At 35.9% G+C, this 288,358-nt stretch overlaps 9 protein-coding genes and 7 long non-coding RNA genes across 32 annotated transcripts in view; 6 read left to right on the forward strand and 10 right to left on the reverse strand.

The window, feature by feature from the left end:
* Positions 1-2,596, reverse strand: part of LOC126820917 (uncharacterized) — a 4,732-nt gene extending 2,136 nt beyond the window's left edge. The window contains exons 1-2 of the long non-coding RNA XR_007680197.2: positions 2,511-2,596; positions 1,514-1,675 (exon numbers count right to left, since the gene is read on the reverse strand). This is a non-coding gene — a long non-coding RNA (uncharacterized LOC126820917). The remainder of the gene's footprint in view (positions 1-1,513; positions 1,676-2,510) is intronic.
* A 2,751-nt stretch (positions 2,597-5,347) lies between these two features.
* LOC126821057 (uncharacterized) lies at positions 5,348-8,115 on the reverse strand. Its single transcript, XR_007680241.1, has 4 exons — positions 8,053-8,115; positions 6,981-7,211; positions 6,195-6,296; positions 5,348-5,536 (listed from the first exon to the last, which is right to left on the reverse strand). It is a non-coding gene; the product is annotated as an uncharacterized LOC126821057 (long non-coding RNA).
* A 2,757-nt stretch (positions 8,116-10,872) lies between these two features.
* LOC126821290 (uncharacterized) lies at positions 10,873-14,709 on the reverse strand. Its single transcript, XR_007680395.1, has 4 exons — positions 14,650-14,709; positions 13,406-13,759; positions 11,379-11,480; positions 10,873-10,954 (listed from the first exon to the last, which is right to left on the reverse strand). It is a non-coding gene; the product is annotated as an uncharacterized LOC126821290 (long non-coding RNA).
* Positions 14,710-24,922: 10,213 nt separating this feature from the next.
* LOC126821063 (uncharacterized) lies at positions 24,923-27,115 on the reverse strand. The gene is made up of 4 exons (XR_007680244.2): positions 27,001-27,115; positions 25,911-26,015; positions 25,653-25,754; positions 24,923-24,962 (listed from the first exon to the last, which is right to left on the reverse strand). It is a non-coding gene; the product is annotated as an uncharacterized LOC126821063 (long non-coding RNA).
* Positions 27,116-29,940: 2,825 nt separating this feature from the next.
* On the reverse strand, positions 29,941-32,239 carry LOC126821064 (uncharacterized). Its single transcript, XR_007680245.2, has 4 exons — positions 32,165-32,239; positions 31,621-31,752; positions 30,790-30,891; positions 29,941-30,027 (listed from the first exon to the last, which is right to left on the reverse strand). It is a non-coding gene; the product is annotated as an uncharacterized LOC126821064 (long non-coding RNA).
* Positions 32,240-36,060: 3,821 nt separating this feature from the next.
* LOC126820871 (amiloride-sensitive sodium channel subunit alpha) lies at positions 36,061-146,240 on the reverse strand. Of its 4 annotated transcripts, none has more exons than XM_050549010.2 (9): positions 145,852-146,240; positions 76,626-76,808; positions 50,494-51,097; positions 44,929-45,027; positions 43,696-43,876; positions 42,524-42,580; positions 41,486-41,621; positions 41,210-41,319; positions 36,061-39,596 (listed from the first exon to the last, which is right to left on the reverse strand). In XM_050549010.2, coding segments are annotated over exons 1-9 (1,539 nt in total). In that variant the 5' UTR covers positions 145,854-146,240; the 3' UTR covers positions 36,061-39,429. The 4 variants fall into 4 exon arrangements, with proteins under 4 accessions (XP_050404967.1, XP_050404966.1, XP_050404968.1 ...); XM_050549009.2 differs by lacking the exon at positions 145,852-146,240 and adding an exon at positions 114,972-115,122; XM_050549011.2 differs by lacking the exon at positions 145,852-146,240 and adding an exon at positions 93,803-93,908.
* On the forward strand, positions 117,647-124,796 carry LOC126820872 (uncharacterized). Of its 7 annotated transcripts, none has more exons than XR_008788168.1 (5): positions 119,284-119,468; positions 119,593-119,868; positions 122,984-123,073; positions 124,359-124,483; positions 124,744-124,796. It is a non-coding gene; the product is annotated as an uncharacterized LOC126820872 (long non-coding RNA). The 7 variants fall into 7 exon arrangements; XR_008788171.1 differs by having other exon boundaries at positions 123,018-123,073; XR_008788170.1 differs by lacking the exon at positions 122,984-123,073.
* A 20,701-nt stretch (positions 146,241-166,941) lies between the features above and the next one.
* On the forward strand, positions 166,942-174,112 carry LOC126820894 (adenosine deaminase AGSA). 2 transcript variants are annotated; one of them, XM_050549062.2, is made up of 9 exons: positions 166,942-167,260; positions 168,297-168,443; positions 168,840-168,906; positions 169,368-169,578; positions 170,656-170,783; positions 171,313-171,500; positions 172,121-172,278; positions 172,951-173,153; positions 173,569-174,112. In XM_050549062.2, the coding sequence occupies exons 1-9, from the start codon at positions 166,945-166,947 to the stop codon at positions 173,672-173,674; spliced, it is 1,524 nt and encodes a 507-aa protein (XP_050405019.1). In that variant the 5' UTR covers positions 166,942-166,944; the 3' UTR covers positions 173,675-174,112. The 2 variants fall into 2 exon arrangements, with proteins under 2 accessions (XP_050405019.1, XP_050405020.1); XM_050549063.2 differs by lacking the exon at positions 173,569-174,112 and having other exon boundaries at positions 172,941-173,116.
* Positions 174,113-194,572: 20,460 nt separating this feature from the next.
* LOC126821102 (origin recognition complex subunit 2) lies at positions 194,573-201,829 on the reverse strand. Its single transcript, XM_050549422.2, has 8 exons — positions 201,594-201,829; positions 201,128-201,250; positions 198,979-199,065; positions 198,446-198,556; positions 197,791-197,874; positions 197,119-197,249; positions 195,970-196,175; positions 194,573-195,078 (listed from the first exon to the last, which is right to left on the reverse strand). The coding sequence occupies exons 1-8, from the start codon at positions 201,685-201,687 to the stop codon at positions 194,874-194,876; spliced, it is 1,041 nt and encodes a 346-aa protein (XP_050405379.2). The 5' UTR covers positions 201,688-201,829; the 3' UTR covers positions 194,573-194,873.
* On the forward strand, positions 201,806-207,201 carry LOC126821103 (thiamin pyrophosphokinase 1). 4 transcript variants are annotated; one of them, XM_056101241.1, is made up of 8 exons: positions 201,806-202,278; positions 202,577-202,685; positions 203,148-203,225; positions 203,509-203,651; positions 204,232-204,321; positions 204,555-204,701; positions 205,954-206,065; positions 206,801-207,201. In XM_056101241.1, exons 2-8 carry the CDS (start codon positions 202,631-202,633, stop codon positions 206,923-206,925), a joined length of 750 nt encoding a protein of 249 aa, XP_055957216.1. In that variant the 5' UTR covers positions 201,806-202,278; positions 202,577-202,630; the 3' UTR covers positions 206,926-207,201. The 4 variants fall into 4 exon arrangements, with proteins under 4 accessions (XP_055957216.1, XP_050405380.1, XP_050405381.1 ...); XM_050549423.2 differs by having other exon boundaries at positions 201,806-201,973; XM_050549424.2 differs by having other exon boundaries at positions 201,807-201,939.
* Positions 207,202-207,775: 574 nt separating this feature from the next.
* On the reverse strand, positions 207,776-218,308 carry LOC126821101 (uncharacterized). Of its 3 annotated transcripts, XM_050549420.2 has the most exons (9): positions 218,212-218,308; positions 216,930-217,032; positions 215,546-216,481; positions 214,243-214,344; positions 213,141-213,266; positions 211,640-211,741; positions 209,327-209,539; positions 208,618-208,747; positions 207,776-207,928 (listed from the first exon to the last, which is right to left on the reverse strand). In XM_050549420.2, exons 2-9 carry the CDS (start codon positions 217,030-217,032, stop codon positions 207,781-207,783), a joined length of 1,860 nt encoding a protein of 619 aa, XP_050405377.1. In that variant the 5' UTR covers positions 218,212-218,308; the 3' UTR covers positions 207,776-207,780. The 3 variants fall into 3 exon arrangements, with proteins under 3 accessions (XP_050405377.1, XP_055957215.1, XP_050405378.1); XM_056101240.1 differs by lacking the exons at positions 207,776-207,928; positions 208,618-208,747; positions 209,327-209,539 and adding an exon at positions 212,386-212,441; XM_050549421.2 differs by lacking the exons at positions 207,776-207,928; positions 208,618-208,747; positions 209,327-209,539; positions 211,640-211,741 and having other exon boundaries at positions 212,424-213,266.
* A 1,979-nt stretch (positions 218,309-220,287) lies between these two features.
* On the forward strand, positions 220,288-222,666 carry LOC130013039 (uncharacterized). Its single transcript, XR_008788321.1, has 3 exons — positions 220,288-220,371; positions 220,918-221,154; positions 222,047-222,666. It is a non-coding gene; the product is annotated as an uncharacterized LOC130013039 (long non-coding RNA).
* Positions 222,667-222,822: 156 nt separating this feature from the next.
* LOC126821652 (uncharacterized) lies at positions 222,823-248,319 on the forward strand. Its single transcript, XM_050550114.2, has 22 exons — positions 222,823-222,977; positions 223,737-223,850; positions 224,068-224,210; positions 224,517-224,704; positions 225,039-225,128; positions 226,454-226,579; positions 227,308-227,443; positions 228,369-228,611; positions 229,669-229,920; positions 232,422-232,647; positions 233,373-233,529; positions 234,470-236,856; positions 237,480-237,687; positions 239,499-239,635; positions 240,061-240,185; positions 240,513-240,629; positions 241,806-241,964; positions 242,979-243,158; positions 244,585-244,805; positions 245,645-245,728; positions 246,137-246,301; positions 246,918-248,319. Exons 1-22 carry the CDS (start codon positions 222,917-222,919, stop codon positions 247,129-247,131), a joined length of 5,733 nt encoding a protein of 1,910 aa, XP_050406071.2. The 5' UTR covers positions 222,823-222,916; the 3' UTR covers positions 247,132-248,319.
* Positions 248,320-250,951: 2,632 nt separating this feature from the next.
* Positions 250,952-260,236, reverse strand: LOC126821584 (protein FAM98A). The gene is made up of 10 exons (XM_050550037.2): positions 260,132-260,236; positions 257,026-257,180; positions 256,168-256,224; positions 255,925-256,002; positions 254,626-254,831; positions 253,979-254,173; positions 253,748-253,847; positions 253,370-253,452; positions 252,646-252,733; positions 250,952-251,597 (listed from the first exon to the last, which is right to left on the reverse strand). The coding sequence occupies exons 1-10, from the start codon at positions 260,167-260,169 to the stop codon at positions 251,233-251,235; spliced, it is 1,365 nt and encodes a 454-aa protein (XP_050405994.1). The 5' UTR covers positions 260,170-260,236; the 3' UTR covers positions 250,952-251,232.
* Positions 260,237-260,462: 226 nt separating this feature from the next.
* LOC126820815 (26S proteasome non-ATPase regulatory subunit 8) lies at positions 260,463-265,788 on the forward strand. Its single transcript, XM_050548943.2, has 8 exons — positions 260,463-260,594; positions 261,131-261,203; positions 261,611-261,713; positions 261,961-262,054; positions 262,299-262,397; positions 263,007-263,080; positions 264,196-264,307; positions 265,496-265,788. The coding sequence occupies exons 1-8, from the start codon at positions 260,487-260,489 to the stop codon at positions 265,628-265,630; spliced, it is 798 nt and encodes a 265-aa protein (XP_050404900.1). The 5' UTR covers positions 260,463-260,486; the 3' UTR covers positions 265,631-265,788.
* Positions 265,770-280,844, reverse strand: LOC126820814 (transforming growth factor beta regulator 1). 2 transcript variants are annotated; one of them, XM_050548942.1, is made up of 10 exons: positions 280,732-280,844; positions 278,969-279,111; positions 278,085-278,214; positions 277,055-277,125; positions 275,960-276,186; positions 275,140-275,276; positions 272,651-272,797; positions 271,932-272,029; positions 269,436-269,662; positions 265,770-267,664 (listed from the first exon to the last, which is right to left on the reverse strand). In XM_050548942.1, the coding sequence occupies exons 2-10, from the start codon at positions 279,106-279,108 to the stop codon at positions 267,570-267,572; spliced, it is 1,272 nt and encodes a 423-aa protein (XP_050404899.1). In that variant the 5' UTR covers positions 279,109-279,111; positions 280,732-280,844; the 3' UTR covers positions 265,770-267,569. The 2 variants fall into 2 exon arrangements, with proteins under 2 accessions (XP_050404899.1, XP_050404898.1); XM_050548941.1 differs by having other exon boundaries at positions 280,628-280,827.
* Positions 280,845-288,358: the final 7,514 nt, after the last annotated feature.

A 288,358-nucleotide genomic window follows, 5' to 3' on the forward strand; every position in this document is an offset into this window, starting at 1 on the left:
TAAGGGTAAAATGATACCCGGGGTCAAACAGCAAAGTTACCACAGCATCACAACCAAGTCAGTAACGGGTAAATCCTCCTCTGTTTGCCAAACAAGCATTGATCCGACGTGGCATACTCCTAATGAGACGTCTAAGGTCATTTTGGTCCAGATTGTCCCATTCCTGTTGCAACGCAGCAGCAAGTTCTTGGACATTGGAAAGACGTTGTTGACGTTGACGTAACCTCTGTCCAAGCATGTCCCAGACATGCTCGATGGGGGAGAGGTCGGGACTCAGTGCTGGCCAAGGTAATGTGGTGATGTTCTGTTGTTGGAGGTAACCTGTAACGATCCTGGCCCTGTGACATCTTGCGTTGTCATCCTGGAAGATGAAACGGCGGCCATGACGTCGTGCGAACGGCACAACATGGACTGCCAAGATGTTGTCCCGGTAGTACTGGCCTGTAACACGCCCTGCAACAACATGTAAAGCCGTCCTTCCAGCAACAGTGATGCCTCCCCACACCATAACAGAACCACCCCCAAATCGATCATGTCTGATGACGTTAACGTCTTGGAAGCGCTCGTTTCGACGACGCCACACCCTCCTACGTCTGTCCAAAAAATCAATAGTGAACCTTGACTCATCTGAAAACATCACATTGCTCCAGCGTCGATTATCCCAGTGTTGACGATCCCTACACCAACGACGTCTTGCCTGAATGTGATGATCTCTCAAACAAGAGATCACGCGAGGACGTCGGGCGCGAAGGTGACCCCTATGCAGTCGATTCCGAATCGTCTGGCCACTCACTCTCACACCAGTGTCTGTTTGAAGACGAGCGCTGATCTAATTTGCTGTGATGACACGATTTCTCAAGGCCAAGGTACGGATAAATCGATCCTGGGCTTGAGTTGTCGCCCTTGGTCGACCCGAGCGTGGTCTGTCCTGTACAGATTGTGTATCACGGTATCTGGACCATAGCCTGCTTATGACAGACTGAGAAACATTCATCGTCCGCGCCACAACCGCCTGTGTTGTGCCGATCTGTAGCATGCCAAGGGCACGTAACCTTTCATTTTGGGTAAGCCGACGCATATCAAAATTTGTTTTCTGGTCACTACAACAATTAAACTGACGTTTCCACCCTGGAATTCAATGCCACAATGACTGTAACATTCAAAGTCAGAGTTGTGCAAATCTTGGGTTGGACCCCCATGATGATCCCAAGCATCACCTGCACTATGCGGTAGCTATTGGTGCGTTTGGGCGTCACATGTAACTGGAAATGTTTCTTCTGTTAGGTTCTATAGTGACTTTTTTCGTAGTCATTTGCATAGTTTAGTATTATGCCCCCAAAATCAAATATCCCCTACTTTTTTTGAATAGTATATTTTAAGGTCACACAACTGATTTAATACTTCCGGCAGTAGGAGAGGGCGAATTGCATACAATCTGTGTACTAAGCAAAACACTAAACATAGTGTATGTTTTGTTGGGTTTTTGTTTTAAATTAATATTATATATACTTACAAGCATTTCATCGTGAAAGAAGTGGAAATTCTCTCCATGTGGAGCTTTAGATACATGAGGAGATTTAGATGAATGAGGAACATCAGTCTGATGGGTAGCACGTGAATGTGGTGCATGGCTGTTGTGGTGTGCGTGTTGAGTAGTGGGGACGTCTGTTTGGGCCTGAAAAAAAAAATTGATTTGAAAACGGAACCTTGTTTTTGACCTGATAGTAATAAGTAGCAACACTAGAATTAAAATGGCTGCCCAAGCTGAATGAAACAACTCGACAAGGGGCGGGCGATGGGGTGGGTCCGGGTTCCATATTTTTTGAAAGATACAAGGTCTCTAGCGTCATTTTGACGTATATCTGGGGTAACTGGAAGTCACTTCGCTAAAACACAGGAACTGAGACTAAACACAACAACATAATATGACATACCAAATAATAATATATGTACTACTGATGTAATAATAATCAAATGTACACGATTTTTACAGGATATTTTAAGCAGGCAAATAAAATTTAAAAGCAAAAACCGTGACCATCACATAAACTATTAGTTTATTTTTTTCAATACCCCAAAACGTGTTGAACTGGTTTCAAACGGAACTCCTCAATACCCTTATCAAAATTAACAGTACGTGACAAGCATTTTCAATGCCAGACCGAACGGATAATTAGCTTCTCCCTGACATATTAGTGAGGAATCACGCATCATTTGTCGACAAAAGCCATCGATGTTCTACTTTACTATCTAGTTATTAATTTATACCCCCGGGCCCTGGACAAGTGTCCCAGCTGCCCCCCCCCCCCCCCGACCCTCTCACGGGCCCTTGATCAAATACACCGGAATTTATCCAGTAGATTATAAGCCAGACGCTAATAGAAAATAATGATAACTTTAGATAGCAATAACTTTTAATATTTTGGACCAATTTGGGCTGAAATTTACTTTCCATTACCAATAGTGTGTATATAACAACAGAATGCTAGAACGTATATATGTATACTTACAGCAACGAACGCAATAACGGCACAAGCTACTATTAATTTCAACATGGTTGGATACATTGACTAAAATGAAGTAGCGATAAATAATCGGTGGGTTCTTTTATATCGTCATCTTATCTTATATAATCGGGTCAAGGTAAGCCATATTTATATTTCACACAAACTGCTAACTGCTGGGCTATTTATATTAGTTTGTTTCATTAATAATCTGAATTTTTAGATTTGCACCCAAGAAACAATCATTATAGACTAAGTGTCATAATGACCACTCACAAAACAGCCATTTTGGTGGTATTTTATGTTTTTCTAAATGAATTGTAAGCCCGTTCATATTCCAAGACGTTAACCGATTAACAAATTTGGTTTAGTTTGAGTTATAGTTAATAATATCGATAGCGAGATTTGTGCAACGCGTGAATGCTTATATAACCCTAAAGATGTTGGTATGGTCGTTGTAAAGGTTTCAAGGGATCTTTTACCTAATACCGGGCAAAAAATCTTAAGAAGGGGAGAAGTGAAAACTATTGTAGAATTTTTACCTTTAAATAATAATAGCATTATATTGATAATTATGTCCTTATTGGTACCATATTCATAGACATGGTATTTATATCTCACGCACTCGAATTGAATGAGAGATAGGTTGACAAATAAAACAAGTTGTAATTGATAAACATAGCCGATTCTAGGTGAAACCAGAATATCTTGTTTATCACTAAGGATAGGGAAGTTACCATTCCATATTTGGCAAAGGTGACCAATCACATGATTAATTACATCATAATTTAGCCAATGGAATAATTAATAGCTGTGAATCTGAGCGTATATAACAAATAGAATGTGCGCTATCGGGTAGACACCATTTAGATTCTTAGAGAGCATAGACCGTTGAGGCTACCATCTGGATTCAGTAAACCCCATTGATTTGTAGAAGAGTGGGTTAGGGATAGGAGAGAAAGACATGCCTGTAACCTATGTAATCCAGGCTTTATATAAACTGTAGAAACGAACTGCAGCATTGTTGTACCCGATAGACAAACGTGTTAGCGGCGGAGATTTAAAAGAAAATACACAACGTGAAAAGGAATCCTACGAAGAGAATTACAAATATAACCAGAGACAATACTAGACGACCACAAGGCTGTTAATATATGTAGCAGAAAAGAGTATGCGTCACACGTCGGATGTGGGGTGGTTTCCCGTGTACTTTCGACATTTAACCAGCGACGCATAGCACTGCATAGTGTTACAATATACCGCTGAGTATGTCTGGAATTTTTCAAGATGTATCTAATATTTTCTGGATTAAAACCCATTGCATTTAAAGCACAAAAATTACATCGCGCGTAAAGAAACTATGCCCGCTTCTGATAAATAGTGATAAAACAAAGTAAAATAAGCTTACTTGGGGAATTGCTAAAGCAATAATGCCTCGTACAAGGTTTACAATACCAATACTCCGGAACATGGTCAACAGTTTATCTAATGTCATAACCTTTTTCATTATATAGCTGACTATATATATAAGCCACATCCTAGTATTGTTTTTTTATGTTTCCATCCGAAAGAAATGAAATGAAATGGGGTAACGGCCTACTGTTCTGCTCCGACTGGGATAATGAAGACGGACATACACCATGCACTGTGCTATAAGGGAAATTTTGCCTGAACAGCGGCCGCTATGGCCTACTCTTATATCGAATTCCATCTGCCAGGGAATATTTTATGTGCACGTCAATTTGTAGACGGTAATTCGGTTTTTTTTTTGTCCCATCCGTACGACTATACGCTGTGGATTGTCAGCACCCCCACCCCCGTCCTGCGACACTCATAGGGGAACCCACGCCGGAAAATCCAGATCAGCATTCTCGGCCAACTCCGGGATCGAACACGGGACCTCCAGTTTAGCGAACCAATGCCCCTCATCCGTTTGTGGTATCATAGCTTTAATTTGGAAATCCAGTTCTGAGGTGGGACAGAAAATCGAGGTCCACCGTATACACATTGCAGCACATGTACAAGAACCATTGCAGTGACGTATACAGCAGTTTTCATAAACGGTGTGTGTGGGGGGGGGGGGCAACATTTGTAGTCCCATCCCCAAGTCGTTTACGAGTTAGGTAGTCACTACTGCCTGAGTACTGGACATTGGTTACTAAAAGCGGAAGAGATTTCACGCAGATATGATGGGCATTATCTAATCCACTCAATATAATCCATCCGATGGTCTAAGGAGTTGATATTGGCATGTCATTTAAACAAGCTTATAAATAATAAGTTATATAACATTTGAAGCCGGAAAAACTAATGGTAATATGCAAGTCTAGTTCTCGCATAATGCAATAGCAACTTATACACGAGAGAGACTTAATATACCGGTAATTATCCAGTTTTGTCTTAGTACACAATGTGATAAAAACCCGAGGACATTCTAGTCTTAGAGCACCGCGACCCAACATTAGCTATGATGTTCATGTTATTCCAAATATAGTTCGAGCCAATTTGTGGTTCAGTCGGAAGAAGACTTTTTAACATTACAGGTATGTTATAAAATCGCACCTTTCAGTCCATTTTCATTATACTGACCGAGTTATGGGTATTTGAAGGATTGACAAGATAGTATCGATTGTTGAGTACCATTGCAACGATAATAAAATCTCGGGTATCCATTTTAACGTTAAATTAATAAATGGCACGGCTGTTCTAATCCATTGACTATCACGACCGTCGGATGACCTAGAGATTTGATTATGGGCTTGTCATGTGAACAAATGCCTTATAATTAAAGCGTTATAAACTAATTGAAGCAGCAGAAAAAAAAACACCAGCAGAAGGCAGACTTAGCTCTTACATAAAGCACCTTTTATTGCATAATAAATGCTTAAATCATTTCCAATAAAATTAATAATATTTTATTGACTAACAGCAAAGACATTATCGTGTCCACAATGATGAGCAATATCTGTATGCATATCTTGAGGTGTCAGTGGAGTTTGTGTTCCAGTAGAGATCTTACCAACCAAGGCAAGCTGAAAATAATAGGTAATATAATTAGATTGCATGCATATCTTGATGTGTCAGTGGGGTTTGTGTTCCAGTAGAGATCTGACCAATCAAGGCAAGCTGAAAATAATAGGTAATATAATTAGATTCCAAAGAACTTTCTGTACCTTTTACATCGCATTATCAGGTTAAGCTGGATTTTAACTTTTATAATCCCGCGCCGAACGAGGGGAGGGGGCGGGGCGGGGGGGGGGGGATATTGAAATGGGGTTACCCGTCCGTCAGGCCCGATTTCGTTTCCGGACCATGTCTCATTAACGGTTTAAGATATCTTTTGAAACTTTGTACACGCATTAACCCATTACAGTAGTTGTACCTTTTGCTATTTAGGAATTTCTGGGATTTATATTTTTCGTTTCCATGGAAACAAATTTGACTTTGGAATGCAACCCTCTTAATTAAACAGCTGTCAAGTCGATATTTTATTGTTTTCACTACAGATGACATTGGCGACTAACACCAATAGAATTAGTATAGTAAGATCTGCCTATTTCGTTTCTGATAATAATGTGACAGAAAATGCTATGATTTTCCATACATAACACTTCCTTAAAGGATGACAGGGGACGTTTTCTGTACCCAATTTAGGAATATTGGTAATAATATTAATGCTATGGAAAATACCTCGGTGGCTTGAATACCATCTGGAGTTAGGAGAGCTTGTTGTTGATCAGCAGTCAAAGTAAAGATGTAGCAAGCTGTCTTTGTCTTGATCGCCATTTTGTTCTAAAATATTAGTTTTAAGAATGTTTGACAAATGTAAACGCCAACATAATAATAAAACATAAATATTCTACAACCAAATTATTCAAGCATATATTATAGCAGAAATTGTTATTTATGTGCATTTCTCAGGTCTGAGTAGAACTGATTTAAGCAAAAACTGCATGTCTTAGACTCCCAATATCCAAGATAATAAAACATTCTAGAAATAACAATGTTCTTTCATATAAACAAAATATATCTAATAAAAGGAGTCACGGTGGCTTAGTAACCATGGGGTCCCAGGTTCAATCCCGGTGTTGGTTAAGAACGTTTTTTTTTTATTTCCCATGGAATAGGAGGACCTGGAAAGAAAGATGTCTCGTCGTTTGAATGGGACGAAGAACCTAGATCAATCTATGTACATGTACATAAAAAGAACACTTGACAGGGTAGGCAGACATGCAGCTGTCTGGGTATTACTTCCCGCACCCATATCTCAATCCTGATCAGCCCGATTGTTGCGGAAAGTAGAACGCTAAACTCCATTTCATTTAACAAAAACGAAAAGTTCGATAAAATCACGGTTGATTCGATTAGACACCCTCTTCTTCGTGCGCATGTTTGCCACACCTGTGATAGGTATCCGTTGTTCCTGAAAAGTTAGACTAGCCTTTGCCTTTTTTGAAAAAAAAATATACTACTCACATTGTCTTTATCGTTAAAGAAGTGGAAAGTTTCATCAACATGAGGTGGATGAGTTTCATGAGGGTGGGGAGTTGGGTGAGAATGAGGATCAGGATGAGGATGAGGAGTTGGGTGAGAATGAGGATCAGGATGAGGAGTTGGGTGAGAATGAGGATCGGGATGAGGATGCGGAGTTGGGTGAGAATGAGGATCGGGATGAGGATGAGGAGTTGGACCATCTGTTGATTGAGTCTAGAAAGAAACAGTTACTAATATTATATTATCATAATTCACACATGCTATCAACATCTTGAAATTGTTTATAACAGTTTTATTCTAATATTAAAATCTGTAAATCTTGTAAGTAAACCACAGTATAAAATAAACGCTGTTAATCCATTTAATTTTATATTTAGCTGTGTTTGAACCCTAACTTATCAATTGTTCATAAAATAAGAGTTTACCCAGGGCAGTCAGGATTGTACACTCTTATTATGGCAAACCGCAGATCATTTTCCACATGTGCCCGGATCAACTATCAATATTTCCTAAAACGTTTCTTATATTATAGAGGTGGCCATGACGGCCTGTAGGTCGCGGGTTCGATCCCGGTGTTGACTGAGAAAGTTCGTCGGGATTTTCCGGCGTGATTATACTTTGTTAGTAGTTAGTCTTTATTAGCCTAGTCGGAGCAGGACAGTACGATGGTTAACCCCATTTTAGTTCAATTCATGTATATCTTGGACAATTTTAAAGCCTTGTACATTCGCTTTTCCCCAGTTTGCTAATGCTGGGTTCCCACTGTCATGCGGTACGTTACGAGAGGATTGTCCCAATTGAGTCCACGATCTGGTACGTGCAGATACGTTCGGATACGGTTCGATATGATCAACACGATTGCTACGACTGACCTCAATATATGAGCAGACCACCATTACTCCACGATTAAAACCACGATTTCAATCGTAGCAATCGTGACAACCTACCATTAGTTTTTAAGAACGTATCCTAAATGTACTGTGTTAAGCAGGCCATGTTTACAAACTAATTAAACGTTCGAATTCATGTCTTAATCTACATAAAAAATACTTACAGCCACGAAGGCTATAGCGGCACAGACAATAGCTAATTTCAACATGTTGCTGGATTAGTTATTACAGAATGAATACGGAAAGATGTCTTGAGCAAATTATTTATATGGTTTTCTTATCTCCAAGGCCCAGTATTTACGTAAATTCAACGAATACATACTATAATTCACACATTTTATCTGGGGCTTATCAATACGTTAAATATAGAAACGTTAAATCATTTCATGGTCAGCTATTCCTCGATTTGTGATCGTAAAATCGAGTGGGGGGCGTTTATAAACAGCAGTATCAAACACTTACCACTATTTTACACATGTTATCTGAGGTTTAGTCATTTCAGGTCCTCTTTTCCACTGTTTGTGGTGATAGTAAAATGGAATGGGGAGGGGGTAGGGCGTATATAAGTATAAGTCTCAAATAGAGTTGACATCCTGGATGTTGGTTTTTTTTTATTATGACTTTTCTTTAATTTCCCAAGAGAACAGATAATACAATAGACAGATTATCGTTATCGCTTTCGTTATCGGCGTGCATATAAAAGAACCCTTGCAGTGATGTATGCAGTACTTACGTGGGTGTCGTGTACGAGGTAGATCGTCATTACGGAAAGAGTAAGACGCTTCGGCCAAAGTAATACACTGCTAGTGAGACAGAAGAGGCTTCCCAATACACGCGAAGACTCCAGGGGAAAAACTGGCGATGTCACGTTTTCTGACTTTTGATTAAATGGAAATTTCCAGTTTGAACACTCATTTCTTCAGTCCGGAAGAGTTTTTTTTTAAAATATTGCAAGTTTCTATGAAGAATCATGCATTTAGTGAGAACATTATATTAATTAAGCTGGTGCACACTCCCATAGCTTTGCTATGGTGTACGTTGGGCATTTGATTTGACTGACCATGGTTTGGACATCGCCAGTTTTTTACCTTTTATGCCTTTCAAAAAACCCTCTGTAGAGAGTGGCATGTCCAGTTGTTCCATACAATATTTATGGAGAAGAAAGAAGGGACCAAGGGGTAAAATCAGGGGAAGTAATCGAACATCACCAGTTTTTCCCCTGTGGTCTTCATGTCTGAAAGGGTAAATAATTCCAGGTTAAATGTGTGATGCACAATATTTTAGGGAAAGAATCCGTGTGACATAACACCGTGTCAGACAGTAGGGTCCGGATATTGGTCTGGTTGGTAAAAATACCTGATCGGCAGTCAATAGTTAAGACCTGTGCATACCAAACATTATTTCTTGACGATTTGCATCACCAACGAATAATCATCAGTTTGGAGTAATTGTCCTCGTCTAATTGTCCTCGTGAGCTGTGTGTATGCGCTACAATCTATCGACGAATGCCCCCGGTTTTTTTTAAACGGAGGTGGTCTGTACTTATCCTTTGATGAATTCAATGGTATTATTTCTTGACGATTTGCATAATCGACGAATAACCATTACTTTGGGGTAAATAAAGAGCCCAACTAATAATTGTCCTCGCGAGCTATGTGTCCGACAATCACTACCGACAAACTTTCAATGAATGCGCCTTTTTATACGCCCACATTTTCATGTGAAAGTATATTGCCATCGCCCCTGTCCGTCCCCAATTTGTTGTGGACCCTCTAGAGGTCCCAATTTTTATTCGGTTTAGACGAAACTTAAAAATATAGATTATGGCCCCTGATTGTACGAAAAATCACAATTTTCATCTGATTTTGATGTAACTTGTCGATATTCGCGCATATTGGATCTTAACTTCCTGAATTATAGCCCTTGATTGTACGAAAAATGTTTTTTTTAGCTTGCGGTCCCTCTAAAGGTCCTACTGTTCTGCTCCGAACTGGGCTAATGAAGACGGGCATACGCCATACAGTGTGCTATGTGAGTAAATTTGCCCGGACAGCGGCACTACGGCCCACTCTATGTCGAATTCCAACTGTCAAGGGATCTTGTACATGCACGCCAATGTGTACACGTCACCTCGGAACTTCGTCCCATCCGAACGACTAGACAGCTGTCCTTGTCAGGCCCTCTTTTACTGCATCACTGACAAGGAGGGAACCACGCCGAAAAATCTGGATGAACTTTCTCTGCCAATGCAGATGTAAATATGAAGCCGATGGGGATATTGTTGTACGAAACCTCGATAATGTCTCGTCGGCAACAAATAAGGGTAATGCTAATGTAGGCCGGTTGTGGAGGTTGAGGAATTTCCTGAGTTTACAATGGCCATTTTATAATAAATGAGTATTGTGGGGAATACTAACCCTAGCCATTTAAGGCGGGGGTGGATGGCCGAATAATTAGCGCGTGCGCGTTGTATCATTACATTAAGTCAGCTGGCGCGGTTTCCTCCCACTGCTAAAGGCCCATACGCGCAAGCGAATTATTGAAATAAAATTGAACCACATATGTTAGTCCCGAAATAACCTGGTTTGTGACGTTAAACCTCATCCAAGTTTAGTCTTCTTAAAAAGGGTTCTATAGGGTTAGGATTGCTCAAAATACTCATTTAAATAACGCTGCCATTGTGGAAATCCCCGAACCTCCCCAACCGTTCCTGGAACGTTATTAATGTTCGAGACTAGTGCGCCTTGCACACGGATTAGAATCCCGATATGAGTTGTATGACTAGACATACGCTACCCTAGAGAAGAGGGAACCTGACATCGGGACATTCTGGTCAAGAGTACAATATCGTTAACTTAGCCTGATTCAGTCACATTTGGCTGAAAGAAGACTTTAACACTGTCCTTGATTAATTGGATAATAAATATTTAAAACATAATAGAGAACATTTTATTGACTAATAGCAATAACATTATCATGACCACAGTGTTTAGAAACGTCATGGTGCAGATGCTTGTGTGTCAGTGGGGTTTGTGTTCCAGTAGAGATCATACCAATCAAGGCAATCTGAAAACAACAGGTAATATAATTAGATTTCAACTAAATTTCTGTAATTTTTACGTCACATCATGTCTAGCAGGATTTTTCTATTTAAATCAATAATCAAAAAACCATAGTCTCATATAATTATCGTACATGCCTAGATAGACCACAATCTTTTTCTCTTAAAGAGATTGACGTCTATGTGTTTAATTTTGATATACTGGCAATGGGAAGACGTCTAATTTAACAGTTGCCAAGTCGACATTTTTATTGATTTCGCTATAGATTGGCATCGAAACCAATAGGATGCCAATTTATTATCCTTCGGTTTTTTTTAAATAGTTTGATAGAAAAACAAAAATGTTCTTATTCTGTTGTAATTTACAATACATAGTATTTCCTTGGGAATTAAGAAATATTTATGATAATAGTATGCTATATAAAATACCTCGGTGGCTTGAATACCAGCTGGAGTTGCGAGAGCTTTTTGTTGATCAGCGGTCAGAGTGAAGATGTAGCAAGCTGTCTTAGTTCTGATCGCCATTTTGTTCTGAAATACAAGTTTTAAGTTGATCTAGCAAAATGTAAACTGCAAAATAGCAAAACATAACCACATTATTAAATCATACACAACAGAAAACTGTATGTATGTGAAACAACCTTCGTTTCGCATTTGTTTTTATTTTGGTAGATAATCATTTTTGTGTCCATTTATTGAATGATCTTATGCATCTAATAGATATATAAATAAATGTGTAAATAATGTGTATAATTCCAATGATGTTAAATATGCATAACATGTATATGTTTCACTTTTGTTATAATTATTAATATTCGTTTTGTCTGAAATTCTTCAGAAATCATTACAATTCTGTTATGTTTATTATTAGAGAACTTATACTTGGACATTTATCCAAGGATTATAGAAGAGTAAAAGACGGCGGTATAATGCTCACGATAACACCATAAGTCAGTGTGGATGAACAGAATCAACACAGGATATTTTGAGCCAAAAGAGGTCTAGAGAACAAAATGAACAACAAGGTAACAATTCTGTAATGAAGAGGTATTATAAAGAGAATAACAGACCTTTATGGAAATATATTTCCCCACTTTCTCTAACAGGCAAAAAGCTTTGGTCACAGTGGAATGTTCTTACCAGCTAGTAATGGTCTTGCAAAAAAGTTGTTATTTCTGATACAGTTAAACCAGAAATAATTAGAATGGCTCATGATGGCATTTTTTATTTTGATTTTTTAAGTAGATGAGGCATTTGTCATCTAAGCTTCAACTACAGGGATAGTTGCCCACTAAACTTATTTGTATTTCATAACCACACAAAAGTTCTTTCTGAGCTAGAAACAGATTCTCCACCCCCACACAGTTAGTATAGAGACGTCTGAAACAAGTATTCTTTCAGGTGATAACACGACTCGGAGTCCTGAAATTAGGAATCGAAGTAGTCGAATCAGCAAACAGAGGACATATCTTGGTGAATTTGTTCACATAATCCCTTTATCTTTCAAGAATCGTATTAATTGGGGCAATCTTCTGAGGCACATCAGAAGTCAACATGACAGAACCTCTGGTCCTTATGTCAGAACAGTTGAGCAGTCGTCAAATCCGAGATCAACTACCAGTAGAGAGGAGAAAGACATTGCAGATATAGATCTTGGTCCAGTTCCGGAAATTAAGATCCTTGAACCGCCAAGAGATTCTATGGTCAAGAGTATCATTGCCTTGTCGCTGCACGATCGTCAATGCGTCAGCACAGAACAGACATATCTCTTCTACCTTAAGTTATACCACACGATCACCTAAGTCGTCTAAGTCAACTGGAAGACAGACTGGTGGAAATGATACAACCGATAAAGGGGTGTCAAGTAACTCAAGTGGGTCAACTATTCTAATACGTTGGGACGACTACTTTTCGAGGTGTCGGTAATGAAACGGTTTTCATTTCGCATTTGTTTTTATAAGGGTAGATAATCAATCGCTGAATGTATTCTCGCTTATGCTTGGTTGTAACTTATCTAAGGTGTAGCGAGTTGTAACACCTTTCTCAATCAAACACGTGTACCTACATATAATTACCCTGCGGATACTTGAGGAGAATTACCTTTTGGATCATTCCTAACCTTGTCTCATGAAGGGGGCCTTTGCGTTTTGCTTACTTTACCTGAGGTTCGTGATTCTCCTAATATCAATCGCTGGTGGCTATTATACCTCAAACCCCGTCGTCGGATATTAATCGGCACAACATAATATGTACACTTCTTGGGTCTCGATCAGAACAGTGTTGAGCAAGATAATGAAACATTTAAGAAAGATCAGCGTTCTTGTATTCTGATAAACTACACCTAATAGGGGGCTAAATTGTCGCTGTATGGATAAAATTAGTATCAACTTCAACTGTTCCTGAGCGGGTAAAACGAAAAACTGATCACGTTTCATATATATTCTTACTATACTTACATTGGTTTTGTCATTGAAGAAGTGGAACGTCTCATCAACATGTGGTGCATGAGTAGGATGAGGATGCTTGGTGTGATCAACTGGTCCGTCAGTCATAGCCATTGTGGTTGGACTGTCTGTTTGAGCCATGGTGGTTGGACTGTCTGTTTGGGCCATGGTGGTTGGACTGTCTGTTTGAGCCATGGTGGTTGGACTGTCTGTTTGGGCCATAGTGGTTGGACTGTCTGTTTGGGCCATAGTGGTTGGACTGTCTGTGTTAGCCATGCTGATGAAAATGAATGAAGTGTCTGGTTTAGCCATGGTGGTTGGACTGTCAGTGTTAGCGATGGTGGTTGGACTGTCGGTTGTTTGGGCCTGGAAACAAAGAATTACTAATAGCATAATATCATAATTCATACATTGTATCAACATCTTGAAATTATTCTAATATAAAATGGGTTAATCTTGCAAGTAAACGGCACAGTTAAATCCTGTTTAATATCTTTTTAATGTTCCAACTCTAAATTCCGTGTTTTAACTTAATGTATCTTATTGTTTATATACTTTAAATACTGAATTATACAGGGCATTGTCAACACTTTGTTTCCAAGAAATTAGTTGCTAGCTCCCAAAGAACATAATTTCATACTGTCTATAATGACTTGCCGCGATATTTGAGAACTGAAGAACCATTCGAAGTTTATTTATATTACCAAGCATACCATAGAATCGTCAGTACCAGCTGAAGACCAATGTAAAATTTATTATATTACCAATGTGGCAATATAACAACATGGTTGTTTATCATCAACATTCCACAACCAAACACAGGGCCATCTGAACAGCATTATAGGCCCTCGGTTGAATCAGTGCGCTTGGGATCCCTACCTACGCAACCACTCACGGGAATGAAATTGCAAATATGTTTGATGCCATTAAACAGATATTTATTCTATTGGAAATTCCAGCAAAATCATTGTTTAAACATTAACACGCATGCTGTACAGTAAAGATTAATCAACACAAACGTTTGAACAACAGCAAGTCAGAACATACATAGATTAGCATGTGGCCACTATACTAGTGGGGTCCCGAGCAGTTGTCCGGCGTGCCCATGAGATAAGACGGCCGACAGAACCAGCTTTAGAACATGAGCATATCAAGGACACACCATGCAAAGATTGCAAACTGTTAACCGACCGAGTTTACAAATTAATTAACAGTTCGAATCCATGCCTTTTATTATGCCACTTAAAAATACTTACGGCCACGAAGGCAATCGCGGTACAGACAACAACAAATTTCAACATATTGCAGGATTAGCTATTACAAACAATACTGAAAACATCTCGGACAAAATATTTATATGTTTTTCTTATCATTAAGACCCACCTATTAAGTAAGTCTAACAAACACATACTATAATTTCACACATTTTATCTTCGGTAATCAATATCTTATTTCAGGTCAACTTTTCTACGATTTGTGGGGGACGTATATGTCGAGTGGACGCTAAACAACATTCCAGGCCCGGAGGAGGGGGGCTAGGGGGGGGGGGCTTTGGCCCCTAATAATTTGGCCGCAAGTACCCTTATCTCCAGGCTATTGCACGCAAGTACCTGTAACTATTCAGTTAGATACAGTGACGTAACAGGAAGAGACCTGATTTTAACATAGACGTGAGACTTCTAGAAGTAAAACGTAGACTTTCAAAAGAAAAAACTCATTCTGATTAAAATACAGATCCTATTTCGTTTCGTTTTTTATAGTTTAAAATTTCGTTCTTTTTGTCTGTACTACACTAGGATCTGGAAGAGTTGTTATAATATGCGTTCTGGATGGCGTGAGGTATTAGCCAATAAAACTACCTGTTACGGCGACTTATTGGCGTGCCATGCACGGAACTGTGGGTAAACGTCAACGCTGATTGATTAATCAATGTCTGACGTCATAGGGCCAAAATCCGCTCGTACGACCCCTTACGCGATCTTTCAGAAAAACTTGTCAGATCTTCATGCAGTGTAGGCCATCGAAAGTATAAAACGAGAGCATCGCTAACGCTGCAATATACTTCCACATTCCAGCTTTGATTGATATGGTACTTTTTAAAATGAAGAGAATGAAATATGAAATGGCTGTAATATGATCAGAGGCAAAGAAGGCTAGGCGTTGGGTTTGTTTTGCCAAATTTACAGACAAAATACTAACAAAAAAAGTGGGTGTGACACTGCTCCAGGAGGTCGGGGCAAGCATCAAAATAAATAGTTGCTGTCTTTACGGTATAAGCAAAAAATGTGCAAAGTTCCAAGATGATCCATTCAGAGTGCAGCCTGTAGACGATAAATACAAAAAATGGGCGTGGCTCTGCCCGTGGGGGTTGGATATGGAAACAATATAAATAGGTACCATCCTGTTATTGAAATGACAACATCAATAGTTGCCGTTCTTAGGGTATAAGGAATAGGTATTCCAAGGTCCAAGATAATCCATTCAGAATTGTGGCCTTTGGGCGCTAAAGGGAAAAATTAGTGTATAAGGAATTCATATAAAAAAATTTCAAGACGATCGATTAAGAATTGTGGCCTGTGGGCGACACACAGAAGGAAAATGGGGGTGGCTCTGCCCCTGGGGGTTGGGCATGCACCCCAAACGATAGGGATGTTTCTTGGGGTACAAAGAATAAGTATGCAAACTTTCGAGATGATACGTTAAGAAATGCGGCCTGTAGACGACAAACAAACAAATACCAGAAATGGGCGTGGCGCTGCCCCTGGGCATCGGACATGCACCTTAGGGTGTAAGGAATAAGTATACACATTTTGAAGGAAATCGAGTAAGAATTGCGTCCTGTAGGCGACCCACAGACACACACACACACACACACACGGGAGAAGGCATAATACGTCCACATTATGAATGCGGACGTATAAAAATGAAACGAAATATAGATCTGTATTTTAATCAGATTGGAAAAAAAACCTGCTATGCTCTATACAGATCCCTGGGTAAAGAGCCCCCATTGGCGAGGATTGCGATTAGTTAACTTTACTGAGCAGTCGAATATTTCATTCCATCTCTTTTCCGTCGTATCTATGACAGATTGGCTAATTAAAACACGACGGGATAGAGTTTTTCTAACATTCTATTGCAGGGGCTAAAGCTCTACAATGGAAGGTCTCATACGTACCAAAGTGAAACTCATCCAAGAACTTTGATCCTCGACACATAGTTTAATTTTTATCTCATGAATGGGGCAAAAATTGTCGCCTCTGGGAGGTCCACAAACTTCATTCATATTTCACATTGTCCGTAAAAGGCATTTAGCATAACTCTAGAACGGAAGGTCCGATGCGTACCAACTTGAACTCCCCCAACACTCGTTTTAAGTTTCATCGAAATCGGATAAAAATTGTTACAACCTTGGTATTACATACTTTCACACTATTTGCGTATAGGGGAGCGGCCATTTGACGGGAAGTTTCGGTCCGATTTTCAGGAAATTCTGACTCGACCATAATTTATAATTATGGCGCAACTGTAGTGATTCTAAAAATAAATTCACCGCCAACAAGATAATTCAGATGTTGGATTTTTTAATTGATAATATCTTTGTTGAATTTGGAGGGGAAATTAGCAAGTGGTAGGTATCCCCATGGGCACCAACTGTGCACTTTTGCTTGCTGATTTGTTTCTCTATTCCTACGAAGCCGATTATATACAGGCACTCGTAAAACAAATAAACGATTAGTCAGACATTTTAATTTCACTTATCGATTTATCGATGATGTTCTATCACTGAATAATCCAAAATGCACGTGATAAACAGTGTTAACGATGTAGTATGAATTCTACATAATCACTTAGTCCATTGGCCAATCACGCTATTTTACCGAGATTTCGCTTAATAGTTTGGATGCAGCTATGGCGGGTGTGGCGCCAGGCAGGGTAAGCTTACTCTTCCGGACACCTGTTACCACTGTCTGTCGTGTATTTTGTACACGGTGAACAGTCCATATGCTGATTACACTATTTTGTCTGATTACACTATTTTGCCTATACCGCTTTTTTAGGACTTCGAATTTTGTCTAATGGTTTGGATTGTTCGTACTTTGTTTTATTTTATTTGAATGATTTTGAAAATAAGATAAAATTGCTGCGCCTAGAGAGGATCCGCAAGTAAAAAATGTGATTTTTGGCACAACCACGGTTCACAATCCAGAAAGTTCCGGCCCGATAAGAGCAAATCGGAATTAAGTTGTGACCTCCCAGCCGTACCTTTGATAGAGCACGGTCGAGATAGTTCAAGAATGGCTGTAAAGGCTGATACGTGTGTAGGGGGTGGCCTAACGGTAAGCACGCACTAAAGACCCCTATTGAAATTATTGAAATAAAATTGAATCATGTGTTAGTCCCGAAATGACCTATTTTGTGTCGAGTGGACGTTAAACCCCCTCTCTCTCTCTCTCTCTCACTCTCGTCTTCTGCAATTCTATCTCTCACTAAACTGTAGGGTATTATAATAAATAACAATCAAGCAAGAAGGGGGGGGGGGTAGATCTTACATAATATAGATGTTATTGTATAGCTGACCTGTATCTATTCCGTTTAGGCCATTAATGCATTAATGTTATCGTTATCTTACGATATAACACATGGTAATATATACATTGTCAAATGGCAGGGCCAGTTATCAAATCGGTAATTAAAGATGGGTTCCCAGAAAAGTATTTATCTGGTGGTTATTTCCAATAAAAGTATGGCAATTTTGGTATACATGGAAGAAGAGATATCCAATCTTACTAGAAAAATACTGGATTCCCCGAAGAACACTCATGGAGTGTATACAGGACAAAAATGTAAGGTTTCCCCTTATCAACAGCCCGACGATTAAGAATTTCTGCACGCGTGATGTCAAAGGTCACACGTCAACATTGAGCGCTTGATGTACAAGTTGATAAACGCTATGAAGAGTTAGACGTACAACACTTTCTGAGATAAAAATGAAAGAAAAAAGACGCGGGTAGTGGATAATCCGAGAATTTAATTAGGATTCGATATTTGTAATAAATAGTAAGCGATTAAAGACAACATCGTCTTATGTATGCAATGAATTCTCCTCTGACTTCCATGACCTGGTTTGATCGAATTTTAATAGCAGGGCATTCCTTCGCAATTACAATGGTTGAGAAGGATTTGAAGCATAATTATGACAAATTAATTAGTTTGAATATGTTTTTAGTCCATATATACCATTAAATCACCCAGTTTGTACGCGGGAACCCATCTTTAAACATAACACATACATGTATAATGTATATTATGTAGGTGTCAGTATATCCCGATTATAATATAACATGAGGAGGGTCGGTCCATCTAATAAATGTTACTTTTATGATATTATAGAATATAGTCTGAGTTATTAATTTCGAAGCACCTTGTCACATCGGGGAGTTGATGTCAGGTTGTTTGTAGACATATGCCCCTTGGAAAAACGACAGTAGTTATCTAATATTGCAACTAATTGCCCAAGCGGGGAATCGAAATCACGGCACTTAACCATTCGCCCCCTCTCTCTTACGTACCTCATCCATAAGAAACTATTAACTAGTACAAAATATAGGAACATATAAGATACATAACAGGCAGGGTTGGGCATAGAATAAGTCTACGAGTATGGTAGGCTCGTGGGCCACTAAATACCTTAATGTTATCACATAGTTTGGGGCCCTTTCTAATCTTGAATTTGCGTCATTTTTTATGACTTGGTAAGATTGTCATACGCTAAATAGAGACATCAGAATGAAAGCACTCGGTTTCTAATATCAGTTAGTATACCATAGGCTCACCGTCTCTCCCTTGAATATAATATTTATAGCGGTGAAGGTATTATCAACAACCCTCTTATTTAACAAACTTGAATAAGATTCAGTATCCGTCATTACAATGAGAGATCAAACAGTTTATAATAATGAGACGAAATAATGGCTAATTATTAATGCGCTTGGGTACCTTAACAACTCTCAAATAAACTCTTTTTAAATTCAATTTCCAAATCCCGATGCTGGTTGCGAAAGGTTCCCACACCTTCAAGCCTCGGGCTACCAATGTGGGCAATAGGCCTGATCAATTTATTTTGTGTTTATTTATTACTAAACACGAATCCCAAAGCTTTTCAGAAGTGTACGAACGTCCGCATATTCTTAAATACCACCATAGGCTATAATGTGTACAACCTGTTATGTACTTAACACGTCTTGTTCCCAGCAAAGGCGGGGGGGGGGGCGAATGGTAAGCGTGTGCGCGCTGTATCATAAGGTGGTCTGTCACTGAGTCAACTTGCGTGGTTTTGATTCCCCGGTTGTACGTGACAAGGAGTAGGGTCGCCTGTCGAACCCCGTGGGCTTTCTCCGGGTCCTCCGGTTTCCTCCCAATGCTAAAGACCCCTACGCGCAAGCGAAGTATTGAAATAAAATTGAACCACACGTGTTAGTCCCGAAATGACATAGTTTGTCTGTCTGTCTCTCTATGGTTTTCAGTTGTCAGTACTGTACGTCAGAGGACTCATGGATATCACGGACAGCTCCTAGACATCCCCTGTCAATTACCAATAGAAAAAAAAGAGTAGACTGTTAAGCCCGTCGTACACGAGCAAAGAAAATTTGACAAATTTCTTTGACGGTCTTTTCAAATTTTCTTTGACCGTGTACGAAGCCAGCAATTTATTTGACGGCCTATCGTACACGAGCATAAGTTCTAGGGGCTTGCTGGCAGGGAGTTTAGGAGGACGGTGTCCTCCCAGGCCCCCATTAAACAATAAGTCCACCCGTATAAGCGGGCCCCCCTGAGAGCTTTGATTTTCACGCGGAATCCCCTCAAAAAATTGAGAGTGCGCACGCGAAAAATCATACATACACAACGATTAGTAAAATATATTATGCTGACGTGCAAATATCTGTCACCTTAAGGTGAAATGGTCTTTGATACATGTATTCATGCCTCGATATGTATAAGATGCAATTTATTATTTGGATAGAAATACATTGTATTAGCATTGTTTTAAGCAGGCCTGTCATGAGTGTCTTGTGTAGTACAGTAGTATGTCTTATAGTCAAAATAGCAGCATAAATTTGGAAAATATGATACCTAGATTTCTCCCAGAAGTGCTTGCATGCACGCCCCTGATAAGTTCCATATCTTTGACACATTTATTTGACGAAAAGCTATGCATGCCAGTTTTTGTCAAATCTCATATGGCAAATTTCCTCTAGTACACGAGCAAATTTCTTTGACAAATCTCCATTTGTCAAAGAAAATTTGCTCGTGTACGACTTGCTTTATATTCATTCGGTCCCTGGCAGCGTTCTGTATTTATTTCCATTTCATCTGTTGTATCTGTCCTATATACAAGTAAGGGAGAGTTGTTTTATCAATAGAACAGTACCATGTGACGATTACCATATGACATTAGCAGATAATAAATTCTTATAATAATTCCATATGACATTATTAGATAATAAATTTCTACAATAATTTCATTATCGTCAATGTTAAATTCTGACTATGTCTCAGCCAATATCGATTATAAAAACATGTCGTAGATTCTAGTCTAGTTATCCAGAAATTATTGTTTCAATTATCTTACAAAATCTTTAATAAAGGTGGTCACCGAGCATACTGAGATTTCACAGACATGTAACACGCTTGACAGAAAAACTAAATTCAAATCCATCAAACTACGATAGAACAAAAGGTTCGAAATTGAGCATGCAAAGAAAAAGAAGAATAGCGGGGATCAACAGAAATGGGTGTTGAAACTGTCATACTGTAAAATTGATAGTAGAAATTTTTGCGAATGGGAAAAATTAGCAAAGAGAGAAAGAGCTGATGAAAACTGGCACAATCTACATTTTGTTATTTTAGCACCTGTTAGTAGTGTTATGATCGTTTCTCAGTTTTTGTCGTTGTATTCTTTCTTGTCAAAACTTACCTGTGAACAAAATGAAATGAAAGAATAAACTTAAAGGGAGTCGCCCCTGTATAAAAAGCTAAGAAAACCGATTTCTTATATGCCCGTTCAGTACCATGCTAGATCTCTATCCAATGATCCAGTGTTATTATCCGTATTCAAAGGAAATCTTAAGTCTGAAATATTCATGTAAGTACCAAATATCAGTATCGTCATGTCGACTAAGGGAGTCAGTCGCCTACGATTTAATTCAGACAAGGTTGCCGAGCACCTTTGGGGTTGTAGTACTATAATCCGACGTCATATTTAGTGTACGAACTAAGACATAAACTATTATTTCTTGTGTATTAAAAAGTTATATTTATACAGGGGTAGAAAATAACGCTAACGACATATTTCTAAAATGTATCGTCCTACCAGCCTGACTAACGAAGAAGGGTGTATGTCACGTTGTTTTCCCGGACAGCGCCGTTCCGCTTACGTTTATTGGAATGCTGACCCCTGGGCGTGAACGCAAAACGTAGTAAGGACTGACAAATAGACAACTACTAGACGCAGTTCAAGTCACCCCGTCATGCACCACTGTCATGGTGAAATGGCACTGAAATAATATATCGACCTCGGGATCGCAGTCGTATTAGGAGGCAGACCACCATTAAAGTTCACCATCTCGGTACCCCAAATTGTAGTTTGTCTATTTATAGCAATTATCTCCCTCTCTCTCTTTTCTCCACTTTTGCGTGCCATTTTTGTTGATTTTTGGTCTAGAATGGACGAAGAGGGTTTGAATTAACATTTTCTGCCAGGTGTTGGTAAATATTCATGATTTTGAGGCGGAAGGATAAAAGGCGATATGTACGGCAACTGGTTACATGTTTTTAGTATGCTTCTTCAAGTTTGTGTTTCTCAAAATTTTGGTGGTCAACCTCATACAAATTTTAGTGCAAAGACATGACCATTTGTTCCTCTGTCTGTATTGAAAAGCATTCAGCCCAACAAAAATTTGGGGAACGGTTGGAGGTGGGCAAAGAGGCCAGAATTAACATTGAAGTCAATGGGGAAATTAATGGTGGTCTGCCTCCATTAGAAAAAATAGTTACTTCCCTTGGACCATAAACACGTCGAATGGGATTTTATGCAATACCAGTGGCTTTCACAGTCATCCTACCAAACATAATAAATTGGATTATAGACGTTAGAAATATGACAGGAATAAGATTATAACAATATTCAACAAAAATAGATACAATAATAAATATTATAAAGATGGACAAACGCAATTTGGCTTACTTGTGACAATGGTCCTTGGTTTCTCAATTGACACAGAAACGAAAACAGAATATCGGAAAATGACAACCGTGAATTGGACCCTTTTTTTTAGTTGTTTGTACAATCGGCCTTTGAAATATTATTAAATCTACAAATTAAGAAGCTAGTCTATATCACCTATCAGAAGTAGTAATTAATGGTGGCGTGTAAAGGGGGTTTAGCGCCCTACTGTTCTGTCTGATTTGGGCTAATGTAGACGGGCACACGCCATACAGTGAGCTATGAGGAAAATGTTGCCCTGAAAGGGCAGCTACGACCTACTCTTATATCGAATTTCAGCTGCCGAGGGATCTTTTACCTGCACGCCGATATGTACACTGGACTTCGATTTTTCGTCCCATTCAAAAGTCTATACACTGTTTCTTGCCTGGCACTGTGTCCTGCACCACTGACAAGGGGGAACCACGTCGGAAAATCCCGATGAACATTCTCGGCCTACGTAGGGATCGAAGACGGAACCTGCAGGCTAGCGAGCCAACGTCTTACATACTGAATTACCGTGACTCCCGTTGTTTAGCGTAAATACAAGTTTACTGCTTAACAACAAAGTCTTCAAATTTGTTTTTAAGTTCTTTCATAAATTCAGCTTTACAGCGTTGACATGGGCGGTAACTCTCAAATATTTTATGTGTGATTCTCACATTTAATAGGGTTCGTTGAATCCAAATTTCCCCTGTGAAGACAACGTGATTTTAGAAATTGTGAGACTGTCTATTAAATACTTCGAGGACGTAGCTAAAAACGTTGGGATATACTGATGTGCTTGTTTTTAGCTACGATTGGGTGCGAAATATTAAAAAAAGTAAAATTGAACCATGTTAGTCCCGATATGACCCACTTTGTGTCAAGTGGACATTAAATATCATCTCTCTCTCTCTCTCTCTCTCTCTCTCTCTCTCTCTCTCTCTCAACTGTATATGTATTTCCATCAGGGGTTGGTGGTTCAATTTTACCCATAATATCAATAGCCACACGTTCTAACCTGTTGGGTTGTTTGGGTAAGAGCTCAAGTCAGCTCTCTTTTTGGAATCTTTCGTCGAAACATGTCACATCCTCCGTAACTTCTTTTATCATACCTGGCCAATAGCAACTTTGTTTTAACCTGTCATTGAGTCACGTGGTGTGGTTTCGATTTCCCGCTTGTACGTGACAAGGAGTAGAGTCGCCTATCCAGCCGTTTTCTCCGGTTTCCCCCTACTGCTAGCAAAATATTAAAATAAAAGTGAACCTTGTTAGTCCCGAAATGACCTAGTTTGTGTCGAGTGGACATTAAATATCACCTCTCTCTTTCTCCCTCTCTCTCTATCTCTCTCTCTCTCTCTCTCTCTCTTTGTCTCTTGGGGTTGGGCGGCCGAATGGTTAGCACGTGCGGCCGAATAATAAGGTCTGTCATTGAGTCAACTAGTTTGGTTTCAAATCCCCGGTTGTCTGTGACCTCGTTGGTTTTCTCTTGGTCCTATGGCCCCACCCACCCCAATGCTAAAGACTCCTACGCACAAGCTAATTGTTGAAACCTCGTGGGTTTTCTCTTGGTCCTATGGTCCCACCCACCCCAATGCTAAAGGCTCCGGGGGGGGAGGGGGGCCAATGGTTAGCATTGAGTCAAATGGTCTGTCATTGAGTCAACTGGCGGGGTTTCGATTCCCCGGTTGTACGTGACAAGGAGTAGGGTCGCCTGTCCAACCTCGTGGGTTTTCTTCGGGTCTTCCGGTTTCCTCCCACTGCTAAAGACCCCTACGCACAAGCGAATTATTGAAATAAAAAAAATTAAACCATATGTTACTCCCGAAATGACCTAGTTTGTGTCGAGTGGACGTTAAATCCCATTTCTCTCTCTCTCGCTAAAGACTCCTACGCACAAGCTAATTGTTGTAATGAAATTAAACCATGTGTTAGTCCCGAAATGACCTAGTTTGAGTCGAGTGAACGTTAAACCCCCCTCACCCCTCTCTCTCTCTCTCTCTCTCTATCTCTCTCTCTCTCTCGCGCTCTCTCTCTCTCTCTCTCTCTTAAGAGGGTAAAAAGTAAATTGGATCCAAGTTCAGTCTTCTAAAAAGGGTTCTATCTGCTTAGTATTGCCGAAATAATACTCATTTATATAAAGCTCTCTCCCCCCCCCCCTCTCTCTCCCTTTCTCTCAAACGCATATTTTATTATAATTATATTTTATTACATTATACTACTGACTCGGTGTTTGCTACAATGTTTAGCGACAAAAGCAGGAAGGTCCGCAGTTTTTATATGTGTTTGTTTACCAGTGCTGATCATGGCAACCAAAGCCAGCTAAAAGATAAAGAATTGGATTTTAGTATCAAAGTAATATAAATACAGATGGCAAAAATCTAGTGTATAGACACCTCTTTTATATAATAAAAATATTATTCTGTTTGTGAGTAGGAATGCTGATATTAATGATGCATTATTTAAGAGCTAAATATGCCTATTGTAGGTCTTTATTTCGGCTTCATAAATTTTCATTTAGACATATGTTCACATGACAAGCATACAAGCCTAGACCTTCGGATGGTAGAGATTTAAACGGATTGAAACACGGTCGCTATGGAATGATTTAATTTTTTAAAAAGTGGTGAATCGAGGATGAGCCTCAATTAACAAGTACCGTTGCTACGATAATAAACAACTTATGGAACATCTTTGTCAAAACTTCAAACGTTGATAACTTCGCTCAGAATAAAGTATTTTGAATGAAATTTTCAATATATTCATTTTGCATTGTATATTTCGAAACTTTTAGCAAGAACAGTCAGCCCTTTATCTAAATCTTACATAATGCATCTTTAAGGTTTAAGCCGGACATTAAAAATAGAGATTGACATTTACAAAATGAGATAATTCTCGATAACTAAGCCAATCCATCGTTCAAATATAATTATAAAATGAGCTCATTTAAGATTGAATCACATTACTACAATCAAATTAACAACATAGATGTTATTTTCTGAACTTTCTTACCTCAGTAGCTCTAAGACCTGTTGGGGTCGTGATGGCGGTTTGTTGAGCAGCATCCAGATCGAATACATAACATTCGTTCTCGGTTTTGATGATCATTTTGTTCTGAAATATGATTCGAGCAAATTAGAATTATTTTTAAAAATGTATTAATTCGAATCGTGGCCGACCGGACAAATTATCACTTTCACGTTGGACGGTTAACCAGATCGTAATTAATATAATTGGTGTAGGCCTGTGTGTAACAAAATATATACTTACATCCGCAGCATCGTGAATAAAGTGGAAGTTATCGTGGATATTTGGAGCATGGCTAGAATGCGGGTGCTGTGTATGGGGATGCGGGGTATGGCTGGCATGTTGAGCCTGGAATTAAAAAGAAGAAAACTGGGTTTAATAAGTACATGTATACGCATCAGTATTTTAATAATAAAGAGTGGCGATAACACGGACAGTCCATAGATGTTTAGAAATAATGTGTCTAGTCGTTGGTCAAAGAAGAAAAAAACCATCAAATCATCTTAAAATAATAGAAAACAAATTCGTAAAATTATGGAAGTAACATGTCGAGGAAATGTCAAATCACACCAATTTCCTATAGCTGTAAGTGTTCCACATATCGAATACATTAGCATCATATTCTTCACAACCGTCTTGTGTACCTCCAGAAACAATATCACTAAAGACTCAGTACAATATTGTTTCTATTTATTAGAAATGTTTTTATTTAATGAAATGAAATGTGATTTAACGTCCTACTGTTCAGCTCCGACGGTGCTTATTAAGACGGGCATACGCTATACAGTCTGCTACGAAGGAAATTTTGCCCGGACAGCGGCGCTATGGTCTACTTTTATATCTAATTCCATCTGCCAACGGTTCCTTTACTGACCATCAGAATGACTACCCGTTGTCCCTTGCCCGGCGTAACCTTCAAGTTTTCATTCGACAAAATGTAATTGATTAGCGCGTGCGCTTTGTATTATAAAGGCTGCCATTGGGTCAACTGGCGTGGTTTTGACTCCTCGGTTGTACGAGACAAGGAGTAGGGTCGCCTGTCCAACCTCGTGGGTTTTCTACAGGTCCTCGGGTTTCCTCCAACTGCTAAAGACACTGTACGCGCAAGCGAATTATTGAAATAAAATTGAACCATATGTCAGTCCTGAAATGACCTAGTTTGTGTCGGGTGGACATTAAACCCCATCTCTCTCTCTCTGTCTCTCTCTCTGTCTCTCTTTCTCTCAATGTAATTTTATTTTCGAGTCCCTTAAAATTAATTAAGACACGCTTTTTAGTTTCAGGGCCCATGTTAGATTCAGTATCCTGATGTAAAGTAGTATTGTATACTTACAGCCACGTAGGATAGAACAGCACAGGCAATGATAACTTTGAACATTTTGCTGGGTGGATACGTTGCTTCTGTTCGTTTGAATAAACGTTGTGTACAGGGGTTTCAGTTATTAGACTTTCTCCTGTTTTATAGCGTCTGCTTATCTTCTTTCTTATCAGCAGTTTCTCACCTTATCAATGTAATTGTGGGCATTGTGGCATGTGAAGTTTGCTGTATGGCATTATAAAAATATAGATAATAAATTAGTCTGCAGAATATAGAAACAAATCAAGAGTAAAGTAGTATAGAAGGAACCCTTTTCTTAAATACAGTACTATTAAATCTTAGAAAAAAGAACTCAGAATAGATCGAATAATTAAAGGACAATATTGGTGTCAGTCATTATAAAATATGTGATAGAGCTCGTTAAATACATCCCAAATATAATTTTAACACAGAGATCATTGCTACGGGAGATGTCTAACAAGCACATGAAGAAACGGGAAGTGACATCAAACATGACAAACATGAGTTGTCCTTCTATATAACTGACTGAAGTTACCGCTCGTTACTTCAGTCTATTATATAGAAGGACAACTCGTGTTTGTCATGTTTGGCGTCACTTCCCGTTTCTTCACGTGCTTGTTACACATCTCCCGTAGCAATGATCTCTGTGTTAAAATTATATTTGGAATGTATTTAACCAGTTCAATCACATAATAATGACTGAGACCAATATTGTCCTTTAACAGACATCAAAATCTCAATGGGTAACTTTTTTTGAGAATACATGACTAAATGGGGTTTATCGTCCTACTGTTCTGCTCCGGCTGGGCTAATGAAGACGGACATAGGCCATACAGTGTGCTATGAGGAAAATTTTGCCCTGGTAGCGGCACTATGGCCTACTCGTATATCGAATGATAACTGCCAAGGGATCTTTTAGGTGCACGCCAATGTCTACACGGGACCTCGTTTTTTTTTTTAAAAAACGACTAGACAGCTGTTCTTATCAGGGCTTCCGTCCTGAACCACTGAGATCGAACACGCGACCTCCAGGCTAGTATAGTAATAATAAATAATTTGTGCAATTATAACTTCAAATAAAAAGTAAAACATGCTCATAGCGCATACAAAACTATATAGGAGTGAATTTTTTCTTACTGCAAAAAACACTCATTGTCGAAAACTTTCCATTGACAAACTGATATGTTAGACGGAATACTTGAAAGTATATTCGAGGGCTGACTGGTACCCAATGAAGCGTATGGAAAACTGGTGTTATGTGGTAACGATATGAAGATCTTGTGACCATTCTTGCTCTGAGATTTTGGATTTGGCAAAGGTGATTTAGTAGATTTTGAGGAAGACCGCTAAGAAGATTACTACAATAATCATGGTGGATGGAATCAATGATCGCGCGAGAGCTTCAGCCGAACCCTGTATAGGAATATAGTAGGTGAAACTAATGTTTTTCAGATGACAGTATAGCATTTTCTACAAATATCATCAACTTGTTGCGTACTAGGTTAGACCACTAGCCAATAATATGCCTAACTTTTTACCACGGATGTTAGCGGAAATTTCGTATCTCCATGTCAAAATTTAGGTTCGGGTTTTGAGACAGAAAAGGTTAATATCAGTTTTAGTTTCAAGCGATTAGGATCCATCCGGGTTTTAATTTGTCCGATACGTATAGACATTTTAATGACACCTCTGTTTGATCTGACCCAGGAATAAAATGATCTGGATATCGCCAGCATACGTCCATGCTGCTTTGTATACATTGTAAATATATCCGATCCTAAACCAGGACCTTGAGGAACGCCACCTGAGTTGATAGATAGGATCTAGCTACGCGATTGTAGCTAGAACGTTGAGATGTACTGATGTGCTTGTTTTTAGCTACGATTGGGTGCCTTTAGTTCCAAGAGGCAAACTCAGTTTCTTTATTAATGCATGTAACATCTTAAAAATAAAATAATTTTATACTATTATGACTAATTGAACTTACAGAGGCCAATGAAGTGGCACAACTATCGCCGAACTCCAAATATTTGCGTTTAAATTAATGAAACGTTGTTTTTATCTGACATTAAACGTCATACATCTCTTGTTTAAAAATGGCGTTCCTAGTAACGGCTTAACGCCTCGATTTTAAATACGATGATTTATACCTGGTTTAGGTAGGATTATATTGGATGTGGCAGAAGTATCATAAAAAAAAAACAATAATCAATCGTCGTTTTGATGAAAAATATTGTCAATTTTGCTTACAGAGTCCCGATGGTATTTGCGTTGGACTTTGCAACTATATAGCACCATTTCTTATCTCTATTTTCATCCCATATATACTTTCACTATAATCGTGAAATCTCAACCACTGACATTATGAAAATGTATGGAATGTGGTCTGACCTTTGGCAAGCTGAGACAGCATGGCCATTTCCCTTACGCTTAATCCGGTATCTTAAAACTAATACTCTCGCGGACATTAAAACGACAGAAATGGCCCCAGTTCAGCCCTCGCTTGCCGTCTTACACAAACGAAGTTTGTGCAAGTTCCAGCATAATTTATTTAGGTTCGTGTAAAACATGCAAAATACAGCATGTTGGGAAACACACTGCTTGTCATATGCGGTTGCGAAAACTCATTTGAAAAAATCAGCTATGAAGAAACACCATTTGGATGGAATCCAAATTTGCCCCTCTTTAAGGAGGAAATCTATCAATAGTTGGTTCCATTGGTCAAAAGTCCCTTAGTTACGCAGTGATCTACATTAACAATTCGGGATATCCGCCAAACAAATAAGCCTGCTAGCCCCCACCCCTTCTAGTATTCTATGTACAAAATACCATGATGTCCATATAACGGTGTCTAAAAAGAAAAGACTTTGATTTATCAAACCTATATTTTAATATAAATACATTTTATTACATTATACTAATGACTGGAAGTTTCCCGCAGTCCCTGGAGATTCGGTGAGTAATGTCAGCATCTTTCATTGGTGTCTGTTTACCAGTGCCAATCATGGCAACCAAAGCAAGCTAGAAATGGAAAATATTTATGATTTTAATATAAATAGTTATTTTAATATAAATAGTTATTTAAATATCAATAGAATAAATTAGATGTAAAACAAGTACATAGGTTAACAATCAAATAACAGCAGATCTGCCTCGGTACCAGAAAAGAAAACTTAGATGTTAAATTTGATAAGAGAGCTTCTGCCGTCAAAAAATCTAATCTCTATCGTATTTACTAACTTGTCCAGATACGTAATGAGATTCCAAGAATGCTGAAAATCAGCAGGGTTCATCCACTCCGTACTTAGTGCTTCACTCCAAATTTGAAAATCAATAGTGTTAATCCCCTCACAGACTTAATGCTTCTCGCCATATTTGAAAATTAAATTGCCTATAACGTACTCACAGGGTGGCGTAATTCCGGAACGGAATGTCGAAGAGTCTTGCATATAATAATAATAGTCTTTATTCAAAATCTTCATATACTACCTAATATTAACGCATTCGAACATGGCAATCAATCTTTTTAAACATTTAAATACAGCTATTTACATATAATTCATTATGAATAAAAACTTAATATAATTGATATCGATGGGGCTCGCCCTTCCTTGGTCCCAATGCTACTCACCAATATTGAAAGGCTTCCATTTTTTATTGCAGCATCTATCGACACATATTCTGTGATACCCTTTGAAGCGTCACAAGTGACGCCACTTGAGATCATTATTACGAGTTCACAATCAAATAATAAAAGAAATGTTATTTTATGAACTTTCATACCTCAGTAGCTCTTTGGCCTATTGGTGTGGTGATGGCCTTTTGTTGATCAGCGTTGAGGTCGAATACGTAGCATTCTGTCTGCGTTCTGATGATCATTTTGTTCTGAAATATAGTTCAAGCAAAAGATAATTATGCTAAACAAATTGGGCGGAAACGTAGCCGATCTGACAAAATTACTCCCTTCACACTAATAACTTGACCATAGCAATGAGACAGTTATCAAAGTTAGTCTCAAGTTCGTCGATGTAATATGGTGATGAGAAATTAAATTTTACCCAAGTGGATAGAATTATCAATTGTTGTAAAGACAAGTCTCAGTAATACCAGATTTGAAATAATTCGCTCTAGACCAGTGTGAAATTATTGGTTTGTGTTGTGCGTTTTAGATTTGATAACGAACTCTTTTATTCTGTCGACTGGCGTGGTTTCGAATCCCCGGTTGTACGTGGCAAGGAGTAGGGTCGCCTGTCCAACCTCGTGGGTTTTCCCCGGGGCCTCCGGTTTCCTACCACTGCTAAAGACCCCTACGCGCAAGCGAATTATGTAAATAAAATTAAACCATATGTTAGTCCCGAAATGACCTAGTATGTGTCGAGTGGACGTTAAACCCCATTTCTCTCTCTCTCTCTCTTTCTCTCTCTCTCTTTTATTCTGTCAGACAAAATCTTCACTTACATCCGCAGCATCATGGAAAAGGTGGAAGGTGGACATTTAGCCATAAATATGACTCCACTATCAAATTGTTACTTTCAAATTAGTAAAATGATGTCGAGAGATTTCTCATACGTGCGAATATATAAATTTTAGTCGTGAAAGAAAATATATACTTACATCCGCAGCATCGTGGAAAAAGTGGAAGTTATCGTGGATAATAGGAGCATGGGTAGAATGCGGGTGCTGGGTATGGGGGTGCTGGGTATGGGGATGCTGAGTATGGGGATGCTGGGTATGGCTTACTTGAGCCTGCAATTAAAAAAGTATCAATTATTAGAAACTAACTTTAGTGATAATATTCGATACAAACATCCGTATTTTAATAATAAAGATTGTGTAGTCCAGTTGTTCGGATGAAATGAAAAACTCAGATCACTTGCACTTCGGAGAAACAAAATCCCCAAACACCCCACCAAAAATCATTCAAGTACTATTTCGAAGTGTTTCTTAAATTAAATGCATGCGCGTGTATGTATACTTTTGCTGTGTACCTCCATGAATATCGCTCAATATAAAACTATACAAGGTTATTTATTTCAATTAGATGCGTTTTTATTTAATCTAAAACTGAACCACCAAGTTTTCACGTGTCCAATCTAATTTGATTTATCAATTAAGGAAGTTTTGAGTGTCCTGGTCTAAAGTAGCATTGTATACTTACAGCCACGTAGGATAGAACAGCGCACGCAATGATTAGTTTGAACATTTTCCTGGATTGATACGTTCTCTAGACGAGTTTCAGTTATAGCGACTTTCCCATTTTTCCTTTGCTTTTATGTCTTATGTCTCATTCTTATCTTTTTTCTTCAGTTAATCAGCAGTTCCTCATATCTTATCAATACAGTAGTGTCGTGTGAAGATTGTTATATGGCATTATTAGATATTAATTTAGTCTGCAGAACCTAGAATGTAGAATCAAGAGCGTAGTTGTGGTATAACAGAAACCCCCACACAATATGATAAATTTTAGAATAAAGAACTCAGAATGGGGCACATCTGACACATACCAAATTAACAATGGATTTTTATTATGATGAGCGGGATAGGGTTATAAATAAGTTTTAACAATATCCTTAAATGAAATGAAATGAAATGAAATGAAATGGAGTTTAACGTCCTACTGTTCTGCTCCTAACCTGGGCTAATGAAGACGGGCATACGCCATACAGTGTGCTATGAGGGAAATTTTGCCCGGACAGCGGCACTACGGCCTACTCTTATATCGAATTCCAACTGCCAAGGGATCTTTTACGTGCACGCCAATGTGTACACGGGGCCTCGGTTTTTCGTCCCATCCGAACGACTAGACAGCTTTCCTTGTCAGCCCCTCCGTCCTGCATCACTGACAAGGGAGAACCACGCCGGAAAATCTGGATGAACTTTCTCGGCCAATGCAGGGATCGAACACCCGACCTCCAGGCTAGCGAGCTAGCGTCTTACCCACTTAGCCACGTGATCCCCTATCCTTAAATGACATTTAGAAGTAAATGTATAATATTCATAATAACACAACTTTATGGTTTTACTACTTCTTGGTTTATTACATGTAACGTTTCAATACTCTTACAGGTATCTTTATCAAGCAATGATCAATAATGAATAACAACCTACATTTATAGTACATTCATGAGTAAGACAATAAAAAACATATTGATCATTGCTTGATAAAGATACCTGTAAGAGTATTGTAACGTTGCATGTAATAAACTAAGAAGTAGTAAATCCCTAAAGTTGTGTTATTATGAATAAGGTTTAACAAGTCTATTCATTTTATCTTTTTATTCCAGTATCAGGGCAGATAGATATGTTTGAAATATGGCGGTATATTAGATTCTATTCTTGTAATTCAAAACTTTTATTCATGTAATTTCTAAATTAAGACACTGTATAAATTAACTTCATTATTTGTTCAGTGTAAATTTGAATTCTGCTTCATCTTATTTCTATTATTAAGACGAAAATTGTCTACATCATTGTCGCTTTACATGTCAAGCATGAACGGCGAACAAATTTAGAATTTAGAATTTTAATACTTCTATTATACCTAGAAACCATCATTATGACGTTGCTTGGTGTCGCCATCGTGTGCTCAATTTGGCGTAACTGTAAAACAATCAAATAAAATTCTCCAAATCCTTGACTTGTCTTCAAGAAAAAAATTAAAAAATGTTGTTTAGCTTATATTTGAAATAGTATTTGCCAACCATTATCACGTTCGATGTTGTTTTCAATTCCAGCATCGATTCCCCGGTTGTACGTGACAAGGAGTAGGGTCGCCAGTCCAATCTCGTGGGTTTTCTCCGGGTCCTCTGGCTTCTCCAACTGCTAGACCCCAATGCGCAATGGAATTATTGACCTAGTTTGTGTCGAGAGGTCGGTTAACCTATCTAAGTAATGTGACAAACGCGGTTTTGCCTTTCCTCTTTCAGATTCCTTCTGCTTCCCACAAACAAATGCACTGAGGGGATATAGTACTGTTGTAATTTTATTACTGCCCGGGCCATCCCTAGAAATAAACTATTTTCTTCTCGCTTAAACATATGACTATGGTTATTGAAAAATTACCCATGCGTTTGAATTCGCCTTCGTTTAAATAAAGTCCCTTGTGAAATTAAACAGAGCAACGAATACAGGAATAAAACACCTCAGACAGTAAGTGAAGTCGCCTACACAATTTAAAATAATCTCCTCTCTATGAATATTGCTTCTAAATTTTCAATTATAGGTTAAAACGAATAAAAAGAAAGCTAAAATAAATTAAAGCGTTTCAGAGACTTTTTGCACAAATTTCGATGTTTTGACTAATCTCAGCAACTCATTAATTTATTTTAGCCACTGCAGATTTAGAATTTAATTTTGCAAATAAATATTGTACATTAATTATTATTGTATTTGACAAGACTTAATCCTACAGTAAATCCAGTTAGGACCTTCAGTTCGTCTTGCTGTCCCCTATCGATGAAAGCAGGAGGCTATTAGAATGGAACATAATAAATCTGCTTTTTATTTTCGGTAGAATGTTCAAACTAGGTGTAGATGTACATCGGGTGAATTTCCTGACTTTTCATAAACGGTTTACAGTTTTCAGAGGTAAAGAATTCCATAGCCAAAGTTTTCTTCAAATGTTATCTTTTTTCCTGACATAACTGAGGATGTCCCTTTCAATCGACCTCAAGGAAATATTTAAATCACACCTTGATAATTCCATATACGTAAAATGCGTAGCGCAATTACTCTGTACAAACTGTTCAGACATTATGTCTGTTTGGACCTAAGAGTTTAATAATGCACTTTTTGTGGCCGCAGGAATTGTCGACCTAATTTTGTCGTGCAGAAACAGTTCAAACAAAATTTATCTTCCGTAGTCTGAAATGAAATGAAATGAAATGGGGTTTAACGTCCTACTGTTATGCTCCTATATACTGGGATAATGAAGACGGGCATACGTCATACAGTGTGCTATGAGGGAACTTTTGCCCGGGCAGCGGCACTATCGCCTACTCTTATATCGAATTCCAACTGCCAAGGGATCTTTTACGTGCATTCCAATGTATACACGGGACCTAGGTTTTTCGTCTCATCTGAAGGACTAGACAGTTGTCCTTGTCAGGCCCTCCGTCCTGCATCGCTGACAAGGGGAACCACGCCGGAAAATCTGGATGAACTTTCTCGGCCAATGCAGGGATCGAACACCCGACCTCCAGGCTAGCGAGTCAGCGTCTTTCCCACTTAGCCACCGTGATCCCCTTTCCGTAGTCTAACTACCTGTAATCAAATGCGTATATAGTGAATAACACAGGTCCTGAATATCTGACTAACGTATACAGGGGAATGATTGTGAATATAGTAACTGATTCATGAAACGTGCATGTAAAATTAATTTATTATAAAAACCCACACATGCAGCATATCGCTTAATAGGGCTACCCACATACACCCAGTACAGGGATGGTAGGCTCGGTGCCCCGAAAGATGGAATTATTCTCACGTCGTTTGTTGGTTCGTTGTTAGCTTCAGACTCTTATTAGTATTGAATTTACGTAGTTTTTGATGAATTGGTAGGATTGACAGGCGCTACATGTGTGCTCAAGCTACCGGAAATACTCCAGAAAGCATTATTTGCAATCGTTTTTTTTTTCAGACCCTGTTGTCTAGTATTATAAGCTTGCGGTGAGATGTGTTAATTATTGCATGTGAGTGTGTCCCTTAAACGTGAAGGAGGCCGTTGTGATACAGCATTTGTCATTCTTTTAACATTAAAACTATTTTGGATATCTAATCGACACGACTGAACTTTGACTAAGGTTAAATCCGGGACTGTCTTCTCGAAGCTACAATTCTGAAGACCTGCGCACACCAAGCGATCTTTATCTAGGGCCGCCATCCTTACATTATGCAGCCGACAGATAATCCCAATGTTTTGTTAACTTGTCCAACTAACCACCGACATTTTAATTAATGAAAATCTTGTCCATGTTTTTTCGAATTATTTAAATTTTGGTTAGGTTATTAAAAAGACAACACATAACACCTTTCCTTTCAAAATACATTTTAATATCCCTCTATTTTTACGTTTGTACAGCAGTTCTCTGTACATATGTATAACAAAACATATCACCATTTTATCACCAACGTTAATTATTTATACAGATACCAAACTAAATGTCATCTTAAATGGCAGAAATATTATTTTGATTTTAACTATCTGCGGTAAGGCCATCTAACACTTTGTGATGTAGCATGCATTGGACACGGGTCGATTTTATATCGTCCGCTAATATATTTTGGTTTTTGACAATTTAATATTCAGACGCTTAAGTTGAACTGGTTTAAAAACCCCGGGGATCGTTAAACCAGTTTAACTTAAGCGTCTGAACGCAAATGTGGGGCAAATAAACCAGTTTAAAAACCCCAGCTCGCGACCTGTCTTCGAGAAGGCTTTTTATTTTAAACTGGTGCATCTTAGCCGTCTGAATGGGTTGGCTAAAAAAAACCGGCTCCAGCTTGCTTTGAGCATGCGCAGTACGCAGTAAGTTTACATTCCTGTCAGGCAGTGCCAATGTTATCGAAAGAGTGCGAGAACCGAATAAAGAATATGAAGCAACCCGTGCGTAGTTAACTCTAACCTCCGACCGAAGATGTCAGAATAGTTAAACTGGTTTGGCTTATAGTACGTGTGAACGCAACACGATGCTGTCTTAAAAACCCCAGCGATTATGAACTGGTTTAAAAATAAGCGTCTGAACGGGCAGTTCGCTCATCAGCCAGAGTATGCATACTGTTCTCTCTATATGGAGTTAGGTGTTTCTGTATTCTGCCGTCTTACAAATTTACTGTATTTAGTGTGATATAATAAAACCATCGTTTAGTTAACCATGAATCAGATGCAGCAATAAAAATGCCAATAATCCCTAGTCTTCGATGGATGACCTCACATAATATTCTATTTTAATACAATAATAATATTAATTTATCTCATATATAACAAATGTTAACAAATCTACAAACACAAAGCAACACATTGAGCTGTAAATGAAGGGGCTCGTAACAATATTTATCGACTATGTCTTTGTAAATTAGCTAAGATTACTGGGACAAGAATATCTACCAACCAGAATTTATAGTCGTTTTCGCGACATTGTAGATCGGTATTAGATCTATGTGTCATCCTGTATGTACATTTGGTCCAGAGTCAGCCTTGTCATAATCGGTCTTACTCGTAGCGTGATTGGTGTCGTGCGGGTGCAGTGCATGTTTATCAATTTATGAACACCGGGTACCACTTTCCATCGTGGGATTTGTGCTAATATCGCCCATTTTTCTTTAAATTCTGGCTTGGGTAGATTGTGGCTATTCGAAGTCTTGAAATGTTAATGAACACCCCTTTAAAAGCCAGCAACGTTACACACAAAACACTGTTAAATCCAGTTGGAAGTGAAATATTTTGGCCAAGAAATAAATATTTCAATAACTGATCAACACTGAGGTATGTAGGTATATCTAAAAAGACCTACGTGCATTCCAATATTTTAACACTAGTCCCTAGCATAATTTATATGTTAAGGAAACATTATTAGTAATAAAGAACATGTTTAAAAGATGTAATGTCCAGAATTAAAACGACTTTGTATAAAATCCTAGTATATGTATGTCTATATCGTTTGGGTTTTTTTTCTTATTTTTTGTTATTTTTCTTAAAAATGCATTATGTAGGAGCTAAATCTGTCTATTACAGGTGTAATTTGGCTTCAAATTTTAAACAAATTATTCACATGCCAAGCCTATAATCAATCATATGGTGTTGATGTAAATGGATTAAAATACGATTACCATTTAATGATTTAATTTAAAAATTGAGAAGCGAGGCTGAGTCTCGAGTAACAAGTAACGCTGTTACGAAAATAAATAATTTATGTGATAACGTGGCCAGAATAAATTCATTTGAATGAAATTTTCAATTAATTTTGAATTATCTTTTATGGAACAGTATAGCAAGAACGACGAGCTCTTTAAATAAATCTTACATAATGCATCTTTAATCTTAATGTAGTAATTTAAAATCTCACCCAGATCTAATACACTTCGGTTACCAATGCACCATTCTTTTACAGTTTTAGCTAAATCAGTTTATTATTCACGTCGTTGTTATGTGTATATACAATAAAATCCATCCTTTTAAATTTATAGTTGATTGCTGTACACGTACTGTATACATCAAGATGTTAATTTCGACATATTGCACTTTTCTGTAAGGTTGCAGCTGTGTAATTTAAGCACTTAAATTTAAAACTTGATTAAATGTTTCAAGCAAATGATAACATTTGTTTGATGCTCATGGAATACCATTTGGGTAAATATAATTTCCTTATTCAATTATTGGAAATGTCATATCGTATACTTTACCATTATTCCCACAACACATGATAATTTTCTAGGTAATTCATATCACAACATTCGGTAAGGCTCCTTTTTTGTTGTCGGTCAGTAGTCAAATTCCATATCACGGCTCACGAAAACCGAGCATTAAAAGGGGGCCGAACATTTTCAAATAAGTTTAAACTACATGGACAAGCTAGGTATTCAAAACAAATGACAGATATATATATATATATATATAATGATATAATATACAAAATTTTGGCATAGCTGATTTCACCAAAGTTGAGGTATGGCTTTTATTACAACAATAATCATCCGGTATCCTTAAAGTCTCTCAGCTGCATTAAAGTAATCTGCTGTTCTGAATTTATTCAATGCCCTCCCAGTTTTAAAATTAACAATAATTATAGCTTATTTGTTTAATTTAGACCTGTAGAGGATTTTTTTAATACCAATATAATTATTAAATAGTAATATAGACCAATTTTTGTTCAATCAGATGAAAATATTTTGGAATTCATATATTTCTTTTTTCTACAAAAATACTATCATTGCTATCTACAATCACATAAGCATAATATTATATATTTATATTTAACAATACATACAATCATTATCAAGGGTTACAAGTGAATACTTATCTAATGAGCTTGTCCATGATGCACATTAACGTACTTATAATGACACATAATAAATCAAGGGTTTCATTATTTAGGAGACGGCTTTATAACAATATTATGTCGGTTACACAACTAAAGAAAAGGTAATATTCAGCATATGAATTCAAGTATACAACTGTAGCCATGTTTCGACATTTCGTAAATCTTAAATTTCGACATCCGAGCTGCTAAATCGTTTCAAGAAAAGGTGAAAAGGTGAAATTTTATCTTATAGAAAATTTCAATTTTTCCGTTCGCGAAACTGCATCTGAACTAAGTCGATATCTACAAATTATTGTTCTCAAAGTTTTATCACATCCTGTCTTTGTATTATCTGCCGAGAAAATGAAATATCCGAATTCAAACAGTCTTTTTATTTGTATACGATTTATCTAGCATTTAAATTGGCCAATTGTCGCATTTCTGCCTCTTTTTCATATCTTTCTTGGTGAAGTAAGCGCCCTCTAGTAACAAGTAAAAATATAAGTTCGAACATTTCGGCGACTGTAATCAAACTAAAACCCATAAACAGACCGACTTGACCTCCAATAGATCCTGTTGAAGAAGAAAAAATACACAAGTTAAATAGGCAAAATACAACAGCTAGCGATGTCTATTACAGGTTTTTCTTTAGGCTTTAAATGTTATATATAACCTACTACTTAAGAGAGAGAGAGAGAGAGAGGGGGGGGGGGTGTTAACGTCCACTCGACACAAACCAGGCCATTTCGGGACTAACATATGGTTTTTAATTTTATTTCAATAATTCGCTTGCGCGTAGGGGTCTTTAGCAGTGGGAGGAAACCGGAGGACCCGGAGAAAACCCACGAGGTTGGACAGGCGACCCTACTCCTTGCCACGTACAACCGGGGATTCGAATGACAGACTTTATGGTACAGCGCGCGCACGCTAACCATTCAGCCATCCAACCCCCCTACTACTTAAGACATTTATCAACATGACAAGACCATAAAAAACCCTTGATGCCATCGGATGCGTCCGATTTTAAGTAGGTTAGAACGGTTCGGCCATTGAATGATTTAATTTAAAAATGGTGAAGCGAGCCTAAGCCTCGAACAGTCAGTACGGTGGTTACAATCACTGCACATATCTTGTCAATCCTTCAAAATCTAATATCTTCGCTCAGAATAAAGTAATTTGAATGAATTTTTTCAATATATTCATTTTTCATTATCTATTTTTGAACTATTATAACAAGAACGACCAGTTCTTTATCTAAATCTAACATAATGTCTCTTTAAATAAAATACACAAGTTACATAAAATTAAATAGAGCATTACTGGCAACAGATTTCATTGAATTAGATAAAAGGCAAGTATTAGCGTAAGCCTACTGTGGTACAAAGAATGGCGCCATCTTGGAATTGCGACGTTATATCAAAAAGTCACGCTAATTGATGTGTAACAGTCAAAGGAAAAGCGTGTAAACATTCGTGTTGATCGTACTTGAATTCGTTGGGCCTTAGGCTTTTTTCGAAGAACGTCGCCCTCAAGAATAAGAAGAACAACAAGCTGACTAGTCCGAAATTACAGAATAGAAGGTACCCCAATTAAATATTGGTTGAAGCATTATTACTAAGAATTAGGTTTAATAAAGCAGGCCGCCATTACAAAAAGCTTCTATGACATATACTAATTTCTTATCTGATAGAGAAAACCGATTTATATCGAACTGCCGTGTTTACATGGTAAAGGCTATCCTTCGTTTGTGAGCCAGCTCATCTAAACGTCGCGTCAACCTGTTTCAATTAAAAATTTTGATTTATAGAAGAGCATTTATAATGGAAGCAGGTTGGCCCTTCTAACCAGCTTCCTGGTCTGTAAACCGTCCTTTTCATATAAACAACGAAATAGGATAATCTTACATTTTTAGAGGAGAAAAGGTAAAATAGCTCTGTTTGATATAAATATTTCACTGAACACGTTTGGGTATCAGGGCTAGCCCGCATTTCAGGAATGTTAAAACATTCCTCGCAGGGCTTGCTCATTGGACCCTGTTCAAAAATCGCATAGTACAGTGACCATTTTCCAAGGTCCGGGTACCTTTGAAGAACAGGTTTGAACTGTTACTATTTTACGTCTTGCACTGAGATCATATCAACTGTATTGTTTTCTATTTTACCAATTATTGAGGATATAATTTTTACCTAGGAGTTTCTCTAAAGTATAAACCGGGACTTGTTCTATGACAGTTACAACTGGATCAGCAAAGAAAACATGGAGTGTTACTACATCAGCATCAATACTTGCATTATCCCTGTGGATATACAAAATGAGTAAGACGGACATCTATGAATTGTTTATCAACTGTTAAAATTCATGTTTGGTCTGTTCTTTACAATAAATAATCTATAGGTGAGATAATTATTTTAGGTTTGTCTAAATTTGAAATTTGAAATATTGTATAAGTATAAATAACGTACAATATTTTACTAAACGGTGCTGTCGGTCTGAATTTTGCGCATGTCACCGATGCTTTATGGGTACTTTCTCGGCATGGTAGAGGACAGACGCATTCAGCTTTTGCAGTTCCATTACTGTCTCCTTTGTAGTAAGTTGCTGCAATATAAAAATACCAATATGTATATCTATGTATATAATGTCGACAGTGGGGTACTGGGGCTGAAAATATCGGTTGCAAGGAGACAAAGGGGGCCCACCCACCAATACAATTCTATCATTTAATTTTTAGAATGAATAAAATAAACTTTCAAAAAACATGTAAGTGGAAACAAAAAGATGTAATTAGAATTTTCATGCTAATAATTTTTTTTCTAATATTTATATATTTTTTGACAATTTATATTTTAAATATATTGTCTAATGTCTAAGGGGGCCCACTTCCTCAGGGGCCCACTTGCCATTGGGCAAGCTCACAACCTGGTCAGTTCGCCACAGAATGCCGAAATGCGCTATCAGATTGACAATCGATATGCCATACGGTATTAACCACAAATTCCGTAATATAGATAGAGTAACTGGCATTGATGATGATGGTAATGTAAGTCATTCTAGATCAATGTTGATATTTATAAATTTCTATCGTTTATCTTGCAAAATTAACTTCGAGAAAATGTTTAAAATTTTAAAGTTTGTAGTCAATATGCAGAACATGTTTTATGAAAAAAAGATTATGTAAAACCTTTCAGGAATTTTAAGTGAACATAATACAGGTGTTGTAGGGATTTCCATTGTAAAATGGGAAATACTATTGTAGAAAATGTTATACTATTCGATCGTGAGTTACGCGGTTGCTCTGCTATGAAATACTTTAATAATTCCAATGTGAAGACCCATACAGTTCACATTCATGATGCTCAAGTGGTGGATTTTTTACATTGCAAAATTAGTCATTGCTTCCTCAACCACTTCTAACAACGTACCGAAGACACATCTATTAACGATTCTTCATTCGCAAATATATTGCGAAATTAGGTAGTCTCTATAAGGACTCTACCTACCTTCAGCATGTCTGTAACACCCCGAAAGATGCTCAATCGAACATAAACTTTCATTACCTGAAAACGAAAATATGGGAATACAATTGCAACTTGATTTTAAATAAAACAAACACAAAAAATACAATAAATTACCTGTGGCAACGCCGGTGGTGATGGTTTAAAAAGTTTTGATAACATTTGCTCAAGATCTATATCTTTTGTTATAAAAATGGGTCTAAATACCGATTTTCTGTCACTTGGAAGTATTGTGCTAATCTGGTTCAATATTTCAAGAAAAGATGAATTCACTTCACAAATGGCAGACAAAATAGGTATTTTTAAAATATGTTCAACCAATTTCACACTTTATGATATTGTGAAGAGTTTTGAACATGCTTAAATTTTGCCTCATAAGCTTTTGAAGTTGGTAACTCATTGCATACAGGCAGCTAGTGAAGAGTTAAAAAAGTAGTAAAGCTTTTAACCAGTCAACCCCACTCCCACCACCTCCGTTTCTTGTGTCTTATTTTGTAGGCTAGAAATACGACCACTCTTCCTGACTATCACAGACCTTTGTAATCGGATAATCTTTTTTTTTCTTTTTAATGTGTATACATGAATAACATTTACTTTACAAATTGCTTCTCGTCGTATCGACATGTTGTGTTAATACAATAGATTAACAAATAAAAAATATAATGTTACATGCAGGTCATATTATAATAAAGTACAGCATGTCATTCTGTAAAACCGACAACGATCATCAAATCATCAAAACAACACAATACACAATTTATTTTAGTTCGCATGGGCATTATCCATTACCGTGAATGAAATACGTATTTATTAAAAACATTTTATTACAATCGAATCTATAAATTAAATGACAACCTCATTGTATTCAGCAAATGTATTATTTAAAATTGTATAAAAATGTAGGTTTCGGATAACAAAATGCATTAGAATGATTTGTTATCTGGTGGAAATATCGTCATGGGCGTGTACACTAAGCGGAACTAGGCGAAACCATTTGATTTTACCGATGAAATTATGCTATTGGTATATTTTGTGCATTTGTCCGTTAAACTCTATCTCTATGTACAAGCACTTCCATCGAACCATAATTGTTTACTTCACAATTCATCGCTGTGGTCATATAAACGAAAGTTAAAATTATCAAAATAGATATATACCCGGATGAAGGAAATGCCGGCATCCGCAGAATTTGACAACATAATCCATGAAGCATTCCTTTTCACAGGCTTCTTTAGTGTAGAAGTCAAACCTCTTCAGTGGATTGGTAAATTTATCGCTATTTGTATCAATACACGTGCTGCCACCAAACGCCAAGAATGGCGGTTCCAGTCCAATTCTCTAAAATGATAAGAAATTCTCATTGTTACAATTGTTACTAACAGTAATGGAATGTCTCATATGGTGCATAATTATGTGTGTGGCCATTGCTAGACATAATCCCCACGCTCTCCCATTCTTTGTTATTACATGAGAATTTACAAAAGAAAAACGCCCCCAAACCAGATATATCCAATTCTAATGGGAAAGAGTATATCGGGCCTTTTTTTGTTGGGGGCGGCAGAATATGACAGTCTGTAAACTGTTCATTACATTAATCACTGAAAGCGTCACTGTCTCAAAAACTAGCGATGTAACACGAATAGGGTAAATATAAACTTTTGTTGAGATGGCCTATGTTACGAGTTACCCATTTGAATAATTTTGTACCAATGTACATGACGCTATATATTCTGCTGGTATATTATTCGTTTAGTTCGGAGGGAAAATGTTTTCAGATAGACAGTTTGTATTCGCATGGGAAACAGTAGTGCGTCTTTGCTTGCTGATTTATTTATGTAATCTGATGAGTTAGATTTTATCCAAAGTCCCATGCAAAAAACATAAATGCTGCTCTTTTTTAAGAGGGGATGGGGGTCATGGTCCACTGAAACCAGTGTATCTACCAACTAGTGTTAAGTCTGTATTCAAACATTCTGTGGTAGCCATCACGATTGTTGATCATTAGTATTGCCTTGCATATCTAGTTGGTGCAACCTGGTGTTTCCGTTTTATCAACCTTTATTTTAACACGAAGGTAGTTGTGAGTATCGTGCGCAAGGAAGGGTATGTATATTAATTCATACCAGCCAGGTACTACTTTCCATTATGGAATTTCGCCCATGTGGCATATCCACTGGTTAGGATCGAGTGTGCTCCTTTTTATTTTCTATCTTGATATAACTTTACATTCAAAAGTATTGTTCTGTGATCTGTGAAGTACTTATGTGAATTTCTTAAATGAGAACACGAAAGTGGTTAACGGGACCGTCACAAAGTGAACAAAATAAGTTCTGGAAGGAGACGTTAAACACCAACCAGTCAGGTGTGAAGTAGGCGGTTAAAACATTTACCACTGATTTTGAAACTTCTACTTCCGTTGAGCAGTTTGCACCAACAACGAAACCTCTGGACTGTGGTAATGGATCCTCGTCGTGATCGTGTAAAACAATCTGAAATGACAAAAAGTGTGAAGATTTTATTTAATATCTACTAAAATAACACAATCCACAATCGCCTTTTGTGGGAAAGGCCAATACCGTTGGATACATAGCATCATTCCCCAGAGATTTTCTTGCAGCGCGGTAAATCTAAAAGGTTACATAAAAGCAAACGCTTTTAATAGATGAAATAAAATTCCTTGGGTTCAGCATCTAGCTGTTAAACTTCCTTTTGATTTCCTAACAGTTCCATAAACCTGTCCACGCCGTCACAGTTATTACAGTATACGTATCAATAATAGATATAAATGACGCCAAGGCGAGTAGATTCCTCTTGTGGTAGTGATTTTAGAATGTATTCTGGCATTTCTTAATAAAGAGAGGGTCATTTGAAACCTAACGAGAACAGTTTCAAGAGTGTAATATATTTTTTAATGACGAACACAATCTAAATGATTGTGATATTGACCTCATTCTCCCACATTTATGAAGTCTGTATTTTAAATAGATTTCCAAAGAGAGCTGTGTAATTTATTACTTTTAAATTCATATTTGACTTCATGAGAGATAAATGTAATATGAATTAGAAGCCTGGAATCAGACTAGTCACAATAGACAATTTAATGATCAAATATATTTAAAAAAAACGGCGTCTATACACAGATTGTTTGCAAGGCGCCAAAAGCACAATCTTTTCCGGTATAATTAAAATTAAGCTATTTCATTCCTGGAAGACAGGAAGCCTATTTTTTAAACCTTCGCAAATTCAGACTAACTTAACGACCGCCGGAATTTTAAATCATTCCAATTGTCTATAATAACCCAAGTTACAGGCCACTTCTCCCCTCTGTCAATAGTTTTCGGTTGATCAAAATAAGCACTCTATAATATTATATTATCTTTTGGTAATCTAGGTAAAGGCAGTCTGTGTAAAAGCCATAATGCGTTATGCCAATTCCCAAAGGAAGGGGAAATAATCAAATAATCTGCGCACATTGATTCAGGACTGGCCCGAGTGTTAAGTAAAACGGTGACTGACATTTTATTTAAAACATACTGCCTGCAAATAATATTTCCACTAACATTTTATATTGCACAGTATAAAATGACCGATGGATGAAATATAAACAATTAATTTCCCGTCTATTCTCCAAAATATAGAATTTTCAATGTCCATGGTCGGAATTCACCTAACGTTTACAGATCAGGAGAGTCTGATGCATACTATTGTGTATCGACTTACACCTGATATTTATAATGTTTACCAAAGGAACCCCCCCCCCCCATGCTCCTGTCCGTTCTGAATTTCTGATGTTTGGTGATGTAACACACTAAACTTACGTTTTCTGTCTACAAATACTTCCGTTTGAGGACAGACACTAAGCTAGTTAAGCGACATTTTAAGTCCTAAATCGACGATTTTGGTCGAAAACACAAAGTATACTTCGAGAAGTTTAAGAAGTATTTATTACGCTTCCATCCTATAAAACTGAAACGCTTTATTTATCCTGTGTGTATAAAAGACGTGAAACCGAATAGAATCTTATTACAAAATAGGATACTAATTTTTGAATATGGCGGTCATTCAAGGCAGGGATCTATTCTCTAAGTAGATAGTTCTCTGTGTTCAGAATGGTAATAGAAGAGCTTTCTAAAATTGGTTGTTGTTTTTTGTTTGAGAAATTATTTAGAAGGCAAACATGGTGTTTCAGCTGAAAGAAAGTATTTTGTGCGTATAGCATTAGCCCTGAATGATTTATTACATTTATATTCGCCGTATTGCAAAATGTCCATACATTTAATTGTATGAAAACTGTAATATTTTATGTTTTATCACAAGTATTGCGAAATAAACACTGCAAATAAAGTTATAGGTTATTGGTGTGATTGTCTTAAAGGTCTATTAACCAAAAACAACAAGTCAAATGAAAACTGTTCTCTCTATATATCTGCATAGGCATGGTTCGCAAACAATGAGATTTTGACATTTAACGAATAAAATATTTGCAGAAATTTAAGGAATTCTCATTGATTGAAATATCACGATATATAACACATACATTTTTAAGTATGTCGTTTTGCAATATTATATCTGTATTGGATTATTTTTACAGATCTATGGTTCAAAATATTAAATTAATGGACATGGGGGTAGGTTACCCTATGGACTATCTTAACAACTTCGCAGTTTATCCGATTTCGTAGACAAACCAGTATCCGATTGGAACAAGTACGAGCATACTATGAACCAGAAAACCGACTGACGTCATCGCAGCCATTTTGGGATATTGATGTCGTATCGAAAATCAAGTTTTATGTCGATTGAATTTGAATTGATGGAGCCTTATAGTCTGTTTTCGAAGAGCTTAGCCGCCCCCCCCCCCCAAAAAAAAAATAATAAAATAAAATAAAACAAAAAGATGAGTAGCTCATGGTGAAAAGTTTTGGGAACATTCTTTACCCCTTTTTATTCGGGACAATCGGCTAAATCTTATATAACCAACTTCTAGTTTGCTCTGGTGAAACCGTTATATATTGTTATATACATTTATTCTCTCAGACATACTTTAACTGAGGATTCATTTGAATACAAAAGGGTGCGGTGCAACTGAACATGGGGAGGATCATAGGATCAGTATATACCACAAAACGTTTCTTTGAATAACTAATATAAATACATACACATAAATCGTAATGATGCATGCTATGGTTTGTAGTCGTACAATGTATTGTTAAAGCCCCTGTCACTCCAAACTAGTTTTCCCTACGTTTTGGAAAAGGCCATAGAAATCGTAAGTTCAAATCATATAAATCATATTAAGTTCAGATGGAATAAATTTGTCATTTTCAAGCAGTCCAAGCCCTCCCGTAGTACATTAAAACCCGTTCGTAACTAGTTCTTCCCGTTTCCCAATACGTCAGCAATTGTTTCTAACCAGGTCTAACTAGTTTGTAACCCGACCATTCATTGCGTTCGAACGAGCGCTCTTATTGCGTGTGCAATACCGTCCTGACTCGAGGGCTATAAAAACCCATCGCGCTTGGGATGGCCTAGTGGGCTAGAGTGTCAAGTCTTCACTCCGTCTAATTGCAGGAAGTGGGAAATTTTGAACAGACTCAAAGTTCTAGAGCACCTCCCATCCATGAAGTTTATAAGCAGATAGTAAACAGTTGCTACTACGTTCACCCCATTCGAACATAGTTGGGGCCAGTTTTGGCAACGTCCTTCAGAACGTAGTGAGAACTAGTTTGGTGTGATGGAGAGGGTTTAACCATGGCTCGCGATGACAAATTGGGTTCTTGTGTAATTGCATATACTAGCCTCAGAACCCGTAGAACCTATATCCATAATAATAACTTTATAATTATTCCATTGGCGGTTTGCTGGGGCGAAATTAATCAGAAGTGCTATCGGCCTTGAAATAATCATTTTTTTATAATCTTGGCCATGTGAAACAGCTACATGACGTCTGTAACAGCTACATAGCGTCTGGCGTCCTTATCACCTGTCGTATCATTGCTTTCACGTTGATTATTGTTTTGTATTGGTGACATGCCGAGGTCCAGAAACCAGCAGGAGTGGTAAAATATTTTAAACATAGATAAGATAATGAATTATATGAAACTAGATAGAATCAGCCAGAACGAAAACACGTCAACATTCGAATGTATTATCTTTTTTGTTTTAAAGAAAGTCAAACAAAATCGATACTAGCAAGTGGTCAAGACGCGTCTTCAAACTCCAATAAAACGACTACAACATGAGAATTTCAAGAAGCAACATTTCTTTGGTTAAAGATGCATTATGTAAAATTTAGATAACGAGCTGGTGCTTATTGAATTTCAGTTATTTTATTCTGAGCGAAGTTAAGAATGTTTGAAGTTTTGACAGTAAAAAATCTCTTTTGTCGGGTAGCCTTGCGCAGATAGTTTCACGAATATATTGCAGACGTTAATATCTCAGCCATCCGATAATTTAGAGTGTTGCTTTATATATTAATCTATATAACATTTAAAGTCAGTAACAACACCTGCCATAGGCAGATTTGGGTAAATGAAATGGCGATTAACGTCCTATATTTATGCCCCGGCCTAGCTAATGCAGACGGGCATACACCGTGTAATGTGCAATTTTACCCGGGCAGCGGCGCTATGGTTTACGCTTAGGTCGAATTGTAACCCTCAATGGATCTTTTTACATGCCTTGATGTGTACAAGAAACCTCGGGCTTTCGTTCAACCCGAACTACTATGCGTTGTCCCTTGCCAGAACCTCTGTCCTACACTACTGACAAGGGGGTGTAGGGGGAGGCACGCTGACATATCCACATCAAATTTCTGGCCAACACTGTGGTCGAACATGGGACTACAGGTTAACGAGACAACATATTACCTACCCATTGAGTCACCCTAGCTAGTTCCTGAAGATTTAGGTGGATAGAGAGCACAAATGACTTTACGCATGCTGGCCGTTGTATATACATATATCCATCATTGCAATTTACAGATGGTATCTCGAGGGAGAAAAGGGGATCATTTCGTAAAGATATTGAAGTTAGATTTATTATGCCAGGTTCATTATCTAACTTAATTACATATTACATGCTAAACACTAATTAACATGTTTTTTTACGCCTCGTGTCTGTCATGTTCAAACATGAATGGAAAAGATTTATGGTTGTAAAAAAATATTCTCCCTGGAGGAAATAATGACTGGCATTATAACATGCGTAAAATAAATTAGAAAACAGATTAGGGGTTGGGTGGTCTAATGGTTCGTTATGCAGACACGTGCAGGCGTGGTTTCGATTTCTCGCTTGTACGTGACAAGGCGTGTAGTTTCCTCCCACTGTTATAGACCCCTATGCGAAAGTGCATAATGAAATATCAGTCCCGAAATGACATAGTTTGTGTCGAGTGGAGGTTAAATCCCATGACATAAGACTTATGACTGTATTCGGTTGCTTAATTTTAGCTAACATTTTACTCTATGGAAATACTGAAAGTCAAATTCCAATTGACTAGAACTCTTTGTTTTGGGTTTTACATATTCAAAATGTCGCCCTTGCTCTCATTTCTCAGATCAGAACTAGGCCCTAATACTTACGTTTTGGGGACAAACAGCCACGCAGCCATTCCCAGTATCTCTTAGTGGTATCGTTCAATCCTCCTCCACTAACCTATGGGTCCATCGGAGTGGTGGGGGGGGGGGGGGTCAAAGTATCCGTCCTTGATGCTTGTGCTATTTTTATCGACCAATCGCATTTTATTGCAACTAAGATTATTGCGATGAACGTAAAAAATGTCACTAACACTGGTATGTAAACTGTGTTTGATTGGTTCGTAGAATCAAGTTACGTCCAAGGGTGGATGGACCCAGAAGTTAGTGGAGTAGTACAGAACGATACCGAAAATGTCATGCAGTTGTCCCTGGGTATCACGAAACCTCAGCTAATCGCTGCACATTTATGATACTTACTTTAAAACCTTCAAACTGGTACAACCGGTATGGAATATCAGTTCTTATTGTTGTTATAACAACGTTGAAACCTCGCAATGAATTACTCACGGGGTTTGGCTTCGCACTTCCATGATGATTTCTCACCAATTTTCTAGTATCTACAGTGAAACAAATACCCATTTCTGTCACACGTGTTGTTAACGCCGAATCACAGTTTTCCCAATAATAATCCCCCCACGCACATTTCAATCCCGTACCTTTGATCATGTCGTTCACTTGTTCAAAAAGAGTCTGAACAATATCGTCTGCAGTTTTATTAGTAGGCGGCGACTTATCTCCTTTGACTAGTGCTCGGAGAAATCTTTTCCCCACCAGGTGATAAATTCCAGATATTTCTGTTAAAAACGTCATGTATTTTTGTGTTCTATCATCCATTTTCGATACAAAGGCTGTATTGAATATGTTTAAATCGCAAACGGTTATAGCGGGAAAGTCGTCCTCCTCTAGGTAATTCACGTTCACACTGGTAACAGTAGGATAGCGATAATAATCCGATAATTGAACATATATAGTTGTTACTAGTAGGGCTCCCATCACCAACACAACTATCACCCAAAATATACTGAAAATATACAAAACAAAAATCAAATTTTAACCAAATAATCTTTCTGTCCGACATCGAAGAAAAAGACTATATGAACTCATTTTGAAACATTTTTATCTGACACATTTTCTTCAAAATCGGTCTTCAGAATTGTGGCAAGTTTTATTCAACGAATAATTCTTTGGGGTTTAGGGTACGAGTATGATTGTCTTCCTGTTGTGGACGAAGGTGAGTCAGATTACAATTTAATGTGAAAATCAAACGAAACGAAACGAAATTGTAATTGTAACCTGATTTTAATAAGACATTTTAAACTGTTTAAAGATACATTATGTAAGATTTGGATAAAGAGCTAGCCATTCTTGGTATGATAGTTCGAAAATAGATAATGTAAAATGATTAATTTGAAAATTTCATTCAAATTACTGTATTGCTAGCGAAGATATTAGCCTTTGAAGGTTTGACAAGACATGTGCAATAATTTCAACCACCGTACTGGTTGTTCGAAGCTAAGTCTCGCTCCTCCATTTTTAGCTTAAATCAAAATATGGCTGAACTGTTCTAATCTATTTAATATCAGAGAAATCCAATACCATCGAGAGTTGATTATGGCCTGAATGCGTTAATTAATGTCTAATTAATAATTTAGAAAACATTTCATGTCTAATTTATGTTTAATAGAATTCTAGTAAAGCAAACTATTGTTGGAATGTTATTATGCCAATATGGGTGATGCGGATTTGTTTATAATTGCAAATGGTGTATTTGAAAAATTGGAGATAATAGATATCACATTCTGTTTTTAAAAGTTTGGGTTCTCATTGGAATTTCTCGTGTAATATTGGAAATGAAAATAACAATTTAGAACATAATTGTTTTGCTGGTGGAATGTGATCCAGGGGAAACAAGGAATTTTGTCAGAGTGAGATATTATCACTAAATTTTAAAATGGCCATATCTCTTTGATATTGATTTAAAATATATAGATTTTATATGTTGAGAGAGAGAGAGAGAGAGAGAGAGAGAGAGAGAGAGTGAGGGGGGCAGGTGACCCTGTAAGTGTTTTTATTATTTTTTTTCGGGGGGGGGGGGGAATTCGTCAGTTTGTGCAGCCAAAACTGTACATGGTGCAAACATTAGGCCAACGCAGATGTGGTTGGCCTCCATGGATCTATTTATTAAACATAAATTGGGTTATTTTTGACGAACAGAAAGTGTTTTAGGGATTGGACAAAAAATAATCTCGGATTGCCCATATCTCGGTTATTTCTCAATGGATCATGGATCTTCTTCGGGTTTTCATTTTTGGATTCTTTGGACGAATCCCATATGGGCTGTGAGTGACGTTTTTTCGAAATAGAAGTTCTAGTTGTTGTTGCTATTTACATATGAAGGAGTGATAAATAAAATGTGTAAAGACATACAAAAGTTCTTGTAAATCGAAATGTCAGTTTAAATCACGGTGTTAAATCCGTTAAGTTATACAAACTGAACAAATCAATCACTGTCTAAATTCGATATCTCGAAGTAGTGAATCCTTTTACTGTTTTACTTATGTCAATACCAATCATATCTTACCCGATTTTATCTTATTTTTATGTCACTATTTAATTTGATCTTATTTCAGTTTGGTTAGAACTAATCTATCCTCAACTTTAAGTTGTCTATATTCTTTGGAAGCTGATTAATCAGTACCGAATAATATATTAATGCTTGCCGGTGTCGCGGATTGATACGGTACCCGGTTTGTCTCGTTTACTTATGGCGTACGTGAAACCGTGTTGTTTTATATCATTTATTTGTTTCTTTATTTTCTATGTATTTACATAGTTTTTCTTATTATTTACAACTATCATTGTCTCCTATGTCTGTCAATAACTGTGCTGTATATTATGTATGCCTACCAATAGGGCTACCATTCTACTTGAAAAAATATCAAGCCAAGGTCGCTAACCAAACCTGGCACCGATTCAAACCGCATTACCGGCATTAAATTCGAAATATATCAGATTAATTGCATTAATACTCCTCACATATAAAAACGGATTATTAATTGACACCTCCTCAAACGAAATATCAAACGCGCGTAACACTATTCGTTTCGTTTAATTCAAACTTAATCACACGCTTTGTGCGGAAACTAAATGTGACGTTTAGCATGTCAGATTAATACGTTCAATAAACAAAATATAATAACGTTACTTGGTGTTTCAACATGGTGGACTATTAAAAGTTTTTATTGTGAAGTAGAATTCACAACTCCCAGAACACGTCGCATATCGAATTACTTTCCACATTTGAAATGTCAATCTTGTATTGCGTTGTGAATCACAAAGTAAACAGATTCTTAAAGAAGCAGGCACTGACAAGGAACAGCGTCTAGTCGTCGGATGGGAGAATAATAATCGAGGTCCTGAGTACGCGTTGATGAACATAAAAGAAAAGAAGGGTTTGATAAAACAGTGTCATTGTTTCGTTTAGGCACCGTGAGGCAGTGAGAGAGAGGTGTGTGTGTTGGAGGGGGGGGGGGGGGGGGGGTAACGTCCACTCGACACAAACTAGGTCTTTTCGGAACCAACATATGGTTCAGTTCTATTTCAATAATTCACTTGCGCGAAGGGGGTCTTTAGTGGTGGGGGGGGGGGAACCGGAGGACCCAGAGAAAACCCACGAGGTTGGACGGGCGACCTTACTCCTTATCACGTACAGCCGGGGAATCGATAGTAAAAGAAAGGAAACCTTGACACCATTTCTCTTAAAACGCACTTCATGATTCTCTTTATTATCCTGGTGCAGAAAATCAGAATGTTAAACCCTTCTCATTTCATTTTAATAATACACAGTCGTTTATTCAACTGATTAGTGTTTAAAATGAAATGAAATGAAATGAAATGGAGTTTAACGTCCTACTGTTCTGCTCCTAACCTGGGCTAATGAAGACGGGCATACGCCATACAGTGTGCTATGAGGGAAATTTTGCCCGGACAGCGGCATTACGGCCTACTCTTATATCGAATTCCAACTGCCAAGGGATCTTTTACGTGCACGCCAAATACAATTTGTTTTCTAACTTATAAAGTATCGTTTTTGTTAGATTTCAACTTGAATTTGTGTTCAGCCGTTCACTTCAGATTTCAAAAGAGAATGGGACCAAAGAAGATACCGACTCACCCCTTAGTTTGAAGGATTAAAAGCGAAACCTCTTCAGAGGTTGTTGATTTTTAACTGAAAATAATTTGTAAGTAAACTCACTAGATATAATTTCCGATACACACGTATTTAACACACAATATTTATGTCACTATTAAAAAACTTTGCGGTGTTTACTGAAATGTATCATTACTCGCTGATGCCAGAATCACGATTATCACATTAGAAGAATACAGCAAGAATAAACGAGGGATGTACAGTTGCACCATCCTTTTTGAATGCACAATTACAGTAAGTGCTACAGTTCATCACGAAAGCAAGAACTATAATAAAATATTGCTAACAAATATTACAGACCAACAACCCACAAAAGAAAAAATAAATAAAACGCGAATACAGCAAAGTCAATCCAAAATACAAAAGTGAATGGCAACTTCCTTAATGATGTATACCAAAATGAATCTGAATGTGAATATGTAGTAGAATTATCTATAAAATATTGAGCATACCCGTGAATAATATATGACCTCTTTCAACATCTGCAGTTAATAGGCCAAACTGAATATTATAGAACAAGTAGGGTCTGGGACGAGCGTTTTGACTAGCAATCGCCTTATGCCTGGATAAACCTGTCTAGATCTCATACTCTTGAGCAATGACCAATTTAGTCTATTCTTTGGCATTCCTAGATACATTTCGGTATTTTTCGCCAATGCCATGCAAGATGAAGAAATAAAATTAAATTCGGTTTCACGATCTTCTCTGCAGCAACTGACGTTGCCAGACCCCGTCCTGCATCATGCTGGAAACTTTCTCGACCAACCCCGGGATCAAACCCATGACCCCCCCCCCCCCCTCGTCAATGAGCCAGTGTCTCACTCAATACACCTCCACGACTCTACTTCCCATTTATTGCCCAAAGTATGGAACTGGCAGAATACTTACTGTTTTCTGGGGGGTTTGGGGGTCACGGTGGCTAAGTGGATAAGACGCTGGTTTGCTAGCCTGGAGGTCGGGTGTTTGTTCCCTGCATTGGCCGAGAAAGTTCATCAAGATTTTCCGGCGTGGTTGCACCTTATCAGTGATGTAAGACGGAAGCCGGACAAGGACAGCTATATATTCGTTCGGATTGGACGAAAAACCGAGGTCCCGTGTACTCATTGGCGTGCACGTTAAAAATCCCTTGACAGTTGGAATTGGATATAAGAGTAGGCCGCAGTGCCGCTGTCCGGGCAACATTTCCCTCACAGCACACTGTATGGCGTATGCCCGTCTCATTATACCAGTTCGGAGCAGAACAGGACGTTAAATCCCATTTCATTTACTGATGCTGATACAATTGTGTCATGGAAACGTCAGGTCTTTTTTTTTTTTGGTACACTACTTTCAATGACGTTTTAGACGAACGGTACAATAATTCATTGAATATTTAACAATGAAAGTAAATCACTGAAGTGTAAAAATCTGAGGAAGTAGATTTATTGTGTAATACAATCATGTCGAGTATAAAGTTTAGTACAAAGGGTGGATTGGATTGATAAGATGCCTTGTGAGATATCCGTCTTTAAATGAGAGCTATTTATACGTGAAAACATGAGCCGATATGATCTGACAAGGATGTTCAATCTGTGTCAAACATTTCTTAAAACACGGCTCAATCTATTAGCTATATGACAGCAAGGATCGAGTTTCTACTCGATTGCCAAAGGTTTTAGAGATTGTCAAAGAAGCTTTAATCAAAATGACCACAGCTTCACACTCGATCTAACAAAATGACTGAAACTTCTATAGCATTTACCGAAATGTTACTTAATTTACTAAAACTAGAATATATTAATCATTTAATAAAGTAGATGTCTTTTTGACATAGTAACTTAGTTATAAGGTATAGAGTCCTCTATTTAAATCAACCATATTACAAACTGCAGAAGAACCGAACCACACATAAAAAAACAGATGTCAGGAAGACATATTACCGGACAGGACACACAGCACATAAACATCACTCAAAATTAAAACCAACTAATCCACGAAAAACGAGAATGTTTCCAAAAGTTGTATTATTCTAGTGTAACTCATGAACGGATGTGTTTGCTAAAAATCTCAATGTAAGCAAATCGGTTTACAACTATTCACTTTAAAGAAATGCGCCAAAAATAAGAATTAACTTAATTGATGACTGTGGGAACCGATGGACTGCCATATTTATTAATATCCACCAAACCCTCCATTTCCCTACCTTAGATGTTTCCCTCAAATTCGAAATACAGTTACTTCTAGAGCACGAATACAATATTGTTATTGCTTATTCCAGACAAAAATGTCATTGTTTAGAAGATAAAATCATTCACACAAAAATTTGTTTATTGTTTCAATAAATATTCTAGAAAAATAAACTGTTATTGTTTAGAAGATCAGCTATCCTAGGCAAAAAGGTTGTTACTGTTTAGATAAATATTCCATTTAAAAAAAAGTTGTTATGGTTTAAAAGATCAAACATTCCAGACAAAATAAAACGATTGCTTGTTTGATAAAAACTTTGTTATTGTTTAGAAGATCAAATATACCAGAAAAAAGAAAAAACAAATCTGAACAAAATCTTTCCTTTGTAGCCATAACCTAGCGAACATATACAAACGTGATTCAATAAAACACCAAATGTTTCGTGTCTGCGCGGATTTCTGAAAAGATGTTTGGATACTCAAAGCCATGTGAGACTTAAAGCTTGACAGATAAAATTAATCCGAAATTTTGGCTTCAATCCCAAATATTTCCATTCCTGGGATTTTAAACCACATAATAGCTCTTTAAATTCCTCAAATACGAATTGCTAAACGAATATAATTCAGATCTGAAGTTAATCACGTATAGTATGTAATCTAGTATTAAATATTTATACAGCATAACATACTTATATAAACCGATTATTAATTTCGTTAAATCGATATCAATCTAAAAAGATTAACTTAAATTTAGTTTAATCTGATCGTCTTACTCTCACCTGTCAAGTCCGGATATCCTTCATATGGGATTATTGCATTCGTCTATAAATGATTTGTAATTAATTTGAAAAATCTCAACACCATGACAAGAAATTACGAAAATCTTCTTAGATTTTCAATTTAAGGAATGTTATCAATTGACCGTACGTCAATCCCAGTCTCACAAATCGTGTATTGGACGACATATTTTCTATTATTTATCTTCCTTTAGACGATTCATGATTAGATATCTTGACTAGTTATTAATGGCCGTATTAAAGAATTTCGATAATTTTGGAGTGCTAAAATGTGTTAAAACTTCAGAAGGCATTTATAATTGTGTATGGGTTTAATAAATCAAATGAAATGGTCAGTTCTGCCCTTTAACATCCGAATTTGTAAATTTTCCTTTCTTAAATTTGTTCCACTGAGGATTTTGTACATCAATAAGATCTTTATACGGTTACGTTTTTGTTTCGAAAGATGAAGCCAGTGTTGGTTTCATTTTTGGCTTACTGTGTCGACAGTAGAACACAAAATCGCTAATGTCCACCACTAGCTGTAACTACAGATTGCCATTCCAATAAATCAACATAGAAAATACAATGGAATAGACATCTTTAACGAAATCAAAGCGATCTAGTCATTTCAATTGAATACTGGTGAACTGTTGTTTACATTAGTTCTAAATTGTAATCAGGGAGCCAACGGACATTATTGAAGTTTAAGGTTATGTTAAAACCGTCGGATACTGTGAAATTTTAAAGGAGTCAAGTCAATATCATCCACAGTTTTCGACATTGCAAACACGACTTATTGCACAATTTAAATCAACACTTATATTAGATCCCTCGGATATTGTTAAATTTGAAAGTTATATTAGATACATCGGATATTGTTATATTTTAAAGTATATTACATACCACGGAAATTGTTATATTTTAAAGTTATATTAGATATCTCGGATATTGTTATATTTTAAAGTTATATTAGAGCCCTAGTATAATGTTAAATCCCAACGTTATATTATTGTTATAAGATAAGTGATATATATTTTGCATCTATTCAGAAAGCCATTCCGTTATAATAAGAGTCGATCGAATTTGTGTTTTGGTATTGCGTTCCAGACAGTCTCTGATTATTACTTTCCTCCATACGATACTTCAGACATTGATTTAGTAAAGTCTTCGATGTAAGAACATATCTTTTTTTTATATATAAAATCGGTTCCTACTGACCGATAACCTATGGAACATGTAAACTATTAGAGAGATTACAGACTAAATTGAAGGGCTTGATATACAGTCCTTAAAAAAATCAACAAAAAATACCCATTAACTGGCTCAAAGGCCGGTCATTAAAATCTGGCCTTTCATGATTAAACTCATAAAATGTTAATAACACTCTATGATTTTTTTGGTATTTCTCGTGTGAAGTCTGTAATGAGCGACAGATCGAAATTAATGCCTTTGTAGTCGTTTAAGTGAATGATAAACTTAAAAGCGCAAATGTCATCGAAACTTTCTTGTAAGGACAATGTCCGTGTTAGATACATAGATATACTGATACTAAAACGGTTTTTTCATGGTGGAAAGTGCAAAAGAATTACCTCATCAACTAACAGCGCGCCAATCATAGCTTTTTCGTATCCACTATATTAGCTGTTACCGGTGATCACGATGGTTTCCGTTTATTTTCCGGCAGCTTTTTATTTGATATCCTACTATATATTTTTCCCGTTAATAAGATAAAACTGTCTTTAAGTATATAAATGTTTTTTTTTTTTTAATTTTTATAACATTTTAATTACAGAATAATTGTATGTAATCAACTCGGCAACTATTTATTGGTCCACGTTTAGAATCGCAGCTAAGTTCACATTTACTGAATTGCCTAACAGATTTGCAAATAAGAAGCAATTCCGACAAAAAGCTACATGTTAAATTATCAAATCGCTTGAAATATAAAACCAATTAATTCCGTGCTAGGAAAAATTCACCAAAAATTAATCTAATAAATAACAACATTTTATTTAACGGTTGATATGAATTTGAATACCAATAATTGAAAATAGGTGATGCAACCTGTACCGTCATTATTTTCCAGAATAGTTCAACCGATTTGATAAACTAATACTATTCATATTAATGCACCCTGTATTGAAAATAAAACCAAAAATAAACAAATAAATATATTTTTTAAAATTCGCTGTTATGGATATTTATTAACCATAATCATAACGTCAAATGGTAGTTATCGAAACATTTCTCATTGAAACTGTATTTAGGAACTGGCGAATCGCTAAATGTATTCGATGTCCTTATTATGACTTTAGAAATCGCCAAATTATACGAAATCTAAACTCCTGTCTCAAGAAAAACATTGGCGTGCACGTAAAAGATCCCTTGGCAGTTGGAATTCGATATAAGAGTAGGCCGTAGTGCCGCTGTCCGGGCAAAATTTCCCTCATAGCACACTGTATGGCGTATGCCCGTCTTCATTAGCCCAGGTTAGGAGCAGAACAGTAGGACGTTAAACTCCATTTCATTTCATTTCATTTAAGAAAAACATTTACTCTATAAGCATGCATACGCCGATTCTTTGAACGTCATTGTTACGTATAAGGGGAATAAAATGCAATGCAATGAGGGTAAACGTCTTACTTTTCTGCAGTTACGAATAGAAGGCTATAAATATTATAACTCAAACGTCTTTTAAAAACGACTACTACGAATATTCTAAATGAAAACGGATGTTACAAATAGTACAGTTACCTAATTTACCTAATATTCTAACTAATTAGAAACCAGATGGATGTATTGACCGTGAATTTAAAGGAGCAGTGCCGGCACTCAATATATGTCATTGGCGTATTCTGTGTGGAAGACCCTTTAGATATTTTTTATTAGACCTGCACAGTATTTTAACCTCATTGATGTTTTTTCAAAGATATAATTTACTGAAGAATGGCATTCTTTAAACGAGTTGTGTAATGATTGGTAACTTTAGACGATAATGAAAAGAAATGAAATGGGGTTTAACGCCTGCGCCGGCTGGCCTAATGAAGACGGGCATGGGTCATACAGTGCACTATGAGGGATATTTTTACCCGGACAGTGGCGCTACGGCGTACTATTATATCGAATTCCAACTGCCGAGGGATGGTTTAAGTGCTCTCCGAGCGACCCCGCGTCTTACCCACTTAGCCACCGTGGTTCCCTGAGACAATAATGACTATTTCTTCATCTTCACATTTAGGCGTTTGCTTAAATACTTAGAACACACTTTTATCAACGGATACTCTTCAGCTTTAAAGTTGCAATATCATGTTTTTACGTTATATTTCTAAAATTTATTACAATAAAGCCTTAAAATAGATGGTATCTATAAACAGTCCTACCTTGTTAAAGAATAATCCTATTAATCCTATAATTCACTATTGCCAGTTGAGAAATTGGCAAAAATATCATTTTCCTCTTCAAATTCAAACGTTTGAAGATTTGAGGTAATTGTGAGAAAATTGTGTTATTATTTCCGGTGTAAATGAGTTTTAAGTGTGAGAATGACACCTATGATCGTATAATAGTGAGTTGACAACCTATTGAGCAAAAGACATAGAAATAATTATGTTTTGACTTTCTTAGAAAATATGAAATTGTAACTTAAATTATGATATTTGAGAAGTTTAATATTAAGTTATAGATACAAGTAGGAAATAATCTGGATCAAAGCTGAATATTTCAATGACCCTTAGCAATGTAAACCAGAGAGTAAATCTGTTTCCAATTACGTACGCGTAAAGTAAGGAAATTAAATTAAATTTTATAGCGTGGCTGGTTTCGCCATGTAATTACGTTTTCGATTCATTCAATGTGTGGATTTGGTTTTGAAGCTTAAAGGACAATATTGGTGTCAGTCATTATCACATGTGATAGAACTGTGTTCAACACGTTACAAATATAGAGATCATTGCTACGATAGATGCGTAATGAAGTTTTTTTGTTTTTTTTAAAAAAGGGACGTAATCTAGAGATAACCTAGGGCAATGGATATCACCCCTTTGCTGCTTTTTGTATAACCATATTTTATAGGCCAATATGAAAAGGGTCGAACACATGTTTTAAAAACCTAGAGTTAATCTTGCAATACCTATCTGATTACAATATTGATCATTTAAAAAAAACTTATTAACTTGTGAGAAAAGTTGTGTTACCATTTCATTTGATAATTCAATATTCCCCATAATAAAATATCTATATTAATAACAGGATAATCTGATAAACTATTCATTAGATCCACACGCATCACGTCATACGCCATGCAGGAAATACGGTTTAGCATGTTCTTTAATTTACCACTGAAAATTTAAGATCATTTACACGTCAGTATGTCATAAATAATTTTTGTAACGAACTAAAATCATGACCCATGCTATGAATAATATTTTCAAGTCTATTACCTTTCTATTAATAATGTGGAAACTTAGTTATTTGGAAGATTAGATGCTAGTTGAATTCTTAATGAGGTTCTCTAATAATCTTTTGATAGAAAGACGATTCGTGTTATATACCACCTACCTCACCCCCCATCACCTTTTCGTTTGACATTTTAGTGGAATGTCTATAAACCATAAGAAAGTCTCTTCGGGTTAAAACCGTTTACTATAGTATCATTATATTGTCCATTTTTGTCAATTCTGTATAAACCTGCAATAGCCTTCGTTTTCATCTATTTTATCCGCCTTTACAGTTCTGGTAATACTACCAGGGACGTCCCTACTCCCACGCAACCGTTTGAACCGATCCAAACAATTAAGGCGGCCATTGTTCTTCGAATTGGCATTATGAAATTGGACTTAAAATCGATTCTCTGAAGAATCTAAAAGTTTATTATCATCCTTTAAATATCGCCATTACGAGTACTTCTGTCACTTAGAGATTGCCGAAGTGTGTTTGAACACTGTTAACACTATAACCCAATCTACTGACTTGCTAATGGCTAACGGCGAAGTGGCTACCCCAACACAATGCATCCATTATTGTTAGCTAATTAAACAGTTCCTGTTTTAAGAAATATCATTCTTTATTTTCAAACGAAAGTTTCAGGTTACACCAGGGTGACTAGATGACTTAATTAACCTCACGGGAACATTATGTTTACATTATAGCGTAACAATAAATTAAATAAATGAGTTGTGTCTAGTGATATAAAAGGTGTACAAATACCTCGTTTGCTGACTGAACAGTATCAACCAGAAAGTGGAGATCAAGCTATGGGGTGAAGCTAAATCTAGAGAAAGGGTGTGAATCGAGAATAAGGATTTAAGCTAAAGCTATAAGGTGTAGCTAAAGCTACAACAGGGAATTAAAGCTAATGCTACAACATGGAGCTAAATCTAAAGCTTCAAGGTGAAGCTAAAACTATGGCTACAAGGCGAAGCTTAAACTAAAGTTACAAGGTGAAGCTAGAACAAGGATATGAAGCTAAAGCTAAAACTTGAAGTCAAAGCTAAAGCTACTCGGGCTTGCTGGAACGTTCTAAGCCTATCTGTGAAAGAGCTGTGCAAAGTCAATGGTTTCCATTTATTTTTCTACATAGTCCCCTTTAAAGTGTACACACTTTTGCAAACGATGTTGCATGGTCTGGCTGCCGGTCAGGAAGAAATTTTCTTCGACTAACCACGTTTACATCATTACTAGGACACTGACGAACGGCTAGTTCCATTTCATTTTTGGAAACAGGTCGAAGTCATACAAGGCCAAATCGAGCCATAAAATTACGAGGACCTGCTTAAAAATAGCACAGATTGTCACGGGACGTCAAGAATCTGATACGTTTCTGATCCGCTTTGGCACCCATCTTGCAGTAACTTTTGTCTGTACCAAATCCTCGCATGAAAGATGCCCACAACACTTGCAATATGTCGAGTAGTCAATCGTCGGTTGCCTTCACCATGTCATGCACCCGGGTAATGTTCTGTTGAATGGTTGCTGTCGATGGGCTTACAGGACGTGGGTCATCATCAAGACTTTCTCTGCATTAGGCCTTTCAGTTGCAAGTATTCGATGACTGCCCTACGGTTAGTTTTTATTTTTCTATTTCTGCTGTTTTCAATGGGTAGGTTCACAAGATGGTCTGGTACGAAGACAATAATAACACTACAGTTGCAGTTCTCATGTTTATTATTCATTCAATGATTCTAATTGTTGGTGGCAAAAGCTTGTTTGATCTATCATTTTCAGGCATAGAACGTTCCAGTCAACCCTCGTACAATGTGGGGCTAAATCTAGACGCCAGTCGGAAGTGTTACTTTAACACAAAAATCATTACAAAGGTAGAATAGACTCTCGATCGACATTAGGTTCAATTAATAAATTAAATATCCCAAGCCTTACATTATCCATTGTGATAGACTGGTATTAATTTGATAAAGTAACCTCGGTGATTTAACTGACTTATGTTACATCCCAATGGGCAGATCTTTGGATGTCAAAGGTATAAGATTAGGAATATTGAGCAATACCTATTGAAACATAGACTATATATATTTGTGGCCTTTGGGAAATATCTTTGCATGGAATTGTGTTAGTAGGCAACTATCAAAATGTCCTAGAAGGCGGGCGTGGGTGGGGTGGAGTAGAGGAGCAGATGTGTCGGGGGGAAATATATCATCCATGAAACAGTCAAACAAAAAATCATTACACGGACAATAGGCACCATGTTCACAATTACTGATCGAACCGAAAAACTAAATGTAAATAAATAAAGCCTTTCCACAATAGTGGAATTCGTCTTAAAAGGGTACTTTATAATAAACTGGTATTCGAAGGGCAGGACAATAAAACAACCGCCGTGCCAGTGAACACCGCGGTTCAGCTCAGTTCTTCAGTATTGTTATCCTCTGCATACAGAAAAAAAGTCATTCTTTTTTATTGAAAAGGACAATTAACTGGTGGTTAACACAATAGATAACATTAATGAGGTTTTATGAATGGATAGATTGAACGAAAAAACCTACACGCTGGAGATTTAGTTCTCATGAGAATCCTTTTACAATGGTCTTTCATGGACATATTTAGCTTAAAGTATAAAAGGCCACTGTAAAACAGATTCTGACAGCCAAATATTAGGCTGAATATTTATATTGACAACCGGATAAAACATTGTTCTTGTTTCTCCTATAAGAGAAATGTCTGATTTTAATGATAAACCCAGTTAAAATGGGTACTTATACATTCCAACCGTCCGGGTATTGGCATTTCCATCGTATGTTTCATTCAATTGTTCCATCAGAATTAATGATACACTGGAAAACTTCAATCATTTCCGACTTCTGAAACCCAATACTAAACATTCACCGTATTTATTGGCGGGTGTCATGTGTGCTTGTTATTCTTATAACTTTGAGTCTTACTTAAAATCACCCAACCCTTAAAATGTATCAATGTTCCGAATGAGGCGTGTAGTATAACGTAGTAAACTGTGTTAATCCTGAGAATCGTTATTATTGTAGTAAAGACATAAAAATTAAAAAAGGAGGGACGCGCATCTCCTCCGCTGTATCCGCAACTGTATCAATGAACTTAAAGCTGAACTCCGATTACAAAACTACAGAAATAATTAAATAAAAAAAGGTAACACCCTAAACGACCGCCATACTTGTTTTAAATTTGAAGAACAAACATGGCGATCGCTTAGGGGTAACAAAAACACAGGCAGGTCACGCCCACATCCAGTGTATCCCGTGTCAAGCAAACTGTCCATATCCAGTTAGCCAGTCAACTACCAATTACTTCTGACTGATCGAAGTTCTTTCACTATCACTACTATCAGCTGACTAAAAATCCTATTGCTACACAATTAGTATGTCTGATCAGGTACATATTATTTTACTAATTAGATGAAATAAGCCAAGGTAATTGGTAGTTGACTGGCTAACCGGATGTGGACAGTTTGCTTGACACGGCAATTACTGGAAATGGGCGTGGCCTGCGTGTAGGGTGTTACCTTTTTTATTTAATTATTTCTGTAGTTTTGTAATCGGAGTTCAGCTCTAATGAATCACCCTGATAGATGTAGCGCCTGCAAGTCTAACTGATCTACTTTCAACTGAAATATAACAGATAGTACATTTCATAATTATTGACAGCTGGTGACCAAACACGTAAACATGTGGTCTAAAGTATCAATATTATATTATGAACGTAGATTGCCAGACAACTTAACATACGTCCAGGAGCAGAGTCGATGTTCAGTCTGGTTTCAAATGCTTGTCATTAGACGCGCACTTCCACTCCATGTATCCATCCAGACAAATCTAGAGCCTGTATGTCTAATCGAGCTTATGTAATTTCAATTGAAAACAAGCCAATATTGAGGCTGATGTCCATCGCCGATATCTCAAAATAAATAGATGACACATACTAATTAGTTAAGTTAACTGACAGCCATGGTTCATCACTCTCCATCAGTTAGAATCAAACTTATTTTGACCCAAACCATCGACCAATCAAATTGCTTAGCTCTGTTTAGCTGTAGCGTAAAATGTTGTTTATTGAACTCAGTTAAGACATTCTACCTAAATTAAAATCAGAGTTGTTATGTGTCAAGTCTTGGCCAATCAAATAGTTTATCGCTTCTTAGCCTAAGCAGAGAATTATCATCATCGAACTTAGTCAAGGTGTTGGTATAATGCTCATTATCGAACTTAGTCAAGGTGTTGATATAATGAAATTATACACCCAAATTTCATCACCTGAATAGAGAATGCTGAACAATAACTTAAGTGACATTGAAATAAACATCCGATCATGACTTACAATAGTATGATAAAAGTTTTAGGAAATATTCCCGATTTTATTGGATTGTTTCCCTTATTGTTACTGTTAGTTTGAGTGAAGCTGGTATCATTACCGTCAGATCCATTCGCTTGATTTGTTATATAGAGAATCTCCTACGAGTCTTTTTTTGATATAAAAAATATCAACACTCGTCGATAAAGTAATTAAAAAACTCGGCAAAAGACGAATAGGAGATTTTATTTATCACCCAATCTTTTCTTACATGCACAAATAGATAAATATAATTCTTTGCTATAGATTTCACTTTTACTGAAACTGATAACATAACGGCGTAGTGATACATCTTTTTTTGACAGCAGTTCAACCACTGCAAAGTCCTTTATATTGACCCAGTGTTTCCATCAAGATCAATTAAATAAAAACAGTTCATTTTAAATAAAAAAAAAGAAGTTACTTTTAATAAAAAATGAACTGTTCTTTGAAAATAAAAAAAAAGTAGTTCCCTTTTAACTGGCCAATCAAATTCATGTAAGTTGTTATAGCTTGTAGCAACTTTGTCCAATGGTGATTATTTGTGTATTGTACGTTGCACGAACCATTGAATAGACTGTAGAATTCGACAATTCCCCTAATTTGCATGATATAAATTGACAGGCATTGACAGGGGATTTCAAACTGCGATGTCATTTTACAGAACTTGTTTAACAAAGAAAGTGATAATTTCCGCAAAAATAGAAACGATACAGGTTTCTACTGGGATCAAATTGGTAAGAATTCCGTCGATTCATCTCCCATAGGCAAATTGCGTGTTCACTCTCATCCACAAAATCGTTTGCATAATTAAGAATGATCTGCCGTTACTGCTCATGTTAAAGGCACTGTCCACAAAGCAATTTACGTTTCTAATCAGAAGACTAAACCGAGGTGTAAAGAAACTTGGATATGTAATGCTTAATTGACTTGAAGCATTGAGAGAGAGAGGGGGGGGGTAACGTTCACATGTCACACGCTAGGTCATTTTGGTACTAACTATGGAACGATTCAGTTTAATAATTCGCTTGTGCGGAGGTTTTTTATCGCAGTGCAGTGACAGTAAACCTGAGGAAACGGAGAAACGCCAATAGATTGTGCAGGCGTCATCCTACTCCTTGTCACGTACTAACTGGTAATTGAAACCACGGCACCTGATTAAAATGGAGACCCGCCTCCTCCTCTGCCCGGTACCACTCTACAAACCATAACAATATGCATATAAGCTGGTTTAAATAGTTTATAGCCATGCGTTAAAGTAAAATATTGCACATAACTACAACTTTTTTTATAATCTATAACGTGATATGTAAAGCATTTTTTCTTGGGTTTTTTTTTGTTTTTTTTATTACACTTAACGTAATTTCCCGCTTGCCTCTCTCCTACGATGCTGAATATATAAAGTTCTTGCATCCACAAAACACAATGAATTCATCCCTCCTTTTTGAAACAAACTGCATTGGTCACCTATAATATGGTATGTTTTAGGAAGGGGCGGCTTGTTTAGTGGGCTATTTTCATTGTTGACTATAGTTATGATTGCCAGTGTTTATATTAATCAGTTAGTCAAACAGCGAATTCAATATAACCAAAACCTATCAATTTCTGCCTTATCAACAGCTCGCCAGAACTGTATGTCCACACTTTCCACTATGGCACTATGTGAATCGAACAAAATACGGCCTCGTATAGTAATGAACGCAATAGATCTAACCGTTCTGTAACAGTCGCAACAGTGCTTTATAAAGCATCAGGAAGTAATTAGCAACAACAGTAATAAAACAGACGGGCGTCTGAAAATAATGCCGTTTACATTTTGCCGCGACAGGCGTTCTCGGGAATGTTCCAGCCTGCGATAAAATTCAAGAAATTAGTACCTTTTACATTACAATACAAAAACCGTATATAGAACCGCTCCTCTTACGCAAAATGTGGAACTCCTCGCAGAAAACCTAACAGCCCCATTAATGACATCACGATACTATGTTAATGTCGTTTATTAATAGTATGTATTGCCCGCTGAGATATTGGTCAAGCTTACATCGACGCATATGCAAATGAAACGTTCTCAGAACAGTTGACACCATGAAAATGAAAATGGGCCATTGGTCCAGATTGAAACCGTTCTCAGAACGGAACGCTTACATTACACTACTCAAAATTTAACCCACCATTACTCCCGTAATGACTTGAACTGAGTAAACGGGGGGTCAGCAAGTTCAAATGATTGGAATGTTTCGTGTATCCTGGTCGTGAATTGATTGATGATTGAAAATCATTAGTTTTTTCCAATAAATATGGCACTGATATAATTTGAACATTAAGTAATCGATTAATGTTTTAGATAAGGTAATTCATGAGTGCAATTGGATTAACGAACTATTTATTCGTTGCTCGTTATATGTTGTGTTAGTAGCAGATGCAAGTGTAATCTATTAAGGATGATTAATGTTGAGTTTGTATACCTTGTAAAGGTATATAGATTGAAATCACACGTGCATTAAATATAATCTACTCTCGATAAGATCGAATGCTCTAGATTTTCAACAGATTTAAATAGGATTAGCAGTTAATGATTTAATTTAAATATGGATAATCGAGACTTTCTTATCGTAACAACGGTAGCAATGCCAACCGTGACCACGATGTTCTGTAATCGACGATAACTCCGCTCAGAATGAAGTAAATTCAGTTTCTTCGTATATTTAATTCTGAGTTGTTCGTCATAAGATTATAGCATTACGACGCCAATTCCCGAAGCGGTTTATCATTAGTGTGAAAGGGGCAGCAGCAGTTGTAGCTAGGGATTCACATCCCAATAATTACGACGCCAATTCCCGAAGAGGTTTATCATTAGTATGAAGAGGAGCAGCAGCAGTTGTAGCTAGGGATTCACATCAACTTCCATCGAAGGTGATATCGCAGACAAATGTAATTTGCCTATGAGGCATGCCATGATTGAAATAGAAATCAATGCTGCAATCCAGGTAAATAATGACACAGTCGTGTAACCTGAGATCTGGTAATTAGTGTAACCTTATCAGGACCCTGGAGTGGTGGCCCGTACACAGATGCCGCCTGAACCACATTACTCATCCAGTTGATCAAACCTAATTATAGTATGTAATAATCGTTATTCTAATCATTGTTCAATTTGATTTAGGTCAAAAACAAGTATACTGATCTGATCTGATGTATTATTTTTATTATCAAGCCCAATACAAATCCTCCCACAAATCGGATCAAAATATAAAATCGACCATGTTTTTGATTGTTTTGGACCTAAATCAAAAATGTCTTAGCCATTTTAAGAAAGAGTGGGATTGATATTAGTAGCAAGGTAAAATTCATAAGTGTTCGTTTTATGCATAAGTATAGTCATCTTGTGAAAATGTACTATATTGGAAGTTGCTATAAGAGAGAACCAGTGGGGTATCTGGTACTACTTGAAATGTGATAGTCAAAATTCAAGAACAAACTACAGGATATCCAAATGTACATAACACATTGCTTCAGAAATTATTTGAATTAGAACCAGTCTGTGATTAGTATCAGTCTGTAATTGGATTTGGGAGCCACGGTGGCTAGGTGGTTAAGACGCTGGCTCGCTAGTCTGGAGGTCGGGTGTTCGATCCCTGCAATGGCCGAGAAAGTTCATCCAGATTTTCCGACGTGGTTTCCCCTTGTCGGTGGTGCAGAACGGAGGGCCTGACAAGGACAGTTGTCTAGTCGTTCGGATGGGACGATAAACCGAAGTCCCGTGTACACATTAGCTTGCACGTAAAAGATCCCTTGGCAGTTAGAATGCGATATAAGAGTAGGCGATAGTGCCGCTGCCCGGGCAAAATTTCCCGCATAGCACACTGTATGGCGTATGCCCGTCTTCATTAGCCCAGTATAGGAGCAGAACAGTAGGACGTTAAACCCCATTTCATTTCATTTGTGATTGGATTTACTATTGAGTGTGTGGGCGGAGGGAGATATTTAAAAAAAATACGGAGGCTAATTGTCAGAAACAAAACAAAAATTAAATTCTTAAATAAGATAAGGTACAGTTTGAAAGTATTGTTTCTTGTCGTTTGGATAGGAAGAAAAACCGGGGTGCCATGTATGCCATTGACAGCACGTTAAAGCATCCCCCCTCTGCCAATTGGAAATCGAAATAGCACAATACGTGGTATTATTATCCGGATCGGGGCAGAAAGATGCTGCAACACGGGTGACGTGAAAAAAGAAAATAGTCTTCAACATTAAATGAGACGGGCATACATCATACAGTGTGCTATGAGTCCCTCCACCCTGTCCCACTGACAAGGGGGAACCACGCCGGTAGATCAGGATGAACACAGAGACCAAACATGGAATCTTCAGGTTAGCGAGCCAACGTATACGTTCCATTACATCCTAATTAGCCTTTAGCGTCAAATTGAAATGTAATTTAACGTCTTTCATCAGGCCCTGTTCTCTGATTTCACATTGCATGTCATCACTATGCAGTTTCGTGACAGAGAACAAACTGTGGAATGTCCCTTGACGAGACAATTCTCTGTAGTCATCAAGTTGCTACATTAACTATACCTTGTACTGTACTAACTGATTATGGCTGGATTACATAGTTTCCCTCCAATGAGAGGATATGATTCCCTTAAACCCATATCTGACCACCCGATCCACATTGCCCATCTAGGAAAGTTCTGAAAAACTGGGAGCCGCAGTGTCTCAGTTAGTAAGACGTTAGCTCGCTAACTTGGAGGTCTCATGTTCGATCTTGGCGTTTGCCGAAAAAATTCATCTGCATTTTTCGGCGTGGTTCCTTCGTGTCAGTGGTGCAGGACAGAGGACTTGCACGGCAGTGTGTACACGGGACCTCGGTCTTTCGTCCCACCCGAACGACTATACGTTATCCTTTAAAGGCCCAATACCACTCTTGTTGTAACTGAATAATATGTCCCAATCTTTATTCTGGTCAACAAATTGTACTATTTTACAATATTCCAATTAATTGGTGATATAAATTTCATCTTAACACACCTAATTTAAAAAATTGGAAAAATTCAACTAAATGATTTGAAAAGTCTGACGTAAAGCTTTTCAAATGTGACTTGGATTTAAAAATATTTTTGAACCTTCTGGACAAGTAAAATAGGATTTAATGGATAATTTAAACAACAGGTAAGACACTAACACATCTAGTACTTAGAATAAGGCTATTTTTTATTTTCTGGAGCTGTCAAGCCAGGAAGAGTGTTATTGTCCCTTTAACAGCAGTGCACATTTTCCCTCATAGCACACTGCATGGCGAATACGAATGGAACGTTAAAACACCATTTCATTTCTTAAAGAAGAGGTGTCGATGCAAAAATAGGGGTCAGATCATTTGATAGCGGTCTACTGGTTTCCCTCTCACTAATGGGGTTAAATTATTCGGTGTATTTTATGACGTTTTAGAATTATCACATCTTTAAAGAACGACTGCCTAAGTTTACCATGTAAATATTTAATAATACCAATTAATTTGATAATAAACATTAGATAAAATAAATTACTTACTGTCTACCTCGATAAAGTTGTGTATCCACAATTGATGGAACGCCATGCATTGACGAATTTTTGGCGTAATGAGTTAATAATTTTTTTACGGGTGTGGGTTTCTTCTCGGTATCATGAACTTCATCTTCCGACATTTTGTTTGCTTATTTCGTATGCCTTATAAACTGCTAAAATCACTAAAGTCAATATGAGCCAGCTGAACATTATGCATGATAAGATATAGCAAAACAACTGTCAACTGTAAGCCAATAGTTTTGGGTTTTATAATTATTAGGCCTGCAGCCAAAATTTCTAGCGTGAAGTTCCGCTACATGGTCCGCTAAACAAGCTATACATTTTTGGGAAGCTTGTAACACCAGGAATCCCATTTCGAGAGTTTCAAGAAAAATGTTTGCAATAACTCGATTTTGGGTCTGGGGAAAATCGACATAATTGTCAAGTAAATGCTATATTTATACTAATATTTCTGACTTAAAATAATATCTTCAGGAAAGAATATGGTAATGATTGAATTTTGATTTAAACAAAAATGCAGAAAACATAATGGACCACGGAACTTACGGAATTTTGGAAATCCATTAACGGTACAACCCCTAACCCAAAAATTATTTCTACTCTAAAATCTGTAAATCTTTTTTTCAGATAGGACTTGAGACTAAGTTCTAGCAATATATAAATTGAAACAAAGCATCTATATATGTGTAAAGTTTTCACTAAAATAGATGTGGCCGAAACTAAATAATACTGTAATGGGAGTGACAATATTGTAATGAAGGGAAGAGCAATCAAATGGTGTTTGTTTAATGCCTTACTATTTGCACCAACCAATATAAGGAAGATGAGTATACGCCATGTATTATAGTGGGGAGTGCAATCAAAACCACGCACCGTGACTTACTGACTTCATGATCTGACGAGCACGCCATGGACCCCTGGGGGCAAAGTAAGAACCATATTACTTACCATTGGCTACCCCAATATACACATCGAAAGGAATTCATAAAGAAGTAATAGAAATCCTACCATTTCCTTCGATTGCGGAGTCAGAACCAAAGACAAGAAAGGCAGTAGGTACGTTCCACTGTGCACCAGTGGGAGAGAGAGAAATGGAGTTTAACGTCCACTCGACACAAACTGTCATTTCGGGACTAACATATGGTTCTATTTTATTTCAATAATTCGCTTGCGCGTAGGGGTCTTTAGAAGTGGGGGGGAAACCGGAATACCCGGAGAAAACCCACGAAATTGGACAGGCGACCCTACTACTTGTCACGTACAACCGGGGATTCGAAACCACGCCAGTCGACACAATGACAGACCGTATGGTATAGCGCACATTCACTAACCATCCCCCCACCCAGAGGATGGGTGCTGGCGGTTACCTCTTTCCCTCACATTCCTGCCAAAACTGGACTTGTTCCTCAATCAGGACTTTTTAATTTGGCAAGTTTATTATTAAATATTTGTCTGGGATATCACCCATCGGTGGAAGCAGGTGTTAACTCCCAATAGCGAACGAACCATCGCCACATTTTAATTCAAGCTAATACCATGTGTATTGCTCATCCGGCTTGCATAATAGATAAGTGTTTGTCAAAATGCATAGGAAATGTATTACGCTTACAAATATTAACACATCAAAGGTAATTACTCTTTAAGTAATATACATGTAGCTCCTTCAGAAAACTGTAAACTAAGATGAAAGTGTGGTAAAAACAAAACTGTATTGCTTGTGGGCGGTGCACTAAGTAGAATTTGTTTTGACTGTACGGAGACGAATTAATCAGTAGATGAAATAACAGCACGAAATATAATTTGATCAATCATGAAAGCCACCTGTTGGGCATTTCTATGAGCATTATCAACGCTAAGAGAAATGAAATGAAATGGGGTTTAAAGGCCTACTGTCCTCCTTCGACTGGCATTTATAATGAAGATGGGATCAGAGCTTACTTAGAGTCTAAAGCTATTTCGGCGCGCTGCTCAATATCGTTGTGGACTACACCAGGACCCTGTTTCACAAAAACTTAAATCTCCTTGAAATCGTCTTAAACTAAATATTTCATCCTAACTTAAAGGAGCTAAGTCACTAATATTTGGGATCTAGAAATTGACAAAAATGGGTCGCAACACATCTAATAATGTAATATGAGTGTATATAAACTGATTTACATTCAATCTTTTCCGTTTTTACTCTAATTTCTATCCCGTCTTCATTAGCCCAGTTTAGGAGCAAAACAGTAGGACGTTAAACCCCATCAGTTATATTCGGCGAAATACGCCAGAAGTCGAGATCGAATGGCAATCTCTAGGGTCTTGTTATTCCAGTCTACACCGATAGTATTTATTGCGCATGCTCTCCAGATAAGAATATAAAGTTACCGTTTGACATGACTTGTGGAATATGCATAGCCTCGTTCTTCGAGTCTCTTGTTACAAATTACGCTGAAACGCATTATGGTACACGATACGTGTACCAATGGTGAAATGTTTATTTTGTCTTAAATATTGGATATCAGAAGCCCATCTTTTCCCTGTAAGATCACAACATCAATATTGAGTTAAATTGACAAATAAATCGTGTTTTCATTTCGAAGACTTTGGATGATATTGAGTTAGAGACTTAGCTACTTTAAGATAGACGAAGACGAGATTCACAAAACGATTTTAAGCATTTCAGTTAAAATCCACTAAAATAATATTTTAAGTTAAAATTTTATCTTAACTTAAAATAGTCACGACATTAACAAACATTGATTTATATAGGGCTACGTTGTTAGATTTATTGCAACATATTATTATTACTTCTTAATGAAGGCTTACGTTAATAAAACAACATAATTAAGAGAAATTTTAGGGCCAAAGCTAATGTATCATTTTAATTGAGTAAGTTAGATAGTCACTTTGGCATTTTCAAAGTATCATTGAAAGGGTCAATAAGGATGACATTTCAAATCTATTTATCTAGGCATCGGAACATTGGATAATTGGTGTATTAGTTTCAACAAAGTTGCTACATACTTTTAAAATTCCGACAAAAATTTACAGCCTAGGCAACCTTCGGTTATCGGGATTTCTTGACTATGGTCGAACTAACTGAATCCGAATTTCATTTAGTCCGAACCTTAGTCCGAAAATACTGAACCATGCTATTGTGGCATGGTTGGAGTAGTTCTAAGATGCCGGTGTCGATGAAACGAAAGTGTTGAATATGTAGAGAGAATCTATTTTTGTTAAGTATATGATTTTAAGAAAGCTTGAATGAAATTTAAATGGTTGCTACTTCTATGAGCAGATATTTTTATTATCCCGTTTGTTATGTCTTAATTTATGTAAGTCTAAAAATTACGCATTATTTCAATATTTGCGCTATGCAAAAAGTAAAGTCAAGTTACAAGGAATTTTGTCGTCTTTAAATTAATTTGAGTCGCGCAAATTTAACTTCATGAAAGTATTATTTGTTTATTAAACTATATAACACAGCCATTCATTATCCTTCATGGAGAGATGTATAGACCTTCCTTGGGGTTAAGGGTTTTTTTTTTTTCAGGGTTATGGTAAAATGACATCACCATGTCCCTGGGGACAGCCATCTTTGAATAGACGATGGTCCAGACCATTAGCGTTCGGTTTCTAGTTCCAACCACTAGTCGTGAAAAAATTATTACCGAAGGTCGCTCTGGATTAGCCGTTTGGGTCACAAATATCACATGTTTGTGACAATTCTCAATAGTTTCTGTTATCCATTACATTGCGTGAGTGTAGCTTTAAACGCACAACACATAGCATAACAATTTGAATTCAAATAAGTAATTCTATCATAAATAGTGAAGATTTGGTGACTAAAGCCTAGCTCACAACACGCCGTATGTGTTTTAACACGCACGGGTCGCAGGGTTTAGAGGATCACCGTGGCTAAGTGGGTAAGACGCTGGCTCGCTAACCTGGAGGTCGGGTGTTCGATCCCTGCATTGGCCGAGAAAGTTCACCCAGATTTTACGGCGTGGTTCTCCTTTGTCAGTGATGCAGGACGGAGGGCCTGACAAGGATAGCTGTCTAGTCATTCGGATAACACGAAAAACCGAGGTCCCATGTACACATTGGCATGCACGTAAAAGATCCTTTGACATTTGGAATTCGATATAAGAGTAGGCCGTAGTGCCGCGGTCCGGGGCAAAATTTCCCTCATAGCACACTGTGTGACGTATGCCCGTCTTCATTAGCCCAGTTCGGAGCAAAACAGTAGGACGTTAAACCCCATTTCATTTCATTGTCGCAGGGTTTGGTAGCTCGCAGACCAGCCGCAAGAAACCGTCCAAAAGTTTCTACGGTCAGTCTGCGATCTTCTACAATGCCGAACACACGCAAGTGACGCGTAAGTCTTACGCACGGGTTTACTAAAAATTCCCCCGTAGACTGCCCGTAGTAGCACGTAGGGCGGGGTTGTGAAATCTCGCCAGATATCGCATCGCATCGCCCTGCCCATAGCTTTCCTTACAATGATTAAAATTTGTTTGCTATAACGAAATACTATAAGCATTTAAGTATGGACATGGTCTCCATACATGGAAAATGACGTTTGAGCACTTGCGAAGTCGTGCGCAGGCTAATTCTGGTTAGGTGGCCATATTATTTTTTTTTTTTTTTTTTTTTTTTAAACGGACATAAATATCACGTGGCCGTTGAATTTGATCAAATTAATTGTACGGTAGGCATCATCTTTATTTAAATGATAATTGGTTTATTATATATTAAACTATGTACCGTTTACATTGTGGGCAGTTTATTTGGAAATTTAAGGGACTTGTAGAGCCTTTACGGTTTTGTAATCAAATGATTACAAAACTTGCTGAAAGAAAGTCCTTATAACCTCCACTACTGTGGCTGGAGGCAAGACGAAATACATCAGTTGCGAATTATTTCTAAACAACGTGGATTTTTTTCCGGGTTACAACACTAGTGTGCTAGCAAATTTGTGTATCACATGATTGGGTAGTTCTACCCCTGAATATCTTATTAAAATAAAGAACTTACTTCCTTCCTCGGTATAATTTAGATCCCACTATGGAGGGAACCCCGTGCATGGTCGAATGTTTGGCATAGTGAACGAGCAGGTCTCGCACTTCAATCGCAGTTTTACCCTTGGTTTCTGTGACTGTATCGTCGTCTTCCTCCACGTATTTCTTCATCTTTTCTTCTGGCCCTACTGACTGAGACCTAGAATTATACAGAGACGGGCATTTAAACACACGGTCATCTTTGATACCAAACTTCTACTAACGGAATAAAGCTGATTTTGACCTTAATTATAAAGTTTAATTAGTTTCTTTAATTGGTCCGCCTCTTAAATAAAAATGGTAAATTTTGTATGAATTAATCATAGAAACAATAACCGTTGGTGGTCCTGACCGAAATGGAACATGATATTTTTATTATTTTTTTTTAAAAAAAAAACGGGAGATAACACAAAGCTTCTTTACAAAATTAATTAAATCCGATGGTAGATCGGGAATTGCTGCTCTTACAGTTGACTACAGCAGGGACCAGAAAATAAGTTTAGCCTATAGATAAGAAATTGTGGGACAGACATTTGGACTGGCAGAATTGGCGGCATTTATGCATTCACATTCAAATGTAAGTAATAACATTACAAAACAATGGGTTAGATAGTGTACTCTTAGATAATGTCAGTTTTCAATAAAGTACAAATCATAATTGTGCTCATTCTTTATTATGAATAATCCAACATTTCTTGTGAATTTTGGGTCGTTCTTGGCTATTCCTAAAAGAAAATAACCATGCACATTTTTACATAAAAGTATACTAAAACTTACTAAATAAATAATTACGTTACATTACCATTTTCAAGAACAAGCGTTAAGAGTGAATGAATGTTGGATTGTTCTTGACTATTTCTTATAAGAGAAAATAACTATTCCCATTTTTACATAAAAGTGAATTAAAACCTACTAAATAAATAATTACGTTTGAATACCAATTTCCAAAACAATCATTAATATTTTTAATAGAAAATACAAAAATTGTATAAATATTTATAGAAAGGTCTGAATAAAATCGTAATCATTACTATACAGAACAGAGTCGTAAAGACGAGAAAGTCATTCTTTATAATAATATTTCGTTATGATCTTCGACAGGATCTGTGAAGAATATGTATCTCTGCTAATCAGGCTGATGCCCATTCGCAAAAGTAGTTCTTCATTGGGCTTCACTGTTCTGATAAAATTCCCTCGAAATGCCAATAAAAAGGTTACATTAAACGAAAGATACACGGTAAAATCTATAAGAAGCACCAGGGTGGTCGACAATCATGCCATCAATATTTTTTAATTTTTATTTTATTGTTATTCTTCTCTATATATTACAGTTTTACATCAATAAAAATTATAACGTAATTACTGATCTAAACAACAAAAAATAAAACATGCCCACGGAATTACAAGTAAATCAATTATTTTATTACAATTTGTGTTAAATAAACGGATAAAAATGTAACACGGTGTCATCTTAAGGGAAAAAATTGATTAGAAAATAAATGAAAATTTTCATAAAAACATATTTTGTTGCTAACAGCTAACACAATGACATATGGAAAAGATTACCATTAAAGGACAAAAGTTATGTGATAGAACTGGTTAATTTTAATAGAATTTTAACATACAGATTATTGCTACGGTAGATGCGTAAAAAATACTTGAAGAAACGAGAAGTGAGCGAACGAGCCATAACAGATACACGGTCGAATTTCAACTCACTGATAATTCCATTAAAGACGACAAGTTTTTATATGAGACTGTGAGTACCTAACAATTTATAAAAGAATTGACTGTCACTAGATAAGAGAAAACGAGACAAATAGAAAAGGCCCGTACATTCACTCGTTTTTATCCATTCTATACTTTATTTAAAAAAAACATGGTGTGTTAAGATCATATTTGGAACGTGTCTAACCAGTTCTACCACAATATGTGATAATGACTGACACCAATATTGTCCTTTAGTTTCCCCATTTACTTTAATGTTAATCCTCGTCCGTTTAACCGACTCTTTTCCAAATTGTCTTAGTGTTGAACGCTTTCTACCACAGTCTGAGCAACATGTGGCAACCTCTTGTTCAAAAGCATGTATAAAATTCACTATGGAAATCTTGAGATACACAATTTGGAAGTAGCATACAAGTAAACAACTAAACATTCAACGTAACTAACCACCTAACTCTCTTATCCTTCTGCATCAAAATCATGAATATTCACCAAAATCTTTCAGAAAATCTACGCAAAATGTAACTATCTCATAATTACAAGATAAATATCTTGTATCTTGTAATTACACCATAACTAATTACGAAATAATCGAAATATTTGTTCATTTGATTGACCCTAATGGTCTTCAGGTAATGGTAATTACGGGATAATTTATTTCAAGGTCGCCAAACACTAATTTAAAGAATAGGTAGGCCAACGCCGTACTTTATTTTATGTTCCTTAAAGCCATAGAACGCTATTTACATTTTTCGGAAAATTTCATTAATCCAAGCTAGAATGTACACAGATCCGATTGGAATTCGCCAGCAATTTTTTTACAGCCGATCAGGAACGGGCACACGTAGCGATCGTCTCGAGCACGTACGCCACTCTGCGATTAAATACGTCGATCATATGACTCATATAGAAGCCATTTTGGAGGTAATATAAAAATGGTGCGCTTGACAATATACGCTGGACACGGACAGACGAATCGATCGTCGGCGTAAAATATTCGACCGAAAATATCTAACATGCTAGGTACAGGCGATCAATCGGGCGAATGGTTCGCCGAGCAGAATCGTCGTCGCCGTGAACAGGCACCCAGGCGATTTTTTCGAGCGATTTTAAAAATCGACGCGATTGGGCAAAATTAATTCGCTCGTCGGTCAAGGCCAACGGAAGTTGGTCTCCAGTTACAAAGCTTCTGCTAATTTTAAGAAGAGTTCCCGTCAAGAGAATAACCAAAGCAATCTAATCGACCTATTAATCGTGTGACCTTTTTTTCTCTTCTCAGAAGTAAAATTGTAGTAGTTTCGTTGCAGTAATATACAATATATATTCTGAGTTTCGGTAAACTATAAACTATCGAATATAAAGTGAAAAACAGATTTTAAAACTAAACTGTCGGGGACTAAAGGTGAATAGTTTCTTTATATTTCCATATCTACATTATTTAACTACTATCTCTAGTGTATTTGTTTAACAATGCGTGATTTATATAGCCAGAATTTGTCAATTTATGTTGAATCAAATTGATTGGATAAATATATGTGAAGTAGTTTCTATTAAAATTAATGCTATGCTAGCACAACGTTTATTTCATAAAGACTTCATTCGTTTTAAACTAGAGAGTAGCCGTTCAGATTGAATTGTCTTTATGATAACCGCAGTGGTCAATATCATAGTATCCAAGTATCCAAAGTCGAGCTCGCATATTAAAGATACATTATGGGAGATTCGATAACGAGTTGGCAGTTCTCTCGCTATAATAGTTAAAAACCAGATAACGTAAAGGCAATTTGCTGAAAATTTCATTCAAATTGATCCACTATGAACCGAGAACTAAGCAAATGAAATTTCTGCCTGGCCTCGGTCATCATTACTAAAGTCAGTACGATAAACATAGTCTCGATTATCCATTTAATCGTTAAATCGAGAAGGAAAGTTATGCAATAAATCGGCTCACAATCTACTTACGATCGCAGCTTAGCGATGCCATCGAGAGTTGAATATGGTCTGGATAAGTTAATTAATGTCTAATTAATAATTTAGATAAGACCCGCAATAGGCAGATTTAGCTCTTGCATAATGTATGTTTAAACAACCGATTGTCTGTGACCTGTAGCCTATTTATTTATCTATCTTATATAAACAACAGAACAGAAAAGACAAGAGATAAATTATTAAACTGATGAATTACTAATAAATGACGGTGGCTGTAATTTCGTATTTGTTGAGATCGGAAATATTGGACTTCGTAGACAGATAGCTTACTATTCTCATTTAAAGCAATTACCCGATCTGACATAGTACGTTCGTTCAATTTCACAACTGATCATTTCATTTTGTAGAATGGTATAACTGGATTAAAGTTACTTATATGAAATGCTCCGATACAGAGTTACAATAACAAGTGGTAGTTTAACGTAGGCTACAGCGTGGTTGATTATCTCCGAACTCTTGGAGAATGGCATTTGGATTCCTTCTGCAGTTTAAATGACTTCCAGCGAGTTCATATTTGCAATCTTCACGGTAAATACGAAGATAGTTGAGATGGACTTCTTGTATTTATCGTCACATACACAACACGAAATAAATAGCTTATGAACAATTCTTATTCCAGGACGTATTGTAGCATTCCGCAGGGAATTAGAAATGTGTTATAAATACAAGCGTTGGAATTCCGGGGATGTTTATCGTACTGTTATCATTATAAATAAAGTGATATATATTACAAATTCACTATTCCCAGACGGGAATATCGTGCTTATGGAACACAGCGCAACGTCGAGCTACTTCGGATAATAGCTTTATCAGCATCGAAGACACAGTACCGAATCTGTTTTTATCATATTAAGGCATATTATCTCTTTCGTTAGTAGGTGATCTAGGTCTTTTAAGTGTAAAACAAGAGATTACGTAGCTATAAGAGAAAAATGTTCTAATTTCACCAGCTACCATTATTATAAATCTGATATTAATATAATCTTAATATCTAACATTTCTCTAAACTATTGGTGGTATTTAGTTTTTAAATAACTTCGTTAGTAGCATCGGAGATAGTAGTATTTTAATAACATCTTTGATTACGATAAAACGTTGATACGTAACCCATTTTTTTTTTTTTGGGGGGGGGGGCTAATTCTCAAAAGATCAAAAAAATTCCTCGCCGATAAAATTTGCTTTAATTTTATCTGTAAACTATGTACACAAATCGCCGTAACAGATGATACCGGATCTTGCCGAACAAAAATAACATTTGTTCGAAACATTAAATTGTATTTAAAGTCACCCCCGTGTGCTTTCATAAATCGGTCAATTATCGCACAGATTATAGCGTGAACTTTAAGACAAATAGCAAAACAGTTTTTTTATGTACCTCATGCTAGCAGTTACTATAACACTGAAATATTATTATCTAATTTCAGGCAAATAACAATACAACCGTTGCTTTCCATGCACCCGTTAGCAGTTTACATTAATAATAACAAAATATTACGTCCAGCATTCTGTTTATTTTCGGGTCCTACTAATCACGGACAAGGGCCGACAAGAAAGTCTTTTGGTCAATAGCGTCTACAGTATTTCACAAAGTGTCCGACAATGAAAGATATTTTATAAATACGCACATTCTACGCATCGTATCCGAACTTTCAATCTGGTTAAAACACAGATCCTATTTCGTTTCGTTTTTATAGTTCAAAATTTCGTTTTACTTGTCTTTACTACACTTGATGTAGGCCATCGAATGTCTCAAAAAAAGAAACGAAATATAGATCTGTTTTTAATCCGATTGCCAAAATTTAAATATCATAAAAATTGAAAGAAATATGGATAATTAAAATATTGACGAAAACGGTTTTGTTTTGTCCGTAGTCCACGCAGTATTGTTAAAAGTGATCGATAAGGAAAGACATGTTATACATATGCATCACATCAAATCCAAAATTTAAATGATTTAAAAAAAATGTAAAAATTATGGAGAATTGAAATTTTAACACATCCAGGGGTAGCGATTGTAAATTTGGCGACCCCTTTGACTTGTCCTATATAAGTAACATTTTCGTATTTAGCAGCTGTTTTGGGCGAAATAAATCTACATTATGCAAGCGCTAAATCTGCCTATTCCAGACAACAATCAACTCTCGATGCCATCGCTAGCCTGCGATATTTAGCGGATTGGAATTCATTTTTTGAAAAATAATTAAACGTAAAAATAGATAATGGAGACTATGTTTTTTATCGTACCGACTTTAGTAATGATGATCGAGGCTAGCCTAAAATTCAAAACTAGGTCATTTCGGGATTAACACCTGGTTCAATATTATTTCAGGAGAAAACACAGAAGGTTGGACAGGCAACCCTACTCCTTGTCACGTGCAACCGGAAAATCGAAATCCTGCCAGTTGACTCCATGACAGACCTTATGATTCGGCGCGTACGTGCTAACCATTCGGCCATCCAACCCCGCTCGGTGTAGAGCAATTTGACTGAAATTTGCAGCATATTCTATTTACGTTATCCATTTTTAACTATTACAGCGTGAATTACAGCCTCTATTTCAAATATTACATAATGCCCCTGTAATGGGTCGTCAAAAATGTTTTAAAAAAGATAGGTCAATAACAACGAGAGAGAGAGGGGGGGGGGTAACCTCCACTCGACACAAACTAGGTCACTTCGGGACTAAAATATGGTTCAATTTTATTTCAATAATTCGCTTGCGCGTAGGGATCTTTACCGGGGGGGGGGGGGGGCGGAGGACCCGGAGAAGACACACGAGGTTTCAGGATTAACACCTGGTTCAATATTATTTCAATAATTCGCTTGCGTGGTAGGGGTCTTTAGCAGCGAGAGGAAACCCACGAGGTTGGACAGGAAACCTTACTCTTTGTCACATATACAACCGGGAAATCGAAACCACGCCAGTTGACTCAATGACAGACCTTATGACACAACGCGCACCTGCTAAGGTAAGTTATGCAAGAAATCGGCTCACAATCTACTTACGATCGCAGGCTAGCGATGCCATCGAGAGTTGAATATGGTCTGGATAAGTTAATTAATGTCTAATTAATAATTTAAATAAGACCCGCAATAGGCAGATTTAGCTCTTGCATAATGTATGTTTAAACAACCGATTGTCTGTGATCTGTAGCCTATTTATTTATCTATCTTATATAAACAACAGAACAGACAAGACAAGAGATAAATTATTAAACTGATGAATTACTAATAAATGACGGTGGCTGTAATTTCGTATTTGTTGAGATCGGAAATATTGGACTTCGTAGACAGATAGCTTACTATTCTCATTTAAAGCAATTACCCGATCTGACATAGTACGTTCGTTCAATTTCACAACTGATCATTTCATTTTGTAGAATGGTATAACTGGATTAAAGTTACTTATATGAAATGCTCCGATACAGAGTTACAATAACAAGTGGTAGTTTAACGTAGGCTACAGCGTGGTTGATTATCTCCGAACTCTTGGAGGATGGCATTTGGATTCCTTCTGCAGTTTAAATGACTTCAAGCGAGTTCATATTTGCAATCTTCACGGTGAATACGAAGATAGTTGAGATGGACTTCTTGTATTTATCGCCACATACACAACACGAAATAAATAGCTTATGAACAATTCCTATTCCAGGACGTATTGTAGCATTCCGCAGGGAATTAGAAATGTGTTATAAATACAAGCGTTGGAATTCCGGGGATGTTTATCGTACTGTTATCATTATAAATAAAGTGATATATATTGCAAATTCACTATTCCTAGACGGGAATATCGTGCTTATGGAACACAGCGCAATGTCGAGCTACTTCGGATAATAGCTTTATCAGCATCGAATACACAGTACCGAATCTGTTTTTATCATATTAAGGCATATTATCTCTTTCGTTAGTAGGTGATCTAGGTCTTTTAAGTGTAAAACAAGAGATTACGTAGCTATAAGAGAAAAATGTTCTAATTTCACCAGCTACCATTATTATAAATCTGATATTAATATAATCTTAATATCTAACATTTCTCTAAACTTTTGGTGGTATTTAGTTTTTAAATAACTTCGTTAGTAGCATCGGAGATAGTAGTATTTTAATAACATCTTTGATTACGATAAAACGTTGATACGTAACCCATTTTTTTTTTTGGGGGGGGGGGGGCTAATTCTCAAAAGATCAAAAAAATTCCTCGCCGATAAAATTTGCTTTAATTTTATCTGTAAACTATGTACACAAATCGCCGTAACAGATGATACCGGATCTTGCCGAACAAAAATAACATTTGTTCGAAACATTAAATTGTATTTAAAGTCACCCCCGTGTGCTTTCATAAATCGGTCAATTATCGCACAGATTATAGCGTGAACTTTAAGACAAATAGCAAAACAGTTTTTTTATGTACCTCATGCTAGCAGTTACTATAACACTGAAATATTATTATCTAATTTCAGGCAAATAACAATACAACCGTTGCTTTCCATGCACCCGTTAGCAGTTTACATTAATAATAACAAAATATTACGTCCAGCATTCTGTTTATTTTCGGGTCCTACTAATCACGGACAAGGGCCGACAAGAAAGTCTTTCGGTCAATAGCGTCTACAGTATTTCACAAAGTGACCGACAAGGAAAGATATTTTATAAATACGCACATTCTACGCATCGTATCCGAACTTTCAATCTGGTTAAAACACAGATCCTATTTCGTTTCGTTTTTATAGTTCAAAATTTCGTTTTACTTGTCTTTACTACACTTGATGTAGGCCATCGAATGTCTCAAAAAAAGAAACGAAATATAGATCTGTTTTTAATCAGATTGCCAAAATTTAAATATCATAAAAATTGAAAGAAATATGGATAATTAAAATATTGACGAAAACGGTTTTGTTTTGTCCGTAGTCCACGCAGTATTGTTAAAAGTGATCGATAAGGAAAGACATGTTATACATATGCATCACATCAAATCCAAAATTTAAATGATTTAAAAAAAATGTAAAAATTATGGAGAATTGAAATTTTAACACATCCAGGGGTAGCGATTGTAAATTTGGCGACCCCTTTGACTTGTCCTATATAAGTAACATTTTCGTATTTAGCAGCTGTTTTGGGCGAAATAAATCTACATTATGCATGCGCTAAATCTGCCTATTCCAGACAACAATCAACTCTCGATGCCATCGCTAGCCTGCGATATTTAGCGGATTGGAATTCATTTTTTGAAAAATAATTAAACGTAAAAATAGATAATGGAGACTATGTTTTTTATCGTACCGACTTTAGTAATGATGATCGAGGCTAGCCTAAAATTCAAAACTAGGTCATTTCGGGATAAACACCTGGTTCAATATTATTTCAATAATTCGCTTGCGCGGTAGGGGTCTTTAGCAGCGGGAGGAAACCGGAGGACCAGGAGAAAACACAGAAGGTTGGACAGGCAACCCTACTCCTTGTCACATGCAACCGGAAAATCGAAATCCTGCCAGTTGACTCCATGACAGACCTTATGATTCGGCGCGTACGTGCTAACCATTCGGCCATCCAACCCCGCTCGGTGTAGAGCAATTTGACTGAAATTTGCAGCATATTCTATTTACGTTATCCATTTTTAACTATTACAGCGTGAATTACAGCCTCTATTTCAAATATTACATAATGCCCCTGTAATGGGTCGTCAAAAATGTTTTAAAAAAGATAGGTCAATAACAACGAGAGAGAGAGGGGAGGGGGGGGTAACCTCCACTCGACACAAACTAGGTCACTTCGGGACTAAAATATGGTTCAATTTTATTTCAATAATTCGCTTGCGCGTAGGGATCTTTACCGGGGGGGGGGGGGGGAGGACCCGGAGAAGACACACGAGGTTTCAGGATTAACACCTGGTTCAATATTATTTCAATAATTCGCTTGCGTGGTAGGGGTCTTTAGCAGCGAGAGGAAACCCACGAGGTTGGACAGGAAACCTTACTCTTTGTCACATACAACCGGGAAATCGAAACCACGCCAGTTGACTCAATGACAGACCTTATGACACAACGCGCACCTGCTAACCATTCGGCCATCCACCCCCCCCCCCCCCCAACACCCCGATAAAGTAAAAGGTTATTCACTTTATACCAATTCTGAACTACGCCGGCAATGGGGACTGATAATGAATGTATGTCATATAATTTGTTTGAAGTTAATTTCAAACTTCATACTTCAATTCCAACATTTATTCTACCCCCCCCCCCCCCGACAAAGTAAAATGTTTTTCACATTTATGTAACAATTAAAATACACCATTAAAATAACATTTTGCCTATAACGTTTTTTAGGACTTCGAATTCTGTCTTATGGTTTGGATTGTTCGTACTTGGTTTTATTTTATTTCTGCTGTGTACTGATAATGGGATTATTACTAATTCAAAAAATCATTTTGTGCGTGAAAATATGTTAATATTAAAGAACATTTCAATTGATAACAAATTGAAAATATACCATGCGTATTAAACGAATCAATTAATAATATATTATATTATTTAAAGTGTAAATCGATAAAGCGATGTTTATAGAATTAGTGATAGGTAGAAGACTTTTGGCAAGTTGACGTATCTGTATCGTACACGAGATACGTTGCGTCAATGTAGTTTTAGAGTTTTGGTAGATTTTCGCACCGCGTACATATGGGTAGCTGAGCTTAGCTTAGTTCTATTACAGCAATGATGGCAGTTATCTACCAAGAGCAACATTAGTACTAGTCAAATGCCTAGCCTACAAATTCGCTTGACAGTCGCTGAGCTAATTAAAATTCTAAAAAAAATATAGTGTCCAATCTTAATATCTTCGACTCCGACTCGACTGCAATTTTTGGTTTCACTAAAGTGTCATTTCAGAAAGTATACACCTCTTTTACAGATTTGCAAGGTCCCACCTTCCTAAATTTAGCACGTATATCAACCAGCATGCAGACAGACAAGAAAAATATGAAAAATTCCGCGAAAAGCTCATCAAAAGTAATGCATAAATTCCAGTCTTTAGCGTGGTTAAAATCACATCAAATATACACCTTCGTGTTCTAGGATACACATAGATTCATAAAAACCTACAGCACAACATTTCAACGTCTAAAAAGTAGCCCCGTCTTCATTAGCCAAGTCAGAGCAGAACGGTAGGACGTTAAATCCCAGTTCATTTCATGACATTTCTAAAAGTAGCAAACAAATACGGTAAAAAGACGACGATGTTATACGGACCTTTTCCTTATGAAAGCTTTTCGATACCTGCGGCCGTGTCCGTGTGTCGTATCACGTATGAGAAATACACACACATTGATGACGTCACACGCAAAATCGATTGGGGGATGTTTGAATTTTGTAACGTGTAAATTTGTAATAGTGTTATGCGTAGTTGAATATGTGCCCACATGTTGCTATAAATAATAACGAAATTGATTTATTAATTTGATAACTACAGTATTGTAGGCGTATGGTTTAGAAATTGGATCAAAAAACATTGTCTCGTATTCCAATCCTTATGGGTGCCAGCTCACTTGGAGGAATTTAGAATTTTTTCTCAAATATCTTTAATTTAAAAATACGTGAAATGGAATGAAAAGAAATTAAATCGACTTAATGTCCTTTGTTTCGTCACCGAATTGTGCTAACGAAGACGGACACATGCCATGCAGTGTGCTATGAGGCAAATTTTGTCTGGCCTACTCTTATTTGGAGTTCCAATTTTCAAGGGTTCTTTTATGTGTACATGAGACCTCGGTTTTTTCGTCGCACCTGAACGACAAGACACCGATCCTTGTGGTGAGATCTTTCATCTTGCACCACTGACAAAGGAGTAATCACGAATGAAGATACAAGGGATCGAACCACTGATCTCCTAGTTATTACGCCAGCGCCCTTACCCAATCGCCCTTACCCAATGAGACACCGTGGCCCCCTTAATTTTTCAAACTAATGTAAATATTAAACTCCAAATATTAAAAAAAACCAGATCACCTACTAGCGATAGAGATAAACGCCTATTAAAATATTATAAAAGCAGATCTGGCAATTGTTCATACTAATGTAAATATTAAACTTCAAACATAAAACAATTGTTGATTATGGTCTGATCAAGTCTCAATAATTGGCGGTAATTGTCCTGTTCACGATTTATAACTGTTGCTCTTGTTGCCAATATGTCTGACATAGGATGATATCAGCCGACAAAGAGATTGTTCAACACAAGTAATTATTGTTCAGCCATGCCATAGTGAATGAATTGCCGCCTGTCTGTTCTGTTTATAGTGTTATTTTGCCGGCGGTCATCGTTTAATATCAGATGCATATTTAGGAGGCCAATGTTGAGACATGTTTATCATACATAACTTTAGAGAATGCTTTCATCGATGTCTTTAAATATACCTTGTCAAACCAAGTGAAGACAGTGATATTGAAACGGGCACCGACCAACCGTGTCGGCTTTGTTTTCCAGGAATATCTCATAAACCGCTCAAGATATCTTTATGAAACTTTGTACACGAATCAATGTTTTATATTGAATAAGGTTTTAGTTACCGATTACACGACGGCACGCGATGTTGCTGACCAAGTATTCCTGTTATTAATCTATTATTTTATCAACCTATGAATAAAAACGACATCTACTAAGATATCTCCTAGGAAATATTGCTTAACGGAGCCAAACCCGTAACTCAATATTTTCCATACAATTAGAAATTAAAAACTATATATAAGACATAGTGAACATTTTAAAATCAGTACATGAGTCGTATATTCTATGGTTTCGGGTGCAATATGTAATGAACAAAGAAAAACATCTCCTGAAAGACAATGCAGAAGTAATCATAATGGCTGATTCACAAACGACAAAATAGTAATTTTTAAACAAAAAGTGCAAAATGGACTAATCAGGCGTAAACGACTGCGGTTAAATTTGGACTGTTCACGTATTTATTTAACCGAAATAATTGATTAGAAATTATTTTTTAAACTGAATACAAATCACTTTATATACATTCATAAGTGCTTTTAGACCCATTTCGTCTAATCTAACCCATTTCCAAACATTTGAGCCATACACCCTTTAATATTTTTTTAGTTGGTACACCATATTCCATTCTACGAAGTCACTTAAGTACACGATTCCACTCTTATATAATTTTATTCGCTCACGATTCTACTTTTATATAATTATTTCGTATAAACGAAATATTAGTTCTTTTAAAATAGTAATTCACACAAATGGAATACGGTGTACGAATTAAAAATAATATTTCGTTTCAACGAAATAATTATATAAGAGCGGAATCGTGCACGAAAAAATTATGTAAGAGTAGAATTGTGCACTTAGGGGTTCCGTGCGTTTGTTTCCTTGTATAGAATATTTTTTCTTCTCGTTTACAGCGGCGAGGGTATATGATTCAATATTATCTCTTATAAGATTACCCATTTGTATCTATTATTGAGTATATGTTGCCAATGTTAAACAATGGAAATGCATATTCGTTGTAACATTGTGTATCGGGGGGGGGGGGGGCTTCAAGCCATGAGTAAAACAGAGGTTCAATCGTAAGAAATTGAGACGTCTTCAAGCAATGAGTATAACAAGGGTTCAATAGTAAGGAATCGAGAGGTCTACATGCAGTCAGTATAACGGGGTTTCAATCGTAAGGGATCGAGAGGTCTTCAAACAATGACTATACAAGGGGTTCAATCGTAAGGAATCGAGAGGTCTTCAAGCAACGAGTATATATATATAACAATCGTAAGTGTATAATGCGCAGCACAATATATTTATTGTTCCTCATAAACGACAGCTGTTCTGTTAAGTTGTGTTGGTCAATGGAAAAGCATGAATGCATTAATTACAGTTCTCCATAGACTTTAAATAAGCATTCTAAGAAAGGTCTTAATATGATTATATCCAGTTCTAGTATTTACTAGTAAATTTATTTTCCGTCTGTTCTAGCACCAAATCTAAGTTTAAGTCGAAACTTATTCTCGAAAATATATATTAACATATTAGCGTAAAGCAGCATAAGCGTTTTGGCGTAATCGGCGGATAAACAAATAAGTTCCCAATTGATGTGATTTACTGGTAAATCATGCATGGTTAAAATGGTTTCATCATTTTTTAACCATTAATCCACAAATATCCTAATTATCCAAGGGAGTTTACTGACCTGTGTCCAGTAAGGTATTTGTCATGAGCGTTTGAAAACCATTAAACCATATTTACGCCACGTTATTCTGCGTATTTTCTGATTTGACACTCCCACTGTGACAATATATAAATCATGTTAAATCAGGGTATCAACCACTGATTCTGTCATTGATATCTTTGTTCGTGCACTCTCTCTCTCTCTCTATACACACCGTGACCGGTCACGCCATAGCGCACCTATTCATGAAAGTCGGTTATTTTGGAAGTATAGCGTAACACAAAATGTTCAATTACCACCCAACATTTCTTTAGAACCGTTTTCCGTAAAAGAGATGGTTTCGTCTGATGTTTTTATTGTATAGCTTAATAATGTGCAATCAGAAGCCATCAATCCAATTTATTGCTGTGCAACCGTCTGATGCATTGTATACAGAAACTGAACGAAAGAATTAAACTGAATTGAATTCGAGTCGTGTAGTCCCCTCTTATCAAGTAATAAATTAAAGCAAATAAATTTGATTTTCTTTCCCTCCTTACAACTTCTACAATAAATCAAATCAGTCGTTAAATGCGTAATTCTCAATTGCGCTTTTCAGAGAGTCATACTGATAAACTGAATTAATATAGGGTTTTCCCTTTCGTCGATATATCAATTTTGGTATCACAAAGAAGTTCAAAGTTTCTAAACAAAGCAAACAAGCATTGGCGGCATCTCTATGGGTAGTCAAGTCAAAGTTAAGGATTTAGGTGAAACTCTGAAATACGCCCACACCTAGTAAATATCTAGTAGTCCTGCTATAAACAGCTTATAGATAAATATCTACTAGTCCAATGGAAAATATCTACTGTAAATACCTACTAGTAAATAACTACTAGTCCAGCTTTAAAGACTTACTAGTAAATATCTAGTCGTTCAGGAGTAAATACCTACTACCAGTAAATAACTAATAAACCAGCTTTAAATACCTACCCTATAGCTACAAGTCCAACTGTAAATACCTACTAGCAAATATCTACTAGTTCAGCTATAAATACTAGTGAATATCTACTAGTTCAGCTATGAATACTAGTAAATATCTACTAGCCCAGCTGTCAATACCTACTAGTGAATATCTACTACTCCAGCTGTAAATACCTACCAGTAAATATCTACTAGTCCAGCTGTAAATATCTACTAGTCCAGCTGTAAATATCTACTAGTCCAGTAGTAAAGACCTACTAGTAGTAACTATCAACTAGCCCAGCTTTAAAGACTTACTAGTAAATATCTACTAGTCCATCCAGACATAAACATATCGCCATGCTCCTTATTGATTACCAAGCTACATGTATGTGATGCCCCTTCATTTCGCTATGGCCCATATTGATTATCAAGCCAACGACGCCGCTTAGACCAGATAAACCTTTTGCCATGGCCCCTATTGATTATCAAAACTAAGGACGCTATGCTAGTTGAACAAGATACCCTTTTGACTATGGCATGAGTTTAGTAATAATTCTTTCGATATAGTTATATTAATTAAATAGTAAGGCAATCACGCTGGTTCAAAAAATTAACAAGTCAGCATGGGCCATATTAAGTTGTAAGTTAACAGCGCCATAATTGGCCTATATCAATTTGCAACCCACAGCACGAAGTAATGAAAACGGAATTTTCTTGCTTTTTTATTTCCAACCTTAAAGTTTTTTTCATATTCATTTACATTCCTTTCATTGCATAATATTAGTTTTATTACTTTATGAGTTTCAGATAATTGTGTTGATTTACAATTAACAACTACAGCTGTGTGTTTGTTTTATCAAGATCTTCTTTTTTGTTATATCACAATTATACTTAAAACATATGAGTGATATTCTAACAAAAAAGTGTCTTTCTAAAAATTACAAAACACGATTTGGGAATCGATAACCAGATCAGATGTATTTGGAAAGACAAACAAGTTCTGCAAGGCAGCTGTGCCGTGCCTGCCGAAGAGATAATCGTCAGAATATCATTGTTTTATCATCTCAAAATAAACTGTTCAAAATCAAAAGGCCTCTTATTGTTTATGACAATCAGAAGAGCTAATTAAAAACAGCCATTTTACATTTCACTCCATCCCAGAATTCCATCTAGGATCAAAGCATTTTATTAATCAAGGGAAGTAACTCAACACAAAGAACTCAAGAAGGCTTCAGACCACTATTCCTTAATAATATGAATAAGTTGGTTAAGTAAAGGAGTATATGACATTATGCCCCCGTCAGACCCCGTCCTTACTGAGCTGCTGCGACCGCACAGCGACCAGAAAATGTCCAAGGTGGCCACCAAACGTAAACATAACGCGAGAAATGTCCCCAAAAATTACAGACTTGAATAAAGTCGCGTGCTTATAGCCCAGACAGGCCAGGGTGGCGCCTTTACTGCGCTGCTACGCCGACGCAAAATGGCCCCAAAACTTAAAACAAACACCGTGACTCGGCGATCATTCACGACCATGGATATCTGGCACGATATCTGGCGTTTCCACCACGCTTTGACTGCGCCGCTTATGACGATCTTGACGCGTCGCAGTAAGAGAGAGAGAAATGGGGTTTAACGTCCACTCGACACAAACTAGATCATTTCGGGACTAACATATGGTTTAATTTTATTTACATAATTCGCTTGCGCGTAGGGGTCTTTAGTAGAGGGAGGAAACCGAAGGACCCGGAGAAAACCCACGAGGTTGGACAGGCGACCCTACTCCTTGCCACGTACAACCGGGGATTCGAAACCACGCCAGTCGACTCAATGACAGACTTCATGATACAGCGCGCGCACGCTAACCATTCAGCCATCCACCGCCCCCCCCCCCCCCCCGCGTCGCAGTAAGGACGCCACCCCAGTCTGACGGGGGTATTACATAATTAACATAAACATTAAATTTGAAAACAAAGATGAGTACATATTTATCTATTCGTCTGACAAACATTTCAAGAAAAGGGTTGACTACATTTATCTCTCTTAAAGCTTTCCAAACATTTGTCGTTGGGTTTGGTGACAAATGCATTAATTAATTCAACAACGTTGGGTGGTTTTCTGTTCACATTATGTTTCTGGTTGAATAATTAAAATTAAATTTAACTAAAGATTAGCAAATACGTATTTACCTATACATCTGACAAAACAATTTCCAGAAACGTTTGCTATCCTATAAAAGCAAAACAGGCATGGTTTCCAATTGAGGTAATAAACAAATATTTTAAAATATCAGAAATAAAATCTATGTGTTTAGAAAGAAAATATCACACTACCTTCGATATTAGGTTCTGCGAGAAAATCCAAATTCGTCCATATCCTTTCACAGTACTTAACTTTATGTGGCTCTAATTTGCTTACAATACTATATTCCTGTGTGAACTTAACGTTTAATTCGAGGTAATTAACGTGATACAGTTGGTGCCCCTGTGGATTTAATGCGTGTAAAGTTTAATTAAAGTGTGTTAAGTGTGTCATAACAGAGTAGAAAAAAGTATAAATATCAAAATTTTGTTCACAATCCAGTAGACCACAACAACAGCAGCTGACTTGTGTCACAACACTGTGTTTCCGATATAATCATCAAAGAGCGGTGAAATGATTTTTTTTTATTTTAGAAATTTGTCTCCGGTGGTCAGATCAATAGTTTCAGCTCGTGCATAAAGACACCTTAGCACTGCAGGAAAATTTATGGTAATTGATATGATTGGTCCTTCGTTTGAAATATTTCACAACAATTGGTCAGTTCTGCAATTCTCGCAAGACTAAGCAGGCGATAACTTTCATCTAAGGGTCGATCACGACACATTATATATAGGTCTGGGGGCCATAATGACTGTATAGTTAATATAGAAATAGACGTATTAAAGGAGGGGTACCAGAGATAAGTTATCATTTGTCAAAAAAAAAATAATTGTCATTAGGGCTTTACGCTGTCTATATAGTAGGTGGTATCTGAACAGTGTAATATTAAAATAGGAAAAGAGCGGTTTCGGTCAAAAATAAATTGACCATGTCGTTGTATTTTATATGTTGATAAGTTTTGTGTGCTACAGATAAAGCCACTGTTAAGATATACCCGATTTGTGTGCTCCATTAAACATACATTATGCAAGAGGTAAATCTGCCTATTGCAGGTATTTCCTTAGGCTTGATATTAAATAGATATTAAATGGATAATCGCGACAATGATGAGCGAGGCATGGCCTAAAATTCAAAAGCTAATATCTCGTTTCAGAGTGGATCAATTTGACTGAAATTTTCAGCAAATTCCCTTTACATTATCTAGTTTATCTAATCTCCCATAATAATCCTTTAATGGCACAATAAGCTGAATTCCGCTAAATCTTTCGCGAGCGACATTTAATTGTAGAGAACACGCCCCACCACTAATCGAAATAATCCATCAGATCGCCTTATTTCCATACTTTACTTTAACCTAAATCAATGCGGTTTAGTTTTTTTTTTAATCTGAGGTTTTGAATCGTGATGAATGGGCTCTTTACATTTACCATTTCATTATAGCATATTTACACCGACTAACATCAGTGGATACTCTGTAGTCGAATCTGGAACTGTTTCTTTAATATTTGTTCCATTTTCTAGGAAAATGATGTCGAATACGCGACTTCTGATTTTAATAGATAACCCATTAAACACCTGTAGCTATAATATGAGATTCCCTAGTGTAAAGATTACTTAAATATTGTGAAAAACACGAGTTTATTTGATATCGAGATCGGACTGTTACTGCTGTTGATTTCCGCGCTAACGCCCCCTCCCCCCACCACACACACACACTCACACTAATACTTCTTAAGCCGAGTTCACACCTTCGGATATACTGATTAGGAGACTGATACTGGATGCCCCTATCCACACTGGGTCGGTTCATGATTATCTATTCGCCATTGGCGAGAAATTTCCCATATGACGTTACCCTTGTTAATTCCTGATGGGATAATGAAATAATAACACCCGATTGTCTAAAATAAAAAAAAAAGTAAGCAAGCATACACTACCATTCAGACGTAACTTACAATAACGTTTTGAATCGATAGTTTGAGCATGGATTTAAGAAACTACATATAGAAAGTTTCTTAGTAGAAATGCGACTGATACGAATCATTGAAAATGGAGACTGACGTCCCAATCATTGTTACTTAAATAATTCTTGGTTTAGACTTTCATTGATTAGACTGATTGTCTTGGCGAGTGTCGATCGTTGACCATTCAATTGTTTATTGTTGGATTTTTCCGTTAACGGCTATACACTGTAATTCAGATTCGCATGATCTCAAAACACAAATGTCTGAGACTCGCCGCACTTTGTAATGAAGGCCATTGCAATATTGTTGATAAATGCTAACGGGGTATATATTTCAATAATGGATTTATCTATTGTCTCGAGACTGCGGATTACTTTAATAATTCAATTTTATTCATTCTGTATCCATATGATTGATAGCTGACCAGAAGTATCTTATATAATAACCAAGACTTATAACAAAAAAACAAAATATTCGTCACAGACAGAGTATATAGTGTGTTATGTTGATCCGTTTCGCAATGTCTATAATTCTCTTCTTAACCGACATTGCACGTTTAAACTATTGTTCTGTTGCGTATTTTTACCCGACCCAGCGCTTCTTTTAGACCGTTTAGTTGGACATTTGCTTTGAGTATGGGCGGTGTCTGTTTATGATTCTGAATCGCCTAAAAAATGAAAATTACAAACATTTCCGAATGATACACCCTGGCTTACTTGTTATGAATTCCATTAAAACTGAAAATAGTAGATCCTTTTTTAAAATCCAATATACTTTATATTGAATTGATGATAAGACAGTAGCGAAATATTCACTGCTGTTTTCAACTAAACTATACATATATCGTTCTCTGAAATTGTGTGCTCCCATACAATCCGCCCCCCCCCCTCCTACCTACCCCCCTTACGAAAATCCTGAAACGCCATTGTGGAATTCCTTTATACGTTTTATGGGCTTGGGAGCAAAGATTATTAACCTCTTTTTGAGAACAAATCTTAATAATTTTATGAGTATACTTACAAAATATCAAACAATAATATACAAATGTATATTTGTAAGTATATATATTATCTAAACATGCACAATCAAACGACGAAACAAATCCGCCAAAAGGCATATGCGTGGTTAGCTTTCCTTTTGTAGGAAAATCTCGATTATCTTCAGGCAAAGGTTTCGCATTATCCAGAAGTCGGCCAGAATGCCGTTAGGATTAATGAATATCAATGAGTTTAGGTACATTGTTGTCAGGGGTTGTTACACATGTTTTTTGCCCGAAGAAGAATTATCAAAACATAAGTATATGATATGATATTGAGAACTATTATTTTCCTTATAGCATTCTACAAACAAAACAGTCAGCTACTGCGTATCTGTAGATTTTTGCCGTGGGTTTACTGGACAATTGAAACATGTTAAGGAAGAATTAATTAAGGACTTGTGGTTTTGTTTGCCAACTTACATTTACTTCTTAAAGGCGATACATCTCTATTTTTTGGAACCTTATAATAGTCGAACATAGGTTGAAAAGCGCACATGAATGTAATATGAATATATATAAACTGATTTATATTTAGCTTCTAATCCGTTACGTTTGGCGAAATTTGTAAGCAATCTAAATGGAATGGCAAACGTTGGCACGTTTAGTCCAGACTTCACTTATCGTTTGTAATCAGCGGGGTGGGGTCGTAAAGGTCGTGGTGTTGGTCAAAAAAGCAACTGTGTCGAATCTTCTGGTTAATATGGAGTGGAAGGTGGTTTATTTGGAGACCGGCATGTGGCCATTTTCACTCCTGTGATCTCATGCGCAATGTGTATGCGAGGCAGGAGTATTTTGTCCCGGTACCAGCTGTCTAGTCGTTCGGATGGGACGAAAAACCTAGGTCCCGTGTACACATTGGCTTGCACGTTAAAGATCCCTTGAAATTCGATATAAGAGTAGGCCGTAGTGCCACTGTCCGGGCAAAATTTCCCTCATACCACATTGTATAGCGTATGCCCGTCTTCATTAGGCCAGTTCGCAGCAGAGCAGTAGGACGTTAAACCTCATTTCATTTACATATATTTAATATTAGGATCGAATATTTTCACGGCAAGATAACAAGATAGAAATGGACCAATATTGAATTCTAATTCGCGTTTTTAATTTCAAATATTATGAAAAATATTTAGTTAGCGGTTTAGCTCCTTTAAGTTGTGTTTTACATGGTTATTTACACCAGTTCCTTCAGGGATTATAATAGGATTTTATCGGTTAAATGTGATAACATCCTAATTGTTACACTAATTTCAGGATCAGTAAGCATGGTTTCCATCAAAATGAAACAAAACATGAAAGATGTTTGTTTACCTTGGGTTTTCTTTGGATCCTCCGGTTTCGCCCTACAGCTATAAAGACTACGCGAAAGCGAATTATTGAAATAAAACTGTACCATAAGATTGTCTTGGACTTTAGGTTTAGCTCTCTCTCTCTCTCTCTCTCTCTCTCAGATATATCAATTTCAACCCATTCTCTAAAGCTACGGTTCCCAAATAATCGATATAAATATAAACCCTATTATCAAAATGTACTGTATACAACTTTTAGGCTTAACATCGACTTTAGCAATATATCATTAACAGAGTGAACTGTTGGTCATGCCATCCATCGACATGAATCCCTGAACATATAAGTCACAGTCAGTAATCCATTTTGTTTTATAAGAAAGTCTGAAGTACTATGATTTTATGATAAAAGCCCCAAGCGAATAGTTTTTATCATTGTAAAGTAATAGACTACTGTGTAATAAATAACACTGTAGAACTGCCATAACAATCAGGATGCCCCCACCCCCGCCCGCCCCTCGACATCTCTCTCTCTCACACACACACACACACACATACCTCTTCAATAATTCCACATTTATTTTCTGTAAACCATAGAGCAATCAGGCTGCTTTTCTATATTTAGGATGAACAAAAAAATGCCCATGACCGAACTTAGTCCCGGTTTTGGTATAGTGAAGCTGTGCACCAACTTCCATCAATCTCCCTAAATTAGAATCAAAGCCTCATCGTGTCCCAAAGCATGTATCAATCAAATGTTAATCATCGAACTAATGAACCTAATGAACCAGGGCTCACACTGGCTTTCAATTTTATTCCACCAAAATGGATGATAATTTATATATAAAACGCCCCCTCCCCCCACCACACACACACACTCACACTAATACTTCTTAAGCCGAGTTCACACCTTCGGATATACTGATAAGGAGACTGATACTGGATGCCCCTATCCACACTGGGTCGGTTCATGATTATCTATTCGCCATTGGCGAGAAATTTCCCATACGACGTTACCCTTGTTAATTCCTAATGGGATAATGAAATAATAACACCCGATTGTCTAAAATAAAAAAAAAGTAAGCAAGCATACACTACCATTTAGACGTAACTTACAATAACGTTTTGAATCGATAGTTTGAGCATGGATTTAAGAAACTACATATAGAAAGTTTCTTAGTAGAAATGTGACTGATACGAATCATTGAAAATGGAGACTGACGTCCCAATCATTGTTACTTAAATAATTCTTGGTTTAGACTTTCATTGATTAGACTGATTGTCTTGGCGAGTGTCGATCGTTGACCATTCAATTGTTTATTGTTGGATTTTTCCGTTAACGGCTATACACTGTAATTCAGATTCGCATGATCTCAAAACACAAATGTCTGAGACTCGCTGCACTTTGTAATGAAGGCCATTGCAATAAAAAAATATTCATTAAATGAATATATACACCAAGTTTGAAATTCGACCCCAGCAAACATCTTCCAAAGATTTGATCAATCAAATCGTTTATCGCTTCTGAACCTAAGCAAAAATTCTCATCATCGAACTTAGTCATGGTTATTGTGTTACAAAGTCATTTTAATGGTCCCCTGCTTTCTTCGAAGAGATACAATGTATCGAATATTTATCTTGTGAATTTTAAAACGTGATGAAAGGTGTGTGGTACAAAATACATAATTTCAATATGTTGGAGAGAGAAGAGAGAGGTGGGGTTTAACGTTCACTCGACACAACGTATGTCATTTCGGGCCTAACATATGGTTCAATTTTATTTCAATAATTAGCTTGCGCGTAGGGGTCTTTAGCAATGGGGGGGGGACCCGGAGAAAACCCACGAGGTTGGACAGGCGACCCTACTCCTTGTCACGTACAACTGGGGAATCGAAACCACGCCAGTTAACTTAATGACAGACCTTATGATTCAACGCGCTCGCGCTAACCACTCGGTCACCCCCCCCCCCTCAATATGTTGGACTTCGCAACTTCGGTCTACTGTATACAATGGACAAGATTTAATAAACCAGTTTTAAGAGTCAACTAGAAACTATTTTAAAAAATGACACGATTACTGATTCTGTATTAAAAAAAAATCGGTAGATAAAGTTAGACTAGATTTTATCATGTTTTAAACAAATAACGCCAGGTCTAAAACTGAAAGACTAGTAATTACATACAATACAAATAAATGGGATAGAGAATAGATTTGCAAATAAATCTTCATTATAAAAGTTCAAGAAAACTTTGTTAGCTATTCAAACATTTAATGACAATTATCAATTTGAATTGGGTACTATAAATACAGTGAAAACTTTAAAGAGAAAGACAAAATGAGGAGTACTCCATGGCTCATTATTAGGCCCTTGTATCGTTTTCACTTGTCAGTGATTGTGATTGCCTTTGCTACTGACAGTTAAAACAGCATTGCTCACTCACACTCCATATATGAATTCATCCAACTGCAATTACCACTACATAATGTTATTTAGTAACATAATATCTACAAATTTGTAAAATTGTATTAGTTTTACTCCATTAAACTGACAAAAATTAATACATCACCAGACCCCCACCCCCACCTTAACGATATACCCCAATACAATTACTTAGTATAATATAATAATTATTTGGTATCATAATATCACAAATTTAAATTAATTTTTAATACATTAAACTGACAAAATATTAATATATCACCAGCCCCCCTTCCTTGCGAAACAAAAGAATGATGCATTAGTCAGCAAGACCAACCCTAAGCTAAACAGTTTAATTCTTTCAATTATTACGAATAAAATAAATTTATTTTCTCGGTTATACAGTCTCACAAATCATAAAATTATTCCCAAAGGATTCACTCTATCCATTTATATGTGGAAATTGAGAAACAGCGCGGTTTTATAGTCTGGCCATTACATTATACCGTTAAATAATGTATAAACTCTTCAAGCCAGATAAATCACAGATTAGTACTGTAAGGAATTGACACAGCTACCACGTGTTAGCTGATATCGTTGACTAATGAAACTAGGAATTTTAGTAACGACAATTTTGGTCAATAAATCATATAAGTGGTCAGTATTCTAAACTAATGTTTAGTATGTATAGATCATGGTTAGAAATTATACAGTTGTCATTAATTAGCAACTAGCTGTAAAAAATGTGACTATTTATAACACCCATCACTATTGAATACACAAACCTAAACAATAGTGGTGTACATCATTCAATAGTCACAGTTTTAACATCTTAGTGACGAAACACCTACTTAATGACTACTGTCTGATTACTAACACTTTAAAAGTGCACATAAGATGGACGAAAAAACTTTTCAATACGTGTAGCTAGTGCTTACTATATCCACTTTACAGCAAGTTCACTTCAATCTGGTTGAAATTGATTCAGCTATCTTCACTCATAGACCTCCCGTAAAAAAGAATGCATATTCGGAATGTTTATTCCTTAATTACCTATATACAGCCAGCGTGTGTATTCTTTAACGCCTGACTGATTCCTTAATCACCCTAATTAAATAAAACAATTGACTACGGAATAATTTGTTTCGTAATTCACTTTAATTTAAGATCCAATTTAGAATGCCTACAACTTTTATGTATATGTATATAAACTGATGACTTTGATCTATTAGTGTCATATATTTTCATTTATAACAGTTATTTGTTGCTTAGTCAAGGATATCAATGTTACAGTGTACGTTTGTACTGGGTTGTTTTCTAACTGATTGTTTTAGAGGCTATACTATATACCGGAAAACACCGGAAAACAACCGGAAAACACCATGTTATACTGAATATCGAAAAACACCGGGAAAACACTAAATACCGAAAAACACACTAAATACCGAAAAACACCCTAAATAGGTAACCCGGAGAAGGGCTATACTATAAACCGGAAACTAACCAGACCCCGGGTTACCTATTTAGGGTGCCAGTCTCCGGGTTACCTATTTAGGGTATTTTCCGGTATTTAGTGTGTTTTCCGGTATTTAGTGTTTATCCGGCGTTTTTCGGTATTCAGTATAACATGGTGTTTTCCGGTAGTTTTCCTGTGTTTTCCGGTTGTTTTCCGGTGTTTTCCGGGTGTTTTCCGGTTGTTTTCCGGTATATAGTATTGTCGAGTTTTAGCTCTTGAAATCTTGGTCCAATATAACAGTACCACAAAAATTGTTAGCCATATAAATCCATCTAATGAGAAATAGCTATTTAGATGAAGTTGTGGGTATCGTGCACACGACAGGTTATTCTTAGTATTTTTAGAACATCTGATACCAGTGAAATGGAATGGGGTTTTATGTCCTACTGCCCTGTCACCTTCAGACTACTGAAGACAGACATATCCTATGCAGTATACTTTAGCGAATATTTACCAGGACAGCGGCGCTACGGCCTACTCTTATTTCGAATTCCAAATGTCAGGGGTTCTTTTACGTTTTAGAAAAGATGATGTTCCTTGTCAGGCTCTTCGCCCCTCACCACTGACAAGGGAAAACCACGCCAGAAAATGGAGAAGGAAAAACTTTCTCGGGCAATACCGGGATCAAACCCGGGTCTTCGGGTTAGCGAGCAAGCGCCTTCCTCATTGGACCACCACGGCTTCCCTCACATCAGTTCTTATTTTGAAGAAGAACATCATATCGATATATCAAGCTAAACAAAATTTTCACCACAGTACAATCGATCAACAGATTAAACAGATTGTGATAATCGGCTTATTGGTATTTGAGATGGTTGCAACTAAGCTCTAGATAAGCATTTCAGTTTGGAATGTTTAACACACCACTTAAAAGCAGTATTTAGTCGTTTGGGTGTTGCTATGGTCAACACAGATGCTTATAAATCGATCATGACAGGTAACAGAATCTGGGAGCTTCTATAAATATTTATAAGAAGATATAGAGACAAATATATCGGTGATATTTCACGGAATGACATTCCTTAATCTAAAAATTGTTAAGTGAACGTTATATAGCTGGTTGCTATAGTCATGCGGCTAAATCATAGTTGGGGATAACGTGGTTAATGCTGATAGTGACAGAATGTCAATGATGTTAAAGTTCTGGAAACACGGTCATACCCAAAGCTGTACTATAAATTAAGAAATTGATATGTTATTTTATAAAATCCCAGAGTACTATATCCAAGTCACGCAAACTATAATTACATTAGCTGACTACTCACATTGTTATACTGAACGGTAACTAACAACATAGGTAATGCTTCTCTTATATTGGGCGATGGTTTTGACTAATTCGGAGATATGAAAATGTTCTTTGAAAATTAGTATGAAAATTTTGCTTGCCAGTGTACCAACTAGATAATGTTGACATGTTGAGAATATTTAAATGCTCTAATTTTATTCTTGGCAAGAGTTAAATTGTTTTAACAAATCCTTTTTTACTCATTATTATCTAAAATTAAATCCTGCATTCACGACATTTATGGGCATCACCTCATCATTCATTATGATAGTTCGGGTGTCATCGGTTGTAGCAGATCTTTTTCTGGATAATTTCATTTAGTATATGATAAAGCCACGTGATGTTTGTTACAGTCAGATATTTGACAGTTTGTATTAAAACTCCTTTTGGCGAAAGAGTTCCCAGGAGATTTCAAAATACTATATTATTTTATGAGCAGAATCGCTCTTCCTGTGTTATTCTGGAAAATATAGTTATAAAAATGAATTCATAATGTTTTATTTGGTTTTCGTCGATAATTTTAATACAAAAATAATTTTGGTGCGTAATAAACTGAACTGGTAGTGTGGGCTATAAAAGAGACCAACTCTGCATGGCAGAATGTTGTTTTTTCTAAGAACTAATTGTTCGAATTTGATGCAAATTTAGCTATTTTCGCTATTCCCAGGAAATTTAATTTCTAAACCTAGGAAGAATAAAATGCTTCCAACTATAAAACTGAACAATAAGTGTTGATCGAAAGTCACGCACCATCCTATAAACCAAATAAAAATGAAATGGGGTTTAACACTTTAACGTTCTACTGTTCTGCTATAAACCAAATGAACAAAACTTTCAGTAGAAATTGGCGCTGGGGAAAGTGAATGCCCCAGATTTCTGAATTAAAGCGATGTATGAATCAAACTCCAAAATATGACGAAATAGTATTCCTTTTTAAATGAACTACACGCCCATGGTGATCATTACGGACACTAACCAACATAATTAGAGAGAGGGAGAGTGAGAGAGAGAGAGAGAGAGAGAGAGAGGGGGGGGTTAACGTCAACTCGACGCAAACTACGACATTTCGGGGCTAACATAATAATGGTTCAATTTTAATTCAATAATTCGCTTACGTGTAGGGGTCTTTAACAGTGGGAAGACCCGAAGGACCCGGAGAAAACCCGCAAAGTTGGACAGGCGACCCTACTCCTTATCACGTACAACCGTGGAATCGAAACCACGCCAGTTGACTCATTGATAGACCTTTCGGCCATCCAACATAATTAATTAAATTTTGCTTTAAATTGTTCATGCGAGGTGATTACCAATGAGTAATTTGACATGTCACATTGTACTACTTATGTCTGGTTATTATAAACAATAGTTTTTCACACTGTGTTAAATTTGACGTGTGTTAAAGTCACGTGACTTCAGTGGTGATTTGAATGAAACTATGTGTAATTAAAAGCTAGGTATATTCTGACTGCCATGTTTATATAAATATGGACTGTATTCTGATTGAATGGAGTGTACAGCCATTTTCCTTCAACATAGTGGGGTTTAACGTCCTACTGTAAAATAAAATGGGATGTCATTCAAATAGTGGCATTGTCTGCGATATCACCTCGGTGGAAGCGGACGTAAAATACAACTAACTAAGTAAGTAAATAGTGGCCATTGTCTGCGATATACAACTAACTAACAACAAATAGTGGCCATATTTGTGTGTCATCCTGGCTATTGTAAAACGGAAGTTACAATTGTATATGATTAGGTCAAAAAGATCACATTACTGACGGGAGAACTATAAAATAATAATGTAATTGTTTTGGCTGAATTCTAAAACAGAAACGGAAATCATAAAATTGTATATTACTGAGTTAGGTCAAGAGGTCAAAGTTAGTTTGAAGAGACACATCAAAGTTTATTAATAATTAAATGAAGTTTAATTTTAATTAAAAGTAAGAGTTTTAAAAAATTAGGAATAGTTAGTTCTTGGTCTGATGGCAATGACATGTTTGATTGACGGATAAAATTTGTATTTTATCTCAAACCAAAGGTTTCAACTGACACTATGGTAGCTGAAACAGACCAATAGATATACAAGAAGAGGAAATGGTTTACCAATTTACTAAATTGAGATTTCCTGAGACAGAATTTAAAGTTAAACCCGAACTTTATACATTAGAAGTGGTGTGTACACATGAAGATTTTTTTTTAAAAAAAAAAGACAATTTGTGTTTTCTGTGTTTAGGTTAAAGTAAATTTTCATAGGACTTTGCAGTACAGTGATGAACTTTTAGAGAGCTTTTACATGCGAATTTTGTTTTTTGATTTTTATTTGTGTTTTCATTGATACTTATATTTTTAGAACAGATTGAAGCAGATTGTGATCATATGTACTCTTGTATCTTAATCATACAGTATAGTAATCATATAGTATAGAAATCATATATATGTGCATGTTGCATGAATAATTATAGTGTTTAGTCTCCTACCTATTCATTTCGCATAAATCTTACAAGTGGGGGAAGTGATTTATATATAGATTTTCGAGATTTCTGCTACATGTATGAATACTTATATACTTCTACAGATGTTGGTATGGTTATTGTAAATGATTCAAGGGATTTTACCTAATACCGAGCAACAAATCTTAAAGAAAGGGTCGAATATAAGATTTATGCTAGAATTTTTGCTCTTGAAATTAATGATGGCATTATATTGTATTAATTAACCTTTGGCAAGTTATTAGATTCACAAATATGTAGTATGTACTTAAATCAACTTAGTGAATGAATGACATATTGTTATATATATAAAAAAGAGTCATATGGTGCTAAACATTAAATTCTAGGGTGTCGATGTCATTTGGCTCAATTAACCAATCTCTATACTTATTACATCATATCTGACCAATTAGATAATTGAAGGTCCTAAATCCAAAGCTACAAAAGCTACAGATTCTGGAAGGGAAAATATGTAGTAAGAAAAGATGCATGGGTTGTACATAGGATGTGGCGACCGGATTTGGATCGGCCGCTCTCCACGTTTGACGAAAGACCCATGGTGTTACACTATTATGTACAATGCATCCTTCGGTTTTATCCGTGTCAATGGTCCGGCGAAATTCATGAAAACTCATAAAAAATTTGCAAACTTTTAATCAAGTCGTCATATACGTGTTTTCATGTCACAGATTAACGTCGGTTTTCCAAGACTGGGATTACCAGAAATCCACGCGGCATGCAGACTGGAGTCCAACCATGAAACTATTCAATTGTTTTTCGGACAACTAGTTTCATTATGTATAACAATCGTTATTCAACTAAATTGGGGAGATTTCGATTTGACAGTTTTTACGTATTTTTAAAACAGGTTTCGAAGTGTTTTGTTTTTGTTATGCAAGATCTTTTTCGACGTTCCAAAGTAAATGTATTGTGCTAAGGCCACCTTAAGATAAGTTTTAAATGTTCCTGTTATTAAGTAGAACATGTTTCGCTTTAGATTTTATATTTTACGCTGACATTTTATTGCTTTAAATCTTCCTAGTGCAAAAACGGAAAACTTGACCTTTTGACATCCCTGGTCACAAAGAACAAAGGTGAATTTAGCAAGTTTACATTTTAATTGAAAGAGTGATTACTCTCGATCATCATCAACATGTTTTCATAATATAAGAATGGCTTCGCATTCACTTTCAATGCAAATGACGTCATTTGACCCCGAATATCTCGAAAACGCCCCAACGGCGGACTGATTACCACTCGGCATCGTATTCTACGCACAATTTTACCCTAGAAAAGTTGGGTCTGGTTTTGTGACCATTTGGTGCCCCCCCCCCCCCCACCGCACTGAGCCTCCGGTCTATACAGAACTAAGACTGGTATTTATTTATACGAGTTTTCGCCATAGCAGGTTAATATATCTGGGGCTTGTCCTTTAACATTTTGTGTGAAAATGACTATTATACTTTTAAGTAGAACGCATAAGATAGTGTTAGCTGGAATGAAAAGCTTAAATAAAATATATGTTTCGTCTATGTGATTACTGATTTTTTTCCTAAAGTAGGCATACATTAAATTGCTTTATGACAGACAATAACAAACTTTTATCATTGTTTCTAAGTTATATATTGGGGTCAGGGGCGGATTGGGCGATCGGTCGGACAAAAAATGAAAAAAAATAATTTTGTCCAATTCGTCTAAAAAACATTTTTTCTGCTGAACATTATGGGTATTGGACCGGCCATGGAGCGATGATGATCATGTGTTGTATGTGGCCGGTGGCTTTAACGGGCCGCCACGCCATCACTGGAGTCTGGAATGGGCTGGTATAATACTAATAGGCTTTCTGGGCCGGGTGTGCTGGGTGTAGGCCGGAATTTGCAATCCTGCAATGGGGATTCGGAATTTCATCCGAAAATTTCATCGGATTCACCTGCACCCTGTTTGTGGGGATACGCCAGAAACGTCTGCCGATGGTTCGTAACTCCAATATTTGGCAGAGATTATAATCAGATATGCCACCAAATCGCATATTTGGGGTTAATTTTTCAAATTTTTCCAGGGGGAGAGCTCCCCCCCCCCCCCGTCCGGGCTCCGCGGTAATTAAAAGAGGCCGCTCCGACAGGGGAGCCCGGGCCGGTTCCCGGCCCCAATCCGCCCCTGATTGGGGTTCACGATTGTAATGTAAACTGTACAATAGCGTTGTACTCTTTCTTCTGAGACGGTTAAACTCTACGATCTTATAACTTTTATGTGTGGGATAATACAGAGATACGATTCCAATGTAAGCTGTACACGGATACGATTTTAATGTAAGCTGTACGATATAGCGTTGTATTCTTGTTTTGGGATGGTTAAGTTTTCGATCCTGTAACTTTTATTTGTGGGATAATGAATGCATGGTTACGATTGTAATGTGAACTGTCCACATCGTTTATACTAGGCTCGGTATTAGTAGGATAATATTGAAATGTAAGCTGTACTCCAACGCTATATTCTGGGTTTGTGGCGGTTAACTTCTACCATCTTATAATCTCTTTGTGTTGGATAATGTTTGTCTACGATTGAAATTAAGATGTACAACAACTTTGTATTCTGGGTTCGGGACGATTAACCTCTATGATCTTATAACCTCTTTGTGTAAGATAATGCTTGGCTTCGATTGCAATTCAGGTGTAGAACAAGGTTATATTCTGGGTTTGGGGCGGTTAAACTCTACGATCTTATAACCACTTTAAGTGGAATAATATTGGGCCACGATTGTAATTAAGACGTACAACAAAGTTGTATTCTGGGTTCGGGACAATACGGCCTAATAGTTTTTAAGTGTAGGATAATGTATGACTCGGATGTTCACTTGGATTGTAAAATCAGAAGAATATTACAAGAGTTTCTTTAGAAGGGACATACATAGAGGACTCTATATTAGGAGTGTAATATAATTATATTCCACATGGCGACTAATCTAATATCCAATCATTTACATGTAGTGCAGTACACGTTGGCTCTTCTCTTAATACGTGAATCATAAATACCGTAGAAGGGTATGTAACGATTATAAATTGATTTTGCTTCTGTCTGGGTATAAATATGAACATAAAACCTCATAATCTACTACTTTCCATCGTGATTTATGTTAAACTATTCTTGATCTTATGTTGCATGGGGACACACAGGAACTATTAAATTTTGACAAATTCTACACCCAAAGAAATTGTCAATTTCAAATTGTGGAAGTTAATGTCTGGGATTTACTAAAATAGAAAATTAAATTTCCTTGTCTTGTTCTTCTAGTTCTTGAGGGCGAAGATCTTCGAATAAAGTATTAAGGTTGCATCAATTCATGTATAATCGACAAGAAATTTGGCGCATCGATTCCAAGATGGCTGAGAGAGAGAGAAGAGAGAGATAGAGGGAGAGAGAAAAGAGTGAGAGAAATGGGGTTTAACGTTCACTCGACACAAACCAGGTCATTTCGAGACTAACACATGGTTGAATTTTTTATTTCAATAATTCGCTTGCGCGTATGGGTCTTTAGCTGTGGGAGGAAACCGGGGGACCCAGAGAAAACTCACGAGGTTGGACAGGCGCCCCTACTCCTTGCCACGTACAACCGGGGAATCGAAACCACGCCAGTTGACTCAATGACAGACCCCCCCCCCCCTCTAAGATGGCTGATGTGATATCATTATCAGTTTCTGGTTTATACTACTGGTACTTGTTAAGTCTATTATATGAAAGTTTTGTACCTTTTTTTTTACCATAGGCATAATCGGAATGTATCACCCAATAATACATTCTACAGTAGATATCGCTTGTGTGATATATTTCATAATCTACTGCGATATCTCCTTGGGATTTGATTGGTCAGTTGAAAAGGAACTACTTTTTTTATTTTCAAAGAACAGTTCATTTCTTATCAAAAGTAACTTATTTTTTTATTAAAAATGAACTATTGTTATTCAGTTGACCTTGATGGAAACACTGGCCAATATAAAGGACTTTGCAATGGTTGAATTGCTGTCATAAATGATGTATCACTACTTCGCAATGTTCATTAAAAGTGAAATCTACAGCAAAGAATTATATTTATCTATCTGTGCATGTAAGAAGGGGTTGGGTGATAAATAAAATCTCCTACTCGTCTTTTTTGATATCAAAAAAATATCAAAAAAGACTGGTAGGAGATTCTCTATATATATACGAAATCAAAGCCGACCACATTAGCTGTAGGCACTTTTTTTATTGCTTCGAGGTCAATTTAACTCTATTTTTCGGGGGGAAACTTGTTTTTATAAGCATTAAGAGTTACGGAAATAGTTTTTGTTGCAACTCGGGTTACGGTAACCAATAACCACAATCTTAATGACTATGCACCGAGTTCGTGCAGCTCACGTTCCCACCATGTCTGTCTGTTTTATTGGCAAACTGACAATATCTCATTGACATTTTTTTAAATATAAAAGTACTGAGATCGCTTGTAGTTGTACTAAATACCCTATATGTCCTCGATGTCTTGTTTTGATCTTAACCAATATCCTGTCATTAATCAAAATGATTCCTGGAAAAGCTCATAGAATTAATTGATCAGTGCGGGATTGGGGCTATTCTTTCATGTGGGTCATATAAACTTTATAATTGTCTTTTCAACTGTAAACCGTAAATTGTACTAAATTCCCCAAGAGAAATTTCCTTTCCAATGTGTCAGGACTATAAATCATTACCGTTTAATTCAAATCATGGAATTGTAAATTTGAATGCATACGTGATGTCATCAGAAACAAATTTTATCCAATTTGTACAAGTAATTAATAGAAATGTACCGCATTAGTATACATCTTTAGTATACAGCTTTGGCAAATTGCTCAAATTAAACTTTAAAATCGTTTCTTTCTGACCGAATTTCAAATACGTAATCGTGAATTCTCTCTTGACACGGTATCCTCGAATTCAAAATAGTGTCGCAATTCTGTTCATTCGGAAAATTAAAAAATATGTTAGTAATCGAGCGACCACACTGAGATGCAAAAATATAGTCCCGACTATATAAATGAAATGAAATGGGGTTTAACGTCCTACTGTTCTGCTCCGAAGTGGGCTAATGAAGACGGGAATACGCCATACAGTGTGCTATGAGGGACATCTTGCCCGGACAGCGGCATAACGGCTTACTCTTATATCGAATTCCAACTGTCAAGGGATCTTTTACGTGCACGCCTAAGTATTCTTATTTTCAAGCTTTGTTTCTGGAATTTGTATCGAGTTTACTTTAATTAACGCTAATACTGAAACCCGGTTAAGAATTTTTAAACTACGAAAACGAGGCCGGAAATGTAATATTAGTTCCGAAAAGGATCGACACGATTAAAATCAATGTAAACGTTTAGTTTCGTACAAGTTCTTGGTGTAAATGTCAATATATTCATACTAAATTTATGATATTTTAGATTTGCTGTACATACGGCCAGCTAAACAAACAGTATTAGTTATTTTCTCGATAATTAAGCAATCGCCGGTTGTAATTTATTGGAATTACATAGCACACAGGTGTGTTAGTTGTTTTAATTCAAATGAACTGATATAATCAGTACATGTAATTAACTAAGACTTACAGAATATATTACATCTAAGTGTGGTGATCTTTAAAGGTTACTATCAGATAGTTAGTTGATAATGTAGATAAAATAGACATCACTTAAATCGATTCTGATTCCCTGTGAATTAAAGTAGCATCAAAACCAACATTCCGATGAAGATAGTGTACTAATAATATATCTCCATGCTTAGCTAATCTGTTATAATTATACATAAGCCTCAGATTCCAAATATTCCCATTGGAATAATCAGTATTAAATAGCATAACTATTATGGGCCATATGAATGTAAATTTCAGGCTCATGAGAGTGTGTAAGAACCGTTACAATATGAAAAGGAATATTACAAGTTGAAGTACGATAATTACTCAAATGTCAAGAGTTTCGGTCTATCTAGTATGATATCCATTGACAATGTATAATTTGGATGAAGCGATAAACCACCCTGACACTTGCACGACTTTCATTCCAGCAAGACATGTCGTAGAGGAAATTTTCAAAACTCGGTACGCATCTATGTTCATGCATGCCACTTGTTTGAACCACGCGTGAACATTGTGAACAGTGCCGACGGTGTGTATCAATGCGTGCCAAGGAAGCCCATTACAAGCGGCAATATTTAACCTATGCGTAAACAAGTAGTGCCATTGCGTCTCTATGCTTACCAATGTGACCGACTTTTGAATGCGCAAACAGAGCGCAAACACGGATACCACGGAAATGATATGCCGCATTGCGGTGACAAAAATCGTGCAGGTGTCATAAGCTGATCGTGGAATTTTTATTTACTTCTCTGAAATTTCACGTTTGGATATGAGGTGATGGGAGTCAATACGTTTGGTGCGCTTGGGTGCGATATGGTTACGACAGGTTAATTTCAGGTGACACGATCTGCCCCGATCTGGCCTCCCGTTTAGATACGATCAGATACGTTCCGATAGAATTGTCCGTATTAACTGCACGATCTGGTACGAGCAGATACGTTCGGATACGATTATCAGGAACCGATGCTCTCTTTTGCGTTAGGATACCATTGTGGTTGCGATGTCTTTCACGATCGGGATCGAGAGTGATCGCGATTTTAGCTACAATCGGGGCGGACTTCATTGTTTCCTACACTTCTACAGAGATCACAGATGGAGCATTTACAAAGATAGGCAGCATTGAAATTTCAACGATCTATGCTGCAATAATTCTGCCGCCATTGTGTTGAACGTGAACATTTAATGACAGGAGTGTTTTAATTCCAAGCCAAGTCATTATTCAGCGTTGGTATTTTGATTCTGTTTTTCTTAAATAAATGTTAAACCAGCAATCTGAGTACATAAAAGCTTGGATAAAGTCGTGAAAAAATTGATATTTTAGCGACACATGCCAATACGCCCCCGTCCATGCTCATTCTCGATATATGGCTAGTCTACCAGGTCACCCGATTCGTCTTTACGTCTTCAAATACTACGTAAGTGATTTGTTACAAGAGTCATTTCTCCACATTTCATCAGAGCGTACTCTTAGCGAGGGTACATTACATCGATAGGGATGGGGAAAGTTGCTATAGGTATCCAGTTTGTCATTCTTCTCATCATTATTGGTGGCAAAAGAAACATATAAAATTAGTTTTGAGTTTGTTTCTCTAGACAAGTTCACCCATGGGGGTATGTTAAACTATGTAGTTTATAATGGGTTTCATGAATATTTCAAATTGGCCAATTTTAAAAACACGATTGATCCATTCCCTTTTGTCAGTAGTGTCTTCTAAACAATTTTTATGAATTTCATTTTTACCCTTCCTTGTCTAGGTCTGAAATGGAACCAATTATTGTCTTGTGGGATGTTTATGTGTGTTATTCTGATGCCATTTAAGCTGATGTCTTTAATCATGATGTCTGAATGCGAATAGTGAAATCGTTATCGATCGGACTGGGACACCTTATAAAGTCATTGTGAATGTCTAGAATTAGTAGCTGTTCGTTAAGAATCCATTGTTAAAAAGCCAAACTGGTTGTCCCCCCAATTGTGATTCCCATTCAATGAAAATCTCATCGAAGCTTGATTCAAAAATGCCAGACAAAATTTAGGAAGTATTTGCGCTAAATTATTTTTAAATTCTTTGGAAACTAGACGGCCACTGGGTTCATAATCCAATTTAATTGTAAAAGATTATTATGGTTTAATATCTAATAAGACACATTCTAATTCGGATTAACAGCCTATAAATGGTCCTGATATCCGGGGCTAAATAGTTTATTCACAATGAAGCTGAAGTAGAGGTTATTTCTTTGACTGAGATGATAGGATACTCGTTATTTGGTTATCAGGCCGCAGAATTAGCGAAACGAATTAATATCTGTAGGATCATTTCAATGTTGGACGAGTTGTGTGTTAGCGCTTTTATTAGGACTTTCACATTAAATGGTTTAGAATTGGCCCTTGAAGGGAATAAACTTCCTGTTATTCTGCACCAACTTGGCTAATGAAGATGAGCATACGCCAACGGCACTTTAACATCTGGTTCCAAGTTCACAAAGCATTCTCAGACTTAAGTTAAGTATTTACTCAAAATTGTTCGCCCTATTTTAACTAAAATTAAAATAAAGTCCTTTATAAAACTTTTGTTGTTTTAATGTATGAAATACGTCAATAAAAAAGAAACTATGCGCAAAGTTTTGTGTTTCTTGATCAAAGATACTTCTCATCAACAGTAATTGAAAGTTGGGTAAATTCTTAACTTTAGTCTCAGAATATTTTGTGAAACTGGGGCCTGGTCTTCCAACAATCTGAATAACCCTTCCACCATCCCAAGGAACTTTCTCAACCAATAACGGGATCGAACCTAGAACCTCCTAGTTAGAAAGCCACTGGCACTGTGGCTCCCTTGATTGTATATACTATCCGAAAAAAAATTTAAATTTGCTCTGAAAAACAATGTTTCTCTAGTTTAACAGCGCGCATAATGTAATTACATAAATTATGTGATGGACAATGTATTCACAGTACGCATAGAATCCAAAACTGGTCATCGATACTGGTAACTTTTTCATAATACAATTACATAATCCAAAACTGGTCATCGATAATGTTAAATTTTTCATAATACAATTACACACTTTATGTAAAATGCATTTATAACTGCATTAAATCCTAAGTAATGTGCTGTTCATACATAACAAGACCCATAGATACAAATAAGTAGAAACTGAAGACACGAAAATCGATCACTTCAAAATTATTTTTTCTGTGATAAAAATGGATTTAAAATACTAAATCTACCGCCATATGGATTTATATTCTCAAATAAAACGCATAACCAGGTCTATATGGTAAAGTGTTAGACTGTTCCTTAAAATAATTTAATTGTATAAATATTTCGTTTTTTCTGTATTTTAGATATATATACATAAAGTATTGTGGTATTTGTTTTATCATTATTATCCATTAGTCCGTGACATTTGTTTTTTAATACATAGTTTACATATTTTTGGCGCAACATAGCCTAGTTGGTGCTCACGCATCATTAAACGCCATTTTATTTCAGATGTGAAGGGGACTAATAAGTAGAATCATTTAATGAAAAATTAATTACTTAATAATAAGATAAAACTTAGGAGCATCTTGTTTATAAACGTGTTCTGTGGAACTTTGGATATATCTAAAATACTAATTCTTATTCGTGACCACGCGTTCCACTAACTTATGAAACGGCAATTGGTGTGACAATGGATGCTATAACCTCTTCTAGACAATAATTATATAATAAGACTAAGCCTTACCTTAACAAAAAGAACGAATCAAGAGCTTCGTCAAAATTGAGCAATTTGTGTTTAAATGATGGCATCACAGTTAGTTGTTCAACGCCTTGAATCGAATCTACAAATTGCCTGAGCTTTCCAGACGGATGTCGTTTGTCACAGCAAGCACAACTGCCTTAGGTAAAGCGAACCAGTGCTATATGATATTGTCGTCATGTCAGTCTTTTACTGTATTCTAATATATTATGCATTACGGCCTTTGCGTTTCTGAGTAATCTGCCAATCGCCATACCAATGATTATGTTGGATGTTTTTATTCTCTTTTCCAACGATTACAGACAGAATATTAAATGTGAAAGAGTTTCGGGATTTGAAAAAAGAGGTAAATTAAATACTTTGAAATCGCGTGGGGGCCGATAACTCCTTTCATTGGTGTGAATAAAAGCCACTTTATGTATTGGTGTTATATTAGCTAGTGGTGTGATGTCATGATATTGTCCAACTGTAAATCTAAATAATTTTCATGGTCTATTGGGAATCAAGCTTTCAGTTTTAAACATTAAGTTGAAGCAGAAAACAAGTTTAACGTGAATAGCTGTTCGATCAATAGTCAGAAGCAAATTCATTTCATTTAATTTACCCGAGATGGGTTATTTTCAATGTATGGGAATGAGACAATTACCGATTTAAATTGTCAAGTTAACACAAGAATGATCCTATTATCATACCACCTGTATGATCACAACAAATTATTTACGGAAAATATTAGGTTAACGGCCATGACATATCATTAAGTGTCTACCGCTGAAACCCGCAACAAAATCTACCAACAAGGTTGGGCAATGGTGAAATGAATGAGTGAATGAGGACGGGCGTATGTGTGTACGTTTGCCTGTATAGCAATTGAATTCCAACTGTCTAGGGTTCTTTCCGTCCCATCAGATCGACTAGACGCTGTTGCTTACCAGCCCCTCCGCCGTGAACCCACGACAAGGAGAAACCACGTTGGAAAATCACGGACAACTTTTTCGGCCAGCACCGAGATCGAACCTAGGTACTCCTTGTTAATAAACGCCTTATTGAGATACGTGCAGTGGTGAACGTTTGATATTCTCAATGCGAGGTGAGCTTCCGTCTCTCTTAAGTCATCGTGGCATTCAATCGCAGTGTTTATACCCTGCTTTCCGTTTATGAAATCAAAAAGTCTTTAAACATGGCGAACTCATAATATTAAAGTTGTATAATCTCTTATTTTGAGACAGTTTTATTTGTTAAAATTTTCAATTTTGGTAAACTTGAGTGTAATGAATTTGTAAAATCGGTAAGTATAAGAATTGAAAGTTTGTATATTTGGGAGATACATGTAAATCACGTGCTCCTCCTATTTTGAGACTGTTTGCAAATTAAGGTCTTTAGAACTTAGCCAATATTTACCTACATATTAAAGGCGGGCATTACTATTTTAATAATTGCTATATTTTTTCTCCGGGGTACTTATATTATGAAATCATGTCTTTAAAAAATCATAAAATCCTTATATTCTTAGACACCTGGCCTATAACTTAACAATTTGTTCCACCTCGCATTATGTATAAAGAGTACAATTGAACAATACCTGTTCTAGTTTAATAGTGCAGAGCCAGAAGACGCTTAAAATTCCAGCTGTACAATCTATATGAGGTAATAAAGAGTATATACATATATATGTAAATTGAATAATTCCTCTACCCGTTCCATAATGGAGACCTAGAAGATGTTTAAAACACCACAACAGAATATATCCGAGGCAATAAATAGTATTTGATAATATATTTTACTGTCTCTACTTAGCTGATATGTTAATTAAATAATCCCTATTCATGTTTCATAATGCAGACTCAGCAGATGTTTAAATAGCATTAGTTCAGACGAAATCGTTTAATTATAAAGAAAGGAACTGTCGACTGATTAAGTTTATCACCATGATGGAAAGAAATGATTTGCTGCTGGCTGTACTCAAGTTGGAAAATAACAACGTTAAATTGAACCCCCTATATCGCTGGAGAATATTCTTTGAGCAAAATAAAACGATTTATCACTCGGTAGCACACCACTAGTGTCAGATTAACCCGATTTAAACAAAACTAAGGAATCACCCCACCGAGATAATAGCTCTTTCAGGAAATAAAATTCATTCCTGGGAATGGTACTACATCTTTATGTTGTTCGTTGAAATTGCTTCTTCAATTAAAACCGAAACAACTGAAACCTGGGAGGTCTAACGACCTGTAAATATTTCCAAGATGCCACGAGCAAAACGTATTGGACCTCAATAAAGTAAACTTTCGTTATCGCTGTTTTGTCATCAATTTGCGTAGTGTTTTTTTTTTTAATTTTGGAAAAAAAACAACATGGGTCCTTCCAGTAATAATGTGTCGGCCTGATGCTGCATGTTTTGAAAGATTGAAAGAAAGTGTTTTATATTCCCCTGAGCATAACCTCCACAATTAGAGAAACTCGGTTGATTTTGCTTTGAATTGGTGCACTGAAAAAAAACTTGTGTTGGATCTCAACACAAGTACTTGTGTGAAAATTATGTGTTGTTTTGCATTGCATTAACACAAACTTGTGTTCTTTTTAATGCATTAACACAAATCTTGTGTTTTTTCCATATAATTAACACAAGTAATGTGTACCGTCAACAGATATTTTTTTTTTTAAATTTGAACTCCATACAAAGTCTTAATCCGGGGTCCACAAGTAAGAGAAAGGTATTTTTTACTCAGACAATATAGCCAGACAGACTTGAATGCTAATTGGTGTTAAGATGTCTGTAGTTAAAATAAAGTTGGGCCCAATAAACTGGTAGATCAAAGGCCTGTTGAGCGCTCATGCCCGGTGTGATTTTAACAATTGACTCCAAATGCGTTGACAAGAAAATAAGTAAAACTGTTATTGAATGTGATTGGTTGATAAAATCAACGTACTATAGGCTACATTTTGTCTGCGATATCATCTCGGTGGAAGCGGACATTAAATGAAGTGATTTCACACAATTAATTTAACATTTAACAACGTGCTGAAATGATTTTGGAGCAGTGATATGTTTGACAAATGTAAGCTAATGGTCACATAGAATACAAGACCGCAGGTTTGTGAATATTTATATAAAAAAAATAATACCATGTATGTAATTTAGCATCGATATTGTTTCTCTGTATAATGTTAGTATTTCGTTTCCTTAAAAAAAACTCCAACAATTTAAACCGGAAGTTCATGTTTATAATATGGCGCGGTCAGGAAAAAAATTTCGGCATGTTATTATCAAATCTGTTCAATTTTTCTGAAATCATGCTTAATTAACATTAGTTGTTCGGCGCTACGATGTTGTTCAAATACTTACATTACAGAATCACATTATGATTAAAGCAGAAACGGCTCGACTTGAACCAGCAGGTAAGAATCTGTTTTGAAATTATATCTTGGGAGGTTGGATTGGCGTTGGAGACCCGATTGGCGGCCATTTTGATTCTTGTTTCATGATTTTTTTATATTATAACGATTTTGCCAAGAGTAGACATAAACGCGGGCACAGACTAGAAAAAAATCTTTTTACACTTTTGTGTTAGTTGAATTGTAATCTAATTTATGTTTAAAAAAACAACCTTAAATCTAATAAGCAGACGGAAGATATGGACGAACAACAAGAAGAAGTTATGGAGGTCCCAACAACTGAACCTAAGGAAGTAGAAGAATCGTTTACAGCCGAAACCCGATACGATGAGCCAGTTCCGGTCATGGAGTCCTCCATCTCAGACGATGCCGACGTTAGTGTCTTCTGCGACGAAGAACCCGTAGTGGTGTATACGCAGGTAGAAGCTGGTTCCTCCCGTGGCAAGTCCAAGTTGTTTGACAACCAAGGGTTTAGTTATACAATTAAGGTAGGGTGATTTATTTTACCTAGTTAACTACCTTGTATAGAAATGTATTTCAGCTACAAAATGTAAAGATAATTAACTCTAGTTAACCTAGTTAACTCTATAATAATAAATGAATTTAATATATTTTAGACAGAGAAGAAAACTACGATTTGGAGGTGTTCCAAAAGAAGCGGACCAACACGATGTCCGGCAACAGTAATCCAAGATGGTGATACATACCAACCAGGCTTAAAGAACCATCTTCACCCAGCAGAACCCGGTATACACACGGCACCAAGATAAAAGTTACAGTAGGTTTAAAAATTATATATCAATTAAATTAAAAATTTATATATGTGTGTAAATAAATAAAATATAAATAAACCAATAATATATTTGTAGTTTAATATGTTTTATCTTATCATTACAGGCAAAGCATGAAGCCAAAGGAAATGTTTTTACCAAGTCATGTTCCTCAATAGCGGAGAGAGTTTTATCCAGTGTCGGTTCTGCAGAAGAACCCATTCATAGCAGACCACCCATGGCAGCACTTGTAAGGTCGCTACAAAGAACCCGACAGACTCTGCGACCAAAAGATCCCACTGACGTGTTGTCAAGCGTAAGTATTCATGCAATTAAATACCCATGTATATAAGAATTTATTAACATGTAATTAAATGTACAATTTTATTTATTTATTAACATGTAATTAAATGTACTTTTTTATTTATTTTTTGTTTTAGCTTGACGAAGATTTCATCGATCATAGTGCACCGGGATTTTATCAAAAAAGAGTAAAAGTTGGGGAAAGGCGCCATCACATTTTTTGTACTGATAGACAGATGCAACTACTCGCACGCGCAAAAACTTGGTATATGGATGCAACTTTTCGGGTGGTGAACAAGCCATGGTCTCAGCTGTTTTCCATCCACGCCTTCATTAAGACTGGAGAGACCACCCGACAGTTACCATTGGTGTTTTGTGTAATGTCGGGTAAAAGCCAAGACGACTATTATAAGGTAAATAGCACTTACTGATTGAATTACTATTAATAGTAAAAAAGGACTATTATTTGGGACCTTGAAATTGTCACAAATGGGTCGCACTAACAGCGACATTTGTTTCAGGCATATTTGTTTCATCGGTGACACGTCTGGTGTCATGTGAATGCAACGACAACAGCCTGGTTGATTGATTTGTTGATTGGAGTTCAGATGTCTACATTAAAATCGACCACTTTCAGGTTGCCGTATTCACGGCCAGGCAAGACCGACTTGAAATTTCTAGAAATTTTTCTGGGGGAGACAGGCCCCAACAAATCCCTCGACGGTGCGTTTCACGACTTTGGCGCATGACGGTGACCTTGAAGAGACGTCGAAAACCATTTAATAGACATAGTAAAAGTCATATCTTACGAGATTATCGCTGGTCTTGTCAGAAAATGCTATTTTATATATGACCAGTTTGTGTTTGAAAAATTTAAAAAGAAATTATTTATTCTCCCACCATTAAAGCACACTAATTACGAAATATCGCTCTCAGAAACTTCATGGTTTCTTTTGCAATTTGTTTGGGGTAAGACGTTATATAAATAATATCAATCTGTCTACCACGCAAATTTAACAGATACAAATGCATGTTATTCCACAGGTAGACAGACAGGGCCTCCTTTGAAGGGACTCAGTAAAGGGAACGCGGTTGGTTTAGAGTTTGTCTGACCCCTTTGAATATTTGCGTCTCATCTCCAATGAAAACATTCATGTTGCTCTCATGCTGTTCTCAACCAGAATCAAACATATATCGTACCTGAGATTTGTTAGCATGTTCCACACAACCCAACATTTATCGGCACCGGAATTAAGGGTGTATATCTTTGTTTCTAACGCTTATTGGGAATACGCCACGGAAACTACAATAAAAACTTATTTACAAAAACATTCTAAAGAGTGAAAACTGACATATTTCAAGCTTTACTGCATTTAAAGAAATAATTTAAATCAGCCGGCTGAAACCCCGTCTCCGCTATTTGTTCAGTCATTCTTTAGGTATAGTGCCAGTTTCCACCGACAATGATATTGCAAACAAGTGTCCAATCTATAAAAGCATACATTCCTACAAAATGTTTCTTTAGTCAAGTGAAACAATAAATTCATAACTATGCGAGGGTGTGGTGAGTAAATTCGTGGTAACAAGTCTGAAAAGGCTAATGTGACATAGAACAAGGTCACATTGATGTTGACAAATACGTAAGACGATATGAACATCAACTAAAAAGATATGTAATGTGATTCAGCTGCAAGGTGATATATGCATATATGCAGCATAGATAATTAAAACTTCTATTCAAGTTAAACCAACTGTATCTATTTATTTAAGTCTTACGTCGAGCTGAATACATTTTATGATTTATTGTCATCTATTGGTGGTTAACAGTGTGTAACTAAAAACTAAAATTGGATCTTATTATTGCCAATGATATAATGTACATGTAATAGCAAGTGTATATATATTTTTTGTTCAGTCTGTACACAGTAACATATCTGAGAAACATATTATTATCATTTCTGCCCAAGGCTCCCTGTGCCTTATAGTTAGCAGTGATACAAGGCAATTACCAATTTTCCATGTTCTTGGCCTGAAAAAATAAAATAATAAAAGTCAAGTTTTTATTATTATGCAAGTGGAAAAATACAATTATTCATAGTATGATTTGAATAAATACAACTGATTTGAAGTTGGAATTATTATTTGTCTAAGATGACTGGGTATTTACAAATTGAAATAGCTACTCTTCATCAAGAAAATACATGAATATTTTTCCCAATTCACCTGGATTTTATTGTAGGTCTTTGTACGTGAAATAGCTTTATTTAACGTCCGCTACCACCGAAGTGATATTGCAGAAAATTAACAAATTCGGATTCCCTGTTAAAGGAAATTGACTGCACTATCGCTGGATTGTATTATATAGGTCATGTCAGTTTTTTTCAAAATGGCGCCCAGAACACAAAACAAACATTGCAATTCAAGGCGGACTGGTGTCGAGGCTGTATACTAAGAATGATTTTTTGAATATTTAATCACACAGAAACACAAGTATGCACATGCAGTTATGATATAATATTAAATTAGCTTACCTCAAATACCTCGAAATATACTGTTTGGTCAGTTTGTCCGCCCGCCATATTTCTATTAGTCACACATCCTTCGGCCAATTAAAATGGACGTATATTTTGTTTTAACCGAAACGAAAAATTTGCGTTATAAATAGTAAACGAGCTTGATTGACCGACCACTGCTAATGTTTTTTCCTGAAACGGTATAACTGCAATCAACACACGGCCGCCATTCTCGATGATTGACAACTCACTTTTTTTCTCATCCACCAAAGAACCGTTAGGTTTCTTTGAACATACTGTAATAACATTGGGATTATCAGTTAATCAGCTTTAATTATCCCGCTTTGTTCGTTGCCATTTCTTATATTTTCCACAAAAAAACTTTGCCTTGTACGCACTAATTTATCAATTGGTATTGCCATCTACGACAAGCATGTCAACGTGCAGCTCACGGATTATCGTTAACAATTTCTAGGGGCTTGTTAAAAAAGATTGCATGTCGTGTAAATATTTATTTTGTTTTTTGTGTAGGTCATTTTCAAATAAATTCATCAGCATATTATTCGTTTTAAATAAATATAAAACTTTTATGAGAAACGATGATTATCAAAGAACCGTAAGTGCAACTAATGTTTTATCGTTTGGTTGAGCCTTTTACTAACCACGTGTTTCATGTTATTAAATATTTTCTTTCGTGTTTTGAATTGGCCTATTTCTAATAAATTATCCCGAGTCCCAAACGTCGTTAACACGAGTCCCAAACGACGTATACCAAAGTCCCAAACGTCGTATACCCGAGTCCCAAATGTCGTGGTCATATTTTTTTGAGTCCCAAATGACGCGAGTCCCAAATGACGTGAGTCCCAAATGACATGTAATCCGTTGTTCAACCTCTGTGAGTCTGTGTAATATTTAATATTAGGCCCCATTTTTGCCTGATTCAGTCACAGTTAATAAATAATGGAACTAGAATCAGCCTGTGGAAGTTTCTCTATAGTTTTATTATTTTTTCCAGTCAATGATGATATGTGACTCTTTCCACCTTCCAGCAATAATTATTGAGAATTTACCAAGGACTCCATTGGCATTGAATCGAAGAAAAACAGTTAAAAATTTCAATTAATTTTTATATTTTCTATTATTTTTTTTACCAATGTCCTACAATGATTAGTGTATGTGAACATACAATCCAAAATAAAGTATTTATATGGCACTTACATGCAACAGAGAGAGAGAGAGAGAAATGACATAAACAAGGCCTTACATGTACTTGTATTTGAAGAATCAAGTAGTCCATGTTGTGCCTATATGCATACCGGTAATCAACTACGACGAGGATTAGCCTACTTCCGTTTCCACCCTTTCCCTGCACACTGTCTCATTCTACATGTATTAAAAATTGGTATGTTACTGTAATATTAATTATGCACGAACCTACATGTAGAGTTGTTGCAAGATGGGTCCTTATATCTACTTAGCCTACAGACGCTAGGTCGTTTCGGGAAAAAGGACAGGTAAGGTTATATTTAATATGAATAATTCGCTTACGGGTATGGGTATTTAGCAAAAGGAGGAAACAAAAGGACCCAGAGATTAGAGAAGGTATGCTTCAATTTAATATGAATAATTCGCTTGGCGTAGGGGTACATGTATTTAGAAAACGGAGGAAACCGAATGACCCAGCGAAAAAACTCAAGAGATTGGACAGGCGACTCTACTCCTTGAAATTGAAACCATGTCACTTAACACAATGACAGACCCTGTGATTTCATGCGCATGCATTACCTACTAGACCATTCCCCCCAGCCCCACCCCATATCGAATAAAAGTATGACTTATTTCAAATATGATATTTACATATAAAGAAAGTAGAGAGACTTCAATCTTACTAGAAAAATACTAGATTACCTGAAATGAAATGGGGTTTAAAGACAACGTCCTACTGGTCAGCTCCGACTGGTCTAATGCATTGTGCTAAGTGAAAATGTTTGTCTGGGCAGCGACACTATGGCCTACTCTCATACCGAATTCAAACTGCCAAGAGAACTTTTATGTGTACGCCAATGTGTACATTGGATCTCAGGGAAAACCACTCTGCAAAATCAAGATGAGCTTTCTCGGTCAACCCCAAGAGATAACCTGTGGCCTCCATGCTAGTGTGCCAGCACCTAATTTACTCAGTCACCATGGCCGTCTTCTAATTACTGCGACAGTTAAACCATGTGACAAACAAGGATTATTAAGATAGACTTTTATGGCTTAGGTAGTTCCTTGGGATTAAAACTTTTGATACATATAGATACATTAGTTTCAATTTCATATCACACAGTTTGTATATATGCTAAGGTAGCTTTAATCGTAAATTACATATCATGTATTTATTTTTTCAGTTTCAATATTGGATGTATATGCAAATCACCCAGAAAAAGATCATGTAATAACAAAAGAAATTATAAAAGAAAAAAATGGAAGAAGAAATGGCTGGAAAAAATGATGATAGAGCAGCTTTTTCTTGGTGGGTAACTATTCAATTCTAATAGAAAAGATTGTTATGCTATTTTGAAATCTAAAATTCAGTTTAGTATAGTAAAACTGTACACGTCATGTATGAGCAGAGACAGAATCTTAGCTATATGTAGATATCACTGTCTCATCTGTGGCAAAGCAAACCAACACATGAAACAAAACAAATGTAATTAAATTAACATTTTTTTAATTAATCAAAACTGTCTAGTCAATTTAAGCCAACTAATACATTGCCATTTTTTTTTTCAGTTACCCACCTCGGAAGATCAAGTTGGAAAGGGCTATTGATATTGTGGAGACGTCAGACAAAGACTATGTAAGTACCATGCATATTTGCTTTTTAAATCAGGAACTGGTTCTATACACTTGGTGGGGGGGGGGTTGGATGGACGTTAAACCCCATTTCTCTCTCTCTCTCCTAAATATTGAGATTTTTGTTTACTTTTAAACTGCATATATTCAAGGTATCAGGAGCTTTTTATGGCTCCCGTACAATTTTATAAACATAAAGGACTGTACCTTTTGAATATTAAGCCATCAAATTATTTTATAATTTTGAAAATGAAATGAAATGGGGTTTAACATCCTACTGTTTTGCTCATAAATTGGGCTAATGAAGACGGGCATACGCCATACAGTGTGCTATGAAGGGAATTTTGCCCGGGCAGCAGCGCTACAGCCTACTCTTATATCGAATTCCAATTGCCAAGGAATCTTTTACGTGCACGCCAATGTGTACACGGGACCTCGGTTTTTCGTCCCATCCGAACGACTAGACAGCTGTCCTTGTCAGGTCCTCCGTCCTGTATCACTGACAAGGGGAAAACACGCAAAATGTAAGTAACATATATATTTGTATTTTTAATCAGGAAGTACTTCTATACACTTGCTTGGTAATCTAGTTATTCTTCTTGGGGCAATGCCTAGGACTATGCTGTTTCAAGTACTTGGCATGCTTGATTTTTGCCAATCACATCCATTGATTTCCTTCAAGTTGCGATAGGCCCTACATGTATGTGTATTTTTACAGTAAATAGCAGTAAAATAATGATGGACAGTATTTTACTTTCAAATAGATTTCAATAGATTTTAAAGGATAATATCCAATTTGTTGTCAATGGAAATAAAATAAGAATGGGTCCAAAAATAATTAGACATTGCCAAGTAAATAGGTGCTGCCATGATGTAGTAGGGAATCTGGATTTGCAGACAATACATGTATGAAAGGGTGAATAGTTGACCTATTATGAGACTTCAGTCCCAAATATCAAGACTTTTTTCTGACTTCTAACTCATTTGATTTGAGCATAATAATCTGCCTGGGTCTGTAACTGGACAAGACACAATAAGAGTTACGCAAAGTTGAAACCAAATAGAGACTCAGGTCTCGATGTGGCAAAATAAATTGTTTATTTAAACGTTGTGAACCATAGAAAGTATTCTTATTGCCTACTTTTTATTTTTTAGGCTGGAACACCATTGAAAGAGTATTTGCTGTATGATAACAACAAGAAAACCCAAGCATCAATTTATTTTATACTTGTGGGAAAGAATGCATTTGACCCAATTTTTAAATATTTATTTTTTGTTTTTAATGTTAAATTTTCTTCTAAAACACAATTAGATTTTAATTCTCTTCAGAAATGTATGTATAATATAGCAAGTAAAGTGACATATATATCACTTAGAATTTGGTCAGAAATCATAAAGTATTTAATAGGCATTACTAGAAACCAAATGTAGATCAAATACACCCAGAATTACAAAAAACCTTGACCTACATAAAGGTGACTTTCCCTTGCTTATGAAATGAAATACAGTTTAGTATCCTACTTTTCTGTGTTCTTAGAGTGATTCTGCCATACACCCTAATCTTATATCAAATATTTCAACTGTCAAGGGTTCTTTAACGGGAACCCGGGGGGGGGGGGGGCAATGATTAACACGCACACATTTGATCAGGAAGTCTGTCATTGAGTCAAATAATTCAATTGTCAAGGGTTCTTCTAAGTGAACGCAGTGGGGATGGTTTCGATTCCGGGAATGGGGGAGGGGGTGGTGGATGGCCGAATGGTAAGTACGTGCGTGCGGTATCATACGGCCTGTCATTGAGTCAACTGGCGTGGTTTCGAATCCCCGGTTGTACGTGACAAGGAGTAGGGTCGCCTGTCCAATCTTGTGGGTTTTCTCCGGGACCTCCGGTTTCCTCCCACTGCTAAAGACCCCTATGCGCAACGAATTATTGAAATAAAATTAAACCATATGTTAATCCCGAAATGACCTAGTTTGTGTCAAGTGGACGTTAAACCCCATCTCTCTCTCTCTCTCTCTTTCGATTCCGGGCTTGTACCCAATTATCCCTTGCCATATCCAACACTACTGACAAGTGGGAACTATGCCGGAAAATCCAGTTGAAATTTCTCGGCCAACACCTTATACTCACTGAACCACTGTGGCTTATGACTTGTGATTGTATATAAATTTTTTGTACATATGATATTTTTTTATTTCAATCCTGTAATCTTGATGTTTTGCTTCTTTTATTTACAAAATATTCATTTTGTTTGGGGTTTTTTTAATGAGGAAAAGGTTTTACATCATATTATTACTCCTGCAAAATAGTGCATTTTTCATTTGTTAGTTTTCTGTGTATATTAGTTATTTCTATATGTCTCACAAATCACTTGTAGTGTGATTTTGTAGCACTTTTCAGTTTTTGAAATTGTTTCAATTTAGTGCATAATTAATCTTAGTGCTTGGTTTGGATGTTATTAAATTTAGATATTATTTGAATTATATATTTTGGAGTATGGGGTAGGGATACTGTGTACATATCTTTATATACTATTCAAAAAAAGTAGGGGATATTTGATTTTTAAGTGTTATTAAAGTCACCTAATGAAACTGACCAAGAAACAAATGACAAAATGAAATGAAGTTCACATTCATCGATTTATTCCAAATGATCGTTAGACTAAGTAAGGTACAGACTGACCATTATAAGGGTAAAATGATACCCGGGGTCAAACAGCAAAGTTACCACAGCATCACAACCAAGTCAGTAACGGGTAAATCCTCCTCTGTTTGCCAAACAAGCATTGATCCGACGTGGCATACTCCTAATGAGACGTCTAAGGTCATTTTGGTCCAGATTGTCCCATTCCTGTTGCAACGCAGCAGCAAGTTCTTGGACATTGGCAGGACGTTGTTGACATTGACGTAACCTCTGTCCAAGCATGTCCCAGACATGCTCGATGGGGGAGAGGTCGGGACTCAGTGCTGGCCAAGGTAATGTGGTGATGTTCTGTTGTTGGAGGTAACCTGTAACGATCCTGGCCCTGTGACATCTTGCGTTGTCATCCTGGAAGATGAAACGGCGGCCATGACGTCGTGCGAACGACACAACATGGACTGCCAAGATGTTGTCCCGGTAGTACTGGCCTGTAACACGCCCTGCAACAACATGTAAAGCCGTTCTTCCAGCAACAGTGATGCCTCCCCACACCATAACAGAACCACCCCCAAATCGATCATGTCTGATGACGTTAACGTCTTGGAAGCGCTCGTTTCGACGACGCCACACCCTCCTACGTCTGTCCAAAAAATCAACAGTGAACCTTGACTCATCTGAAAACATCACATTGCTCCAGCGTCGATTATCCCAGTGTTGACGATCCCTACACCAACGACGTCTTGCCTGAATGTGATGATCTCTCAAACAAGGGATCACGCGAGGACGTCGGGCGCGAAGGTGACCCCTATGCAGTCGATTCCGAATCGTCTGGCCACTCACTCTCACACCAGTGTTTGTTTGAAGACGAGCGCTGATCTGATTTGCTGTGATGACACGATTTCTCAAGGCCAAGGTACGGATAAATCGATCCTGGGCTTGAGTTGTCGCCCTTGGTCGACCTGAGCGTGGTCTGTCCTGTACAGATTGTGTATCACGGTATCTGGACCATAGCCTGCTTATGACAGACTGAGAAACATTCATCGTCCGCGCCACAACCGCCTGTGTTGTGCCGATCTGTAGCATGCCAAGGGCACGTAACCTTTCATTTTGGGTAAGCCGACGCATATCAAAATTTGTTTTCTGGTCACTAAAACAATTAAACTGATGTTTCCACCCTGGAATTCAATGCCACAATGACTGTAACATTCAAAGTCAGAGTCGTGCAAATCTTGGGTTGGACCCCCATGATGATCCCAAGCATCACCTGCATTCCATGCGGTAGCTATTGGTGCGTTTGGGCGTCACATGTAACTGGAAATGTTTCTTCTGTTAGGTTCTATAGTGACTTTTTTCGTAGTCATTTGCATATTTTAGTATTATGCCCCCAAAATCAAATATCCCCTACTTTTTTTGAATAGTATATTCTCAGTTCTTGTTTTGGGGTAAAGAACAATTTATATAGCTATTTTATATTTTGTGATAGGTAAAGTGTGTGGGGTTAAGAACAATTTAAATAGCTATGTTATATTTTGTGATGGGTAAAGTGGGGTGTGTGTGTGTGTGTGGGGGGGGGGGTCATTATATATAACACAATATAATTAGTATTAGAATTCTCTGTTTTTCTGTTAACATTTCAAATATCTATTTAGTTTTGATGTATTAATTTACTTTTTCCTATGATTTTATGAATAAATAATAATCTTACAAAAACAAAAAAAAATTTTGTTTCCTTCTTTGATCAAACTTTACAGGTCTAACAGAGCAAAGAGATGGGTCCTGCATAAAAAGGTTGCTATACTGTATATAAATTTGGGAAAAACACAAGTTTCAGAAATTTCAACACAAGTTTCAAAAATTTCAACACAAGTTTCAAAAATTTCAACACAAGTTTCAAAAATTTCAACACAAGTTTCAAAAATTTCAACACAAGTTTCAAAAATTTCAACACAAGTTTTGTGTAGATTTTCACACAAGTTTCAACACAAGTTTGTGTTGTTTGATAAATTTTAACACAAGTTTTGTGTTGTTTCAACATTTAACACAAGTTTTGTGTTGTTTCAACACAAGTTTGTGTTGTTAAATAGAGACACCTTACTTGTGTTGAAAACAACACAAGTTTGTGTTGTTTCAACACAAGTTTTTTTACAGTGTGTGTTTGCATACAAATGAATCAGATGCCTTCAGTGCGACGCACCCTGGACTTCATCATGTCCTAAGACAGATTTAGACCTATTTCATATGGTCAACTTCAAGTTTAGTCAAAGGTCACGAGATGTAAACAGGGCTAGCGCTAATCCCAACCCTAAGATCTAGCCCCACCCAAAGACAGGTAGAAGTATCTCCCTCTTGATGATATTTTGTCATGGATTGGCTGAGTTGCATTTTGTTTTACATTTAATTTTGAATACGAACGCATAAGTTCAACGTGAGAACATGTATTACTAGTTCGATAAAGGCCACGTGGTAGAACCGAAATTAAGGATTTCCCATCGGGCAAATAATCATTGCTCCTATTGTAAACTGATAATAAAATAAATATTGTAGTTTATGCCGGTTGCGTGTTTCAAACTGTAGTCTTTAAAAGTAACGAAAGACATGATGACATCATTTCATTTCATTTCGTTAAAAGCGTGGTCATGTGTGAACGCCCTGACTGCAGGAAAATGGTCTCAATAATAAAGTTAGAAAGAAGTTCGATTGAAATTATTTACTCAGTAATCAAATAATAAAGTCTGGTCTATAAATGATTTATATGTAAGTGACCTTCGAGAAATATTGTCGGACATTACAACGGTGTTCAATGCAAATGGATATGGGAACAAAGCTGGCCTCGTAGTTACCAATGTCCCAAAGGTAGCACGCACGTGGAAAGATTGTAGGTCTGTTCTTAAATATTTAATCCTTATTCTAGTCTAAGATCATGTTTGTCAGATCTAGTGTCTAGGTAATCGAGGTTCTTTTCGTCCCGTTTATCCTGTTCGTCACTTCATTAATGTCATTACGTTCTGGGTTTGTGAAGGAAGTGCACATTTGTCGACAAATCACATCGGTAGGGTCTAAATATTAAGGCCAACTGCAGAAGGTCACGAGATGTAAACAAGGCTAGCGCTAAACCTAGAGATAAACCTAACCGACCATATGTTCGACAATCACGTACCCTAACCTTATTCATATCTCACGACCTTGACAAAATCCACAGTTGGCCTTAATATTTAGACCTGACCAATCACAGCCTGTGCATTAGGCCACATCAATTTGATTTTCTGTTCTTCATGAACACCTTTTACAAATTTCGTCTTATTTCAAAAAACAAAAACTAATTTAAAAACCAAAAGTATTTGTTTGAACTGTTTAAAAGCTTTCAATCCCAAATTTTTTTCAGTCTTGAAATTTTAAGCATGTGGCTTTTTATTCTATTAAGATCCCCCAAAAAAGAGAACATAAAATTTGTTTGGCCTTACTGATTAAAAGAAATGTCTTTAGGTGGAGATGAAGAGGGATATAAAACAGAACAAAATGTGGAACGAATTGTTTGTATAAATTTGTAAATACTTTGCATTTAAAGTTTGGGGATAGATTTATTTTCGTCACAGATCCTTGCAGTAAGTCGGGGCTTACAGTCCTTAAAAGCCGTATGGCTCAATAACTTTGAAATAGACTAAAATGTGCCTAAAATGTACATAAAGTGATTTATATTCAATTCTTAAATTTTTTATTGTAATTTTAATGCTTGAACAGTACAAATGCCTGCTTAGGCATTCTACACGTTTTTTATTAGTATTTTGTCGTTTATGAATCAGCTATTACTAAATACTTCTGCATTGTCTTGTAGGATATGTTTATCTTTGTTCATTACAAATAACGCCCGAAACCATAGAAATACACGACACGTGTCCTGATTTTAAAATGTTCGTTATGTCTTAAATATTGGGTATTAGGATCTAATATTTTACAGAACGATAACAACATCAATTTTGAATAAAATTGACCAATATTGAATTTCGTGATTTTAATTTCGACTTTTATCGAAAATATTGATTTAGGGGTTTAGCTCCTTTAATTCTATAACATGTCAAGGTCTATAGGAATAAATTATCTCGGGGCTGTTTTTAAATTGAATTTGGCTTCAAAGCAAATGCAATCATAGATGAAAAATAATTATATAACTAGAACTGCGATGCAGTAATGACGGGTTTCACCGGTGCCACGTTACCCTAAACATATGTCACTTCCGGTACCAATGAAACCATTAAACAGGTTTCCACCTCATCATTGCACACATCAAATAAAATGGACGCCGAATCAACCAAATCCAGCAATATCAATTCATTTTATATATTTGTTAAAATATGTCAGAAATGGCATAAGGCATCACATGGTGAAAATTTTATGTAAATCGAATAATAATTGCCACTTTTATAGACCAAAAACCTTAAAAAGTGACTTGTAGAAAACCGTCAATTCCTCTGCAACCATACAAGTTAGAAACCATTTTCTGGAATCTGTATGATCGTATGGGTTTATTCTATTTGTTGATTGGAATCAAATATCATAATTTTAAAAACATAACAACTCAGACTCATTTGAATAAAATATCTGTTTTGAAAGCTAAAAATACAGTTTTTGCCAAAATGACGTTACTTCCGGTGATAATGAAAATCTTAAATTACTTGTATGAAATCGTAAATGGCATTAGGTATCACATAGTGAAAATTTCATGAAAATCGAATAATAATTGACACTTTTATGGACAAAAAACCTTGAAAAGTGACCTGTTGAAAATTACCTATTTCTCTACAACTGAACAAGTTAGAAACTATTTTGTGATACCTATATGATCGTATGGGTTCATTCTATTAGTTGATTAGAATCAAATATCAAAATATTAAACAAACAACAAATACGACTCATTTCAATAAATTATTTGTTTCTAAGGCTATAAATACAGTTTTTACCCAAATTTCGTCATTTCCGGTGACATGGAAAATGTTAAATTGAGTTGAACTAGTCACAATTGACATTATGCATCAAATGGTGTCACTTTTATGAAAATCCAATAATAATTGACTCTTTTACAGACACAATAGCGTAAAGAGTGACTCATGCAAAATTGACCATTTCTCGGCAACTGCTCATATTACAAACTAATTTTGAGATAGATTCTCTTCGTATGGATTAATGCTACAAGTTTATGAAAGTTGCGAAGAAATATTTTAAAATATGAAAAGCCTGAATGGGTTGTAAATAGCTCATTTTTTCACCTTTTTTCACCTTTAAATCAAAATGACCCGAAAACGAAATCGAAATTAAAAAAACTGAGCCCGATGTTTTCTGCGCCTTTATATTTGCTTTCAAAAAGTGGTACCGAACTGTCAAAATTGTAGTTTTTGCTAAATTTACGTCACTTCCGTTGCCGAAAGGTAACTTTACCGGTAACAAAAAAAATGACATTTTGGATTACGGAGCATATGAACTTTGTTTTATACAAATCGAGCAATAAATAATTAATCCAGGACTGAAAAACTGAATTAGCCGATGGGGGTCAAGGAAATTTACGATGACAAATAATGGTGCCATTTTTGGTCAAATCAGATGACTCTTTAACCCTGGGTAAAATACCACATTAAAATATTCATGAATAAAAAAGTTTTTTGTAAAAATTTAAATTTTCAAAATTTGGCGCCTAATATCTCCGACGATTCGTGGAAAATCAAAAATCTAAAGAACCGTGGCTATGTGCCTTGTCTCTGGCTATGTCAAAATGTATCCAATGTTAAAATCCGACGATTATTGTTAATATTACGGCAATATTTCAAAAATCGACAAATTCGACGATTTCGGACATTTCGCATTGTCGCAGAACGTTCGAAATAGCTTTAATCTCTAAGTCACACCCACTTTTCCATTAAAACCGAAGACATCGAATCAATCCGACAAGTAGTTTCTGAGATACAATCAAATTGGAAAAAAAAAAAAATAATAATAATAAGAATAATAATAAGAATAATTTTAACAAAAACAATAGTGTTTCACACAAGCTACGCAGTGTGAAACCCTAATTACGAAGTGAATTGTAAATGCCAAATTGCTAATGGATTTTTATTTAGGGGTCCATTAAAGTTACTTTCCCACTAAAGTATTTATCGGGTGGTTATTTCCAATAAAAGAATGGCAGTTTTGTTATATACATGTATGGAAAGTAGAAACATCCAATCTTACAAGAAAAATACTGGATTCTCTGAAAAACATGCATACAGGACAAAAATGTAACGGTTTCCCTAACCGTCAACTCGACGATTATGGATATCTGCTCGAGTGACGTCAAAGTTTGCACGCGAAGATTGTCTGATCCCTCAGCGTTAGGGAGCGCTTGATGTATATGTTCATAAATTTGATGGTGAGCTTAAACGTACACCAGTTTCTGAGATAAAAACCACGGAAAAAGACGTGGGCAGTGGATAATCCGAGAATTTAATTCGATATTTATGATAAATGGACAGTGAGATTAAAGACAACATCGTCTTGTATATATGGAATGAGTTCTCATTCGGCTTCGCAGTACAGAATCTTTAACCAGAATTTGGAGGGATGGAAAAAATAACCATAATCTCCACTAAGCATAGTTTAATAAGAATAATGAATATCTATATTGGGCGCATTCTATCTAAACAGTGTGCTCATCGCACAGGTTTGTTTTGTTCTTCAGCTTATAATGCATAACACTCGTACAAAGTCTTAAACAGCCGCCCATATCTATGTAAAACTTTCCCCGAGAGATTATTCCTTTAATTTGTTTTATGCATCCGTGTCAGTTTACCCAATTCAACATTTTATTTCAATTTAAATAAAGGTTTAAAGCATTAGTATGGTGTAGGGACCCTTTGGGATCATAATTTATCATTAATACCACCTGGTGCGACAATATATTTGAATTCATTGTTACTGTTCGGATCAGTTTAAAAAAAGCTAAATTATTTTATTCATAAGATTTCTATTTGTGTGTCCACTGAGATTAAAATATTTTGTTTTGCTATGTTTAAAAGCTTAATTTTGAAAAATAACATTTCTGATATAGGGAGCAAGTTAATAAGTAAACTATATTTCTACTTTTGGCATTACCAGGGCTCACACTGGCTTTCATTTTTTTCCCGCTAAAATGGATGATAATTATTCTATTAAAAAATTTTCTTATTCTGATTTTTTTTTCGCCGACTGGAATATTTTATCTGCCAAAATGTGTGAAAAAAGGACAACATCCAACAAATCCTTGCCAGTTAAATCAATGTCATTTAAATTTAAGATGAGCCCAAAAGAAAGAGAGAGAAAGAAATGGCGTTTGACACAAACTAGGCCATTTCGGGACTAACATATGGTCTCATTTTTTATTTCACGCTTGCGCGTGTTGGGGTCTTTAGCAGTGGGAGGAAACTGGAGGACCAGGAGAAAACCCGCGAGGTTGGACAGGCGACCCTACTCCTTGTCACGTACAACCGAGGATTCGGAACCACGCCAGTTGACTCAATGATGCTTCGTATTATTTACCCAAAAAAATAAAATTGTTGCTTTGATAGACGAACTTTGTTGGTCAAGCGTAATCAGGTGAGCCAATGCTTATTTGTAATACGATATTAAATAAATATAATTGGTTATTTTTTGTGAAAGTAATAATGCTACTTTAATAGTTGAGTGGTCGCGAGGTAAGCCCTACCGCCTCCGCCCCCCCCCCCCCACACACACACTCCAACGTAATGGCGATGGTGATCCAATAATTCATTCACTTATATCAACATGCCAATCAATCAACTAATGTAGTGACATCTCTACAATATTTTCTAATTCAAGATTTATTAATAATTATCTTCTAGTGTGTCACATTTAGGGAAACCATTATATGTTTGTTTGAACGGTATGTTTTAAGGGAGCAAAACCTCTAACTCAATATTATTCATAAATTTCGAAATCATCAAAACGAATTAATTGACCTGTGTCAATCAATATTGATGTTGTTGTCTTAGGGTGAAAATATGGGATTCTAATATCCAATATCTAAGACACCGCGTGCATTTTAAAATGTGCTTTTTTAGTCTCATTTTCATCTATTTTAAGTTTCTAAAGAATATAGTTACACACCCTTTAAAGGTTAACTTAGCCTTCTTTTAATGGTGAGTACAATGAAGAATCTAACTAATAACGAATATTTTCTATTACACTTGTTGATTAATTTACAGTAATAATAATATGACATTTATTTTACACATCGGCTGCCAGGGATGAATGAATTAAATGAGGTTTAACGTCCAACTTTTCCAGTCCTTCACGTTTAAGGGGAGCTTTCGCTTCTGCTTCTCTCGACACACGTCGGCTTTCCTTCGAAGGAGTCATTAAAGACTCGCGCAAATTAGCTAAATCGCTCTCCTAAATATTGAGATTAATAAACTACTTTCAGTTTTTGTTTACTTTTAAACTGCATATATTCAAGGCATCAGGAGCTTTTTATGGCTCCCGCACAATTTTATAAACATGAAGGACTGCTTTTCTGTGCCAACTGAGCTATTGAAGATAGTCGGAAAGACGAAGGAATTTTGCATAGTGACAGACTATGACAATTGCTAAACTTGATTTCTCAAAAAAAAATCAAAATTTACCAAACATATCATAACCCTAAGTTTAAGTCTAAACGTTAAACTAAGTTATTTTCAAAAAATAACCCTAACACTCACCCCGATGAGGGGGTAGAAGGAATTGTCATTTCAACAAATCATAACGTGCATTCTTAGAGATGTACCTAATATGAAGCCATTGAATAGTGAACTGAAATGAAAGGAAAGGAAATGAGGTTTAACCTCCTACTTTTCTTAACCATTGATTGGTAATTTTTCGAATTGATTATTTGTTTATACATATTTTATGCGTCTTTATGCTATACTTCCATATCACAACAAATATCTTATTGATGCTCTGTCTCATTAAAACAAGTCGTTGACTGCAGCCCAATCTGGTTAAAACACAGATCCTATTTCGTTTCTATTTTTAAAGTTCAAAATGTCGTTTTACTTGTCATTACTACACTAGGATCTGGAAGAGTTGTTATCATTGATGTGTTCTGTATGGTGTGAGTGGTTAGCCAATAAAACGGTATGTTACAGCGAGCTTTAGGCGTATTTTGCACGGAACTGTGGGTAATCCACTAGAAACATCAATGCTGATTGAGTAATCAAATGGCTGACGTCATAGGGTCAGAAGTCGCTTATGTGACCGCTGACGCGACCTACCGCTACAACTTGTCAGATCTTTGTGTAGTGTAGGCCACCGAAAGTATAATGACGTCTCTTAATATGACGTGAAGTCGAAATAACTTTAGTTCTACGTTTAAATGCAACAAATATGAAAACGGGCATAAAATTAGTCACGTGTCTTAACTTCATTACATTGCCAAAATATAATTCCGTGTAGAAAACTAATATTTGACTTTGATGCCAAATAGAACGGAATTGACATTATTTAAGGAGACAAGTCGCTAACTAAATATCAGCCACAGTCTTCAACATTGCAAACATAACTTATTGGTCAATTTAAGTCAGCAATGATGTTGTTATCTTACCGTGAAAGGGTGGGCTTCTGATATCCAATATATCAGACGAAATGAAAATTTTAAAATTGGCACACGAATCGCGAGCCAGAATGCTTTTGAGCGCCATTTTTAATGAAGCGAGTCGATGAACGAGGCTAAACATACCACACAGGAAAATACTACCGGTGTTGACTGGAATAACCAAACACCAAAGGCTGTCATTCTATTGGGATTCTTCGCGTATTTCGCCGAACATAACTAATTAGAAATTACAGTAAAATCAGACCCGATTGAATGTAAATCAGTTTTTGTACATTCATAATGCATTATTATATGCGTTGCAACCCATTTTTGCCCATTTCTAAGTGCCGAAGAATAGCGATTTAGCTCCTTCAAAATAGGGTTACCTTTGATTTAGTAAAACGGCCAGAATGATTTACTCAATATTACCCAATACCACCCAATACTAATTAAATACTACGAAATACCACCCAATACAATTTAAATACTACTAGATACCACCCAATACTAATAAAATACTACCCGATACCACCCAATATTATTTAAATACTACCCAATTCCACCCAATACTAATAACATACTACCCGATACCACCCAATATTATTTAAATACTACCCAATTCCACCCAATACTATTTAAATACTACTCGATACCACCCAATACTAATTAAAAACCACCCAATTCCACCCAATACTATTTAAATACTACTCGATACCACCCAATACTAATTAAAAACCACCCGATACCACCCAATACTAATTAAATACTACTCGATACAACCCAATACTAATTAAAAACTACCCGATACCACCCAATACTAATTAAATACTACTCGATATCACCCAATACTAATTAAAAACTATCCGATACCACCCAATACTAATTAAATATTACCCAATACTAACGAATACCTATTACCTCATTATCCATCAAAGACCTGTGTTTAATTTACTCAAATATTGTTTGTATCTTGAAAAAAAAAACCAATAGTTTTCAAAGGAATAATTAATCAAAAGCATATTAATATCTTCAAATTAATTAGTTAGCGGTTGAAAGAGTCATACATGTACTTCTAGAAGGTCATGAATACGTGATGGTATATTATTGTTACTTTTGAAAGTATTAATACATTATTTTTTTACTGCGTTTAGAAGTATTCAATTTGTCAGTTATGAGATTTTGAAATTGAAATGAAATGAGATGGGGGTTTAATGTCCTACTGTTCTGTTCCGACTGGAATAAGGAAGACGGTCAATACGCCATACAGTGTACTAAAGGAAAATTGTGTCCCGACAGCGTCACCACGGCCTACTCTTATATCGAATTCTCAGCTGCCAAGTATTCTTTTACGTACGTACACGGGACCTCAATTTTTCGTACCATCCGAAGGACTATACGTTCAGCAGCACTGACAAGCGGGGAAAATCACGATGAACATTCTCGGCCAAATTCGGTTATGAGGTTGAGAAGACATTTAGACAAGTTTCAATATATTCCAGTGGTTTTGTTTCTGTAATGGACCTGTATATTCATGTGTATCGATTATGTAAATAGAACAATGCATTCATTTACTAATTGAATTATCAACCATAACTCTAGAGAATAGAAACAACACGACAAATAGTCTTTCTTTCTTAGGTTTTCTATAATTCTGTTTACACAATCAAAACGCTTCCTTTTAAAATTGCATGAAGTTTTAAAACCATATCGAATATATTTTAATTTTTAAAATATTTTCAGTCGGTACTTTATTTAGGTTAGTCTACAAAACAGAAATATATCTCATGTCTTTCAATACGAAATAAATAAATAAAACAGGTGTTAGTCCCGAAATTGCCTAGTTTGTGTCACGCAGACGTTAAACCACGCCTCTCTTTCCTAGGATGTGGCCCAGTAAAGGTTTATATCTCAATCCTTATAAACAATTCAATCATATACAACAAGATCCTTGAATGAAGCATTGGTGAACTAGTCTGGATGAGTTGTCAACATTTGAGCGTATCTAGTTCATTGGCTAGATTATTCGTTTTATTTCTTATATATATTATCATGTACGAGATCTACTCATTTCTGTCAGAGAGTGTAATAAGGGAGGTAAATAGCCTATTGTAGAATGTTTAACAAATTTGTTGACTGACGGGCCCGTAGCTAGCGGGGGCCAAGGGGGGCAGCTGCCCCCACCTTTGAAAAAAATCGGTGCCCCAATGAAGGCGCCCTTTAATAGGACGCAATGCGAAGCCAACGACCATAAAACCGAGTGACATTGGTTGGGCACCAAAGACGAGATTGGCGGGGCTCCCAACCAATGTCACTTGGTTTTATGGGTGCCTCGCCAAACATGTCGTTATATATGAGGCGCCCCGCAAATAGTGAGGCTCCTCATGTTGAATCACACGATTAACACCACAACGTAATTGATGGGGCGCCCAAAATGGCGTGATCTGTGGAGTACCTTATCGCGAAGGGGCGCCTATAATGACATGATTGGTGGGACGCCTTATAATAACAATATATGATTGTCGAGTCGCACATATTGCAGCGTGAGATTGGTTGGGTGCCTCCGACTAGATCAATGGGGTCCCCAAAACGGTACGATTGGTGGGGTGTCTCATCCCGGAAGGGCGCCTATAATGCTGAATTGGTGGGTCGCCCACGACGAGATCCTTGGCGCCCATAATTCCCAGTGACATTGTTTAGGCAACCACGAATGAATTCCTTCAGATGATGTTCATATCAAAATATCATAATACGCCAATATCGCAAATTCAGCCTCAAAATTGAAATTTTCCGTCATTCTCATAGTTCCTCTCCTCAGTTGCAAACCCTATTTTCCAAAATATTCTGGGGGGAGAGCACCATAAATCATTCTCCGAAGTGAGGCACGTATATCGGCGCCCCAGGCCCAAGAAGCCCTTGCCCCTGTGACTATCGTAGACTCTAAAGAAGTTTATGTTCTCGCGTAGTTTGGGGGGGGGGGGCTCTTTTTAGTTTTCGGGCCCTTTTTTAATCTTTCACTTGCATTTATTTTATGAATTAGTAAAGGGGTATACTCCAGAAAGCATCATTTAATGATTTACAGTCAGTTTTTTTAAAAAGTACCACCCCATGCCACTATAAGTCATAACATGCCAGAATACCGTATCAAAAGACAATCGCATTGTGTGAGGTGGTCTTTAAGCCTGTTAAGGTTGACGACAATATTACAGAATCACATAACGTTCTCGTTCTGGTCTGTTTCATCAGTTGTTTATATTGAAATATTTTACTGCATGAATAATTCACACACATTACATTTACTTCGCTATTTTAGCAACAACAATGTAAAACAGAAAATTCGATTTTTTTTTCAAATCTCACACCGAGTTTTATTTCAAGCGATTTTAAACAATAGGGTCGTAAACCAATAATAATCGGAGATGACGTGGAATATATGAGTGTAACATAATTCGCATATAAATTGAGATTAGCATGCAAAAGAACATATTGATTTTGTAGTGGGAAGAAGACTTTGAAACTTAAAGGACAATATTGGTGCCAGTCATTATCACATATGTGATAGAGCTGGTTAAACACATTCCAAATATAATTTTATCTCAGAGATCATTGCTACGATAGCTGAGTAATACAGTTTTTCTGAATCGGAAGTGACGAACGCCAAAGGAAAACACGAGTCACCTCTCTATATAACTGACTGATGTGACGAATGATAACGGATATACGGGCGAATTTCTGCTCACTAATAATTCCTTCGGAGACCAAAAGTTGTTATATGGGACTGTAAGAGGATACCTGACAATTCAATAAAGTAATTGAATGTCATTAGATAAGAGAACACGAGAAAAATAGAAATATTCCGTACATTCCCTTATTTATATTCATTCTATACCTTATAAAAACATGGTAATGCACGGACTTTTTCTGTTTTTCTTTCGTGTTCACTTATCTAGTGACAGTCAATTCTTTTTATGAATTGTCAGATATCCTCTCACAGTCTCACACAACAACTTTTGGTCTTCGAAGGAATTATTAGTGAGCAGAAATTCGCCCGTATATCCGTTATCATTCGTCACATCAGTCAGTTATATAGAGAGGTGACTCGTGTTTTCCTTTGGCGTTCGTCACTTCCGATTCAGGAAACCTGTATTACTCAGCTATCGTAGCAATGATCTCTGAGATAAAATTATATTTGGAATGTGTTTAACCAGCTCTATCACATATGTGATAATGACTGGCACGAATATTGTCCTTTAAAGATTCATTAACAGTCAGCACTGAGTCGTTGACTTTAACATAGAAAGTGTATAGCAGCGGTTAATGAGCCCATGATACTCGTAACCATGGCATCTAAAAAACAATATTGGATTTGTCTAAAAAAAAAACCAACAAACAATTGCATTATTTAAAAATGCATTATGCAAGAGCTAAATCTGCCTATTTCAGGTCTTTCTTTAGGCCTGAAATGTTATCTAAATTATTAATTAGATATTAATTAACCTATCCAGGCCATAATCAACTCTAGATGCCAGCACTAGCCTGCGATCTTTAGTGGATTGTAAGCCGATTTACTGCATAACTTTCCTTCTCTATTAAACGATTAAATGGATAATCGAGACTGTGCTGTTTATCGTACTGACTTTAGTAATGATGACCGAGGCTTATGGGAATTTCAGTCGCTTAGTTCTCGGTTCATAGTGGATCAATTTGAATGGAATTTTCACCAAATTGCCTTTACATTATATAGTTTTTAACTATTATAGTGAGAACTGCCAACTCGTTACCGAATCTCCCATAATGTATCTTTAAGATTTAGATAACTGCTGGTCGTTGTTGCTACACTAGTTCAAAATCGTGATCGTGATGGTGGGAACCTAGCATTACGGGCTGTAGTGAAAGCATTTTCGCTATTTTGTTACTGTCTTGTTATTCTAAAATTATTATTAGTATGTTATAAGATAATTAATTTGTTATTTTTGTCGAAAAATGATGTTATTACAGAAAAATAAAACACATAATAGATAGCAATCAATTTTTTTTCGATGTTAAGATGGTGTCGCGGTTTGCCCAGGCACCGAGTTTGGTAAGTCGACGTCCGAAAAAAAATTCCACGTAGCACATCGTATGGCGTATACCCGTCTTCATTAGCCCAGTCGGGGAAGAAAAGTAGGACGTTATACCCCACTTCATTTTCAATTCAGAACTGAATTATTGACGTTAAACCACATTTTATTTCATTTTACAGCAAAGTATTTCACACTTTTCTTGTTGATCCGGGTTTTCAAGAATAGTCTGAGACTATAGTCTTGAAAGTAGACCACGTTAAACTTCCACAAAGCAATAATTTATATTAAATGTTTGGGATTTTTTTAATAGAGTTCAAGTAAACAACTGTCGAGATTTGTTTTAATCAATTGTACATTATTAACCCAAACGGCCCGTGGTTTAGTCTAGGGTGCCACAGAATTTCCAATTTAATGCTTTCTAGTAATATTGGGTGGTTTATGCTAACTATATGAATAATTACGTTAGGCGAATATGGGCGTTGTATTAATTATGTCCTTGGCCGTTTATTGGTTCCATATTCATAGACAAACTGAAATGATTGTTAAGCTGATACATAAACTGGGCTAAAATTAGAGTGACATTCAATTCTAGTTGAAAACCGGGATATCACGTCTGACACTTACGATGGAAAATTGCCATTACATCATTCGGTGTAATTGACCCATCACATAGTTAACTGCACAGATCCTGAGTCGTGAATGGCCAGATCTGAGCGTGACAGAGCTCTAAATGTCACTGTCCATGTTACTTGACTGATTTGAACTCTATAGATTTGAGACACGCATCGGATTCTTTAGAAAGCAGATACCATGTACATGTATATTCGTTAAGAGATATCGTTGAGGTTCAAGAGACACCATCTGGATTGAGTAAACCCCGTTGATTCGTTGTAGAGCCATATGATGTAGTAGGGCCCGTCAGTAAACTCGATCAGGGAGTTGGTGGGGTGGAGAGAAAGACATGATTATTTTAAGTATTGTAATGTCAATCTGTTTTGATATATAGATGTATTCAGGTAACTATAGTACTGTTGTTTCTGGTAGACAAACGTAATAGCAGCTAATAAAAAAATAAATACACAACGTGAGTCCTAAGAAAAGGATTACAAAATATGACCAGAGACAAATATAGGCTAATACAGGCTCATAAAACCTGTAGAAGGAGACAACTATGCGTCACATGTTGGATGTTTGTTTGTTTTTTTTAGAATTTTCGCTTTCCACATCTCACCAGCGACTCATATTGCTACACCTTCGTAATAAGGCGACATTGGGTCGCATAGAAAGACATTAGGGCTTCTATATAACGTCATTGCATATTCAAATTAGATTTTATGCAAACTTTGAGATACATCTGCCAAGCCGGTGAGATATGTATATGTATTGACTATAAATTTACAAGTAGAACAGATTTTGTAAGTGGTTTTCAAAGCGTTTTAACAATGCTGTTGATATATATCTTATTCTTAGGCCGAGCAGATCAGCAATAAGTTTATACTGAATATGATATTCTCTAAAATAAATAACGTTTTGCTTTCTGTGTGGGAGTCACAGTGTCAATTTAAAACTGTATTTGTAATTAAACAGCTGTTGCGGAGATGCGGGACAAAATAGTTTAAATTCATTTTTAAGTCTCGTTCTGTTTGATTTATCGGGAGTCACAATGATCTAGTGAGATGACACTAACTGACTCACTAACCAAAAATGAAATGAAATGGAGTTTAACGTCCGACCGTTCTGCACTGACTGGGCTAATGAAAACTGGCATATGTCATACACTGGGCTATGGGGGAAAGTTTTCCCGGACAGCCACACTACGACCTACTCTTATATCACATTACAATTACCAAGGGATCTTTTACGTGCACGCCAATGTCTACACGGGACCTCGGGTTTGCGTCCAATCCGAAAGACTATACGTTGTCCCAGGCCAGACCCTCTTTCCTGCACATCTGACAAGGACCTCCAGGTTAGCGAGTTAACATCTTACTTAAAGAGCCACCATGGCTTCCCGGCTCAGTAAGCAGGATGTCTGTGTTCGATCCCGGTGTACGCCGGGATATTTTGTCGTGAATTTCCAACCTAGTTTCCCTTTATCAAGCCAATGATGGGTGAAAGATCTCAGACCACCAGCTTAGAACAGCTTATCTCAATATAGAAGTAACCAATGGCGTTATATTAGTTCCTGCAACTAATTGTTACAAACGCGGAAAGGACGAGGGTGTGGGGCAAGAGCAAGCAATGTGTCTAGTCGGTGGAATGGAACGATAAACCTAGATCCACCCATGTACTCGTTGGCGTGTACGTATATATGAGACCTTGAATTTTATTTCTTATAGACAAAGAGAGGGAGAGAAATGAGGTTTGACGTCCACTCGACCCAAACTAGGTCATTTCGGGACTAACACATGGTTCGATTTTATTTCAATAATTCGCTTGCGCGTAGGGGTATTTAGCAGTGGGAGGAAACCGGAGGACCCGGAGAAAACCCACAAGGTTGGACATACGACCCTACTCCTTGTCATGTACAAGTAGGAAATAGAAACCACGTCAGTTGACTCAATGACAGACCTTATGATAGAGCGCGCACGTGTTAACCATTCGGCCATCCAATCCCGCTATAGACAAAGAGACTTACCAGTTAGTTTCAAAAATATTTATACTAGCAATAAGGGCGGAGATGTGACCCTGTACTTGGCAGGATATGATTACTGTTTCTTGCAAAACTAGTTCACTTTTTATTTGAAGTTTCGAAGCCGTGGTGGTCCCGTATTCGATCCCGGTGTTGTCTGAGAAAGATTTTGCGGCGTGACCCCCCCCCCCCCCCCCGTGTCCGTGGTGTAGGACTGGGGGTAGTCATTCGGGTGGGACGAAAACCCGAGGTCCCGTGTACACATTGGCATGCACGTAAAAAAACCTTTGACAGTTGCAATTTGAAATAAGAGTAGGTCGTAGCGCCGCTGTAAGGGTAAAACAATTTCCTCATAGCACACTGCATGGCGTATGCCTGTTTGCATTAGCCCAAACGGAGCAGAAAAGTAGGACACTAAACCCCATTCATTTTTTTGAATTTTTTTGGGGTTTATAATGTATTCCCTTACATTGAGGGGGTACATGCCGATAAGGAAGATGCTGCTTATAGTAAAGTTAGGAAATAATAAACATTTAACATGAGTTAATTGGTACATTTCATTAAAGATACATTATATAAGAGCTAAATCTGCCTATTGCTGATCTTTCTGTTATCGAGACTTTGTTTATTACCGTAACAATGGTAGCAAGTATTCTTATCTATTCCTTTTTCATTATGTTTTTAAAAAACTGCGATAACTGTCAACTCTTTATCTCAATCTTACATAATGAATCTTTAAGTAATTAATAGAAGGGCGTGAAGACTACTATAATTTAAATGGGTTTTTTATAAATCTAAGATAAAACACTCAAGAAATAGCTACCAGATCTTTAAATTTTACAAGTATGACATCTTAAAATCTGATAATATAATTTACCAGATTAACGGTGTATGTCCATTATTTAACATATTCATGATACTACAGGTTAATAATCCTCCAAGAAGCATCTTCTCTCTAAGAAAATGTAAAATGTCTACAAGTTCTCAGTTACAACTATCACAACCGCATTTTCAATATGAATTTATCATACAAAAGTTGAATGCCTTAAAATAAATTTTAAAAGAACCGATGTCAAGTTATTAAACAATCAAAAAAAGAAAATTAATTTAACATACTTACATGATGGAAGTTTGCAACTCCTAATGAGCACCGCAAAAAACAAGTTTAACGTCAAAAACAAAAATGTCTTGCCCGAGTGATTCACAATAATGGCGAAGAAACACGCTGGTTATTATTTAGAACAACTGCGATACAGAAATATTTATTACATCTGTATGTAAAATAAGCACAACATCTAGTCTATCACCTGTGCCTAATAAAATTATATGCTGGACTGTGTTAGCGTTAAAAGTATGGCATATTAATAATTCAATTATAGTTAAGGGTATGCTTCAGTAGATACCAAATAATAATATAAACCATGCGAGGACACAGCAACGATTAACACAGTGGAATAAAATCGATGTAAAGTTTTACAGAGATGCTGACGGGGATACCGTTGTCTCCACAATCCCACAACTTATTTGTCGGTATACTCTATCCAGGAATACTAACAAAAAAGCAACGGTTTCTTGGTTGATATTGGGGCTTTTATAGGCTCCGTGATCAAATTTAATCAATAAACTGTCAGTAATGATACTATCTTGGATATGGATCAATTGAAAGTGAGTAACAATTTACACGCTATGGTATTAATAGCTAACACTTTGTAAATTATAATCTAGCTAGCTGTGTTTAATGAGTATTCTGTTTAATTACAATGCGTTCATATTTTGATCAACTTGTTTTTTTATCCATTCCATTAGGAACATCACAAGTTAATTGCCCAACTGCATATTATATTATGTTTGTGTTCTGAAAAGTGGTTAAAGGTATGTTTTGTTTGTCATCAAATGAGACGAAAAGAGCATTTTGTACCTGATTTCAAATCAATTTGCTTTATGTGTAAGCAATTAATTTTGTTGTGGTCATCATAGACGTTGCACTTTAGAGATCCCTTGACAGTGGGCCACAGCACCACCGGTAGAGTAAATTTTCAGCCCATTTCACATTGCATATTAGGTTGGTATAGAAAATTGATGTTAAACCCCATTTCATTTCATTTCGACCCATTTAGAGAGAAGCGAAATTGTCAGAGCAGTAATAAATGTCGTGAAGAAGGCAGATGACGTTCGTAGAATAATTGATAACATTTTATAACTTCTTGATCATTGCGTTCGTTCCATGTCGTGGTCGCTATATATATGAAGAAACCAATTTGTTAATCAGACTAGCTGGATGTATCTTAATTAAGATAATATATATAGCTGAAGTATATGGTTGATAAAAATCTTCAAAGTAAAGGGGGTAATCAGACTTTATCAGTACTCTTAGAAACTGGGTTAATAACTTATGTAGAATTTAGTACATTATAAATATCATCGCCATTATATAAAAAGGTCAAAATGTTTGAAACAGAAAAATAAAATATCAGTAGATAATTTTTAATGCCAATATCGACAGCTCAGTAAATGTCGTTTGTCCTGTCGAGGTTGTCATATAGCTACCGAGAGTGACTGTGGCTCAGCGAGTAAGACGTTGGCTCGCTAACCTGGAGGTTCCGTGTTCGATCCCTGCTTTGGCGTGGTTCCCACTTGTCAGTTGTGCAGAATAGAGGCCCGTGTTCACATTGGCGTGCACGTAAAAGATCCCCTGAATTCGATATAAGAGTAGGCCGTAGCGCCGCTGTCCGGGCAAAATTTCCCTCACAGCACACTGTATGGCGTATTCCGTCTTCATTAGCCCAGTCGGGGAGCAGAACAGTAGGACGTTAAACCCCGATTTTAATAAATGAATATTTCTTGGCGATCTCTTTAACCAGTTATATGTACACTTTTTTGCAATACAGACGGCCTTCCCGCAAGCACGAAGGCCATTGACCTCTATATACACTAACAGACATGAGTGGTTTACCAGGTACAGCTATCGTAGAGAGCGAGAAGTGGGGTTTCACGTCCACTCGACACAAACTATTTCGAGACTAACGTATGATTCAATTTATATGTCTATAATTCTTCCCTCAATATACAACGCAACATAGCTGTAACAAATTAATTATTAGCCAGTTTATATTAAAGATGCATAATGTAAGATTTCGACAAAGAACTGAAAGTTCTCACTATAATAGGTACAAAATAGTTAGTGAAAAGGGGATATATTGAACATTTCAGTCAAATTACGTCATTCAGAGAGCGGAGTTACTGCCGTTAGAAAATTAGTGTAGCCTGATTGTCACTGCTACCGTTGTAACGATAATAAACAAAGTGTAGTAGTAACGGAGTGGAGGTAAGGAGTCTGGGCGTAAACTGATGTGTAGAGCCGTATGGAGTCACGTGACCGGTTAACAAAGGCTGTTTCCTCCACAAAAGTCTCGATTATCCATTTATTAATCAGATTATTAACTTGTGATTGTGTTAAAATCCGTGGAAAATCACAGCTATTCGATGCTCTAGAGAGTTGATTATTGATTTGGCATGTGAATGAATATCTGCTAACTATCTGCTAACCTATATAACATTTGAGTCCAAAAGAAAGATCTGCGATAGGCAGATTTAGCTCTTACATATGCATCATTAAGAAGTGAACTATTATTGTATATAAAAGTTACCCGATATACAAGAGAATTTTTTTTTAATTGCCCTGATATTAACGGATTTTTTTTTTTAATTTACCATATCTTTACGGGAAAGTTTATATTTAAATTGGCAAGATATTTACGGGAAATGTGTTTTTTAATGTCTCGATATTTACGGGAAAGTTTTTTTTTTAATTGCCCTGATATTTACGGAAAAGTATCTTTTTTAATTGCTACAATTTTTACGGTAAAGTCGTTTTTTATGGCCTTATATTTACGGGAGAGGTTTTTTTTCATCGGAAAAATGAGATAAATTCATTTGTATTGCCAAAGAGAAGAATGTGTTATATACTCTCAAAGTGGAAGGATCGCGTTCTCAAATTTGGAGCGAATCGATGTTTTGATTGTTTGTTAGTGAGATAAACCCATAATATGTTTATTTTAACGTGTTCTTTGAAAAATGTCTTATGACTTGTTAAATGTGTTCAAAAAATGAAATGAAATGAAATGGGGTTTAACGTCCTACTGTTCTGCTCCAAACCTGGGCTAATGAAGACGGGCATACGCCATACAGTGTGCTATGAGGGAAATTTTGCCCGGGCAGCGGCGCTACGGCCTACTCTTATATCGAATTCCAACTGCCAAGGGATCTTTAACGTGCACTCCAATGTGTACACGGGACCTCAATTTTCGTCCCATCCGAACGACTAGACAGCTGTCCTTGTCAGCCCCTCCGTCCTGCATCACTGACAAGGGGAAACCACGCCGGAAAATCTGGATGAACTTTCTCGGCCAATGCAGGGATCGAACACCCGACCTCCAGACTAGCGAGCCAGCGTCTTACCCACTTAGCCACGTGATCCCCCTGAATGTGTTCAGATGTGTTCAGATAATTAACTACAATTTGATTACTAAACTTACGCTGTCTGTTTACAATTAACCCCGCTTAAGAACAAACACTAAGTTAGTTGACCGACATTATAATTCTATAATTTGACTATTTAATTTATTCCGCTTCTATTTAAACATGCATTATGCAAGAGCTAAATCTGCCTATTGCAGGTCTTTCTTTAAGCCTGAAATGTTTTCTAAAGTACTAATTAGACATTAATTAACTGATCCAGGCCTTAATCAACTCTCGATGGCATCAGATTTCTCCGATATTAAATAGATTAGAATGGTTCAGCGATACTTTGATGTAATCAAATATGGAGGACCGAGACTTAGCTTCGATCAACCAGTACGGTGGTTGAAATTATTGCACACGTCTGTCAAACCTTCAAAGGCTAATATCTTCGCTCGCAATAGAGTAATTTGAATGAAATTTTCAAATTATTCATTTTACATCATCTACTTTCGAACTATTTATAGCAAGAATGGCTATTTCTTTATCTAAACCTTACATAATGTATCTTTAATAAAATTGGAACGGTTTATTTAGTCTGTGTTTAGGACAGGTGTGAAACGGAGGCGGCCATCCAGGGTCAATATCTATTCTCGAAGTAAATAGTTGTCTGTGTACAGACACATTTGTCAAACAAATTTGACAAAATCATATTTTAGACTTTGTCTCTATGTAAATTTTATATTTCTTATATCGTATAAATTTGCACTTTTGATAGTGTGAATCTTTATTTTTGTAAATGACATTTGTATCGTGTGGTTTCCAAATGATTGAATTTTGAAATTCTTGTGAATTAGCATTCTAGAATATTACGGATGGGATACTGTGATGTCATTACTATCATACTGTGTTACTAAGAACAGAATTAACCCATATTATCATGTTAGTGTTACTGACGTGATATTTAAAATATTTGGATATAAGTAAATATAACTCCCGGGTGGTATAATATAAAGTGGGTTTATGAAACACCCGTGAAGACTTAAAGGACAATATTGGTGTCAGTCATTATTACATATGTGATAGAACTGGTTAAATACATTCGAAATATAATTTTAACACAGAGATCATTGCTACGGGAGACTTGTAACAAGCACGTGAAGAAACGGGAAGTGACGCCAAACATGACAAACACGAGTTGTCCTTCTATATAACAGACTAAAGTAACGAGCCGTAACAGACAAACGATCGAATTTCATTTCACTGATAATTCCGTTGAAGTTGAAAAGTTATTATATGGGACGGTGAGAGGGTATCTCACAATTCAAAAATAGAATTGGGTATCACTAGATAGGAGACACGAGAAAAGGTAGAAAAATCCCGTGCATTCCCCAGTTTTTATTCATTCTGTTCTTAATAAAAACATGGTAATGCACGGACTTTTTCTAATTTGTTCGTTATCTTTTATCTACTGACAGCCAATTCTTTTTTTTTTGAATTGTCAGATATCCTCTCCTCGTCTCATATAACAACTTTTCATCTTCCACGGAATTATCAGTGAAATGAAATTCGATCGTTTGTCTGTTACCGCTCGTTACTTCAGTCAGTTATATAGAAGGACAACTCATGTTTGACGTCACTTCCCGTTTCTTCACGTGCTTGTTACAAGTCTCCCGTAGCAATGATCTCTGTGTTAAAATTATATTTGAGATGTATTTAACGAGCTCTATCACATATTTTATAATGACTGACACCAATATTGTCCTTTAAGTGATATGAACTTTAATCTAACGAACTTACAGTGAGTAGGACACGAGCTCATTAACCCGGAGTACCTATGTTCGACCACGGTGTTGGCCAAGAAAGTTGTCAGGGATGAAGTACGGAGGGCCTGACAAGTGACAGTGTCTAATTGTCGATATGACGAAAAACCGAGGTTCCGTGTACACATTAGTTTGCACGTAAAATTGACAGTTTGAAATTGAAATAAGAGTAGACCAGATTTCATGGTGTATGTCCATCTTCATTAACCCAGTCAAACCCGATTTCATTTCATTTGATTAACTTTTTCGTGTTTATGATTATTATGTTTTTAAAAAAATAACAACACATGGAAAATATTTAATAAAATATAACAAATAATTACAATATGGGAAACTCTTATTGTACTAGGGGTACCAAATGGGTGAATTGGAACTCTCGTCACCCATAATCTGTTCTATTATAAGACAATGAATTGAAACGGGGTTTAACGTAATACTGGTCTACAATCAACTGGGGTGAGGAAGACGGGCAACAGTCAAGGGTTCTCTTACGTGCACTTGCGACAGGTTCGCATATAGCCTTCTGCGGCAACCTATGCCCAAAAACAACTCGTGTCGCTGTGGCGTCACCAAAGAGTACCTGCATACTGTAGAGGTTATTTGAGTTCTCTAAATGATTCTCTGTTTAATGTATTGAAGTCGTTAGCTGGTACAAGTGACAACGAGAACTAGGCTAATCAGATATACTTTGTAGATTAAAATCGGGCAATGATATCATAACCTAGTAATCCAAATATGGTATCCTATGCTTTAGAAAAGTGAACACCCGTCATCCACCACTCCTCCTTGGGGCAGCTGAACAGTCAGATAACGGAAGTACCTGGCCAATTTCCCGGAACCAGTCTATGGCTCATGCAGGGTGCCCAAATATGCAGGGTATTACCGTGAAGGCCTTAGTAAGATGTACGTAGTTAAAGCGAGATTAAGCCTTCTATTGAAGATGTTAGAGGCCGGGATACAGACAACATAGGCGTTAATAGAGGAAGTCTGGGCTCGAGGCCGGGATGGAGGCAACATGTAGTTTTTCAGCCGTTAGATCTGAGTTCTAGACTGTAGATATTATAGTAACACATAGTGTACTATCAGAGTCTGTAGTTTCCTGTAGTACATATATAAACATAGTTATAACCACACCAAGTTAATTAATTAATCATTGAAGTTTTATACACCGAGTGAAAGTCCTGCCGTTTTTTGGAGATTCGTGACTAGGAATAGTGTCATATACCTACAGACTCAAGCACATTTACATGTTGTCGGATATCTATCTTTAAAGTTCAATTCAAAATACTTTCACTTAAACAAGATGTAGTGGCTATTCCAAATTAATTATCGATATACAATAATTTAGACAAATCAGCTAATCTCAAAAACGATGTAACTAATTCAGTTCATTACATTATGGATTTTTTTTTTATTGAAGCATTTATGTTTTCTTTACACACGGCTGATATCAATGTCGAGAGGCATAAGATGGTTCGAATTATATTTGCTTTATTGATGTTTTATTTTAGTTGGATTAAAACGAGGTATTATTAGTAGATTTTCTGTGAATTATTCATTAAATCAATTGCTGATTATCATTAGAGAGGTGAACTACACGAGTTATTTATTACGTTAATAAAAACCATTAAAGCGGCGGTTCTAGTTATTATATTTCGGTGAATGAAACTACCTTACTATGCGTTGGGGCCTTTAACCCTTTATTCTAGTCCCTGGTACCAACAGCTGGTAGAGACGAACGAATACATACGATATATTTTCGTAAATAGAATTTAGGGCGTATAACTCAATATTATTCGACTTAAAAAACACCAATTAGAATTCAATATTGCTCCATTTCAATCAATATTGATATCTTGCAGTAAGAAATATGAGATTCTGGTGTCAATAATTAAAACACTGTGAACATTTTAAAATTATTTGACACGAAATCTAAAAAAAATATGCAAAAAACCTCTACTGCGATAACAATGTGAAACGATGAATATCGATAAGGGTTGCCCTTTTGAAGGTTTGGCATGACGTGTGCAATAATTGCAACCACCGTTCTGGTTGTTGGAAGCTAAGTCTCACTTCTCCATTTTTAAATTAATCAAGATATGGCTGAACAGTTCTAATCTATTTAATATCGGAGAAATCCGATGCCATCAACAGCTTGGATCAGTTAATTAATGTTTAATTAATAATTTAGAAAACATTTCAGGCCTAAAGAAAGACCTGCAATAGGCAGATTTAGCTCTTGCATAATTATGTTTAACATTTAATATGAATTTTATCTGACAAACGGATATATTGGAGGACGATAAAATTATACCTAATTTATGAATACTTTCAAAATAAATGTTAAACTGTGCAATAACTGGGTTACACGTTTTAACATCTGATAGTTGCCACAATTATTCCATGTGGTCGTTACATTTTCTCGATTTTTGATGGCAATTGCGTTCAAAACAGTGAACATACAATTCTATCTGTCCTGATATTGTGGTAATTTTGTCTTATTCCAAGTTTTTTGTACATTAAGGATTACAAAGTTTAGTATATCGATGTAAATGTCGTAATTTCACATTCTCAGTGTTTGTGGTAATTACGTTCAAAACACGGACGGGTAAGTTACATCATTTTACATTCATATTTACGTCTTGTTGTATTGATTTTATTCTCGGATATGTGGGTACGGGTACGAATGGACTACGCGGGGATTTGGGGTCGGGGCTCCGCCATGCCATTGTTGGACCAGGAACTGGTCGCTAACCGCTGCTCATCTTGTTCTTCTTCTACTTCTTGTTGGGTGACGTTCTTCAAAAAAGTCTAAGGCTCCGTCAATTCAAGTCCGATCGACATGAAATTTGTCATGTTTCTTCTTTGAACAATTCTGCATCTATTTAGTGAATTAGATTTTTGAATTTCACCCAACAACAAGGTCAGTTCCTGATCCGTCGTACGATCGTGCTTGTTTCATGTCTACTGGCACAAAATTCAACCTGGATCACCTTAAATAATTTTTCAAATAACACAAACACAACTTTATGGATAACAATGACTAGCAACTTTAATAGTGCAACGTTTCAACTACTGTTCTTTTGTCGTTATCAAGCACACGGTAAACGATAATATGATACAAAAATCTTGGAGTAAGCGGCCACCGCTGGTTAATATTGAGCGGCTTGTTTATTCGACAGAGTAAGTATTTAAGTATAAAAATGTAGAAGAAGTCAAATCTACATGGCAGCTTTTGAAGAAAGAGCGCTAGCCACAGCTCCTATAACACCTTGTCATTGGTATAGGAAAGTGGACGACACCCTAGTTATCCTCAAGCAAGACGAAGATCCTACTGTCTTTCTAAACTACCTAAACTGCCAACACCCTCATATAAAATTCATTGTTAGGGCTAGGGTAGGAGTATTACTAATCTCCAATCCCTAACCGGAAATTATTTTGACAGCAAAGTTGATCCTTATATAAAAAAAATAGAATTTCCTCGCCAAAACTGAACGCCATCTTGAATGATCACCGCCCCCCCCCCACCGGAATATTGACTCAGCGGTATCACTAATCGCATAAATGTGTATCGAAATGGATTCAGTTACTCCGGAAACGTATATTTTGATACCAAACTCGGTCATATTATCGTAATTAGGTGGTAATTGGAATTCGCAAGCCACAACCGGCGTCCATTTTGGATATTGGCCAATTTGCCCCATTTGGGCCCGGATTTCAGACTGGGGCTTCTATTTAGGTGATAATATACGTCTAGACCGGCATTTCTATCGCAGCAACTGTCCACACTTCTGCTATCTCGCTTCAAAGCCCCCCACCCAACTAAACTTTTTAATAGCAAGAAACAATCCCATAACTATCTTAAGCAGCCTAGTTTGTCACGTGACTTGATATGAGGGGGGCATTTTCAGTTTGTATTGGTCGTTACTCGCTGTCCATTTACCATTAATATCGAAGCCTGAGAAAATTCCCTCTGCCCTGTCGCGTAATGACAAAGTCGCTCGTACGTTGAAGTCCCTCGCTGTTCTCACAACCGCTAGCCATTCGATAAACAAAGTCAAGAGCCCCCTAAGTACTTTGGGCCGACACGTTCCCTTAAATTGTTGTTTTCTGTGTGTCTCAGGGTTTTTTTGGGGGGAAATCTAGTATGTTCTAGTAAGCTTGTGAATCTCTGCTTTTCCTATATACCAACTTTGCCATACTTTTATTGGAAATAATTACTCTAGAAATACCTTAAGGCTGCATCTGGGGTGGATGACACAGAAATTGTCCAAGCCTCTGATCAACTTCGATGTAGTCCCACCCACTGTTGATGTTTATATTTTTAGTCATGTAACACCACGTTATTCATGCAATTAAAGATAACGGTGGGTTTCTTAAAACTTCATGTGTATTGACGGAATAATAATATACAACTTGTTCAGGTGCAATCGGATTAAACTACAGATCGATTTTTCGTTTCGTTTTTTTTTTTTTTTTTTTTTCGATAGCCGCCACTGGTGCAGTGAAGGAAAGTTATACATAATTTGGAACTATATAAAAAAAAAAAGAAACCAAATTATATTCAGATTGGTTATGGTGTATCTCGCCAGTGTTAACAGAGATTATAGAGCTTCTGAAATCCAGTTCCATACTGTCGCTTATAGTAATAGATATATTATAGTGACGAGTATCGAGCACAGGGTAGATTGTGCTTACTTTTTTCTAAAAAACCTCATATAATGCCTCATTTGCGGAGCTCACATTACTAGGAAATTTGGTCGTTTTTTGTGTGTTCTACACAAAAGTATAACTAATTGATTTTTTAAAAGTTCGATAAGGATTCTGGAGATATCGATTAGTGTGACCTGCTAAAATGGTTTGACCAGGTCCCATTCTTCCTTCAAAGAGTTACTACAGGACAAATAATATGGCTTATTTTGAAATTCAAAGCTTGAGTTATTTATTGTTAACAATATACTCAGATAGTTCAATTTTCTATCAGATGTTTTACCACGCCATGTCTATGTGAAGTATTGGATGAATAATTTGATAAATGTTTTCTTTAAATTCTTATATGATCTATAGCATTGTTGAAATCCATAGAAACCAATATATATATATATATATATATATATATATATATATATATATATATATATATATATATATATATCCGATTATCAATTGTAGTTTACAGATTCACGATCCACCCAATACCTCGATCAGACAAATTTACACAACAACCGAATTAATGATAAATATACAAATGATATATTCAGTGCAATTTTACCAGTATTCGGTCTTGTGCATTTATTATGAGTGGTGTTATATATATACATAGATTAGAACCATATGCTACCGTTTTCCAGGGTTTTATCTTTATGTAACCAATTTCATGCACGTTGATGATCGATTTTCTATATAACACAAAGTCCTAACTGGAATGGGAGGAAGTTAGGTGGCCGAATCGTTCAACGCGTGCGCTTTAGACCTATAAGATCTGTCTTTGAGTCAATTGACTTAGTTTCGATTCTCAGCATGTTCATGACAAGGAGAAGGGTCTCCTGTCCAATCTCGTGAGTTTTTTCCGGGTTTCCTCTTACTGCCAAAACCCCTACGCGCAATCGAATTAATGAAATAAAAATGAAGCATAAGTCCCGAAATAACTAGTCTGTGTCGAGGGCAGTTAAAACCTATCTCTCTCTTTTCTTCTCCCAAAGTGAAGTTACGGTGAAACCCATAGTCAATTATCAATCGTCAGAATAAGATCAATAGTGATCGTGTTAATTTACAATATGCGCATGCGTTGTAGCAAATAATACTCGACCCCGGAGATAATAATACAATTAATTCTTACCTCCAAAATTCATCTGGGACTATTACACCTAATCTCCGTCGACACGTCATAATCCGATTTTAAACGATTATTATTAATTTCTGTCAATTCTGCCAATTCTTTCTCTACCATGATCACCACGCCTTTCGTGTGACGCTATCCGGGTGACATGTTGAAGTTTTAATTGGCTATGGTGAACGTCATGTAGGACCCGAGGATAAATGGTGTAAGGGCAATGTTAAGACACAAAGGAGACATACTATACCAAAACACGAACTATTTACTGGAAATCGACCATTACGCTGAGTAATTCGTTGATACAATGAGAAAAATCGACGAACATGAGCAGTGTTTGGTCGGTGTGAAGTTTTAACATACCGACAGGGAGTGTGGGGGGGGGGGGGGGGAAGAAACGTTAGCTTCGGGCTTTCGATACGCAGATACATTTCAGAGGTAAATATTGACATTTTGAAGATTACGCAAATACTACCATTCCGACAATATCAATAATAATTCGTTATTCTGACGATGTGTAAATACATTTTAGACAGATCCGATATGTTACCTTAAATTGAATCAAATTTCTAAGAATCATTGATTACAATAATCGTGTGGTTCCATATGACTAGACAGCAGAGAATTGTATAACTACAGCGCTTCTTCACCCGTGGCAGGATATATTATCAAAAACTGCCTTTTAGCGATCGCGGTTTCAAATAAACTGTCTAGTATAGTCGGTCTTTTGTCAATATCCTCTCTTATTTAAATCGCTAACCTTTACGCCTCTGGTCTTCAATTATTGAGGAATTAAGGGATATTAAATCTCTTGCAAAATACTATATTGTAAAGATGAATCGCTATAAGAAATATCAACCTTCGGCATTCAATGCAAACGATTTATAAACCAGACGATAGATAAGCATTGGGCAAAATCTTTAATATTAAAATAAATTTTAAAATCCGATGGTCTAAAAGGTTGATTATAGGCTTGGCATGTGAATAAATGTAGAAATACTAATATATATCAGATTTGAAGCCACAAAAAGACAATCTCTTACATAATGCATCTTTAATAGGCATCTGTACCGCATCTACCTGAAACTGTATCGCGAAGTGCCAGTGCCAGTGCCAGTGGCCGATAGCGGGGGAATCTATTCTCTTAATAATTTTCTCGTGAATGGCAGCTCAAAAGTATTGTGCTTAACCATTGGGTGTTTAGGCTCAGTATAGAGAGCGTGGTCCCTCTGAATCTATTATTTGTTAAGCATAAATCGTGCTGTACTACTTTAGGTGTTTCACTGGTTATAATTTCACGCTTCCGTGTTTTGTTTGTATTGTCGTACACAAGGCACGTTATATGCGGCGCCTAAATATGCGGCTGCTTTAAGATTTCGGGACAGGGTGAGGAGAAATGATAACGCAAGATGGTTTTAAAAGTTTATATAAATATCACCAATATCACATAGTTAAAAAAATAATATAATGATCATTCCGCGAACGCGGTTACAGGTTAAAGATGAAGCATCAGAGCATCACATGAAGAACGTCAAAAGCCTCATGGATAAGAATAACAACATGTCCTGAAAGAACAAAAATACATTCCATACTAAACTAATGATACAAGTCAATGTTATACAATCTCAATCATATCACAGTATAACCCAATGATTGACTTCCATCTTTGATAAAGTCTCTAAATTATTTCATAAAATCGTAATATATAATCATTCATTCTACACACTTTATTTCACAAAATAAAGTCACATATCAAGCATTCATGTATTTTAAAGTTATGTAAATGTAACATAAATGTGTCTTACGAATTTGTGGAAATGAGCTATATGAGTCTCAGGAACGAACCAGTCATACAAGCAGAAAAAGAAGAGTGAGAAAAGATACGGATTCATATCTTTTAATAAAATGCGCCACCCAAATAACAACCTACAACAAATCATATCACCTGATAAACAACCTCCAAGTGAAATGTACAACAAAACCTTCTAGAACAAAAGTAACTCCTCAATATTTTAAACTAAGGACACAAAGAATAAATTCCACCAAACATAAGAATCAAATCCTAGTTCCCACAAAACCAAGACCAAAACTTCAAAAGTATAACTACAATAGAAACTTATATACACCACAACCCATAACTCTTTTTTTTACTTTTTATAACTATGTAAAATAAAACTCGAAATCCCATCAATTAAATAACAAGACCAAACAACTAAATGGACAAACTGAAAAGTAAAACATTATAACCCGCTACATAAACAATGTAGTTTAAACCTTTGCGCCAACTACGGGTTATGAGTTCTGATCATGTTTTTCTGTAATATCACCAAAACTTTGGAACGAACTCCGTTATAAGATAAGAAGCTTTACATTTATCACTAAATTTAAATCTAAATTAAAAATAATAACAAATTAGCAAAACAGGTATTGTGTACCATGTTGATACCACTTTCCGTGGTGGGTGGGTGAGTGCTCTTTAGATTATACGGTCTATTGTGTTTTGATACCACGCTTATCGGTGACAAGGGATGGGTTTTCTCCGAGTTCTCCAAGTTTTCCCCCAGCTAAAAACACTTCCAACCAAGCTAATAGTTGAAATCCAAATATAAAAACATGTTACTCCAAAAATGACATAGTGTGTGTTAAACACCGTTTATCGGTAATCGTTTTGTACGGGGTAGTGTATTCTTGTTCTTTCTGGAAGATTCTCTGCTACTTTTCTTTTATTTGTGATGTTATTTTTTTTGTACTGTTGTTTTCTGCGGCCTATTAATACACAGTTTTATTTAACAACTTATTGGGGGCACGGTGGCGAAGTGGGTAAGACGCTGACTCGCTAGTCTAGAGGTCGGGTGTTCGATACCAGCATTGGCCGAGACAGTTCATCCAGATTTTCCGGCGTGGTTCGACCTTGTCAGTGATGCAGGACGGAGGGTCTGGCAAGAACAACTGTCTAGTCGTTCGGATGGGACGAAACACCGTGATCCCGTGTACATTGGCGTGCACGTAAAAGTTCCCTTGACAGTTGGAATTCGATATAAGAGTAGGTTGTAGTGCAGCTGTCCGGGCCAAATTTCCCTCATAGCACACTGTATGGCGTATGCCCGTCTCCATTAGCCTAGTTCGGAGCAGAACAATAGGACCTTAAACCCCATTTCATTTCATTTCATTTACCAACTTATTAAGGCATTCTTCACATCATAATGAATGGGCAGTTGTTATATTTGTCAATAATTATATTTAACAACATGTGGTAATTAATATTCATGATAGCCCAGTTTCTCATCATTAAGAGAATCAATTATTAAACTGACATTAATTCAAGTATCATAACTGAATATCACATCATATCGTATAATAACAATCAAAGATATTAATGGTAATTTGGAGTTACTGACATTTTATTCAACACAGAAATGAAACCAGGGCAAGTTATTAACACGCTTCAAGGCATAACAATCGAATTAAATTTAACCTCCTTAATCCTGGCATCGAGAAGTCGTATGTTATCTTCGTGAGGGGCGGCTGGAGATGGGGCGTGAGACGGTGCGGGCTACATGCTACATGCTAGTGGAGAAGACAAGGAATTGAACTCTCAACTAGAATGTCCTGGCTCCGGTTCCGATGTGCAAGGGTGATATGAACAGTGTGTTTAGTCGTTAGAATGGTGTGAAAGCCCCATGTATACTTTTGTTTGTATGTAAAGGATCCCTTAACAGATTAGTGAAGAAGGCGAAAACGCCCCTTATCGGGCAAAATTCTTCTATCGAATTAGATTTAAGAATAACAACATGCGTGTATCAAAATCTCCGAAGTATTAGATCTGTCATGTTACTTACAATGGTTATTAGTTCGAACACACACAGTTAAAACTAAAAATATTGCTCATGGCTACAACGGTTCAATTCAGTTTACACAAGAGAGAGAGAGAGAGAGAGAGAGAGAGAGAGAGATTTGAGTTCGTCTATTCGACCACATTATTATGGTTCAACATAATGGTGTAGCTTGTTGTATATTACCTGTGAGTATAAATCAGAGCAGAGCAGACACACAAAAATGTCAAAGTTAACGGTACAATAACTGTTACTTATTAACAGACTACCCATCTTGGATATAATAATGACCATTACCACTACCACCCCTGGCCTGATACAGCTCAATATCGTCGAGTGCCTGGGTGAACACGTTCACATCATGTATTATTAATTGATGTCGGTGGATAGTATCGCTGACAAACGTATCTCATTAACTCAAAAGAATAATATATAAAGCAGTAAAATGTCGAAATTAATCCGAAACAGGAAGCGGCTTCATCTATAAGTATAAATTGAATTAAAACTGAAATATATTGTTGTGATGTCTGTACATTCATGTAAATAGGGAAAGTAAAATAGAAGATGTCCATCCAGAATTATATCATGATTATTATACATATATGGTAAAGTAATTATGACCTACTATCATTCCATAATAGTACATTCCAGAATGGTGACTCAACTATACGTCATTCGCCCTAGAAGTATACCTTTTCGATGTTGGGTTTAGGTGTAAATCATTTCTTTCAAATAAATGTTTGTCTACAACAAACATAATAATTATGCAACCCGTTCCGATTTCAACGTGTTATTTACCAACTGTTTAGTTTAGGGCAGTTTGGCCGCAGATCACTAATTATTTCCCCATTGACTTTAATGTTAATTCTCGTCTCTTAGACCGGCTCTAACTTTTTCCCAAATGTTCGTTGGGTAGAACGCTTTCTGCCACAGATGGAGCAACATGTGGCAAACTCTTGCCCAAAAGCATGTATGAGGTTCACCATGAAATACTTGAGATACACAAGCTGGAAGTAGAGACAAGTAAACATGCAATTTCCGACCCTACATTTCAACGTAACCAACCTCACAACTCTTGTATCCTTCCGCCTCAAAATCATGAATATTCACCAAAACATGGCAGAAAATGTATTTTCAAACCCTTTTTTTCGATTCTACTCCAAAAAGTCAACAAAAATCGCCATGCAAAAAGGGGAAAAAGGGAAAGTGAGAGAGAGACTAAAAATGACTTTGGCCCTTGTTTCGTGTTGCGGAAGTCACAATGTGGTCGGTGATAGTCGGGCTAAGATAAGTTGTAATTTTACTGTACCGATATATCCTTAAAGAGAGGGGGCTGTGGTTAACGCTTACTCGGCACAAACTAGGTCATTTCGGAACTAATTTATGGTTCAATTTTATTTCAATAATCGCTTGTGCGTAGGGGTCTTTAACTGCGGGAGGAAACCAAACTAGAGAAAAGGATTAAACCTACGAAGTTGGGCGACCGACCCCATTCCTTGTCAGGTTATAGGCTACAAGCGGGGAATCGAGAAACATTAAGGACAGCACATAAACATGATAACGACCAGTGAAATCTTGTCGAAGCGTTGCGTGTGTATATAGTGATTGTTATCCATAAAACTGCTGTTCAATCGCTAAATGCCATTCAAAGATTTTAAGACAAACCCTTTTGTATACCATTCACTTCATAGCGTCAATAGAATGAGAATATTTTGGACCAGGGAAGGCACTACTCATCTATTTATTGTTCTTGGCGTGGAGTTCTTCGAAAAAGTCAATTCAAGTAAGACCAAAATATAATATTGCGACGACGACGCAATGTCTCGGTTCCTTGTCCACTATCGTACTATATATATTTTTCATTGAGGTGTTATGGAAATGAATTCCAATTTCCATTCGTTTTTATGTATACTCTATACTTGATGAACAGGGTTTGCATGCGAATTATAAATTAGGTACATACCTCAAAAAAGTTTATAGCGATAAAGCTTCGTTTCTTCCGACATTTATAGCGACAATCTATCACCAAGATCCTAAAATACTAGTAAATATCTTCAGTAACATGAATTTAGTGGGATATCGAAGAAAATTGATGTCTTCAATTCCACCGGAATTATTTGGTCAGTGATAATAAATCTCGAATCAGATTTGATATTGGGCATGGTTGGTAAATGGTCAGTTTTATTTGGGTTGTAATAAAGAAACCAATATGTATACCACACGACGTTACGAACTGACTTGGTCGACTGATAACAGTAACTAAAACGTTGATTAAAAAAAGCCTCCTACAAGTCACTCTATGTACTTTTAGATTTATTATTTCGAAATTGCTGTTTGTATCCGTGCTTTATTTACAGAACAGTATATCAGATTAATTATAGAACATTTTTTGTGCAAAATATCATTAATGACACATAATGCCAAACCAAAACCGGTTGAGGTGGGTGGGGTGGGGTGTCTTTTTTCCCCCTTTTTTTTCTTATATGTAATCTAAAAAGAAACACAGAAATGGGTGATGGGTGATAGCAGGACAGGTAGTATGGGCAGACTTCGTAATGCTTTCAGAATGTGGCATTCTACCTATGTTATTATTCTTTATCATTGCAACATTTAGACCTTATGGAGGTCTCTCATGAGGTCCCGTCCGGCGTATGAATTAAAGACTAAATGTTTTATTTTTCATTTCCAACATTTCATCGTTAAAACCAATAGATCGTAATAATAAATAAAAATATCTTTTTTTAAAAAAAAGTGCAACGGATGTAAATCTTCTTTAAGAAAGATTTGCGCCATATCATCATATTCATGAACCGCCTTTATTTCAGTGCGGAAAAGTAGGACCTTAAAACCATTTCTGAACGAATGAAGATACCTGCAATTGATTTCAATGCGGAAGTTAGGGTTTTAGTGAGGAGGAGTGTTTTTCTTATATAGTAATGTCTGTTGAATGATTGATAGCTGTTGTTTTTATTTACTTGTCACACGGGTGTGTGAAGACATTCACCACTATATATTATTTTTAAATTCCTTTATAATTTATAAATAATTCCTTAATTTTGATAATAAAATTCCGGAATATGAAAGGGGAATTAGGTAAGATTAGATAAAGAGCTGAAAGTTATCGCTATAATCGTTAAAAAATAGTTAATGAAAACAGAATATGCTGAAGTGGTCAGTGAGATTGTTTCACTCTAAACCGAGATATTAGCGATTCAATTCTAGGCTAGCCTTAATCGTCATGACTACTGTTGGTACGATAATAAACATAGCCTCGATTATCCATTTTTACGTTAAATCAACCATCACAAAACGTATTCATGTCCATTAAATATCGCAGACTAACGATGGCATCGAGAGTTGGTTCTGGTCTTAATGAGTTAATCAATGTCTTATAATTAATAATTTAGATAACATTTAAGCCTAACGCTGGCGTCACGCCGTCCCGAAAATGACAAGAGATGGTCATACGAATATGGAATTTTGAATTTCGCGCGAAGATGGCCCCGATCTTGGTCAAAAACCAATCAACGGCCGAAGCAAGTGTGATGGCACCCGAACCACGCAAGAATGTATACGAAAATATAAATTTTGTATAGTAGTTTATGCCCGCAGGACACACATGAAGGCCACGCGATGGCTATGTAAAGTTGCTCAGCAAGATGCTTCATCGGGCGCCACAATCTCTCGAAATTGACACCAGATAGTCACACGATAAAGTAATCGTGATGGCATATTAAACCATCGTAGGGGCGTCTGTGAAGTTTTTTAGGATCCGGCAAAGCAACTTCATGAGCCCTGGCAAAATCTTTGGCATGTCAAAATATTGCCGAAAGACCTTGCGAAACTTCATTTTCGCGCTGAATTCGTGTGTCGATTTCTGTAGTACTATGGTCTTTGCGACCATATTGTATCTTTAACTAAGTATTGGGTCCACATACACACATTGTATAGAAGTCCTGTCTCATATGCACTAAAAATAAGTGACAGGTTGACACATAAAAGAGTTATAGAACCAAACCATAGCTGGTTCCATGTGTCAACAAAAGATCACCAGATCACACGTGATTGGAAATTTACTAATTTCATCATTTGGCTTAAGTAACCAATCATAATTGCACAGATTCAATGTCACGAATAGCCTAGTCTGTGCGTGATGTCCATATAGGTCCTATAAAAGAAACCCTGCAAGATTATTGGATTCCGGAGAGATTACCATCTGAGTTCCTAGACCATATGATGTAGCAATTATTATCAGTAGACTCGCTGGGGCGAGTCTGGCTGGATGGGGTTTGAGAGAATGACTTTATTGTAATCAACTATGCATGTATCTATGTATCCAGCTATGCTATTAAATGTAAAAACGAACTGATGCATTGTTATAACTGAGAAGACAAACGTCTTAACTACTTAGATAAGAAGCAAATACATAACGTGAAGAGGAAGCAAAGACTACAAGGGAAAATACTAGACGATCACAAGGCTATTAAAATATGTAGTAAGAAAAGCGGGCATGGGTGTGGCAACCGGTTTGTCAGAGGCCCGCTTTCAACGTCTGACAAAAGACCCATGGTGCTACATTTTACCCTTCATAAGGCCATCGTGAGGGCATTGCACGGACTTCACGTAGTCAATCGGGCAGATTCTTATTTGCTTCGTCAAATGTGTAGTAAAACTTAAAAAAAACATTCAACAGAGAAATTTGTTTCCACGGAAACACACAAATTATAAAATCCGAGAAATTTCTGATTAGCAGGTTACAAAGTTTCGTGAAGATATCTTGAATCGTTGTAAAGAATACGCCAGTTAGACCCGATTAGTAACTGTCTGTTTCGAGCTGAATTATCTAGAAATCAGCGTCTATAGCCTGTAAACGGACTTCAAATTATAGTTCAGACTATCTTTGATTGCTTTAATGTATTGTGATCACTGCAGTTACACCTGAGAAATATTAAATAATGTTATATAGTACAGATAAAAATTATAACACGAATCTATGAACTCTCTGATATCGGACGCAGTAATTTTCTTTCTTTCAGTAGATTATTAGATGTATGAGTATTGATAAAAAGTTTGAATTAATTGATCGGTCCCCCTCTCTCTCTCTCTCTTTCGCTCTCTCTACACACTATATTACTTTAGCGTTGGCATCAGTAGAACCTAACCTGACAGCTGTATTCTAGTATTTCTATTTGGACCGCTGCGGTTGTAATTCTTCTCTGTTCATTACACAATAATTTCTACCATTGGAAAAGTGTAGAATGAGGCTTTAAATTGGATATGAATACAGAATATATATAAAAAACAGATAATATACACAATAATAACGTAATCCCTCTACAGGCAATTATTTAAATTTTAAAAACAATAGATAGAGAATGCTTAGTGATAAGCTTTTAAAAACATTTGACAGAGATTGCTTGATTGTGATAAGATTTTAAAAACATTTGACAGAGATTGCTTGACTAGTGATGAGATTTTAAAAACAATGGACAGGGATTGCCTGTGGTAAGGACGAACCCTATTGAAATTCAGGACCATGCATCAATTATTTGCAGAGTTATTGTCGCAGTCGGACATCATTTATTTGCGTAGTATTAGATTTGTCATCAAAATATTTTAATAGTTTTAAAGGTCATAGCTGTCAAAAGTTTCTTTTTATTGAAACTTGCTGTGAATTATTGAGGTTATATGGCGAAGAATAAAGTTGAACCCTATCGAGTATTTGTAGACTTATTAGTCTTATCATCGATACCCTGTTCTTGTAGATATCTTAAGCTTCGGCTACGTTAAATTCAAGACATGCGGGTCTTTTTGATATTTTTTATTTTATGAGCTGCCTTTTCTTTTTGAATATTAGAAAAATTTCAATAAACTTTATCACTCAAATCATCAGCATTGTAATAACCTCGCTTTATATATGATACGCTTAATTATAATAACAAATTTCCGGCAATCATATTTATGATATATATCAAATATTAGTTTAATATCATGACAACTGGTATCTTACTGTGATATATCCGATTTAACCCCCCAAAAAATAAAATGGATAATTTTGAATTGATCAAGGTTAAAGGGACATATTTTGGACGAGTAAAATTCGCTGCGGGACCAGCTTAATAGCCAGGCCTATACATACTTATAACGAAACATTTTGTTTAGACGTATCTTGAATAAAATAAATGTCACTTTAAATGCAGATTATTCGTATATAAATAAACTGGCTGTTTGCCGTTTTAAATTATTTTGGTAATAAAGTCTGCACAATGATGAAGTATCTTTATTTTGCGCTTTATCTTTTGGGAATAGCCATGACTTCCACGACTTGTACAACTCTTAACGCTTATCTTGAGGACAGAGAAAGGCTCATTACTGAAGAAAACCGCGAGAGAATGGGAAGTGATTTGGTTCTAACAGAAAAAGAACTGCAAGTAAATGCGATATTTATGGACGAGAAGAAAAAAACAATCAAAAGTGCCATCTTCAATAATACCATTTTCCCTCCAGCTCTTAGTTTTTTTAAGACCAAACATCTTATAGACGAGTCCTTGATCTTTCAGATGATATCTAAGATGCCGAAAGGTAAGTAACTGACCTATCCATGAATTTTTTTAAAAAGATAATCAATCAATGTACAGCGGTGAGTTTAAAATAGATTGAGGCAAGTCGGACTTCGAGTACTTTCTTGCAGTATGATAAACTTTGTTAAAAAGTCATATTATTTGGCTTAGCTAAACAGTTTTCTTGTCAAATTTGACTATATATATATTTCAAATATATTTTAAATATTTAAATGTAGATAGTGCTCCTCGCATATAAATAAATGGCCTTTAAATTAAAGAGTAGTCAAAAATGTTGTTATTGTGTAGGGGGGTGGCTATGAAGATTGCGAGAGGGAGGAGTGTATTTTTCAAAATTGTATTGACCATATCATGAAATATTTGGTTCCGTAGGCAAAATTTGAGTTGAAGCAATTACATGCACTAAAACCTACGAAATTGTTCTGTTCGAGGCCTTATGGAATGATAAATATTTTGTTCTGTAGGAGCCTCAACAGGGGCACACATGGCGCACAATATGAGTTGGCAATAGGGATAAAAGCAATATTTAGAGCAAAATTGTCTCGAAGGCTAAGGCGCTAGCTCATTAACCATAATGTTGTGTTAGCCGGGAAATTTTTTCGTGATTTTCCATTCTGTTTCCCCTTGTCAATGTTGTGTAGGTTTACCCCAGTAACATGGTGGGACGATGGCAGCAAGATTTTGCAAAAACACACCAGTGTGGTTTAGTAGTTGCAGCAGAAAAGCGCTAAACCCTCAAGCTTGTCCAAGAAGTAAATATCCCGAAAATATTATTTGCGATTTGGAATCCGTTTTGCTACCCCCGGCTAGCTAATAGTTGAAGCATCATATTGGGCTTCAGGAATATGTATATTGGGGTATAAGGAACAGAGTGAAATGATATGGGTTTTAGGTTAAAGCACACCCAAAAGCGATACGGTCATAAACAAGATTTTAGCATTAATTTAGTATTTTGAAGGTGGCTTTAAACAAAACAAAATGAACATTATTGTCACATAAATAAATAGAAAATCTGTTGCTTTTTATATTGAAATTAGGCGGTGCTTTACATACCCACAGTACGTCGTTGGTTAGTACAGATTGGTTGGTACAAAATGTTACTTATCGTCCTCATTGCTATATGTGTAGAACTTTTGATGACAAATACAGATTTAGATTCTTTGAAGTCGCCCCCTTTAACGCTGGTAAGTAATAACAATTATATATCCGATTTAACTTACTATTTATCTGATACGGATTTACTGATTACAGTTTTACAGTTCTTGCATCTGGCAATATTGCAGTACACGTTGTGCCTGGTAATATTGCAGTTGTTGTATCTGGTAAAATTGCAGTTGTTCTTTTTGCTAATTTTGAAGTATATCTAATAAGACTAGTTTTGTGTATCTAGTAACACCACTGTTTTACGGTTGTTGTATATGGTTAGAATATTATGCTATTACTATTGTTGCATGTGTAGAATATTACGGTTGTTCTATCTGACAAAAGCTATATTCCCAAATGTAGAGACTTCATATTTAAACTTCATGTTGATATTGGTGTAATAGGCCTGTATATTCAACATTGTCTTTAATTCTTAGAGTGCCCGTGGGAATCTATTGCTGTATTACGACAGGAATCTGTAAATGTAGCGGAATTTGATAAAAGGTATATATTTCTTTAATATAACACCAGGTCTTTATCAGCTTCTATCCTTCTTCATAATTAGTTTTAATTTTCAAAACAACATCAGTTTACACGCTTCTTTATAATTAGTTTTAATATTTAAAAAAACATCACTTTATACCCTTCTTTATAAGTAGTTGAAGTATCTAATATAACATCAGTTCTCGATCTATTTACACGCGTCTTCATATTTAGCTTATATATTTTACACCATTCTTTATAATTAGTTTAAATTAATTAAAATTGTCTATGCAAAATCCACTAGTTCACGCTGGTTAAGCAATATTAAGAAACAAGACTGAACCTAAATGATTTCTGGATACTTGCTGTATTTGTAATGTTTTAATCATAAAATGTTCTTACATACATCTTTGAAATATTTGCATTGATGATAGCGTCCATTTTAACTTGTTTAACAATTCTTGTATTATATTTTACCCCAGTTTATACGACAAGTTTTCGGTGGTTATTAATGATCCGGAGATACAACACGTCACTGTGAACGATGTCTGGGATGATTTTATAGAAGCTTTTACTATGATTGATGGATTAATACAGCATACACCAGTTTTTATAGATTACATAGAACAGGCTATGGAAGAATTTCTACAAGACAATGTTCAGTATTTGGAAATAAGAGCCGATCTTCCTATGGTAACATCTAAAACTTTGCTATTATTATAGGACATGAAAGATTTGCAATTCTGACCGGCTACATTTTGTTTTCTGTTTTATTCACCAAACACATAGTTTTGGCGTAAATAGTCGTCACCCAGTCCGTCCGTCAACAATTGGCTTCATTTTTTGACGGATATGTTTCAAATTGGGTGTGAAGGATTGTGGTCATGAGAGGACGAGCTCTATCTTCTGTACCGGAGTTACCCTCCCCCACCCTCCCTTTCCGAAACCCTTGTTATAGAGGCTATAGTTTTTAACAGGTCTTTTTCATATTTGGTGGGAAGCATTGGGGTCATAAGACGTTGCATCCTATCGATAATCAGCCTTCTGGAGTTACATCCTCGTATCGAAATCCTTGTGAACGCGATAGAGGTTGAGAATTTTAACGGATCTTTTTTTCAAATTTGGTCATGAGAGAACAAAGCATATCGATATTTAGCATCCCCCAACCGTCTGTCCCAGAGTTATTCTCCTTTTCCGAAAACCTAGTGAACATGATAGAGGCTACAATTTTTAATGGATTTGTTTCAAATCTGGTGAAAAGCATTAAGATGTGAGAGGACAACTCCTATAAATATTCATCGTTCCAGGACCTTTTTCCGAAAAAACTATGAACACGATAGATTTGGTCAGCATCCAAGTTTTCCTTTCGGATAAGCTGCTATTACGACATATTAAACCCGCTTGTAACTAATAACAGACAACTTAATAGATAACATACACTATGTTTATTAACTTCAACATTTCAATGCAGGTTCTCTCACTGTTTTTAAGCAATTATGATAATCACGAGAGAACCCTCATTGAAACGTTGCAGTTAATAAACCTGGTGAATGTCATCAATAAAGCTGTTTGTTATTATATATTGCTTTCACTAAATGACAAACTAATAATATACGTTCGTAAATGTAATGCTTGTAAGTGTAATGCTTTGTAGCTTATTTTAATGTCTATGCTAATTTATTTTAATATGAAAATTTATTTTTTTTTAAAATAATTATACTCACTAATTGTAATATGTACACTAAAATTATTTTCTTATTACTTACAAAGCTGTATAACCTAGATGGAAGTAAATACTCTAGAAGTTATTGCATGCACATATATCAGAGACAACTAAATAAGTTCAAGCTGAGGCATCCAGGATTTTCCGGGTTTAAGATAATTCTTGCTGGGAACAGGTAAGAACTTGGCGTTTCTGACTGCTCTTGTTCAAATGTTAAATGCCAAGGTAGATGCTTCTTCATCTTATCAAGCCCTTCACGTAATTCCCCGCATATTTAGGCACTAATTTCGATTGGGTACTGACCCAGGTTGAGGGCCTATCAGATTCTTGGACCATCTCGCGCTTTCCAAAATGTCTACCTGTGATAAGGTTCGTTCAATGTCAAGGTTTCCGTGGAGGGCGCCATGTTTTATTTGAATGTGTTTATGTCACAGCCATGTTATATTTGAATGTGTTTGTGTCACAGCCTTTGACTGGGTTCTACTCTTCACTTGTATGTGGAAAAGGGAGATAACGTAGCTATAAGTTTGGGAATTCCAGAGCAGTATAGCAACGTCTAGATGTTGTAAAACTCGCGGGCGTTGCTTCATGAACATGATGGTTCACCATCCCCATGCTGTGTTTGCAACTCAGTTTGTTTTTCTAAAAACCACTTGTGTTTTATTTCATTATTACATTAACATCTCCGTAACTTCGTTTTTCAGGTATCTGTCTCGTTCTGTTATTTGGGCAGATCTACAATTAGCTGTAACTTTAAAACATTACTACCCAGAGCTTATGGCCGGCTACGATCTGGTTTTTCAAGAAGGAAGGGGAAATCCACATGTGTTTTACATAAATGAACTACTTGCCGTTAACAATCTTAGATATTTCTTTCATTCCGGCGAAACTAGTAAGTAAATCATAACATTTGAAAAAAGTATACCTATGAATGATTCATACTCTACTTCAATTGTTAGAACTAAAAATTGTAAGTCGACACTATTATTTATTTTCAAATCTTTGTGGTCGTGTTGTTTTGACACAACAGAGAGAGAGAGAGAGAGAGAGATGGGGTTTAATGTCCACTCGACACAAACTAGGTCATTTCGGGACAAACATATGGGTTTAATTTTATTTCAATAATTCGCTTGCGCGTAGGGGTCTTTAGCAGTGGGAGGAAACCGGAGAACCCGGAGAAAACCCACGAGGTTGACCAGGGGACCCTACTCCTTGTCACGTACAACCGGGGAATCGAAACCACGCCAGTCGACTCAATGACAGACTTTATGATACAGCGCGCACACGCTAACCATTCAGCCATCCAACCACCCTTTGACACAACTGAAAACATGGGAATATTTTGTTTTCGTCTGCAAATGCCAGTGATTGGTCGACAGTATAACATGGCCAGCATTTCTTCTGAATGCATGACTTTGTACTTCCGTGCCCGAAAACAATAAATATTTCTTTCAACTTTGAAATTATAGTTACCTAAATACTATTTTGTGTTAATTTTTAATGGTTGAACAGACTGGCAAGGGACATCGATTGACAATAATCTTATTGACGCCATCTTGCTAAACACCACAAGAATTGGGCATGGTTTCGCCGTTTCTAAACACCCCGCCGTATTACAAGCAACAAAAGAAAGGGGCATTGCTATTGAGGTTAATCCGATTTCAAACCAGGTAGGCTATAGTGACTTACTTATAAACTTAGATGTGTATATATTGTGACAATTTTTATGTTTTTTTGTTATGTTACAATCGAAGTTTCGTCCACCAAAGTTTCGGTCACAGAGGTATCGGCCACGTGTGCGCAAATAGAAGCTAACTGGTTAGGGTTAAAAAAAACCTGTAACCGAAACGTTGGACACTCGTTAAATTTTACCTTTTCCGCGATCCATTTGTTCTACTACAATTTTTCTAGTTCAGTATTGAAATTTAAACAGGCTACTTTGCCCTAATCGCTATATTGTTGATAACGCCACTGTCCTGGCTTGCAACTTCATATACTCACGAGCTGGGGGCCGCCCCCCCCCCCATTTTGGGCACCAAATGCTTTTAAAATTTGGGCACACACTTGTACTTTGTAAAAGTTGTATAAAAAAATATTGTGTTCTTGAATGTGTCTAATTTAACACCAATTTTATTATTATTATGTAACATACTAAGAACCTAACTACATTTTTTGGGCACCAACCACTACCGCCCCCCCCCCCCCCAGTCAAAAATTTCCCCGCACGCCTATGTTAACTCACACAACTAACCAGAGCCGGCGGTATATTATGCTGGGTGTCCCACGTTTGATTTTGATCGCATGCACCATTCACCATATTCATTTCTCTTAGCTTTGTGTAGGTATTACATCTGGTACATGATCTCAGAAACCATCCGGCAGCCATGTTGATATCCCAGAATTACCCTGTTGTCATTAGCTCTGACGATCCCGCTGTTTGGGATGCTAAGCCTCTCTCACACGACTTTTACGAAACCTTTATGGCACTGTGTGGCCAGAACGATGATATCAGAGTGCTTAAACAGCTAGCACTTAATTCATTACAGTAAGTTTTACTTCACGCATATAGTTCTTCAGTAGGCTATTAATTATATTTCATCTTCTAAGGAAAACAGCTATACAAAATAATTAATCCAAAGATATATTGTATATAGAAGAATATTACAGTTTAATTTCTAAATATTAAAATGTCCTAATGAAATTTTAACAGATTCTTAATGACCAGTATGCCGGCTCCGAGTACAAACATGTATTTAGAATACTGGTTAACTTTATTTTATGTGTTATATAACTTTTCGTATTTATAAATGAAATATAAGAATATATATCATACCTAGCAATATTAGTATTTAGATATTAGTTTATGTTTTAATGCACAGCATTAACAAAAAGGTAATAAAATTGTACGTGTATTTATATTTATATTTATATTTAACTAAATATAATTCATTTGTTTAAAGGTATAGTGTGATGAGTCCTGGAGACAAGGAACGGGCTATTGCTTTGTGGCACCAGCATTGGGAGGTTTTCTTGAACGAAGTATTGGCAATGACATCTTCAATCTAATGATGTCGGCAAGTCTTTATTCAGAAAGGAACTCTCTTGTACAGAAAGAAATATTTGCGTATAACACGAAAACTTGCTTCCTCTCTTAGTTCTTGTTTGCAATATGGCTACTGTGGTAGAAGACGTTTCAACCATACAGTAGTATGTTAATGGTGTTATGTTTATGTTTATTGAATTTAATATAATGCTCATTATTACATCTTTGATATATTCAAGGCTGCTGTACATGAACGATATATATGTACACACACACACCCACACACACAAACAGTAAATAAATAAATAAGTAAATAAAATTATGAAATAAACCCATAATACAATAATACAAATTGTTATTAGCAGAATGTTCTTTCAAAGAGATAAGTTTTCTTGAAATGTTCCAATGAAGGACACTCCTTCAGATTTTGCGGTAGTTTATTCCAGAGTTTTGGTCCTGCTGCACTCAAAGATTTGTCTACAGAGGTTTTATTTTTATTCATAATGTGGACGTATTATGCCGTTGCCCCTGTCTGTTTGTTGATGTGTATGTGTGTGTATGTGGATTGCCTACTTTCACAACACGAGAGTCGCCGTTAAGCCACGCGACGAAAAAGTCGCCGAAAAAATCGGCGCCTTCTTCGGCGACTTTTTCGTCGCTCTGGCTTAACGGCGATTTTTTCGGCGACTTTTTCGTGTTGTGAAAGTCGCGGGTCGCCGTTAAGCTAGTATGACGAAAAAGTCGCCGATCGGCGCCTTTTTCGTCGTGCTGGCTTAACGGCGACTCTCGCGTTGTATCTAGGAACCCGCCGATCTAAATGGACGCTTTCAGCCATCATAGTAATGATTTTAGCAACAAACCTATATTTTAGCCTTAGTTTGAATATATATTGTATAATTCCCTTTTCATTTTTATTAATATTGATCACTCTGTTACCAGTTAGTGTTCTGTTCTTCGTCTGCTCGGTTTTCTGTGAGTTTCCGACCTCTGAAACAAAACGAATATAATAACCCCCATAATAATAGCCCGAAAACAAAAGTTCTTCGTCCCACACATTAACTTGTCATTCACACTTTTGTATTATATTGACGTTGTTTGCTACCGACGTGTTGACCTTAATGACAATGTGGGTAGTTATCATATCAACAATAGGACAATTTTTACTTATTCATTGACAATAATTTGTTTTTCCCTATTAACAACGAATATAATATCATAATCTAATTTCCATTTAGCCCGTGAGTCAGAGGTGATGTGTTTCAATTGTTTATTAATGCTTTAACCATGCATTGTCAGTTGTCTTCTCAGATGTCCAGTCTAATTAAGATTGCAACAATGTTTCGTTCCCTTTTATTTCTCGGCTGTTAGCTACGCCAACGACGAGATCATGGACACCCGACCAAGAAACCAATCTCGACGTCATGGGCGGCCCACCAGTCTCGGCGCCCCATCAATCATGTATTATCATTATAAGGCGCCCCACCAATCATGTCATTATGGGCGTCTCTCCGGTATAAGGCACCCCACACATCACGCCGTTTTTAACGACTTGGTTGGGAAGGCGCACATAATGCCGAGTTGGGTTCGTATTGTGTCCAATGGAAAGGGCGGCTTCGGTGCCCATTGGGGGCGTCGGGTTTTTTTTTCCTGAATGGGTCTGTAGCTTGAACTGAAATAGGGATCAATTTCTCATCAACAAACTATTTCGGTAATTTTGAGACAAACTTATGGCAATTGTAATTTCTACGGTTAACTTTATATTTATACAGTGACTGGTTTCCCGCGGGTCTACCTACCAATCAAAACCCATAATACAGAAAATTCCTAAAGATAGAGGCTACAATTTTTAGCAGAGGTCGCGCACATGTGAGATCATCACTAAGTTGTGGTTTTGATTCTAAGCGTCGCTGCCTGTCCAACAGTGACACTTTTCGCCAGATATTTCTTTTTACCCCCATAGCCGAAGACTTGCCATATGTCATAATTATATTACTTACACTATCCTTTGAATTAACCTATTCAAATCATTAAACTTCCAAACAGTATTTTAAAGAGGCATTAGTCCCTTCTTCATTACTGTATCCAAATAGCACTTACAAGGGCTGGCTGAAGAATTGTAAGTTATCTGTGAAAAACCTGTATACAAATTCGATGGTTTCCATTTTTTTTCTACATAGCCCCCTTCGAGGTGTACTCACTTTTGCCAACGATGTTGCAAGGTCTTGATGCCGGTCGGTAAGACATTTTCTTCAGCCACCTAAAAAAAGAGTCGTTCACGGCTGAGATGGCATCGTCGTCATCATGCCACAGTCAATAGCTTTGGTGCCAATCTTGCAGAAACTTGTCATTCCTAACTCGTAAGCGACAATGTTCTCAACCCTGTCATGAGATATGCCCAAAACACAGGCAATATGTGGAGTGGTCAATCGTCGATCAGCCATCAACATGTCATGAACCCTGGTAATGGTTGCTGTTGGTGGCCCTCATATTCTTTAATGTGGAAAGGGAAGGGACATCATCCCCTAAAGTGGAGACTGTCGACATTTGGGGTTAGTCTTTTCAGTTGCAGGTAGTTGATGACTGCCCTATAGCCAGTTTTGTCCACTACTGGTGATCTCAATGGGTAGGTTCACAAGATGGTCTGGTACGAAGACAATAATAACACCGCAGTTACAGTTCAATGATTCATTTAATGATTGCAATAGAACGAATTACAAATTGAAATTTAAAGTATCTATATTTAAACGATGGCTTAGAAGATGTGTCTCATATTTGCATACAAATCACGTCAACGCTGATGAGGATCTCCTAAGGACTAGTACATCCTTAAATTCCAATGCTAGAAGTCCATTAATTGAGTATGAATGTGGTCGTGAATTTTAATATATTTATATTTTAAAAAGGCCATTACCATAAAAACATCTGTAATTTGCGTTCTATTGTGTAAAATTAATACGTACTAATTTAACCGGTGATGGTTTGGTATCTTTTCAAAAATCTACGTCTAATTTAATGATTTAATGAAAGACATAGTAAAACGCTTTACACGCTATTAGTTTTTATTTATTATAAGGAATTAGACAAAGAAACGATCTTATAAAACTTATATAAAAACATAACGTTTTCAAAAAAAAAACAAAAGAAGCGATAGAACTGACAAAGGCCAAAGAATTGAGAGGTTTTTTTTTCATTTAATAATCTTTTTAAAATCTATGTTGGTACCAGAAAGCTATTAAGCGGTCTAACAATGGAAACGCTTTCAAGCGATCACAGTTACTGAGAGGATTAGAAGCGATTATTAATTATAAATTACCTATTTTTACATTCACAAGAATTAAGCGATGTTGTAAGTCGATATTGAAATCAGATAATAATGTTAAACGATGAAAATGGCGTTTAAGTACCAGAACTGATCAAGTGTATTGTGCCAATGTGACTAATGGTATAATATGCAATGGAATGCGGAATGTGACGATGGGTGGGGGTGGGAGGGCTATTGGTAGGTTGTCGTGTGGTCTAACGCCTGCGCTTTAGATCATTAGATATGTCACTGAGTCAAGTGGTGTACTTGGTTGTGATTAAGGAATAGGATCGGTTGTCCAACTCGTGGCGTTTATCCAGGTCCTACATTACATCCCACTTCTAAAGACCCCTACGCGCTAGCGAAGCATTCAAATACAATTGAACCATCATCCAGAAACAACCTAGGTTGTGCCGAGTTGAAATGTATCCCTCTCTGATTAGATTCTCTTCATTTATTGACAGCATAAACGGCTAGGTATTTCTAAACTATTATTAACAGTTTGCTACATATTTTAAATGATGCAACTTGTTATACAATTTGTTTTCACTCCTCTCTTATTGAGTGTTTGTTTTGTGAACATGCAATCTAGTAAATTTGATGTGAAAATGGGGCTTTGCACATAAACGGGTGAAATCAGAGAAAAAAAAACTTGAAGCCAAACGACAGTACTCTTGTCGGCCACACCATGGTCATTCCAAACTAAATGGATTTAAGAAATTAGAAGCTGGGATTGTAACCTACACCTGATTTGTTGTCGTAGTTTCTGTTAGATCAAACAAAAGCAATAGAATATTGTCCAAATTGAGACGAAAAGGAGTGGTTTTCTATAGCTTCGAGTCATCATAGTGATTCTCTTATTTTTGTTTTATATGTTAACAGATGTTTTGTTTCCTCTTGCTTTAGTATAATGAAACGAACAGGAGAGGCAGCACATTTCATGAGAGATCATATTTTTAAAAAAATATTTTGTAAAGCTTCTCAAACCTTATGAGATTTAAAAACATAGAACTGGTCTTTCCAGATCCCTTGCATGGCACAGGTCGGGTATTATTATATCAAGAACACCTGATACCACATCAGTGGGGTTTGTTTTTGTCCTGTGGAAAGTTCACATAGCTAAACTAAGTGTATTCATCTGGACATTAAGGTTACATTTAATTTTTTACATTTACGTTGCTCTATTATCATCATTTGTATGCCACAGTAAAATGAAATGGTACAAGAACCCCCTCCCCTACCCCGATTTGGGACTATGTGCACTCTGTTCAGTTTTAAAAGCAGACATCGAACTTCACTTTTTAATTGAATGTCCACACTATCAATCTCCCATCTCCTTTCTGCTACTTGCAGTGATAACAATCTGACCGTAAGATTTGAAAATCTAATTAACTATTCCCCTTCAGTTTCTATGAGTGTGTGTCATTATGTATATAAGGCATTTCAACTTAGACATCAAGTCTAGCCTTACCATGGGGTGGGGAGAATGGTTAACGCGTGCGCGTTGCATCATAAGGTCATTCATTGAGTCAAGTGGCGAGGTTTAGATTCCCCTCTTGTACGCCCACCTCGTCGGTATTCTCCGGGTTCTCCGGTTTCCCGCCACTGCTAAAGACCCATACGCGCAAGCGAATTAATGAAATAAAATTGAACCATTTGAAGAGCCCCGGGGAAGAACGATCTAAGTCACTTTTTCAACAAACCCCAGTTAATGGCGCAACTTGTATAAACTTTTTTATGGAACAATCAATTTCACCACACTGATCCGCAGTGAATATTCGCTTGGCCGCTACAATCACTGATAAGGATGACATCGATGCGACTTAATGACTACAAAATATTAACTTTTTTCTTTCGACAAATTAAATTCTGAAACATTTTTTTTTAGTATTAGAAAAATAAATGAAGGTGTTTGACGTATATCTTGATAAAAAATATTCCATATTTAGCGTAAATAGGTACAGAAAATAGTACGCGGAGGCGTAAAATGGGTAAAACGATATAATTCTGCCCGTACCAATTCATATTACTACGTTCGATGTAAACAACGCACGTGTGACCATCAATTTGACGTTTTTTTTCTGTTTGTTTACTCTGAATTCTTTCAGAAGTACATTTTTTACCGTTTAATCTGATTGACCTGCTCGTGTTTGTTTTAAAACAACAAAAACATGCCACAGAAGTAATCTTTTTTGGCGTTATCGACGCCATCTTGCTTTGTTGGTAAACATTGTGACGTGACGTCACCCTTAGAACTATAGCGGTCTGACCTTTTAAAGGTCAGTCATCTTGGACAGAGATAAAAGACGGATGTCGCATTAGGTCTGTAAAACAGATTGCAATTTCACATCGACAAATACGTCCATCGTACCCTTTATTTGACCTTAATTTGGCTGAAAAGTGGAAGTCAGTTGTACTGGTAATTATGATTCGTATTAAACACCATTTTGAAGATGTAATTAAACCCAGTGGGGTTGGATAGCCGAATGGGTAGCACGTGCGTGCTGTATCATAAGGCCTATCAATTCGTATTTCCAAAATAAAGGACAAAAGACAGTGATCATCATCATTTTACACGTAATGTAAGATGGTCACTTTCTATGTACTGGACAGTGTAGCTACGGTGCGCAGGAGTTTCCTCGTGAGCACGGAGTAATTTCAGACAATACTTGACAATACGAACTTTTGGTTTGATTGAATGTGTAAGAGACTCCTGAAAAAACGGCCCACTCGGCAAAAATATCGGCCCATTTGCCTATCTGGACTAAGCGGTAGAGTCTATACGAGCAGTAGTCCAGCAGCCAATCCCCATTTAAGCCTTGACGTGGAAATATAGTCCACCTAATGTTTTTTGGTGGATTATATATCTTCAATATGCGTAGATTCGGAATCCGAATAATGCCACCCTGGCACCCTTGGCCATCATAAGACATTTCTGGTTATTTAGTGGGGTAAAATACGTGACAGATTCTCTCCGACCTCGGTTTGAAGGGGGTTTCTATAAGGATTCGACCCGCTGAATAAAAGGTGCTTGGGTATTCCTCCTATAAGTGATGGCTAATTCCGCTAGGGGGCTAAATTCAAAATGGAGGCTCATTTTGGAGAGAAACCCATAAAGTTCCCTAAAAAAGGGGTGTAATATATTAAAATGTAGGTTTGGGGTGGATAAGATGTCTTCAATATGTGTAGATTCAGAATCTGGATGGCCGACATTAGGCATTTTCTGGTTATTTACTTTAATTCAGTGGGGTAAGTTTCGTGACATATTCTCTCGGACCTTGGTATGATGGTGGTTTCTACAAGAAAGCGGGCGAAATTCAAAATGGGGGTTCATTTTGGAGGGAAACTCATACATTTTCCTAAAAAGGTGTGCAGTGTATTGAAATATAGGTTTTCGGTGTCAATTACTTCAGATATAAAATAAAAACATGTTCCGACCAAAAGGCATTCCATGTTGAGCTCATATTCAAAATGGCGACCATATTTGTCGAGCCATAAGATGTTAGTAATGAAACCATAGGCGTACGGGGAAATTTTTGAGGGGGGGGGGGCGTGGTGGTTGGTGCCCAAAACAAAAAATGTAGTTAGGTTTTTAGTATGTTACATAATAATAATAAATGCGCTGTTAAATTGGACACATTCAAGAACACAATATTTTTTTTATACCACTTTTACAAAGTACAATGGTGTGCCCAAATTTTCCCAGCATTTGGTGCCCCAAAAGGGGGGCGGCCGACCCCCCCACCCCACCCCCCCAGCTCGTACGCCTATGAATGAAACTATAGGTTTTCGGGTTCGCCGAATTCATTTCTGAATGGCGAAATATGCCATGAAAGGACGAAATGCCAATATTATTATGGTTCCCAAATTAAACAAAATGGCTAAGTTTAGTAGACCATGGAAGAAAATGGCAATGTAAAACCATATGTACCAAAAGGACTAAGAGCACAAATTATAGGGCCATGCGAACAAAAGCTACGGAGAGCGAATTGTCAAGCATACATTATGATCCACTATGACGAACGTCCGTGTCACCTTCTCTACTAAAATGTTCGCCACCGTGATACGAACCCCAGCTTTACCGGCGCGCATGGGTGACCTAATAACTGTCAAGACAAAGTTCATCCCCGTTGCATGATACGGATGAAAAGGGAAGAACCGGGCTGTGATTCAAGCTAGGGTTAGACAAATACGTGTGGTTGGGCAAGACAAATATGTGAGCACCAGTTAGCTTTTGGAAATATTTGCTTTTAACTCACGATGGTCCGATAGTTGACTGTGTTTGACTGTCTATAATTTGTTTCCTTATTATAAGAATACATGGGGAAGAATATCCTCGGGTTGGAATACACTTTGGTCGGGACATGTTTTTATGTTTATATCTGAAAAAATTGACAACGAAAACCTATATTTCAATATATTACACACCTTTTTTTTTTAGGGAACATTATGAGTTTCCCTCCAAAATGAACCCCCATTGTGATTTTGGCCCCCTAGCGGAATTAGCCGTCACTTTGAGGAGGAACACCCAAGCTCATTGGATTAAATGGGTCGAATTCTTATAGAAACCATCTTCAAACCGAGGTCCAAAAGAATCTGTCACATATTTCACCCCACTAAATAACCAGAAAATGCCTCATGGCGGCCATCTTGAATAATTTAAATTTCCCCAAGGGTGGCATCATCCGGATTTTGAATCTACACATACTGAAGATATATAATCCATCAAAAAACATCAGGTGGCTTTGTCGAATTGCTGCCGGACTATAGCCACTGCTACTCAGCCTGATCTCTTTGTAAGCGGTCACAACAACCTCTCCGGTATAAATTCTTTCGTTTCATCTTTCTTTAATACGAAAGGTGAAATATTTTATGGGTACAAAAGGCAAATATTATTTTAGTAAAAAACAGTTTTATTAGTATAAAAAGGCAAAAGGCAAAACAGTTTTATTAGTATAAAAGGAAAAAACCATTTTATTTGTACAGAAGGCAAACTGATTATTTAAAACTAATGCACATTCACGAAATAGAAAACCATTTCAGAAATGTAGTTTTGATTTACTAGCTTGCAATTCTACAGTACGTTAAATCATGTCGGCCAAAAACAACTACAATTCGTTCGACAACGTCCTTGGGGATTTAATCACTTACTTCTAAATGATATTGATAACTATTTGAAGTGGCACCATGACAACTCCTTAATGTAGCAATAATTATTTAATAGCGATAAAAGTGCTGGTCGGCCAATGGTCAGCAGAAAGGTAGACCTCGGCAATTGACCACTGTCTGGCATCAAACCGAGAACAAAATTAGCAGGTTATACCTCACCGTCATGAGCTAAAAGCAGCTTGTTATTTTAAATATCAGATAGCGTGTTTTCTTACTTTTTGATGTTGTTTTGAAGTCCGTCACTCAACAATAGCTAATACGATTAGTTAGCGTTTCCATCCTATCAGATTCGCTAAAATTATTGTTAATTGTTTGTTAAGTCCTTTGACAGTACCGCTATCTTCCCAATTAACCGGATCTGTTGTTATTAAAGAAGACAACGTCGTTCTGTTCAGATTTGTGCGTACTGCATTAAAACCGACTTCAAACCCGCGACTTACAGCATTAAACATGAACATTTCCAAAATTGGATTTAATTGGGGAAGTGTACCACTTTCCTGTTCTTGTTCGAACATTAATTGTTTTGGCTTGAAATTTGAAGTGTGCGGCTTTAGCCATTTCTTGTAAACGCGACATCTTACAACAACGTCAGATAAGGTAGGAGTGTGTCGCTTTTCTGCATAGCCTGCATTTCCATCATTTGGGTCGGTTCGGGGAACCTTCGACTTCATTTCTAAAGATTATGAACAGAATTTCAGTCTGAAGTTTAAACAAGCGGTTGCCATGCAAGATACGCCCACATTTTGCGAGAGATGGACAGAGAACGAGTTTAAAAAAATGTGATATTTTTGTACTATCAGGGGCCATAATCCAGGAAGTTACGATCCGATATATACACGAATATCGAAAGGAATCGCGATCTTTTAGATATAAACATATAATTAAAGCTTCGTGACAATCGGGTAAGAATTGTGACTTCTAGAGTGTCCACAGCCTTGGTATTACATACTTTTACACTATTTCCGTACAGAGAACGGCCATTTTGTCGAGCAGTTTTGGTTGGATTTTTAGGGAGTAACGGTGTTACATGTATATTTAAACATTTTTAAAATTGAATAAAAATTGTGACTTCTAGAAGGTCCACAAGCTAAATATCTTTTCGAACAATCAGGGGCCATAAGCTAGGACCTTACGGTCCAATATGCGCGAATATCCACAGGAACTGAGATCTTTCGGTTATAAACATACGTTTCAAGTTTCATCAAAATCAGATAAAAATTGTGACCTCTAGAGCGTCAACAAGCTAAAAACGTGATTTTTCGTACAAACAGGGTCCATAATCCATGAAGTTATGGTTCGATACATGCCAATTTCGAAAGATCGAGTTTCGTCAAAATGGGATTTGTGGCCTGTGGAGTGTCCACAAACAAATTGTGGACGGACAGGAGAGCCAGCGTCCATATGAAAATGTGGGCGTATAATATGTTTATTTATCTCTTATAATTATGTTGCTAGCTATGAGGATCACCAATCTCCAACGGGGGCACGACTAACGCTACAATATATGGCGGTATATTAGATTCAAAATTCTAACATGCTATCGTCTAATTTCTAACTTCTATTCGTGTAATTTCTAACTTCTATTCATGTAATTTCTAAATAAAGACAACGTATAATCCAACTTCTTTATTTGTTCAGTGTAAATTTTAATTCTGTTTCATCTTATTTCTATTATTAAGACGAACCAGCGGCTGCCAGGCAGGATACGCCCACATTTTCGAGAGATGGATAGAAATGAAATGAAATGGAGTTTAACGTAGAAAGTGATTTTTCCTACAATCAAGGGCCATAATTCGGGAAATTACAATTCGATATGCGCGAATATCGAAAGGAACCGAGATCTTTGGGTTATAAACTTACATTTCAAGTTTCAACAAAATCGGATTAAAATTGTGACCTCTATAGGGTCCACAACCTTGATATACCATATTTTTTCGCTATTTGAGAACAAAGGGCGGCCATTTTGTCTGTCAGTTTTGGGCCGATTTTCACGAAATTCGAACTCAGCCGTCCTTAGGGTGTAACGGTGATATAAATAATACGTTTTTTTAAATCAGATAAAAATTATGACCTCTATAGAGTCTACAAGCTAAAAACGCGATTTTTCGTACAATCAGGGGCCATAATTCAGGAAGTTACCGTCCGATATGCGCGAATATCGAAAGGAACGGAGATCTTTGGGTTATAAACTTACATTTCAAGTTTCAACAAAATCGGACGCCCAGGCGGACAGGGGCGACGACAATATACGTCCACATGAAAATGTGGGCGTAATAAAATGTCTACGTTGTTGTCACTTTACATGCTAAGCATGAAAGTCAAACAAATTTAGAATTTTGATACCATTTAGCAACCATCATTATAACGTCGTTTGGTGTCTCCACCGTGTGCTCAATTCGACGATTGAGCGCCTGGTCGGGACCATTATGTTGATACAGACAACTCGCTCTTCGTCTGGTTGATTTGGCGGAGTGCTGGAATTTAAAACAACATCGAACGTCGTCGACATGGTTTGAAAATACTATTTCAAATATAAGCTAAACAGCAAATGTTGTTTATCTTTTATTTGAAATAGTATTTGCCAACCATATCACGTTCGATGTTGTTTTCAATTTCAGGATCGATTACCCGGTTCGGCGATTGTACGTGACAAGGAGTAGGGTCCTACGGTTTCCTCCCATTGCTAGCACCCTACTCGCAAGCGAATTATTGAAATAAAACTGAACCATATGGTAGTCACGAAATGGCGTATTTTGTGTAGAGTGGTTGTTGAACCCCATCTCTCACTCTCTCTCTCTTTTCTCTCTCTGTCTCTCAGGGCCTAAAATAACGTGCCTTGGAGCACGAACGTGCCTCGAAATGAAAAATCCGTGCTTCGAAAATAAGAAAACCGTGCTCAGAAAAATGGTGTAGTGCTCTAAAAAAGTGTAGTCAGCGATGCCTCCTGACCCCTAATTGGGTGTTTCTTCTTGTGTTCTTGTGGTGTGGTCAGTTGCACAGATCAGATCAGATCACCTGGCGCTCACTCGCGACTACCTCGGATGAGTCGAGTGAGCGCCAGCCGCATCAGCATACTAGTCAGGTTTTTCAGTAGGCTTGGTATCCAGTCCGCTCCCTGCGACCTTGACCGTCATTTCACTTTCACTTTGAAAAAGTTTGTTTTTGACTTATTTTCACGTATTTTCGGTGTTATCTGCGATTTTAAGTATTGAAATATGGATGGGAAACGGGAGCTCGAATTGATTTACAGTTCTGTATTATCGTAACGAAAGTGATGTGTTGTCTTCCTAGTGCTTAGTTTTCATGCGAAAAAAGCTGCTCGCGACAAAATAAATTCCTATGTAAACTGCACCAGAATAGTCCACAGATGCCGGTTTCAAGCTCTCAATTTTCAGTAGGCTTAGTATCCAGTCCACTCCCTGCGACCTTGACCGTCATTTCACTTTCACTTTGAAAAAGTTTGTTTTTGACTTAATTTCACGTATTTTCGGTGTTATCTGCGATTTTAAGTATTGAAATATGGATGAGAAACGGGAGCTCGAATTGATTTACAGTTCTGTATTATCGTAACGAAAGTGATGTGTTGTCTTCCTAGTGCTTAGTTTTCATGCGAAAAAAGCTGCTCGCGACAAAATAAATTCCTATGTAAACTGCACCAGAATAGTCCACAGATGCCGGTTTCAAGCTCTCAATTTTCAGTAGGCTTAGTATCCAGTCCACTCCCTGCGACCTTGACCGTCATTTCACTTTCACTTTGAAAAAGTTTGTTTTTGACTTAATTTCACGTATTTTCGGTGTTATCTGCGATTTTAAGTATTGAAATATGGATGAGAAACGGGAGCTCGAATTGATTTACAGTTCTGTATTATCGTAACGAAAGTGATGTGTTGTCTTCCTAGTGCTTAGTTTTCATGCGAAAAAAGCTGCTCGCGACAAAATAAATTCCTATGTAAACTGCACCAGAATAGTCCACAGATGCCGGTTTCAAGCTCTCAATTTTCAAAATTTTCTGGGGGAGGCCCCCCAGACCACCCGCCGGCGCGTTTCGCGCCTGCGGCGCTCGCGGGCGGTCGACTCTAAATCCGTGCTCTGAGAATTTAACCTTATTTTAGGCCCTGTGCACCAAAATAAATAGTTGATGTCTTTACTGTATAAGGAATAATAGACGATTCCTAATTCTTTGCTCCTACTTTCCATGAAATGTATACCTCCTTGAATTTATCGAAACCAGCCAGTACACCAGCCAATAGACGATAAATACAAAAATTGGGTGTTGCTCTGCCCCTCGGGGTTGGATATTGAACAATATAAACAGGTAGGCCTACCACCCTGTTATTGAAATGATTGATTAATATGCCGTCATTAGGTTATAAGGAATAAGTATACCAAGTTCCAAGATATGCCATTGAGAACTGTGGCCTTCGAGCGCTAAAGGCAAATATTGGGTGTGGCTCTGCCCCTTGGGGTCGGGGCATGCACGAAAATCAATAGTTGCTGCCTTTGGGGTCGGGGTATGCACGAAAATCAATAGTTGCTACCCTTAGGCTGTAAGGAATATATATGCCAAGTACCAAGCTGATCCATTCAGAATTGCAGTCTGTATACGATAAACACAAAAATTGGGCGTGGCTCTGCACCTGGGGGTCGGGACATGCAGTTGTCATCCTTAGGCTATAAGGAATACATATCCCAAGTTCCAAGACGACCCATTAAGTATCGCGGCCTGTAGGCAACAAGCAGAGACACAAAGAAAAAATTGCCGTGGCTCTGCCCCTGGGGGTCGGGCAATCACCAAAAACAATAGGGGTCTTCCTTAGGATATAAGGAATAGGTGTGCAGTTTCAAAATGATCTGTTAAGAATTTCGGCCTGTAGGCAAAACACAAGACACACAAAAATTGGGCATGGCTCTGCCCCAGGGGGTTTGGCATGCACCAAAAATAATAGAGGTCATCCTTAAGGTATAAGGAATAAGTATGAAAAGTTTTCAAGATGACCGATTAAAATTTGCAGCCTATAAGCGACAGACACAAAAAAAGAAAAATGGTCGTGGGGTTGGGCATGCACCATAAATAAAAGGGGTGTTCCTCAGGGTAAAAGGAATAATTATGCAAAGTTTCAAGATAATATGCTAAGAAATGCGGCCTGTTAACGACAAACAAACAAATACAAAAATGGGCGTGGCTCTGTCCCTGGAGGAACCATTAGTGATAAAATTTTTGAAGGGGATTGGTCATCTTGATTTTTTCTCGGAGCCACAGTGGCTAAGTGGGTAGGATGCTGGCTCGCTTACCTGGAGGTTGTGTGTTCGATACCTGCAAGATGGAGGGCCTGACAAAAGCCAGCTGTCTAGTCATTCGGATGGGATGAAAAACCGAGGTCCCGTGTATACATTGGTTTGCACGTAATTAAGATCCCTTGGCAGTTGGAATTCGATGTAATATAGGCCTAAGTGCCGCTGCCCGGGCAAAATTTCCCTCATAGCACACTGTATGGCGTATGCCCGTCTTCATTAGCCGAATCGGAGAAAAACAGTAGGACGTTAAACCCCATTTCATTTCATTTCACTTTGATTTTTTCAGCACGAAAAGAAATCGAGTTATACGCCTGAACAAAGATATTACAAATTATTCTAGAAGTATCCATAGAGATGACAGATTTATGTTGGAAATTAGTACACCCTATGATGTGCAGATACTGTTTCAGGACAAAATTAATCATCGGATTTGTGTTGATAGGTAATTTTATGTGTGAATTTTAAGTGCAACAATATCGGAAAGTATGGCTGTAGGCCAGGGCCCTGTTTCACGAAATTTTAACTAAAGATAAAATCCAAATTTTAGTAGATACTTCAATTTTGATTGGCTAAGCACTAAAATCAATCTAATATTATCCAATCAAATTACTAAAATATGGATTTTATCTTAGTTAATATTTCGTAAAACAGGCCCCTGATGCAAAATGGATAAAATCAAGCTGCAGTAAACGATCCTGAATGGACTTAAGGGAGGTAACTTTTTTTCCTTTTATTAAATTTGAAAAAGAAATTTAGCTGGGCAGAAGTACAAATCTGTCGGTGTCCAGTTATAATAATAGAGACATTTAGCATTTTATCATAGGAAAATCGGCTCTTATTTCCAAATACTGAACATTGTCTTGTAGAAATTCTACCATTGCCTATTCCATCTTAATGTAAATGTACTGTCCACCTCCTACAAAAATAGCATCTAACCCACCAAAATATGTCAATCTGAAGGCCAAATGGTCCATTTCTCTGTGAGGTTTTGATAACCAGGAGGTATATTAATTCAAATGTATTTTTTCCCCTCTCTGCTTGGTGATAACCACTTGTAGAACTGCACTTGCCAGATCAAGAGAAAGAGAGAGAGAGAAATGGGGTTTAACGTCCACTCGACACAAACTAGGTCATTTCGGGACTAACATATGGTTTAATTTTATTTCAATAATTCCCTTGCGCGTAGGGGTCTTTAGCAGTGGGAGGAAACCAGTGGACCCGGAGAAAACCCACATGCTAACCACTCGACCATCCAACCCCCCATCAAGAGAAACTATAATCAAATGGACATGACTATTGGCAACAATATTCTATTTTATTCTGTTTTATTTCATTAAATTGTAAAAATAACAAATACATCATAATACAATATCTTATTAAATTCATTGAATGTACATTATTCACAAAATATAGAACATTATATTTTAATATTTACTTTTCTACTTTAACAAATTTATATCCTCAAAGGTTTGCCTTCAAATAATAATAGATACCATATTTAAGGTAAGAACTACCGAGCCCCTATAAGCATCCACCTCTTTTAAGAATTTTTTGTGAGTGGTGTGAGTGGGGGTAGGAGGAGGGACTGATCATTTTTGTCCTTTGATTGTGAGGTTATCACATCAAGTACTGTATTTATAAACAATAACTTTGTGACCTGCACAAAAATTAAATCTCATTACAAACGTTACATTTAATAATAAGAATGATGGGAAGAAATTAAATGAAATGGGGTTCAACATCCTGCTGTTCTGCTCCGACTGGGCTAATGAAGACGAGCATACGTCATGCAGTGTGATGATGAGAAGAGAAAGGTATATTTCTGTGCCAGACACTTTTATCTTTAAATTACAATTTTGAGAAAGATTTTGTCAGAATTAACAATGTTTAAAGGACAATATTGGTGCCAGTCATTATCACATATGTGATAGAGTTGGTTAAACACATTCCAAATATTATAATTTTAACACAGTGGCAGTCAATTCTTTTTATGAACTGTCAGATATCCTCTCACAGTCTCACACAACAACTTTTGGTCTTGGAAGGAATTATTAGTGAGCAGAAATTTGGCCGTGTATCTGTTATCACTCGTCACATCAGAGTTATATAGAGGTATGACTCGTGTTTTCCTTTGACATTTGTCAATTCCGATTCAGGAAACTTGTATTACTCAGCTATCGTAGCAATGATCTCTGTGTTAAAATTATATTTGAAACGTGTTTAATTAATTCTATCACATATGTGATAATGATTGACACCAATATTGTCCTTTAATTCCCCTTCTTATATAATATGCCAACATAGAGTATTACATGTAGCAATTTATTGTTTTTCAAAAAATATTAATTTATAGAAAAAACAATTTTCTCTGCACCACCTTCATTTTTTATGAGATTTACAATGTTGGTTCATTAAATATATCTGTGCTATGTATTTCAGTTCATGTTTATGTTAGCTGACATCTGATTGTTGATCTAAGAATTCTGCAAGTGTTGCAGGATCTATTGGAATCAAAAGATGTTCTGCTCCATCATAACTCTGAAACACAATAATTTTTAGGAATTAATAATAGGTAAGCACAAAGAGTATACTTTTTGTGAGAAGTTTGGTTGTCCAATGAGTGATGATCCAAGGTTAAGTTTTCTTGACATTTTTATATTAAACAGAATGGATAGGAAAGACTATCAACTCTTTTCCTAGGTAATGCTGAGAAATTGCATAACTCTCTTTTTATTTACTAAGCATTGTGAGGTCAGGTGTAAGAATTTAGGTAAGACATTTGCATCCTTTACATACACACCAGTAAGCAGTATTCTCTATGATTATGATACTTTGTCTTACCAATACACTCCTAATGTTTAATGAAATGGTCATCTTCAAGGGTAAATAAAAGACTACATGAATTGAACGTTGAAGAATTGACAGCAGTAACAAATCTTCATCTTTGTAGTAATTATGAGTGAGCTGAATATCATTCCTACTAAAATTGGCATTACTTCCGAAATCTTCAAATTATTGTTATTGATCAACATTCAACAATAGAACAGATCTTTAAGTTAAAATTATATTTGGAAGTTGTTTAGCCAATTCTAATACAAATAAAAATTGGGGAAACACTAAAATTGTCCTTCAACTGTAGGGAGAGATCCAACTGCATATACAATGCAAAGTACTTACCTTTTTAGATCTGATTAATTTGTGGTCTCTAAATTCTATAAGCTGAGCATTTAAAGTTAAATCACTGTTTACTAAGAAAGATTCTCGACATCTCTGATATAAATCATGAAATGACATTCCTGAAAATAAAATGGTAAACAGATATGCTAATATAAATATACAACATTCAAACAGGACATTTTAATCGAATAATTAATGCCATAGGGTTATGAACTATACTTCTCTGGGGCAGTGATACATTGTAGTAATATATCGGGCTTATGTTGGAAATTCAATATTTTGTATAAAATTCTGGACATACTCGCACAAGATCAATTTTATGTCAGTTATGAATTGTTTGCAACCACCTTCTTGTGGCAGATAGAACTGTCCATTATATTGCTCCAAAGATAGGTTTCTGTTAAGCATAGCTTGGACAGTAATTGTTGGATGGAATGTAGTTTAGCTACATTATATCGCTAAACTTGTAGAATTCTTTGAATGGCACTTAGTAATTGTAACACAATCAAATAACACACTTCTTATGGAATATGAAATGAAATGGGGTTTAACGTCCTACTGTTCTGCTCCTAAACTGGGCTAATGAAGATGGGCATACGCCATACAGTGTGCTATGAGGGAAATTTTGCTCGGGCAGCGGTGCTACGGCCCATTCTTTTATATCAAATTCCAACTGCCAAGGGATCTTTTACGTGCACGGGACCTTGGTTTTTCGTCCCATCCAAACGACTAGACAGCTGTACTTGTCAGGCCCTCCGTCCTGCATCACTGACAAGGGGAAACCACGCCGGAAAATCTGGATGAACTTTCTTGGCCAATGCAGGGATCAAACACCCGACCTCCAGGCTAGCGAGCAGCGTCTTACTCACTTAGCTCTTATGGAATAACAATTACTATGGTTTATTTCACTATGTGACATTTTAACAAGATTGCAAGCATATATTGTGTATATGCTTGCTAACGACTTGTGAAATCTTGTTCAAAGGTTACAGTGAAATAAACCATAGTAATTGTTATTCCATAAGAAGTGTGTTATTTAAACTTGTAGAATATAAAATATATTTACCTATATAAGTACTGTTATCTTTATTTTCTAACTGGTGTTTGGATAATAATAAGAATATGCCTTTAGCATTAGGTGTTAAACTTTTCATAACATGTGTTAAAGAACTGAGAGCTAATGCACCAGATTGTTGTACAAGTAGAGAGTTTTCATAAGATGTCTCTGATGAATATGAGACATATGTTGTACAATCATACCATATCCAATTATATCGACTAGATTTAGTATGATCCCAAACTGAAAAAAAAAGTAGCAAGTTTTATAATTTCAAGACAGCTATAAAATTATTAACTTACATTGTACATTCAAGTGAAGTTAATAAAATAATACATAATATCACAGCATTTATTAGCTGCTTTTTAAAATTATAATTTTAAAATAGCTTTAGAATTTTTCACTTTCCAGGTTCTTAAATGTAAATTAAACTGAAATTGATCAAATACGATATGTCATGACATCTATTCGTTTACTTTCTATTTTGCCATGATAGACTTAAATAGCTTGACATACTTATATAACACATAAAATACAATGTCACAAAAATATTTTAGTCATTTTTTATTTCTTGATGGTTCTGTTTTTAAATACCACATACACATACCGGGTATATAAAATCTGATATATATTCTGAGTAGAAGTTATTCTAACCGCTGCATAATTCATAAGACTTTATATAAATAGATGCATGGGCAAAAACCAGAAACAACAGTAATGGCCACAGCAATGTTTTGTATTCGCTGTTTTATAATATACAACTATACGAACATGACACAATGATGAAACTTTAGAAATGTAAAATTTTAGTCAAATAAACATAAAATACAGATTATTAAAGTTACGTTCCCAGAAAAGTATTTATCAGGTGGTTATTTCCAATAAAAGTATGGCAATTTTGGTATATATGGAAAGTAGAAATATCAAATCTTACTAGAAAAATAATGGATTCCCTGAAAAACACTCATGGAGCACATACAGGACAAAAATATACGGGTTTCCCTAATCGACAGCCCGACGATTAGGAGTGTCTGCACGCGTGACGTCGAAGGTTGCACGCGGAGATTGAGCGCTTGATGTACATGTTGATAAACTTTATGAAGAGTACAACACTTTCTGAGATAAAAATCACGGAAAAAGACGCGGGCAGTGGATAATCCGACAATTTAATTAGGCTTCGGTATTTGTAATAAATAGTCAGCGATAAAGGCAACATCGTCTTGTTTATGCATTGAATTCTCCTCTGACCTCGCACCCGTTGTGTCACGTAACACAAACATGACCTCTTTTGATCGATTTTTTATAGCCGGCTATTCCCTGACAATTACAATGTTTTGAGAAGGATTTGAAGCAAAATTATAATAAATTAATTAGTTTGAATATGTTTCTAGTCCAAATATATCATCAAATCGCCCAGTTAGTACCCAGGAATGTATCTTTAAACAAAAGTAAACCAAAAGTGAATTGAAAACATCTGATTTTAATCAAACTGTTTGTTTTTTTATTTAGTTTTAAAATTTTATACTTACTTAATGGTGCATTTATATGATCTATTGAAGCTATGATATGAAAACCTCTAATTTGAGCCAATAAACTAAGTAAGTTCTGTACCTTCTCTGATCGTAACATATTCCCATCAATATTATGAATAATGAGGTAAAAATCTTGATAATCTGTACAATAGAATACAACATCGTATTAGTTCACAGTTTTATTCTTTTCGACAATTGCTTTTTAGTGTTGGCTTGCAGTTCAGGAAATAGCCAAAGTACCTCATATATGTCTGTGGAAGCCTCTTGATATAGAAAGCAGTCACTATATCTAGACTAGAGTACGGTACTATAGCTTTAGAAATAAAAATCTCTGCTGGTCATTTGGGAGATTTGTAGAGTACAATATCGTGAAAGTCAAACCTCTGAAAGTATTATCTGTGTGAAATTATTCTAATTCCATTCAGTATATACAAGACATTAATTGAATATTTTTCCAACATTTGGTGGCTACCTACCTGATTCTTCAAAATGATTTTTAATAAATTCATATTGGTCTAATGGAGTTTTAAATGTATCATGTACATCAATTATATCTTCTTTTATTACATTTAATATCTACAAAAAAACAAGAGAATGCAGTTTGATGAAATTAAAATACTGCTTACTCTTTCTAGAATACATGATACCACTTCCCCTTTTGTTGATTGTAATATCTGTTATCTAGGCAAGACTTATGTTTGATCCCCCACTTGTATATGACAAGACAAGACATCACATGTCACCCTTCCAGCCTTGTGGGGTTTCTTTGGTCCCCTTCTGCTGCGTGCCAGCAAATTATTAAATAGTTAGTTTTGAATGGACATTAAAACCCCACTTTCTCTTTAACTTTCAAATCCAAACTATTGCTTCAGTTAGCTACAAATAGGGTATCATGCATGGAACAAATGAAATGAAATGGGGTTTAACGTCCTACTGTTCTGCTCCTATACTGGGCTAATGAAGACGGGCATACGCCATACAGTGTGCTATAAGGGAAATTTTGCCCGGGCAGCGGCACTATCGCCTACTCTTATATCGAATTCCAACTGCCAGGGGATCTTTTACATGCATTCCAATATATAAACGGGACCTCGGTTTTTCGTCTCATCCGAAGGACTAGACAGCTGTACTTGTCAGGCCCTCCGTTCTGCACCACTGACAAGGGGAAACCACATCGGAAAATCTGGATGAACTTTTTTGACCAATGCAGGGATCGAACACCCGACCACCAGGCTAGCGAGCCAGCGTCTTAACCACCTAGCCACCGTGGCTCCCATGCATGGAACAAGGTATGTTTACACTTTCTTGAAATGGGGTAAAACCTCTGTTCTTCTCCTACTGGACTAATAAAGACGGGCATACACCATACAGTGTGCTATGAGCGAAATTTTGCACGGACAGCGGCAATACGGCCTACTCTTATAACGAATTCCAACTGCCAGGGGATCTTTCACGTGCACACCAATGTGTACACAGGACTGCGGTTTTCCATTCCATCCGAACGACTAGACAGCTGTCCTTGTCAGGCCCTCTGTCTTGCACCACTGACAAGAGAAACCATGCCGGAAAATCCTGTTGAACTTTCTATCTTAGCAACCGTGGCTCCCACTTTCTGGAACACCTGACACTACTTCTCATTTGATTGTTAGGTTCACACAGCTAGGGAAGTGGGTTGCACTTTTTAGTCCCAATTAACTATACATAAAATTTTGTAAAGAACTCTTGTATACCGGTATATACAAATTCATTATACATGTACTTACATGTTTAATGGTTAAACTAGGAAAATATCCATTAACGACAACATGATTAAAATCAGCTATATGAGACTTTCTAAATTCTTCTAATAATGCTCTTTTAGATCCTAGTCCATATAGTAATACATTAAAACCATTGCTGAAATAAACAGTTCTCATAGTTCACATTGGTAGCTTGGAAAAAAATGAACAAAAAAAGTAATGTCAGTTGTGAATACATCTCTAACAATTTTTATATTAATTTGGGTTTTCCAATTTTATAAATAAAGGGATGCTCGATTCACAGTCCAGAACGTCCCGAATTGACAGAATTGCAATCGAGTGACGTGGAATTCAGTACTGTCACAGTTCTGTCAGTCCCGACTACGGAGGTGGTGTGAGTAGAATCGTGACGTAATTAAACACAACGAATATGTTTCGGCTGCATGGTTGGTTGATATATTTAATTATCCAGTCAACGCATGCGTTGTAGCCCTAAATACCCCTTTTCACTTGATTGTCACTATTTTGGGGATTGGGAGAATTCAATTCCGGGACGTTCAATCGAGTACCACCTAAGTCAATAATGATACCCCAACAAAGTCCAGACATCCTTACGATTAAGAAAAATTAGTTATTTGTATGACAAATAAATAAAAGAAAAGAGTCTTTGAAGACAGGAATTCTAATTAGTACTGTAGCGATTCGATTTTAAAGATGGTTGAGGAGGTACCCATACATCCACATTTCAAAATGAGTTCAAACTGAATAGAAGTTACAGAAGATATGTACTGCTGTAACTCACATTAGAGTTATCTCTAAAGTTTGCTACTGGATAATCTTTATAGCTACTTTAATCTGTATAGTTATATCTATTCATGATTTAATTGCATGTCAGCCATTTGCTCAAGAGCTGAGAAAACTGCAAACAAAGCTAATATTTCTTCCTTAAATATAACTAAAGTACAATTCCCTGCTCACACTCAGTGCTCTAATTTCTTTCTTTCAGAATGAACAAAATTTGAATGAGATATCAAAACACTACACTAACCACATATTAAACATCCATCTAGAGAATTGAACAGCATGATCTTCTATCATTTCTTTAGATTGTATAGGATGACTTGTAGACACATTTATTAGAAGTTTATTCAGGGCTTCATGATCTAATCTAGGTGTTTCTAGCTTAGATAAAGTTCTATCAGAAGTTATAGCACCTCCTGAATGAATGTCAAAATAATCCTCAGCATTTGTCGTCTGCAAAAAAAAGAAGAATAATAAATTATATGATTAGTTATGTATCTATCCATCCTTTTTCGAGCTGAAATAAATCTTAATGAAAATCATCAAAATGAAAAACTACCCACTGTGTTTGTATGCATAGTAGGTAGTCTCTTGAATTTCATGATTTTTTACGATTACGTGGTATCAAACCTTGAAATATGATTAAAATACAGATCTATATTTCGTTTCGTTTTTTTTATACTTTCGATGGCCCACCCTACATGGAGATCTGACCAGCTGTACAGGGAGGTCGCGTCATGGGTCATACAAACAGGTTTTGACCCTATGATGTCAGACATTTGATTAACCAATCAACATTAATGTTACTGGTGCAAAACATGCCTAAAGCTCGCCGTAACAGGCTGTTTCATTGGCTAATCTCTCACACCATTCAGAACACGTCAATGATAACAACTGTTCCAGATCCTAGTGTAGTAAAGACAAGTAAAACAAAATTTTGAACTATAAAAACGATACGAAATAGGATCTGTGTTTTAACCAGATTGAATCTAATTCTATTTAACAATCTTATTATACCTCTATAAATCTGAATCATTAAATATTTTAGTAAAATGATTTTAAAATTTCTAAATTTGCAAAACATATCTATATATAATATACATCCAGAAATATTAGCACAACCGTGAAGCTGCACTACTTTGTTTCACGGTAAACGATGAAAAGATAGAAGGTATACCGACACAAACTGATTTCAACACTGGTTCAATATCATTTTAAAGTACTTTTTGTCCGTCTTGGTGCTATTCATATGTATATCAATAAATTTAAAAAAAAATCAGTTAATGCATCTTTGGATTTGGAGACTGTTCACCTCAAGGACTATCTTGGCTATTTCTGTGGAAATTCAAAATATCTGCTCTGTAAGAATATTTACGAAGATATTCCAATATCTTACCATTTCTTCAGTAGGTATATTTTTCCTTCTAGATGAAGTCTGTTTTTGATTTATCTTGGAAGGTTTGTCAGAAATGTTGGAGTCATCTGAATCACTTTCACTTGTTATACTGTCATCAGATGAAGTGTCACCTGTAGTGAAATTTAGCCATAGTATAACAGTAAACACATTTATGTGCTATATATTTACAGGTGCTATCATTACTAGTCATCTAGACAGGGCTTCAATATAAGACTATGATGAAAATACCCCAAAGAAAACAGGAAATGAAATGGGATTTAACACCCTACTGTTCTGCTCCGACTGGGCATATAGGTCATACAGCTGTGTGCTATGAGGGAAATCTTGTCTGAACTGTGGCACTACTCTTATATCAAATTCCAACTGTCTTTTATGCGCACATCAATTTCTACATGGGACCTCATATTTTTGTCCCATCCTAATGACTAGACAACTGTCCTTGTCAGGCCCTCAGTCCTGCACCACTGACAATGGAAAAGCACCCCCAAATTAAACAACTATTATTATTCCTCTAATTCTATAAAACAAAGAATGACATGGTATTATTTGATCATGCTTATAGTGAGATTGGAAACCTGATAATTTCTGCATACATACATGTATTTGAACTAAAATGTATAAAAAATCTACATTCATTGAATTTCAAATTACCATCAATATTTCTTTTGCGTAATCTATATGGTGTTGTTGCCTCTGGACGTCTGTTATTTCGGTCGGTTTTGTTTGGAGTTTGAGCTGGAAAATAAAGAGCTTATGTTCATATTTGATTTACGTTCATGCTAATGTTTCAGAACTGACTTACGTTCAGATCTTACTTATGTGCAATAATCTTCATGTGTATCATATTCATCGTCATCAATTGATGAATATCTAACTTTTACGCTACCTTTATATATGGTGAGCTGAAGTACTTATGTGAAGCATTTTAGAAACATGAAGTGATTTTTGTGCATGTTTAAGAATCAGCCCACATGTAGAGTATTTGTAGTTTGGCTTACAATAAATATCTGTTCTCACCCTGTCTCGAGGAGAGGGCAAAGAAAGTTCTTAAGGATTTTAAAGTCCAATACAGACCTTTACATGTACAATACATATCTCATATACAATATGTATAATAATATATTGGTAACTTTCCAAGTTACATGTTGTTGTTGAAATCTTATGTACGTTAATGATAACATACGAGTACATGTTTATATGAATTTTGATCAAAAGTGCAGAGACACTCTACATTATTCTTTATCAACATGAGTAGTCTTAAACAAGTAATATAATGGAAAGTGGTTAGACCATAATGTTTAATTACCTTCTTTCATAACTCGTTTTTTTCCTGGAGTCGTTCCTTTGGATTTTGGAGTTTTAACTGGGGTGCTTTTACTACTGACGTCTACACTTTTGGGTGTTTTAACTTCAGAAGCTGTAAGATTAAAGTAGAAACATATAGAAATGGACATGTCTGGTAAACCAGCAACAATGTTGTCCATACTAAATCTATAATCATTGTCAATAAATCCAAAATGAAAGTTTAATCAAACTCATTATAAATCCTGTACTAAGCTTTTAATGTATGAGTTTGTGCACAGATTTAACGACAAAATATGAAAGGAAAAAAAACCCGGCCATATGTGTTTGAAATTTAAGATCTGAAAATTTTCAAATCCAGAATTTTCTGAATTTTGATAACATTCAGATAAACCACCCCTGGAAAAATAGGCAAAAATTCTGAACAGACACCTGGATTCAATTTACAAGGGAAATTGCAAATCAGTTAAAGTGTAAGTATATATCTACCAATTCCAAGAATCTAGTTTCTATATACATACATCCTTCATTACTTACCTTTCAGTGCCATTTGACCAGACTTTTTAGGTGTCCTAAAATTAAACACTTCACTTCCAAGCATAAGACCCTCATCTGCCTCCAATGCTACAAAGAATAAACAGATTTATAAGACAACAAGCCACAGTGAGGCTCATGTCCCCCATTGAAATCCCAAAATAAATAGATGACATATATTAATTAATCGCACATTTATTTTTTTCAAAAGTATCGAGCCATCAAACTGATTACCTACCATACACTAAGTTTCATCACTCTCTATCAGATATAAACAAAGTTACATGTATCTTTCCCCAAAGCATCGACCAATGAAATTGCTTAGCTCTGCTTAGCTTTAGCTCAAAATGTTAATCATTGAACTCTGTCAAGACATTCACCTAAAGAACATCTACATCAAGTTTAAACATTCTATCTCCATTAGCCTAAGCAGAAAATTCTCACCATCGAACTTAGTCTCTATATTTGGAGTTTCACCCCTCTCACTTCATTTATTATATAATATAACCAAAGTTATCGTGCCCCAAAGCATCAACCAATCAGATTGCTTATTTCTGCTTACCGTAAGCAGACAATGTTCATCATCGAAGTCCATCAAGGCATTCACTTAATGAACGCCTACACCAAGTTTGAACATTCTACCTCAATTAGAAGGAGGGTTATTGTGTTCCAAATTCTCGGCCAATCAAATTGCTTATCGCTCTGCTTACCCTGAGCAGAAAATGCTCATTATCGAACTTAGTCAAGATATTGATGTAATGAAACTATACACTAAGTTTTATCACTGTCACTTAATTAGAACTAAAGTTATCGTGTCCCATGACATCAACCCGATCAAATTGCTTATCTCTGCTTACCCTAAGCAGAAAATGCTCATCTTCGAACTCCATCAAGGTTTTGACTTAATAAACACCTACACCAAGTTTGAACATTTTAGCTCAATTAGAAAGATAGTTATTAAGTCCCAAAAAGTGTGACAGACAGTTAGACAAACAGACGGACAAACCCATTTTAATAATCCCCTGCTTTCTTCGACAAAAATAATATATATCGTCTGCTATAGCGCTGCATGCTACTGTGTCAGTACAAATTCATGCATATATTCATTAGTGACATGGGGGGGTTGGATGGCCGAATGGTTAGCACGCAGTCTGTCATTGAGTCAACTGGAGGGGTTTCGATTCCCCAGTTGTACGTGACGAGGAGTAGGGTCGCTTGTCCAACCTCGTGGGTTTTCTCCGGGTCCTCCAGTTTCCTACCACTGCTAAAGACCCCTACGCGCAAGCGAATGATTGAAATAAAATTGAACCATGTGTTAGACCCGAAATGGACTAGTTTGTGTCGAGTGGACGTTAAACCCCATTTTTCTGTCTCTCATTAGTGACATTTTATTTCTCAATCTTGCGTGGTACTTTGACAGCTCACATATTGACCAGTTGAAATCATTAAGACCCTTTAATACTTTATAAAATTAGTTATGATATAAATACTTGAAATCATATCTTTTTTAAATACAAAATAAGTTAAATTAGTGACCTGTATGACGACTGACAAGGTTAATAAATACATTTTTGCCGCTGGGGTTTATAATCGATCTGAAAATAATTCCAGCCAATAATACTATGAAGTATGCAAGATTGTTTGCCCTCGTGCATTCATGCTATTAGTCAATAGTTACTATATAAATTTTCCCACGTTTAGACGATTCTAATCAATGATAAAAATTTAGCTGTTTGGCAGTTTGGCACACGTAGCGATCCTCGATCCTTTTCTTATTGTAATATATACAAATATACAAGAAAGACGTAGGGGCCTAATGCCACTGTTCTAAACGGTCGCCGTCTTCTGAATAGCGATAATCTGCCAGTTGATGTTATGAAAATTATACTCATATCAAACACTATGAAAACCATGCATACGGATACAATAATTCAAAGCATCACTCAATACACTTAATTATAATCATTATGAATCCAATGCCGTGTGGGTGACTCAATCAATGTCGTGTTGACGACTCAACCAACGTATTTTGATATTTATAATTATAATTTGTGGACGACTGGAGTAGACTCTTTGTGTGGACGAGTTTGCTTGTGAACGATATGTTAACTGGCATTCTACATATACATTTAGTATTATTAGTTTTACTTACTACAAGGCGTAACAAGTACATCATCATCACCACTACTTTCTTCACTGATCTGTGCATCTTTTGATTTCTTTCTTTTGCCTTCTATTCCACTACTGTAGGTCTGACTTCTGTGCTTTTTTCTCGCTGAAAAATACAAGTATAGAAAATGTACATGTATGCCTTTACAAAATAAAATATCAGTACGACTAATTCATAACTAATAATGTTTCTACCTACGTACAGACTACAAATTGGATTTACATTTACAATAAAGGACACTACCAGGTGATCTTTATCAAAATGGACGATTCCGATTATGGAAATTCTGATTTGATTGACTAAAAAATACAGTATCATGATCTATTCACTATCAGTGGTATCAGTAATTATTACTAATTAGATCACAGATGGTTTATAATTTTACTGTATATAATATAAATTAATATCTTTATTATTATTCAGTCTTCGTTTCACTACTAAAACTTACTTGTTTTTTTCTCTTCAAGAGGAACTATATGTTGAACAACATTATCATCACCAGCAAATGTAACAGAAACTTTTTTCAAGCGACTTGTCTTCATTGTTGACTTTGTTAAGTACACAATTTTCTTATTTTGCTAATAAATTTATATTTTGCGGGAAACATGGAGAGTTCACTTCATTAGTCTTTTGATTCAAAAGAGTCGTTTAAGGGGAGTAACTCTATTTCTCTAACGTGGGCGTGGCACCTGTGTCAAAATAGGTTAACATTTTTTAAAAAGCAGAATGAAAGATAAAAATGGGGTTTAATGTCCACTCGACACAAGCTAGGTCATTTCGGGACTAAACCTTGAGTGAGGATGAAAACTATGCAACTGTTTCAGAATGGTGAAATAATATGATGAATCGATTCTTTTATGTGATCAATGTCTTCATAAGTTTAGTGATCAAATTTGTGTCACTTGATTAATCCATTATTATTTATTTATTTATTTACTTGAAAATGCTATTATAGGTATGCCAATTAAACAGCAGGAAGTAACCAATGTTACTACAAAAAAACCCAAAAAAACATACAAAACATTGACCGAATGATGTCCAAATGTCATTCCCCCAAACCCCTTTCTTTGTGGTCTCTATGCAAACTCTGCTTCTACATCAAAGAATTGTTGACCATATGAATTTGATGATGAGTAAGTAGGAACAGAACTGTCCAAACAAAACCTATCACTGCATGTGTTAATCTCAAAATAACTAAAATATTGTGTTGATGAGAACTTAAACTCTATTATACCTATCTTGTTTTTAGTTTCATGACTGCAGTTGCAATATCCGGCACTACTGTCACTACATAGCACTTTAACCCTTTGGTTGATTCAAATTACAGATATTATCAATTTTCACAAAGGAAATAAATTAAGTGTGTTTAACTTTATATATTCTTTCTTACATGACAAGGCCTATATATATCACATTTATTTACTTTTATAGGTCAAAATAGATAAAATATTAAAAAGACATTTTGTAATGATCCATGTATAACCAATGATGTCTGATCCCATTCATCTAAAGCCACTAGCTTTTCTTACTGATACTAAAGGTCAGTCTCCATTATAGATTACAAAATAATATTTCTAATTGTCATTATACCTAAGTCACCTGACCAGAAATCAGGATGACTTTGGGGTTGTCAGTCAGGAAGGCATTAGATTCTTTCACTGATAATGAATCACATCTTATATTAAAATTCCTAGTCTATGAATATAAATGTGCAATTTAGCCAATTGATCCAACAGTGGCTGGCGACAATCTCCAATGTATACTCAAAAATCATCATCATTCCTCAAATCTATGACAAAATGAAATCATTCTATGTAGTATTATTGTCTACCATATAGTCTTTCTCTTGTAATGTCATCATTTTTATGTATACAATTCAATAGTGTCTATAATTATTAATTATTCTATTGCCTCAATGGGGATTTTAAATATATAAACTACCAGTAAATTGATGTTCTTTTTTAAATTGAACATAAAGATCTATTCACTTCTATTATTTCAGATATCAAACCTATATTGGTGGTACTGAATCAAAGAATTGATGAAGAAATTCATATCTTTAAACATGTTTGGAAAAATGGTAATTCACTTATGGGGCCATATATACTTAATACAATACAACTAGTTTAATTGTATGGTGTCAATGCCAAATTAAACACATGGAATATTTTATAAATATATTTTATTCCAGAAGAAATTATCAAATTATTTTATTTTTTGACATCTCTTATTATTTTCAAAATATTTAACTTTACATACATGATCAATTGCTCCTTAAAAATAATACCCAATATTTATTCACATGAATATCACAATGGATATTAAAATTCCCAACCTTTTATATTCTTAATGTTTATTTGAAGCTGTTATGAAGATTTTTGTTGATGGAGCAACAAACAGAATTTATGATTCTTTTGGGGAAGATAAAACTAAATTTATACCAGATCTGATTACAGGAGATTTTGACTCAGCCAGACCAGAAGTTCTAGAATTTTATAAAAATAAGGTAAATTTCTGTATGAACTCTTTGAGGGTTAAATGGTGCATTCAAATATAACTGCCAGATTGGATTATCTTAAGATATTGCAGTATTGATTTCAGACCCTTAATATCCCACAATGCCGATACCTAGATCGCTAAAATATCAAATTTTTCATGGCTTAATCCACGCTAATATGTACTCAGATTGATTATTTGATACTTAATTAAGAAAACAAAATAAAAAAAACTAATGCCAGATAATGTCCAAACATGGATTAAAAAATAGGCCAACCATAAATTTTCACGGACAATATGGTGCTTATCATATGTCTTTGTAAATACTGAACGGAATTGAACCATTTTTACACTGTTATTCCTATTAGAGATTCATAGTTCACAACACAATATTGTAGTTTGCTAGTGATTCACATAGCACTATAATGGCACATCAGGACTTTTAAATAAAAAACTTAGACAAAGAAACATGAGAGTTGGTAAAGTACCTCATATATCTAGGCATCAGAGTCATGCCTATGAAATATCGCCAAAATGCAAACCATGATCTAATAGTCCAACTAAGAGAATCAAAAATTAAATCTTTGCAGGGTTCTCAAATTATTTCGACACCTGATCAAAATTTTACAGATTTTACTAAATGTCTTCATGAAGTATTTAAACAGGATAAAGATAAAGAGGTAAGTAATTCAATAAGATTTCTATATTTATTCAAAAATTTTCAGCAGTACAGTTATTGAACTTCAATGATAGCTTGCGTCATCATTAGTCCAGTTAACTCCCATTTCATTTCATTTTAGCGCTTATAAGAGTGCTGAGAATAATAATAAGCATATTTACTATGTTTTGTTTTTTATTTGCCTAGAAAAGTTTACATTATCTCACTTAAAGTGATTCTAATTTCTTATTTCAGTTTGATGAAATTATAGTTTTGGGTGCCTTTGGTGGGCGACTTGACCATGTCTTTGCTAATATTAATACATTATTTGAAATTCAGTCAATGAACAACAAACCTGTATATTGCATAGCAGATGGTAATTTGGCTTGTTTAATTCAGAAGGTAAGAAAGTATTGAATTGAAATTTTTCTTTTTTTTTTGCCATCTTGAAGTCTGTTATTGTTATTTGAGGAATTGAGGAATCTCTTGCAAAATGCAATATGGTGAAAGTTGAATCTCTAAAAGGAGAGAGAGAGAAATGGGGTTTAACGTCCACTCAACACAAACTAGGTCATTTCGGGACTAACATATGGTTTAATTTTATTTCAATAATTCGCTTGCGCGTAGGGGTCTTTAGCAGTGGGAGGGACCTGGAGAAAACCCACGAGGTTGGACAGGCGACCCTACTCCTTGTCACATACAACCGGGGATTCGAAACCACGCCAGTCGACTCAATGACAGACTTTATGATACAGCGCGCGCACGCTAACCATTCAGCCATCCAACCCCCCCGAATCTCTAAAAGGAATATCAGTGCAAAAATGGTTCAATTCCCTTCAGTATTTACAATGATATCATGAATTGATCACTTCATTCAGTATCCTCTACAGACGATATATATTCTGAATATGGTCAAAAGCCAACACAACATGTAATCTACGCTAAAATCTTTTGATAGGCCTCTTTAAGACCATTTGAATTTAAGTCTAGAGTTTATCCACCATTGATATTTTCATTTTGTTTTCTTAATTAAATGGTAATTTCTACATAGTAAACTCCCGATAAATATTTTTACAGACCAAAAGGTCTGTCTGTGAGGGAAGTGCTTGTATGTGACAAGCACTAGGGTTACATGTACCTGCCTAAATTTGTCTGTGTTTGCTGGGTCTCCAACCGTATAGTCCTTCGGATGTGATGAAAAAACGAGTAAATCTTGAAATTGCAAAAAGATCTTTCTCGTTCTCTGCTCCTCTCTTATGGAATTCATTGTCTTACAACATTAGAACCATTGACTCCTTGGATACATTTAAATCTCATCCAAAGACGTTCCAGTTTCCATAGTTCAATAGAGAAAACATGGAAAGTGCAATAGAAACTTCTGTTTTAGTATTATTGCTCTATATAAATAGAGGATTATTAGTTAGAATTTGATATAGGAGTAGTCTGTAGCAATGCTGTCCGGGCACAATTTCTCTTCCGTTATTGCACACTGTGTATGCCCGTCTTCATTAGCCCAGTCAGAGCAGAACAGTAGGATATTAAACCCGATTTCTTTTATATTAATGTGGCAGAGATTGTCAAGGAATTTTGCTAAACCTTACATATTTAGTGGCGTGGACAGAACAATTGTATTCATGTACTTACTTTTATTTAGGGTAAAACTGTTGTTAGTGTTAACACTGGATATGAACTCGAATACTGTGGCCTTATACCCATTGGTCAACCTGTTAGTCATGCGACAACTATGGGGCTCAAATGGAATTTAGGTAATAATATATATTTAGAGTAAAGATTTGATATTTTTATAAATATATGTTCCGAGTTAAACAGATAATAAATGTTGATATTGATTTATTCAAACTGTTGCATATTTATTTTGTGTAAACATAAAGTAATAATTATGTGATGTATTTTCTCAACATTGCCAGTGATGGGCAAATTTAACTTTGATTGAAAATTTAATGTATTACAATAATTATTTTATATTATCAAAAAGATTGCATGAAACCATAACTGCAGTTTACTATTTCTAAGCTTTATTTATCAAAGAATTATTTAAACATGTTGTGCCTGTATATTGAGCCAGATTTGGTATGTAATCTATTCTGGGTTCAACTATATACTGACAGATAAATAATGTAAAAACACAACTATACCCTATGAAAACAAAATGTATTCATACCAAACTTGTCCCATCTCTATTTTGACTTACTATAATTCAAAGAGGTTTAACTCCTTTAATTTTGTCAACTAAGGCCACACCAATTTCACTTTAGGTTCTTCAGGAACACCGTTTAACATTCTTCTTCTTTTTTTGGGAGGGGGGGGGGAGACTAATTTAAAAACCAAAAGTTTCTGGTTGCACTGTTCAAAAGATTTTAGTTCCGAATTTCAAACTAACACCTTTCATGTGATTCAAGTCATGTTGTGATTAATTTATCAAGATCCCAAAGAACTGGAAATTAAATTGGTTTGGCCTAAGATCAGTTTTTAATTTACAGAAAATCAAGAAATGAAGTTTGGAGATCTAATCAGTACATCTAATACATATGATGGTAGTGGAAGTGATGTTACTATAGAAACAAATGAACCAATATTATGGACAATGACATATAAAAAACCATAGATAATTTTTAATGTTTTTATACAAAAAAACAATTGATATTATGGACGATGTCATACAAAAAAAAACCACAATTTTCTTATTGATTTTTTAAAATCTTGTTATATTTTATTGTTATATTTTCTCTTTATAAAAATGGATGGACTTTAATAATATCCCTTGATGAATTGGCTATATAAATTGTTTGTATTTTATAATTTATTAGTTTAAAATTTAATATACATGTCTCCTTTGTTTTAATCTTGAAGGCCCATGTTGACCACACAACCTCAATGACAACTTCAATATGCTAATAAACAGATACCATAGTTTTAAAATTAAAGTAAATGACAGTTTTGACAATCCATCTCCGCTGTCTGCTACATTGTGATTTGCTCTGACAAAGAATGTAAACTAAACCAAATGAAGAATAGTTCTGGAAATACTTATTCATAGTAATTGATTCAAAACCTAAGACTTGTCAATCTTAAACAATGACCAGCACTTTGGCGACATGAAGTTATGATGTTATCATTGCAGTTATTGTGCTTGATAGACATTGGATAATCCAGTCAAGTTGTCAGAGTCATGCTTAATGAAACAATACCTACATCCCTAATGACCAAAATGGAATGGGGCACATCTTTTTGTTGTAGTAATAAAACCCTGCAAATTTAATTCAAATTGTTAAATAATTTCATGCCGTTTACTAGCCAACAACATAACCAACTTTTAAAGTGTACAAAAAAAACATTATGGTTAAAAAAAAAATTAATTTACTTTTCCAACTTGAGCGAGATGTTGAATAAAGTTGAGTTATGTATATTGAGCAAATTAACATTAATCACAATAACAGCTATAATACAAATGTTGTCATAATCAAATTACATCTAGTGCTTTTGAGAATTTTAAAACATCAACAAGGGTTAAGCCTATATCTGTTTTCAATGATTTATAAAAATATTCTGGCGCCCTTTGTTTTATGGCCTTCATCTCTAATAATAAAACTCCATCAATATTTACAAAACTGAAAATAGAAATACAGGTATACAATCTATGTAAATGTAAGTACATACATGTAATATGTTCATGACACTCTAAAACGAAATTAACAAAATAAGAATGGATTTACGTTGATAAATTACTTCAGTAAATCATGATAAAAGCATGCATTACAGTGGCTCTCTTTTACTCGAGGGGGCAGGGTGGATGGCTGAATGGTTAGCGTGCACGCGCTGTATCATAAAGTCTTGTCATTCAGTCGACTGGCGTGGTTTTGAATCCCCGGTTGTACGTGACAAGGAGTAGGGTCGCCTGTTCAACCTCATGGGTTTTCTCCAGGTCCTCTGGTTTCCTCCAACTACTAAAGACCCCTATGCGCAAGCGAATTATTGAAATAAAATTAAACCATACATTAGTCCCGAAATGACCTAGTTTGTGTCGAGTGGACGTTAAACCCCATTTCTCTCTCTCTCTCTTCTACTCGATGTGGGTAAATCAATATAAAAAAATATTTGAGTTTGTTTTGTTTCTAATTGATAAGTAAATTGAGTGAGACTATATGGAAATGTGAATTTAAACAATATTAATAAGCATCTTCAAGATAAAGCGGTCTGAATGTTAAAACCATAATGAACCAAATAATTTGTGAAATTCTGTATAATTTATCAATAACTTTTCATTGATAAATAAATTCACATATATAACTATCCTTACCATTGCTTGTAAGAATTCAATCCAATACTCTCTAACCAATCCGAGACTTGTTTACATGTCCAATATGAAATAGCTTGTCCTTTCATCTGAATACTGTTTTCTCTTGTAAACAATTTTGGAACAGTCATTTCTAATATACAAAAATACATTTTTACTATTATGCTTGATCTATTCAAATAATGAAAATTTGTGAAATAACCTGCTTTTCACTTTGATGAATTAAAAAATATTTTTTTAGACATTTGAAATCCAAATTGACCTGACCACTACAACTATCTATTGGTTCGTCAAAACTTAAAGAAGCTGTCTAAATCTTTTGGATTTAGATATAAATAAAGTATTAAACAGGTTTGATCGGGTGGTGTTGTGATTGGGTAAATTTTAAAATTTAAATTAAATCAACACTTTATTTTTCAGCCAAATTTTAGCCAGTTATTTTAAAATAGTCAGAAGATCTGAGACAAATGGAGCTATCTTAATTTGACAAGCATTATTATATGTGAAAAAAAAAAATAAAACAAATTATTTAAAGTCCTTTAGATTAAAAGAATAAAGCAAACTATTAAAAGTCCTTTCAATTAAAAAAATAAAGCAAATTATTAAAAGTCCTTTAGATTAAAAATATAAAGCAAACCAAACCATTAAGTCCTTTAGATTAAATTCTTTTAGCAAATTATTAAAAAGTCATAAAATAATTTACAAATATTACCTGTAAATGTATCTCTGTTTGCTGTAGACACCATTCCTCTATCACCTAATTCCTTTGTCAATTTATTAATTTGATAATCAAAATGAACTTCTTCACTGAAGTCAAAGTATAATCGTGTTCCAACCATCATGCCTAACCAACCATCAGGATAATATTTTTTCTGTACACGTAATGGTATAATATCTTTACGTAATCTATAAATATACTCTGCTTCTACAATGAAATAATATTTACTAATGAGTCACCAGTTTTTATAAAGGGAATATTTCGGCCTAACATGTTTATGTTACATGTATACTGAGCGCCATGGAAAACGCATCACTTTTTTTCCCAAATATTTTATTACTAGGTGGTTTTGTATGAACTATTGTTTCACACAATGCTCCCAAACGCAAAAAATATCGGCCCGTGGGCACAAAAAAAAAATTGCACGAGATGCACATGAAAACCACAATATTCACGTGCAGCATTGTGTGTGAGCCCTTTAAAATCATGTTTTCAACTTAATGTGCAGTACATGAACTGTGAAACATCAATCTGTCGTAATTTGTTGTTGGACGTGTGAAGGAATCGAGCTAGAGATGCCGAGACTTACTGATAATCAATGGAATGAAGCCATGGGAATGTCCAGGGCTGGCATGTCTACACGTGCTATTGCCAGACACTTCAATTGTCATCAGTCCACTATTGTAAGGTTGGTGGAACGTGTTCGAGTTACTGGATCAACACCTGACCATCAACGTCCTGGTCCACAACGCGATACAACCCAGGCTAAAGACCGCTACATCTGGGTGCAGCAGTCGTCAAAAGACAAGGACCAGTAAGTGCCAACACCGTAAGATGTTGTCTAAGAGAAGTAGGACTCCGTGCACGACGACCTTATGTTGGAGATATCCTCAGGGATCATCACCGTCAGCGGCGTTTGATATGGGCTCAAGGACACCAGACATGGAGAAGAGTAGACTGGCAAAGTGTGCTCTTCAGTGATGAGAGTCGCTTTCATCTTTATCACGCTGATGGCCATCAATGTGTGTCCAGACATCTTGAGGAACGTCTTGCAGACTGCTGCGTCTTCGAAACGAATCGATGGGGTGGGGGAAGTGTAATGGTGTGGGGAGGCTTCACATTTCATCACCGGACCGCCCTACACATTTGCAGGGGTCGCGTTAATGCTGTAGCCTACCGTGATGATGTCTTGCAACCAATTGTTGTTCCGATGTTTCGAGCGCACCCACAACTTCAGCACTTCCAACAGGATAATGCACGTCCGCATACCGCACGTTTTAGTATGAACTACCTGGCTGCTAACAACATCAATGTCTTGAACTGGCCAGCCATGTCTTCGGACATGGCACTGATAGAACATGTCTGGGATGAGATTGGACGCCGTCTGTAGCGTGACCACAGATGCACACCATTGCTGCTTTAGAAGCTGCTCTTGTCCAAGAATGGAACAATTTGCCCCAGGCCTTCTTTCAAACATTGGTAAATTCCATGCGACGTCGCTGCACAGCGTGCGTAAGAGCCCGTGGAGGACACACGCGCTACTGACATCTGTGTCATACTTTTGGTTTTGACCCCTCTGACTTTGTACCATTGATTACAGATTAAACATCCATAAGTGTACAAATGTGTTGTTATTGATGTGTTCCCATTTGAATATTGTTCACAATAAGAAGCAAAATAAATAAGATATGTTTACAGGATCATTTTGTTAAACGAAAAACTATGTGATGCGTTTTCCATGGCGCTCAGTAGATTTTACTACATTTATTTAAAGGGCATTCTATAAACTTCTTTTTAGAATCAATAATTTAAGCAATTGTAGTACATGCATATAAAGAACATAAATAAGAACTCCAGCTTTTCCATTTCCTTTATAATTTATGTTTTTCTAGTAATGACACCCCATTGCATCTGTCTTTTTTTAGACTAACTCATACTAGCTTTCATTTCAATGGTTAAGTGTGCAATGCAAGGGCGAGATTTTCCAAGGACAGCAATATTTCTGCCTACTGTTATTATTATTTACATGCACAACAAGGTTTTATAGTTTATTGTCCCACCCCAACAGACAAGTGAGAACCTGGGACATTCTAGTTGGAAGGCAAATGCCCTACCTGTTGTGTACCACAGCTCCCCCCCCCCCACCCCTGCTATAGGGTTGATGAGCAAGTTCATTTTGAGTTTTTCAAAGGGAAAGAGAGTATTCTTATAGAGAGTGGAAGACACAGAAGACATTTGAAATCAGAAGCCTTCATAACAAAATTTGAATATCGTTGTATCAGAATTATCAGTCTAGATGCGACAAACCTGTTCTACAGCTTGGTGAAGCTTTATATTTTTCTGACAAACATATCAGAACAACAGCTGACTTCTCTACTGCTAGAGCCATAGCTTCTAATGTTGAGCCACCTAAAATATCCAGTTCACGTAATATAATAATTAGCATTCTTGAATTGTAATTTTATATGATCGTTGCTGTCATCATTAGCCCAATCTGATTAAAATACAGATCTATATTTCGTTTCATTTTTTTATACTTTCGATGGCCTGCACTATATGAAGATCTGACCAGTTGTAGTAGAAGGTTGTGTCAGGGGTCAGACATTAACCAATCAGCATTGATGTTTTTAGTGGGATACCCACAGTTCATAGCACCGCATGCCAAGAACTCCATGTAAAAGACTGTTTTATTGGCTGATCCCTCACATCAAGACAAGTAAAACGAAATTTTGAACTATAAAAAGCGAAACGAAATAGGATCTGTGTTTTAATCAGATTGATTTATAGCCTGGTTGGTGCAGGAACGAATAACACTGACTAAACCCCATTTCATTTTATTTATATGACTCGCATAGTATGACAACAAGCTTTAGTCCACTTGAAACCAGGCAAAGAATATCTTTTTTACTAGAATGTCCCAGAAAAAACAAATGGAGGAAATAAAAAAAACTTTGCAAAGAGAGAAAATGAAAAAATCAACATCAAAAAGAACAATGTGTAAGTATTAAATCACTTATGACTTATTCGGCTTTAAGTGCAAAAGATAGTTTTACCTTATGATATATAAGCATGTATATCTTGTTTAGGCTACATCACTTTGCCACAAAAACTAAAATTAAAGTATCACATAAAATAAGAAAAGGCGAAAAAAAAAAACACAAAAAATATATAGATGTGTACTGAAGCAATAAACAAAATTTAAATATACAGCATTCTTGAGAATACATTTAGTGGGGAGTAGGTCATCTACACAGTAGTTACACTTTTTGAAATATAAGCCCCGACTATTATTTCATTCAGTGATGTGGAGGAAGAAAACGGAAGCTAACCCCTTCTTCATCTGAGGTGTTCACATTAGATAGTTCTATTTTTTAAAGTAAAGGCAATAACTAAAAATGTGTTTCATAATTGGGCTGTATAACAAAAGTGAAGTGCATCAAAAATAAACAAAATATAAATAAGACAAAAATCAAGTCTTATTTTACAGCACCCTACACAACATCATTCTACATTTTCTGCCCATGATCAACAAATCATGAATCAAAGATCAAATGAACATCAGTAGAAGATTGAATGTTCTTCCACTGGCCAATAACCATAACTTTATAAGTAAATTTGAAATAAAACAAGATGTGGTCCAGGAACCAAACGTGACATCATCGCAGACATCTTGGAATTTTACGTCATATCAAAAATTAAAGTCTGACAATCGATGCACACGTGGTTATCTTTCCATATTATATACCATACAAAATAATATATATCTAAGGAAAGTCTAATGGATGTGGTATCATAGTTCTTTACTTACTCATATGTTCGACGTCCATCCATACTTTAAAACCGGATTGCTTTAATCTTTCTTTTACTTTAAGCATTATAGGCTGTACATCCCATTGATAACTTATCATAATATGTGGACAATCAGCTTCTACTTCTGAAAATTTTAATATACATACACCACAATATAAAATGGTTGAAGTATAATATTATTCCCGTCTTCATTAGCCCAGTTCGGAGCAAAACAGTAGGACGTTAAACCCCATTTCATTCATAATATTATTCTAAACCAACCATAGCCATAGGTCATTTAAGATTATATAATGTATGTTTTGGCATAGTTTGTTCATCTACTAGCTCCAAATGGTACTCTTTCTAGACCACTAGATATCCCTTTTAATCCCCTTGAAAAGTTATGTTACATGCCATTACTCATAATGAGAAAGAGTGATGTGTTTAAATGTTTACATACATGTAACATTAATCGGGTCATTATGAAACTAACACCTATACTAATATTTGTGAACATTTTGCTGTAAGGGGACACAGATTGTCACTGTTAGTGTTGAAGACTTGCCTGTCCAGTATAAGCTGTGAAATAGAAATGTAATAAAAAGCTTACAATGTGCTGCAAGATATATATTATATACTAATATTTGTGATTGTCGTTTGTTTGTTTGTCTGTCTGTTTAGGGTTGGCGGCTACACTAGGGTTGTCCCAAGGCTGAAATTTGGTATATAGGTGTAGCTTGAACTGGGGAGTAACATAGGCCTGGTGGCAATGGCCTACCACTTCCGATTTCGGGGTTATGAGACTTCCGGTTCATGGCTGGCTATACCTGTGCTACGCCGGATCATCCACTAGTATGGTATATTTTTATTTCAAATATTCATTTCCAATCAGAGGTCTTTAGAAATGGCAGGAAATCAGAGTACCTTGAAAGAATACACAGACATGTACAATGAAGGCAGATCACCGTACATAGCCAGGAAATCCCCTCCAAACTCAGGATTGAACCCATGACTTGTTGGATAACAGACCTTAAGATCTACAATGTACAGTACAAGTAACAAAACATTGTCATCAAAACCTTCTCCCTCTCCTCCCCTTATTCCACTGTTATGAATTGTACCTTTATAAATATTTTGTTCTTCATTACTATTTATTTCCCATAGTGCACCTCTAGCTGCATGACTCAAGGTTTTATCTTTACAATTAACTAGATTATTCAAACCTGCAAAAAGATACATGTAATAAAATATAGTGAAATATGTTTGCAGATTGTTTGTAATTTATGCTATTATTAACAAAGGTAAAACAGCCGCCATGCCTTTATTAGGGTAACTGTTCTAATTTAACAAATTACACTTTATTGTCAACTTACATGTAATTGTTTTCGCAGAGAAGATAACAGAAAAAGGTATTTAAGCAGTTTCCCTGCAAGATACGCCCACATGTAGCAATAGATGGACTGAGAACTGGGAAATAGGGATCATCCTCATACTGATCCAATGCTTCACTCACATCGATATAGAAATACAATGTATGTCTGTTAAAAACTGTAGCCAGTATCGCGTTCACATAGTTTTTAGAAAAGAGGGGAAACTTTGGAACGGAATGTCACAGATATTTACAGCTGAATATCAATAGGGTTTGTCCTCTCATGACCATAAAGTTACACACCAAAAGGGGTGACAACATAATACAGCCACACAAAAATGTGGTTGTATAAAGAAGCATGGTTATCTCGCACACCCCTGTATCCACCTGTGTGAACAAGCTCTTCTTACTCTATGAACATTAGACTGTAGGTAAAGACACCAAGACACGTTATTGGACTAAAGACTATTACAGCATGTACATGTATGCACTACTTTCTTTGTTTACAGTGGATGACAGTTACCCTGATAACATACCAATCAGAATGATAACTAGTTAATTGAAAACAAAACGTTTTATACTTCAAGTTGAGCATCCTTAAATCTATTGCATAACTAGTAGGTCATGAATAAAATAATAACAAATCTGCAACATCTGGCCCCAAGTTCACAAAGAATTCTCAGACTTAATTTAAGCATTTACTTAAAATTGTCGCCTTATTTTAAAAACTAAAATATAGCCCTTTATAAAACTTTTGTTGTTTTAATGTATCAAATACATCAATAAGAAACCATGTGCAAAGTTTTGTGTTTCTGGATCAATGATATTTCTCATAAACACTGATTGAAAGTTGAGTAAATTTTTAACTTAAGTCTGAGAATGCTTTGTGAACTTGGGGCCTGGTCTTTGCTTTCAAAAGCCGATTCATGAAGCACATTCATTAGATTTATTACACTTTGTATATTCTTTATCAATGACCTTAAGTACATGCATTTCTGATTTCTGGATAAAAGATAACTACCAAAGTATCAAAAAGTATATTGAACATACACTACCTTCTTCACATCCTGGTTCACAAATAATTGCTTTACGATTAGCTTGATTGAATGCTAGAGTCCATAGCAACATGACTGCATAATACTGACAGTTCCTATTGTTACTCATCATTTTAACCAATAACGGTATGGCGCCACCTTGTACAATCTTAACTTTATTAGAATCATTAAAAGCAATGTTGTTCAAGCCTTCAGTCACTTCCACCGCTCCCATTCCAAATTTAGATGAGAAATTTGTAGCAGATGCCAAGCTGTCTCTTAACACGTTGATAATGAAACATATAGTACCTGCCGTCGCATTGATGACTTCATTTTCCTGCTCATCCACAATGTAAGATAAAGTTATCAAAGACTTTGCCTTCAACATCGGATGATCAAGAATCAAACAATTCTGCAGTATCTGAACTCCATTATGATTTCTGAGACAAAACTTTGCATCTTCATATTTACTAACTGTATTATGCAATATGCCCAATAATGATTTCACAAAATACAACTTTTTCTCATTATCAATAAAATCCGGACATTTTGAAAAACTGTCAAGCAATGCAGCGAACTTGGCTAATAGCGGACTTTCAGATATCTGCTGACAAAGTATAGCTGATGAATCACAGCAATTCCAAATAACTGATACAGCACTGCGTAAATTTTTCCACAGACTAATATATTTGGCATCAAAGGTGTCCAATTTTTCCTGAATTTTCCACAATTTCATAAACACAGAGAAGAAATCTTCACTAACGTAGGTGGCTATGACCATTTTACGTAATGAATCATTGGACGCATACCTTGACATTTGCCACAGGTATCTAAAATCTTCATAATACTCTGCTAAATGAATATTATTGTTCTCTTTAAGTCGCTGTATGGTCTCTTTAATCTTTATCCTAACAGATACTTCAGTTACTACTTCTGGAAACTTTCCATTCATCTGTTCTGAAAAACCAAATAAAAATACATCAATGTGGCAAATAATTATGTTTTGTCAGTTTGACCATAACCCGTAGTGACTCAAAAAATAACTTAAAAACATCAGTGAATATCAACTGATAATTATGAAAGTAAACTAAAACAGGTAAGTCAAAATTTTGGTTCTTTGATTTCTAACATGGATAGATAAACTAGCACGCAGCAGTTTTCATCAACCCTTCCTTGAAGTGTTAATTTTGACAATGAACCCCTCCCACGTGTATGTCGTTATTGCGTGTCGCATGTGCAGCTCAGTGGTTCTGTTGGGGCAATAAGTTCTTCATCTGTGAACATACTCTCAAAGCATGTCAAGTGTCCGTGACTATTTATCATATCGCAACCTGCATAGGCATTTGCATTTCAATATCCCCAACTTTTTTTGAAGAGTATATATACAATGGGAATAAAAAATTACCTTTTCTTATGGGAGGTGGAGGGGAATCAGAGCCTTGTCTGGTATCAGTATTTCCTGTGCCATGTAAGACAACTTTACTGCTTTCAGCCTTTTTGTTATCCATCTGGAATACAAATATGTAAAAATTTAGCACAATTAAAAATCAATAAGGGGGTGCTCAATCAAGCTTTAATGGAATACATGTATAATATTCCCTGATATTAGAGCTATGTATTAGATGCAATTTGTCAAAGATGACGAGATAATGGCACATCGAAATATGTTTTTCCTTCTGTATTTTAAATCACAGGTCCAGCATTTTTATACGCCCACATTGAAATGTGGACGTATATTGCCGTCGCCCCCGTCGGTCCGTCTGTCCGTCCATCGGTCCGTCCGTCCATCGTCCACAATTTCTTGTGAAAGCTCTAACGCCAAAAGTTATCATCCTGGCTGTATCATACGGTCTGTCATTGAGTAAACTGACATGGTTTCGATTCCCCGGTTGTATGTGACAAGGAGTAAGGTCGCCTGTCCAACTTTGTGGGTTTTCTCTGGGTCCTCAGGTTTCCTCCCACTGCTAAAGACCCCTGAGTGCAAGCAAATTATTGAAATAAAAATGAACCATGTGTTAGTCCCAAAATGACCTAGTTTGTGTTGTGTGGACCTTAAACTCCATTTCTCTCTCTCTCTTACAAACTTTAGGTTTTGGTTTTTCCTTTCCAAAAATTTAATTTTCAACCAGAATGTCATATTTGGAATTAGCACGATTCAAATTATAAGCCCGCAATATTGGTGGGATTCATTGTGTAAATCATGCTACCCTACTTGCATGATCGCAGCTTATTGTTGACTAACTACAAGAATTTTTTGCCACCTAGTAGGCTACATGTACATCGAATATTATGAATAATATAGAACAATATATAATCAACGGCTGCTTTAGTTTAAAACGAAATCTGCTGGATCCGATAATGCTGCAGTTATTCACGTTATAACTAGCTAATGCTTGATAGAACTATAGTAGTAATATAGCCTACATGTATTTAATAACTGCCCTGTTATATAGTGGAACATAAAAAGGTGAGATCAGATTGTGTTATCATTTCGGAATCAGTCAGCCAAACATTGATATTCTGGAGCAGTACGTTGATCCGGCTACTTTAGTACTTAGGGCTTAAACCAAGTAATGGTTAGGCCTAGGGTTAGGGTTAGTAGTCATTTCATTATTAGGACTTTTTCGCCGTGTTTATATTAAATTTGAGAACAAATCACTTAAACAGGTGAAAAATATACAAATAACCTGAATGCAACACTATTAGTTCACTGGTAAAAATAAAATGATGAATAAATATCTCTGATTGTTTTGATTTGGCATTGCCCACGCACCACCACCTTTGTTATGAACGGAAGTGAAATTATTGACCCGAGTGATTCACTTTTTAATGATTACATACGATGCAAATATATAAATTTCAAATACTACACAGTTATAATATTAATATAAAGTAGTATTACATTATCCTTAATTTATAAAAAATGTTTAATTTACAGCACATCAATTTTCTATTTTATTTTATCATACAGATTATAATAATTTTGTTTTGTCTAAAGAGTGCCAATGCATGAATCACTCGGGTAAACCGGATGTGTACAAATTGAAATGGAAACCCGCCGATTTCGATTGCAAGAAAGTGTATGTAAATAGAAAAAAGAGGCCAACAATGTAATAACTACACAATAGCACACAATTATGACCGTATTAGTTAGGTCAAGTATATCTTGAAACAGAATATTGCTTGTGTTTGAAATAAAAGCAAAGTTTTAATTAGGTCAGTAAACTGCAGCAGGTGTTGGTTGATGATAGGCCTGAAGTAATTGATTATACAGTAACATAGGCGGTAGCCTGCTCCTTGAAATGAAAATGTTTATTAAAGTAAAAGTGTTGGGTAGGCCGTAATATAAAGAATCATTCATTCTGAAAGTGAGAGAGAGAAATGGAGTTTAACGTTCTCTCGACACAAACTAGGTCATTTCGGGACTAACATATGGTTTAATTTTATTTTAATAATTCGCTTGCACATAGGGGTCTTTAGCAGTGGGAGGAAACCGGAGGACCCGGAGAAAACCCACAAGGTTGGACAGGCGACCCTACTCCTTGTCACGTACAACCGGGGATTCGAAACCACGCCAGTTGACTCAATGACAGACTTTATGATACAGCGTGCACACGCTAACCATTCAGCCATCCAACCCCCCTATTCTGAAAGCAGTTAATTGGTCACATTTATTTACATGTAGCTTTTTGTACCAGACAGCTCTATAAAATATACGTTTGGAAGTGAAGCCAGTGAGTAGTCACCGTGTAACCAGATTTCTGGTCAGAGAGTGGTATCCCAGTGGAGCTGTAACCAATGGGGACTTAATATCATTTCCAAACTATCTTTTAACCAGTTTAGACATGTGATCAACTTAACCAACTCAAATGAAGTCGACTTGTAATCAAAAAGTTTAAATTTTACATGTTCATGGTTTTGTTTTAATATTTAATTCATGATAATAATAATATATAAATGAAACCAATCATATTTATATGTTTATATTAATACTACTTATAGTTAGCAGACGATTTACGCAATACTACCTAATAGTCTACCAAAATACCACCACATAAAATTTCATTACAAATCAGTGAGTTCCATTCCCTGAATTATCAAATCAAAAAAATGTAAGGTCGACTAGACTGTCCATATCAGTAGATCGAGCATCTGAAATATTAACCTAATATTACCAAATACCTTATAATTTTAACCCAATAGTACCAAATACAACCACATACATTTACTACCAATACTTTATCTCATTTTATCATTCCCTAAAACTGACAGAATTCATCAGTTTTTTTCAATGATCAAGTCAATTTTCCAAATTCTTGCAAAAAATGTATCATTATCTAAAATGTGGCTATTTATAGTATCATTGATAAAGGTCGTATTGGAATGGTAAAACATTGAAATAAATAGTTTATTTTCTTTTGTCTAATGTTTTGTCATTCAAATAATTGTAGGCCTACTTATTTTATGTCATATTTTCATAATATTGGCTCAATATGTAACAGCAATGGAATGGTTTTTGGTTGTATCCATGGTTAATATTTGTCAGTATTGGGTGATCAATTTCTGGAACCAGATTATTATGATTTTGTTCTGAAGTTTATGGCCCAAAAGAAGAAAAGGAAGGAAAACAATAATAATAATAACATTTTTTATAAAACAAATTGTAACAAGATATCCTACTATCCTACAAAGTATTTTATGAATAAACTAAAGTTACATTATATTATATTGTTTTTATTTTCAGAAACATGGAGGATTCTTCAGAAAAAGCAATTCTTAAAAGATTAAAAGAAAAAGACCATGTCTGTGACCTTGTCAAAAATAACACTTTCTCAAGTGATGTTCAGGTTAGTAGCCTAAATAGTTTGAAACACTAATCCATCTATTTTCATCAGCCACATTAAATAGACATGTCAGTGTCTCATATATTAACACCAAGCAGATATATAAAAAATTGGCTTAAAATCAAATTGATAATCAAATGCAAATCTAATAAGTTTTAACTGTTGTGTAATCGTTCATTTACCATAGTATTATGGATGACATGTCACCCCTTTGCGTTGACAAAATTTCACTTTTCCAAATTATTTCTTGAAGGTGAGTAGATAAGTATAATAAATTATAAAGTGTACTGTTACCTAGTCATTGAAATAAGAATCTTGTGACCACAGACATTGTCAGTCACAAATTCAGACTCTGTCAGTCACTATCCCGCTGGTGTCATTATATCTGGAACTGATTTTCCATTTTTCTGTGGCCTTTTGTCCTGAAACAGTTAAGGTGATGACAAGTGTGCACTCTCCTTTTATTATAAGATCTGAGTATAAATAATAGAAACTTTCTGTTTAATTTTGCTTACATGATGATAATTTCTAGAATATTTATCATTTCAGACATTGTTCTCTACTTCTCCATCAAGTAAAGAAAGAAATCGACTTTTATTTTCTGCTCAGTTTTTACAAGCAGCTAAAGATGTCATTTTGTCTGGTGTGTGTAGTGATGACCTCATCCAAGCTGCTGTATTATGCTCTAAATATTACAGAGATCACATGATAGAGGCTAAATCAGTTCTCAAGGAACTAACAATGCAGAAACTACTTTACCATATCGTGGCTAAAGTACCATCGCAGGTAAAATGTGTTTTTTGTAGTAGAGATCTATAATATTATGAATTTGGTTTGATTTCGGAATCTGTCCACCAATTTTTATTTCTAAACCCAATCCGTAACCTTGTTCAGATCATTTGCAATACATTTATATGAGAGGTATAATCAAACCAAAAAATAACACAGAAATAAACTTACAGCATATGTATCAATACAAATTTGGTCTTGGACACACACTTCAACTTTAGCTAAATGTAATATGTTTTGGATTTAAAGATACATTATTTAAGAGCTAAATTTACCCATTTGAGGTCTTTCTTTAGGCCTTAAGTTATATATATTATTAAATATTTATTAACACGACAAGTCTATAATCAACTCTTGATTTTAACTACAGCTTGGCAGATGCAATTAAAATCTAAATATAGGGTACCACACAAATTTACGTAACTCGGCCATATATGACTAATCGAAAGTTGCCAAGTAAAATTGACTGGGAACCGAAAGTTTTTTGACAAAGATGCAATAGGGCGAGTGTAATGAAACCTACGTTCAAAGCTGAACTAGTAAATTACTTGAAAGCCAGTCTATTTCTCTGCCTGTCAGTCAAAACTGACAAATATGACTGAAACTGGAGTCCTATTGCCAATCTTAAATCGTGTCAAACTATAATCTAGTGAATTGACTTGTGTTCCATACTTTATTGCCATAGATGTTAATGTACACTAGAGTAGAAGTCAAGACTTAGATCTAGTGAACAGTCTTGATAAAAGTACTAGTACTGTATCATATTAGTAGATGTATTTGTATATGGCCCTCTAGTTCTATGGTAACTGGGATTGGGGTGCTCAAGGAGAAAGTCAGTGGCCAGCTATTAATCCTTTACTTTATCAACAAATTTGTTTTATCACTACAGTCTCATCAAGATGTGATGTTGGAACTAGGAGAAGAAATGTATATTATGTTAGAACTGGTTAAAGACAATGTAGAAGCAGCTACACCCATGATTAATAATTCTTACAGTCTCTTTTGGAATATTGCTGGAGAATTTGAAAAAAATGATTCATTCAGTGATTACTCAGTCACGCTTAAACTCCGAATTCTAGCGTCAAAGTTATTATTGTTGAAACCAACCACAACACAGACTAATATAGACAAATTTAACCTATCTGTGGAACGATATGGATACCTAATGAAAAATAAAAAGATGTGTGTTATGAAAAAGGAAGTGGAAATCAAAACTCATTTTGAATTGATTTCTAGTTTTTCAAACATACTTATTAAATCCTCATCCAACTCAAAGTCTCATCATGTTGATGTGTCCAGAGTATTATGCCATTTAGTAAAACTACTGATGAAATTCGATCTTCATCAAGAAATTCTCTCTTATATCGAACTTCAGAATAGCCAGTATGATAGCCATGTGGTCATAAAACTATCGCTCAACATCTTAGCAATCTTAAATTTCTTTAATATGTCAGCTGAATCAAAATATTTTTCACATGAAAAACTGCAGGAATCTTTTGAACTCATAAATACAACAGATTTTTCAAATTGTTCCACAATGGAAGCAGAATTTTTAGCAGATGTTTTTATTATTGGTCTCACACTAGCCTCTTTTAAAAATTCTAAAATTTTAGAGTCAAATTCATTTGTGGTCTTGCATTATAATTTATTGACTTTCTTTGAAAAACAGACAACAGTTTTAGCCATTCATATAAAACAATTAAAAGATAAAAATGCAGACACTTCCAAAGTACAAAAATTGTCGCATTATGAGAAAACTATGTTGGAGACGTTGAAGTTGAAGTTGTCATTAGTGCACACTATGATCTCAAATACAAAAGGTAAGTTAGTAGATATCATAATTAACCTGTAGATTGTCTATACAGTGTTGTCATATTCTGCATGCCAGATGGTCTGTACTTGTGTTTAGAATAGTTTATTTACTTAGATGAATAACTTAAAGGAAATGAAATGAAATGAAATAGGGTTTAACATCCTACTGTTCTGCTCCGAACTGGGCTAATGAAGACAGGCATATGCCGTACAGTGTGCTATGAGGGAAATTTTGCCCAGACAGCAGCACTACAGCCTACTCTTATATCGAATTCCAACTGTCAAGGGATCTTTTACGTGCACGCCAATGTGTACACGGAACTTCGTTTTTTCATATCATCCGAACGACTAGACATCTGTCTTTAACAGGCCCTCCGTCCTGCACGGAAAATCTGGATGAACTATCTCGGCCAATGCAGGGATCGAACACCTGACTTCCAGGCTAGCGAGCCAGCATCTTACCCACTTAGCGACCGTGACCTCCCTCACTTTAAGGAAATATAACTCTTAGCTATAAGTACTAAAACGCGCAACTTTTTTTCCTCCCTAAATCTATGTTTGACTGTGCCAAATGAACATAAACAATGTAGCCAGTTACATTTAGATAAACTAAGTGTGAATTATTTGAATAAGCTTGTATGTTACTTAAACACTGTTATTGTAAAACTAATAGAACTGTTACCTGTATAATCTTAACAAGTACATATATGAAAGCTTCATCAGATGTATCTCAAGATATATTTATATAAGAATATCATTTACTTTAGATGAAGAAAGAAGAGATTTTATGAAAAAAGCTGTAGAAATATGTGCTGAAGACATTAAAACAGTAGATGTCTTATTAACAGATAAAACTAAACAAGATTTCCAAATTTCTTATGGTAACCCCTATTATAGATTCTTTATAATATAACCTATATAAATAAAAGTGGGCTTGCAATTTGCTTTGGTGCAAATTAAGCATAGGAAGTAAACTATTATTTTTCTTTTCTGACTACAAGATAACAGAATGATAGAAAATTGAGACTAACACATTGTTTTTTTTATTTTTGGTTAGTTACTATTGATTGGAATAAGATTTTAATGTTATTATTTTAGGATGTCTGACAGGAAAGATGGGATTATTATGTTATAATCTCGATTTAATGGACTATAATATTTATTTTGCCCAAGTAAGCTGTCAACAGTTAACCAGATATTGTACAGCTTGTCCAACTCTACAAGTAGCGCGTATAGATGAGGTACTGTCACCATTTCATACTATATATTAAAGTCTGATTCCAAAAGCTTTTTTGCCACAGCCATCTTTTGATACTTTGCTGCCATTGTCACTGTGCTTGTGTTGAAGATTAAGCTGTGAAATAGAAATGTATAAAGAGCTTACAAGAGCTTTTGACTATAGACCAATCTGTCGATGGTGTATGATAATTTAGTAGAACATTATAAAAATTGCTATATTTAATATTATAGACCAATCTGCGGGTGATGTATGATAATTGAGATAAACATTATAAAAGTTGCTATATTTTATATTATTATTATTATAGACCAATCTGTGGGTGGTGTATGATAATTTAGTAGAATATTATAAAAGATCAAAGAAATGGAAATGTGCGATGGAGACAGTTGTTAAAGGTGTATTAATTGATTCTAGACATTTAGCATCTTTTGCTAAACGATGGGTACAGATCAAACTCTCCGCTCTAGATGATGGATTGGATGAATATATTAATATGTAAGTTTTGGTATTATATAGAGACTGAAAGAAATTACCTCAAAGTTGTAAGGAAATTTCTAGCTATTAACACACACACACCCCCCACAAATTTTTCTGTAAATATATCTTATTAATTGGAAAATATTACCAGACCCAGATTTTTTATACATTGCACATGTTTACAAAATGTACTAGAATTATATTGTATCCGAATTCCGAAATACAGGGATTATTTCTGTTAATAATTTAAATTGTATTCAATTTTAAAACATTGAAAAGGTACAACCCTTCTTTTATCTGAAATTAATATATATATATATATATATATTTTCTTTTTTTTTTCTTTAATCAGGAATTTAAGATCTACTACTGAAAGTTGTGAATTTATAAGTGATGAGTTACTAATATCTTTCCTGAAAGCTGAGTTACAAGTTTTTCAAAAGTAGGTTATCAGTCGTGATTTCTTATTAACTGTTGTGTAGGAATGACAATTATATTAAAGTGTAGTATAATCTTAATAATTTGTTCCGCAGATTTATATAAAAACATTACTTGAAACAAAAGTTTGATCAGATATTAAAGAAACTTAGCTATATCAAATGATATTACTTATAACTTATAGCATGTACTGTATATTTTATGGACAGGCAACAACCTCTTTTCCCCATTTGCCTGCTACTTATGTGAAACTTGGCCTATGCCTAAAGATACATTACGGAAGAGTAGATAAGGAGCTGGCAGTTCTTACTATGATAGTTAAAAACTAGATGATGTAAAGGGATTATGCTGAACATTTCAGTCAAATTGCTTCTCTCTAACCCGAGAAAACCTTATTTAAAAATTACTGTAGTCTCGATTGTCACTGTTACCACTGTCAGGATAATGAATAAAGTCTCGATTATCCATTTTTGTGTTTAATCGTCAACGGGCGTTGAACAGCAGATCGGATTCAAATCCATTGAAAATCAGACACATAAGATGGCATTGAGAGTTGATTATGGTCTTTTCATGTTAATAAATGTCTAATTAAACATACATTATGCAAGAGCAAAATCTGATTATTGCAAGTCTTAATTTAGGCTTCAGATGTTATAGAAATTATAAATTAGATCTTTATTTAAACAACAAGCCCAAAATTAACTCTGTAGACCCACGAATGGCTCCTCTACAGCTCGGATTTAAATAGGATTTCACTTATCAATTAATTCAAATATGGCGCATCCTGAGGAGAATACGTCAGTTAGACCGAGGCTAAATGATAGCGTGTACTTAGCGAGGCTGCTGTAGAGCGTTTCCGCATGCCATTGAAAACTTTACTTGATAATCGAGATATGTAGGTGGAGTTAACGCCTGTCAATCAAACGATCAGCCACGGTGAAGGCACATTTCACTACCATTTCTAGTTAAATATTACAACGATGATAACTATGTTCAGAATAAAGTAATTTGACTGAAATTTTCAAAATATTCTTCTTTCATCATCTACTTTTGAACTGTTATAGCAAGAATGGCCAATTCTCTGTAAAAATCTCCCATAATGTATCTTCAATAGTTTATATAACATTTCAGGCCTAAAGAAAGACCTGCAATAGGCAGATTTACCTCTTGCATAATGCATGCTTAAATAAAATATTACTTTAATTTCGACGATAGCTTTGAATGCAACAATAGTATTGAAAAGATAGCATTTCGATTTGTAAAATTAGCTGAAATGCAATAAGAAATGTCAGATAATTTATATTTGTATTAACTGCTGACTTATTTCAGGAAGAAAAGTGTAGTTGGTATTAATTCTACATTAAAACAACTAGTAGATGTTTTAACTGATAAATGTGAGAAGACAACATATTGTATTTTATTAGCCAGTAATAATCAAATAGATAGTGATGAAACGTAAGTAGCTTAAAGTGGTATCAAGATCATATCATTTTATCTTAAAGCTAGATCCTTGTTACAGTTAAAAAAAGATAATTATGTAGCAGTCAATCTGAGGTTACTGCTAGAATTAAAAAGAAAATTCAAGCCATGCAGGAATCCTTAAATAAGATAATCTAAGAAATCTAAGAATATGTTTTAACTAAAGCCTTGATCTTGTACTTTCTTTTCAGGGCCAAATGTTTGCTTTATAATCAAAAAGGTACAACTGAGGAATAGGACAGCCCTAATAAGACAATTTATCGAGTTTTATGATTTTTTTCATGAGTAGTGATCTAACGTGTGTCTGTCATTGAGTCATGTATTTATGGTGTGATGTCATGCTTGTACATGACAAGGAGTAGGGTCACATGTGATTCCATGCTTGTACATGAGAAAGAGTAGGGTCACATGTGATCCCAGGCTTGTACATAAGAAAGAGTAGGGTCACATGTGATCCCAGGCTTGTACATAAGAAAGAGTAGGGTCATGTGTGATCCCATGCTTGTACATGTCGAAGAGTAGGCTACTGTCAATTGTTCCTTCCACTTCTAAAGACTCCTATGCACAAGTAAATTATAGAATTTACAATATGGTACTTCCAAACTGACATATTTTGTGTTGAAAGGACATTAAACCCCATTTTTGCAGTTTTTGATAAAATTTGACGTATGTTAAAATAACCACAAAATTGTATTTCTTTTCAGTACCACTGAGGATTATCTAAATGTTGCATTGTCTTTAATGCCAACAGAAAAGAAAGCTACGAAACTAGAAAAAATACTAATTGGCCAGATCTATTTGTGGCAGTATATACATAAACATGAAGAAGCCTGTTCTAAGGTAATGTGATATTAGTATAATGTATTTGTATATATTTACAGAGCACCCTTGAAATCCAGCCACAAGGTAACTCTTTATAATTTGTATACCATAGCAACCAGCATTATGATCAAGATTTTATTTGTTAGACAAGACACAAATTATACATTAAGATCAAACTACAACATGATAAAAAGAAATAACACCTCATTATTTCCCGCTTCAATAACCATTTAACACAATATGTTCATTAAAAGTTTATCCCAACTGTAATTATTTTCTTCATGTTTAAGTGTAAGTCATTGATGTTCAACCTATCAAAATACCCACAATAGACCCAAATGTGTTATTAGAGTTACCCCTCTTAATACAAAATTGTTATTTATGGATGTGCCCGATTGTCAGTCCGGAATGTCCCGAATTGACAGAATTGCAATCAAGTCATACAGAATTCAGTCCTGTCACAGTTCCGACAGCTGAGGTGGTGTGAGTAGAATCGTGACATATTTTAAGTAACAAATATGTTTCAGCTGCCATGATTGGTTGAGATATTTTTTATGCAGTCGGCACATGCGTTGTACTCCACGAAATTCTCCTTTTCACTCGATTGACACTATTTTCGGAATGGAGATAATTTAATTCCAGAACGTTCAATCGAGTATCCCCTATGAGAAGTCCCCAAATAAATTTGAAGCACTATCATTCTTTCTGGACATACCCTGCCTTTTGCATAGCACTACATGCACTGCTAATTAATATAATTAGAGCTGTAGTTTAGACATGGATTTCAGAGATAAAGGGTTCAACTGATTAAGATGATCTCTAATCTTATTGAGGTAATCCATTTTGCTGTTTTATATTGTGTATCCAATCATTAAATTTCAACAATGATGTTAGCGAAATTTAAATATTGACTTCTGATCAATATTTCATTTAAATTTTCCAGGTAGCAGTTGAAGAAACACAAAAAGGTGACAAATTATCAAAAAATAATGAAGATGAAGAGGCATCCATTGAAACAAAACAACTTTTTACATTAGCTGATGAAGAAGACATGGTAGTCATTTTGGATAAAGCTGTTAGCTTATGGCAGGAATGTTACACTATTAGTTTTGATGATCCAATGAAAAAACAGTATTTTATTGAGTCCTTACAACTCTGTTCCTCTATATATAATTCCCTTAAAAGGGTAAGACTGATAATCATATTTCTGTTTATGATGTTTATCAATGGATTATATTTATTTTAAAGATATATTTATATGTTTGATATACTTTTGTTATTATTATTATTACTGCAACATATTTATAGTGTGCCCTTTCATATAACATGTTCAGGGGCACTTTACAAAGTGACAATATAATCATAAATAAACAACAAGATTATTGACATGTTAACGATTGTATACAGAGTCAGTTAAAAGCCTGATTAAATAAATGATATGGGGTTTAATGTCTTACGTTAATTACAACAGACATGAAACTGTGTTTAACATCTAGCTTTTGTGCACCAATAATAGCGAGCATACACACCATGTAGTGTGCTATGATGGAGAGAATTTTTGGCAGGACAGCAGTTTTTCCACCTGCTCTTCATGTCAAAGGTTCTTTTATGTGCACTTCAACAATTACACATGAATGACAAAGAGTCTGTTTCTTACCAGGCTCTGCATTCTGAACCACTGACAAGTAGAAATGACTACTGTCACTGTAACCCAGGTATCATTTAATCTTGTTTATCTAGCACTAATTTTTTTCACATTCGTTTAATATCCAATCTTTGTTTAAAAATTCGTAACAACTGTTCAAAATCACCATAAATCGTTTAATTTGTACTTCTGTCAAGTTTAAAGCTGACCATTCAATTTTGATAATGAGTGTCCAATTTACAAGTGTTTAATTTCTGAATCACCGTTAAAAAAATAAACAACCCAATTGATTAATGATGTATAATGATTCATTTTTGAACAATGGTCAGGATATTAAATACTTGTAAATTGGACACTCATTATCAAAATTAATCAGTCAGCTTTAAACTGGACACAAGTACAAATTAGATGATTTTTGGTGATTTTAAACGATTTTTATGAATTTTTAAACAAAGATTTGATATTCAACGAATGTGAAAGAAATTAGTGCTAGATACACAAGATTAAATGATACCTGTTTTACAGTGTCTTCTTCTACTGTAAGCTGAATGACAAACCCATCTATTGTATAACCCTTTTTCTGAATTTGAATTTTCAGCCTGTGAAAGAAGCTCAAGTTCTGGCAATGTTAAACAGGTTATGTGAGGAAGGGAATGAAAGTTTGAAACATAAAATTAATATGGATGTGGTACGATTATTGACATCACTGGGACTGTGTAAATCAGCTGTAGAACAGTTAGCTAATATACAACATTGCTATACAGATACATCAACTTTACCAGTTAATGATCAACTATTATACCATATCCGTAAAATACAAGCTACTTTATCATTGGTTGTAAAAGGAAAGGTGAGGAATATAGTTTATAAAAATGTTGGATAATATATCATATATTATAACAGTGTGTTGCATGTAATAGTGCTGGCAAGATATTAAAGTTAATTGTAGCCCAAAATGGAAACTTCTTGGATTCTGATTGGTCGAAAAGTGGCATCGAATGAGTATAACAGTCCTCTAAATTTCCTGGGCGACTCACTGCGAATGAATATTTTCTGGGTGCTAGACTCTGTTTGCAGTGGCCAAAAATTCTACACCTCAAAACTTTATTCTAGGAAATCTTCATGAATTTCTTCTTGTACCGGTATGTCATCAACAAGGAAATTCAACCATTGGCTTATTGAAACACACACCTGAAACACACAAAAAACAAAGTTAGTGAGTGTATTTGAAAGATAATAAGTAAATTTAATTTCAAGGCTGATCTGACAGTAATGGTTGCTATGGTCATTCTATCATAATCAGACTGGTCAAAATCGAAGATTTTCAACAAGTGAATAAAAATACTACAATTTATTGAACTCTGTATGGACCGTAATATATTTTTAAAAATATACAAGTCGGGCTGATACTGATATGACTAGGACAGAGACTAATTTTCATACACAGGCCAGGGTTTTTAGCGAAGAAAAAAAAATCACATTCACAGCGTTGAAATGACAACGTAAACAAGTATAGCAACTACATGCGTACGCTACACAGCATATATCTACACGGTCACACAAGTGTATGTACATTTATCAAACATGATATGCAATTTATTTAGAACCTAGTCACTGCTGGAGTTCAAAATCATTTAAAAAGTACATAAAATACACTTACGATTTCTGTTTCGATCTTTAAAATTATCGCAGAGTGACCTCCCTTTCCAAAAAGACACAATATTAACCAGTCGCTTAGTGAACCAAATAGAATGGAAATGAGTGTTTATCTTATTACGTCACGGATATTTTCATTACGTCAAAATTGTTTGCCTTGGTATTTAAGTCATTAAAACCAAAAAACGACCGTCAACTATCGCGAAAGAAGGAATTCCGAGAAAAATGTTATACATTTTGGGCTACAATATCGATAAACACCTCCGGTTTAGAATTTATCGGACTGTTATTGTCCATTTGATACTGCTTAAATTTTTCATTAGAGGCGCTCGACCGCTACGGCATCACGGCCTCTAATGATTTAAGTGGTATCAAATGGACAATAATAGTCCTGTAAATTCTAAACAGTCGGTCTTTATCTCCTAATCAATCTATCTCAATTCACGGTCTCACAAGATACTGAATAAATACCTCATGATACTTTTTTATTGTTCTGTCTTTCAGAAATGTAGCCTTTGGATCATATCCTCGCTTTAGTTGAAACTATAACAATGCTAATCTGATTAAAATACAGATCTATATTTCGTTTCGAAAACTTTCAATGGCTTACACTACATGAAGATCTGACCAGTTGTACTGGGGTGTTGCGTCAGACTTTGACATTTCTAGGAGTTTACCCACAGTTCTGTGCAGGGAACTCCAAGAACTCGCTGTAATAGACTGTTTCATTGGCTAATTCCTCACATCAACTAGAACACCTGTTGTTATATAACAACTCTTCCGGATTCACGTGTTTGTGAAGACAAGAAAAACAAATTTTTGAACTATAAAAAAACGAAACGAATTATGATCTGTGTTTTAATCATTGTAAAAATGCAGTAGATGTCTTTCCGTAGACCAACATTCTATTTTAAATAGGCCAGCTGTGAGCACTTACGCTTTCTGTGGGTTTCAGACATATCTGTTCATAAGATTTTTATACCTTTTTGGTGGAATATTGCCTTTTTTTAAAGGTTTTACAAGATGTAGTTAATAAAAAAGCATTTCTAAATAGCAAAATACGTCTAGATACCAGGAAACAGTCAACATCAAGACCTGGTTTTGAATCTTGATTTGAATCCTATCAGAGCATCTGAATAATAATGCATATCATATTGTAAATGCAGTCGTGATACACCACCCTAGTATTTAATGCAATGTTCGATATCAAATTTTGAAGAGCTCCTGATTTAGTCTAAAGTTTTCTCTTTTTAGATGAGGAGCCACAGTGGCTAAGTGTGTAAGACGCTGGCTCGTTGGCCTGGAGGTAGCGGGTATGATCCCGGTGTTGGGCGAAAAAGTTCATCATGATTTTTCGGCGTCGTTTTCCAATGTCAGTGGTGCAGGATAGAGGACCTGACAAGGACAGCTATCTAGACATTTGGATGGGACGGAAAACCGAGGTCCTGTGTACACATTGGTGTGCACATAAAAGATCCCTTGGCAATTGGAATTCGATTTATATAATAATGGGCCATAGCGCTGCTGTCCGGGCAAAATTTCCCTCATAGCATACTGTATGGCATAAGCCCGTCTTCATTAGCCCAGTCGAAGCAGAATAGTAGGACGTTAAATCCCATTTCATTTCATTTCATCTTTTCACATGAAACAAAAAATGCTACTTACCAACTTACAAGTTAATTTCGTATGTTACAGAATGAGGAGTTATTACAAGATTTAGACGATAATTTATCACAGAGGCAGCAGTCAGATACAACTACATGTTTACTGAAAGGCATAATCAACAGATTGTTGTCAACGGTAACTTCCTTACAGAAGGGAGATCACTTCCATACAATTCATTATGCATTAGACCATGGACATGATGCTGTTAGACTTCATACAAGCGTTACTCAATTTTTTCTGGGTAAAAAATACAAAGGTATACAATTCTAATTAGAATGTCAATTTTAGCACTTTGTTTCATAATGAAAATGTCTGATAATGGATTACCCCCATGGATAACTGTCACTTACTGTACATTAGATTTCATACAAGCGTTAACTCATTATTTCTTGATAGAAAATACGAAGGGTATAATCAAATTCTAATTAGATTGCCATTTTTAGCACTTAAAGATACATTATGGGAGATTATGTAAAGAGCTGGAAGTTCTCACTATAATAGTTAGAAACTAGATAATGTAAAGGGAATTTGTTGAAAATTACAGTCAAATTGATCCAATCTGAACCGAGAATTTAGCAATTGAATTTTCGGCCTAGCCTCGATCATCATTACTAAAGTCGGTAAGATAAAAAAAACATAGTCTCGATTATCCATTTCATGATTAAATCATGAATGGAAGTTGAGCAGCAAATCCGATCCAAATCCAGGAAATATCGCAGGCTAGTGATGACATTGAGAGTCGATTATGGTCTGGATAAGTTAATTAATGTTTAATTAAGATAACATTTCAGGCCCAAAGAAAGACCTGCAATAGGCAGATTTAGCTCTTGCATAATGTATGTCTAACTGACAAATGAAAATCTCGGGTTTTGTATTATTGCCCCCATGGATAATTGCCACTTACCGGATATTTAATTCTTTGAATGTTTGCTCATTACAGTAGTTGCACAATAATTTCCATTGAATGGATATTTTTTATAGGTGGCAGTTATCAACAAAAATGGTTAATAGTAAATGAATTGTTAGAATCACTGTTAAATTTAGCTCAGATGTACCGATTTATTGGTGATGATTCCTTGGCTAGATGTTACACTCGTGAAGGTATACGTGTAGCTCAAGGTTTACTGTTACCAAGGTGGTAAGTTGATATTTCTTTTTAAATGGACCTACTGGCCTTTCATCATTTATAGACAATTCAATATTACATAATCTATGGTTGTAATTATTGGGGAAAATAGTCACATGTCTGAGAAATAGATACTTACAAAGATAATAACAATCTTTTAAAGTAAAAAGTTCAGATTTAAGATTAAAAAAAATAGAGGAAAACTCAATTTGAATGAAATAGGAGCCACTAAGCCAACAACTTTTATTTAGAAACCTGGTCACATTAATTTCTACATGCATTTAATTGATGCATATCTTGATCTTTAGAATTACAGCCCTTGATTCAAAAGTGACATAAGTTATCCAATGTGCTTAAATTTTAAAAACATTGTTCATGTCATATTTGGACTATTAGGAGGCCTGACAAGCTCCTGTTGACAACCTTTGTGAACCGCTGAGTGGACTTCAGATGCTGTGGACATATTTTTCATTTCAGAGCAACATATCTGTTGACATTCATTTTAGGGTTAGCACTGATGATGTTGCTGGGGGGGGGGGGGGGGGGCGAATGGTTAGCATATGCGCGCTGTATCATAAGGTCTGTCATTGAGTCAACTGGCATGGTTTTGATTCCCTGGTTGTATGTGAAGAAGTAGGGTTGCATGTCCAACCTCATGGGTTTTCTCCGGGTCCTCCGGTTTCCTCCCACTGCTAAAGACCCTTATGTGCAAGCGAATTATTGAATTAGAATTGAACCATTTGTTTGTGTCGAGTGGACATAAAACTGCTCAAGACCCTTACGTGCAAGCGAATTATTGGGTTATAAATGAAACATTAAACTCTCGCTCTCTCTCTCTCTCTCTCTCTCTCTCTCTCTCTGTCTGATGATGATGATGATGTTGCTGGTGGTGGGTGTATTAAGGGCTGTTTATTTCTATATATAATCTTTTGTAATTGAATTTTTATTACAGGTATTTGTTGTTTATGTTTGAAATGACCCGAATCCATAGTATTACTTGTTGTTTAAAAGATTCTCAAGAAGTTTTAAAGAACATAGCCTCTATTCTTCACCCTGATGACTCTATGAAACCAACTGTCACTTTTCCGTTTTATGATGATAAAGTAAAGACATGTGAACTAAAAATTTCTCAACGTAAAAGAAGTCTTGTTGAGGATTGTTTTGGTTTTGAGAGTATACGAGATGCAGGAGTTCATCATTTTTCTGGTAGCCATATTGATCTTGATCTTGCGGAAATGCCAGTAGAATTGGACTTGCCCAAAGTTTTTATCCCAGACCATAGTTCCAACTGTTTGTGTGTCGTGTGTAAAGATGAATCACTTTTAAACTTTAATGCTAGATACTGGTTCCACCTAGGAGAAGTCTGTTACCATAACCAATATTATTCACAAGCAGTGAGTCTGCTAAACAAAGTTATTGAATGGCACAAACAATCCATGCCAAAACTCTCAAAGAAACTTATTCAGATCGAACAGACTTTGGTACCATCTGTAACAATGAATGATAAACTAGCCCTGCCTGATTTTAGTTTAATTCTTTGTGAATGTTACTGCCTGTTAGCCGAATGTTCTATCCATTTGTATTCAGACGATGCATCTAAGAACATGTGTAATGAAGCCCTGAAAACTTTGGAGTCTTTTAACCTCGAACATCCTGAACAGAATTTGTTGCGTGCCAGAGTCAATATGTGTCTAGTTCAACTGGAACTTAGCCACATAAGTACATTATCATATGACTTAACTTCAAATCTTGGAAATTTGTGCATTACCGAAAAAAAGTCTGTTGACCCAAGTCAAGATCTTTGTGTTCAATTTGAAAAGTGTCATTTAGAGGAAAATAAACACACGGACAAAGCAGTATCTAAACAAAAGAGCAAAGATAGCAATAAACATAAACAAAAGAAATCTATGAGAAAAATTAAATTTGATTCTCCAGATCTTCAAATCAAATCAAGTGACTCACCTGATTTACCAACAATGGATGATACAATAGATTCAGAAAAAGTTGCTGACGTGAGCTTTGAAGTCATACCCAACAGTCCTGAAACTACCTCTCACGTTTTGTTCAGCAAAACTCCACTTGTCTCATGTAAAAAATCAAGGAAAAATACTTGTAGTTTGAATGTAACCTCATCAAGTCCTTCTTCAGACGAAGTTTTTGTCATGGAAGATGAACAGATAAATAGAACAATTGACCAAAAAGAAAATGAACCAACGACAAAAAAATCCAGTCGTAAGAACAAACCCTGTTCTGAAATAAAATCCAGAAGTTTGAAAACTTCTGTTAACAATTTACATGCTCAAGATGAATCTTCAGTCACAAGAACAAACGGTAGAACAAAAAGACAAGCCAGAGGTCGAGTTGATAAAACTTATTGTGAATTAGACGATTCCAATATTGAAACAGAATCAAATGGGAAAGAAGAGTTGGAAATAAAATCAAGAATACCAAGACTGAAAATATATTCTCCTGGCGAACAACCTCCAGAAAAAGAAAAACGATCCAGAAAAAAAGTTTCTACAACAGTTGATAACCATGTAAAAGCTACTCCGAAAACCAAAGGCATAAGCATGAAAAAATCTACGCTAAATATTGATAGTGAAGAGGATGAAGCAGAAGATGAAATTCCTGAAACAAAGTCTAGTCGAAGCATTCGTAAATCCAAGGCCACTACCTCAAAATTAACAGAACCTCGATCTCGTGTTAAGAGATCTTCTAAAAAACAAACTGAAGATTTAGAAATCATGCAAGATATTTATGAATTCGATGAAGCTGGCTCTCCCATTAAAACTAAAGGTGCATCTAGAAAAAAAAGTGGGAGATCAACAAAAAAGAAAGTGGAAGTGTGTAAAGTTGAAAAGTTAAGAAACTCTGAAAATGAAACTGAAGATTTAGAAATCATGCAAGATATTTATGAATTCGATGAAGCTGGCTCTCCTGTTAAAACTAAATGTGCATCTAGAAAAAAAAGTGGGAGATCAACAAAAAAGAAAGTGGAAGTGTGTAAAGTCGAGAAGTTACGACACACCGAGAAAACTCCAGAGATAACATTTAGTCATGTCACTGATATTAGGATTGTAATGACTTCTCCCCCTCTGTCTGACCAGAATAACTTTCTTCATTTGTCGTCTGCTGTGGTGGAGCCAGAATTATTTGAAGAAGAAATAGAAATCCTGAGAGGAAGGAATATTAAATCTGGAAAGACAAAAAATTGTAAATCAAAAGTCAATGTCGTAAAGGAATCTGTAGAAGTTTTGAGATCAGATGAAAATACCTATGACGTTAACGACAAAGAGAGTGTTACTTCTTTTTCTCAAAACATTTCCTCCAAAACAAATGGTGAGATTTATTTTCCCCTTTTTTTTTTAATTCAAACAATATTTAACATGTTTGCATATATATATATGCATTATAATAATAAATATATTGTTCTAACTTTATCCATTAGGAGGTTGGGTGGCCAAATGATTGAACGTTTGTGCTTTAGATTAAGGTTCCCAACTTGTATATTGTGACAAGGACTAGGGTATCCTGTTCAACCTCGGGAGGTTGGGTGACCAAATGGTTGAATGTGTGCGCTTTAGATTAAGATTGCCATCTTGTATGTGACCAGGACTAGGGTTGCCTATTCAACCTCGTGGGTTTTCTCCGGGTCATCTGGATTTCTCACTTATGGTCAAGCAAATTATTGAAATAAAATTGAACCCTCATTGTTATTCCTGAAATGATGTATTTTGTGTCGAGTGGACATTCTCTCCCTAAACAATCATTTCTTAATGCACAGCAATCATTATTGAATCATTTAAGAATTGGAATTGGAAGTTCCCCTCTTTGAAATGAAGTATATCGAATTTCAATTATTGGTATTCCCTTGATATATAAAACCCGGTGGCCAAAGTTTTGTGAGATCTTTCAGGAACTTATCTGTTCTTTGACGTTATAAATGCTTCAAAATTTTTCAGTTGATCATTCTCATCTTACTGTAACATTGTTAAAGGCCTATGAACAAGTTCGACATTTTCCTGCTAGCCCATCATATCCAATGATTTGTAAACTATTGGCGTTACAGTATATACATACCAGTCCCGATAAAACAGCTTTTTACCTCACAGAATCGGCAGCTGTAACATTCCGTCATCAAATATTAGTAGATGTGGGTAGAAAAATCAGGTATGTTGCAGATGATAATATAAATGCTGTCCAGAGCTATAGTCTATTTCTTAGAGTATTAGGTAGTTTGGATTTTTGATTAACATTAATACATGCAAACAATATGTGCTCCCATCTTTTTGGCAATAAGCTTAATAGACTTCTTATAATTGTGGTTAAAGATAGAATTTAAATTTCATTTGATTTTAGGTGTTGATTTTTTTGTGTGATGACTTTCTTTGTAGGTTGAAAATTTTACTTATTTACATTATTTATTTTGGCATCTGAGATATAATCTATTTTGTATTTTGACACAAACCACCTCCACTTAGAACAAACACGAAACAAAACTATGATCACAATGTATGATAACCCAATTTAGTGCTTTTGCTCCTTACAGAAGCTACATTGGCTTCCAGTTTGAGCAAGGGTTCAATTTAAAGCTCTTGTGAATGTGTTTAAATCAATTTATTCTGACACTGCACCCAGTTATTTAAATTCAATTCAACCTTAGTTCTTCAAGTGATCGTAGCATATTGAGGATTCATAAATATAATAAAAGTTCCTGTGAATATGCTTTCTTATTCCGAGCAGCTAAAATGTGGAATGATCATCCAAAAACTCTTCGAGAGTCCTCTTCCATCCAGAGCTTTAAGACTAACTTAAAAACATATTTATTTCAAAAATGTTTTTTGAACTGTTTTGTACCACTTCTAGAGTTATGGCCCTTGTTTCACTTTGTTACACCTTGTGATCGCTCTATCATCTGCCGATCTGTATGAATTTTATATGTGTCGTTAAGATTAATAATAAGAAGAATCCTATTAAATTTCAGCAATTTCCGTTAATTATATCTGGAGTTATGGCCCTTGTTTCACTGTATTGAACCTTGTGAACACTCTAACGTCTAAAGCTATCTGCCGATCTGTATGAAATTTATATGCATCATTTAAATTAGTAAAAAGAAGAATCCTATTGAATTTCAGCAATTTCCATTTACTACTTCTTGTGAACACTCTAACATCTAAAGTTATTTGCTGATCTGTATGAATTTATATGCATCATTTAGATTTGTGAAGCCACGAAGCCTATTGAATTTCAGCAATTCACAATAATTACTTCTAGAGTTAAGGCCCTTATTTCACTTTGTTTAACCTTGTTAATGCTCGATTGATAAAAGTTATCATCCAATATGTATGAAATTTATATGTGTTATTTAAATTTGTGAAACAGAGGTCTATTGAATTTCAGCAATATCCATCAATTATTTCTAGAATTATGCCCCTTGTTTTACTTTGTGAACCTTGTGAATGTTCAAATGACAGAAACTATCATCCGATCTGTATGAAGTTTATATACATTATTTAAATTAGTAAAATGAAAAAGCCTGTCAAATTTCTAAATTTTCTGTTAATTACTTTCAGAGTTAAGGCCCTTGTTTCAGTTTATAGAACCTTGTGAACCCTCAAATGACAAAAATTATAATCTGATCTGTATGAAATTGTCTTGTAAATGCCCCAAATTACCTATTAAAGAATAAATATGTGACAACCCTTGGCGGCTGCTCGGACGATTTAGCTGCTGTGGGCGTATGTTTCGTTGCCTGGCAACTTAGCTTTCTTTTACTTTTTGAAATAAAAACATGTCATGTGGCCCTTTTGAAGTGACACAGGATTATCTGAGAAACAGAATATTTTGTTTTTTATCGCATTACTTTCAGCTATCAATTTTGTATACACCCTATGTTCTATACAGAATTTCTATTAGGTTATAATATTTGTAACATAATTATATTTGTTTTAATATTTGTAACATGATTATATTTGTTGTAGGAAATTAAAGAAAGAGAAGACTGTAGTAACAAGTGATGGTGGTACGGATATAAAGATGTATAATGATGTCCGTCAATCTCTAGTATTTGATAAAGATAATGTTGATATAACTACCATGTTAAATAATCTACCATCAGGTATAAACATATATGAAACTCAATATTCTTTAAAGCTGCCAATTGTCATCAGAGTGATTTTTAATGCCTTGTTAACTAGAATGTTGTGAAGGTTTGATATCTAAACAGAATATCAGTCCAAATAATTACAAAGATATGGCCAGTCTTGTAACTTTGTTAATTCAAGTTCTTAACCCTTTCATTATGTGTGGTCGGATCACACATACGTGACAAGGAATAGGGTTGCCTAGTTTCCGGTTTCCTCTCACAGCTAAAGAACCCTACGTGTAAACGAATTATTGAAACAAAATTGAACCATATGTTTAGTCCCGAATGACCTAATGTGTGTCGAGTGGACATTAAACTCCATTTCTATCACTCTGGATTTCACTTTTTTTCATCACAATATGTTTGATGTTATTTGTGGGTTTTTTTATTTATTTCAGAATGGACGGTATGTCAGTTGTCTGTAGTAGAAAATATGGGTAAAACATCACAAATGTTATTAACAAGATTTACAAAAGAAGTTAAACCTATTACAGTTCAACTCCCAGCTTTTATTAATAAACAGGTACTAATTATTTTATTTTTATGATCGACTTAAATATGGACCTCATCAAAACAGATCTCACTTTAACCAGTTTGTTCTACCTCTAACAAAGAGTGTTTTTTTTAGCCCAACTTTGGTATTACTGAAGTTGCTAAAATGCATATTATTATATCTTCTATATTCTTCTGCTGGTTGATTGAAGGACATCACATTACCAGAATATTTCCTGTTGGTTTAAAAAAGAAATTAGTGTAATATGCGCAGCTTTCATGATTATTTCAGCAGGGTTATATAAAGTGATGACAATATTATCCAGCTTTGTTTTAATTTATCTGTATTTCGTTTTAGGGTATTAATCTATTAGATGAATTTGCCTGTATTATGGACGCCAGTGCCGAGAGTATGAAACTTGTGGATAAATATGAATTTTGGAAAAATCGTAAACTTATTGATGAAAGGTTAGAGGTAAGTGCTAGGGAGCTGAGATTATTAAAAATCATCATATATGGACCAATAACTGAGTAAGAATCATCACAGTCATCATTGTGATATCATAGCAAAAACCAAAGTCTGTCAATGTGCGGGGAGAGCGTTGCTAAGTGGGTAAGACGCTGGCTCACTAGCCCGGAGGTCGGATGTTTGATCCCTGCATTGGCCGAGAAAGTTCATCCAGATTTTCCGGCGTGGATCCCCCTTGTCGGTGCTGCAGGACAGAGGGTCTGACAAGGACAGCTGTTTAGTCTTTCAGATGGGACGAAAAAAACGAGGTCCCGTGTACACATTGGCGTGTACGTAAAAGATCCCTTGACAGTTGGAATTCGATATAAGAGTAGGCCGTAGTGCCGCTGTCCGGGCAAAATTTCCCTCATAGCACACTGTATGGCATATGCCCGTCTTCATTAGCCCAGGTCGGAGCAGAACAGTAGGACATTAAACCCCATTTCATTTCTGTCAATGTGCAATTGTCCAAGGAACAAGCATGCCAAATTTTATGCGAATCGACATGAATTGGCGGAGACTTAGGCTTTTTTCGAAGAGTATCACCCACCCAAGAACAACAAGATGAGTAGCGGTTAATGACCAGTTCCTTGTCCTATATTGCAAAATGATTGGACCAATGAGATCATTGTGTATAATAAACCAGTGCTTGTTGTTTCTTTTAACTGTTGTCAGTTTTGAGATCATTTAGTCTTCTATTTTCAGTAACTGTTGGTTAATATACACTGTAACCCAGGTATCGTTTAATCTTGTGTATCTAGCACTAATTTCTTTCTCATTCGTTTAATATCAAATCTTTGTTTAAAAATCTGTAAAAACTGTTTAAAATCACCATAAATCGTTTAATTTGTACTTGTGTCCAGTTTAAAGCTGACCATTCAATTTTGATAATGAGTGTCCAATTTACAAGTGTTTAATTTCTCAATCATTGTTAAAAAATAAACAACCCAATTGATTAATGATGTATAATGATTAATTTTTGAACAGTGATCAGGAAATTAAATACTTGTAAATAAACAAAGATTTGATATTAAATAAATGTGAAAGAAATAAGTGCTAGATACACAAGATTAAACGATACCTGGGTTACAGTGATACTAGTTGAGTATTTGGTATTATTTTAATCTTTTAATTTTTGTGCAGGAATTTCAAGATAATATGCAGAAAGAATGGTTAGGTTTGTGGAGAAATCTTTTACGTGCACAAATAAAAGATAATGATGAAGTGTATAAATTATGTAGAGAGACTATGGATAGTTTAGATGGTTATCATCTTTCTAACTCAGATAAAGATATTATCAAGGTATATCACTTAAAGATACATTATGGGAGATTAAATAAAGAGCTGGCAATTCACACTATAATAGTTAAAAACTAGATAATGTAAAGGCAATTTGCTGAAACGAGAGTTTACCAATTGAATTTTCGGCCTAGATTTGATCATCATTACTAAAACTGGTACGATGAAAAACATAGTCTCGATTACCCATTTCATGTTAATCATGAATGAAAGTTGAGCAGCAAATCAGATCCTAATCCAATAAATATCGCTGGCTAACGTTGACATCAAGAGTTGTTTATGGTCAGGATAAATTAATTAATGTCTAATTAATAATTTAGATAACATTTCAGGCCCAAAGAAAAACCTGCAATAGGCAGATTTAGCTCTTGCATAATGTATGTTTAATTTATAATTACATTTCATGAACAACAATTTTCTTACTGGAATGTTTGATATTGTTGACAAAACCTATCAGTATTTAGTCTCGGTCACCCAGAACCTCCTAGTCTTCGACAGACGGAGGGTCTGGGACCGTTGTCAATATTTGACGAAAAGTTCCATTGCCCATGCGTAACCATGAGGTTTTCTTTATGTGGTTGATTATCCAGTATCTTTGAGCAAGTCAAGTAAGAGTTGTGCCCCTTCACGCAATAAATCCCATAATTCTTGCATTAATATAATAAAACATGAATTGTGACGACGAATTAGGATTAATGAAAAAAAACCCCGTAGATATGGCCCATGAAGAGACAATTTTACAATAAAAGAAAAAATTAAGAGTGTTGGATATTAAACTGCCAATGCAATCAAATGCATTTTCTGAAATGCCAGAACTCCATTGAAATTAAAAGTCATTTTGTCATCAAAGCCTTGTAACTATTCTATTGCAAAAAAAATAAAATTGAAAATGTCCAACTTCACATACATGTAAAGTCATGTATAACCTTTATATGAAGTTCCAACCACCAATTCAGCTGCTTTTAGGAATACTTTTCATTGACTGTCAACCTATCTTTTTTACTTTTTACATTTCAGGTAATAATTACCATATCAGAGGGACTGTCTTGTGTGGAAATATTAGAAATGTTATCCAGGCTCTTAAACACAGATGATAAAACAGCTATAAAAAACATTGGTGCTAAAATTCAACTTGCTTCAGAGAAACTTTCTTTTACCACTTTACACAGATATCCAGTTATACTTATACTCGACAAAGTAGGTCAAGTTACACTTACATTAGACGTAGGGGAGGGGGGATCTATAATGTTTGTCATTCAGCCAAGTAACAAGAAGCGTGGTCATCTGCCCAAGGTTGTGAGTATACGCAGGATCATCCGGTTTCCTTTCCCTGCTAAAGACTTCAACATTCAAACAAATTATTAGAAATAAAATTGTCTGATATGTTTGTTCCCATATTACCTACATTTCTCTCTACATTAGACAACATAAATCCATTTTATTTTAGTGGGTTTTTTTTGTAATATAATATGATTATAAAAATGTAATTCGTAACATTATGCAGTCTATGCATAAAATAGTTTTAAGATTTCAGTAACATTTAAAAGATAACTGTACACAATACACATCTGCCCATTATAAATGGTATTATATTATTATTATTATTATTACAGCATATTTTGGGGGATCACGGTGGCTAAGTGGGTAAGGCGCTGGCTGGCTAGCCTGGAGGTCGGGTGTTCGATCCCTGCATTGACCGAGAAAGTTCACTCAGATTTTCCGGCGTGGTTCTCCCTTGTCAGTGATGCAGGACGGAGGGGCTAACAAGGACAGCTGTCTAGTCGTTCGGATGGGACGAAAAACCGAGGTCCCGTGTACAAATTGGCGTGTACGTAAAAGATCCCTTGACAGTTGGAATTTGATATAAGAGTAGGCCGTAGTGCCGCTGTCCGGGCAAAATTTCCCTCATAGCACACTGTATGGCGTATGCCCGTCTTCATTAGCCCAGTTCGGAGCAAAACAGTAGGACGTTAAACCCCATTTCATTTCATTACAGCATATTTATAGTGTGCCCTTTCATATCAGGTGTTCAGGGAATACAAATTAAAAGGTTTTTGTAATTTTATGCAAATATTGACTTTTGTAGACTCCATTTAATATAGCCACAATTTCTTCTGATCACTCAAATGTCACTGATTATGGATTGTAAATTCAGAATATTTCAATCGCATATCACAGATTTATCAAACCATTTATGTTCACATTTATTTAGTATCCTTAATGGGGTACCTGTCTGAGTTTTTGAAATATTTGTTTTAAACTAGAGTATAATGAAGAGTCCTATTAGACGCACGGTTTTTGGTTAACACTTAGATCATAAGGTCTGTCATTGAATCAAGTGGCTGGTTTCTATTCCCCGCTTCTACATGAAAAGTAATACGGTTGCCTGTCCAACTCCATGGGTTTTTATTCTGGGTCCTCAGGTTTAAATTATTGAAATAAAATTGAACCATATGTTAGTCCTGTAATGACCTAATTTGTGTCGAGTGGACTTAAACCACATTTCTCTCTCTCTCCCTACTAGAGTTGTCTTTCCATTCATATTCTGATTTATAAAGTTTGTTACGGCAAGACACGACAAAGTTCTAAATGGATTAATAAACAATGATTTCTGTTATTGTAGGTTATTCAACATCTACCATGGGAGAATATAGGAGTATTACGCAGCCACTGTGTAACTAGAATACCATCATTATATTATTTATCTACACAACTAACATCTTTACGTAATGATACCAGTAATATATATAATTGTGGTGTTAATCCAGATAATACATATTATATCATTAATCCCGATAACAACTTACCTTCAACACAAGAATTCTTTCAAACAGCATTTAAAGAGTAAGTATTCTTGGTGATGGATAGAGAGAGTTGTGAAGCAAGTGGTATAAAGCAGAAAAGTAGAATCAGTGGCCCAATATTGTTTGGGGGCTTTTCGTCTAAGGATCCTGCGCACAATCAATTGAATTGAATAAAGAATTACCATGTTTTAGTCTAAAATGACCTAGTTTGTGTGGAGTGGTTGTTAAGTCTTAACAACCTTCAATTAATTGTTCTTTTTACAGCTCTAATTTACATTACATACAGAACTAGGTGGCTTAAAGCCACTGATCATCATTTGACAATACCTATTCAGGGCTAAAAACATGTACAGAAATGGATCTGTACTCTAATTGATTATTTGGGAGCCACGTTAGCTCAGTGAGTAAGATGTTGCCTCGCTAACCTGGAGGTCCTGTGTTCGATTCTTGCGCTGGCCGAGAAAGTTCATCAGGTTTTCTTGCGTGCTTCCTCCTTGTCAGTTGTACAGGACCGAGGGCCTGGCAAGGGACAATGTATAGTCATTTGAATGGGACTAAAAAGTAAAAGATCCCTTGACAGTTGGTATAAGAGCAGGCAAAATTTCCCTCATAGTACACTGTATGGTGTATGCGAATTGCGAACAGTAGGACGTTAAACCCCATTTCATTTCATTTCTAATTGATTATTTAACATTTAATTAAAAAAGCAAAATCAAAATATTATTGGTAAATAATCTGTCAGCTTTCGAAAGAGGCCCATCAAGCAACTTTAGTTGGTCGTGGCTTGTTATGTATTGTAGACGAAACAGCCAAATTTAGTCAAAACTTCCTTAAAAAAAATCAAAACGACCATTTAAATATTTGTGATTTTTATTTTAGGAAAACTGGTTGGAAAGGTATAGTTGGTGAACGGCCTACAGCTGATCAATTCTCTAAAGCTTTAACTCAGTATGATCTCTTTATGTAAGTTCAGTTTATTAATTTTACAATCATATATATCTGAACAATATCAAGCTTTTCAAAATTTAACTAGACAGACATTATAAAGTAAAATAAATGTCTTTCATTTCATATTGTACTGAATAATGAACCAGTTGTATGGTTTCTAAGCCAGATTATTCCGGTCTATCTTGGATTGCCATGAACAGTGTCCAGTCGTTTGGATGGGACGAAAATCCAAGGTCCCATGTACATGTTGGTGTGCAAGTAAAAGAATACTTACTATTTGAAATAAGAGCAGGCCATGGCCTATAGCCCTGCTGTTTGGGCATAATTTCCCTCATTGCAACTTGAAATAGCACAGTTGGGGCAGAAAAGTAGGACACTAAATTCCATTTCATTTCATTTGTCTTGAAATATGATTGTTTGTAGATATTGCGGTCATGGTGATGGTGGTAAATATTTGTCTGGTGAAGAACTACAGAAACTACGATGTAGATCAGCGGTTATATTAATGGGTTGTAGTAGTGGTTTATTAAAATCTAAAGGATATTTAGATGTATTTGGTACTGTTATGTATTACTTCTTAGCTGGTTGGTAAGTAATTAGAATACAAAAGTTGAGAGTTTCATTAACCTTTCTGATATTAAATGAAAAATAAGCATACCCTACTTTATGCATCATATCAATCACTCTGTTCTGAGTATTCTTGCCCCACCCACGATGACAAGCTAAACACACTTTATGCCTATGAAGATGGAAAGTGAGACCTATAATTAAGAATCAACTTCTCTTTCATATATGTCCAGATGATAATGTTAACGCATTGTTGTCCATCACAACTTCAGTGCTGTTCCGATCAGTGAAACCTTGTAAACAATCGGCATACTACTCTTGTCTCGCTCTTTGGGGTTGGCATGGCTGAATGGTTGACAGGTGCGTGTTGAATCAGGTTCATATGTTAACCCCGAATGACCTAGTTTGTGTTAAGTGGACACAAAACCCTCTCTCTCTCTCTTTTTCTCTCTCGCTTTCTCTGGCTGCCTCCTCGCTCTTCTCTATACTGAACAAATGTCAGAATTCCTGGTGATCATGTTCTCTGGTATACTGAATATCTTTCACAGACTTATAATTTCTATTTTATGTTTTACTCTCTACTTCACTAATTTGTTACATGTATATTGAAATTATCTTGGTTGTTTTTGTTTTTCAGTCCCTGTGTTGTGGCTAATTTATGGAATGTTACAGATAGAGAAATTGACAGGTTTTCTAAGAGTTTAATAGATATATGGCTAGAATCAGAAAATGGGACGAGTTTAGCTGATGTTTTACCTAAAGCTCGTGAAGCTTGTCGTCTGTTAAATCTAACCGGTTCAGCACCAGTAGTATATGGTTTACCCGTTTCTATAAATAAGTCAGTTGCATAAAAAGTTAGCTATAACAACATGATCAGCTCCATTTTCACCATCCAACCTCGTGGGTTTTCTCCGGTTCCTATTGTTTCCTCCCACTGCTAAAGACCCCTATGCGTAAGCAAACTATTGAAATAAAATTAAACCATATGTTTGTCCCGAGTGGACGTTAAACCCCATTTCTCTCTCTCTCCATTTACACCATTAGATTTCTATATAATTATTTCACAAAGAAGCCAATGCTTTTATGACAATAATATTTTGTCATTAATCAGCATTCAGTAATTCTAAATGAACTAAATAAACATATTTATTAAGAAACTGGGCTAATGAAGACGGGCATACACCATACAGTGTGCTATGAGGGAAATTTTGCCCGGGCAGCGGCGCTACGGCCTACTCTTATATCGAATTCCAACTGCCAAGGGATCTTTTACGTGCGACTAGACAGACAGCTGTCCTTCTCATATTTATTAAGAGAATCGGACAGTTGAAGCATTTGTTATATGCATCCCCTCAACTATTATCTCTTATTTATCTCTTGAAATACCACAGAGTGTGGTGGTAGGATATAGTCAATTATAACGTTTGTTTGCATACTACTTGAATAGCTTCAATTTTCCATAAAATGGGATTGTGATCTATTCCAAATTTTATATCTTTATTATTAAGATTTTAATACATTTTGTGAATAAATTTCATAGTGTGGGCATATTTTAACAATGTTGTAAACTGCTGGTGCCCATTTGTCCTCTCACACTTGGTTAACACTCTGGAAGCCACACTGATCATAAGGTCATGCTGAAATGTTAGAAGGCTCATTTCATTGAAAGGGTGAGGCCTGTTGAATTTGAATCTTCCCAGATTTACTCACCTTATTTACAAAGCGGTGTTAACTGTCTATTTCTTTCCCTATGATAGTGCTGATTAATTTCTCTATATACATGTATATAATTATAAAGATTGTTAAGAGCATGTAGTTTTTGTTGTTTATAAGCATGGAAGTTAGTGTTAGCAGCATACCCCTAATAAATGTACATAAATTATTATAAATTTTAGTTTTAACAACATAGACTAAGTTTATTTGAAAATATAAACTACCATTAAATGTCATGTGTTGTTTCTGTCATGTATTTTTAAAACACAATTGTATTAATTGCTTACTTAATATAAATGTTTTTTTGTAAAATAGATATAATGTAATTTAATGTTCAGTTAGTTTATTATTTTATATATCGATAATAAAAAAAAGGATAATTTTCACAAGGTGTTGGTCTTGATTGAGGTTTGAACTGTAGCAGTCATGTAGTTAAAAGACCCCTTTGAATTTGTTGAAATTTGAAAAAAAATCTTTTATGTAAGACACATTTCCTCAACATTCACAATCCTAACGATCAACAGGAATACATATCCAAATTTTTAACTGCCAGAAAAATATTTTACACATAGCTTTGCCTGACACCAGCAACATTTTGAAGGGTGGCTATTAGGTTTTCAGAGACAATAACTATGCATAAATTTTGATATAATTCCATCTTCTGATTAGCCAAAAGCTTATCTGTACAGGGTTTATAAAGTTTCAATGTCAGTGGAGGTAACTGTGTGAAAAGTTGTTCCTAAAAGGACTAGCCATAAAATCCCAGCATGTTTGAAAATAAATCCTCAAAACTCTCACCTGTAAAGAGTGTACAAGGTTTCGGTGATGGGCAGAGTATTGACTTAATTTCGATAGTCCCCCTAAGGACTAGCCAAACAATCCAAGACAAATTTTAAAATCATAAAAACTCTGACCTGTGGAGTGGTTACAAGATTGCAGTGACTGATAAAAATCAATGTATGAGTTTTGATAGGGTTCCTTCTTAGAACCAGACGAAGAATTCCCAACCTGTAGAGAGATTACAAGAATTGTGTACAAAATACTGATACTTCAAGGGAAACACAACCATCAATTAGAAACAAGGACCATAACTCTAGACGTTATAAACGGAAATTATTGAAATTAAATAGACTTCTTCGTTTCACTAATTTAAATAATGCATATAAATTCCAGAAAGATAGGGTGATAACTTTTGGGGTTAGAGTGTCCACAAGGTTAAACAAAGTGAAACAAGGGCCTAGAAGTAATAAATGGAAATTGCTGAAATTCAATAGGTTTCTTCATTTCCCTAATTTAAATATTGCATATAAATTTCACAAAGACCGGATGTTAACTTTTGGCAATAGAGCGTTCACAAGGTTCAACAAAGTGAAACAAGGGCCATAACTCTAGACGTTATGAATGGAAATTATTGAAATTAAATAGGCTTCTTTATCTCACTAATGTAAACAACATATCGAGGGTATAGAACATAATTATGATAAGTCAATATATCAGGCATTGTGACTTATCACAATTATGTTCTAAACCCTCGATATATCAATTTTAAAACAATTGGATGACAACTTTTGGCATTAGAGCGTTCACAAGAAATTGTGGGCGACGGCAATATACGTCCACATTTCTATGTGGGCGTATAAAAAGGTAACTGTTTTGACAATCTCCAGCACTTTAGAAAGGTACATCTTGATCTTGCAATTATGACTAACAACAGCAGAAGGTGACGATAAAACATTAATACTAATATTTTTACAATCGAGTACAGCGTACTCAGTATATGCACCATAGATCAATTCTTGCAAGCACTAAAAAATTGAATTCAACAGAATGGGAATGTTGAAAATGACATTGCAGGCATTGGGTATAAAATGTGACTTTTTAAAAAAAAAGTTCTATGGAAGACACCATGATGTGCCGTTGTGGTAATTCAAGAGAGCATGAGAACTAGAGCTGTCTCACAAACGTTGGTATGACATCACACCACTATCCTGTGGCTGGCCGATCATTTCCAGCAGACAGAGTCCACTAGATCGACCACACGACTTGGGTGGCAAATCTTTGTGAGACCAACTCATTTTCAGCCAATATTTGCAGGATTGCATGCTATCGTCCACTGTACTGATTGTACTATGAAGAGTCGACATGGGTTCATCAGTATTTTGACACTGTTCATTGTCGAATATACACTCTGCCAGACTGTGTCCAAGACGGCCTTACGTTGGACAAATTTTGATGCAATTCTGTTACTGACATTTGATCTGTATGTGTCCACGTGGAAATTTTGTCATATATTGTTATCACCATTGTATATATGGATTCCACATTACAGAAGCTCTAGAGGCTAAACTTATCATTCAATAAGGTCATGAGACAAAGCCATTCCCATAATTACTGCCAGAGTTATTGGCCTTGATCATTTTGAAAAATCTTGCAGTCAATATAAATGAACATATCCTGAGAAAAAATCCAGTCCCAACATTCATCACAGATCAAATTTATTCTGGGGTCAAACATACATTATGCAAGAGCTAACTCTGCCTATTGCAGGTCTTTCTTTAGACCCGAAATGTTATATAAACCATTAATTAGACATTTATTAACATGAAAAGACCGTAATCAACTCTTGATGCCATCTTATGTGTTCAGTTTTCAATGGATTTGAATCCGATCAGCTGCTCAACACTCATGGATGATTAAATGCAAAAATGGATAATCTAGACTATGTTTTCTTTATCGCACCGACTTTAGTAACAATGATCGAGGCTAGGCCTAAAATTCAATCGCTAATACCTCGGTCCAATTTGACCGGAGCAATTTGACTGAAATCTTCAGCATATTCCCTTTACATTATCAAGCTTTTAATCATTAATAAGAACTGCCTTCTTTTTGTCTAATCTTCCATAATGCCCCTTTAAGCTGAGTGAAAATTTCTTTAAATAATCTTGAAAAACACTGATATAGAGAGAATTTTTTTATTGCATAATTCATTATGTGGAAGAATACTAAGTAGTTTAAATGCCATAATTATGCTCTAGAATAAAAATAAGTTGTTGTGTTTACAGCTTAACATATCAGCTGATGTTAAATATAGGATAAAATAATCTTTTAACAACATGGGACTGGCCTAACTAACAGAGCACTTCACATTTCACCATCAACTTTCACCAAAGTTTGTTATAGGTTTTATCAAACACATTTGTTCAAGTCTTTTCTTTCACTGCATAATTAGAAACATAACACTAGTATCCATCTCTACCTCTTCCACCTCTTCCCCCACGACCTCTACCACCTCGTCCTCCACGCCCTCCTCCTCCACCCCCACCCTGGTACCCCCCACCCCCACCTTGATAACCCCCACCCCCACCTTGATAACCCCCTCCCCCACCTTGATAACCCCCACCCTGACCTTGATAACCTCCTCCCCCACCTTGATAACCCCCACCCCCACCTTGATAACCCCCACCCCCACCTTGATATCCAGCACCACCTTGATTCCAATTTCCACCATGTGACTGAGAGTTTGAATCTCCCCAACCCCCTTGAACTCTACCACCTCTTCCACCCCCTCTACCTCCAGCACTGCCTCCTCGGCCACCTCGACCTCCTAAAACGAGAAAGGAAATGGCTCATTCATTGAAAATAAATAAAAAAACAAACGTTTCTGCACTTAATTTACAATAATAAAAAGGTAAATCTCTAATAGAATATCCGACCAAAATTGGTTCAATACCGATCAGTATTTAGAAAGATATCTTGAATTGAAATTCCATCAATCTATGTCAGACTATCCAAATATCATAAATGAGGCTAAGCAATACCCTCTGGAATCATTCAATTTTTTAATAAAGCTACTTCAAATAACCATGGGGGGGTTGGATGGCCCAATGTTTATTAGCACGTGCGCATTGTATCATAAGATCTGTCATTGAGTCAACTGGCGTGGTTTCGATTCCCCGGTTGTACATGACAAGCAGTAGGGTTGCTTGTTCAATCTCGTAGGTTTTCTCCGGGTCATCCGGTTTAATCCCACTGTTAACGACCCCTATGCACAAGCGAAAATTTGAAATAAAATTGAATAATATATTAGTCCCGAAATGACCTAGTCTGTGTCAAGTGGATCTCTCTCTCTCTCTCCCTCTCTGCTCTTTTGAAGTGATACAGGATTATCTGAGAACCAGATAATTTTTTCATATGGCAACAAGCCCATCACCATCATCATTATGTTTCACAAAATCTAATTGATGGGATTGTTCTGATTGAATTCAATCCTGGAGATTATCTAGCATTGATATTTTTGATTTTGTTTTCTTAATTAAATGTTAAATGATCAATCTGAGTACATATTATTATTAGCATGGACGAAGCAACAATGTAGTCCCCACAATATGGTTGGTCAAACTCAAATCTCTTGCCTCAGTGTTCCCTTGTTTGCGTCTAAATTTCTGGAACCCAGTGAATAGGCTGTAAAATGGTCAGGAACTCATCAGTTAAAGGGTTAATTAAATAGATATTGGAATTTCCTTGCATACAGATGGGCAGATAGTTGAATTACAATGATTAGCAAACATCCCCCAAATAACAAGCCAGTTCTCAGTCATTTAGATGATACAAGATCTTATATGTACCAGTAGATAAGTAAGGAGAACTCTTACCACTTGGAGTGTCTGATCTTTTCATAAAAGCTGGCATTTCTGGTGGTGGTGGTTCTAGTTCAAAAGCTCTTCCACCTCTGTCTGGAACCTAGAAAAAGGTTAGTGTCAAACTATTCCATAAATTGTTACTTTATAGAAATTTGCATATATGAACACAAGACTATTGCCTAGTTACTGGGTGGTTGCATAATTAATGAAGTTGTAATCATGGGTATAAGACCACATCATGTATATTCTTTAAGCACAAATAAAAGATTTCTCTGCATGTTGTCACTTTCTGTCATCTGGTTTTATTTTCAATCTGATTAAAATACAGATCTACATTTCGTTTTGTTTTTTTATACTTTCGATGGCCTACACTACATGAAGATCTGACATGTTATAGCGATAGGTCACGTCAGGGGTCAAAAGACCGACTTATGACCCTATGACGTCAGACATTTGATTAACCAATCAGCATTGATGTTACTAGTGGATTACCCACAGTTCTGTGAAAAACACGCCTAAAGCTCGCCATAACAGACCGTTTCATTGGCTTATCCCCGACACCATTCAGAACACGAGTTAAATAACAACTCTTCCAGATCCAAGTGTAGTAAAGACAAGTAAAACAAAATTTTGAACTATAAAAATGAAACGAAATAGGATCTGTGTTTTAATCAGATTGGTTTTATTTTATTTATTGGCAATAGATGTAGATATCAATCATAACAATTATACTCACTTTACCAATTAGAACCCGATTTATAGCACATTTAGTTCTTTCACGGGCCTCACCACTACTCGTTTTCTGTAATCTTGTTAAATCTGTAAAAATATTACATGCCAAATTTATCAAAATAGATAGCAAATAAGACCATACAAAATGCCAGGAAATAATTTTTGATATAACGAACGTAATTGACAGGAATATTTTGCAGTAGTCCTTCTTAGGGAGACAACACACTAAGTGTAGTCTATAGAACTGAATAAAACTGATCGTAGCCAAATATTTCATAATTATTACAAATCAAATGTTTTGCTGGTCTTGACAAATCAATGGATATTTAGATTCAATACAATATTTTATATGGTTTGACCATGTACAAAATTCATAACTTACCATCTCTTGCTGCTAATATTTGAGCAACATCTATATTAGTTTTAGATGTTAATTTTTGTCTAATTGGTTGATAAACTTCAGCTATTTTATTCTCATTTTTCTGAAAAATACATTAAATTATAGATTAACAATCATTCTGAGACTTTTGGGTGATTTTTACAAAAATAAATCGAAGAAATAACGGGCTAAGAGTACAATGATTAAATATTTCGAAATTCATGCTTTTAATACCTTTGCTTTTTCTGACCATTTAAATGACTGAATCGTGACATCAACTCTCTTTAATAACATTTCTCTTCGTACACGATATTCTTCTGTTAAAATATGATTAACTTCTAGTACATCTTGCCATTGTTTATCTGATAATCTAGCTTTTAATAATGGTTCGCCAAAAAGACTGGGATTCTGTGCAGTAAGTTCCTTCACCTAATGTGGAGATAAAACCTTTTACAATAAATCTACCCGTTATATTAGGTATAAAACACCAGAAAACTTGTAAATTATTTTGTGCTTCATATTTATAAGGTTAACTAGTTCAGTATATTTTCATATCACCCCTAAATCTTTCAACGATAAAACATTATTGAAGAAGTACAAAATCATTATCCCCTCATTGCCAAAAATACCAAAATATGTAGTATTCTTCAGCATTAATTAGCATAATTGGTATGGCCAATTCAATATCCGGTGAGCTGCTGTAGGCAAAATTATTGGCGCAGCCCAAAATTATGAGATCCATTTTATTTTCAGTTTAATCGACCTCCTGTCTGTTTATTTTAATTTAAATTACAATTTCAGATTATATATCAGACTAACATCTGGCACTAATTTTGGACATTGGTGAATTTCACCTGGAGCTTTAATATATGTACATGTACCTTTGCTTCAACTTTACTAAAGAGTTGAAAAGCAGTTATGTTATCGGGAGGCTTTGGAAAGTTTAAAGCAATTAATAAAGCCTTAAGAACAGCAGCTATTTCACTTTCTTTGGGTTTATCATCTTGTTGTGTAGTGTTGTTTCTGAGTGCACTCGGTTTTTTACTGGCCAAAATTTTTACAGCCGTTAATTCTGTTAATAAGTAATCTAAAAAAATAATAAGATGAACAAACATTAACCGTTTAGCCAGTGGAGCACCCGAAAACACTGCTCCCTCTAGTGTCCCAAACTGACTGAGTTACATGAATAAAACTACTCAGTAGTTTCAGGTGCTTTACAAAATGAGATTCAAAACTCAACATAAAAAGATCACTTTTCTCTTAATTTTTTCAGGGAGTTAGGATAGTCAATATTAACATGTACATGTATGTACAGTTGCTAAAGGGCTAAAATGGAAATTCAAATAGTTTTTCTCTAAACAGCTTCACAAATGAATATTGTTGTGTTGGGATCATACCTTGATATGCCTTCTATATATCAGCACGTGGATGGACGGTTATATTCGTATCTCAAACTCCCCTATATATCAAAACAAGACATTCTCGTGGTACGACCACACTTCGAAGTATGTGTAGTCTTTTATTAACTTCAATATATATTACAGAGAAGAGTGGGCAGATAACTCCCATCTCAGGTGACTCATATTACAATAATGATCATCCATACTCCTCGCAGTGTTTCGTTTGATTAGAGCTAATCCCACTACTCACTGCTGTAAACAAAGCAAATTCTTGTTCTAAATTATGACTGGTCAATAGTCCGATTAACAACCAATCGCTTACTGCGTAACAATATCAAACAGAGCTCCAAATTGGACCAAATATGTTTACACAACGTTTCGTAATGACGCGCGATTTTATTATGCCCAATTAACCAGTGCATAGCAGAATACTGGAGAAAAACTAATTGTGTGACAAACAAGGCTATCAACTGTCAACACGATTTTTACTCTGTGGATATTATGTAAACAATATTGTTTTGAGACGAACAACACTTTCACCGTTTTTAATACGTTAAATCACTGTCCAAAGTTTTAGATCTATATGAAAACGATCTATATGACAATTATTCACACTGCATAATTTCTATCATCTTCTAACTGTAATTCTAATATTACTCCATAAATCTATGTATGCCAATCATATATAAGTTAACAAAGAGAGTGCAGGAAAAGAGACCCTGCACATCAAATCAAAACACTTACATGTACATATGAACCATTCTATAAAAATTTACCAACCTAAAAGTTGTAATTTATTTTTTCTAGATGATAATCGTTGATTTACAGGACCCTCAGAAAACATTGTGTGAGGACAACCTATAATAAAAATAAAACATTAAAGAATTACCATTATGGTATATTTGTTATGCTTGTTGTAAATTTATAATATAACATTAATCATTTTAGACTATAAATTAATTTACCCCCCCCTCCCAATTAATATATCAAATTATTGATCAAATTAACTTGTTGTTGACCTACCATATTCTCTAAGAAATCCACTTAATTCTAACAGAAAATTTTGAGCATCATCTGGATCTGAAAAATAAAACCAGAACAACAACAAGTGCAACAATTAGTATAAACATGACTTTCCAATGAGATGATGATCAATCAGCACTCCTTTACTTTTTACATTAATGAAGGTTGAAGGAGAGTGCAGTCTACATGTATTTCTAAAGTTTAGACATATTCATTTGTTCAATCCCTGCATTGGCCGAGAAAGTTCATCCAGATTTTCTGGCGTGGTTCCCCCTTGTCAGTGATGCAGGTCGAAGAACCTGACAAGGACAGCTATCTATATGCTAGTCCTTCGGATAATACGAAAAACTGAGGTCCCGTGTATTCTTTGGAATGCAGTTGGAATTTGATATAAGAGTAGGCGATAGTGCCGCTGCCCGGGCAAAATATCCCTTATAGCACACTGTATGGCATATGCCCGTCTTCATTAGCCCAGCATAGGAGCAGAACAGTAGGACGTTAAACCCCATTTCATTTCATATTATATAGCCTATTGTTATTCATACAGCATGTACATGAAAGCAGCTCATTATTTTTAATAAAATGTAGATCATTTAAATGAAATCAGATATAGATTACATATACACTGTACCGGTACCAATATTATTTGAATACGTAGTGCAAATGTAGACTGTTATCTAAAAAATTACAGATGTCTGCATCATTTTATTCAGTGTACTGATAGGAATTATTTTGATAGGCATTATTCAGATAAAAACTGAACCCACTGTCCCACACATTAAATAAATTACATGCATTTGGTCAAGACGAACCAACAAGCTTAGACTGAGTCTCCTTTTATCAAATACATGTACATACTACAAGTTGTAATTGCATTAACATTTTCCTCCAGACCACAGAATTGTTTTAGTTCTTGAGTCACCCACACAACAACTTGGGAATAATTTGGAGATATACTTTCATCCTTTACAGCTGAATTAAGAGTGTTTTCATCTACAACTTCTCCATTATACCTGAAGTAAGACACAATAGACCTAAAAATACAGATGTGACATAACCCTTTGATGTTGGCATATCATTATTTAAATAATACACTGGCAACATGCCTATCATAATTTATACCAGACAATTTCATTGACAAGCACGTGCAGAATAGTGTCTGCATGGATCTTATGTTAGGCGCTATTGCACTTTCGCGCCTCTACCAGTTCCCGTGGTGTTGAGATTTGAAATTTTTAGGGGATGTTAATGGGGCGGGGGGGTCTAGTCATAATCTCACACCAAATTTCAGCCGAATCGATCAATAACTTTTTATTTTACCGATCTTTTAGATCCTAACGAGAAATGAGTTTATCCGTTCGACATAACTGTAGCGATGCTAAACGCCGCTAGGAGCGCTGGCTGTACTATTTACAGACATCACAAAAAGTTGACCGAGAAAAGTATACGCCGTGTTACGCCTTGTCATGAATATTCAGAGTGTCAAACATCGACCATGTGATGTTTACCATCGAGAAAAATAGATGAACTTGCTGTCGAGTAAGATTTTGAGAAGCTGAGGTAAGATTTTCTGATATTTTTCATGAATTGAAAATTTGAAGTTAAGAGAAATTTTCGAAAAAGGCCCTCGACGCTCAAGATTTTGGTATATTTGGAAAGCCCAATTCATTAACTACTTATTTTGACCGTTTGTTAAGTCCGTATCCCCCGTAGGAATTCGTAAAATGGCTGAAATTGAACCATGTGGAATTAAAGGGAGGTAACTCGTGGTTGATCAGGGTTCAGACCATAATTAAAAACCCCCAGACTTCAGTGTAAAAAAATGATGTTAGATTTGGACAGTTTTTTTTATTATATTGAATGTTACTAAAGCTACGAACCAAACTTTAGCCAGACATTTCACTAACAAAGGATAAAAATTGTGAATGTTGTTGACCACCTTGGATTTTTTTTTTCAGGAACTGTAGCTGAAGAAGTAAGCTACTGCTTATTAATATATATTCATCCAAATCCAAACATAGCCAAAGGCGATCCCTGATATTACTTGGTACACCATAAAATAGACAAAAGATGATGATATAGGCCTACTCATACAATTTGCATGAAGACTATAAAAGGGGGGCTTGAAACTGACTGTTTCTCAGCATTCTCAAGAAAGTCCATAATTATTATAAATTTGTTATGAATCATAGAAGTTAGTTTAATTTATTGTTTGAAATCAGTATTATTAGTAATATTTTTTTTGTTATTTCAATATTTGTGATAATATTTATTTTATTTTTAACATTTTCTACCTGAAAGAAGTGGCCTGATGCGTCAAATGTTTTTGTTTATTTTGAAAAATATCGCATATGAATAATGTGATTATTTTATATTGTTATTATTGGGTTTTTTTGTAAGAAGATACATGTATTAGAAATCTTATATTTGTTGATAAATGTGATAATGGTTTCTTTTTTTTTTTATCATTTATTTTAAACCGGTGGGTGAACATTTTTAATTTCATATTGAAAAGTAACAGACATGAATTTTGATCTTATTGTGATTTTTTTTAAAATATTTTTATGACATAGATAATGTCTCGACAAGATGTATCACCATCTGAATGTTTATATTGTTTTTATTTTCATGGGATAATGTCTCAACAAGAAAGCTAGACTTCTACCACTGATATTATAATATAGTATATCGTAATGCACATTTATCACAAATGAATTTTTTTAATTCTCTTTCATGTAGATCATATCTTACTTTTTATAAGCTTACCTTTTAATTTGTTATTAAGCACAGTACATTATGTTTTTATCATTTTGCATATTTATCAGACAATTGAAGTGATCATGATACTCATTGTTTAGGATTATTTGGACTCTTTTAAGATATTCAAATGTTTTAACTATGTTTATATTACTGTTTTTATTTGAAATTGTAGTGATGTTGATTACAAAAATATAGCTGTTATATAAATCATAGTTTAATTGTTAATTTTCATTCCTGAAACAAACAATCTCAAATTGATGTACATGGCAGCTTATAAACAGCTTACAGGTTTATTTCTCATTTTGCCACACACTTTTATGATTTTTAAAAATATCCACAGTATACGTTAGTATAACGGGTTTATAATTGTTGTATGACTGTGAATGGCCAGTGGTCAATGGCCTCGGAACCAGTAGGTGCCCAATTACATACATAAACTTGTTTCTCTTCGACATTGACATCATACGGTCAAAAATTGTGATTTAAGGTGTTGTCATGCAAAAAATAAATAACAGAACAGACTGAAAACACTTTTATGTGTGCTTATTCATTCAAAAATAAGCCTATGTATTAATGTCAAAGCGCTACAATTTAAGTACACACAAATTTGTCCATTTTTTTGCTGTGATTTGTGCGAAATCGGCACGGATCCCAACTTTGAACCTCTGTAACATAAAAAGTATATACTAGAATATTATAGTGACAATTTGGCTTTATCAAGTACATCTAGATCTTTAATAAGTGCAATTTTCATAGACCTATCTTGTATAGTTACTGAGATATTGGCTTCGGTCACTTTTTTGCGTTTTTTAAAAAAAGCCCTTTTTTAGCACCTCTGGTTTGCCTTCTTTAAAACGCTATAACTTTTTTGATTTTCAATATTTTTTCGAAATTTTTTCAGATTATTCATTCTAGATAGTTCACAATTGCAGTATCATTGTCATTTTTGAGTCATTGGTTGTATCTGAAAACCCGTTGGCAATGCTAATAACTGGTAGAGCCCACTAGAGGTGCGAAAGTGCAATAGCGCTAGTCTCAATGATCACCGTCTGTCTGAAACATGAAAAGTGAAGAAAAAAAATTCTTGTCTCTTCAAATTCAAAAATGTTTTTTAAAACAGACTATCATTATTAAAGAACCCTATCCGTCTTTACCATAAACTCACAAACATGCAAATCAATTAACAAAAAATCATTCCAATTACCCAAGGTCCTCCAAAGAATCTAAAATATCGTTTTCCATTTGGAATTTCTGCTGTACTCTGCAACTCTGCACGTAACAGATTGTGTTCTTCTTTAAGAAAGAATTTTTTTTGTCTGGACGGTCGAGTCTATGGTAGACTAAAATTATGGCTTAATCATTATTCACCCTCCCTAAATTTAGTTTATTATTTCAACAAACCATAAGAATTTTAAAAAAATAAAAATATATAATCTAGTCAAATTATACGTTTTTTCGGTTCATAAGAAGAAGTGATTTGATCACTGTTAGAAATTAATTGAAATATTTTCGCTCCATATATTCTTCGGTCATCTAATTTGTAATACAGAAACTCCAAGATGGCTTCCTTGAAAGAAATTGTAGTGATGTACCAAAATCTCAAAAGAGATTGGGACCGTAAACCCCAGAATTTAGATAAATGTGGAGAAACTCTTACAAAATTAAAGGTGTTTCTATCAGATCGATTAGAAATTATATATAATTTATTCTGAAATTGACTAAAAGGAATGCTTGTTTTTCAGGTTTCGTCGTTTCCAAAAATTTCAATTTTGCTTTGTCACATTGACAAAAGCAAGGCATAAACTTGTGGTTGATGTGACTCTATCCCTAACCCTAAGCCAAATAAAATAGAGCCAGGTCAACCATGATTGCCCAAACGTCATTCATATGCATACACTTTGATATTAAAACCCTAAAACCGTGAAGGTGTGTACCTCCTCTCAAACAAACGTTACCATCTTTAGAATCGAAATCACCAAGTTGATCATATTCTGTTGATTTCCCTTTCATCATAGCACATACACTGCATGGTGTAAGTCGATCATCATTAGCATAGTTTTTTCCAGACAAGTACATGTAAGATGTTAAACCTCATTTCTTTTCACATAAGAATACGTGTGACGTACTGTAAGTTGAAACTGTAAGAACTGTTTCCTATATGCTTTTTGGCTTTAATGACAATATTTCTTATAATTTTATTCAGATTGCCCTCACAGCAGTAACATTTTTACCTACAGATGAAGCCAACCCATCAAAACAAGAACTGTTAATAGCAAGTAAGAATCTTTCTTAGAATAAGTAAAACTAAACGATTTAAAATTTATTTACCTACAAATACATGTACCGTACTAGAAAATCACTATGATGAGTATGGATTCACATAAATTAAATGTTTCGCACATTCTGTTGTTGTCTTTGGTACCGTATACTGGTTTGTTTGGGGGTTTTTTTTTTGGGGGGGGGGGGGTCAATTGTTGACGAAGAACTAATAAGTAACAAAGTTTTGTTGTTTCAGAAACCATTTTTTTTATTTATCAATTCTGTGGATAAAGTTATGTATTTTGTCTTGTCAGTCACAATTCTCATATTATTTCATCATTAATCATGGAGATACATTTGATCATTATTCTAATACAGTTTACTCTTTTTAACTTTATTTTATTATATGAAATTCTTTTTGTAGGAGATATTTTGGAAATTGGTGCACAATGGGCAATAGCAAAAAGAGACATTCCAGCATTTGAAAGATATATGGCTCAGTTAAAATGTTACTATATGGACTACAAGTATGTTAGTTTTTTATTCTTTTAGGACTGAATTCTTTTGAGCTTTATTTAACATCCAAGTCAGTAAACCAAGTCCACTTATATGTGGATGAATTTTATTATCTTTATAATTAATTCAAGGATGACAAAAAAATATTTCAGAACAGTGAATGTACGGTATAAGTATAATCATGAAAAATAATTCTTTCCCAGTCTTACACTCATACACATCACTGCCACTCAAATGGAATAAATGTTTTATTTTCAGGGATGATTTACCAGAGTCCACATTTAAATATCAACTTCTAGGACTTAATCTATTGTGCCTTTTATCACAGAATAGACTAGCAGAATTTCATACTGTAAGTTATCACACATTTTAATTATGTATACCGGTACTAATATTATCATCTTTCTTGGCTTTGTTTGAGTAAGCATAGTGCAGATACATATATATATCAAATTTATGAATGTTTGTATTATTTCACTGATTTAATCTAAATGTGGAAATATTAATTAAAATTCATACATGTACACAAGTCAAATTTGGTGATCTTTCTTTTATTAAAATAATGGTTTTTAATAAAAGTGTTTTATCATTATTAGGAATTGGAGTTACTACCAGTGAAAGAATTACAGAACAATATTTATATTAAACATCCGGTTTCTATGGAACAGTATTTAATGGAAGGCTGCTATAATAAGGTATCGTAAATTATTATCTTAAACCATATTCTTGAAGTATTATTTACTATGTTAGTCTCCAGGGTAAACATGAATATATATATATTTGTTAATTTTGAAATGTTTACTGTGGTCATGCCAAATTATAGGAAGGGGAATTTCTCCCCAATGCTTCTTGGAATCTGGCGTGGTTTCGAATCCCTGGTTGTACGTGACAAGAAGTAGGGTTGCCTGTCCAACCTCGTTGGTTTTCTCTGGGTCCTCCGGTTTCCTCCCACTGCTAAAGACCCCTACGTGCAAGCAAATTATTGAAATAAAATTAAACCATATGTTAATCCCGAAATGACCTCTTCTGTGTCAAGTGGACGTTAAACTCCATTTCTCTCTCTCTCTCCACTTCTTGGAATTTCTCTGCAAAGGGTTCTTTAACATTCACACCAATCTATACACAGTGGTGGACTAACAGGCTGATAAATTTATTTTATTCTATTTAGTTATTTTCTTTATTCTCTCTAACTAATGTCATGTGTACATATTTGGCATGAGAAAATAAAAATTCAGTTGCTGCCTTGACAAAATTCATTTATGATTGACTTTATTCTTCATCGAAACATGTATTCTCTGTTACAGGTGTTTTTAGCTCGTGGAAATGTACCTGCTAGCAATTATAATTTCTTTATTGATATTTTACTAAATACAATCAGGTAATATATTGACATGTAGTAAATAAAAAATTCCCTGTGCCATTACCAATGTCAGTTGTTAGCATGACAGTGAATGAATAAAACAATTGATGGCAGTGAAAATATAGTGCAGTGAAATAAAAACTGACCCATTGAGCCTGACCAATAGGAATTGGGAAAGCTTAAAAATTTCTTGAATAAATCCCATTGTTTATCTCTTGATAATGTCATGTAATTAGGTTACCAATCAATTTAAGAATTAAGAGCGTAGATGAATATAATATAGTATGTTTTAACTCTGTGCATGGCAGAATGGTTAGCACGTGCGCGCTGTATCATAAGGCCTGTCATTAAGTCAACTGGCGTGGTTTCGAATCCCTGGTTGTATGTGACAAGTAGGGTCGCCTGTCCAACCTTGTGGGTTTTCTCCGGGTCCTCCAGTTTCCTCCCACTGCTAAAGACCCCTACGCGCAAGTGAATTATTGAAATAAAATTAAACCATATGTTAGTCCCGAAATGACCTAGTTTGTGTCGAGTGGACGTTAAACCCCATCCCTCTCTCTCTCTCTCAACTCTATGCAAAGACTGGATGTGCTTGGTTTGTATAAATTAATAAAGATATTACTACATGAAACTTTCTGGGGAACTTCTTTTTTTTTCACGTTCTTTTCCTTATTTTGAATTGGCAAATATGATTTTTCATTGTACCAAAAGTATTTCTGTAAGATTATAGTATTCTTGTCTGAATAGAATTCTCACAATGCCACTAACAGTGACAGATTTGTGACAGATCTGAATTCTGTGTCTGTTAATTCTATTAATTCGTAATGTTCCTTAATCCCAAATTGTCGATTGAATTCTGTCACCCTATTAAATGGTAAAGGTATGTCCTCTGAACAATGAAATGTGGTGAAAGGACAAATTTTGATATCTTTCTGCACCCAAGAAATGAGGCAGAAAAAATTATGTAAATCCACTTGCTGTGTAACTACATTGCATATAAGTATGATCTGGTTATCCCTCTATTAGTTAAAAAACTATTTTATCTTTATTTAAATTCCATGCAGTTTAAAATATTCCATAAATAATAACATTTATAGAATGAATTTATTAATGCTATGATTATTTTCATTTAGGGATGAAATTGCTGGATGTATTGAGAAGGCATATGAGAGAATAGCTCCAGCAGAAGCTGCAAGGATGCTTTTCTTTGAGAATCATAAAGCCATGACAGATTATGCTGCACAGGTAGGGAGATAGTCAACTATACCCCCCCCCCCCCCATTTTGTTTTGCATAAACTGCTGGTCATATTTACCATAATGTTGGTCAACATAATGATATAATGGTAATGCATATATTTTGTCCTCAAACCATGGGGACAGAGTAATTACTATCCATGACTTAACACAATTCCCAGTTTATTTCAATACTAGCAGGATACCCTGCTTCGTCATGGGTGCAAATTCGCACCGGCCCAATCTGTCCGGGGCCTGAATTGAATGGCCTATAACATTCACTGGGTCAGGGAGCGGGGTGGATGGCCGAATGGTTAGCGCATGCGTCTTGTATCATAAAGTCTGTCATTGTGTCAGCTGGCGTGGTTTTGATTCTCTGGTTGTACGTGATAAGGAATAGGGTAATATGTCCAAGTTTGTTGGTTTTCTCCAGGTTCTAGTTTCCCGCCGACTGTTAAAACCCCCTATGTTAGTCCGAAATGATCCAGTTTGTGTTGAGTGGATGTTAAACCCCATTTCTGTCAAGGGGTCATGCTGGTAAATTTGATAACACATATGTGGGGGTGGAGCACAGCACTGAAGCGTGATTCGTCTGGGACCCAATTCGATGGCCTAAAACATTGACGGGGTATGTAGTGCAACAACGAAGCGCGATGGGCAAACATACATACATACACGGTTTGATTTTATTTATACAGATACTAGCAGTTTACCCGATTTCAAGGCTCTCAAATGTGATGGCCTAAAACATTAATTTGTTACCACATATCGTTGAAGTGTCAAAAGGGTGTATCTCGGGAAATTAGTCAAATACACTTTTTTGCATTTTTAAAATCCCCCAATTAATATGCACATTTTTTTTCTAAGCTGTGTATCTCTTTGCCAATTAGAACTATTCTGGGTGTGTCCAAATGTTGTATCTTGATTTGTGGAAATTTTGAAATGCAAAAGGTTCTATTTCTTAATCTTTACAAATTCTTATATACACCCTTTTGACACTTCACCGGCGATATGTGGAGGTGGAGACGCAGCTTTATTCACCCAGGGCCTAATTTTAATGGCCTAAAACATTTACGGGTCATGCCACATATGTGTGTGGGGGGGGGACCACGGCGACAAAGTGTGATGGGCGAACATATATACATACACACAGACACTTTGATTATATTTGTATAGATCTATACTCTTTTCTATTGTAGCGAAATTGGTCAACACAGTCAGATAATTTCTACCATTACAAGCATGATGAAATAGATCAAGACGAAGTTATACCTGCTAAAGAATTAGCTGAACAGACTATTGAATATGCTAGAGAATTAGAAATGATTGTGTAAATGACAGTGTGTTAGAACATGAGATCTGGACCTGTATGCGATATAATTATCAGACTGTTTATAAACATTTGTTGACCCATCATTCAATCATTTACAATTATTCTCTACTTGACCACCATAAAAAAAAATGAAATAGAAGTAAAATGTTAAACAACAAATTTATTCTTCTTATAAATATTTACAGTTATTTAAGTTAATAAGCCAGTGTTTGATTGAAGTTGGTTCATAGTTCACCTTTTCTCAATCACACAGACATTAAATTAGGTCTGAATGATATTTTTGCATAAAACCTGCTTTCCAAATTCGATAACCTTTGAACTACAATAGCTGAGTATGCTAGCTGTGATCTCTAAGGTAAAAAAGAAAATGGATATATTAGGACAACAATTTGTTACTGTTGTTGCCAAATAGGTCAATCATGCAGCCATTAATTACAATTTGGAATATTTCACCATTGTAGGTGAGCCACAATAAGATACTGGGAAAGTCTCAGAGGGTAGAGCCAGTGTTCGATTCTCATACTTGTCAAATTCCAACCTACTGGACTTATTGTGGTTATTGGCTACTGCCATTTTTAGTTAACAACCTAATACATAAGGGTGGATTAACGAATTTCAACCAATCCACAATAAAAACTTTATTCAAATTTTAAAGGCTCAATACCACTCTTGTTGTAACTGAATAATATGTCCCAATCTTTATTCTGGTCAACAAATTGTACTATTATACAATATTCCAATTAATTGATGATACAAATTTCATCTTAACACACCTAATTTAAAAAATTGGAAAAATTCAACTAAATGATTTGAAAAGCCTGACGTAAAGCTTTTCAAATGTTACTTGGATTTAAAAATATTTTTGAACCCTCTGGACAAGTAAAATAGGATTTAATGGATAATTTAAACAAGCCAGCAAGAGTGTTATTGTCCCTTTAAGACAGCTATCTTTACTTGCAACATAATCTTTAGATTTGTTTGAAACCATGCACAGCTACAGATCTGGGACAACTGCCGGCCATTTTATTTCTTTTTTTTAGTATACTATATTAAATGATGAATAACCCAATCATGTATCTACACAAAACATCATAGAATTGCTGTTAATTTTATTGCAAACAGAAATAACTACCATTGAAAGTTTACTGTAATATTCATCTTCCAAGAGAGAACTTCAATTGAAAACCGTTATAGATAAATATAAGCCATATTTATAATATTTGAGTACAAGTGCATGAACAGATTATAGCTTGAAATACACAAGTACAGAAACTGTGCTAAGCATGTACTAAAAAGTGTCTGTAGTAATTTGTATTGGACTATCTACCTGGTGTTGTTCATAATATTAATCTGTGTCAATACTATAGATAATAAATGAATCTAAAGCGGTGGACACACTAGCCGAATCAATTGGCGTCGAAATTCGCCTAGTGTGTCCACTGTCATTCGGTCGAATGATTCGCCCGAATCAAACACGTTTGATATATTCAGCCAAATTATATTCGCCTGGTGTGTCCGCTTCGCCGAAGCATTCAGCCGAATATAGAATTCATTAGCCAATCACCACTCATATCGAGAAGTCACGTGATAGATTGAAGACATAGACGGCGCCATGTTTAAATATGTGACGTGAAAGGTGATGCAACCGACAGGTTGAATCGGGCGAAGCATTCGGCTAGTGTGTCCACCCATTCGACCGAATAAAATTCGGCGCCGATTGATTCAGTCGAACGATTTGGCCGAACGATTTGGCCGAACGATACGGCTAATGTGTCCACTGCTTAAGTATACATATATCAATGATGACATGATAATATTTATTGCTTATTTTTAATTTATTATGGTAACAAATACAAACGATATGGCCGGCAATTATCTTGCTTCTAACAAATACAAAAATCTGCTAAACACAGTTCTCTCACACATGTACTGGTAGATATTTACAATGTGCTGGTACTCGGTTTAGAAAATGGACCACTTGTCAACAAAGATCTCAGATTAGACGATTGTTCTAGGAGAGGATTTTTTAAAGCACCTGAAACCAAATACAACAAAGAAGAAATTAATATGGGCGATAAATTGTGTTAAAAGCAATAATTTAAAATGATACACATTTCTGTGCTGTAATAATTAATGGCTATTTTGAGAGCTGATGATGGCCAGGGACTGTAACAACCAAATATAAATGAAATCGAGTTTAACCTCCAATATTTCTGTATCATCTGTGCTAATGCAGATGGGCATAGGTCATGCAATGTGCTCTAAGGGGAATTATACCAGAACAAGGGCATTTACGCCAACTATTCATCCAAATGTTAAGGTTCATTTTATAAGGGGGGTTGGATGGCTGAATGGTTAGCGTGCGTGGGCGCGCTGTATCATAAAGTCTGTCATTGAGTCGACTGGCGTGGTTTCGAATCCTCGGTTGTACGTGACAAGGAGTAGGGTCGCCTGTCAAGCCTCGTGGGTTTTCTCCGGGTCCTCCGGTTTCCCCCCACTGCTAAAGACCCCTACGCGCAAGCGAATTATGTAAATAAAATTAAACCATATGTTAGTCCCGAAATGACCTAGTTTGTGTCGAATGTACGTTAAACCCCATTTCTCTCTCTCATTTTATGAGCATGTCAATGTGTACACAGTTTTGGTCCTTATTATTGTTAAATTTAAGAAAATGAAATAACATGGGGATCAACGTCCTACTGTTATGCTCTGACTGGGCTAATGAAGACAGACATACGCCATACAGTGTGCTATGAAGGAAACTTTGTCCAGACAGGGGCGCTACAGCCTTACAACTGCCAAGGGATCTTTCACGTGCAAGACAATGTCAATGTGCACATGGCACCTCGGTTTTTGGTAACATTCGAACAACTAGACAGCTGTCTGCCCTGCACCACTGTTAAAGGGAAACCATGCCGGAAAATCCTGATGAACTTTCTCAGCTAACACCAGGAGCGAAACCCGCAATCACCAGACTAGCAGCCACTTAGCCACCGCGTCTCAGGGCTTGCCACGAGACGCGAGCAGTTGCTCGCGCTCGCGCTGTGCTCGCGCAAAATTTTAAGAAAACCCTGTAAAAATAATCAAAATATTGACAAGTTTATTGCCGAAACTAAACCAACAATGTCAATAACTTCATAAATTCGTCTGTCAAACTGAGATTCACCCAGCTGCACGCGGCATTTCCTCCTTAAATTTGATTGGCTAAAAAGTTACTCAGCACTCTTGTTACTAAAAATACACTTTAGACCTGAACGTTATGACTGGTTTTCCTACGAACACCAGTAACGAACGCGTGATAATCGAGTCTAAAGTAAAGAATGTTTACATCCAGCATTAGGCATTCATGCTAAATGAACACGTTTCAAACTAATATTTACCGGTATTTCCTATTTTATCAGAACTTCGGTTTTTATTCCATTGTGCAGTCGTATAATTTTCAATCTAAGCGTAATAATGGCCAAAGGCAACCTGATTGCCCTATCCACATTTATTTCGTGGGGTGAAGAAATCCATACGGAAATTGGTTTTAATAAAGAAGAGTACGTATGACTGTCAAAAACAGAAAGCGATGGTCACACATGTTTACTGCAAACTTTGTGCCAGGAATAGCAATTTTCTTATGATTTTAAATTGAAACAATGTTACAAAATGTGTGCTCACGCAAACAACATTTTGCGTGAGCAATTTTTATTGCGTGAGCAGTCATCTGCTCGCCATCAATTTATTCGTGGCCAGCCCTGCGTCTCCTTTAAATTTAAGAAAAATGCTTATTCACTTTAAAGCACATTGCTTCTATAACCTACCTATTTGTGCTAGGATTTTCTTTAATGCATCAAAATGGACAACCGGATCAGATGTACAATGTTCTATACTCTCTAAAGATTCGTTTTTATTCACTTCAAATTTTACCCACTTATATCCTGGACATTTTTTGGCTCCTGGACAACTTTGTATCAGGTTACGAACTAGAGGATGAGACAAACCAAAGAAATCTAAACCATTACCACTTAATGCTGCCAATTCTGTTCCTCTGAAGAAAAAATTATTCATGTTGAAAGAAAAAAAATCTGTTTACAATCAGAGTCGGGACTAAATAAATCAGAAGACTACCAATGCTTTTCCATAAGAGATCAAATCAAAAAGAAATGGGGTTTGAAGTCCTACTTTTCTGCACTGAAAGGGCTAATGGAGGTGGGAAACAGAACTGGAATGTCGTTTGACATCCTACTTTTCTGCACTGACTGGGCTATTGGAGACGGTAAATAAAACTGAAATGGGGTTTAACACCCTACTTTTCTGCAACTACGGAGCAAATTAATACAGACCAGATCTTATTCTTTATTTCTTTAAGTCTACTGACTCAGATAACATATATACACATACACAATATATACACGGCAAGTAAATACAAACATTATAATTACATATACACAAACACAATATACACATGTCCATTAAATACAAACAGACAAAAAGTATGGGGATGGGGTGTAAATAAATTGTATTAAATTGCTAGCCTAAATTTAAACATGACGGAAAAATGCAGTAATTATTATAAGCTTCATAAAATCATCCGAACTTCTAAAATGACTTTAAAAGGCGGAAAATAAGCTAGATGACCTGGTATCTGGTACGTTCGGGCATTTTTATGCGCGAACTCTTAGTTTTTTTTTTACTGGCACGCGCAAAGGTACTATTTCTTTTTCTTTTAACATGTACCCAAATCGGGGATTTCGTGCGGAGGTAGTTCAGAGGTAAACAGTCTGTGAAGTACAACATTTGCCACTGTACCTGTATATCGCTAATTATAAACCGAATGTGTGAAGACAGTTCATACATATCACTCAAAAATTTTTCAGTACAAACTCAGTTGATTCACGCTCGATTTGCTACTAAACAAACCCATCGGTTTATTTTCTCAACAGTGTGACCCGAAGTGACCGCGGATTTATTGACCTTGTATGAACTTATCCATAGCTATATCCTTACACCGAGAGAAATTATCTAGTCTCGGTGAAAAGAACCATGGTCATCTGGTAGAAAATTACTTTTGTATTTTTTGGAACGGAAAACAGTGTTTTTAGAAGCAAACTAACCTGCCGCACATGAGGAAGTCATTATACTAATAATAAAAGGCGAGACCTCTTTTTGCGGCGCAGGCTTATCACTGAGTAGTAAACCGTCCACAAACAATAATATAGGAAGCCTAGTGACAGTGTAGTAAGTGGGCTATAGACTATAGGTTTGAGTCGAGATTACTGGCTTTCAGTTTACTCTGTTTTTGCGATAACCAATTATGTGAGAAATACCATACTGACATTCGGTTTTTAAAAGTTGTTCGCCAACTAAATGCGTTTGTTAGATACTGACAGAGCAGCCCCGAGTCGAACAATCGCCGCCTGAGCTGTCTTCGTCAGCTAGTTTCACAATATCGTGCAATAGGTGTATTAATGTGATTTTTAGGTTTAACCCCGCAAACAATGCCAAAATAGTGTTTTCACTGCTTACAGAAAACTGAAATTTAAAAAAAAAAATTTTTATGAGGGTGACCCTCCCACACACTCCCTATCGAGCTGCCGCTCGGTCTGCGCAGCCTCATGCCTGGCACATACTGTCAACATTGTATATTTTTCCGTTTCCGCCCTTCCCCCCCACAATATATATTTCACGGCTACGTTGCGACGGTACCAGCATACCCAGTTGTTGACACCCATTACATCACTCCTGTCTAACAAATCATAAAGCTGTGGTGTTACGGTGGCGGCATAGTATTTCACCGTAACACCACAGCCACTCTAACCATTCATAATACATCTAACTATCCCTTTACAGCACTCCCTACACATTTCCCCTCGTCCTACTTTCCCAAACGTCAACAACACATCTCATACATCCAGTTCGCTGATTAACCCTTGTACCACGTCTACTGGATCAAACTGGCTAGTTTCTTTGTAAATGAGCCCATGCATTAACATACATATAACCAGGTTAATGTTAAAGGACAATATTGGTGCCAGTCATTATCACATATGTGATAGAGCTGGTTAAACACATTCCAAATATAATTTTAACACAGAGATGATTGCTACGGTAGCTGAGTAATACATGTTTCTTGAATCGGAAGTGACGAACGCCAAAGGAAAACACGAGTCATCTCTCTATATAACTGACAGATGTGACGAGTTATAACAGATACACGGCCGAAATTTCTGCTCACTAATAATTGTTATTTAATTGTTTAGAGTGGATTTTAAAGCTCTGCGATATTTCCTATCCTTCACGAAAAAAAACCCACTTACTTGGCCTTATTGATGATTTTAATTAACTGGGCTATACATTCATCTGGAGTAAGTGCCCGAATTATTTTTTCTGGACTATCATCAGGGGCGATATCAAACTGAAAAACAATAAAATGAGAGAACAATTGTAAAGACAAATCATTAAAAGGGAAAGTAATTGGTGAAAATCAATAGGCCAATTTATCTTTAAAGTCAGTAAATAATTTTTAAAAAGATCAATTAATAACTTTAGCATCCATATAATCCGCAAAAGGAGCTAAATCGTTAATATTTGAGATCTAGAAATTGACACAAATAGGTTGCAACGCATATAATAATGTAATATAAATGTATATAAACTGTTTTACATTCAGTCATTTCCGTTTTTACTCTAATTGCAATCAGTTATGTTACACGAAATACTCCAGAATTCTCCATCAAATGGCAATCTCTAGCGCCTGGTTATTCCAGTCTACACCGCATGCTCTCCAGATAAGAATATGTCTAGCATCGTTCTTCGAATCCCTTGTTACGGAAGGCGTTAAAACGCTTTATGGTACACGAGTCGGTAAAATGTTTATTTTGTGTTAAATATTGGATATCAGAAACCCATCTTTTTCCGGTAAGATCACAACATAAATGTTGATTTAGATTGACAAATAATTCGTGTTTCCAATGTCGAAGACTTTGGATGCTACTTTAATATGGGTATATATGAATTCACAATAAAATAAACTTACCACTGGTCGTGAGCTAACATCAGATATCTTACATGTATACATACATTTAACATCAGGATTATGCATATTAGCATATAAACGTGTACTAACATATCCAACAGGATAAATACTATCTGTACAATGAAAGTTACCCTTGTCACTTAAAATCTGTTGAAATAAATAGAAATAACAAGCAGGTGATTAAGTATAAAACAATTAATATTCAGGGGATGAATGTATTGCTGAATCTGATAGTTCTTACTGAAAACTGTATACAGACTCATTCTTATTTCAAAATATAGGTTGTCAGGCACCGAAACATATGCCCCACCCTAGCAGCTTAATCATCCAATCAGTCCACAAGGGTTGTCTCATATTTATGCTTTTGAAGGTAATACAAGATGCTGACATCAATTTTATACAGATCAAATGTTCAACAAGCCAACAGTGAGGCTGATGTCCCCCGCCGAAATCCCAAAATAAATAGATGACACATATTAATTAATTGTACATTTACTTTTTTCAAAAGCATCAAGCAATCAAACTATTCACTAAGTTTCATCACTCTCTATCAGATAGAATCAAGATTATCTTGTCCCAAAGCATCGACCAATGAAATTGATTAGCTCTGATTAGCTTTAGCTTGAAATGTTAAATCATTGAAATCTGTCAAGACATTCACCTAATGAACATCTACATCAGGTTTAAACATTCTACCTCAATTAAAAGCAGAATTTTTATGTTCCAAAGTCTTGACCAATCAAATTGCTTATTGCTCCTTAGCCCAGGCAGAAAATTCGCACAATTGAACTTAGTCAAGGTAATGATATAATGAATCTATATTCAGAGTTTCATCGTTCTCACTTCATTATCAACCAATCAGATTGCTTATCTCTGCCAGTCTTCCTACCGTAAGCAGACAATGCTCATCTTCGAACTCCATCAAGGCATTGACCCAATAAACACCTACACCAACTTGCAAGTTTGAACATTCCACCTCAATTAGAAGGAGAGTTATTGTGTTCCAAAGTCTCAACCAATCAAATTGCTTATCGCTCTGCTTACCCTCAGCAGAAAATGTTCATTATCGAACTTAGTCAAGGTACTGATGTAATAAAGCTATACACCAAGTGTCCTCACTCTCACTTAATTAGAACTTAAGTTATCGTGTCCCAAAGCATCAACCAATCAAATTGCTTATCTCTGCTTACCCTAAGCAGAAAATGCTCATCTTCGAACTCCATCAAGGCATTGACCCAATAAACACCTACACCAAGTTTGAACATTCTAGCTCAATTAGAAGGAGAGTTATTGTGTTCCAAAATCTTGGCCAATCATTATCGAACTTAGTCAAGGTATTGATGTAATGAAACTATACACCAAGTTTCGTCACTCTCACTTAATAAGAACTAAAGTTATCATGTCCCAAAGCATCAACCAATCAAATTGCTTATCTCCGCTTACCCTAAGCGGAAAATGCTCATCTTCAAACTACATCAAGGTATTGGCCTAATAAACACCTACACCAAGTTTGAACATTCTCGCTCAATTAGAAAGAGAGACAGACAGGCGGACAAACCCATTTTAATAGTCTCCTGCTTTCCTCGAAAGGCGGGGGAACAATAATGCATGTAAATTCAGTACAGATCAAATGATAACTTAAGTAGTTAGGTGAAAACAAGTGCCAGAACTCTTGAAGTTTTGAACAGAAATTGATTAAATTCTATAGGCTTGTTTTATTTATTTAAATAAAGCCTGTAAATTTAATACAGATCAGATGTTAGAGCATTCACAAGTAATTAACAGAAATTGTTGAAATTAAATAGGATTCTTCGCCTCATTGGGTAAACAATATATATAAATTTCAAACTAATCAGATAATAAATGTAGTCTGTAGAGTGTTCAAAAGAAATTGTGTTCACGGAGGTGACGGCACTATTCAACCACATTTCCATGTGGGTGTATAATAAAAAGTAATGAAAAAAATGGATTATGTTAACAAAGCATACAATTATCATTTACACGAACAATTACATCAACGGCCCTCATAGCTTATATATAATAGCCCTTGAATTGTTACATTTCTGAACTGCCTGTTGCTTAGTTATTGCTTGTTTATATTTTTCAGACAGAGTTGATCGGCCACAAAGAGGCAAAATTAAACATTTTCATGACAATTATGCCACTCTGGGCACTTGTTTACACTTATACAATCAAAATACCTGGCTTTGATTCAACTGAATTTAAAACAGGCCTATCATTTAATTTTCGTGGACAACAAAATAGCAGTGGGCTAATTGCCGCATAGATTCATGAAATTTTTCAATTCCACATATCTTTGTAAATACTGAATGTAATTGGGCTGATACACAATATTTTATGCGATTCCTATTGCTTTAATTGTTGCATCAGGAATTAAATGAGACATGAAATAAAATGACGTTCAAAGTCCTACCATGTCAGAATATATTCAAAAATTGACCTGACACAAAAATAAAAATAGCAAATACCTCTCCTATACTATGCAGGGTTAGATCTCCCATCACCATTGGAAAGACTGGTCGACCTAGAGAATCTAATGGTATAGGCGGTATGGTACGTTTCATATTTTGACTTTTTGATTTTTTGGGTTTAGGTTGAAGAGAATCTAAAATACAATAAGCACATTTCTTTTTAAAATATGAATTTTTTCATAAATGTGGATGCATTATGTAAGAGTTCGATACAGTGCTGACAGGTCTCACTATAGTATGTCAAAAATAGATAATGAAAGATGAATATATTGAAAATTACAGTCAAATTACTTAATTCTGAGTGAAGTTATGGCTATTTGAAGAAAAGTGTAGTCTCGATTGACATTGCTACCATTGTTTTGATAATAAACAAAGTCTCGATTATCCATTTTATAATTAAATTATTAAGTGACGATTGTGTTTAAATCTGTTGAAAATCACAACCATCTGATGTTCTAGAGTGTTGATTATGGTTTGGCATGTGGATAAATATATCATTAATGATTTATATAACATTTAAAGCCAAACTCCCGCCAAACAAAAAAAAGACCTGCAATAATGCATCTTTAAATATTGTTTCAAATATTTCATTATTAAGTGTAATACATTTTAATATTTATTTAGTAATTTAATAATAATCATTGGTAATTGAGGTTTCTGTCTTGTCAGCAATAGGATTAAGATTTAGCACAAAATCTGACTGCCTGGTGAGATCCATTACACTCTATAACTAAATAATGAACCGTTTGTCATGACCTGAATTTGAAATGTGACACTGCCGCAGTAAATTTTGGCGTATTAAAGGAAAATAACCAACCTAGAATTTCTTTAGTAGTAGCAGCCTTTTTCTTCTCAATAGCAGCAGCTGAAAGTTTCTTTTTTGGCTTCACCTTAACAATAACCTCGGTACTACTAGGCTCTGATACTACTACTGAACTACTTGGACTTTTAGAGGCTTTATTAACAACAGATGGTTCAGTTTTAACAACTGGACTTGTTACATCAGGTAAAGATTGATATTGTAATAGTTTACGTAATAGATATCTGTAACAAAACCAAAATATTCAGTTTTTAAATAAATTGTAAATTTAATCTCAATAGGTCAATATATTAAAAAAGATAGAAATGGGGATTAACTTAACCTTCACTTGACACAAACTAGGTCATTTCAGGACTAACATAGTACAATTTGATTTTACATACAAGCTTGAGATAGACCCCCCCCCCCCCCCATGTGATCAGAGAGAGACTCGAGTTGACAAACACTAGGTCTTTTTTTTGGGACTAACACATATTGAAAGCAAATGATTGTATTAAAAAACATTATATATACTATAGGGCTGTTAAAAACATTAGACTAACAGTTAGGCCATATTCTACACAGATAGAGAGAGATTTTTGGACTAACATATGATTCAATTTGGAAGAAAACCAGAGGACCTGGAGAAAATATACGAGGTTGGACAACAGTCGACCCTACTCCATGTTATATGCAAGCGGGTAACCGAAACGACGCCACTTGAAAAAACGTGCACATGTTACACCATTCGACCACCCAAACCCGTAAATTCTCTGATTGATAGGTGGTCAAACCTCTGTGGATGGTTGAACCCTAAACGACTGTTTTACATTCATCAAAGGAAAAAAATGGCTAATGCAATTTGGCGGTTTATGCCTTTAAATTTGTTTCTTTTACAAATGATATCAATTTGACCTATATAATTTGAATTTCTGACTTTATTTGTAGTATTATTATTATTATTATTATAATCTTCTTTATCCATGTCACCCCACCCCTCCTTTAAAAACATAGTGCACAAGAAAAACTGGGTCTTGAATGCCTATTCACAACTTAAACATGAAAACAGCATTTACTTCAACAGTCCCAGAATGCAGTGTAAGAATAGTATACCTTCTCTCTTCTTTTACTTTAGCCAGCTTTTCTTCAACCCGAACTACTTCATCACACGCCGCTGCATTCAACTATAAAATAATCATTTCACTAATAATATACTAATATTGATCTCAAATATTTATAATTAAAGATAGAGTTTCAAAATAATTCACTTAAATCACAGTTCATATTACAGTAATCAGTACTAATCACTAATCATAACATCATCCAAATTAGAGAGAGAGAAATCGAGCTTAACGTACACTCGACACAAACACATGGTTCAACCGTATTTCAATAATTGACTAGCATGTGGGGTCTTTAACAGTGGCAGGAAACCGGAGGACCCAGAGAAAACCCATGAGATTGGACAGACAACCCCCACTCCTACAGTACAAGTGAGCAATCAAAACCATAACACTTGACTCAATGACAGACCTTATGTTCAAATGTGCACGTGTTAACCATTCAGCGCCCCCCACCCTCCACTCTCCTGTTAGGAGCCATGGTGGCTAAGTGAGTAAGATGCTGGCTTACTCCCAGTGTTGGCCAAGAAAGTTCATCGGGATTGTCTGGCGTGGTTTCCCTTTTCATGACAGAGGGCTCGACAAGACTACATGGTGTATGCCCGTCTTCATTAGCCCAGTCAGAGCAGAACAATAGGATGTTAAACCCCATTCATTCCATTTCATACACCTTAGTCCAGTCTTTTAGTCATTTGTAGATTAGATATTATTAATTATGATATTTCTGCATTGACTTGTGGGATATGTTTTGTGTGGTTATTTATCAAGCCTTTAGTCCATAGAGAACCCGACATAGACAACTGATTTTAAAAAGTTTTTTTGTATCAAATATTAGATTTCCATGATAAGATAACATCAATATTAATTAAAATGGACTAATATTTAATTATAATTTGTGTTCTTAATTTCAAAGATAATGAATGATATTCAGTTAGACATTTACCTCTTTTATTGTAGATTATTCAGATACGTTGTTCTAAAACCACATCCTAACAAAAATATGAGATTTATAATGTACTTACAAATACAGTATTTTTAACTATTTTCTTCAGTTTCCGCCATTTTCTGTAGTAATAATCTTGGGATCTACCGGTGTTATTTCTGACAGCTTTAAACTGTCCAGGAAGTGATAAACGTGCAAGGGCTTCTGAACTAAAAGATGCAATTAGATACATATAATAATTGTACTGTATAATAAACTGGCCTCACTAGAATGATTCTTCACAAAAAAATTATTTAATATTTTACATATCAACTCATGTAGTCAAGTTTACATATCAACTCGTGTAGACAATTTTACATATCAACTCATGTAGACAATTTTACATGTCAACTTGTGTAGACAATTTTACATGTCAACTTGTTTAGACAAAATTACTTGTCAACTCGTGTAGACAATTTTACAATAATAATTTGGGGTTATAAACTGTATGAGTATTTGTTTATTTCAAAATATTTGTTTTGCTTTGTTAAATATTATTTACAGACGAGTTACCTATCTTGACTATAGAGAGGAGTCTGCATGTAGCCAAGTTTATTTGTCTAGATCAGTGGTTCTCAACCTTTCTTTGCCAATGGCACAGCATGGAACACATGAAAAAATAGCGGCACACCTGACTAAATATATATGAGAAATATTTGTATTTTACAAAATAAAAACCTGGTAAGTCAGACGTCATACAACCGTAGACAGAGACTAGTCATAGACCCATAGAATGAATCAAACTACATAAAGAAAAACATAGCTTTCAGTAGACACCAGTGAATACTCAATTGGGATCATGTGGTTTTTCCCATTTTCTTAGTGTGCCATTCAAAATTCTGCAGCACACTTAGGAAGATCTCGGGGCACACCTGTGTGCCGCGGCACACTAGTTGAGAATCACTGGTCTAGATTAAAATTTACCTCTGAATTGGGATTGGCATCTGTATTGGATTCACAGCCGGGAAAGGTGGTTGATGTGATGGATGAGGTTGCTGTACTATTCTACGTTGCAGATCTATACTGGGATTTGTAGGAGTTGAATTCATATTTATGTTATTCATTCTCTGAAATTTATTTCACAATAAAAAAATTATTAATTTATGCAATTCACATTACTGAAATATTATGATTTTTTATGCAGATGTTTTTCAAAATGCTTTCAAAAATATTGTTGGCCTTGTAACTTATTCATATAATTGCAATTAAGTCTCAAGCAGCCACAAACATGCCATAATTATAATTCTAGAAGGGTTATCTTCAATATTTTAGCTTGAGCTGACACAAATAAAGGACAGGGGAATTATATAAAAAAAAAATAGTAAACTGCCTTGGACTCTAGTCTCTTGGAGTGTTTTGTTTTGTCTGATAGATTATTCAAGAAGAGTTCCAAGACAATTAAACATTTAATGAAACTTTCATGGAGAGAACAAAATGTCTATGAACATTTCAAGGAAAGTTCTATTAACATTTCCTGTGAACATTTATTATCCCATCCATTACTTTATCTGGTGAAGTAGCTTTGCAGACTATAACATAGCTACGAGAACATAGCTAAAAACGTTGAGATATAATGATGTTCTTGTTTTTAGATACGATTGGGTGTCTTTAGTTTCACCTGACAAACTTAATTTCATTACTAATGCATGTAAAAACTTAAAAATAAGTTGACTTTATACTATTAGAACTTATTAAACAAACACAGCCCAACGTAGTGAAACAACTTTTGTTTATCAGCAAATATTGTCAATAAAGTAAATCGAGCGTTGTTTTTATAAAAATTGATATGGAGTGGACATCCATAATTACAGTGTATTAGTCTTGCGCAACTCTGATCAGGTTAGTACTTTGATTGGCTATCGTACACGTGGCCCCTCCCTTATAAGGAAAAAATTTAAAATGTCCGGTAAAGCAATCTATTATCGCTTCAATTTAATAGGGTAGGGTTATAAGCTTAATTGTTGTTGGATGTGGCAAAAATATTATAAACAACAATAATCAATAGTTGTTTTGAAGAAAAAATTGTCAATTTCTCTTATTTGAAGCCCGATGTGATTAGTGTTGGGGGTTGGACATTCATGTTTGATGTGACTCTAATTTTTGTGTCTCAATATTTCATTGTTGTTGAAGATTTTGTCTTACTCATTGGTTTTAATCTTAAACCCCTAACCCTGAATTTATAGGTTCAAATCTTAAATACCTGACCCTAATCCTAAAATGTAAAAGTAATGGAATGTAAAAGTGATGGAAATAGAAAAGAGAGTCGGATCAACCATACATGATCGACGGGAGTTGCAAGTTGGATCTATATACTAGTAGTACGGTAGTAGTACCATCTCTTTTAGTACCATCTCTTATCTCGAAACAAAGTCAAAGAGGTTTCTTATCTATCTCGAAACAAAGTCAAAGAGGTTTCTTATCTAACTAAGGCAGTCCACAATTTTAGGTGGAAGGAGGTCTGTACTTCACCTCTTTTTTATGTTAATTTACTATTTCATTACTTTTTAATTTTGAGAATATTTTCCTACTTCTTTAGTTTATTTTTTTTAGCACTATGAGTATGACTATTTTTAGAGTACTAACTACTATTATTTATTAATTCAGTTGTCTTCCATCTATTTTAATATTTAGCTGTTCTTGTTGTAAGCGGCGATTCTTCAAAACTACGATCATGATCAATTACTCACTGAATGTGTATGGTATTACAAGAATTGTGCAAACGTTAATTAAAACACGACCTAAACAAAAACAAACTTTAGTATGGGGGTCCTATCGGAAGTATAGTCTAAATGGATCTTTTTATGACAACAGAAGAGGTTAATCAAGGGGAGACTATCAATTTAGAAGCATTCAATTTGGAAGCAGACCACTAATGTTTTCAATTTCTTGAAAGTTAGAAATGATTTTTATTTGCAATTATGAACATTAGATATAAACAAATCAGGTTAAGACAAAACAACTGGCGTTTTGACAAATATTTTGTGATTTTGTTTAGAAAGAAACACACCAGACTAGGATGGATAGTTATACCCGAAAAATAAGAAATCACCGTAAGTGCAACTAATGTTTTATCGTTTGGTTGAGCCTTTTACTAACCACGTGTTTCATGTTAATAAATATTTTCTTTCGTGTTTTGAATTGGCCTGTTTCTAATTAATTATCCCGAGTCCCAAACGTCGTATACCCGAGTCCCAAACGCCGTATACCAAAGTCCCAAACGTAGTATACCCGAGTCCCAAATGTCGTGGTCATATTTTTTTGAGTCCCAAATGACGCGAGTCCCATATGACGTGAGTCCCAAATGACATGTAAATCCTGATAACATATCCATGGACTCGTACGTTTTGGAAACCATGCGTGTGCTGCGATATACATGTATAAGTCTTCAACGAACTACCATATGGAACCTATCCAAGCCAAACAATATGGGTCGTATTTACGGATGTTTAATTGTCGGGTCTATACGGGTTTGTCCAATATTAAAGCATCGTCATCAGCATCATGCACTCTAGATCCCATTCCCACTTGACTCCTAAAACAGGGTCCCAGCTATCACGGATATTGTAAATTCCTCTTTGGCTTCTGGCTGTATGCCGGAGGTTCTGACAGAGGCGTTAGTGTTTCCGCTACTAAGCCCAATCTTGGTAAAGAATTAACAAAGAATTACAGACCGGTTTCTAATCTTTTATTTCTTTCAAAAAATTTTGAGAAAACCGTTGCAACTGAATTTAAAAGACATTTGCATATTAATAACCTCAACGAAGTATTCTAATCTGCATATAGAAAACAACACAGCACTGAAACCGTCTTATTACGTGTTCAAAATGACTTACTAAACGAAATGGATAAGAAACAAACATCAGTACTAGTCCTCCTTGATCTAAGCGCTGCGTTTGACACGATAGACCACCAAATTCTTTTTAAAAGATTGTTGAACAACTTTGATGTTAGTGGACTAGCCCTTACATGGTTCCAGTCATACACTGAAAACCGTACACAGACAGTGGTTATCAATGGTTCCCCATTCAACTCAACGGTTTTAAAGTATGGCGTGCCACGGGGTTCCGTTCTCGGTCCTTTATTATTTACCACATACAAAACATCTTTAAGAAATGTCATTCGTAAACACGGTCTTAACTACCATTTGTACGCCGACGACACTCAAATTTATATATCTTTTGAGCCTTCTTCTGAACCATCTGAGATATGCAAACTCGAGTCCTGTTTATCAGATATTCGTAAATGAATGGACTCAAATCTATTAAAACTCAACGATGACAAAACAGAAATAATGAAAGTCGGCAGCAGGCAACAACTACTAAAATCTAAAACAGAAAACTGGCAATATCTCTATTACACCAACAGATTCTGTAAAAAAAATCTTACAGATTTCGGCCATGTGTAAAAGTATTAATTTTCAGATTTATAATATTGGAAAAATTAGATCTTTCATTGATAGTGACACGACTAAAATGCTGGTAAACACTATGGTTACATCAAGACTCGACTACTGTAATCCACTTTTGTACAATCTACCTGAAAATAAAATCAAACGACTTCAGAAACTTCAAAATAAAGCAGCCCGGATCATAGCCAAGACGAAACCAAATGAACATATGGCACCAATTCTGAAAGATCTCCATTGGCTTCCAGTCCGTCAACGTATCAATTTTAAAATACAATGTATTGTCTATTACGTATTCTGCTCTAAATGACGATTCTTCACCTCAACACCTTAGAGACCTTCTCAACACCAATAAACCTTGCAGAACGCTTCTATCACAATCAGACAACCTCTTAATTAAGACTTTTTAAAAAACAACTCCGGTGGTAGATCTTCGCCGTCGGTGCTCCGAAGTTATGGAATTCAATATCAAACGAAACGAAAAGCGCAAATCATATTAAAGGTTTTAACAAGTATCTCAAAACCGAACTTTTAAATCAAATATACAACTGATTGAATACGGTTCTAGCTGTGTTTGTGTCAGACTTTTTATCCTCGCCACCATGAAAAACAAATTTTGATTTGTGTTTGTGTCAGACTTTTTATCCTCGCCACCATGAAAAACAAATTTTGATTACTAACGCTAATGCAGGAATGCTTTGGCCAGTAAGTCACTCAACTGATATAGATGTACAGTGTTAAAGTGGCTTTATCCTATTTATATCATTAGATATATCAGTGTGTAAATGGCTTAGCTCCAAAATACTTATCCGACCTTATGCAAATACATGTTCCCTCACGTAACCTCCGATCAAACAGACTTCATCAGTTGTGTTGCCCAAGGTGGAAGCTAAAATCATTCGGATACAAATTATTCGCAGTTAATGCACCTAAAGAGTGGACAATCTACCAGAAATCATTAAATCATCTTCAACTCTCTCTTGTTTTAAATCAAGACTTAAAACCCATCTTTTTGAGAAATGTTATCATGATTAATCGAATTAATTAACTGTATGCGCCGTGAGCATGCCTCTGTGCATGGAGTACTAGCGCCATATAAATGTACATATTATTATTATTATATTATTATTATTATTTTAAATATAGGAGGTCTGGTCCTATTTATATTATAACTGATATCATAGCAAAAGTCACCCGTCTCTAGCAACCACCCACGACACGCAAAGTCATCTGTATAGCTGCTTGTGGGATCCTTTAGCTCAATTAAGTGTCGATTTGTTATTGGCACAAAACAATTTTGTTAAGGGGGTAATACCGGATTAAAATTTCACAGAACAAACTAATTAAAGTAGGTAGACGTATGCTAAGCAAATAACAAAGCCTGGATAAAATAACATAATTACTTCTTCCTTGAGAGAACGTACTTGGCTCTGTAGGATGGCGCATGGCGGATGAACTCAGAAATACTACATGTATTTACAATTGATATGCCTAAAATCGTGTTGCTTTTAAACTATATACATAGTGAGAACTGAAAGGGGTTACAGTCGATTGAAAACCGATCTTGCAGACAGACCGGATTGGAATTCATCTAGTGTTTCATCGGAACTTACATGTAGTGGCAGTTGGCTAATAAGTTCCTGAAAGAAATGTTGCTGCCCTCTTGTTTGACTGCCGTTCTTTCTTAATATGTCTTATTGTATGATCGAATTGAACCTTTGTATGTCTTTGCAAAAATATCACAGCGATGTCGTTGGTTGTACATAGCTTAATTAACAGTTTCCAAGAAGGTCTCAAACAGATAAAATGTATTTGGACAGGCCCCCTAATTACCTATAGCAATCACATCTCAATGTATTATGCTGTCACCTTGTCTGTCCATCGGTCCGTCAGTCAACAATTAAACTCCTGAACAGAGGCTACAGTTTTAATAGTGCACGTAAAAGAACCTGTGACAGGTGGAATTCGATATAACAGTAGGACGGGCAAAATTTCCCTCATAGCAGGCAAGTAGGACGTTAATCTCTATTCCATTTGTCCTCTTTTCTAAAAACCTTGTTAGATCGTACTTGATTACATGCCCGGAAAAGCTTGTGATCACGGTAGAGATTAAGTTTCTTTGAGGTATCCTTCTCAAATTTGATCAACATCCAAGTTTTCATTTCGAATAAGCTGCTGTCTATGGCTTTATTTTGTTTTATTTTCTTTTTTTCACGACAAAACTTGGTGGTCATCTTTTATATTTCAAAAGCACTAAAACATACGCGATTCGTATTGATCTGTATTTAAAGGGCCAGAGTGCAGGGAATGCACGTGCAAAACGTGTGACACGGGACTGCTTAAAAGTGTTGCGTTTGCAGGAACAAAGTTCATTACCGAGAACTGATATTGGGTTCAAACCCAAAAATCCGTTGCGTTTTTAATGGCTTTGAGTATATATTCACGGGATTAGAATGTTATTTTCCCTGGAAATCTATAAATCTTGTTACATAATTGGAGATTATGGAGAAACATGTCAATTAACACCTACCATCATGGGCGCAGATCCCGGTGGGGACACCGGGACGCGTCCCCACCAATATTTTTAGTGGTGGGGACATGATATACTGTGTCCCCACCACTTATTTCCGATGTTTTGCTTACTACTGTTTATTTTTTTTTAAATTGAAATCATTCCAGAGCTTTTATTGACATTTCAGAAAGTGTAGAGTTGATCCCAGGCACTTGAGGCCAGGGTCCTTGAAGTTGTACAGCTGCACCCGGTGACCGATTTTTATTTAACATGGGAATAAGTGATAATTCATATTCTAAAAGGAAATAATTAAAATATTCCATAGGGATTATAATAATATGTATATCATATAGGTGTGCAAGTCTGATACGCTGGGTATCGAAGGGTTAAGGGATAACTGAGATTTTGTTTTTATCTGGTATACTGGATGATAAATCACCTAACTAAAGGATTTAGTTTGTATATCAGGGAACCCTTAATTGCTAGATTTGCTGCCATACTAAATAAACGTATTTTTAAAGACTGGTGTTTATCTCTCTCTGTGGAATATAGGCAATTAAATCTAAAATTTAAGACAAGAATCGTGTACTTATTATTACAAGTAAGTGAATATTTGTTTTGCTGTTTTGAAGATGGTTTAGAAATTTAGGAAATTTTAACGGAAAAGACATTTTTTAAAACCTGTCATGGGCCGTCCAGAAAGAAGTCATAGGGAAAAGGAACGGGCAGAGTGGATATAAATGTACTGTTCTTTAGTTTTAAATATATTAAACACTTCATTGAATGTTTTTTGGGGTTTTTTCGATCAAAAAATTGCTCTCTGAACTATTTTGTTATTGGTACAAACTCCTCAGAATCGCTGAGAATGCATATTTATACACCATTTTGTAACAGAAATTCAAAAAATTGTAAAAGCCCCCCCCCCCACCTCTAGCAGCTCACGCCAGCAAAGTTCGGTTATATAGTCGGTCCTTTTGTTTCACAAACGAACCCACCCACCTTGATACCAGCCTACGGGCCCGACCCTGTATGAACACTTATAAATTTCTAAAGAAAATATTGTTTAAATTATTATTAGGATCGAACACTACTGGGAATGGAGGCAGAGCTGGGATCTCTTTAGTGTAAATATTTCTGTCCATGAGAGAATAAATCGTGAACGGTGGCTTCAAGGTTTGCCTTTAGATTAGATTTCGTATCATTTGCTGCCTCAGGGATTAGAATTGTTTGCCTGAAAATACTCACAGAGTGCGTTTTAGAGCGTCTAGTTTTCAAAAGATTTCGGGGAAGGACCCCCCCCCCCTCTTTACCAATAGTCGCCCGCGCATGGACTGTCCCCACCACTATTTTTTGGCGATCTGCGCCCCTGCCTACCATCATGAAATCGATTAACCATCAGATTATGACATTGGCACTTACACGGCCAACGGCCACGTGGAAGTCATTAGTTACTGCCCTTTGCCTGAGTTATGATGCAATAATAGGCAACTGTATTATCTCCTCGATCATCTTTTGTCTAGAAAAGGGTTATAAGCAGAAATGAAAAGTAGATAGGACAGAGCAGAGGTCATGGGAGCCTTGGGAGGAGACCAGGCGAGGGCGGCCATGTAAGTTAGTTGGGAGTTGGCACCCAGGGTGTCAAGCCGAGCTAGGACCATGGCTCCCTCAACACAAGCTAATTACGGAGTCTTAAGTTTTGTACATATGTTTAATGAAGAATAAAAGTATCATATGAAGTTAAACCAGTGTTGTCATCAAGAACCTGACTTAAAGACCCAATTCTGTAACATATTAATTGGTGCCGTCTGACCAGAGCAACGTTTGAAGTCCTAACCACTAGAGGATCACAGCTATTATTATTAAGAGGTAAGTCTTTTCTACATCCTAACCATGACCACGGTTGTCTTCTTCATGGTTGAAAATTTCAGGTTGGGGTAAGCCATCTTTTTGCATCTTTTGTTTTAGAGTAAAGCTTTTAGGCTCTAGAGGTCACAATTATTATTCGATTTAAATAAACGTTCGAATATATCACCGTTACACCGTAACTTCCTGGATTATGGCTCCTGATTGTTCGAAAAATCGCATTTTTAGCATGCGGATTCTCTTGAGGTTACAATTTTTTTCCGATTTTAAAAACCGTTTAAATATATCACCATTCCACCATAATGAAGGTTGAATTCGAATTTCGGGAAAATCGAAATGAAACTGCCAGACAAAATGTCCGCACTTTGTACGCAAATTGTGTCAAAGTATGCTACGAAGGTTGTGGACCCTCTAGAGGTCACAATTTTTGTCCAATTTTGATGAAACTTAAAACATATATTTATATCCCAAAGATCGCAGTCCCTTTTGATATTGGGCATTTCAGACCATAACTTTCTGGATTATTGCCCCTGATTGTACAAAAAAAATTATGTTTGTTTTTAGCTTGTTCTCTATCCATCACTTGGAAAATGTGGGCGTATCCTGCCTGGCAGCCACTGGTTTTGAAGAGTATAGATCGTTATCTAAAGTCTGTTCCACTTGCTAATTTGATTAACTCTAATTGTGTTTACCCCATGATATAATAAGCAGATGATAAAACTTGGGCACGGGTGGCAGTTATAATATTCTTCATAGCACGACATGTCATTAAACACCGTTCGGTTCGGCCAGACAGTATGGAAAAAGAAAAGACTACCGGACAACAACAATGGTGGCAAATAATGCCAATAGTGGAGCTACACTAAGAAGGGAAAATACTGACCCCTCGCCATTACGGAAAACTCAAACGGAAGAAACGGAAATAAAAGAAGAAAAGGAAGGGAATAATCTGTATCCCTCCTTACAGTTGGCCACGACAATGCCGTAGTAGTTATAGAAGAGGGAATAATCTGTTTGTTTTAATTATGTGATTCCAAGAACTCGCGTGTGTGAAAATTTAAATAGTTTGTATTATAAATGATTCCAATAACTCGAGTGTGTGAACCTTAGAATAGTTTGTATTATATGTGATTCCAATAACTCGCGTGTGTGAACATCAAAATAGTCTGTGACATAGTCAATGACTCGCGTGTGACCAATTGTGTTGACATCCAACTGGCTACAAAACCCTCATCTCTAGTTTATCTCAAATAATAAACAAATATCAAATCAAGTGATTGGATCCGGGGGCCAGCCGTAAGGGCAGGGCATATTTTAGTATAGGCCTAGTGGGCCCCTCTGCTGACAAAAATAGCCACACTGCTGCTTTGGAAATATCTTATTAAATAATGTATTTTATGACCGCACTGTCCGTGTTTCATTGCTGTTCGATTTTGTAAATTCCGTTTTAATAAGTTTTGGCAATCTTCGGCTCCTTTATTTTCCAGTGCTGCCTATTTCTTATATTAATAACCCTGTCGTTGCCAAAGTATTA

This window comes from Patella vulgata, chromosome 5, assembly GCF_932274485.2.
Source record: "Patella vulgata chromosome 5, xgPatVulg1.2, whole genome shotgun sequence".
In the NCBI taxonomy this organism is placed as follows: Eukaryota; Metazoa; Mollusca; class Gastropoda; family Patellidae; genus Patella; species Patella vulgata.

What these genes read in the sequence shown, in the direction of transcription:
- LOC126820871 (XM_050549009.2), bottom strand. Translation starts at nt 115,036, where the DNA reads ATGCCATCATTTAAACACAAATTGCTCAATTTTGACGAAGCTCTTGAT. An exon ending in GATTCGTTCTTTTTGTTAAG is followed by an intron (nt 76,809 to 114,971) that starts GTAAGGCTTAGT and finishes GTATAATTCTAG; the next exon opens with GTCTCAGTCAGTAGGGCCAG. An exon ending in TACTTTAGAGAAACTCCTAG is followed by an intron (nt 39,597 to 41,209) that starts GTAAAAATTATA and finishes CTTCTTCAACAG; the next exon opens with GATCTATTGGAGGTCAAGTC.
- LOC126820894 (XM_050549062.2), top strand. Translation starts at nt 166,945, where the DNA reads ATGATGAAGTATCTTTATTTTGCGCTTTATCTTTTGGGAATAGCCATG. An exon ending in CTTTCATTCCGGCGAAACTA is followed by an intron (nt 171,501 to 172,120) that starts GTAAGTAAATCA and finishes ATGGTTGAACAG; the next exon opens with ACTGGCAAGGGACATCGATT. An exon ending in TTAATCCGATTTCAAACCAG is followed by an intron (nt 172,279 to 172,950) that starts GTAGGCTATAGT and finishes AGCTTTGTGTAG; the next exon opens with GTATTACATCTGGTACATGA.
- LOC126821102 (XM_050549422.2), bottom strand. Translation starts at nt 201,687, where the DNA reads ATGAAGACAAGTCGCTTGAAAAAAGTTTCTGTTACATTTGCTGGTGAT. An exon ending in ACGCAAAAGAAATATTGATG is followed by an intron (nt 197,250 to 197,790) that starts GTAATTTGAAAT and finishes ATTTCACTACAG; the next exon opens with GTGACACTTCATCTGATGAC. An exon ending in AGATGGATGTTTAATATGTG is followed by an intron (nt 195,079 to 195,969) that starts GTTAGTGTAGTG and finishes TGTTTATTTCAG; the next exon opens with CAATGGTTTTAATGTATTAC.
- LOC126821103 (XM_056101241.1), top strand. Translation starts at nt 202,631, where the DNA reads ATGATGTCTGATCCCATTCATCTAAAGCCACTAGCTTTTCTTACTGAT. An exon ending in AACAGGATAAAGATAAAGAG is followed by an intron (nt 204,322 to 204,554) that starts GTAAGTAATTCA and finishes TTCTTATTTCAG; the next exon opens with TTTGATGAAATTATAGTTTT. An exon ending in GGGGCTCAAATGGAATTTAG is followed by an intron (nt 206,066 to 206,800) that starts GTAATAATATAT and finishes TTTAATTTACAG; the next exon opens with AAAATCAAGAAATGAAGTTT.
- LOC126821101 (XM_050549420.2), bottom strand. Translation starts at nt 217,032, where the DNA reads ATGGATAACAAAAAGGCTGAAAGCAGTAAAGTTGTCTTACATGGCACA. An exon ending in AGAACAAAATATTTATAAAG is followed by an intron (nt 213,267 to 214,242) that starts GTACAATTCATA and finishes TAAAATTTTCAG; the next exon opens with AAGTAGAAGCTGATTGTCCA. An exon ending in TTGAATTCTTACAAGCAATG is followed by an intron (nt 207,929 to 208,617) that starts GTAAGGATAGTT and finishes TTCTATTTTCAG; the next exon opens with TTTTGTAAATATTGATGGAG.
- LOC126821652 (XM_050550114.2), top strand. Translation starts at nt 222,917, where the DNA reads ATGTTGGAGACGTTGAAGTTGAAGTTGTCATTAGTGCACACTATGATC. An exon ending in TTGGATGAATATATTAATAT is followed by an intron (nt 224,705 to 225,038) that starts GTAAGTTTTGGT and finishes TTCTTTAATCAG; the next exon opens with GAATTTAAGATCTACTACTG. An exon ending in ATGAAGAAGCCTGTTCTAAG is followed by an intron (nt 227,444 to 228,368) that starts GTAATGTGATAT and finishes TAAATTTTCCAG; the next exon opens with GTAGCAGTTGAAGAAACACA.
- LOC126821584 (XM_050550037.2), bottom strand. Translation starts at nt 260,169, where the DNA reads ATGGAAAACGATATTTTAGATTCTTTGGAGGACCTTGG. An exon ending in AAATAAATTACAACTTTTAG is followed by an intron (nt 254,832 to 255,924) that starts GTTGGTAAATTT and finishes TTATTTTTTTAG; the next exon opens with ATTACTTATTAACAGAATTA. An exon ending in AATATTAGCAGCAAGAGATG is followed by an intron (nt 253,453 to 253,747) that starts GTAAGTTATGAA and finishes ATATTTTTACAG; the next exon opens with ATTTAACAAGATTACAGAAA.
- LOC126820815 (XM_050548943.2), top strand. Translation starts at nt 260,487, where the DNA reads ATGGCTTCCTTGAAAGAAATTGTAGTGATGTACCAAAATCTCAAAAGA. An exon ending in TGTTACTATATGGACTACAA is followed by an intron (nt 261,714 to 261,960) that starts GTATGTTAGTTT and finishes TTTTATTTTCAG; the next exon opens with GGATGATTTACCAGAGTCCA. An exon ending in TGACAGATTATGCTGCACAG is followed by an intron (nt 264,308 to 265,495) that starts GTAGGGAGATAG and finishes TTTCTATTGTAG; the next exon opens with CGAAATTGGTCAACACAGTC.
- LOC126820814 (XM_050548942.1), bottom strand. Translation starts at nt 279,108, where the DNA reads ATGAATAACATAAATATGAATTCAACTCCTACAAATCCCAGTATAGAT. An exon ending in ATGCCAATCCCAATTCAGAG is followed by an intron (nt 278,215 to 278,968) that starts GTAAATTTTAAT and finishes TGCATCTTTTAG; the next exon opens with TTCAGAAGCCCTTGCACGTT. An exon ending in TACTACTAAAGAAATTCTAG is followed by an intron (nt 275,277 to 275,959) that starts GTTGGTTATTTT and finishes ATTGTATTTTAG; the next exon opens with ATTCTCTTCAACCTAAACCC.